Source organism: Dioscorea cayenensis, chromosome 5, assembly GCF_009730915.1.
Source record: "Dioscorea cayenensis subsp. rotundata cultivar TDr96_F1 chromosome 5, TDr96_F1_v2_PseudoChromosome.rev07_lg8_w22 25.fasta, whole genome shotgun sequence".
Classification (NCBI taxonomy): Eukaryota; Viridiplantae; Streptophyta; class Magnoliopsida; order Dioscoreales; family Dioscoreaceae; genus Dioscorea; species Dioscorea cayenensis.
Window position 1 is genome coordinate 1,240,777 of NC_052475.1, and position 203,773 is coordinate 1,444,549.

Sequence of the window (203,773 nt, forward strand, 5' to 3'; positions counted from 1 at the left end):
TTAAATTTAAATAATATGTCATAATTTCAACTAATATTTTGGTAAAAAAATTCAATGATTTTTTATTTTGACAAATACAACAAGCATTGTCAAAAATATAGGCATGAGCTTAAAATTGAATGTCTAGTCTATGCGTCTTCACCTGTTGATGCAAGATGCGGATTATAAATCTGCACATTTAACAAGGGATCCTCGTTATTTATTGTGTTTAATATTTTTTAAACTAGTGACTTTTAAAATGTGATGCAATAATACTTTTTACAATACTTTTTACAATGAGACTAATGCATTCAAACATTGTTTGTAACCTCATAAATTTTATATACAAATATAAAAATAAATAAGTTAAAATGAAACTTTCAAATAAAATTTATAAACTTATATTATTTATTATTTATTTTTTTTAAAAAAAGGGAAGAGAGAGAAGTGTGCATGGCACCAAGAGCTAAAGAACGAGTGCGTGGGAACAACCAATAAAAGGAGCGTGCACTTTGGAGACCATGCATACGCCACGTGGCAGCTGGTGAGAGTTTGGTTTGACCAGATCGTATTGGTCAAACCTAATCAATTGATTCACTTCTGCTTCTGTCTCTGTCCAACCCTACATTGTTTTTTCCTTCATCATATGCCCTTCTCCCTTTTTTATCTTAATAATTAATTAGTTATATATATATATATATATATGTATACAAATACAAAATTTCCCTTTTGTTTTATGTGACAACTACTAACAACTGTTTGTATATTTTTTTTTTTGCTCATAAAATTTCCCTGATTTTTTTACTTATTTTTCAGTGGTTTATTTTATTTTTATTTTTTATTTTAATATTTTAATATTTTAATAGAATACTGAAAATACGATAATGATGGGTGAATACTGAAGGTAATGTGGGGGTGTAAATAAATATATATAAAGATTGCTCTCAGACACAAACTGTTATATGGACACATTCTGCAAAACTGGATTGATGAGTTCAACATGCGAAATTTGGATCATCAAAAGCTATATCTAAAACAGGCCTTTTATGTAATAAAACAGTTTTGGAGTACCAAACCGTAATTTAGACCTGGTTAAAGGACCAAAGAAGTGAGTCAGGCCAAAACTACCCAATTTAGGTTAGCCCGTCAAAGTTTGTTTTTGTTTTTTAAGGACTTAAATATAAGTAAAAACTCAAAAATAAAAGGATTTTTAATAAAAAAATTTCAATGACTAATAGAGTTGCAACCCCGTTTTGACTAGGGGTTCAAAAACTTCAAATTATAGGCATGAGTGTGATTTTTTTAAAAATTTTAATTTTATGTAAATTTAAATGTTTGAAGATTTAATAAATTTAGTAAAAGACTTTTAAGAAATCGAAAGAGTAAGGGTATTTACTTTTATTTATTTATTTTTAGTCAAAATAAATGGTTAGACCATTGAAAAAAATAAAAAAACATACACAAATTTTAGCGGAACAAGTGAGGATAGGACTTATGCACAACACATATAGATACTGGGACCATCTATACACAACTACTACTTACAATATACACTCATCCATAATTTCAATTTTCACCGTTTGTGAAGTATTTAAATCCGATTACTAATAAATCATTTTATCTTTAGTTAATTTGGAGTTATATTTTTGTTTATTTATTTATTTATTTATTATTAATAGCACCTTTTGATGTGTTTATTTCAAAATACTTGCGTGTCTTCTCTCTTCAAAATGTCTTCAGCTATAAACATCAACATCAAAATGAATAGGTAAAGGTATGATGTTTGGAAAACGTAGCTTTTAAGGATCTGTTTGGATTGAATTTTTCAAGCAAATATTATTTAATAAATAGACATTGGATGTTTGATATACTTTTTTATTATTTAATGAGACACGGTTTTGATTAAAAAATTAGGAATAATTAGTTTTTTGTTAATCCCTGTATTCCAAGATTTGATTTGAATCATCTCTTTCAAAGGACATGCTTTATGTGACCACTTATGGAATCCAATTTGAAAATGAACCCTGTTCATATCTTATCCATTTAATAAACAGGAAATGACTCATCAGTCCCCGGAAACCTTTCATATCACGAGCAAAGCCTTTTTTATATATATAAAAATCAAATACTCCATTGTACAACCTTGCTACCTGCAGTACTATTTATACACTGGTTATTAGGCCATCTCCAACCCATAACCCTAAATTTCAACCCCAAATCTCAAATTTGGTTCCACTACAGTAAATTATATTCCAACCACAAACCCCAAATCTAGCCCAAAAAAAAAATATTCTTTTACATATCTCATTTTTTATTATCAGTGAATGTTTATGTATTATTATCTATTTTGTTATGAATGTATTTTGTTATAAATTTTTATGTATTATTATCTATTTTGTTATGAATGTATATTGTTATAAATTCATAGTGTATGTCTCTTTCATTGTTTTTAAGTATATTTTAACTATTTTAGTTTAATAAATTTATCATAAATTAATTTAATTAAGAATTTTATTGTTAAATAATTAATTACACATAAAATTTAAAATTAATTTAAAATATTACTTATAATTATATTAAAATATTACTTTAATTAAAGTATTAATTATATAAATTAATATCTTAAAGGTTTTATTAGTTATATTAAGAAAAATAAAAAAAATATTGAATAAAAAAATTTAAAATATGTGGGACCCCAAATTTGGGGTGCAAATAGTTGGACCCCAAATTTGGGGTCATCCACCCCCCTACCCCAAATTTGGGGTAGGAAATAGGGTTGGGTTGGAGCCAACCATGACCCCAAATTTGGAATTTGGGGTCATGATTGGAGATGTCCTTAGTTACGTTTAAGATTATTTATTCATATGCACAGAGCATTAAGATTTATTGTGATCTAGTACGGTATAATATTGTTCTCTTATTGTATAATGAGTTTAAATATCCTTTTAAAGTTATTTAGGAAAAAAATGTACTATTATGTGGTATGATTTCTAATATATCTTCTTAAATGTATATGACAAGTTTTCATTAACTAGTGTATGTATTATTAATTCACCCCACATAATAAGTTTTAGGAATTTTTAATCCATCGTTACTAATGTACCTCTTCATCCATATGTTTTCATTTTTGTAAATTTTTTACTTTTGAAAAACTATATTTTTATTTATTTTTTAATGACCCAATCTAAGGCTCGAGTAAACTCTCAGAATAATTAAATAAATAAAAATTAAAAAAATTAAGGAATTGATGAGGTAGTTTTTTGAAAACCAAAGGATTTAAATGCTATTCATGAGGGAACTTGTGAGGGGTTTTTAGGTCCTTTTCCCTTCAATAATATATATATATATATATATATATATATATATCTCTATGATGTAATTCATGGGTCCCCAAAAGATTATATATATATAGACTGCAAAGTTGTTTTTCTTTTTCATGTGATCCAAATGCTTGCTGACATGAACTCTGAGATTTATTTAATTGGACCATTTCTAAAGAAAACAGACAGAAAAAGTCAGTTAATTAAGACAGCATGCAGGTGTTAATTCATGCAAAAATGTGCATTTCATTCAGTCCAATCACAACAACCAAATGCACATTTTAAGAAATATGTTTGATAAATCATGAGTAACTCATATTTTTAAATGTTTAATTGGTCATTTATTTGTACGTGTATAACCTTAAAATACAGCAATTTAAATATTCTAAGTATCCTATTTTTAGACGTATTTATTGTTAGAGGGCCCATATTCTTTAGGCCCATATTGTTTCAAAACATTCCTACTAAAGGTTTAGATCTGCATTCTTTTCAAATCTGACGAATTCATCCACTTTTATATATAGTCTTATTCATTATCGCTTTAATCTTTGCTTTTAGTGGTTATGCTCTCTTACTGCTAGCGGAGAGGGTGCAAATTTCGGGGTTTGGATTCGGAAATTAGCTTAGAAATTTCGAACTCACGTGAGGCGCATGGTGCGGACACGAATGCACCCGGTTTATTAGGGTGCGATCACGCCCATAGGTTTTTTTACCTTTTTGCCCTTTATCTTATGTTTAAAAAAATTTAATTTTTTTGCGCCTTTTTAAAGAACGGCTTCACGGTTCCGACCGTGTCTCTCCTCCCTCCGCGACCCTTCGAGAACCGGCCGTTGCCGTGCCTCTTCGCCGTCCGCCTTCCCGGCTGTTCGTCCCTATTAAAACCCTGCTCCATCCCAGATTCAAAACTAACTTTTTTCTTCTTCTTTCTTTCCACCCGAAAATCTGAGCACTCGTATGTTCTACGCTTGCAGTGCGCGAACAAAAGAACTTGATCGTTGAATCCTGGAGAACAACGCCATCCGTGTTCCTGTCGCACTGCAAAAAGGAGGCGAAATTGTTCTTAAGGACAGTGCTCCTGCACGCCTCAGTCCTCAGTCATCCCGTTCCTGTTTCTACTCCAACATTAGATCAAAATTTCCAACAATCTTAAGAACAATTTTATGGATAACGCGATGACCACCGCTAAGTCACTTCCTGATGTCTCGAAGATTGATCAATTCGCTGGCACGTTCTTCAAACGATGGCAACAGAAGGTGTTCTCGGCGCTAGACATGTTCAACCTCGCACATATCTTAACTGAACCAAAGCCAGACCCGACATCAGAAGCTTATGCGGAAACCTTGCCAATCTGGGAGAAAGGAAACAAGATCTGTCGTCATACCATCCTCGAGACTCTCTCAAATGAATTGTATGACATCTCTGCGATCTCGAGGCAGATGAAAGAAATCGGGATTCACTGCATAAGAAATACGTAGTTGAAGATGCTCGGGAATCGAAAATACGTAATAGGAAATTTCTCCGATTTCCAAATGATCAAGACAAGGATGTATCTTCTCAAATCCATGATTATCATGTTACGGTCAATGATCGAAGAATGAAGAAATCATCTTACACGATGCATTCATTGCCGGGCTTCCTCATTGAACGTCTTCCCGAATCTTGGAAACACTACAAAAAAACAACTCGAAGCATAAAAGAAAACTCATGACTCTTGAAGACATCATTGTACATATCCGAATCGAAGAGAAGAATCGTGCAAAGGGATAATGCGAGACAAGATTAAAGAACTCTCATCCAAAGGCGAATCTCATTGAAGCGAGGGATCAAACAAAAATCGAAATTTCAACAGAATCCCAAGAAATTCAAAGGAACCGGAAATAATTTCAAAGGCTCGCACAAAGATTCAACGGACAAAAGAAGGATGGCTTCAAATTTAATCGAATTTTTCAAACAAAAAGAAAAAGGTGCGTGTTATGTTTGTGGCAAACCCGAGGGCATTATGCATCTCAATGTCACTTCAAGAAAGAACCAAAGGAGACAAGTGCTAAAGTCAACCTAACGGAAGGAGGCAATGATGATATCATAGCAGCTGTTGTTTCTCAAGCACTTATGGTGGCGGATGCAAAAGACTAGATTGTAGATTCTGGAGCCACGCGGCACATTTCTGCTGATAGGAATGCTTTCCAATCCTATATTCCTTTAGCCAAAGGTGAGGAACAAGTATTCATGGGAGATTCATCTCCTTCTCCGGTTCTTGGAAAAGGGAAGGTACTTCTAAAACTTACTTCAGGAAAGACTTTATTTCTGAATGATGTGTTGCATGCCCCTAATCTTCGTGCTAATCTAATATCTGTCTCATTGCTTGGAAAGGCTGGAATTAAAGTGGCCTTTGAGTCAGATAAATTAATAATGTCTAAGAATGGTTTTTTCATTGGGAAGGGGTATTGTAGTCAAGGTTTATTTATTCTCAATGTACTCAATGTTAACAATGGAAACAAAGCATCCTCTTTTGCTTACATGGTGAATTCAATTGATTTATGGCATGCTAGATTGGGACATGTGAATTTTTCATACATCAAGAGAATGAAAGAACTAGGGTTGATTCATAACATGACATATTCCAATAAAATTGATAAATGTGAGATTTGTGTAGAATCTAAATCTACCAAAAAATGTTGTAAGACTATTGAAAGGGAATCTGAATTACTAGGTTTAATTCATTCTGATTTAGGTGATTTAAAAACATTCAATGACTAGAGGAGGAAAGAAATATTATATTACCTTTGTTGATGATTACTCTAGATATACTTGTCTTATACTTGCTTAGATCAAAAGATGAAGCATGTGAAATGTTTATGAAATATAAAAAATGAAGTTGAGAATCAACTAAATAAGAAAAATCAAAAAGACTTAGATCGGATAGAGGAGGAGAGTATGAAGATAATATTTTTGAAAACCTTTTGTGAAAAACCATGGCATAATACATGAGACAACTCCCCTTACTCACCGCTTCTAATGGAATAGCCGAAAGGAAAAAAGCAGAACTCTTAAGGATATGATGAATGCTATGTTAATTAGTTCAGACGCTCCTAATAATTTATGGGGAGAAGCCATTTTATCGACTTGTCATATTCAAAAATAGAATTCCTTTTAAGAAAAGCTGGAAAAAAACTCCTTTTTGAATTATGGAAAGGATATGCACCTAATTTAAAAATATCTTAAGGTTTGGGGTTGCTTAGCAAAAAGTACTTTTTACCCGATTCTAAAAAGAGGAAAAATTGGTCCCAAAACTTTTGATTGTATGTTAATTGGATATGCTTTTAAATAGTCTTTGCATATAGATTCATAGTTGTTAAGAGTGACATTATGGAACCTAATACTATTGTGGAATCTAAAAAAATGCAGATCGAACATATTTTTTTCCTTTGAAATCATGTGTTGATAACATTGCACATTCACCTCATATTTCTTCTAATACTGATTCAGTAAATGTTAATGCCTCTGATTTTGAATTAAGAAGGAGTAAAAGGACTAGGAAAGAACATAGTTTTGGAAATGATTTCATTACATTTCTTGTGGAGGATGACCCTCAATCTTATTCTCAAGCTATCACTTCTATTGATGCTGTGTTTTGGAAAGAAGCTATTAATAGTGAATTAGAGTCAATTTTATCTAATCATACTTGGGAATTAGTAGATCTTCCACCTGGTTCAAAAACTATAGGTTGCAAATGGATTTTTAAGAAAAAACTTAAACCTGATGGGTCTATTGATAAATTTAAAACTAGATTAGTAGCTAAAGGATATTCTCAAAAGATAGACATTGACTACTTTGATACTTATGCTCCTGTTACTAGAATTTCTTCCATTCGAATTTTAATTGCATTAGCTGCTATTAACAATTTAATTATTCATCAAATGGATGTTAAGACAGCTTTATTAAATGGAGATCTCGAAGAAGAAATTTATATGGATCAACCCGAAGGGCATGTGATTCCTAACAACAAGCATAAGGTATGCAAACTTATGAAATCTTTATATGGGCTCAAACAAGCACCAAAAACAATGGCATGAAAAAAATTTAATCATGTTTTAGTTTCCAATGGCTATTTTATAAATGAATCGATAAATGTATCTACGACAAATTTTCTAACGATGTGGGTGTTATAATTTGTTTATATGTAGATGACATGCTTATTTTTTTGGTACTTCGTTAGAAATAATAGTTGAGACAAAAGAATTTTCTTGCATCTAAATTTGACATGAAGGACATGGGTGAAGCACATTTTATTCTTGGAATTAAAAATTTCTAAATCGGATGATGAAATAATGCTTTCACAAGAAAAATTATGTTGAAAAAAAGTATTAAAGAAATATAATCAATTTAATTGCAAGCCCTGTCTCAACTCCATATGATAGTGCTTTTCATTTAAGCAAGAATAAAGGGATTAGTGTTTCTCAAAATGAATATGCACAAGTAATTGGTAGTTTAATGTATTTGATGAACTGTACTCCACGACATTGCTTATGCGGTTTTGCAGATTGAGCGAGATATACACATAGTCCAAATAAGGATCATTGGATTGCCACGATCGGGGATTTTTAAAAATATTTGAAAAGGAACTATTGATTTTTGGACTAATGTATTACGGTTATCCCTGCGATACTTGAAGGGTATAGTGATGCTAGCTGGATTTCGATTCGGATGAAACAAAAGTCAACAAGTGGATTTATTTTTCACTTTAGGAGGGGTGCGGTGTCTTGGAAGTCTTCAAAAACAAACTTGCACGACAAAATCAACAATGGAGTCGAATTTGTTGCACTTGAGAAAAGCAGAACCTTTGAGCGAGAATGGATTAGGAATTTCCTCGTCGATGTTCCCCTTTGGAAGAAACTAGCCCCTTCGGGTTTCAATTCATTGTGATAGCATGGGTCTGCTATGTACAGAGCCAAGAGTAAGTCATATAATGGTAAGAGTAGGCATATACGTTTAAGACATAATATTGTTAGGCAATTGCTTGAAGATGGAGTGATATCACTAAGCTATGTAAGATCAGAGGTAAATCTGGCTGATCCATTAACTAAAAGCACTAGGTAGAAAAAGCGGTGTGTGAGACATCGAGGAAATGGGATTATTGCCTATAACAAAACTCAACAATGATAGTAACCCAACCTGTGTGATTGGTAAATCCAAGAAATAGGTTCATATGGGTAAAAAAAAAGTCATTGGTTGTTTGGAGATACACTATTTATTTCTTATCCCTTCCTATGGTGTATAGTGTAATTGCAATGTAGAAAGGATGAATTTGATTCTTAATGAATTTCATAGTTCAATTTTGAATGGTGTATTTAATTGCAATATTACACCTGATGGATTCACCTATATAAGTGTGAAAGTGGGGCCGCTTTCTATGAAATAACTTAGGCAAGTTTTTCTAGAGCACTTATGAATTCCAGGTTTTGGCGCATGGCCGAAAGGTGCCAACCCGATTAGAGTTGCTCGGGTTTTTCAAGAAGGTAATGTGATTTATGAGGGCGATTGATTTACAACAAGGAATGCGAGGGTTCATAGAAATTTTTATTTCACCAAAGTTCCTGTAAGTCACTTCTTATATATTCTAGGAATTAGTTCATAGCCCACAAGGCACTAGTTCTGATGCATTATCTTCATTTTTTTCTTTCCCTCTCTGTCTGAATATTTTGAAATGGGGGATTGTTAGAGGGCCCATATTCTTTAGGCCCATATTGTTTCAAAACATTCCTACTAAAGGTTTAGTACCACATTGCCTAGCTACAAGGAATTCATCCACTTTATATATAGTACTATTCATTATCCTTTAACCTTGCTTTAGTGGTTATGCTCTCTTACGCGCAGGCGCAGGGGGGTGCAAATTTCAGGGTTTGGATTCGGAAATTAGCTTAGAAATTCTGAACTCACGTAGGCGCATGGTGCGGACACGAATGCACCAGATTTATTGGGTGCAGTCACGCCATAGGTTTTTTACCTTTTTGCCCTTTATCTTATGTTTAAAAAAATTTAATTTTTTGCGCCTTTTTAAAGAACGGCTTCACGGTTCCGGCCGCGTCTCTCCTCCCTCCGCGACCCTTCGAGAACCGGCCGTTGCCGTGCCTCTTCGCCGTCCGCCTTCCCGGCTATTCGTCCCTATTAAAAACCCTGATCCATCCCAGATTCAAAACTAACTTTTTTCTTCTTCTTTCTTTCCACCCGAAAATCTGAGCACTCGTATGTTCTCTGTTCTGGTGCGCGAACAAAGAACTTGACTGTTGAATCCTGGAGAACAACGCCATCCGTGTTCCTGTCGCACTGCAAAAAGGAGGCGAAATTGTTCTTAAGGACAGTGCTCCTGCACGCCTCAGCCCTCAGTCATCCCGTTCCTGTTTCTACTCCAACATTAGATCAAAATTTCCAACATTTATTATATATATATGGATTTTTTCTTATATTTTCTAATAGCTAACATGGAATAGTTTTTTATAATGTGAATTAAACCCCTGTAAAATTTTAAAATTATGTTTAAAATCAAAATATATTTTATGAAGTAGCAATATTATTCTGCCTAAACAAATTAAATGATTAAATGTAATAATATATATAGAATAAACATCACCTACCTACGTATATAGAGTATTGTCTTCTAAATATATTTGATAATAGCTATTAAATCACCATCTAAAGACTATTATTTGGATAAAACAATTGTACATATTTACTTTTGTTTAATTAAATAATTACTTTTTGGCACTATTCAATATTGTCTGATACTGTTTATAAGATGATAGTTATTAGATGTAAATCCAATAACACTGTAGGATCTAACCTTATATACATATATATATTTATATTTATTTATTTATTTTGTTCGACATGTTCATGTCCAACTCATATGTAGATAGATACACACACTGGTATATATAATGGTACTTTTGGCATGCTTGAAAAGTTTAGAATTATTGTCATTGATCATATCCCTTGCAAAATGAATTAAATAAAAAGTATCAGCAGATCAACAGGTAGCAACTCAAATTATAGTATCCAGAATCCAAAGGCAAGTTCAAAACCCTTCTTTTAACCAATTCTTTCATCAATGAATCAAGCCCAATGAATCACATTTGTTCATTACTGGGCCTTTGAACATGTCTTTTTTTAAAAAAAATAATTTATCAATCTCAACCATGTAAAATCATTGAAAACATGATAGAAAGCTTTTATTGCTTGTTTCAATCACGAATCACGAATCTTTTCAATTGAGTTTCAATGAATTGCATATGAGTTCTTGATGATGATCAATGGCAACACAATTACAAGTAGTCTGGTATGTGTTTGAATGCTAAGGAATAAGAATAAAATCCAAGAAAACAAGAAGGAAAAAATGTTGTCTTTTTCAATATTCATTGTCTCCCATTGGTCTCTTTTCTTATATTCTGAGGTTTTAGACTGGCCACCTTTGTGATCAAGCTAATACTTTGTATGATATCTAGTAGTTATATGCCATATTTGAAATCTCATTGCAAATTAATTTGTTAAAGAAATCAATGAGCTTGTGTTGATTTCTTTTACAGAGAGAGATGTTTTCCAAGTCTTGCACAAACACCCCACCCCCACCCTCACAAAACTTGGTTTTGCATAAAACTTTTCTTTGTCTTGATGCATGATGTTTGTTTGAGGTGAATAATTAATACTTAATAGTATCAGAAAACAGAGATAGTTTCTGATTCCTAATAAACAAAGACCATTGGTAAATATAATGTGCACTTCTTGAGACAATGTATTTTTGAGTGAAGAGAAAAACAATATTGTAGATGAAAATTAACTAAGATTCTGTTCATTGAGTACATATCTTGATGTGGTACTGGGTGGTTCTACACTAGTTAGATTGACTCATTTCGCCACAAGTTTTGAAAACTTTCAGCTGCATTGGTCAGTGTTATATTCAGCTGTCTTAATTAAAGTTAAAAATTCTTGCTCACATATTGTGAAATTTGAATTGAAGAACCTGCTATTTATAATATTGAAGTATATATGGAGTGCCCAGATTGAAGATCATGGTTTTCATTTATCCCTGAAATTTCTTGGTTTTGGCTTTTATATTTTTTATTTCTGATGCCACTAATCACAAGCAGCAGGCATCATTAACCAGCCATTATCTCCTACAAAAATTGACTACAACTTGGCAAGCATTTGGTGAATATTAGATGACACGCTGGAAAGAATTTTTTGCTGGGTGTTTTTCCATTTCACTTGAAAATCATTTCATGTCTACTTTAACACTAACCAAGGATTGTTTAATGCTTCTCAATGTTTCAAATCATTTACAACTGTTTTATTTATCTCAGAATTAGTGTTGCCATTAACTTTAATGTATAGTGAAACCTTTTAATTGTTTAGGTGTTTGAAAAACTATTAACATCAAAAGTATGGGGTTGATCCTGTTTAAAGATAGTATGGTATGTTCATCATGATAGTTGCATGCTTTAGATAAATCCAATGGCATTTCAATCTTCAAGTAGTTAATAAAATTTTGAGAATCATTGTGGCATCTTTCTTTGAATGATAATAAGTATCCACGATATTTCAAAGGGCACCATGATATATATATACATGTATATAATGTCATCCGGTTTTGACTGGAATGGGTCATCCTGTCAGACTGATTGACTCGTGACCCAAATATAAAACTGGTTTGCTATTTGCTTTGGTTTTAAAAACATTGTTCATAATTAAAGAGTAATACTCCATAGTCCATACAATACCTCTATTTTTCATAGAGGTATTTTTCATATGGGTATTTTTACTTATACTAAAAAATCACTTCTCATAGAAGTGACCATAGATTCATCCATAGAATCACGATCGCGGTTATGAATAGGGGAACAGTTGAACCTCCATACAATACTTTATTTTTCATAGAGGTATTCTTACTTATACTAACAATCACTTTTCATAGAAGTCGCCATAGATTGATCCATAGAATCACGATCGCGGTTATAAATAGGGGAACAGTTGAACCCTGGTTTGCCTTCTCTAGAGAGACACATACGGTGGCAGAGAAGACAGATCATGTTTCTTCCGAAGCACCCCCACTACAAAGTCAAGCACCAAGGCCACGAAATGGCTGACACAGCCTCAACCACCCATGATCTTGCTAGCCTTATCCATTTCCTGTTGAGTCAAAATTAGCAACACCAGAGTCATTTTATTTATTGATTAAAAACAAATTCCTAGATTATTGGAATCAAAATTTTTTAACACTCTATCATTGGATTGGAATGTTTTGTTAGACATAAAATCCAAAAAGCGGCTCCCACCATAAAAAAATGCATAAAGGCTAAAAGGAAAAAAATAAAATAAAATACCTTATTTAGTCCCTCTAATAGAGTTAGTCTGCCCTTTTAGTCCCTCTAATATGATTTGTCTCTACGATGTCCCTCTATTTTAATATTTAAAAAATATATAAATCCTCATACGGATTTTTTAGGGACAAATTATATTAGAGAGAGGGACTTACGTTTTCTAAATATTAAAATAGAGAGATTTCTTATGGACAAATTATATTAGAGGGACCAAAGGGACATACAGACTATATTAGAGGGACTAATATTTTCTAAATACTAAAAACGATTATTTAGGAAAACCAAACTAAAACTAAAAACATCGAAACATAACGAAAGAGAAAGAAAGATAGTCATTCATTTGGTCGTGATTCTCATTAGGGAAAGACGATCATTCTAACTTCATCGCCCTTCCTCACCAGGTTTCAGACTAAACTCGCCGCGGATTACAGGGTTGCAGCGAAACCCCCCTGGTGTGCCTTCTTGAGGAACGCAGACATACGACACCGGCTTATCCTTGTACACGAGCTTCCGAATATGACCCGTCACATCCCCAATCAAATAGCCAACAACACCGGCAGCAACCAATTTTCTCCAATTCACGACATCCAAGGATTTCGACATCTGTTAAAACAAACCGATTACATATGAAATAAATAAATAAATAAATAAATAAAAGATAATAGAAAAGAAAGGAAATAAAAACCTTGTAAAAAAAACCAATTGACAGAGCCTTCTTCCTCTCAATAGAACTCCAGAAGAAATAGGAGGATAGCCAGAAATCAGGCGGCGTTTTATAAAACGCGGCGTTATGATTTCCGGCGTTTTATAAAACGCCAGTAATCACTTTCCTTACGGCATTTTCAGTTAAAAACGCTGCTTCGACTCAGGAATATTTTTCAAAATTATTAATAAAAATATATATCTACAACGACTTTCTCCAAAAACGCAGTAAAGAAAGTGCCGTTGAGGGCCTGTTTGGGTACCACTAAATTCCATAGGAATGATGGTCATTCCTATGGAATTTAGTATTATGTAGGAAATTATAATAAGGGGTGTTTTGATACTATTTTGATAGTATAAAATTACTATGGAATCATATGATTCTATAGTAATTTGTAAAAGAGGTGACCCCAAAATATTTTTTCCCTATACATTTCAGGCCAGAGTGTTCATTGGGAAATTATAAAACCTCCTTCTCCGCTTAGGCCTTCTTGTCCACCTTGAGCCGTGTCGACCTTCTCTCCATCTCGCTCGTCCACTCCGATCCGCTCCGCCCTTTTCTCCATCTCTCTCATCCACCCCGATCTATGGTGGTGACCTTCTCTCCATCTCTTTTGCCCACCCCGATTCGCGCCGGCGGCCATCTCTCCATCTCTCTCGTCCAGCCCGAACCCCTCCACCATTCTGTCCATATCTCTCGTCCATCCCCGATCTGTGGTGGCGACCTTCTCTCCATCTCTTTCGCCCACCCCGATCCTCGCCGGTGGCCTTCTCTCCATCTCTCTTGTCCAGCCTGATCCCCTCCACCATTCTGTCCATCTCTCTCATCTTCTGTCCATCTCTCTCGTCCGCCGGCCTTCCAGCCTAATCCGCTCTGGCCTTCTCTCCCGGTTTCAATGTCGCCAGCTTCACGATCACCTTACTTCTTTACCATTCCTCCAGGCCTCTTTTCTATTCATGATTAGATCTCCATTTTATGTTGATATTCGCAAGAAAGAGTTTTGACGTGGATTGGCAAGAAAGAGTTTGAAAAAGGTTATTTTTCTTCTGTGGATGAAAGGATGTCTGGTTTGATTTGCATATTGTTCGTTGTTGTGCTACTTTTCTATTAGCATCCAAAGCTGAAAATCTAAAGTCATAAGATCAAGGAAATGGATAATTAGGCTAGTTTTAGTATTCTCTTTCATCTTGAATGTTGAAAGACCCAAAATTGTTTGATGCTTGGTTTATCAGTGTTTTTCTTACTTCATCATCTTCTGATCCTTGGTTTATCATTGTTTTCAATACTCGTGTAATTGTATGTTTTCTTTGGATTGGGTTTATACTATCCTTTGTATGTTTTCAATACTCATGTAATGGTCGTCCTTATGGTCGTTGAAGGTCTCAAATTAATTAGCTGGAGACACTGGAGAGTGTAAAAAAAATGAAAGCATTTCAATGCACAGTAATATGTGTTCCTTAGAGACATGTATGGTGGGTGTGTGATGTTGCATCATCTTATTTAATTAAATGAATGTGTTTGCATATTTCCTTATTGCTAACATTCTTATATTCCTACATAGATTGCAATGCCTATAATATATGATATTCTGTCCTGCCGGATGTGTCCTTGGAGAAATAATTTGTTCTTTTATAGCAACAAGAGGTGTAGTTTAAAGTTGATACAACTTTATATTTTTATCAAGTGGCAGGTTGTCACAGTTGAAAAGAAAATATCATATGCCCAAATGTAGTAACACTTTCTTGCTTGCTGAAATCAATTAAGATTGATGTGCTGAAATTTAGTAGTCCAAATTCAGAAAACTTTCATTCTTCTTGGCCAACCCTGCACTATAGACAAGGGTAATGGTATGATGAATGTTTGTTTTAGAGTGTTGGTTGGGTAATGAATGGTGTAAGATGATGCAAAATCACATTAACCCCATTAGTGTGCTATCTGTGATCTATTTTGTGTATTCTTTCTCCATTATAAAATGTTGGTTTAGGAAGCAAAGATTGATAAAGGTACATAAAATTTTCATTTTGCCAGCATGACCTATAAATCTTTTGATAGTTGATGCACAGAGTTGATCTACTGAATTCCTATGGAAAAATTTCTATGTATATCCAAACACCATTATGTAGGAATTTTTCCCATAATAAATTCCACCGGAATCATATTTGAATTCTATGGAATAAAATTCCTATGGAAAAATTTATTATGCATCCAAACAGACTCTGAGTAATTTCACGGCGTTTTATTAAACGTCGGAAACATCACACTGCCTGTAATTTCCCGCCAAACTTTGGTAACATGGCGGCGTTTAACTAACAAACGCCGCATAATTCCCAAAAAATAGCGGCGTTTAACAACAAAAACGCGGCTAAGATTCAAAAATATTTTTAAAAAATTAATAGTAAAAATATATATCTACGGTATTTTTTGCCGGCATTTACGTAACGGCGTTTAATCGAGAAACGCCGCGTAATTTCCAAAAGGATTCAGAATATTTTAAAAATTAATAGTAAAAATATATATTCACAGTATTTTTTCCCACTGAAAACAACGTAAGTGGCTTTTTAGTAATTTAGTGGAGTTGTATATTATCTAAAATTAATAATAAAAATATATATCTATGGCATTTTTTTTATAATGCCGTAAAATGAGTGGTTTTTAAGTAATTTAGCTGCCTTTCATAGATGCCGTCAACTTATTTTCCGTTATTTTCTGGACCACAAGCCAACCTTTGCGGCATTTATGCATTCAATCTCCGTTACTATTTGAAAATATTATTCATAATTAATAATATATATATATATACCACGTTTTTCATAGATAATGCTGTAAAATGAGTGGATTTTAAGTAATTTAGCTGTGTTTAAAAGAATGTCAAAAGTTACAGTGTTTATATGAGTAAAAGCGCCGCTACCTGCAGAAAATATTATTTAAAATTAATAATAAATATATATCTACCGCGTTTTTCACTGAAAATGCCATATAATAAGTTGTTTTTTTAGTAATATAGCGCCGTTTTAGAAAACTCCAGAAAATTAGTCACGCCGTTTATTCATAAACGTCACTAAGATTCAAAAATATTATTTAAAATTAATAATAAAAATATATAGCGACGGCGTTTTTCACTAAAAACGTTGTACGATAAGTAGCATTTTAGTAATATAGCGGCGTGCTTTAAACCGCCTTAAACCTAAGTCATGCATCATGAATAAAAATGCCGTTAAGATTCAAAAATATTATTTAAGATTAATAATAAAAATATATATATCCACAACGTTTTTCACTGAAAGCGTCGTAAGATAACTGGCTTTTTAGTGGATGATTTTAGACCAGCAACTTTGTTTACAGAGTAAATTTTACGCCACCACTTACCAAAGGAGGGTTTTATTGAAATCATGCAGACTAAGAATTCCCTAGCCACCCATATTTTGCAATCCACAGATTCTCTTCCATGTGATTAGATGGAAACACTTCAAGCCAAGCTCTGACCCTTTCTAGAGAAAGTCTGTTCAAATCCTATCTATTTTTTTTTTATAACAAATGAATGTAAGTGGAAGACTGACATGCAGTAAGTTGAAATCGAGGTTAGAATAGAGTTAATTAACGTGAGACGCCCCCCAAGAGACAAGTAGTTGGCTTTCCAGGATGTGAGTTTGGCACGAACCATAAGGATTAGTTTCATCTAATCTTGTCTCCTAGGGTGTCTCTTAGAAAGCGAGACCCCTAGGTAGGTAAGAGGAAGACATTCCCTATTACAGTTGAGAATTGTAGCTGAAGACACATTTGGTTGGAAACCATAATTAGTAGAATAAAGACAACTTTTTGAAAAATTAATGGTGAGTCCTGAGGCGTCTTCAAAGAGATAAAGAATTAGTTTAATAATTCAAAGATCATCCTATCCTCCTGCTGTAAATATGATAAGATCATCCGCATATTAAAGGTGATATATATTTTCTAAAAGGTTAATTGGAACACCTAGTAAAACTCTAGACTGAAGCGCATACCAAAACATTGCACTCAACGTGTTTGCTGCTAAGGCAAAGAGCATAGGAGAAAGAGGTCTCCCTGTCTAAGACCTCGCTTGCAGCAAATATAACCATGTGGTTCCCCATTAACTAAAACTCTGGCCTTAGAAGATTTGAGGATATTATGAATCCTGGTCACCCAACGACATCCAAATCCCCTGGCAAATAAGACCTTAATAAGGAAGTTATAGTCTAATGAATCGAAGGCTTTTGCAAAGTTTACTTTGAAGATTAAAGATCACTTCATGGGCATTGATGATATTATCATCTATGTGCCTACCCTCAATGAAAGCCGATTAGGAGTCATCTACCAAGGAATCGATTGCCTGACTTAATCTATTGGTGAGAAGTTTCGAGATGATATTACAAGTAGAATTTATAAGACTAATAGGTCTTTAATCATTTATGTACTCTACTGAAGTCGCTATGGAAATAAGTGCAATGTTGACCCAGTTTAAACTTTCCAGATTAGCTCTAGCCTTAAAGAAATCATTACAGAGTTTGACACAGACATCCTGAACCAAGGTCCAGTGTTTTTGGGAGAAAATAATTGGAAACCCATCCGGAGCTGGAGCCTTATTTGCTCCCAAGTCAAACACTGCTTGTTTAATTTATTCAATTAAGAAAGGTCTTTCAAGATCCGAAAGGTCCATTCTTTCTTTGTGCAAGAATAGGTTTTTCCAATCCAGGAGAAATATGAATGGCCTTGGTTCTACAAAATGAAGTTGAAAATGCTCTACAAAGGTCTCTCCTAGGTTTAGATTCCCTTTAACCTAGGCCCCATTATGGCAAACACATGGAATAAAATTTGAAAGAACTTTGTATTAGAGTCACCCTTTCTAAGCCAATTGATCCTAGAGCTTTGCTTCCAGTGCAATTCCTCCTATCAGAGTATGGAGAAAAGATCCATTATGATATGGGAATTTCATTAGGATTCCTCAATAGAGAGGGGTCTACTTTCGCTAATGGAATCAAGAGAATTTAGTTATAGAAGTAGAGAGTTTTTAAGAATCTTTAAGGACCCAAAAGTTTACTTATGAAGCATAACTTTTTAGATTGCTCTTATGCTTTGAGAGAATGAAAGCATCTCATCCCTCAGGATTAATCTTGAACCACCACTCCTGGATAAGAGAACCCCTAGTTCTGATTAGAATACTAGGATTTCTCAAAGCGGAAGGATCTGGGTCTTCGAGGTTATGATCCAAACTCCAAGCTAATTAGAGTATGGTGAGACCAAAATCTAGGAAGAGTATATTGACAAGTGCTCCAAACGATCGTAGACCAATTTTTGGAAAGATAATGATGATCTAGTGATAAACGCCTAAATGTATGTATTTTATACATATTTATTGTGTATAATCTGTGTATTTTCTTGATGAATCGACGCCCTTTCATCGTTTAATTGGTTCCTTTCATGTTATGGGTATAGAAGAAGCCTAGGTGAGTTTAACAACGTGATTCAAGAGGAAATTGACACCAAAAATAGTGTTTGAAAGAGCACCGGGGGCTGTAGCAACACTGTAGCATCCTGAAGCATGAAGATTTGAAGAAAAACGCTAAGTTTGGAATTCCTCACAGGCAACCTTACGGCCGTGAAGACGGCCGCAAGTTAACTGAATGAGCACTACATTGTAGCAATTTTACTATAACAACTTACTGGAAATTTGACAGAATTCTGAGGATCCTCACGTCCCATTTGGAGAGGAAGCCATCCCAAGAACAGCTTTTAAAAAGGGTTTTAGGGCATTTTTATAGGGGAGGAAGCCTTATTCTTGGAGCTCATCACCACCATCTTCAATCTGAGGTAGAAGAAGGCAAGAGAGGGCATCTCCGAGGTGGAAATTGACGGGGAGAGCGTGATTTGGAAATATCTAATCCTAGGATACAATCTAGAGGGCTGACGATGACGAGGAAAATTTTCTACGGGGGATTCCAAGCGTCATTCGGCCTTTGATCTTTGAGGGAGTTTGATGTTGTTTTATTTAGTTGTTTTCATGGATTCTATTTTGTATGTTGCTAGTATGAACAACTAAACCCCAAGGTCATGGGATGTAGGTGAACCTTAGGTGTGAACTTGTATAGATTGGATGCTATGACTTGTTTTATTGCATTTGGTGTGTTTGTGATCCATGCTTGGTGTATTTCATGGTATTGGTATGCATGAGAACTCTGTGTATCGATTTTTAGGTTATACAAGGTTGTGTGATCATCGCCCTTGTATTAGACACACCTAGCTAGGAAGGGATACATATACGAAGACACTGTAATCATCGGGTAATTAGTACCCCCTCCAATATTAGGGTTATACCTAGTTTGTGTTTCGACTCTAATTTGAGAAGTCTCTTGCCCTCATTGCAATCGTAGGAGGATTTGGTCGAAAGAAATTCCATATCAATACAAGTACGGCTTATGGGTCAATTGTCGTGACCATCGGGTTCGCTTATCTTAGGATTTTCTCTGTCCAAAGCACTATTGCATGATAATTGTAGCATCATTCACACTTTAGTAGCCTCAAGGAGATCCTCTTCCATGACTACTTTCCCTTCCTTGATTATCACTTGTAATTTGCCTTCGCCATAGACATTTTAGTATAAATCTATTTGTTACTTTGTAATTTCATTGCATCACTCGAAGTTGTAGGTTAAACAACACACAAAGAGGAAGTAAGAGTAGTTTCTTGGGCCCCAGGGAATGCAACCCTCTCATGCTTACGTGAGAGGTATTACTTGATGACCCGATATACTTGCAGGATTACACACGCAACCATCTAGTCATACCCATATTGGGTATGCTTGATCGCTTTTCCAAGTGAACCCTTTACCGTGAAGAGAGAATCCATAAGACTAAGTTCTTCAAGAAAGTTTTGAGCATCAAGAAGTTCCCTTAGATTCAAAAGTCCTTTATTTTTGTCATGCATGGAAAAAGTGACATTAAAATCCCCTCATATAATCTAATGAGAAGATCTCAGGAGTCTTACTAAACGTAGTTCATTCCAGAAATCATCCTTTAGGGATCTGGTGATTGGACCATAAACCATTGAGCATAGCCAGAATGTGTTATCCACATACCTAGTGAATTCTAAGGTGAGTGAGAAAGATCCTGAATGAATAAGGGATCCACTGACTTAGTCTTCATTTCAAGCCATAACAATACCCTTGCTAACTAGAGGCCAGAATGAAGTTAAAGGAATCTAGATTTTGACTACCTATCGAATTCCATAAGGAAGTATAATTATCTTGAATTTTGGTCTCTTATAAGAAAACTATATATGCTTTGGTGGAATATAAGAATTCTTTAACTAAGTGTCATTTGGAGGGCCTTCCCAGGCATCTAACATTCCAAGATAACACTTTTATTAAGAAGTGTTAAGAGTCTGGTTTATAGGTATAACAAACGTACTTGCTAAGTGGGAGGATTTAGTAGCTCTCTCAACCTCAAGAATCCTTATCATTTCGAAGCATTTGGATTTTTAGTTAGGAGAACCCAAGAATTTAACACCACAAGTATTACTATAATTGAGTAATCGAGCAATAGACCAGTAATAAAGAATAGAAAAGTTTAAGGAGGTGGTACATTCTCTTGGATCTTCTAGAATTTTTTTCTTCAAAGATCTAAGTGGTTGAGGAAGGAATCCTCCTTCTTCATTCCAGCCGGTGCAAGGTTTCTTGGTTCGATCACTTCCATGAATTGAAGGAGACATTCCAATTAATTGATGTGATCCCTGAGGTTGTGCTTCTTCAAACTGCCTGGAAACTATTTCTCCTTCTTTATCAAAATCCATCTCCCTAACATCAGTGCCAATAATTGGATTATACTAATCTAAAGATGTGAGGTCCTCCTGCAATATGCCTTCTGGTGCCTCAAAGGGAAGATTTACCTCTTCTAGGTAATTTTCTTCATCTCCAAAACCTTCTGCTAGAAAGTCTTGGTCTTCATCCTCGCCCCAGTCCACAAGCTCTTCATCAAATGGGTCTTCCGAAGGGGTAGACGAAGATGGCTAATTAATAGTAAGTTTATTTGAAATTTCTTTGGGTATCAGTGACCAACCCCTATGTAAGACCACCCATTTGTATGCTTTTGGTATCTCCATTGCCGACGGTTGAGTCCGTAGGTGAAATGGTAGAGGAGGTTTTAATTATGTGAGTATCTGCTTTGGATGGGTCTAATTCCATCAACGAATCATCATCTAGGGTTTGATCATCCAAGTGATGCTTATCCCAAGGCGGGGTTGAAGTTGAGAGGATTGTGATATCATCAGAAGGGTTCTTATCTTGATGCAAAGCAATAGGAATGAATTTTTTGTCTGCACTGAGGAATCCTTATACTGAGGCAACCTTTCAACATCCAACATTGTCTTTGCAGTGTGGAATTCTGCCTCGGGTAAGGCTGGAAGCGGATTTATCAAGATAGACTCTAAATCCAAAGTTGTTTGTGCAGGATTCTCTCCTGCTAATTTAGTTGCAAAAGTGGAATTGGAGACTTTGGCTCTTACTGCTACTCTCAAATCCATGATTGATCATGTTGATAGATGTTCTAATATATACATCAGTTCAAAAGAGCTCTGGGATTTGCTTCATGATTCTGCAAATGTACTCTTCTAGCAGCACTCTCCTTATTTGGATGAACTTCGTCAATTAATTAATTTACTAAACAACCCCAGGATTGATCTAATCCCCTATCATTGGAACAAACTGGATGTTGTTCTTGCAGGTCACGGAATACATGCTGTCCGCCTCTCTTTATTCCACCAAGGCGTGGAAAAACCACATTGGCTGATGAAGATGATCAACAAATATGGTTTTCATGGTTGAGATGTTTTTGTGTTTTTTTTTCTGTTGCTTTTTGGCTTTGAGTTTTGTGGTGGTTGTTCTTGTTTCGTTTTAGGGTCTGTTCTCTTAGTTGCTTTCTCTTAATAAATAGCTACATTTGTAGCTCTTTCCCCCCCACACACACACACACACACACAAAAAACATTGTCTTTGCAGTGTGCTTAGAAGCCTTATCTCGAGGCAAAATTAACACTGATAAGGGAATGAAGATATTCTCAACAGCTGGGATCTTATCCCAATGTATAGAATTAAGTGGAAATTGATTCAAAGAATTCTCCTCATTGGCTAAAGATTCTGAACTGAACCCTTCTAAACAGAAACAGAGGAAATATGAGTAGGTTAAGACACTAGAGCTTGGATAATTCTAGAGCAAATTCCTTGAATATCCGGATCCTCTAGCAGAACCTTGACGCTCCTAATACCAACATTATTGATGATCTACATCAGAAAGGAGATAGCTTTCTTGAACCTAGCTAACACCCGAAGATATTATAGAGAAGACTCTTCTCTCTTTTGCACATATACAAGGTCTCTAAGCGGTTGTAGGAAGGCCACAATTGAGTCCAAATTCCAACAGGTCAGTTAATTAAGACAGCATGCAGCTGTCAATTCATGCAAAAATGTGCATTTGATTCAGTCCAATCACAACAACCAAATGCCCATTTTTAGGATTATGTTTGCTAAATCATGAGTCCCATCCCCATGTAATAACTCATATTTTTAAATGTTTAATTGGTCATTTATTTGTACGTGTACAACCTTAAAATACAGCAATTTAAATATTCTAAGTATCCTATTTTTAGACGTATTTATTATATAAATGGATTTTTTCTTATATTTCATAATAGCTAACATGGAATAGTTTTCATAATGTGAATTAAAACCCTGTAAAATTTTAAAATTATGATTAAAATCAAAATATATTTTATGAAAGAACAATATTATTTTTCCAAACAAATTAAATGATTAATGCAATAATATATGATGGTTCTGGTGGGTTAGTGTGGTAAGATAAGTCACTCAAAAACTCACTTGAAGAATGGAGACACACACACACACAATCATCCATGCAGTTGACTCGACCCGAGCTCCTCCTGCCTTCCCAGTTCCTTCAACCTCTTGGATTGCCACATCATTTTTCTTTGTCATGTCACCTCTTAGCTTGTCATATAATGACAATCCATGTCATTAGACTTAACAATATATATAGAATAAACATCACCTACCTACGTATACAGAGTATTGTCTTCTAAATATGTTTGATAATAGCTATTAAATCACCATCTAAAGACTATTATTTGGATAAAAAAATTATACATATTTATTTTTGTTTAACCAAATAATTACTGATTGGCACTATTTAATATTGTATGGTACTGCTTATAAGATGACGATAGTTATTAGATGTAAATCTAATAACACTGTAAGACGTCTCTAGATATTGTTCTAATTGACATGTTCATATCCAACTCATATGTAGATAGATACACACACAATGGTATATATAAATGGTACTTTTGGCATGCTTGAAAAGTTTAGAATAATTGTCATCTGATCATATCCCTTGCAAAATGAATTAAAGAAAAGTATCAGCAGATCAACAGGTGGCAACTCAAATTATAATATCCAGAATCCAAAGGCAAGTTCAAAACTCTTCTTTTAACCAATTCTATCATGAATGAATCAAGGCCAATGAATCACATTTGTTCATTAGTGGGCCTTTGAACATGTCTTTTTTTTTTATTTTTTTATAATTTTGTAATTTCAATCATTCAAAATTATTGAAAACATGGCGGAAAGGTTTTATTACTTGCTGATAATTCTAGCTTTACATAACATTACAGAAAATACTGGTTCATAATATCTGATCATATACAATAACACGGATAAGTCAACTTTTACTATAAAGCGGTAGGATCGACAATTCCTTCAGAAACCTTCGTAGTATTTGCCGATCATTTTGATAACCTGAGAGCTCCTCACAAGCATTTTCATTTGGATACATCAAACATTGGCATTGGTATCATAGCATGCAACATCCACATAATTAAATCAAAGAAGGCCTCATTTTTTCATGGCTTTGTGAAGCAAGGGTAAACAGGCACTCATTTTCCTGAGACAATTTGATAAAATGGTTGATAGTTCAGTCATCTTAATAAAAATTACAAAGGTATAATAATCTCAGATTGTGCACAGAACTCTAATTTGAAAGCAATTCAATGACATGTTTATTCCTAGATATGTCCGAAAATGTATGGCAGTTTGCATTTAGTTTTTCAATCTTCTGTTTGTTTGTTTGTTTGTTCTGTTCAACAATGACATTAAAAGCAAGAAACAAGAATATGAATTAAGACACTAAAAGACTGAATTGAGATATACAGAATTAAGAAAATAATTTGCATGGAAATTCTTAAGAAAAAAAAAGGAATGTTCTTATGATTTGCAGTGCTCACCTCCATCCTGTGTGGTTGATGCTGTTGTTCGAGTCGAAGCTACTCGATTCACCAAGATCCTTTCTCCTCCATTCCCCCTCAGCTACCATAGCCTTCGGAATGACCTTTGAATGAGCACCATTGACACTAAAACTGCTCCTCCTTGCCATGTTCCCCGGGACAAACATCTTTAAAAGCAGGCCATTCCCCAAGTTTTCACTTCTTGCCACCCTTCCTTTCATCCATTTATTCCTTTTCTTATCCACTTTATCCTTGGAAGACTCATTCTCATTCTCATCATTCTTTTCTTTCCAAGTGACATCCACAATGTCTCTGAATGAAAGCTCATAAGTGTTCTCTGGTGCATCTCCTACCAACTCCATCATCTCTTTCCAATACTTCATCATCAACTGCTTTTCAGTAACTCCATGAGGATTCCTATGTTTCTCCCATAACTGCAGAGATGCAACTTCTTCTTCTTGTTCTTCTACATCTTTGCCAACATCATGGTTCTCTGGTATTGTCCAAGCCCATGCTCCGAACTTCCCATGTGATACTTTCAACATGATCTCACTGATCTCACTTGAGCTTGCCATGGCATCTGTGTATAGTACAGATAGATAGAGGAAGTGAGATAGAGAATGTTTTCATACTAATTTATTTCTCTGTTTACTCATCAATCTTCCAAATTCCAAAGTCTGCTCTCCAAATGAAAATGAAAATGAAAGTCTTAGTCTTTTTCCTACTTTTCACACACTTGTGATTTCTTCTGGCCTTCATATCATCATATACATATATATATATATATATATATATATCATCACAAGTCAAATGGACTAGTGAAAGACACCACCAAATTTCCATCTTCTGCACTGCATTCTTCAATGTGCTAATCAACAAGTAGACAAATATAAATATATCATAGATTTGTTAAATATATATGATGGGTATACCATAATATATGACAAAACACACGTATTCCTTATGCCAATAATCATAGAATTCTTTAATTTGCCTTTGGCTGTGGAAAAATCCACAAGGTCTTGCCACAAGTCAATAGTTTTTTTTTTTTTTTTTGACAAAGTAGCCCAAGGGCTAACAAACAAAACAAGAAAAAGAAAGCTAGAAAACTCAGAAACTGAGGCCGTGCTGCATACAAAGCTCTTCAACCCACCACAAGTCAATAGTTAGCAGAAAGAAAAGTATTGGTTACCTCAAAGGCCACTAGACTTAACTGTGTCAACAATAAGGTTGAGGAGAGTCTCCTCTAATTTACTATTACAAATATTTTCTCCTCCTCCTTAGCAATACCAATAACCATGTTATTATCTCATAGTATGCACTAATAACCCATGAATTATGGTTTGTTTATTTTCAGAAGAAACTAGTCCCTAATGGTTGGGCTCAATGACTAGAAATTTGGACCGAGGTTTGGCATCAGAGTCATGGCCAGTCACTGTTAATTGTTAAGTTCCTCCTACAGTCCTGCTCAAATTTCTTATGCATAGTGCAGACATGATCTTCACCACAGAAAACAGAATTCTTTGGAAAACTTTGTGAAGAAATTTGTTGAATAATAGCATCAATAAGATTTGTGTTAATTTCCATAGAATACTTACTGAAATAATGAACTCCATTCTAAACCAAAAATTTTGTTTGTGAAGGAATGCCAACACAAGCTCCAAACAGAACCTCCATCTCCAGCTCTACTTTATATTTATTAATGTGGGAACAATTCAAATTAACTTGAATCAGTCCTACACATGCCTGATCACTTTTAATGATTCTAACTGCATAATTAAGTGCTACCATAAAATCAAACGTATAATTTGTCCAGCTTCCTTTGGCATGAGGTTGATCAGAACTACACATGTCATCATTCAGAAGATCACCATCCAAGTCTTCACGTCTAAAAGACTAAGTCTCATGAATATGACTTCCAAGGAAGTATGGTGAATTATGAATCACAGGAGCATCAGTGGATAATATTTCTAGTATTAATAATATCAGAAAGGAATAGCAAAAATAATGAAATGAAGAAAATAAATAATCACTTACAATCATCCGCAGCTTTGAAGAAAACAATTTAATCCTTGGCATAATGTTGGTTGCCGAATACCAACAAACACAATATAAGGTTCCAAAGATTGTATCCTTCTGTGGCAATGAAGTTAATCATTCTGTTCCATTCAGAAGCAAAGAACAAATAAAATTTATCCAATCATACATGCAATCTTTGCTGGCTGCTCTTTAAAATTTGTACCAAATGAAGTGTAGAATTGGAAGTTGATCAAGAACAGTGCTTCATGATTGGAAGCTGCAAGCATATGACAAATTCATCCCAACAAAGATCTCCATGCTGGATCTCTTCATTTGTGTTTGCAGGATTTTCAGGATATTATAGATGCTCTTCCTTCTTGGGTGCCTTTTATCCCTTACCATGAAAACATGAACCTTTCGTTCTATCTCAATCCAACTGCAGCCTGGCTGTTTAATAACACCCTTATTCTTCATCAACTTTCTGATTCTTCCTACGTCTTCCCATTGTCCTATCTCTGCATAAATATTTGAAAGAAGAACATATGGTCCTGAACTTGCTGAATCAAGCTCAAAGAGCATTTCTGCAGCCCATTCTCCCAACTTGACATTGCCATGTGCCTTGCAGGCAGCAAGCAATGAAGCCCAAAGAACAGAATCAGGTGCAACCGGCATCTCTTTGATGAATGCCTCCACTTCAGCTAGATGACCTGCACGGCCAAGCAAATCAACCATGCACGTATAGTGGTCTCGACATGGAACCAGACCAAATTCTCTAGTCATGGACTGAAAGTATTGACGACCATCATCAACCAATCCAGCATGGCTGCAACCGGAGAGAACACCAATCATAGTCACATTGTCAGGTGTTTCCCCGGAGCTCAGCATCCTTTTGAAAAGATGCAATGCTTCTTCACCACGACCATTTTGCGCATATCCTACAATCATGGCATTCCATGACACCCTGTCCTTCCCAATCATCCTCTCAAACACTTTGCCCCCTTCATCAACAGACCCACACTTGAGATACATGTCCACAAGTGAATTGCCAACAAAGATATCAGTCTCTGGTCCAGCCTCAAACCGAAATCCATGTTTTAAAACATGACAATGGGCTTGCTTGCCTATTTGAAAATCTGAAAGGTTAGCACTTGCATTGAGGATGTTTCCAAATGTGTAGTGTGTTGGCCAAACAGACTCCCTCTTCAATCTCCGAAACAATCTTACTGCCTCTTCATCATCCCCATTCTGCGTATATCCGGCAATGAGCGCATTCCAAGCTATAATATTCTTTTCTGTCATCCTAGAAAATACTAGTTTTGCATCTTCAACACTTGAGCTCTTTGCGTAGCCACTAATCATAGAAGTCTCTGCAACTGTACTCCTGACAGGCATGCGATCAAATATTCTTCTCGCCACCTCAATTCTACTACATTTTGCATACATGTCAACCAAAGCATTGCTCAAAACAAGATCATTATTAAACCTTTCAAATTTGATCACACGTGCATGGATTTGCAAACCTTCTCTAATAGCAGACAGAGTTGCACACGCACTGGCCACACTAGCAAGTGTTACTTCATCAAACTCAACACCGCAATCCATCATTCTCACATACACCACAAGAGCTTCATTAGCCGGACCATTCTGTTCATAACAAGTGATCAAGCTATTCCATGTCGTTGTGTTCCTCTCCTTCATCATCTCAAAAACTCGAAATGCATCCAATGGCCTCTTACACTTGGAGTACATATCCAATAAAGCAGTCCCCATATAAACATCGTGTGAAAGGCCCGACTTTGAAACCAATGCATGAATTTGCATGCCTGTTCTCAAGTCCATAATCCCTGCACAAGAACAAAGAGCACTAGAAAAAGAGTAGGCATTGAGAACAAAATCCTCACCATGCATGACATTAAAGAACCCGAGCGAGTCTTCGAAATGCCCATGCTGTGAGAACCCGGACACCATGGAGTTCCAAGAACACTGATCATGATCAGGCATGGAGCGGAATAGCATGTCAGCATCTTCAAGCCTGCCTGACTTGGTGAGCGCTGTGAGCATAGTGTTATATGAAAAGATGTTCCTCTGCGGCATTCCGTCGAACAGGTTCCGTGCGTAAAGAAAGGAGCCACATTTCGCGTAGGAATCGATGAGGCGATTAAGGATGAAGATCTCGGAGGAGAACTGGGTTTTGAGGAGGTGTGCATGGGTTTGTTGTACGGCTCGGAGGGATTTCCACTGAATGCAGGATTGGAGAATGTTTGAGAAGAAGGTGGAGTTTGGGAGATGATTTGCTATCCTCGTCGCCATTGCTTAAGCTTCATCTGAGAAACGGGACAGATTCCATTCCTCCTCGTCGGCGAGAACGATGGCTTGCAGAGCCGCCAATTCGAGCGTCATCGAGCTCAGTATCTCCATGATCGAGCAATGCATCACCAAGAAGAACCTCAGCCTCGGCAAGCTTATCCATGGCCGCCTCCTGAAGAGCGCGCTTACTCTCCACACCCTCCTCGCCAACCGGCTTCTTGATATGTACTCCAAGTGCGGCACTTTCGACCACGCCCAAGCACTGTTCGACGAAATGCCTCACAGGAATCACCAGTCTTGGAACACCCTTCTCGGCGCTTTATCTCGTGCCGGGCACCTTCATGCCGCCCGGCAATTGTTCGACGAAATGCCTGAACGAAACCTCGTCAGCTTCAACACTATGATCTCAAGCCTAGCTCACTCCGGGCATCAAATGGAAGCTCTATCTCTCTTTCGCCGACTGCGAAGAGATAGCATGGTTGATGAGAAGATGGATAGATTCACCGTTGTCGCTGTCGCAATGGCGTGCGCTGGGTTGGAAGATCTCCACGCTGTACGCCAGCTTCACGCGGCCGTGGTTGTTTCCGGGATGGAGATGAACCTTATAATGTCCAACGTGATGATCGATGCCTACGGGAAGTGCGGCTATGCAGAGGCTTCGTCTTCTCTCTTCGATCGAATGGGGCCGAGAGATGTCGTCTCGTGGACATCGTTGATCGGAGCATACGCGCGAGCTAACCAGCTCGAAAAGGCTTGTCAAGTGTTCGAAAGAATGCCTGTCAGAAACTCGGTGTCATGGACGGCGTTGATTTCAGGGTACGAGCAGCACGGGCACGAGGCAGTGGCGCTGGAGCTCTTCCAGCGGATGATGGAGGAGAGAGTGGAGCCAACTCCATTCACATTGGTGTCTCTTCTCAGCGCGTGCGCAAGACTAGGGCTCATAGGGAGGGGAACAGAGCTCCATGGGTACATCGTGAGGAGACATCCCTTCAATCTCTTTGAGCACAATGCACTGATTGATATGTATGCAAAATGCGGCAATATAAGCTTGGCGACGAAGGTGTTTGCTGAAATGCCTGAAAGAGACTTCATTTCTTGGAATTCGATGGTCACTGGCTTCGCACAGAATGGGCATGGAGAGCTGTCACTGAGCGTGTTTAGAAGTATGATTGATGTAGGTGTGAAGCCAAACAACGTGACATTCCTCGCTGTGCTCACGGCTTGCAGCCATGCTGGTCTAGTCTCCGAGGGAGGCCAAATGTTGCGCATGATGGAGGAGTACAATTTGGTTCCCAAGCCTGAGCATTATGCTGCATTCATTGATGCTCTTGGCCGGAAGCGCCAGCTCAGCGAGGCAATGGAGTTCGTTGAAAGTTTGCATCTTGGTGGTGGAATGGATGCCATTGGTGTATGGGGAGCTCTTCTTGGTGCTTGTCAAGTGCATGGTGATCTTGAGCTTGCAAAGAAGGCAGCTGAATCATTGTTTGTGTTGGATCCGCAGAACGGCGTTCGATATATCACATTGTCCAATATCTACTCAGCGGCCGGGCGGTGGGACGATGCCCGGAGACTCAGAGCAGTGATGAAGGAGAAAGGATTGAAGAAGGATCCAGGTTGTAGTTGGATTGAAGTGAGGAGCATCAAGCATGTCTTTGTAGCTGAAGATAAGTCCCATTTTGCAGTGGAAGAGATTTATGGAATGCTTAGTTTGCTGGTTGATCAAATGAAACAAAGTGAAGAATCAGACTCCTTCAGGCATTTCGTCGAATAGCTTGTGAAGTTTCAGGTGATGAACGGTTCAGATTGAATGTTGCCTGATATTTTGGCGGCTAAGGTGGTGAATCCTCTCCTCTCCTCTCCTCCTGTTTATCTTTTAGCGGGAAGGAAGAGCGACTCGTTTGGATCCTGATGGAGCTTCCGGCTTTGCTTGCAGGTGTCTGCCTTTTTTTTTTATTATTATTTTACTATAATTCTTATCCTTGATGTCATCACAGCTAAAGTTTAGATCTTGATGTTATTTTCTTCAAATTCTTCATAAACATGTTGAGATGCAGGGAATTTCTTCTCAAAAGCAGTGAAACCACGGTTTGGGATGAGATTTGGTTGTGGTTATGGATTGAATAATCGAGTTATAACTAGGGATTTTAAGTGTTGTTCTAGCAGCTTATCTGATGCGCGTGTGCTCTATTGCGTGGCTCCTGCAATGGGCCATAATAAGGCAAGCCAATGAATTGCTCTCTTGTTTGTTAGAGTGATACGTTTTAATTTGAGTCCTTATTTTCTGTTTTTACACAGGAATCACATCCTGAATCAAATTTGAGGGTGCCTGCGATCGTCGATGCTCTTGAAAGGATGGAACTTACTCCAAAGGTGAGGTATACATTGGTTTACAATGATCATATGGGAAGTAAAGATTGAGTGGCCCTCTGATTTTATGGTTCTATCCTGCACTGTCTTGTTTCAACTACTGTGGGTATCATTTTTCTGATTTATTTTATCGCAGCAGAAGGCTGTTGTCACTTTCATTATGAATTTCTATGTTTTCTTCATCAGTTATACCTGATCATGTTTTCATTTAAGCATTTTATAGTCAAAGAAACATTTACGGCACAAAATTTTGTGGGAAATTCCAAATAATAGATATCTGATATTGACTGGTGATGCAAATTTTGATTTTGCAATCTTTACTTTGAATTCATCTACGAAGCTTACATTAGGTATTGCCTCTTTTGACGATTCACATACTTGTTCTAATTTATAGCATCGTGGCCCGGTGGTGTATGAACTACAAAAGTTTCGACCTGCTTCAATGGATGATATTGCTAGTGTGCATGCTAGAGCATATGTTGCCGGTCTTGAAAAGGTAATTTATATGTTTTTTTGTGTTGTTTTTTCTTCACTCAAGCAGCATGGTGATTCATAACATTCATTTAATATTTCTATTATTTCAAAACTGCTGCTTTTTTTAATATAAATTTGTGATTGTTACTGTTTATTTGACTGCATGAATGAATTTTTTTTGCAGGCAATGTCACAAGCTTCTGAGGAAGGCCTTATTTTCATTGATGGGTCTGGGCCAACATATGCTACCCCTACTGTAAGTGCTTGCTCTGAATGTTTCCTCTTCCTTTGTTCCTTCTCTGTTATTATGAGGTTTGGCAGAATAGGCATTTAGAAGTTTCTTATCACAAGGATTCAAATCTGAATTCACATTATTCACTATCTTACTAAAACAGTTGTTTAACAACTAAACCACCACTGTCAGATGGATCAGTACGAAGCAGTATCCTATCAGTATTAGAAATAAGCTTCAATTTGATTTATTCCTTCGGCACCATTTAATTACAGTATCTCAATTACTGCAGACTTTTCAGGAGTCCCTTGTTGCAGCTGGAGCTGGGATTTCCTTGGTTGACTCAGTGGTAATGGGCTTTCTCTAGCAATTCTTCGATTGTGTTTCATCATTTTTTTTTTCCTGGATTCATCATTACCTAGCTTCATCTCTGATAGACTATGTTAAAATTTAATTTTCAGTTGGTTTTGAACATTACTTTTAAGTGGTATAATTGCATAATAGTCTTATCCTTTTGTTGCTTCTAATAATTATCCCCTCAACCTTCAAATCATTGCAGTTGGAATTGTGTTTTTCGCATTCATTTTCGGTAGCTGAGATATTAACATTTTGTCTTAGGTTACAGCATCTAGCATGAACTCAAATCCACCTATAGGATTCGCCTTAATTCGGCCTCCAGGTCATCATGCGGTGCCCGATGGCCCTATGGGTTTTTGTGTTTTTGGGAACATAGCTGTTGCTGCTCGCCATGCTCAACGTGTCCATGGTTTAAAGAGAGTTTTCATAATTGATTTTGATGTCCACCATGGTAATGGGACATGTGATGCATTTTATGATGATCCAGATATATTCTTCTTGTCTACTCATCAGGTATCTGTGTTTAAAGGCAAATGCATTCTCGCCAAATTATACGACATATTAATTACTTTTGACCACAAAGTATATCATTCAGTCACTTTCTTGTTAACTGTAGTTAACCGGATTTTTCTTTTGATGCTATGTAGGTGGGAAGCTACCCTGGTACAGGTAAAATTGATCAGGTTGGTCAAGGTAGCGGTGAAGGTACGACACTGAACATGCCATTACCCGGTGGTTCAGGTGATACATCAATGAGGTCTGTTTTCGATGAAGTCATTGTGCCATGTGCTCAAAGATTTAAGCCGGATATTATTCTCATATCAGCTGGGTGAGTCGCCCATTCTCTATATCTGCTGATCAACACTTACATAGTTACATGGCTAACCTTAGTTTCCGCTCTTTCTGTGTTCAGCTATGATGCTCATGTATTGGATCCGCTAGCGGGTCTGCAATTCACGACAGCTACATACTACATGCTCGCATCAAACATAAAACAACTAGCACAGGAGCTATGTGGTGGCCGTTGTGTGTTCTTCTTGGAAGGAGGCTACAATCTCCAGTCTCTCTCAAATTCAGTTGCTGACTCATTTCGCGCATTTCTCACTGAACCAAGCATGGCTTCTCAATTCGATAATCCTGCTGCTTTGTACGAAGAACCTTTGTCTAAAGTTAAACAAGTAATCCAGAAGGTCAAGTATATACATTCCCTTTGAGAGTCAAGATGAACAATGATCTCTTTGTTAATAGAATTATTATTGATGAGCTTGACTAGCTTGTTCCTTCAGAGTCCTCTATGGATGTGTCTGTAAATTTGGCTCATAATTGCAAATATAAAGTTCTTATCAATAGACAATGGCAGGTAAATTTTCCAGGACTTCTCTTGATTATTAAAAACTAATTTTAATTGTGATTGTGATATGTGAATGATGGCAATGTTAATGTTTTCTGCTCTAGATGTTTGGCTTCTCAAGCCATCATGCAATGATATTTCCAAAGAACACTTGTATTATCTGGCTTTCAGTGTGTGGTTGACTTCAAGAAAGATGCCATTACAAATAGTCTTCCTGTTTTAGACCATCTGTTAATTATTTTGCAAGGCATTGCTTTAGGTCATGTCAATTAGGTACTCTCCTAGATGCCAGGATAGAGATTGACATGAAATTATTTTGCTACATTTCTCATGTAGTTGACTTCCACTTAACTGTTAATCTGTGTGATTATATAGACATGTAAGATGGTTTTGTTTTGTGATGCTATGAGCTAGTACTCTATGATTTAATATTTGTTTAGGCACTAAACTTGATTCCATTGTCCCCCACTCATTTACCTGCAAGTGTCAAATTAAGGAGACATTAATCAAGTATGAGAAAACTGTTAGATTTCATGTCTGTTATATGTTTCTTCTCCTTGAAAGCATCACATTATTACTCACAGTACTGAGTTTTGTTTGTTCTTGCAGGTTGAGCAACAACAAGGCAAAAAAAATTCTAGGCCACCAACCTTTCCTATTGGAATGCCAGTCCCAGCTTCAAGTGGAAATTCTACAAACACTCCACCACCCAGTATTGCTCTGCAACTTCAACAACAACAACAACAACAATAACTCATTCATCTTTGTAAAATACAGAGTCTAGAAGGGATTGCTCATGAATGGAATGGAATAGAATCCAAGAAAGCAAATTAAAAGTGAAAAGGTGGCGTCATACTCATGTCATCTCCAAACAAAGGTAAACTCTATCTCACAATGTTGATCTTCATTCTGTGGGTCCTTACAAGCATTTTAAAGTAGAGGTGTCCTACGTGCTTTCACGTGAGTAGCTGCCATCCTAAAGTGGGATTGAAACTTTCCTGCAGGGAATCCTCTCCTTCTTGCTTCCATGTCTTGTTATAAAGAAAAATGATTGCCATGTTTTGAGGGGGTTGTTTTGCATCAACAACCATGGGCACATACTCTGCATGTTGTTTTCCTTTTCTGATAACAAATTATATCTTCTTCATGTTCTGCTTCTTTACTGTTACTTTATACTTTATACTTTATAATTTATACTTGTCCAGGTGACGTAGTTGTTTAGGTGGCATGACATCTAAGGAAAACAGAGAGTAAAAGAATAAGAGATGAGTGCAATCTGATCAAGTTAATTATCTTGTTAAACTGAATTTGGAGATCTGATTCAGTAAGCATGAAAACAATTATTGTCTTTGAGAAAGATATATATAAAAAAACAAAGTAGAGTTGATAGGATGGAAGTCAGACTCATAGGCATTTGAGAGCTCTATTGCTATGGGGAATAATTGGAAGAAAGTTCTTGCCTAACTATCACTTTCTAGTAAAGCCATACCATTCATTAGTATATCCTATCTAAAGATTCCTACATATCTTCTTTAAACTCAAGGTTTATAGATTACAACTTACAAGTAAGAACACAAATGAACCCAAGTGTGTAAAGATTTCAGATTTTGATTAGACTTGAATGTTTTAGCATATCTTTAACTTGGAAAAGGAAGGAAGAAAGTTCAGGGTGTCTGGGTGTGTAGTCCCACAAATGAAAATCTCTTTTTTGAGTTAAATGGTGTAGCTGAGCCCCCACATCAACTTCATGCAAGTCTATCATATCAATCCAATTATGAATTTTTCTACAAGATTTTTTGGTTTTTTTTTTTATTTTTCATTTAGTAAAACCTCACACACGTTTAGACAAATGAGTGAAAGATTAGTTTAATTGTCCTGTTTTGATAAACCAAAACAAAGTCATCTCCACTAGAATGAAGAAGTCCACCATGCACTTTAACCAAATGACCAATGGCACTTACAGCATGCGTGTCCAAAACTAGAATATTTATCAACTCACACTTCTTTTGTTTTTTCTTTCTATTAACTTGATCAACCCAGCCACTCATACTATCTAATCACCTTCATTCCTAAGTCTTTCCCTCTTTCAAACACTATAAATAGCATTCAGTGCACCACCTAAAGAGCACACAAACATATCAATATCCTTCTCTTGTTCTACTACTACTACTACTACTACTACTTGTTATCAGGTTATCAACTTCATGGCAGAAGACAACACCAATTTACCACCCGGTTTCCGGTTCTTCCCCTCCGACGAAGAGCTCGTCGTCCATTTCCTTTACTGCAAGGCTGCTCATCTCCCCTGCCAACCAGACATCATCCCCACCCTTGACCTTTACCACTGTGATCCATGGGAACTCAATGGTAGTATATATATAAATTCCAACCCAATCATACTATTCTGCATATCATGTATATATATATATATATATATATATATATCATTTCTAATCAAACTAGACTGTTTCAATGAATTTATGAAGGAAAAGCTCTCAAAGGTGACAACAAATGGTACTTCTTCACAAGAAGAACCGACCACAGACACTCCGGCGACGGTTACTGGATGCCGGTAGGCGACGATGAACTCATAAGAAGCCAAAATACAAATGCTGGCATCAAGAAAACTCTTGTATACTACATGGGAGAATCTCCTGCAGGTATCAAAACCAATTGGTTAATGCATGAATACCATCTTTTAGACACTTTTGCTTGCACCAGCAGCAGCAGCAGCAGTAGCACATCAAGAAGGTCTTCAAAGAAGAGATCATCACAACCAAGATTAGTAAGTCCTCTTCATCTCATCAACATCAAAATTATCCAAAATCAAATGTTGCTGCTTATTTATAATATATATATATATATGGAATGCTGATGATCAGGATACAAATAAATGGGTGATTTGCCGGGTTTTCGACAAGAGTTCGGGGTCTCAAACAAGCATATATGATGAAGGAATGGAGCTCTCATGCCTTGATGAAGTTTTCTTATCCTTGGATGATTATGATGAAGTTAGTTTGCCAAACTAAAAGAATAAAAAGCTTCCTCCTTGTATATATATATATATATATATATATATATATATATATATATATATGTATTTATATAGTGGTGTTTTCTTGTACTCTATAATGGCTTCATGTTAATTAAAGCTTAAGCATATGAGTTAATGGTTTTTTTTTGTTTGAGCTGTTTTCTTGTCTGATTGATGATGAGATCATGAGAAGAAGAAGAAGATGATGATGATGTCATGATTATGTAAGAATGACGTTTATAAACTTATACGTGGATTAATGCACGCGTGAGAAAGGGGTGAAGAGTGGGGCCTTTGGGGCACTGAAATGGGAAGAGGGAGTGAGTGGAGGTTGCTTAAAGAGATCAAGTTATGCCATGCATGCTAATTGGTCCCACCAAGTCATGTTTTGGCTAATTTGATTGCCACCTTAATTTGGACCCAATCACCAAATCAACCTTCACTTATTATTTTAAAAGTTTTTTTAAGAATTTTTTTTTTTGAAATTATGTGTATAATCTTGTAATTGAATTATAAATTCTTTGAGAAGAGAATTAGAAAAAAAATAATAATTGAGTTGGTTTAGGTACAGAGATGATTGTGCTAGATGCAAATTATTGGATAAAGATTGTTAAGAACCTTTAATATAATTAGCGATGTGAATAGAAAGGACGAAAAAGAAAGATGACGAGGATGAAGAGAGAGGATCATTGGAGATTTGATTAGGTGAAAGAGCCAAAATAACATAGTTATGTCTAACAAAAATAGAATCTGACTTTATACCATCAGTCGAATTAAAACATAATTTGGAAACCGTTGATTGAGTTATGATCTACCAAGTGGCACAAAAAATGATTAACTACATCATTGAAGGTTATGAAATTGGTGTCGAATCTTATTCCAATAAAATTGACAAATTTCCATGAATTGACACATGAAAAAGTGATATATGAATTTCCTTGTTGATAATATATATATATATATATATATATATATATATATATTATAAATCTTTTACACCTATTAATCAAAATGTACAAGAGAGTAGAGATATACTATAGGATTTTTTATTTTTTTTTATTTTAAAAAATATGAATGAAAAATAATATATAATTAAGGAGAAAAATACTAACTCTCATTTCCGGAGGTGCATAGGAGATATGGTAGATTTCCAATTCATCTTTGTTATAAATGAAACTATTTTATTAATTATTTTCAAGATTATTTAATCAGTTACAAATTTACACACACACATATATAGAGATATATAAATATATATCTAGTCACACACATACACAAACAAGAAACATAAGCATAAAATAATGTATGAATGGAGCACTCACAACAACTTGTAGGACAAGTTGAATGAAAAGACTATGATGAAGGCTTTTTTTCATTGGATGTGATTGCCAATAATTCATTGAAGCTCAATGAGGAAACAAGTTTAACCCCATTAAACATTCATGAACTTTATCTTTCCTTGATTAACTACTCTTCATGTCACCACTAAACTTCATCTTTTCCCATAAACAAGGGTGTTATGTCTCCAAATCAAGGATTAAACAAATGTTAATGGAAAAAAGTTAGGCTCAATCTCACCTTCAAACCAATCAGAGTTTGGGTGCTTGAATTTGGATCAATAAAAGGGACCTTTTGGGTCTGGTTAGGTGGAGTCATGATTGCAAAGTTTAAATGGATTTGGCCTAACACAGAGTCCTTTTGGTGTGAGAATGACACGACCGTCCATTAATCATGAAGCTGATGTGGATTAAGGTGGTGTTAAGTGTGATTAGTGACCCAACCTGTCTCTATTATGCCAAACTAATCATGTAATTAAGAATTAATGGCAAAGTGTATGTATCATTACTAACTTGCCTTATGGTTTACAATGTCAAACTTAATAATTTGATTTTAAGCCCAATTCACCTTAGTCCAATCAATCAAAAGGTTCATTATAGCTTGGCCCAAACATAATCCACATGGAATCCAATACCAATAAATGCTCAATTTTTTTTTTTATACAAATATGATAGACAAGCGTAGCTAGTCGGGATGGAAATATGCGAGAATTTATCATCTAGCTTGTGTGTCTTCCTATGGCAAAACGAAATCTAGATTGTAAGCCCAAATCTACAACCGGGAGCTCATTATCACTATTACGATCCGGTAAGATTTGAAATCAGGGCATTTAAAAATTTCACAAGACACCTTTTATAATAGAGCCAATGTTGTAAAAATATTAATTTTAATAATTTACGAAACTATAAAAACCTGTGAAGTTACTGATTTTCGAAAAATTACACTTGAGGAGTCACTACTGATGATCAAAAGGAGCCTCGACTTTGTGGAACTTTTGATCTCTGTACCAAATACATCCATAATTTGTTGAATAAAACTTCAGATATTTGACTAACAGCCATCTTTGCATTTTTTTTTTGTTTTTGGTGTATTTTTATGTTTTTCCTCCACCTCTGTGAATTTATTTTGTATTTTTTTGTATTTTGTTTTTTTATTGTTTTTTTGTGGTTTTCTATAGCTTTTTCTTTGGTCTATATTATTTTTGTTTTTCAATAAATTTATATTTTATAACATCTATTAAAAATATATATATTTATGTGGGTGGGTGTGGGACCCGCACAAGCGTTGCTTCGATCATGATCCGCTGACGTGGTGACATTATCATTGGGCATAAACGTCAAATCACTCTTTCTATTTTTAGATTAATTAATAAATTAATAATTTTTTCTTTTGTGAAAAATCCAATTGAGATGATTCATGGTGTGAAGAATCAAGAATGTCTCATCGTCTTTGGAGAAAGTTGGAATCTTTGGGGATTTCTCAATCCCAATGGAGCTCTCGGGCGTCGTCCATGGCTGCAAATTCCCCAGTAGGCAGTCATTCATTTTGCTTTTCTGGTTCGTTGATGCCTTTTCTCTTGATTCGGCGATGTCTCGGATCAAACAAAGCTGGGGAGAGTCTTTCTCAGGTGTGCGGTGATTCCAATGTCCAGGTTTTCATCTTGCTCTCTATTGATTTTTAATTTTGCTCCAATGGAGAAAGTTTTGGTCTTGATTTTGATTATGCTGTGAATTTTACTTGTTTGATTGGATTAGGGAATTTAGGGTATGAAAACTTTTGCCTATTTTTCATGAAAAGTATTTTTGATTTGATGATGCAATGAAATCATTGAAAGGAGTGAGCTTTTGGGTTGTGAGTTGATAAAAAACACTGAATTAGCGGCACTATGTTCTTGATGCTGTTATGCTAAATCATGGGCAAAGTTACAAAAATCCTATTTTTTTTCTTCTGAAAAAAAATATTGCGTGATATTTGGCTAATTTTTAAGATATCTCTTTGAAATTTTCTTAGAATTCAAAGAATGTCATGGAACTAGAAGGTTCTGCATGTCAATGTTACTTTGCAGGTTCTGGATTTCCCTGGAGGAAAAGTTAATTTCAGTTCTGAGATGAGATTTTTGTCAGAATCATCGCCAGAAAGGATCAGCTGTTATCGTGTTCTTGATGATTATGGACGAATAATCTCTAACAGCAGTTCACAACAAGTACAAGTTCTTCTTGAGTTTTTGCTTTTTGAACTTGAGCATTTTTAAGCGTACTCATGTGTATATCTTTTATGAAAAAGGCATTGTTGAATCATGTATTGTTTTCATTAGGTGAGAAAGGAAGTTGCTCTGAAAATGTATCGTGACATGGTGACTCTACAAACTATGGACACCATCTTCTATGAAGCTCAGAGACAAGGAAGAATTTCTTTTTATCTTACCACAATTGGAGAGGAGGCTATCAACATCGCCTCAGCGGCTGCACTAACCATTGATGATATTGTGATTCCACAGGTTAGAGTTGTATTTGGTCTGGCTTTTATTCATTGATGCTTTATTTGACCGTTGTTTTTCGTCATGTTTTGATAAACTTTTGTAACTGGACAAATTGGAACCAATTTAGTACAGAGAACCGGGTGTTCTCTTATGGCGTGGTTTCACTCTGCAGGAGTTTGCACACCATAATTTTGGAACCAAGTATGATTCTGGCAAAGGCCGGCAGATGCCTGTTCATTATGGATGTAGCAGGCTCAATTACTTCACGGTTTCATCAACTATAGCGTAAGCGGACATTATTTTTATTCTCTGAATGAAAGGATTCGATGAAGACATTATTTTTATTCTCTGAATGAAAGGATTCGATGATGTATCTTCAACATTCTTCTTACATCTAAACATTTTTTCAGGACACAGTTACCGCATGCCGTTGGAGTTGCCTTTGCACTCAAAATGGATAAGAAAAATGCTTGTGCAGTCGTGTATTTTGGTGATGGTGGGACAAGTGAGGTATATTATGCTGCCCGTTAATCACTGGACATTTTTTATGCTTGCCCATTTTTTCTGAGAAATATATGTAATGTGTAAGGGAGACTTCCATGCCGCCTTAAATTTTGCTGCTGTTATGGAGGTTCCTGTTATCTTCTTCTGTCGCAACAATGGTTGGGCAATCAGTACTCCCACAACAGAACAATTTCGAAGTACTGATCAATCATATGATCCTATTTCAGCTGTCCCTTTATAACGTTCTTCACATGGATTAGTAAGAATATTCTTTTATCATTCTTTGATTGACAGGTGACGGTGCGGTTATCCGAGGTCAAGCTTATGGTATTCGTAGTATTCGCATAGACGGCAATGATGGTCTTGCTGTTTACAATGCAGTTTGTGCTGCTCGTGAAATGGCAATAAGCGAATGTCGCCCTGTATTAGTAGAGGTGCAGTATTCTTCATATTTATATTTATTTATACTCTCTCAGTGTTAAGCATAAAACAATTAAATTCATTGAACTGTCCAGGCACTTACATACAGAGTTGGCCACCACTCAACTTCCGATGACTCCACCAAGTACCGACCGATGGATGAAATTGAGCATTGGAGAACAGCACGAGATCCAGTCTCTAGATTCAGGAAATGGGTAGAAGGGAATGGATGGTGGAGCAATGAAGTTGAACTGAATCTGAGAAGCAATGTGAGGAAGGAGGTAATATTTGATGACCAACAAAGAATGCACACTCACTCAATATCATTTTTAAACACTACTGTCTATTCTGCAGTTACTGCAGGCAATTCAGGTTGCCGAACAAACAGAGAAACCACCACTCTTTGAACTGTTCACAGATGTGTATGATCAAGTTCCATTGAATCTTTGCGAACAAGAGAAGTCACTCAGGGAGACAATCCGGAAACACCCTGGAGATTATCCGATTGATGTACCCGTCTAAGACAAACTTCTGTATCGAATAATTAAACATTTATTACTATTAATAAATGATTCTGGGTCTGTTATTGTTAGTCACTGTTCAGAAAAAAGCAGCTTAAAGGGGCCCGGCAGCATCCAACAATGTTATATCTCTCTTTACAAGCTTAGTTGGTTGTCACTCACTTCCACTCAAGTTAAAAAAGGGAAGGTGTTGCCACTTGCGAACTCCACTGCAACAACCGGCCTACTTCATGTGCCAAAATATACCGGTAAAAAAAAAATCCAAATGAGCTTTAATGGTCCCTCCACTGCTGCATTGAAATGATAAAAGGAGGAGATTTCTGAATGCGCACACACACACAAATGCTGTAGTTTTCGGTCTCTCTGTTTAAGCTTATCTCAAGAGAGGAGCTTGAAACAAGAAAGGAGGTGAGCATCTCTTTGACTTTGAATTCATAGTGATAGTTAAGAGTACTAATCTTTGGACATTGAAAGGAATGAATCTCCTTCACCTATCCTATCAAAAGGATATGATGCAAGATATGCAGCACTTGGAGATATTTTTATGACTGGTGGTGGAATGGAGGAGAATCTAAGATGGCGTTGAATGTATCCACACTTGATCTCAGCCATGGGTTTACATCTTTTCCCTGTTCTCAGATGCCTTTATTAACCTTAAAAAACTTTCCTCTTCTCACTTTGCACTGAATTATTCTCATGCATTGTCACCATGACGTGGAGTTTTGATTCCATTAGTGGTTCTTTCATGCTTAGGGAGTAGTATATTTATAAATTGACACATCTTAGAGCCCCACACCACAAACTTGCTCTGCTACTTGATAGAGAATATCAATGGTGGTTTACTTTAATCGTGGACCTACACAAGCCAGCATTTTTGGAGTTCCTTTTTCACTTGTTTATCTTCAATTCACTTAAAATAGTTGCAGCACTAAGTATTCACAGTGCAGGCACCATCCTCTGAAGAATGACTTCTTAAGGTGGTGCCATTGGTTCATATCACAGACAGCAGATATTTGAATTTTTTTCTGAAGCTGTATCTATCCTTATGAAGCCGTATTTTGATCCCGACTATGAGCATCTCAACCAGTTCATCAATCCTCCAAGGTTTGAATCATGTTTTTAGTTTGGAAAATTCAGTAATGTATATATATACATATATATATATATATATATATATATATATTAACATTTCTGACATTCAATTCTTGCAGGGTTTGTATTGATAATACAAGCTGCAGTGATTGTACACTAGTCAAGGTAACATCTTTTCTTTAGCCTTCATTCTTCTTCATTTGTTTTTCTGAGAATGAATTTGTTTCTGATCAGGTGGATAGCATGAACAAACCAGGGATACTGTTGGAGGTTGTGCAAGTACTGAGTGATCTAGACTTGTTCATCTCCAAGGCTTACATTTCATCAGATGGGAGATGGTTCATGGATGGTGATTAAGCAATCCATTGTCGTAGATTCACAGTTTCATTTAAAGGTTTCGCATGAGAAGATGACTAGTGAGTGTATATTTGTGCAGTTTTCCATGTGACCGATCAGCAGGGACGGAAACTCACCGACCCAAAGACGATTCAATACATCGAGAAGGCATGATCATTGACATTGCCTTCAATACATGCTCTTCGTTATATTTATCACTGGCATTACTTGTTTATGGATTTCAGGCTTTAGGTCCAGAGAACAGAGATTTCGGCACCAAAGGCGATACTCTACCAGGAAAGTCTGTAGGAATGCACTTGGCTGGTGATCATACAGCCATTGAGCTCATCGGCACAGACCGCCCGGGACTGCTTTCTGAAATCTTTGCGGTTCTTACAAGTCTGCGTTGCAATGTAATTGCAGCTGAAGTCTGGACACACAACACTCACGTAGCTTGTGTCGTCTATGTTAACGATGAAATCACAATGTCTGCTGTCGATGATGCAAGCCGGCTTTCACTGATGAAAGAACAGCTCAAGCATGTTTTAAGAGGACCTTTGCATGGTGGCAGAGAGGCTTGCACTAATATTTCTATCGGTTCTACTCATGTGGATCGTCGTCTGCACCAGTTAATGTTTGCAGACAGAGATTATGAGAGCCATGGAGGTGTCATGGATGAGCTCAGGCCTGTGATTTCTGTTGATCTTTGTGAGGACAAAGGATACTCTGTGGTGAATGTCAAGTGTAAAGACAGGCCTAAGTTGTTGTTCGATATTGTTTGCACACTTACAGACATGCAATTTGTTGTGTTTCATGCTTCTGCTTCTTCTGATGGTCCTTATGCTATGCAGGTATAAAACTCTATATGATTTAATCAAATCAAACACTTGTATATAGTTTGCAAATTGGATGGCGAGAACTTTGTGATTTTGCAGGAGTTATATGTCAGGCAGAAGGATGGTTGCATTCTTGATTCAGATGATGACAAAGAGAAAGTTGTCAAGTGTCTCGAAGCAGCAATTCTGAGAAGAGTTTCTGAAGTTTGTTTTGTGACTGTTCTCGATGTTTTGTTCGTTCTATAACTTCTGGGATGACTCACCATTGAGTTTCTTGCAGGGTTTGAGTCTGGAACTTTGCGGTAAAGACAGAGTTGGTTTGCTCTCGGATGTGACGCGGGTTCTCCGAGAACATGGTCTATCGGTCACAAGAGCTGATGTCACGACCGTGGGAGAACAGGCGCTGAATGTGTTCTATGTCAGAGATGCATCTGGCAACCCTGTGGACATGAAAACTGTTGAGGCTCTTCGACGGGAGATTGGGCAGAAGGTGATGCTCAATGTGAAGAATGTGTCTGCCACCGCCACGAAGGCTCGCGAACCCAGTGGATGGGCAAAGATCAGCTTCACTTTTGGGAGTTTGCTTGAGAGATTCCTGACTTAGTTCTGTAAACAGAACCCTGCTTTGTATTTTCTTCTCTTGCATGAATATACTGCAGTGACATAAGTAACTTCCTTGGAAGTTAATCTTGATCTTTTAGTCGAGTGTATGTAAATATGAAAATTGTATATATAAATTCATTTTGAGTGTGACTTTTCAAGAATTTATTTTGAATATGATTTTACTGATGGAACAAGGAAGGTTTTACTACAAATCTTGAGAAATGAATTCACTTGGGACACAGATATCAGTTTCCATACATCTCTTATTTTGAGTTGATAACAAATGAAATAAGTCTTCGTTCGGAGCCATTATTTGTTGTGGTGTTCAGGGCTCATCGTCCACATCGTATGCCGGATTGCAAAGACATCGAAAGAGCCTGCCGATCCCCTGAACATGAAGAGCAGGTTCAAATAATCAGAAATTATTCATGAGAAGGAAATGACAGAAACGAAATATAAGCATGCCTGAGTGATGAAAGGAGTCCGATATGTGACCATTCTTGGTATTTCCTCGACAGAGCTATCATCTGAACTGTCACCATCATCTTCTGATAAATTTTTCCTCGGCACCTCAGCTTGTGATTCTTGCTTTTCCCTCTGCATAAAATTGGTGTCAAATGAAATCCGTAACCGTGTATTAGCAAAGTACATTAATGTCAGTACGATTATGCAGATGTCATACCTGAAAAGTTTTGCCGAGAATTTTAAGAGCGAGAGCCCTGGCCTTGAGTTCATCCTTCTTGACATCATTTTCATGCAATACCTATTTTTCAATTCATCAATGGTTTACGAGCTTAAATAAAAAACTCTCCATTTCCAGTTTATTTTTACTTAAACATAATATCAGTAATCTTTTGCTGAATTCCTGTTAAACTTGAGTAACTTGAAAATGATCTTCATTTCTGAAAGCAAGTCAACTGGCCCTTACCAATTGGCAAACATGTAGAAGAGTAACTTCGATATCAACTACATTTAGTTTCCATAATGAGTTTATCATCAAGTCCCGGTTCATCTTCATATGCAGTTCGGCATCTTTATCAGTACTGCAACCATCTTCATTGAATTGCTGGCAGAGGTCTTCTTGTAATCTCAGTAACTGCAAAGCACCTGGGTCACTTCTCAGAAAATTAGCTAAATCGTCAGGAATAAGAGTTCTGTAGTCATAATCTCGCAAAAGATAAACATATAAACCTTTTGCTGCCGTGATTTGTGACTTCCAGAAATGTCCCTTGTTGCGCACCCACTCGGCCAAAAATGGTACTCCGAGATACATCACCTTCTTACCCAATTCTTTTGCAGCTTGTCTAGCATAAATGTACCCAATTGTATGCAGAATTTCAACTCCAAAAGCTGTAATTGCATCACAATTCCATTTATCTCTGAGAAACTAAACAAACCAATAAACAATCAGAGGATTCGAAGCGAAAGCAAACCAGTGGCAGTAAGACGCTTTGCTTCAGTATCAGCATGCCGTATGAATCCCTCTTTATCACCGCGCACATATTGGTTAAGAAAGTCTCTTAACAACTGAGCAAGTTTTTCTTCTCTTTCCCTCTGAACAGCCTTCATAAAATATATATATATATATTGAAATTATTAGTAGAAGTAAAGATGATTCAATTCAATGTTGAAGTTTTTCATCAATATTAACTTACCTTTAATCTCTCTTGAAGTTTCTCAGGATTGTCATTTTCACTGATTAATTCAGAGGAAGCCATTGATGCCATTGCAAGGTGTCCTATATAATTCTCAAATTGTTCACTGCCGAACAGAATTGTAAAGACGGCCGTAGCATCCAACAAATTATCCCTAACAAGTTGCAGAAAAATAAAAATTCTAGTATGCAAGCTTCTCAATGTTTTCGCACCCCGAAAAATAAAAGGAATTCTTACCTACCTGGATATACTGCATTTACCATTTCCATCATAAGCCTTTCTTTGCACAGGATCACTCAAGACTTGATAAGCTTCACCAAGTTCCTGGAAAAGTATGCATTTACCAATCACTCAGACAAGTTTTCAATCAAGAATTTATCACAGATCTCATATATGAAGTTTCCAAATTATTTTTTCAATGAAAAACAACCAAAAAAACCGAGTATATATATTGAAAAAAATGAAGTACTGAATCAAATGTATCTCACAATGTAAATAACACTCACCTGGAATTTCTCAGCAGCTTGAGGATCATTTGGATTCTTATCAGGATGAACCAATCTTGCCTGCAGCATCAACATAATGAAAAACAATCCAAAATGAACTCATTGCTCTATAGATTAAATAACAAAGATCAATAATTAATTGGATTGCTGAAGATGAACACACAAACAATGCTCAGAGAACAAGATTTATTGAACTCCCTGCATTCTAGCCAGCAAAATTACAATACAATCACAGAAAGAGAAGAAAAAGAAAGCTTTTTTTTTCCCCTTTCTCTCTCTCTCTCTCTCTCTCTCTCTCTCTCTCTCTCTCATTGGATTACTGAAGAGTTATACGCACAAATCTCATTCTAGAAATCACTATGAACCAAAGAAGCAGAATTTCAATGCAATCATAGAAAGAGGAGAAGAAAAAAGAAGATTTTTTTGAATTTTTTATTTGAATTTTTCCCAGAATCACACCTTGAGATAGTAAGCCCGGCGGATCTCCTCCTCCGTCGCCGACGATGCAACACCGAGAACCTCATAGTACTCCATCTCCAACTCACAGCCCAAATCCTCTCCAACAACCCATCTTTCTCTTGCGATAAAGAACTAGAGGAATCGCACAAGGCCCACATGAGCTTCTTTCCAGTTCCGCAGCGAGATTAAAGAAATCCCGGGATAGAAGAAGAAAGATATGGCAGGCCTTTCCTGCTTCTCTTCTCTCTTTGTTTAATGGCGATGAGGGGACGAAGTGCTGGGTTTCTGGGCTGGCGCCGACCCCCAAAGGCGCCACCTTTGCAGGAAAAAAAAACACAAGGTCTTGATGATTAGGGCTTGTGATTAACGCCTTTATCTTTGCAGGTCATCACTACAAGCTCTAACAATGGTCTCCATTCATCAAATTCTCAACCCAAAATCCAAACTTTAATGGATTTTAACAAGAAAAATCCCAACTTTCTTCTTTTCTTCCATTAATATTAAACAATTGCTGTCTAGATACATAGCCAATTCTTTAATCCATAAACAGTAATTTATCTGTTTTTGACAAAGGTTAATGGCTCGAGGCTACTCCCAAACATGATTCTTTTGGTAAAAATTTCAAAGTCTTTTGTTCTCTTCTCAACCACATAAGTCTTGTGACTTCATTAAATTAACTTTATTTCTTTTGACTGGCCTAATCTTGATAGACTTTGAGAGATCTGAATTTCTGTTTGTCCAATTGTGACAATAATTCTTATAAGGACACAACACAGACCTCACTGTTTATCTGATCCATTGCATGTTTCTGCAGAAACTGTCCTATCTCTTCTGTAATTTTCTTTTATATTTTCATCATCTTCTATTTTTTTTTTTGTGATCTTTGAATGTGAATTCACCCAAAAAAAAACAGAGAAAATGTCAATGAGCATCCCTCACTTGTTTTTATGTCCGATTAGTCTTGATTTGTTAACTGATCCGGTGACGCTGAGCACCGGGCAGACATACGACAGGCTGAGTATCGAGCGGTGGCTCGCCGGAGGCAATCTAACTTGTCCGGTGACAATGCAGAGGCTTCAGGATACAACTCTTGTTCCAAACCATACTCTTCGGCATCTTATCGATCAATGGTTGCTTACTGACTGTCTAACAAGCAATGACAAGAGCTGCAACTTCTCATTAGGTACTCTCAAGCTCAATCTCCAGTCTTCAGATACAAGCCTTAATGTAAAGCTTGAAAGTGTGAAGAAAGTGAGGATCTTATCAATGGAATCAGACACTGGACAAGTTTGTCTTATCCAACTGGGTTTCTTTCCTTTGCTGCTGCAATTGATTTTGGAGGCATCTCATGAATTCAATGATGATTTTCAGCTTGTTGAAGTTGCTCTGGATTGCATTCTCAGTCTTTCACCTTCTTCTTCTTCTTCTTCTTCTTCTTCTTCTCACTTGGAGTTCTTGAACATTTTGAAGAAGGATCAAAATTTGGTTTCACTGTTACATCTCTTGGAACAAGGCAATGGGAGGGTCAAGACCAGCATATGTTATCTCATTGAAAGGATTGCTTCATCTCCAGTGACATTAGATTTATGTTCAGTTATTGGCCAGTCTCAAAAAGTACTCCAAGTGCTTGTTTCTCTGATAACCGATGCCGATTCCCAGGCATCAGAGGCGGCAGTGAGAGCTTTATCTGGCATTTGTTCCTTAGAAGCTAACCGCAGCAATGCTATCAAAGAAGGCGCCACGGACAATCTGGTTGCATATCTATCGGGTTCTAAACGACGAAATGCAACCCAGGCACTGTCAGCAATTGAAATCTTGTCAGCAATGGATGAAGGAAAGAAGATGCTGATAAAGAACAGGAATGCAGTTAAAATCCTCGTTAAAATGTTGTTCAAAGTATCATCAGATCATCAAGGGAGTGAGCATGCAGTGAGTGCATTGTTACTACTCTGCCGGGAATCTCCACGGGTACGATCAGAGGCGGTGATTGCCGGAGCTTTGACGCAACTTCTCCTCCTTCTTCAGAGCCAGTGCAGTGCCAAAGCCAAGAGCAAGGCCAGAGCTCTGCTGAAGCTACTAAGCTGCACTTGCCATTCCTACCATTCCATGTAAACTGTTTTCAGAAGTCTTGATTAGTGGATTAGAGATAAGAGTTTACATTCAGTGATAAGTTTTCCAATTTAATTCAACTTTTTTAATTCTCTATCAATGTTATTGACTGAGTGACAAAAACAAAAAATGAAGTTGAAACAATGATTGACAAAATTATGAGTTTTTATCAGATTCATGTCAGATTGAATGCATATGAACAGCAGGAAAGAGTTGCCAATTGGAAGTGTACTCTTCTGCCAGTCCAGCCTGTTGTCTGGTCACTCATGATTAATGAAATGAATCAACATCCTTTTCATCTATCATTTAGTGAAAGGACACGACAAATCTATTCCAAAACAAACTTAAATCTATCCTGAAAACAGGGAGATTCTGCTGTTGTGTTGGCTTTTTGCTGCATGACATTGTTAAATCTCATATTTGCAAAAAAGAAAGATGCAATTACTCGAAGCTGTCGTGCAAATTGATCTAAGTAAAATCGAGCGGTATCATTCTGGTCTTGACACACAGATTGTATAGAAATATTTAACAAAAATATTGTAAAGAAATATCAAACAAAACATGACTAAATTTACATGGAACAGTGATTGTTAGCACAAAAGGATGCTCTGTAATCTTGGGTTTTCGGGTTAAGTGAAGTATTGCTTCTTGAGAGGATAAGGTCGAGAAATCGAGACAAAATCATGTGCTCATGGATTGTTGAATAGAACAACGATACAAGTGATGTTATCGCCACTCCCTCTGGTGTATGCCTCGTGTATAAGTTTCCTAGAAGCTGTTTCGGCGTCTGATATAGACTGAACTATCTCTACAGCATCCTGTAACACACAGTGCACCATTATTATGGTTGTTCAATACAAGAAAAGCTATACTTTTAGGTTTAAGTTAACCTCATTGAGGAAATAAAAGGTATGAAAATGCGATCATAGTAGAGCGCAGAAGACATCAAATTTAAGACTCAATTCAACAATTCGAGGAAAGTAGCAGTAGTAAATGCATTTGATTTTGTACCAGAAGATAAAGAGTCTTGAGAACATCATAATATTTCTTCAATATCCTATAACAAACTAAAACCAAAATAAAAAGGAAAGGAGACATTACTTATTTCATTATTATGATAAGAAAACCTAAGATTCATTTCATTATGAATATCTTTTGACTCCTCATCTAAAATTCCACAGTTCCATGGGTGTGCTCTTCGAGTATATATTCCAAAACAAAAAATTCCATATAGGTAATTACCTTATTGGATACAACATTCCACAGTCCATCACTTGCAATTATCAAGAATTCAATACCTTCAATCTCTTCTTCCTAAGGAGAACAAAAAGAAAGAAAGGATTAAGATGCATGAGATACCTTTAAGCAGAACACCAAGGAAGTGAGGCAAAGAAGGAATCATGTGGATAAAGATATAAAAGGAATTGATTAAGACAATAATTTGAAAACTACAACATATCTGCCAAAACATTTCCGTAAGATATCCTGCGGCAATTAATCAAAGGCTTCTGTATCATATCATTGTTCCAGAGTACATTGCTGACAAGGCTTTTCCTAATCTAAAATATGATAGAATAATGGGAAAATTTTCTTCCTTTAGGAAGACTTCATTCATTATTACGGAAATAATTGGGTAAAGGAATGAACAATTGGGCAACAATTATGCGGCTAGTGCATAACAATTAACAAAGACAATTCATTTAAGTACAATTTTATATTGCAAAATTCACAGTATAACACTTTGAGATGATGTTTTATTTAGAATTCAGCATATTCTATGATACAAAGCATAAGATGGACATTTTCTCTTCTTCATTATTGATGTGCATCCGTCATTATCAGATCATTAATAGGCAAATTAAATAAGGTAAATCAGGGAGAGTTTTATTTTTTTTAATTTTTTTATTCAGATAACATTTTAGCATATAAGTTTATAACTTGCATAAAACACACTATCATGAAGTTACAACAGAATGAGTTTTGAGCTAGCAATGTTGCACATATGTGGAAGATCTATTTTAAACAAGTCATACTTCAAACATTTAATTAATGTGCAACTGACCTGAATTTCTGGCTCAGCAACAACATATGGCTTAAGTAATCTATCTCCAAATGCACGAGAAACAGCGAGAACACCCCCAACACGCCAAGTTCCTTAAAATGCCAAGCATGAATTGAAATGCATAAGGTCAGTTCTTGAGAGTGTCCACCCAAAGAAGCAAAAAAACAATTCAAATCATCAAGAATTTTAGATTGAATACCAGCCCAAATGATGAATCCCCCTGCATTTTCAATTCTCTCACGCTCATCTGATCTATCCGGCTTGTGATCAACAGACAATGGGATTGCTACAGAATGTGAAATAATCATCTTGACAATCAGACAAAAGGATTTGACAGCAACAAATCATTGTTCAGAAAAGAAAAATAAAACATCCATTAGCATGTTTTTTATTAATTAACAAATGGCCATGCGACAATAAGATGCTATGTAAACCTATTGGGGTTAACTATGCATGACAACAGGGAATTGATTGCATTTAATGGTTGAGCACCATTACACTATTTTTTTTCCCCTTCTTTCCTGCAATATTTATTTCATATTAGATCTTGCTTTGTATAGCATGAGTTGCCTTTATTGCTATTGTGTATATTTGTATACAAATTGATGAATGAAGGGGAGCCAATCAAGGAAAAGATATTACTGCAATTTGTCCACAAATCTTGGTGACCTCTCAAGCAAAAACCATCAAATTTTATGTTTCAAGACCTTTATAATGCTGCTATACACTTCCTAAAAATACCAGACATGTATAACTAAAACCATATACATTAGTTAATTACCAAAATAATACTAATGTCAAAACTGATTACTCATTGTACAAGGAGGAAGGTGAACCTGAGCCAGATCTACAAGCAACAACTCTGGAATCTCCAACATTTGCCACAAAAATATGATTGCCTAGCAAAACAGCAGTTGATGCAGTAGAACCAGCATCTTTAAGCATCCCTTTATCTTGATTAAGATAATCAACATCTGTCTGCTCAAATGCTTCAGCTGGAACAGAGGATGATAAAATTATCAGATAAAAATATAGAAAAGTGAAAGTCAAAAATCAGACATGAAGATAGAATCAGCAATTAAAAATCCACCAACCACAGACCAATGGCTGACTTTGTGTCATTAACAAACTCTGGATGATTGCTCACATTCTTGAAAAGGTTGTTCTTAAGATACTCTGCAACTCGGGGACCTCCATGACCTATGAATTGCGTATAAACAAGAGACCAATAAATAACATCACTGAAACAATATTTAGAACATCAAACTAAAATACATGAGGAATTGTCTGGACATAATACGCTAAGCATGTAGATAAGTGAACTACTTCAGCCCTTAGCTCAAACAATTTGATTGAAAATTTGAAATCAACAGTGAAACTTCCAGTGAAGAAACTTAATGTTGCATTCTATTTCAACAAGAAAACATTAGCAGCAGGGAATTTAGCAATACCATCAAAAACTCCAAAAAATGCAGCCATCTGACCATCAACTTCTGATATCCTTGTTACAAAGAAATCCTCCATTGATGCCCTTTTTCCCTTGAAAGACGAGTATCCATAGCTGAACCATCCCTTTTTATTCCCAGTAAGGAAGCTACAACCAAAGAGCCAATTTAGGCAACACTCAAAGTTCATAGCTTTAAGCTTTAAATAACAAATGACAATCATTTATAAACTCAAAAAACCACACCAGCACAATCTAGAAAACCAGCAACTGAAGCTAATCATCTAAACAAAATCTGATCATGATGCTAATGAATTCTCTGATCTTATTTCACAAAACATTCCTATGCTTAAAACCGAGGTAGACTAAAAAAATGAACTCAAACTACTTCTCTAATTCTCTTGAAATAATGCACAAAATATCAGCCAAAAAAGAAACAAAATAATCTGTTTTCATGATGAAGAACTAGATTTTCACTTATAATTCCTTGTGAATACTAACAACTGAACATCAATCTATCGCCAAGATCTCTCATTTCTCATTGAAATCATCCAAAATTTCCATCTTTAATCCTCCTATTTCAATCTCATATCTTACAAACACCCGGAAACCTCAAAACCACCAAAATCATCAGAAAAAAAAAAAGCAATGAAAATCCAGAAACAGAAGAATTCCCACCTGATGCCCCCACCGCTGAAGAGGGCGTCGGAGTCCGGCAGCGTCATTGTCGATCGCCGACGAGCCGAGGAACGGCGATCATCCGAGGCTTATCGGATTCGGATCTTGGAGAGCTAGACCCGATATCTTTGTTTCCATCTGCGCGAGGGAAACGGGGGAGTCACGCACGCAAACGCTAATCAACATCACGTGATTTATGCGCTACGTGGTCCAATACATTTTAGACACGTATACACTCATTTCCTGTTTGAGATATTATAGCCCATCTCACGACGCGGTTTGCATGATTGAAGGTAGAACCCACCTATCTTGCCTACACGTGTCCTAAACTCCTAATCTTAATTTACTCGCTGATTAAAAAAATAAATTGTGAAAATCACAGGTATTCCTTCACATATTCATCAATTTTCATTTGGTCCTCGACTTGTGAAACCTATCCTCGACCCTGCCCCCCGAACTTAAGTTTATGGAAAAAAAAAATTCTCATCTCGTCGCAGGAGATTACCTAAGTTCAGAGATTCACTGTCTCTTGCCCCTGTTTAATTTTTTGAAATCTATTAAATAAATCAAATATATTATATTTTAATAATATATATATTTATTAAATATAGAATAATATTATATATTATATATGTATATAATATTAAAATTATATATTTAGAAACTGGGTAAGGGAGGGGGCGAGGAAAGGATTCCCCAGGTCCGACCCTAATGGGGATTTACATTTCTACCCCACCCCTGATCGCGTCCCCCTCATTTTAACCTGGCTCTAGTCCCATCAGGACAGGGAATATTTCTTTCGGGTCAAGGTAAATTGACACTCTATCATTTGGTCCTTGGCACTAAATGACTTAGTTTTTTTAAAAAAATTAAATTTAAAGGTTAAATACTATACTAAACAAATAAACTAAAATGACTAAAGAGAAGACGTTTTTAAGTGCATATTTAAAAATTATGGAAATAAAATGAAGAATGTTTGGAGTGGAAGGTTTGATATTTTTGTTATGTGGTGGCATTGAATGGAAGGGTTCATGCATTAATTAATTTTAAGGTGCTCAATAATGGAGGGACATTGAAAAGAAAATTATCATGTCTCTCTGTTTGGGGCCTTGGGCAGTGAACACATGGCTCACAATTAATTATTCTTTATTTTATTTTATTATCATTTATTTTTTTCATTTTTTTTCCGATGCAATAATAATGCTAAAGAAAAAGATGGTCAAAATGTTTGTAAAGATACATTGAAATTTCTATGATTTAAAAATATAATTTTCATTTATTTTCTTTTATTGGTTTAAGTTTTAGTTGAGATTTGAAACTTTTTTTATCATAATATTTTATTTTGTATATAATTTTATAAATAATAAACATATTTTTCATGTGTTTCTTATATAAATATAGATTGCATTCGGGCCCAACTTATTAATTCAACCCATTAGCAACATCTATTCATTGTTTGAAGGCTTCACTCAGCCCATGTTCTGGCCCATATTTGTTTTTGCTTTTATAATTATTAAAAATATATGAAAGCTATTCAAGACATTAAAATCAAAAGATTATTTAATAAATGGTAATTTTTTTATTGATACATGGGATGTTTAACACAGCAACTTGTCTTGGATTAGTGAAAAAATCTATTTTTTTTTTAAACTCTTAATATTTCGTCTAAACTGATTTAAAACATATACTCTTTGTTTTTGGTTTTTAAAGAACCCATAAATGTTTTTTTTTTTTTTTAAATTTTAAATGTCCAATAAAAAGAATACCAGCCATAAACTTAATTTCAATTATGTTTGAATGGTTCACAAGAGTTCTCTATGGACCATATACATATATATTTAAAAACAATATGAATTGATAAAGAAACCCTCAAGTGTAGTTCACACGTGTGTTTCCATTCTATAAATTAAAATTTTCTCTATCAAACATTTATGAATTATGATGAATGTTTTTGCAACACTTGGCATATTTCTCTTAAGTCCACATGTCCTTCAACTCTTCAAAATTCATTAATTCTCTAACATCAATATCAAAACCTATATTTCCTTCACATGCTATTAATCCATAAATCCAACTCATCAATGCATTCTCACAACAAGAACTATTTATTATTATTTTTTAAAATTATCTTTAATATTTTATTTCAATTTTTTATTAAAATTATATATATATATAATATAAAAATATAAATTAGAGATAATTTGGAAAAATAATTAATTTTTTAATAAAATTTATAAAATAATTAAATTTCTTGGTATGTGAGATTCCATTAATCATGACAGATAAAAAAAATAAGAGAAGTATTAATCAATATCCATTTAAAATATTAAACCATACTAAAACTTTTATTTATTTATCTATTATTATATTTAATGAATAAAAGAGAAAACGACTCTTTTTAAGAGAAATTAAAGACATGTATAGATGTGGAATATTAATACATCAACATACATGTGTCTTTACTTTGTATAAATTTTGGAGTTCAATTTTGAGTCTTCTCTGAAATAAACACTCTGGGTAAAAGACCCAGTGTCAACCACACAAGAAGTGACTCACTTATTTAGCATGAAGTGCCACTCATGAACTTTAAACTAAACGGGAAGATCACACTTTATAGCATGTTAGATTCAGGATGTTCATAAATAACATGATAGTGGAAAAAGGGATCTAAAGAAACACATATGAATATCTAGACTCTGAGTTGGAATCCAACACCATCTTTCACCTTTTGCTTAGCCAGGAAATATTCCAAGACCATCACTATCTCTAAGATCATGAACACAATAACATGATTCCCATTTTCATACACAAAACATGGGGACAAAATCTCATTCACACAAGTCTTTGCCTGGTTTTACATTGAAATATTTGATTTTCTTTACAACATTAATGCAATTTATAAAACACACATAAAAATATTAATAGAATTAATAATGGACGTAGTTCATGCATGCATGTATTATAAGAAAGCTTAGCTAGCTAGCACTGTTGCCATGCAATGCAATTCATTGATCACAAGATGAAGAAGGAGGTTGCGGTGATCATCGGAGCAGGGCCGGCCGGTATTGCCACCGCGGCGTGCCTGAATAATCTCTCCATTCCTAACATCATCTTGGAGAAAGATGATTGCATTGCATCTCTTTGGAAAAAGAGATCATATGACCGTTTGAAACTTCATCTTGCTAAACAATTTTGTTCATTACCACTCATGCCTCTCCCACACTCTGCACCAACCTTCATTTCGAAAGCCGAATTCATCGGTTACTTGGATAACTATGTTGAGCATTTCAAGCTTCATGTTGTTTACTGCACTGAGGTTGTTTCTGCTGCATTGGATGAGAATGGTAATTCTTGGATTATTACTGTCAGCAATAGGATTTCAGGTAAGAAAGACGAGTATTCGGCGAGGTTTTTGATTGTTGCTACCGGGGAAAATTCGGAGAAGTTCATCCCTGAAATTCATGGCCTTAAGAGCTTCTCCGGCGAGGTAATTCACTCGTCGGAGTATAGGTCTGGCGAGGTTTTCAGTACTAAGAATGTGCTTGTTGTTGGAAGTGGAAACTCTGGAATGGAAATTGCTTATGATTTGTCAAAATTTGGAGCTCGAACATCAATTGCAGTTCGTAGCCCGGTATTTATAACTAAAATTTCATATTGTGTTTGATCTTAATATTGTTTTTGTAGTTCACATGTTGATATCTGTTATGTTGCAGTTTCATGTGATGAGTAAAGAGACGATACATTTTGGGATGGTACTAATGAAATACTTCCCAGTGAAAATTGTTGATGTTCTTCTTGTCATGTTAGCAAAGTTTAAGTATGGAAATTTGTCAAAGTACGGAATTGTTCGGCCAAAAAACGGGCCGTTAAAGATGAAGGCAGCAACCGGTCGATCTGCAGTTATCGATGTTGGTACTGTCGACAAGATAAAGTCAGGGGAGATTACAGTATGTATTATGTAAATTCTCGTATTAGTATCATCAGTTAAAAGTAGTGTCAATCATATTGATTATTTTCAGGTAGTCAAAGCGATATCTAGAATTAGAGGTGATGAAGTTATCTCAATTGATGGTAGCTCGAATCGCTTCGATGTTATCATCTTTGCAACAGGGTATAGAAGCACAGCAAATACTTGGCTCAAGGTATTTATGAATACATATATATATATATATATATACAAATGTATATATGTATGTGTATTTATATAGTTTGAATTGATTGCAAAGAGTTGAAGGTTTGATCTGAATGCAGGATGGAGAGTTCATGCTTAATGAAACAGGGATGCCAAAACAGAGCTTTCCAGAGCACTGGAAAGGAAGGAATGGACTCTATTGTGCAGGATTGTCAAGAAGAGGACTTCCTGGTGTTTCCATGGATGCTCAAAACATAGCCAATCATATTAATATGGTTTGTTTACTTGTTTTAGACTTTGATTTCATGACCTGAATTAATTAAAGAACATAGAAATTAAAAGCTTATGAAGTAATAAAATTATAAGTACAATAGATGGAGAAGAAGAAGAAGACTATGGAATGATGACATGATGTGGCATTTTAATCACCATTTCCAGAAGACATTGGATCCACACTTGAACTTGTCTTTGCCTTCGCACTCGAGATCCAAGTCATCGGAGATGAATGGCACTTTCTGGGATTAGAGAAACAGAGACATTTTTAGAATTAATCAAACAATGTGTAATTCAAGAAAGTTGAGTCTTTGATACTCAGAAATTTCAGACCTTTTTTTTAGCTAGATCTTGGCAACCGGTGAAGTTCTCCGGGAACTTGCAGGTGCCAAACTCGACAGTGTACGCACGGGCGAAGTTGGCACCGGTTGTAGCCAACCTCTTCTTATCATTCAGTTCCTGCAAAAAATTCAAGAATGATGATCATCAATTGAATTTTTCATTAAACCATAACAGACACATGCATGATGATGTTCAACACAAGATGCTAACCTTGTTGGCTTTGCTCTTCTCAAGGTACTCGTCGAAGATACTGGCATTGGCAGAGGAAGTGGCAGCGGTGGTGGTGAAGACGATGGCTGCCAGGGATAGAAGGGCAGCCCTTCTTCCCTCAGCCGCTTTGGCTTGAAGCACGGTCCGTGATTGTTGAGCTCTAATGGCGGGCAACTTTGGAGTGGCGATGGCCGTGGTTGGAGCCGAAGCAAGTTTCGAGCTGAGATCAGAGCCTGCAGAGAGAACATAACTGCAAGCTAAGACACTAGAGTTCATGGCAGCCATGAATACAAACCTTGAATGATGCTTTGATGGTTGAGGATGGAGATGATTGTGCTATTAAAAAAGAATTGTGGCAGGCGTGTGGATAAGGTGAGATTGCCTCAAGCTCATTGGCAGCTCTGCTTCTCCACAATATCACATTGCTGGCAAAAGTGGGCCATCCAAACAATTTGTAAGGATGTCTTTTTAATCCTGAAACACAAAATCTTGTCTTCACATTAACTAGATCAAGAGATTTCACCAGAAATGGAAGCACACATTGCCTTTCAAACTGGTTTACTGCTCTAGTATTGCAATTTTCCTGTTTTTTATTGTACACATGGGAATTGGCAGGAAATTGGAAGATGGGTTCAAGATTCAAGCTTTTCTGTCAACAGCAGTGCTGATTTTTGCAAACTTTGCTTCAAGTTCAAACCATGTGTCAAGACCAATGAGCTTGTTGAACTCCTCGAAAGTGGCTAGTTTGTGAAGCTGGTCTCTGGTGCTTCCGGACTCTTTGATAACCTTGAGAATGTCAATCATTGCGCGGGCAGAAGCATAGAGAGTTGTCAGTGGGTGAACGATGATATGGAAACCCATTGCTTTTAGTTCTTGCGGTGTGTGCAGTGGTGTGACTCCTCCTTCAAGCATGTTGCAGACCCTGTAACCTTTTGTCTCACGGCCAATTTCGATAAGCTCTGCATCATTCCTTGGTGCCTCGACAAAACAGGCATCTGCTCCTGCCTGCATAGATTCAAATTCACATAGTAAGAACATAGTATGTCCATAACATATGAAATAAGCAATACATTTCTTAAAACCGCTTTAATTTTAGTCTAAGCAAAGCGCATCAGAACATTGATTTTCTCAGTCTAAAACTGACATGCATTTTGTTGTAAGTTTGGCCATTAAAAGAACCATAAGAAGAAATGTGATGTAGAACAAAATAAGTAGCGAAAAGGCTGAAACAGGAAGAAATTTTCAATGAAGGGATAAAGCTAAGAATTTTGCATATTTACACTACTAAAGAAGCAGGAACTGAAAAAACATGGATTCCTAATCAAATATAGACACAGGGAACATTGGATGCTCCCTTCTATTTTCTATGTGAAGTGAAAACATAAACACAAAAATGGGTAGTATGGATCTCACTGACAAATTACAAGTGGAGCACAGAAGTGAACTATATAGCTCACGAAATTCAGCAATTTTAGCTTGTTTTAAATTTCAGCAAAGAAAACAGTTATATAGCTTATGTTTTGTATCTGTCATTATAGAACATGGCAACTCATAAAATTTGAATGTTCAGTAACCAAAAACGTGCTATGAATTTACAAAATTGATAAACACTATAAGCATTTCAAAACTATCCTTCTAAAGCAGCAGAAGCTGACATTAGTTGTCACATTTCAAAACACAACAGATTAATAACATAGTAATTACATCATAATACCTGAAAAGTGAAAACAAGGAGAAATACACAACATCATAAAAGGAAATAAATACATCACCGCGTTTATCTACCTTTCAAACGTACACAAATAAATAGGACACAATTGTTTAGTTCATGACCACAGTAAATCCCCAACTAGCAAAAATTATAAAAGCACATTTACTTTGCAAATTCATGGCATGAGTTTCAAAAACCAAGGACAAGATTGATAAGCCATATCCTCAAAGTCCTGGAACTGCGAAATTGATTGATTGATTCCCCCTAGATTTGACAGCTTATCTTAATTTTTAGGATGCTAATGCCATTCACTCAGAAACATAACATTGCAACTTAATCAAATGACATTTATTTGTTTACCAACTGTGTCAGCATCTAAGATATCTTTAAGGCCTTAAAGTCTTGCATTTCAGAGGAATGGAGCCCAAGTAGCTTGGTATAATTTAGATAAGGATAAAGTTATCACATAGTTGGACATAGACGCAGAACTCTTTCCAAAGAGCCATGACTTTTCTTCACCCTTGTTGCACCTCAGTCCCCCATAATATATGGAAATGTTAGGTGGAAAGAAACAACACTGATCTATATTTATTTTCTTTGAACTAAGTCCAGACTTAATTTAGTTTATAGGACAACATGTCTGTGTGTGCGCTCTAATTCAGAGCATTAATGGTGCTGATATTATCCTACACAACATATAAATTTTAAAGAATAAGGAATTCAACAAGATAATGTAATCAGTTCTCCTTTATTGGAATTAACCAGTTGTACAAGGCAAGAAAAGCAGAATTGGTCATCCTCCCTTGTCAACAAATACCAAACGTTTTTCTGAAGTATGAGCCTATGAATCTAGATGAATGACAGAAATCCATCACTTTCATTACAGATCTTACACCTTCAGAAGATAGATATAACGCAGAGCCAATGAAAATCCCTTTAAGATAAGTCAAATGATCTTCCTTGGATACTGAGTTGCCTTTTTCTATCTTGAAGCTTTTACTCAATTTTAGTAGGTATACATGTGCATACTCCCAAAGGTTTCTCCAAAATTGCTAGTCCACCTCTTATATTGAGTATAAAACTCAGGATTCTGCCAGATGTAATTATCATTTCTGGTTTTTACATGCTATCTTGTGGTAAATGCTTAAACATGTAGGTTATGTATATGATGCAGTTCTCCAACGTTTGTCTCTGATAGGAAGTCTGAGAGTACAGTGAAGATGAGATTACCAAAAAGAGCAGTTAAATCTTCTATAATCAATCCCTTCTCCCTTTCTGAAATCCCATTATGTATTACTTTCCTTATCTTGGAGGTCAATTTTATGCATTGTTATAGAAAAAAAGGATCAAGAAGGAATTTAATACTTAAGCCCAGAAGAATTAAAAAATAGAAGAATATTTTCTGGTTGACTAGTCCGAAATGTAGTGGATACCACTGATGGTGACAGCCAAATACTATAATTAACCAGCAATACCACATCATACATTAGGTCTAATCATGGTATATCTCAAAACTAGGTCCACAAATTTAAATAAACACTTAGATCCATGGGGTAAAAAATATGCATGATTAATCTTTAGCAGGTCATAAACACAAACATACATCTTCAGGGAGGGGCATCAAATATATTCACAAGAACAAAATCAGAATCAGTTAATCATCATTTGCAACGCAAGTATCCAGGAAGAATTAATAGTGTAGAATGAAAGAACTGAGATAAAACAATATCCTTCCGTTTCATGATCAATACCTCCATGTAAAGGTTAGCCCTATAAATTGCTTCGCCAAGCCCAGTCTTTGCAGATGTTGCACGTGCATCAGTTCTAGCAACAAGGAAAAAGTCAGCATCCCCTATAGCATCTCTAGCAGAGGCAATCTTTGCTGCATGCTCTTGTGCTGAAATCACCTATAGGTATCAAAATAGAAAACACACTGATTCAATCCAAGGGGAATGTGAAAGCACAACAAAAAGAGTTGCCTGCCAATTAACGAGACAAGGTGCCCATAGCCATACAGGTGCACCAAAGAAAGTTTCAGGAATGAACAATAACTATACAGTAAAAGCAAGTAGTTGGTAGATATGAAAAGAATCCACTTTGTAGCATGCGCAAGAACTTCACACTTCTCAAAAGCATCAAAAGCGTGTAAAGGATTCAACCATTACCTGCTTGCCGCGCATATGCCCTTCTCGCCAAAGAAGAATAAAGAAAACAATAGATTAATCAGCATCAGACCATTTAAAACTAAGTGACGAATAAAATCAAATTAAAGCTATAAAGAAGCTACAGTAATGCCCAAGTCAAAAAAGAAAGCTCCCACACACCACATTTCTTAGGCCATGCTTGATCCTGAAATCATAGAATACAATTCAAATCTGTTAGTATGATTTCTAGGAATATGATTAACTTCACTCATCTAAAAAACCACAATACATCACCTCAAGGAAGCAGCCAGCGGCACCAGCTGCAATCAAATCCCTGACAGTCCTCTGAACATTCAGTGCATTCCCACCTCCAGTATCTACCAAACATTATTAAAGATCAAAATTAAAGCAAACTGATGGCCAATGTAGTAGGCTTCCAAGCTCTTCAATTCTCAGTAGCATTTTCATAATTAATGAACAATTAATGTCTTGGTCTACCATATATTCAAAACCACGGAGAAAGAGCAACAAGAATGCCATTAAATCGATCTAAAAGAACAAGAGAACGAGATCGAACCAGCATCAGCAATGATGGGAATCTTCGGCGCCGCTGCGCACACTAACCTTGCGCTCTCCGCCATCTCCGGCGGCCTGAAACCAAAAATCCCAAACCCTAAAGATTACTCACAAATCAAATCGAACAAAAAACTCATCAAAAACAACAACAACAGCGAACGAGCGAGCGAGCAGAGAGAGACGTGAGGAGCCCGAAGTCAGGCTTGCCGAGAAGGGAAGCCGAGAGCGCATAACCAGAGATGAACCCAGCGCTGAAACCAGACATCTGAACAATGGCCGCTGATAGGGCATCGTAGCACCCCGGCAACAGCACAGTCCCCTCCGACTCAATCAACCGGTGAATACTAGTCCTCCCCGCCAACGCCTCCGCCATAACAACCGATCTCCTTCCAGGAACCATCCCGATCGAGCAATGCCGGCGACGATCGCCGGCCGATGGGAGCATCGGGACCCGCAGCGCCACCGCCATCGTCATCGTCATCAAAGCAAGTGACAAGAGCTTTCGAAATGAGTAATCCCTACACCCACCGATTAGGTTACCCGACTTTGTTTCTCGACTGACGTGGATGACCACGTGTCATCCACGTGGCATCCACGAATTTTATTTATTTATTTATTTATTTTGAAGTTTTAAGGTCAAGGTGAATAGCGCACCTTTTTTATCAGATAAAAATAAATAAAAAAGAAAATCAATTTTTTTTTAGTTAAAATAGGGTGTATTTTCATTAGCATTTTTTTATGTGGAAATTGCCAAAAACACCCTCTAAGTTTGCATTATTGCCAAAAACACCCCGTTAGTTTTGCACTCTCCAAAAACCCCTTCCTTTTTATTTCCATGCTTTTCAACCCCCCAAAGCATGTAACGGATGTCAACAGAGTTATTTTAAAATTTTATGGACAAAAATGCCCTTGCATGGGGAGTCGTGACTGTAGCCATTTCAGCGGTATGAGAGGAAGTGGGGGGGTTTTCCGTAGGGTAACCCCAAGAGAGGAATTCACTGGAGCCTTTTAGTTATTTTTTTCTCAACTAGAGTCTTCAGTTAAACCATTTCCGAAGCTGTCTCCGAAGTTGTCTCTACCGGCGCAGCCTCTGTAATTGCAGCTTTTCCTTTTCCACCAGCATCTCGAAGGAGAAGTCCCCCGCGCAAGTAGTTGGCATTTCATCAGTGTGCAAACTAAGGTATTGAGTATGGTTTTATGTTAACTGTTCTGTAACAAAGAAATATTTTTCGGTTTTGTTTTGTGCTCCTGTTTTTGTTGGAAGATATTGAAGTCTGGAGGAAGATTTCTCTGCTGGGGTTTTGTTAGTCTGCAGGGCAATTTCTCGGCTAGGGTTTTGTGTTGTTTTGCGCTTTCGTCTGTATACACTATCGAAATAGTTTTTTCGATTGTTATGATTTGTGTAATATTTATAATGTACAATTCCCCTTTCATTTGATATCGTTTCAGTTTTAAAAATGAGGTTTACGTTTAACAAATGAGATGTTATAGTTTAAATTTTGTTTTCTCTGTTTAAGTATTGTTGTATCTGATTAATAAACTAGTTCTCTGTTTAACAAATGATATCTCTGTTTAAGAACTGAATGTTACCGTTTAAACTCTTATATTTCCGCTTAATGTGTTGTTGTTATCGCAGGCTTTTGACTATGGCGTTCAACCTGGTTAATGGGCGATGCTATTTGACACCGGTAGTGGAGACCTTAGCTGAATTGAAAGATAACATGACCCCTCGACACTGGGAGATCATCCGAAGGACACCGTTTGCAGCATTCACTGAACTGGAAGCTATCTACCAAGAGAGGGCCCTTCTTGATTCTCTATTGCAAAGGTACGATGGCCGCACCAATAAATTCAGGATCGGGGAAAGCTTGCTGAGTTTCAGGCCTCAAGATGTGGCCCTCGTTCTTGGTCTGCGTTGTGATGGCGACGCAGTCATGTTTAAGAAGAACAAAATCCGCTCAGCGTTCGAAGGTAGGTATTTATCAAACACCTATGAGAGACACAGAGACTCCATCAAGAGCACTCTTGTCCAACTTGTTCGACAAAGGGGGGAAAAAGAAAATTTTGTCAAACTCCTGATGGTGTACCTCATGGGTACAGTCCTCTTCCCAAATACATCATGCTTGGTTCCGAACTGGATCGTTGATTATGTCGATGATCTACCCGCCATGGGACGATATGCATGGGCGCAGGCGACGCACAAGTGGCTGATGGAGGACATTCCACAAGTAGCCGCTCGAGTGCAAGATAGATGCGCCGGGAAGAAGACCAACACAAGATATATTAAGGGGTGCTCGGTCGCGCTTAACGTATGGTTTTACGAGCTGACCGGAACGGGAAAAGAAAGTCCGATTCGGCAAGATCCCAAGAATCTCGTGCTACGGTGAAAGTAGTTCTACGGGAAGCAAGCTGACCAGTAGAAACCAACTTGTCATCGCTCGAAGGAAAAGAGGTAATAAATCATGGACAATGTTTAACATAAGTCTTTAATGTTTAAACATTTTATGTAGCATTTAAATTTATTATTTACAGTTTAATATTTATTAATAAAGGTTTAAATATTTTGTTCTCCGTTTAAATACATTCTATAATGTTTAATATATAAAAACTATGTTTAAATTTAGTTGTTATAGTTTTCAATCGAATGATTTATTTGAAATTGTTTTGGTTTACATATGTTAGTTTCTGAAAGTGGTTACGGCGAGTCTTTGAAGAAGAAATATTTGTTGGGGCCAACCGAGCGGATGGATGCTATTGCTCCCGGAACCACTTGCTCGAAGGCGGGGATGAGAGGCGGCCTCTATCGTGCGCGCTCAACCACTTGCTCCGGAGAAGCCCTCCCCACCCCGCCGATTGCAGCAACCCCCTACCACGACAACGACAATTCCCCGATTGTGGCGACCCTCACGACCATGGCGGCCTCTCCGGCCAGTGGCGACCCCACCCAAGCGACATTAGGGCGAAGATGTCGACTGCAACTCTTATGCGAGCGTGCGGATATTGATGATCGAGTTTCCTCGGCTTGTCGCTCGTGTTGAGGCTCCGGAAGGGACGTTCACGATCGATCGCTGCCGTCCCTTCAAACAACTTAAGCACCCGGGACGAACGAGGCGCCGGAATTTGACGACGACGACATCATCGGGGTGGTCATTCCAAGACGGCCACATTCGAAGAGACTTGCGAAAAAGAGAACAATAGTATCTCTGTCTCCACCGCCGGCTGACGATGAAACAATAGCAAAACCATCGGCGGCTGATGCTGTTACTGAGTCTGTCGCCGTTGATGACATGGCCATGACGGTGGAGGACATCGTAGATGATGTGGCCGTTGCCGCGGTTGAGAAGATCGTTAACTCTCTTGTTAACGAAATCGCCGACCCGGTGGAACCGGCTGCCGAGATTGCAGCATCAAAGATGGACACAATCCACGAAGAACATGAACAAGCTAAGGGTTTGTCTCCGATGATGCTTTGCTGCGTGCCACGGTGAGAAGATCGTTGAATCATTGCGTGGCCGTGGCCGCGACCGATCGTATGCAGCGTCGAGCGGGGACACAATCCCACAACAACAAGAACCATGTAAGGATGTGTTCGCGGTTGATCATCGTCGCCGTCGTCCCCGCATCGAGCCGGACACAATCCCACAACAAGAACAACCACGTAAGGATGTGTTCGCGGTTGATGCTGCCGTCGCCGTCCCCCGCGATCGAAGGAAGATACACGGTGGTCTTTGAACACCGTCAAGGCTCAACGATAGTGCCCCATGAAGACCCGACCGAGCAACGCGAGAAATGATCAAGTCCAATCAACAATGGGACGCAACGGCTCGGCAAGTCTTCGTTCCGAAGAAGAAAAAATGGGTTGGTCAATCTCGTCTTAACAAATACGAGCAGGAGTTGATGAGGATCTTCCTTAACTGCCGTATGGACAGGTAAGTTTAAAGTTTTCATAATAGTGTTTAAATTTGGTTTCTAGTGTTTAACTGTCTGTTTATAGTGTTTAAATGTGTATATATTATCGTTTAAGTTTTCTACTTAATGTTTAATTATTTATAATATCATTTGAACGTTGATAATATCATTTAACTATTTAGAATATGGTCTAATTATATCTGTTATCGTTTAATCTCAGCACTGTCGTGTGGAAGAATGACGCCGTCAGCACCACACGGTCGAATTTATACACTCTGCTTTAGGGGAAGGAGATGGTCACAGATGATGTGATGGACGCTTTTGTATGCATAATATAAAAGTCGCTGAGCAAAGTGCCATATCCCTACAAGAAGCGCGCCTCCATCACAAGACCGTTGGCGCTGTTTATGTCAAAGCAGGACGACGCACATGATACAACTATGGCTATGATCGGAGATGCTGTGCGCAGCTTGCATGAAGTTCAAATTGTCATTCTCCCGATAATAATGAATGGACACTTCCATGTCGTCGTCCTTAACAATGACAAACAAAAATACATGCATTATTCTTCATGCGCGGGGTACGAAAAAGACGCGTCGGACATGGTAAGTTCCTTAATTATGACTGATTGATAGTGTTTGTTATTTAATTCGGTATTTTAATCTCAATTTGGATATCTCGACAGTGGAATCATTCGACACGGCTGTCGATATGGAGCTCGGCGAGTCAGCGACCGCAAAGTACCCACTCCTTTACGACATGGAAACCCCACGGCAAAAACAAGGAAGCGTCGATTGTGCCGTCTATGTCATGCGGTTTATCGAGCAATTACTTTGGGGTGAGAAGCTACGACTACCGCAGACAAACGTTCCTTACCTGAGATTAAAGTATGTTACCCGCATACTTAAGGAGGGGAGGGCAGCCGGCGTCCATGAGAAGGGGGGGTCGTCCGAAGTGGGTTAAATTTTGTTTTCGCAGAACATGACTTGTTTATGTCAACGTCAATTTTGTTTTCGAATGTAAACCAGGAAAAATTCAATTCATTGTTTTCATTTTTTCGAAGAACATGACTTGTATATGTCAATGTAAATTTTGTTTGTTTTCAATTGTAAAGCAGGTTAAATTCCATTCAGTTTCATTTCATTGTTTAATTTACAGTGTGATTGTTTACATTTCAGTTTAATTATTTAACATTACCATCTATCATTTAAATATCAGTTTAAAACTTTTAAAATTACAAGTTCTCCGTTTAACATAACACTGTCTCTGTTTAAATAACTGATAATACTGTAAAGAATAAAAGTTAATATATGAAAAAAATTGGCAGATCAATTCGATTGTTTCTCTTTAGAAGTCGACTTTATTTACAATGCCTAGTCGGCGACAGCTTTCATTACAAGATCTACGATTGTGACCGGATCCATGGCATCGTGCCGCAATGTAACTCATGGACATCAAACTCTCGCGACTCGATCCTCTTTTCGCTCTAGGACGCCCAGTCGTCTTCTCGTCACAGGCGGTCGCAAACGAAGCTCACGATTTCCGTTTGAAGGCCTGTCATCGTCGAGTATGGGAAATATAGCTTCCTTATACGCCAGTTTATAATTGTCGACGGTGAAGTAGCCACTAATAAATCGATGAACGTTGGTGTCTGTCTGCATGATTGCAGCGCAAGCATGTTTACAAGGGATACCATAAACTTGCCACCTTCGACATGAACAAGTTCTGATGGCAAGATCTACAGAGTTGCTGCACTGGTCGATCACTTCGTAACGATCATCGACACAACGACCAACACGAAGATTTCGGCTATCCTCAACAATTATCTCTACCTTCGAATGTATGCCTGGGCATAAGTAGGTCTCCCATTTGTTCGCTTGCTCACGCCGGTTACATAACATGCGCATCAACTTGAACCTGACAAATAACGTTAAACAAAGATAGTAATGGTTAAATAATTCGTAAACATTTTAAACATTATTGTAAAAGGTTAAATGATAAGATCAATATCTAATGTCGGAGAAGTATAATTAAACAAAGATGGCAAATTTTTAAAGGGTAACACTAAATGTTAAGTGTAAATCAAAATTCGCAGACCTTATGGAGTCGACCATTTTCGTCACCGGTAAATGACGAGCTTCTTTGATCCAAGCATTGAACGACTCCGCGACATTTGAATACATCTCACCCCAACGATCACCTCTGAACAGATAATTCGACCAATGTGCCATATCCGATTTATTAATCAACCAGTGATGAGCTTCGGGTGATGTGGCCTGCAGTTCATTCATGGTATCATCGAATTCTTTAGCCGTGGATGCCCACGCAATGCGGAAGCATATCGACCCGAGACTCTCCCTCAATGCCTTCCCAAGTCCGACATTGGCTTTCATAAAATTGGCCTCCAAATGTCGAAGACGAGTATGCATGTGGCGAAGAAGGGAAGACTCTCGCAATTGCGCTTTATAAGGCCCTTCGACTGTTCGACACGAAGGTAATTATCTCATGATAATCTCCTTCCTCGTATAAAAGCATCGCCTAACTTAGATATGAACCAAGTCCAATTGGCATCGGGTCTCGTTGTCGACTATACCGAAGGCGACGTGGAAAAAAACCATTGTTTCCATCTTTCCCCTGGCACCCAGATGAGTGTACTCCCGATATTTTCCAAGGAGGTGGGTACCATCGAGAAACAAAGCAGCTGCCCCGCAAGCCCTCTTGAATCCCACAATACACGCTACCGAAAGAAAAGAATGCACGCTTTAAAACGATCACCGCCTCTTTCCACGATCGCAACGCTGCCGGGATTTGTCTCGACCCACTTTATCCACATACCAAAGCAAAGCGATCGTAGTTGGAGATGTCACCGCTGCCGAGGACCACCCGGGCATGCTCTTTTTCCCAACCAAGCTCGCTTGTATGGTATGTGGACACCATGTTCCCGCAACATGTCCTTCCCGAATGTCGATGGCCTTGCATAAGGGCCGGTCCTCGAGCTTCGAATCACTCGTGCGCTTACCCATTTTTTGGACGCTTTCGGATGTGACGCCGAACCTATGCCACCACCGCAAGTGTGTGACGGGTTGATTGTCTTGATTCTGAAATTATTTTTATTATACTCTTTTGAAGCATGAAGGCGCCAACGACAACCATCGACAGCGCATTCCACAGTCACCCGATGTTTTTCGTTCTTTATGAATTTGAAGTCAAAATTCCGTTTGATTGCATGATTTTGAAGTACGTCCCTGAAATGTTCAACACCGTCAAAACGTTGTCCAATATCCAACGACAGCACTTCAGAATGATCTGACGAGGAAGGAAGACATCCTACACCGTCAGGGTCACCATGTGATTGAACGGGAGCACTCGCAGAATCTGAATTCCTGCCAACACTTCAGAAAAATGAAAAGATCAATATGTTAAGCGGAGAATATAATATTTAAGTGATAATGCCAATATTTAAACGTTAAATTAAATACTTAAACCGTTACCAATTAACGTAAACGAATAGTACAATATGTTACGCAGTAACTGACATATTTAAACAATAATGAACCCATACATCTGGATCAAATAAAAGAGAAGGAACTTACAACGAGTAAAACTCGTTTTCATTAGGATTCCGCAATGGCATATTGTCTGTCTCAACAACAAGATCAACTACACTGCATTTTAAGATGGAGTGCACGTGATACATTCGCTGGAAGTCAACATCGTTTTCTATTGGACAAACCGTTTTATATCCATCTGGTGTGATAAACTTCACCCTGACAAGGGAAACTTCGAGACCCCATCGCTCACATATCTCAGCTAACACCAACTCCCAAGAAGTCTGAGCCGTGAACATTAGCACTCTTCCCTCCTCGTTGAATCTAGCAATACCGCAAAAATTCTCCATAATATATCGGCCGAAAACCAAATCGTACAAACCAAATGAAATGAAGAACAAAAAAGAAGATGAAGAAGAAGAAAAAGAAGATGTAAACAACAAACAGCAGTTAGATAGGCAAACAGAAAAGTGCACAGTTGTATGCATAGAGGATAGACTAGACGTGATGTGATTGGGCGGTATTTTTCCCTCCATCCCAAGGGCAAAAAGGGAAATATATGTCAATGTCGCGAGGAAGACATATTGTCATCGCTCGAATGAAAGTTCTCACCTCAACATGAGTCTCTGTTTAAACGTTTAAGTATCATTTTCTCCCTTTAACTTCATTTTTCTCTGTTTAAATTTCATTTTCTCAATGTAACATTTTCTTATTGTATTATATCAACTTAATTACAATGTAATTTACCTAAAAAACAAATCTCTGAAAGAAATAGAATTTTCACTTAAGACAATAATACAATACAACATTCATTTTCTTATTCAATATCAACTTACTTAAAATACAAATCTCTGATAACATTCATTCCCTATAACTTTATTTTGCCCTGTTTAAATTTCATTTTCTCAGTTTAACATTTTCTTATGAAGTATCAACGTAATTACAATGAAATGTACTTAAAATACAAATCTCTGATAAAAAATACATTTAATACATTTTATTATTAAATATCGGCGTATTTACAAATGACCTTCACTTAAAATACAAATCTCTGATAAAAATACAATGTAAGACAATACAAAAATTCTCTGTTTAAGCTTCAAACTTCCCGTTTAACGCAAGACGTAACCATCACGGATAGTCATTGACACCTTTGAATAGGGTGTACACAACACTCGCTCCAGTCAGACCACATTTTTTTATAGATCAAGTTCTTTTTAAAGGATATGTGATGAACCTTCTTCTGGTAATCATCCGCAATCAACTTGTAAGTGAAACTTTCTTTTCTTGACCCAAGGCGAAACGCACTTCCGTCATTGCTTACCCGTAGAGTAGAGCAAGAAGGCGCGCATTTCGACTTGGGCAAGAAAAAAATAGTTTTCTCCTACATGCTGTTTAGGGATGACAAGAGGAAAACAATCATCACACATCCTGTAAAAAGTCTATAATCTAAAAAATGTGGTTTGAATGGTGCGAATGTCGTGAACACCAGATGTTCGACTCGACAGGATGACCATCACACAAGAAGAAGAGGAAGAGGAAGAGGAGTGGTTGCGCTAGTAGAGTATGTTCAACGAAATGGTTCTTCCTTCACATTTATACTGCGAAATCCAAACAGTCTGTTGCCGCTTCGGCTTCCGATTTTAATGTGCGACGGCAGTGGAAACGCTTGGGTAACCGAGCGTGCATTAATTACGCTTGGAGACCGCTGCCACCATCGCGTTATATACTTTAAGCGGATAAAAATACAATTTAAACGATAAAAGAAGAAATTTAAACATAAAAGACAATATTTAAACGATAACAGATATATTTAAATCTAAAGTTCAATATTTAAACAATAATGAGAAGTATATACACAATGCCTACTCTAGATCAGATTCCGTCACGATCCGCGATCGTGACCGAAGCGTGTAATGTCTACAACACAACTTGTGGGACCCGGAAGGTTGGCAATGGCTAAAACGCAACTCACCGTCCTCGGGACGCTCACGACTCGATCCTCTTAGTATCTAAAGAATAGCACAAAAAAACTCTCCATAATTTAATCGAAGAGCTAAAATCGAGTACACCAAATGAGAAGAAGAAAAAGAAGAACAAGAATAAGAACAAGAACAAGAAGAACAAGATATGAGCCTTCTAAACTTTGTTTGAGAAAAAGCAAGCATGAGGCATTGGAAAACTATGTATAAAGTTCGGACATGATATGATTGGGCGCCATTTTTCCCTCCTTTTGCAAGGGCAAAAAAGGAATTTCATATCATGGACCAACTTCAACTTACCGGCGTGGGGTTAAAGGGAATGTAAAATATAACGGAGGGTTGTCCGGGGTGTGCAAAAGTTGGAGGGGGTTTTTGGGCAGTTTTGAAAATGACGAGGGGTGAACAGTAATTTTCTCTTTTTTTATTATAAATTATCTATTTTATATGTGGAGTTTTTCATTTGTACCCAGATAATTATATCAGGCTCAGCTCTGTAGATTGCAATCAGATCATGTGTGTGGTTATTTATTAAATATTACTTTAATTAATTCTAATTTTTATTAATATTTTTTATCAAATTATATGCCTAGTGACCATATATATATTATGTTTTTTTTTCTAATAAAAAAATTATTTTTTAATAACTTCTAATTTTTAATTTACACTTTTAATTTTTATTTAAGAGTAATAATTATTTATGGTTGTAATTGAAAAATCTTAAGTTCCAGAAGAGTAATCAAACCACTTTAAATAATTCACCTCTGTAATTGCTTGCACTTTGCTTTTTAATTTTTTTAATTTTTTTAATGTATGTGTTTTTCATTTTTTTAATATTTTTATTAGTTATCTATTTAGAAAATACAAATATTTTATAAATTATAACTAATAAAATATTTAAAAGGATCATATAAAAAATTAAAAATATAATCTACAAACAATGCATATACTATATATATTTATATATACACACACCTTTAAAAAAAGTGAGAGCAAGCGAGAGGGATAGATGGAGAGAAGGGATCAGGAGGACGACGAGGAGCGGCGCCACCTCAGTGGCGGGGGAATCGTCCATCCGGCGTGGCCGACGGTGGATGGCCCGCTCGGCCTCTCTCCAGAGGAATCGGTGGCCTATGCTCGCAGATTCTTTCGCTGGGGTTTCGCTTTGCTCCCCTGGCTTTGGGCAGTCAACTGCCTCTACTTCTGGCCCGTCCTTCGTGTACGCCCCTCCGATCTCCCAGCTTCCTCCCCCCTCGCCCTCCTTCGCCCCTGTAAGATCTCCTTCTTCAGCTCTTTGATTCCAATTCTGTTTTAGGGTTTGGAGTTTCTAAAAGTTGTGATCAATTGGAGGAGAATCTGCTGCTAAAGCAGTTGTTTTTCGATGAATTTTGCTTCGTTGTGTAATTCTACATTGCATTTGATATATAATCATATTATTGAGTGTTGAAACATTTGGGAATTTGATGCGACTTTCCAATGTGAAATAAAAATTGAAACTTTAAGGTTTTTCAGAGGAGATACTGAAGAACAAAAAGGTTGATTTTTTATTTATAAATTAAATAAATCTATGAACACAAAGGTTGTGAATGGCTTGATTAATTGCTATATATATATATATATTTCTATGAAGCTTTGTTGCATTTCCTGATTAGGGTTTCAACAAGATACTTATGTACATTGGTCACACTGATAGAATTGCAGTAGCATTATGAGCAATAGAAAAACTCAGATAAATTACACTGTTAAATTTATATATTGCTGACATTCTATTGAAATAAAATGGCTGACAATTCTATCATTTGATGAATTCTCTTTATATTACTTGTTAAGTTGGTTGTTATTTTTTCTTCTGTTTTTTTTTGGGGGGGGACTTGGACATGTAAAAAAGCTCACACAAGGAAATAAATCTCTCATATTATGCTCTTTGGCTTTTGCTTTGCAGATGTCCTGCGATCGGCTATCGGTTTCACTATATTCACTGTGTTTCTATCGATTTGGGCCTTGATTTTCATGATTGGAGGCAAATCTCTGTTCGGATCGGTATGGGATGATATTGTTATGTATAATGTTGCTGATAAGTTAGGGCTCACCGGATGGTACTAATATTGCTCGTATTTCTTGTTAACTTTTTGGTATGAGGCATGAATGATGTTGTTCATCGAGTTTCCGACTTCTTGTAGTCTAAAAATGTTGTGGCTTTTATGTACTTAGATTGAGAAATTGTAAGGAATGCTTTTTGGCTATGAATTCCTGCCTAATGTGCATAAATTTACATGATTGTTGAACAAATTGCCACCCATTTGGTTGTGTGAACATCATGTATTCGCATTCATGATTTGTTTTATGTTATATATTAAAAAGGGTTAAAAAAAAAAAAGAATATTTAGTAGTTCAACAGGCTGAATGGATTTCAAGCTCTCACAGACTATTTTAACTGCAGGAATGAACAACATTATATAGGACATATATAATGTTTATTTCTCACTGCATAGCTTTAGGTTATAAAACACAGCAACAGAGCTGTAAACTCTAAGCCCAGCATACATATATTTGTCAAAACAACAAAGTCAGACTAATTGCAGGCACGCATACGACTATTGACAAAAACAAAAACAAGCCGGTTTATTTCCACGCTGAAGCCACAACCAGAATCTTGTCCTCCCAACCGAAGTAGAGAGCGCCGCCTTCTTCCTTGACTTTGTATCTGTCACAGTAGGGCTTCAGCAGCGTTCTGATTGCTCCATTCACATAAGTGCTAAGCGGGCACGAAACAAAGCCGGCCATCATCATTCTCGCTCTCCATTTCCCGGCAGCTTCATACCTTTTACACATTGAAACAATGTATGATTAGTGTTGCTTGTATATAGCATTGGAATTTCAGATCTGTAGTTGTGGAGTAGTAATAATATTTACCTTTCTATGCGATCGGCCCCTTCACATGCCACAATGTTAACTATGTCCCGTGCGAGGCATTGCCTCTCCACATTCATCCTGTCCGGGCTTGACCTAGGCAAAGTTGCATCAAGTGACTCAAAAACAGCGGCGTAGTAATTGTAAACTTCCACGAACCTGTGAGGATCGATTATCAGAAATTTAATAAAAAAATTGAAAACAGACGTTTTGATTAAACGTTTCATTCAGTCAAGAAGAAGAGTTTACCTTGGAAAGAATGGTGCTGTGTTGGTATTAACATCCTGTTCAACAACTGTCACAAGTTTTGGATTAAGGCCCTTCACCATACGAAGAAGTCGATCCCGCTGGTTGACTGTCGATACACTCTCATCAGGCATGTGGTGCAGCTGAAAAGCAAAATTGACGACAAGTGCCTCCCCAGGCCGGCAGTCAAGCATTGAAGGTGTCACGTCCCCAGTTTTAGCAGCTATTGCTCGAAACTCGAACTGAACACCATGCTCTTTAGCAAGTTCTTCAAGGCGCTTTCCTATAACTTTTAAACCCCCGACCGCCCGTTGCACCGATTCTGGATCATCCACCCCGGTTATCCTCAACCGTGGTGCCTTGCTTCGGGGATTTGAAAGGGCTTGTATTAGAGTAATATATTGGCTTCCTTGGTTAATATCAAAATCTATAATATGTACTCGCTCTTCGTCTTTGAAAGCCTCGGCTATAGCACCATTGGCTGCCATAAAACCAAACTTGAAGCATGGGCACACCTCAAAAAGTATCTGCATTGCGGAAAGCCGGTCTGAAGTTGGGGGCTCCTTACACTTTAAAGCCCTGTAGAGACCTTGTCCCGATGACGCCATTCTAGCTGCGAGGCCTTCCACCATGTAGGCGGCAAGCCTTTGTGGAGGGTCTCCTTGGATTGAGACCATCTGCCGGAGTTCTGTTATCATGCTTGATGCTTCCTCCATGTGACCTTCTGATATTGCGGCAGCACAGTCAAAAAGCAATTGTTTGGGAGTCCTTGCTTCTCTACTGCTATCAGTACTGCTGAGGTTCGAGTCCGACGATGATTCCTTCGGTGAGTTGGGACTTATAGCATTCTTTATCGGCTCGGACCAATCATCATCAATGCTCATTTCTTGATCAATTGCTACCAACTCATCATCATTATCAGCTAGTAATGCTCTCTCTAATTCTTGAAGCTTTAACCTGATTACATCTTCATCGAAATCTAGGTCATTCTCCACTGTTTGACTATCTGAAACAGACTGAGTGCTTTGATGAGAAATGTTGGAAGTTAGCGGTGAATCTTGTTGACGGACAGCAGAAAAACAAGCACTATATGGATTTTCAGAAACAATAGGAGACTGGGAAGCAGCCAGAAGCTGATACTGAGCTGGAGTCACTTGTGAACGGATCATGGTTCCCGGAACACCAGAGTTGGATCCATGGAATAAATTATGTTGCGCAGGACTTAGCGATGAGTTGAAATATTGATGACTGTAGATCTCTGGATGAGAAGTATCTAATCCATAGTGATTGAACATCCGCTTATCTGAGTTTAGCATTTGAGAGTTCAAACCCGAGTTGTCTCCACTGCTTCTGCGTGCGTAAATGTTGGCATTCCCGTAAGTTGTAGAAGAGGAATCTGCTGACCTTATCACAGACATAATATCCTTAACCGACATACTATTCAAAAATAACTATGGTAATATCAAGTTCAGTGTCTGAATGAAGGCAACTTTCGCCAAGCATCAACATGTCATAATGGCGTGAAACATCGACTACCACAAAAGCAGGACACTTCGATTCTCAACGATAAACCCTGCAGGTGGAAGAAATTGCTATAAATACTATAAAAGACTAAAGTTTGAATGAATCAAATAAAAGGAGGAGAAATTTCAGAATAAAGTCATGAACTCATATGCAAGACAGACTCATACTTATTGCTAGTTCTTATAAAGCAACATCATAATTAAAATTTTTTAAAAGAAACATACAGAGGCCTTGCAAGTAAAGAACTCAGCATCATCATGACTGATTTGGACCATGATATATTTACAGAAATTTCACTCAACTTACAGCTTGCATAATGACAATCTCTAAGAAAAACTTTTAACTGCTGTCAACACAAAGTACGAGAAAAGTAAATGAAAAATACCAAATAAAAATGAAGAGCTGTGACTTATGAATGACCATGATTGTGAAATTTAGTTGCAAATTGTGATAATCTATAACCATACTGAATGAATTCTAAAACAATGTTCAATCCAATTAATACATGCAAAATGGGAGCTTTTTCTCCATTCAAGCATATATGCTTCTTCACCTTTTCAAAGAAACTGAATTTTAGCACAATCACTAACCTAGAAATAACACAAAAGAAGAAATCATAATCTGTAAAAAAAATCCCATATAAACACCATAGAATCCCTAGATGGAGAACTTTGAAGAAAAAAATAAACCATCTGTTTAGGTTTTGTAATCCACACCCTGATTCAAAACCAGTTCATCCATATACCAAGAAAAAACCCAAATTCATTCATTCAATTCAGATGAAATCAAAAGAGAAAGAAATCATCACCGTACCGCAAAAGATAGAACAGGACAGAGCTGAAGCCTATGCAGAAATCAAGATCTCACTCACCAAATGTTCAATTCATGATAATTCAACCCCAAAGTTGAGATCTTTATCACATATCAATGGGAATTTGACCTTAAAATGCTCAAAAAGACAGATTTTTTTTTCTTTCTTTCTGAGAAACTTATCTGCAAGGTTTGGTAGGTAGCCAAATGAAGGAAGGAGCCTGGAAACTGAAACGAAGACTTTTAGGGCATCAAATCGCCCAAAAAGAGGAACAAACCAAAATCCAGCCAAGCAAACCGATGAAAACCAAATCCTTTCCCAATATTCACACAAACACAATCAAAATCAAAAGTCAGAGACTTGCAGAACTAAAAACTCATAGAACAAAAAACAATTAATCAAAAAAAAAAATCCCAAACAAATTGATCAAGAACTAGAAACATACAAAATCAAAGCTGAAACCTGTTCAGATGATTCTTCTTTCAGCTCTAAAAGTCTAAAACCCTTTCTTCTCTTCTCTCACTGTTTCTCTTCTCAGTGCTCTCCTTTGAAGACTTTTTTTTTTAGTTGCTGGTTCCCTTTGTCTCATCTCATGCCTTCATTATTATTATTATTATTATTATTATTATTATTATTATTATTTTCCACCCATAGATTTCCTTTTTATGTTTGTTGGATTCTCTTTGTGATTCTTCCACAACCCCACTCATTTCTCTATAAATATTATTAAAATTATATGTATATAGGGGAAAAATTGGAATAACAACTCAAAATATATTTTTAAAAAACAATTATACCACGAGTGTAATAATTGGATGGTAGTGATCTATTCACATTATAAAAAATAAATAAATAAAAATAAAATAAACCGATTATAAATCTCAAAATAAAAACATGTTGCACATATACAAAAAAAAAAGTTTGAATATAAAATCAGGTGGAGAAGTAAGACAGGTTTCCAGGAAATATTGAAAAGATTATCTATCTATATTATCTTTGTCACTCAAAAAGTATTAATGATTTTTAATGGAATTGTCGGAAAAAACAGTATAAAAAAATTATATTTGTAATTAAAAAATATTTTCTAATAACATGATTCTCTTAATTTAGTTATTTATTATTATTTACATAATTAATTTTTTTTAAATTTTTTTTACTGATTTATTTGCATCGTGTGAGTCTTATACAAAATGTAAGATAGGTGTGGCATGTACTTTATTTGGTTTGCTATTGTTGACTGTTGTTGATTAAAATGTAAGAAATAGACTTGCAATTCTTAATCTTAATCCAATTCATGAAAGTGAAAGATTTAGTGGTGGGGGATGGCCCTGTGATAGTAGACTAATTAGATAAGGTTGTACACTTGCACTTATCTTTTACTTATTTATTAATTCATTAATTAAATTGTAACTTGTTTGTTAAAGTTATCTTTTTAATTATTTTAAGCAGCAAAAGAGTAGTTGGTGAGGATGGATTAAATTCATTAACTATATAATTCATAGTGTTTGTTTGTTTGTTTGTTTGTTTATTTTTTAAATAAATAAATAAGCCACTTGTGGAAAGTTTACTTTAATGATATTTACACATATATTTTAATTTGCTAAATAAATGAAATAATTAATTTTTATTTATTTTAGGAAAGTTGAGAAAAATAATAAGTCAGAGGTCTCACACTTGGAATTCTAGAAAACATTATCTTTTCTCATGCATTTCGGTGAAGGCTCAAAATTGAATTAGCAACTTGGTCAACAAGTTTGACTCTTTGCTATTTTGCCTTTTTTTAATTTTATTTATTATTTTCTCAATAAGGGGAAAAAATTACACTCATGTAATATGCTAGCATTTGATACATTATTTCTCTATAAGTTATTATTAAAACATTTTATAAAATAAACGGAAAAAATCACATAATAATTTTCATTTTAATAGGTCTAAACTAAAAGATATGTCTGATCATGAGAGAAATGTATAATTTACATAGTTTTGAATATCACGGTGTAGAATAATTGAAGATATTTTTTTAAAAAATAAATAAATCATATTCAATTAATGAAAAAAATATAGGAAAAATATATCACCAATAAGAGTTACAAAATACATTCAGAGAAGGACATATACTAAAACTACCCTAGTAATGGAAAAATACAAACAGAGAAAAAAAGATGCGCGTGAAAATTTAAAGACAGAAACAAAAGGATATTCAAAGGCCATTATATAATATTGAGAGGAGAATTGCTTGAGAGGCACTCATATAAGCTAGTGGGTTCATAACTTCTCAGGATCATTTGCTCGTTTGTATAAGACTCTAAGAACTCTAAGGTTCTATTGATATTTTGGATGAAAACTTCTAGTTTAGCATTTTTCATCTCGGGGACGGTAAATATCCACAGAGTGATAGTATGATTATTTTACAAGTAATCATGAAAATGGTAATTTCTTTTGGAAAAAGAGTTCATTTCGCTCTAGTCAAATATTTCAGAGGGAAGTTTAAATATCCCTTTTTATAAAGAGCCTTTGGTATTAAGAAAAATTCAAAGAATGTATGTTAAGGATGAAAAAGTTTAAGGACTTTTTCATACTTCCATGTTACTCGACCACAAAAGTAGAACATAAGCGCTAAAAGCCCGGGGTACTCCGTGAGTAAGCAGAACCGTCAATCATTTTCCTAAAAATCATACTAACATACTTGAATTGGTTTTCATGATTTCAAATTCAAACCCCAGTTAAAAGCATACAAGTTAAAAACATTTGGTTTTAATAAACAATTCATAGGTGAATTCAAACCCCAGTTCACACAAGTAAGAACACATATACCGTAGAATTCAGTTTATCTCATGTGCTTATCTCTGACACATGATTTCTAATATTAAAAAAAAAAAAATTCATTAATGGTTTTAATATTTCTCTAGGTTTATTATGGTGTATTTGCAACTCATGTTTCACAACTTCTATTTGTGAAGTGCTTGGTATGTATGCCAAAAGTGAAGGAGAAGACTTACTATAAACAATTTCGCATGGTGTCTTTATTGTTGAAGGGTGAATATTTATAGGTATATACTCTAGTTGGTCCCTCTACTGTTCTCTCTCTTCCCTTTTGGTCCCTCTACTCAGAAATGCTCCCGACTAGTCTCTCTACTTTTGAAAATGTGCCTACTTAGTTAAAAATGCTCCCAACCAGTCCCTCTACTTTTAGAAATGTGCCCACTTAGTCCCTCTTAGTGGGCACATTTTTAAAAATAGAGGGACTAGTCGGAAGTATTTTTTAGTAGAAGGACCAAAAAAAAAGAGAGAAAAAAGTACAGGGACTATTTTGGTGATTATACCATATTTATATTGTAGCAACATGCAACACCAGTTTTGAATTAATGTTCAAGAAAAGCTTCTTCCTCCTATTGCTTTTTGTCTGCATCCAAAGTTTTTTTTTTTTTTTTAATGAAATTTAATCTTCTCATCCGGAGTATGACGTCTGATTTTAGTTTCATTAATGTTCTTTATTTGAGAACACATAATGGAACTTTGTTGTTCATCTTTGATCTTTTGCAAATCCGGTGATTAAGCCTTTTTTTTAATATGAATTTTAATGTTTTTTTTTAAAATGTGGTTGATGTTTCTCTTTCTATATTGTCTGTTTGTGTTTTTTTAATGTAAAAAATATTTTTTTTATGAATTTTTTTGATAAATAATATTTGTTTGTGAACAGAAGAAACAAAAAATTAATTTTTATTTTCCCTTATTTATTGTGCAAAATGACATATAGACCCTCATGCTCTCATAACTATTAAAATTAATTTTTGAAAATGCTGATATAATTTTCATAAAACTGTGTGTGTATGCAGTATGCACACACAAATGGGGTTTTTGCACCACTCACTTTTAAAAATAACTCATAACTCTTTTTTTTTTTTTAATTTTATTTCACTTGTCACATCTTGGAGCAACATAGAAATCATATATTTTTAATTAAAAATAAAAATATACAATTGTTTTTTAATGCAACATAGTGTTTTTAATTAAAAATAGGACATATCCTCACATTATCTAAATAATATTTAATAACCTCTATCACTAAGTAATTATATAAACAAAGTGATAAAAAAGCATTTACATACACTATAACTAAAGTTTAAACATAAAACTCCATCATATATATATATATATACAGTGTATTCTGTTTTTCAACAAAATCATTTGATCAAGTTTAGATCCTTTCCAAACCATAGACATCTTTTCAAGAATAGCTTAGAACAAAATCAAGAAACCATGGAAAAACTCATGAAGCAAATTTTAAGTGACAGCAATCCTTTCTGCAGTAAAATTTGGACACAGTTTTAACTTGAGATAATTTTCGGTTTATCTGCGCATAAAATTGAACATATTGTTTTTTCTGTACATGATCTGGAGATGTAACTATTACATTATACACGACGAAAAATCATCGTACAAGAAGTGCAAGAGTTCATTTGTGCTATAAATGTCTTCTTGGTGAGCCATAAGGTGTCGTTGACATGCGAGGAGAGTCAAACGGTGTCGTTGACTTCAATGGAGTGTCAAAGGGTGTAGACGATAACTTCAGTGGATGAATTTCAGGCCATGGGTCGAGGAAATTGCTTGTCGGTCTTGTAGGGTAGAGTGAATAATTAGCCGGGCTGTAGTTGATAGCTCCCGTCGAGAAAGCTGGATGAGGAGGAGACAGTAAATAGCTTCGGTTTGATTGTTTGCATTGTCGCAAAGGGCTTGAACAGGGCGATACGGGCAGGGACAAGTTCGATCTGCTAGCAAGATCACTGAAAGAGGCGTCATACCGATGTTTTAAGTAAAATGTGGCACATAAATTTCAAATGACAATTTGGTTTGATCATACCTGGCATTAAAAGCTAATGAAAAACCGTTAGTTTGTGCTATGGAATACTCTCTATCACGGAGAGGAGAAATGCTTCGTCTTGAATACAAGTTGCTGGTGGCCTGCAGGCGAATTACAAGTAAAAAAAATGGTAATTGAAACTAGTGTTTTAAGTTTAAGATCTTTTTTGACATGAAGTAGACTTTACCTGGTTATGGTTTCGATCACGGGAAGGCAATGTATTCATAAACATAAAATTTGAAGCTGTTTTGGGTGTTTGATCTTGAACAAATGGGTGTTCCAACAGTTTTGCTGCTGTTGGACGGGCCGATGGGTCTCTTTGCAAGCAAAGTTTCAGAAAACTCTTTCCATCTTCAGACAAATGATCTGGAATTTCTGGTATATCTTTGCCATTTCCAATTTTAAATATTGCAGCTGCCTGTTAAACAATATTGATATAATTCAAGATTACCGAAATTATAAACAACAACAAAAACATAAGTTGAGAAAAAAGCGCACCCCTTCATACTGGCTCCAAGGAGGTTTGGAAGTGGCCATCTCTAGGATGGTACATCCAAGGCTCCATATATCCACAGAAAGAGTGTAGCCACAATTGTTCATGATAACCTGCACAAAACCAAATATATCAGTCAAGGAAAATTGGCTAAAATTTGCCTCTAATCAAGATATTGATAAGAAATATGCTCCGACAGCATTGTATGAAGATGCTAACCTCAGGAGCCATCCAGTTTGGGCTTCCTTTGAATGACCGTATTGATGTGTAAGCCGATATCTGTTTTATGATTAAAAAACCAGGAACCGGCTATCATGAGACAGCATTAACTGGTATCTATGTACAAAGGAAAATTTGAGAAATAGATAATGATAGAATTTCTATCAGATCTAATATCGTCAGAGACATTGTGGGTTCAGTAGATAACAGGACGTACATGTTTAGCCATGCCAAAGTCAGCAAGCTTGATTTCTCCATTAGTATCAACGAGTATGTTAGCCCCTTTAATGTCCCTGAAAGGCATTCCTCGGGCATTAAGATCTAACTGGATTGTTGATAACGGACTCGCACCTTGCTATCATTATAAGAAAAATCAGCAACAGTATACCTGTGAATGGTATTCCTTCCGTGTAAGTAGGCAAGACCAGAAAGAATCTGCCTAGTGTAACTTTGTATTACAGGCTCCTTGAAAGGCCCATATTCCTGAAGTAACTTATAAATCGATCCTCCGGAAACATATTCAAGATAAACAGACAGTGTGCCGTCAACCTACATTATAGAGTTTTATATTGTCATAATTTCAAAAATTCTAGTTGAAGATGGAACTTTAGGCAACTTTCAGGCAAGTATGGAATTGATAACAAATTATATATGAAAAAACTATTAGATATATAAACTTGACTTAATTTAAAAATCAGTAAACGATTTAATCAATTTATAAAATCGGGATTTATTTATAAAGGAAGGGATTTAAAAAGGTAGAAAAATCTTTATCACGTAACACAACTCTTTGCACAGAAACAGATCAAATGATTTAAGGAAAAAGACATAAAAACCTAAATCAAATGCCATGGATACATATAGGTGCTCAGAGCAATCAAGACAAGTAACTTGACCAGTAACAAAATGAGTATCACTGCAAAACTAATTTCACTCCTAAACCATCAACGATCATAAATGCTTCAAGGATAGAGATTTACCAGTTCACTGCCATAGTATCGTACAATGTTTGGATGTGAGAGTTGACTAAGCAACGTGATTTCCTGTGCAGATCATAATGCAGCTGAGATTAGTTTCTAATCTGATATACATATCTAATGCAATAGAACAGTGATATTTTATTCTATTTTATGAAAAAGAAACATCAAAACTATACCTGATTAAGTTGCCTTAGGCATTCTTTTGAATTTGAATCGTCACAGATAATGCTGACCTCTTTAATTGCACACATCTGCCCGCTTCCACTGTCCCATAGATGCTACAATAAATCAGATGAAAAATTTTCTTGCTTTGATATGAAGCAATTTCTTATATCTCAGATTCTCAGAATGTGAAAAGAGTAAAAGAACTGCCAAAACTTCTAGTGGAGTTCATCTTTCAGAAGAGCGGTTTACATACACTGAGTTTACAATTAAAATTCCTTTTCATAGTGTTATCAACATGTTTTTGACATCAAAGTAAGAACGAATGAGCACCTAAACAAGGATTAAGAAGGAAACCAGGGGAGAGTTCAAATACCTGTTAAATCCTTGATAGACATGGCCAAATGTTCCCCTTCCAATCAGCTTTCCCTTCTTCCAATGTGATCTAAGACACTGTGAAGAAGAAGAGGTAGGTGAGCCAGGAGGAAGTGGCAGGGGATGAGGCACACATCTCATATCATCCTGCCAAACTGTTGCAGATTCAGGACACATGCTGAAAACTTTCTGATGAATAGGCGATGTAGGAGCAGTGTGAAATGGATGCCCTCTTGATCCAGAACCACCATTTGCTGATCTTTGATTACAAATTATATTCCCAAAAGTTTGGCCATGAGTGAAGGCAGTTCCACTGCTAGAAGGCACATCACCACAGTACAACGGAAAGTCTTTCTTCTGGGAGACAGATGTCTCATAACATTTGGCATGCTCCAAACTTGGATTACACAAGAATGTATGGCTTTCTTGTGGGACATGCACTAGTTTCTGCAACTCAGGTTTCACAAATTTTTCCTTGGGAGCACCGGCCAGCTCCGGGTGCCTATTTATCACAATTAAACAAAAAAAAAAAGCGAAAAAGTTAAACATGAGCAGAATCTATAATCACTCACTTTAAATAGACACTATGACTTTTGATGGACATGCTAGGAAAACAAGATTAACATAGCAAAAGAAAAGCTCTAAGGAAAGGATAACAATATATGATTCCAAAGAGGAATAAACCAATAGACTGATTCTTTTCTTTTAACAACAGAACACAAAACTTTAAAAATCTAGTAACTTTTTAATTAACTAAGATTGACAACAAAAGCATCTCTAGTCGGCAAGCATATCAAGAGACATATTCCCAGAATACCAAAAGTAACAGATCTTAAGCACAAATAGTAAAAACTATATATATATACACACACACACACATACATAATTAAAGAAAACTAAAAAGCAAATCCCTTCCTTTGATCAAATAAACAGAAAATTCTCAATTTTTTTTTTTATAAAAAATAGGAATGAAAACCATGAAAATAAGGGAAACCACTAGAATGAAAATCAAACCCCCTGAAATTAGCATTCCACCTGAAAAGCAAAGCAACAAATTTTGGGGCTAAACAAAAATCATGTAGCACAGTGAAGTACCTCAAAAAACCAAGTTCCGGGTTCTCATCAGATGAGGCATAAGAGGTAGAGCTAGAAGCCGAGATTGATCCAGTAACCAAAACCCCAGCTTGATCATGGGTCTGAAGCGAGGAAGCCGAAGCCAACTCACAGGGCAACGGAAGCCGGTAGCCTAAGGAGAAGAGAGGAGCCACAGCGCCGCCACCAGCGGGGGAGAGCTCTCGAGGAGGGGTTCTGGTGACGGAAACCCCATCGAAACTACTTGCTTTCAGTTCCTCTTTGGGATTACTCTTCCTGGGAGTCGATTTGGACTTGGCTTTGGATTTCGATTTGCTTGGCCACCATGCTGGCATCTCCAGACGCGATTTGGGGATCCAGATAGAGAGAGAGAGAGGGGGGGAGGAAGGAAGGGAAGGAGAAGGCGAAGGTGAAGGAGAATGGAAGCAAAGGGACGGGGTGAAAAGCGAGAGCTTTTTGGAGGTGGGCGCATACAGTGACGAGAAAGCGCGCATCTTCCTCGGTGTTTGTTCTGCCGTGTTGTTTATTTTGTCCAATTTTTTTTTTTTTACATTTTTATAAAATACGTATATATATTAATCAAAATTATAAATATATATTATAATATGTGTGTATTTATATATGTATGTGATTAATAATTGAATTCATTTATTTGAATAAAAAATTTAATTTTTTTTTACATAAAATATAGAGTGAGTATGCACACACATCATCAAATTTGAGTTTTTACGCGTGTTAAGAGATTAACTACATCATGAATGTAATTTATTTATTTTTATTAAAAATAAAAAATAAGTAGTATATTGGATATTTATAAGTTATGTAGTATAGAATTAAAATAAAAAAAATTTTCTTTAAAATTTAAATTTCAAATATAATTTTTTTTATACTTTCAGAAAATAAGAATAAAACAGTAGTATGTTGGATATTTATTTTTTATTATATAAAATATTGAATATATACATAAATGTGATATTCATGAGAAATATATATTCATAATTTAATAAAAAAAGGAAAATGAAAACGAACTTGGAATTGGATTGTGAGAAGGTTCCTGGATGGATTTGCAAAGAAAAGCAACAAATAATAATAATCATAATAACAATAAAAGTAATTGAGAAGGTGGGGGTAGTTATCTTGTCTAATGCGTTGTCTTGACAGGACATTCATGGGACCCACTTGCATCCATCGATCTCACCGCTTTGTGGGTCCCAACTTTCCTTTTTTCCCATTTGTTTCTATTTAATAAATATTTTTTAAAAATTAGATCAATAATAAAATCTTTAAAAATTAGATATTGGTATGTTGTTTGTGCGGGCAGGAAAGCTGATTTATTATTTAATTATAATATCTTTTGCTACATCACGTGTGACCAATTCCTCACTTATTTATATATATATATATATATTGTTTTTTAACTACCTAACTTGTGAAATGAGGAAATTTTATGTTTTTTTTTATAAAAAAAAAAAAACATGTATACTTTAAAGAGGTCAATAAATGAATGAATGAATAAATTTGGAAGGATTTTAAGTTTGAGTTATAAATTCCTTGTGGACACTAACTTGACTTGCAAGTTTGTCCACCATTGACATTGATTTTTCATTCATTGACTTCTTCTTTTTTTGCTATAAATTTGTGATTAATGAAAAGATGGACTTTGAAGACTCCTTTGAAACATTGAATCAGTAAAAGTAGAAAATAAAATAATAATTAAAAAAAAAAGAGTGAAAAAGGAAGAGTGATATTACATAGTTTTTCATATCCAGTGGATATTGTTCAAAAGATCAAATATTCACAAGAAAACATCTCACTAGAGTTACTATAGAAACTGATTTCACTGATCATCACCTTTTCAATCATAAGAACAAGAAGAAGAAGAAGAAGAAGAAGAGATCACTCTTATGCTGGTTTACAATTCATGCCTCCTCAAAGTACAGAGAAAATGGAAGCAAGAACCACCCATCACTCTGCCTTGCAACATGTATTTCTGTTCAACCATTTGTTAAAGCTCATCGGCATCGGTATTGTCGTCATATATCATCATATCGGAACAAAGAAAGACGCCTTAGAAATAACTGTTAACCGATGACGGGCATGAAGGCACGAGAACTAGACCGGGATCAAGTTAAAACTATATGTTTGCTTTCTTTCAGATCAGTACAGAGAGAACGCGGGGCCGCGGGAAACCAACCGAGGGGGGGATGCGCACACTCGAACCGAACTTACATTGAGTTCATGTAGATTGATGGCAAAACTTTTTTGTTTCTGATTCTACGGAGATGTCTTCCAGTCATACTGAAGGTTAAGGTTATTGAAGCTATTGACCGATCCGAGCCCGCCAAGAAGCCGGTTGCTCACTTCCATTTGTTGATGGTTCATGGCTGATGGATCTTGTGAGATTTGGTTCATACCTATCCGCCCGTTTACCGTCATTGCAGTGGCATTGTTGGCCATTGCTGCTCTTATGCCGCTCGTCGTTGCTGTTGGACCGAGTCCGCCCATGTTACCGAAACTTGCCATTCCACTGATACCAGAATTGTTGGTCATCCCATTTCCGACCAAGCAGTTCCCTCCGTTCAGTGATTGCGCCATTCCCTTCACCTCATTCCCCAATGTACTTGCACCAGATGACATCAACATCTCATGTAGAATCTGCTGCACTGAGCTCTGAGGATCGTTGTGATCTGCATCATGGGACTGGGGCTGCGTTGACGGAGGTTGCATCGTTGCCATATTTGGTAGAGTAGTGTTATTGGATGTCGAAGGTGATGTAAACGGGGAAGACGGATTGGGTTGGGATGGCGGCAGTGAAGTTGATGAGCCAGACGATGGGATTTGGACGGTGTTACCAGTGTATGGGCTGTTCACAGAACTCATCGGGTTTTCTTGCCGGGAATTCATCGAGTTCTGATGGAGCAGACTGGCAACAGTAGCACCAGATGTTGGAGTGGATGATGGGACATTAATAGAATTGTTCACTCCAACAACACCATTGCTTCCTGCAGTAAGTGGTACACCCACAGGATGTGCAGAGCTCTGCTCATTGTGGTTCGAGTTTTGAGCCATCCCTTGCTGCTGCTCCTCTGTTTGTTGAGCTTGGTGAGCTCGAAGGGCGGATGAACCAGAAGTCTTTCGAGGAAAATTAATCAGGCTATCTGTTCGATGAAGCAAACAGATAGGTCTATCAAGTTTGAAGTCTAAAAACGGAAATCCACTAGTAAACTAAGATCGAAACAGAAAAGTTCATGTAGACGCATTCCGACAGAAGAAAAGAAAAAAAGGAGGAAGCTGCTAACCCATAGGTCCAGTTCCGGTTTCTCTGCTGTAGTCGATAAGATCCTTCATGCAATTTACCACCTCTGATATCTGCAGAATGAGAGTATTGGAGGGAACAAGTTCAAATAAAGAATAATCAATGTATCAAGAAACAAATCAGTTGTAATATGACATCAATTTCCCAGATATCGAGCAGATGTGTAATTTACTAACAACAAAATATTCTAATAAAAGGTAAAAACAACACTAGGTAGAAAAAATAAACAATCCAAAATTATGTAGAATGCACCAATATAACAACAATATGACAAGTAATCAATCTGGTCTGAAATATTTTGGTGCCACAAAATTGACAAGATACTGAATAATCAATCTAAATAGCAAGCCAAGCAAAATGATACATAAACCTCAACACATGACTAAAAAATCCAAAAATAAATCAAATCCTCAATAATGTATATAAGCATAAACAAACAAAATTGAAAGGAGCGAAGTTGAAGAAATAGATTGCTTGATTGCCTGAGGAAATGATCCCATCAAATGTAAAGCAGGACTGCCAACAGTTACTGCACTTGAATCAAATGTCAAAACATTTGAATAACCTTAATGCATTGCAGGAGATGATATTATGCATTCATTTATTCGTAAGGAATAAGTACGGGAAAACATAACCAGTCCCCTTCGATCCCACAAAAATAATAAAGAAAAATCATGGCGTCAGACATGGCAATGATAGAACAGAAAAAATTGCTATTGCCTGTCAGGATGAGAATTTAATTCATAGACCAATTGGAATATAAAGTAGCAACAAAATGACACACCTGAAGGCAGCGAACATATCTTTTTGTGTATCCTAAATCATTCACGAGAGGCACCTCCAAAGCTTTAGCTAATTGACGAGCAGAAGCTACAAATCTGTAATACAATTCAAATTCCAACTCAGGATATTAAATACACAAAAAATAACCCCACTGTAAAAGAATGCAACATGTAAAACTCAATCATACAAATAGAATGTGAGAACTCAGGGAATTAACTGAAATATAGCTTCAAAAGCATGACATAAAAACAAAGAAAATGACAGGTGCGTTACATGCTAATGATAAAAGTCAATGGTCTGAGTCTTCTCCCTATTCCCCACAGGCACACCATACAGATTCTTTAGACAAATAATAAGTAAGGAAGCCTTAAAAGCTGCATATTACCACAGTCAAGACTACTATCACAAATAGTGTGATAGCAAAACTTCTAACTCGCATATAAGCAAAATCTTTAATTTTAGGAAGACCAAGTGTATCCACATGACAAGGGTTAAAAGACAATTACATGGGACAACAAGATATGAAGCAAAGGAACTTTTTTTATGCTTGTAACTCACCCGTAATTTTGTTTTGCATAGAATATAATAAGTCACAGCATACAGAACTAAATTAAAAAGGTTTAAAGAATACAATAATTAAGTAGAAATATAAGAATTAACTTACGAATTGCAACTATTTTGTAGCTCTTGAGCAGACAAGCTAGATGATGCATTCTGTGTAGCTGAGTGATATTTTTGTACAACTGCCCCAAGTTGACTAACCTGCAAGAAGAAACAAGCCCTCATCGTCTCAATGCCAGATTTTAAGAGACAAAATTCAGAGTCCTATCTATGTCGCAAAAAAGCATACCTGAGGTATTATCAGCCTCCGAGGTATAAGCTCCTCATGTCGCCTAGCACAAAACTCCCAAGAAGCAATCTAGCCCCAAAGTAAAATAAAATAAGTCACATGCCACACCAAAAGAGGAATTCATTAATGTAGCTACACTTGGTGCACACCTCATATGCATGAATGGAACATGTTTTATTGATTGCTTACAGTTTCTATAGATACCACGATAAGTGCACATCAGTCTACTACACAACCAATTCTATGTGTTTATTGGTCTTGTGCCATCACATTATAAGATGTCCAGAAGACAAAATGGGAAGAAGAATGCACTAAACCTAAATGCTCACTTTTGAAGAATAATTTTGCCAGGGTATTAACAAAACGGCTGCAGAGTATAATATTTCAAACAATGAAATCTCTCACCTTTAAATCTGGATTAAAAACAACGCGAAGCTGCCCATCACGTACTACGCGCAGCTGCTCAAACACACTCTCTTGAATTGCTTTAGCATAATCGAGCACAATTTGACCTGATGGGCTCTGAGTCTCATGAGGCATATCAACATAAAGAAGTTCCTCCAGAGTACCACTAGCATATTTGATTTGGCATAACCTTGGCAGAACCTCAACTGTCGTTTCTGAAACCAGAAAAAAGGTCAAATTGAAGCAATATTGTAGAAGACGAGAGACAACAAGCAGAAAACCATAAAGGCATAGACTAAATTTCAAGAGTGATAATCATGATAATTGATGAGTAACTTGACACCAGGTGATACATACCAAACCCACGGCCAGGCTTGCGATTGCATATTTCACAATGCCAAACATCCTGCAAATTTGCAAATAAAATTTAAAAGCCTTGCATATACAAATCTACATAGGAAAGGAAACAAATGATTGTAGCTCGGATAGAAAACCCCAGTAAACTTATTCAAGCATAGCCCATAAATGAAAATACTAAATAAAGAAAAAACTAAAAACACCAAGTCAATAGCCGTAAAGCAAGCCACAAGCCACTGAATTTTAGAAGACATCTTTCTTAGCTGATCATACCTGAGGAAAAACACCAGTGGTTTGGCGGCCACTCGCATAGAGAGAGACACACCACCTTTTCTTGGCATTAGGAGCAAAATACTCAGCCACAAATTTTCTCCAGAAGTCAATATTGTTATCCTGCAGAACAAATAAAGGGCTGAGACAACCAGAAAACAAAGGAGATTCCTTCTTCATACACCCCCAAACTATGACCACACTAGACATAAAGAATACGACAGGTTTACCTCTGGTCTATGTTGTTGGTGATACATGTAATGCGTCAAGCGTTGAGCACACATCCCAGGCTCATATATATTAGGTTTCACTTGAGATCTCAGAGGAAGACCCTGCTGAAGTAGCTGCTGTTGCAAAGGTGTCCGTTGCTGAGGTATCGACTTGAGAATCTGTTGATGCTGCTGTTGTTGTTGTTGTTGATGCTGATGTTGCTGCATCTGCAGGATCCGCTGCTGCTGCTGCTGCTGCAGGAGATTCATCTGGGCAGCATGTGCAACTTGAGAGGATTGCCTCGACAGCTGCAACAGCTGCTGCTGATGCTGTTGTTGTTGTTGTTGCTGTTGTTGCTGCTGCAAAAATAACGATGCGTCTGAATGTGATTGTTCAAGCTTAACTGGTCCAAGGTTTCTCAAAGACTGAAGTTGCTGAGGCTCTATCTTCACACCACCAATGCTACCCCTCATAGATTGTAGCTGCTGCTGTGACTCCATCTTCATCGCACCCATACCACCATGCAAAGATTGTAACTGCTGTTGTTGGTGCTCCATCTTCATCGCTGCACCCATATTTCCGTGCAAAGATTGCAACTGCTGCTGCGGACCGTTCTGGTCGCCAGGACCCATCTGAGTCTCCAACTTAACAGGACCCATCTGTGGTTCCATTTTAACAGGAGCCAAGTTGCCCACGCCGCCCATTGCTCCGCGAAGCTGAGGTTGAGGCTGGCCATGCTGGGCATTGAACTGTTGCTGAAAGCTTTGCACACCATCAAGCTGCTGAGACTGCAAATGGTCCTGGCCAAGCTGATTACCAGCAGTGTTCTGAAAGTGCTGCTGTCCCTGAGCAGCAGTGGATGCAGACGCGAAAGAAAGTGGATCGGTCTCTGAAGCACCAACCATATCAACAGCACTGCTTCCACCACCACCTACAACACCAAGATTTGCTCGGTGCTGAAGAGTCTGAGCACCAGAGAACCCAGCATTGGGGCCGGGTACTCCATTCCCAAAGGAAGGGTTAAGCAAAGAAGAGACATTGGCCATGTTACCAAGCAAGTTCATGCTGTTATTGTTGTTACTGTTGAATTGGGTTCGAGGGGATACAAGAGAAGAGAATGGGGGCTGGGATGGCATGGAGCCCGGTTGTTGCCCTCCACTGAGAATGGAGGAGTTGGACCGGAGCAACGACGGGGTGACTGACTGAGCCCCGCCAGGCGTCGGAGGCCCAGAAGGCACCATCGGAGCAATCAAAAACTATAAACAAGCCTCAAAAAGTTGAAATCTTTCCCAACTAAATCAACATGGCCTATCAGATTTAGCATCAAAAGAAGCACAAAAAATAGAAATTCAACCAAGAAGCTCCACTTCTCAACATGCTAGGGATTCCAAAACCAGTTCCGGAATCTACTTTTAGGAACGCTCAGCAAATCCCTCACCCCCCGAGACTCTGTCTTATTCCCCTCTTTTCTTTTCCATAAATAACAACAGAACGAATATGATATCCAGGATACGCGAGAAGAACAAAAAAAAAACAACAGAAAAGAAGTGAAAAAAAAACCAGAAATGGAAACAAAAACTTCAAGCAAAGCTAAAAATCCGATCTTTTCCACTTGGCGCGCCGAAACCTGAAGCACAAACCCGCCCAAATATTCAGCATGCTGTAAAAACACCTTCGATCGGCAACCAGAACCACAATTCCTCCCAGATTCTCACCATCAAAAACCATAAACAGATATGAAGACGAATCGACTACTTACTCGTAAATAACAACTCCCAAAGCCTACTACTTCACTCCCACTTCTTCTCAACCTCGCACTGCTGCTCTAAACTCTAGGGTTAGGGTTCCATCAAGCTTTGGATTTCAGTAAAAAACTAGCTTGGTTTCGTCTCCACCGGGGAAGAAGAGAACCAGAGAGAGAAAGAGAAAGAAGAGAGAGAGAAAGATCGGTCATAGCGGACGTCAAAGTTTTATTAGATATGGTTTATTTTTCTCTCTCTAAAATTAGTCAAAGCTTGTTCTTCTACTCATCATCATGGCCGCTCATCACCATCTCACATAACATCATACCCATCCATCCATCCATCCATCATCATCTCTCAATAGATCCATCCAATTCATTCATGGCCCTACATCTTTCCATCCGATTACTAACGAATGCTGATCTCGAGGCAACTTGTGACGGCGGTTCAACTCGGGTCGGCTGACTTCGGTCTGGTTTTTTATTTAATGTCTGTTTTGTTATCTGATTTATTTAATCTTTTCTAATGAAATATTTTAATTTTCACAAGTAAAATGTTGATTTCCTGAATGAATGAATATATTCTCAAACTTTTCAAGCTAAAGTTTTCCCATAAGATACACATGGGAATGGATGGCTTTAGCCTTTAATTTTTGTTTCACAACCACCTTGATTTTATTTTATTTTATTTTTTAATTTTCACCAACTCATAAAGTGTAAACATGAGACCGATGTTATTAACTTTTGAATAATATTATTAACTTTTTTAATTAATTAAAATTCTTCTAATTTTTAATATCAAATCATAATTTCAATGTTTTCGGCGAAAATTAAACTTTCACGGTATATAAATAAATAAATAAATAAAGGGAATGTGCATTTGCGTAATTTCAATTATGAGTTATTCTGACTCTTTAACACGCGTCATTCTCTGATTGGAAACACCAGTTTACAGATTGTTTATCATGGTACAGCCATTAAAACAGCATAAATAAATCCCTGCATTTGGCCCTTTTTGTGAAATGACTAAATTACCCTCATATAAGAAGGATACACACACCGCCCAAACCTCCTACTCTAATGACCGTCCGATCATAATCATGATCCTGATCGCTGGTTCCACCGAGTTATGAACACCACCCAATAAATATTTTAATATATAAATTTAAAAATACACTTTTTACACCTTCCTTAAATAAAACTAAAACAGTAAATTAATTACAATTAAAAACCAACGAACAATTAATCTATTGATAATCAAAATTTTGTTAGAATATTTCATAGTTAATCTATTAATAACCAAAATTTTGTTAAAATCTTTAATAAATACTGAGAACTGAAATCACAAATAAAAACATATTTTTATATTTTTAAAAATCTAAATAATTACATACAAATGATTCTAACACTTACACATCCACATATAAATAGACTTTTTTTTTGTCATAAAAAATCTATTCATGCTACTGTTTTTTTACGGTTTAATCACTCATTTAGAATAAAAAAAAATTTGATAAAAAAAAATGATTTGACTAGATGTGAGAGAAAGAGGTGAGTTCACCGGAGGAGCAAGAGAACAAGCTGATTAATAAAGAAATAGGGGTAAAATGGGAATTCAAGGTCACCTAGGGCACGAGGGCCAGGCCCCCAGTAGACATCCGATGGACCCCGGGGCCTAAAGATAACCGTCATGGTCCCCCATGTGCCCCCATCTTCACATCATCATCATCACCATCATCATCATCATCATCATCATCATCAGCACATACATAACATGACATGACACAATATTGACATACATACATGCATGAGAGTGATGAGAGATGTGGAGTGATCTGGGCCGTTGACTGAAAGGATCAAATCTAACGGCCATCAGTGAAGATTAGAAGTTGGTAGTGTTTGGCTGTTGCAATTGAGATGACGTCTGAGCTGATTCCATAACAAACTCTTTGTCTGTATGGGCCTCACATACACACCTCTTTCTAGAAATTATCAATCATTTAATCTTACATACACTTCAAAAATACAACTAAATTAACCATTGTTAAACCATTCATTACACATACCATAACCAAAAAAGTGTAGTGTATTTTTTAACAACCCACACAGCATATAAAACAAGTAGTCCATCTTAAACAAAACAACAAATGAATGTCAAGATTTCAACACTAATAGATAAAGTTACAAATGAAAGTTGGTAAAGAATTAGTAGTAAATGTCAAAGCATAAAAACAAGATCAAATTGTACATACAGTAGGAGGATGAAGATTGGTTAATTAAAGAGTGAATTAGCACAACCAGTCATTTAGTCAAAAAGGATGGGGTCTGAGAGGATTTCTTTATGGTAGCCTGATCAGAACACAGCATAGGGATAAGCTGGCATTGATACAAACTAAAGCAGAATGCCCAGAAAAAAAGTACAATTAGATTTAAGGATGCACTTTAAAGTAATGGACAACAACCAATTCAGACAGTTGGGTGCTGGTATAATAATGCATCAATGCTGTCCTGGGTTTTAGTCTAAACTACCTTTGTTTTTGCTGAGAGTTTCATTTTGCCAGGACTGGCAATTCTGGCTACAAAACAAATCAAGATTGTAGATAGCAATGGAGCATTAGATGCTAGTCCAAGCAAATTCCAAGAAACTTTCAGTTGTTAATTATTCAATAATAGAGATACGGTTAGTATTTATATTATATTAATGTTCCTTGTATATTCAAGAAAAATAACACGTCATATGGTCCCAACGTCCTATTTACGAAAATATCTTATGCTATAAACCAAATAAGTTCCGTGCGCGAAGCACTCTATTCATGTATCAAATATTTTATTTTTCTATCAATTTATTTCAATACAAGTGCACCTAGAACTTGATCAAATAACCATGGATGGCCGGTATTCCTAACCTTAATCCATCATCAATAATGACATTGAGGTACGAAACTAGAATAGTAACAATTGTGACCAAAATCATACCATAATATTTCTCTGAATCAAAGAGCCTAAAAGAAGGAAGAAGATGCCCAACTGATTATTGTAACAAAAGTGTGTCACAAGAAACTCATTGATCATCGAAAGTTGTGAGACATTGATGACCAAGATCATGAATAAGAAATCACAATGTAAAAGACTCCGACACCTCATTGTTATATACATGAACCACATACAATCCAAAAATAATGCAAATGAACGCAATGCGGACAAGCAATGGCATAATCTAAGGCTCCCAAAAGAACATATGAATTGATTCAAGACAAACAAAGTGTAGTAAGGGCAAACATTTATGATTTCAGTGTGCATCGATGATTATTAACAAGTTGCAATAGAAATAATATATGAACACACAACTGTGCATGTCACTGATGATGCATTAAGAATGTTGGCAAGATAACATTTTGATTTTAAATAAGAAACATTTCCTAGATAAGATACATGAACAATTAAAATGCAACAAAAACAGAGCACTGATTGCAATGCCTAAAGATTATCAAATACAATGTACATAATCCAAAACAAAACCTAAAAAGGAGAAAAAACTAAGCAATCAATCATTAACCTAGAAAAAAAAAAAATCCATCTACCACTACTAATTGAGCTTTAATTATGGACTAGTAACAGTACTACAGCATTGTATTTTAACAAAGAAAAATACTAAATACATCATGAATTTCAGAAAAAAAATGGATCCATGAAGAGGAAATTGAAACATCTATCATGCAATCCTTCAAGATATCCATGAATTTCATAAACAACTCAACTTTGATTAGCAAAACAGAGTCATAAATCATGCTCATTAATCCATTCAAAACCCCAAAAAAAAATAAAAATCCATCCAAACATCAAAGAAAGAATCAGAAGAGATAATGAACACATCACCTAAAGATCATCAACTATGATGCAGAGAGTTCCATTCCCGGCGGACGGCGATCCACCGGCGACTAGAACTTCGTCGCCGGCGGGGAGAGACAGAAAGGATTCAAGATTGCGGTTTCTTGTTCAAATAAAACAAGAAAATAAAATTTTTCTTAAAAAAAAATAAAAGTGGACCAATCTCACCCGCGGAACTGTTTAAGAAAACGATATCCCCCTACGTTTCGACGCCTGATTGGACGGACGGAGATGCGAATAAGACAAAGTTGCTGATCTGGCTTAAGAGGCCTAAATGACAAAACGTGTCCTTGTCGGCATTCGGGTCAAGGACAACAATTTCCAACCAAACTTTTTTTTAGTGACCGACACGTAGCATGGGAACAGCAAAGTCAATGACACGTGTACAAAAATATCTCACAAGTTCATTGTCACGTGTCGGTTTGGCCAACTAAATTTCCCTATTTAAAGCACCTGGGAAGAGATCTCCATGCGGACGTTAATAACGAAGAAAATGAAAACAGAGAAAACGGAGAGAATGAGAACTTGTTCTGAGATGAGAATGGAGAGAACGTCTTCTATTGAGTTTGAGCCTTTAACTCTTACTCTTGAACAACTTCAGTTTGCAAGGGTCATTCATTAATCATATGTTTTTCATATGGTTTTTTTTTTTCTTTTTTTCAGTTTGTGGTATTAATTAATGCTGGTTTTTGTTCATGTTTTCAGGAGGCAGCAATGTGTATTTTGAGTACCAGAACAATAGAAGAAGCTATGGAGGTTTTCACTGAGGTGAGAGCTTCTGGTTTGGTTTTGTTAGTGTGTTTTGATGATTGAACTTTGAAAGCATTGTGTTTGGATTGATTTGCAGGGCGTGCAATTAACTTTTCATTTTGGTGTTAAAAGTTATAATAATATATGTTTAATGTATGAAGTTATTGATATATTTTAGGTTGAATTGGGTATATATGATGTGTTTGGATCGTTTCTAATTTATATCTAATATGCATGGTAGTATTAGAATTCAGTTTGTTTGGCTTGTTTGCTGCAAACGAGTTATTAAAATAGATTAACATGTAAGATTACCATATCTTTGGAAGATGTGAATTTGAATATGCAAGTTTGGGTCTCTCATATGTGTGTGTGTGTGTGTTTTGATGAATGAGCTTTGAAAGCTGTGTTTTGATTGATTTGCAAGGTATATATGCAATCTGTGTTTGGTGTTAAGTGATAGATTAATAATAATAATGCATGTTTAAAATATAAGGATATTAATATATTTAAAAATTGAATCAAAAGTTAGCAAATAATATATCTGATTTGGATCTAATGCGGTATTAGAATTTAGTTTATTTACAAAATAATTAGTTAAAATAAACTAGCATGTATCGTATAGCGTATTATTAATTAGAGTAGATAATTTGAATATTAAAGTATATAAGCTTATCTAGAATATGTGTTTTGATTGATTTGCAGGGTATGCAACCTGTGTTTGGTGTTAAGAAAGAGATGGATTTGATGGACTTGGAGTATGATGATGGTGAGAGTGAGAATGTTGGAGTGTTAAGGGATTTGAGAGACATTGTAACTGCCCCTTTTTAGTTAAGGCATGCATTTTCAGAGACTCCTTTTGTTGTTTCTTCAATTCAATGCTTAATTTGATGAAGAATGTGTATGCTTATGTATATGTGAGTGTGTTTTTGTTCTTGTTTTTTTTCTGTTAATTAATTTGGTCTTTGATTGATGCACTCATGTAAATTCTATGAGAATTAATTATTCTTGTAAAGATTGGAATATGAATGGGAACATTAGAATCATTCATACCAAGTGAATATACATGGTTTATGCGAAGATTGACTCGTTAACGTGTGTAATTTGAAAGCTTGTATCAAGAAAATCATCATAGAATTATGTATATATATGGTAATTTTGAATGTGAACTTGATTAAGGAAATTTACAAAATGTGTAATTAGTGGAGAAAACAAGATGAGTTATGTGTTGGAATAAAAACTAATGTTGTTTTACTTCGTCCACTCTTTTCGCTCTATTTTTGTGTCTTTTTTTGGGACACCCTCTTAAGCAAGAGATTCTGAGTTGAGTGTTCTTGATTTGTTATTGTAGTTAGTTTTAAAAGCAGTATAAGATCATTATAGAACTTTTCTAATTGTCAAAAGATCTTTGATCTAATGGCATTGGTTCTATACCATGTAAGGCCACATGCAGCAAACTCAATACTTAGAATCAAAATGCCATAAGCGTAGTAGTGCCACAGGGTCTCCCATCATATAGGATGAGTGTGTGTGATATTTTAATGTTAATGTACGTTCCATAAATAGAGTATAGTTTAATATCTGTGTGGCTTGTTCACATGTTAATATATATATATATATATATATATATCCTAGCTAATTGCATGTTTTGATTATTTTTATGCAAGTTGCAATAGAGTATTGTTGTGGACAAGGCTTGGAGGTGGATAGAATCTTTTATGACTACACTAGCTTTGTTGACATGTTACATCATCATGATGCTTGAGTTATTGGGAAAAATTATGATGCGATCAAAACATAAATTTTCTTTTTAACTACCCTCCACAAGAACGAAGCTCGAATTTATATCTAGATATGATAAACCACTAATTAATTATATAGCTACTTTCAATTGGTGCATTTTTTTTTAAAACTTTTGAGAAAATACTGAATTAATCGTGTGATTCACGTAATCTTAGTCGAGTATTAGAGGTTTAAGTTGTGAGTCTGCACTTGCAACTACCGATCTATTACTATTATTACTACTGACAAGTTTTGAAATCAAAATTTTTTTTATTATTTCACCATCGTTTTTTATAATTAATAAAACTCTGAATTGTGAGCTTTTTAATAGTTATTCAGTAGTTCATTTAATTTTTTTTTTAAAACACAATAAGATGGTGCTTGATTTGACAATTAGAATGTGAGGTTGGAGGCATTTTAAAAATATTAGGTTAAAGAAAAAAAATTATTCTAACTTAATAATATCAATAAAATAAAATATATATTTTTTTTTTTTGAGAAAGACAACGCCGAAAATAAAATATTTGAAGATAAATCTTTTAAATTTTAAATAATAACTTATATTTTATTAAATATATTTATTTAAACTTTTATTTTTTATAAAAAATATACTTATAACTTATCCTTTTATTTCATTGGGGAAATAGACACGACATGGTACTAGAGAAGTTGAATTAGAGTTTTGTTGCTATTGTATTGTCAATGTACTTAAAGAAGAATGAAGATGACATCAATGATTCCCTAACTTTATGAGAGCTTGCAAGAGTTTGAATTCCCTTTTGTATAACTTGTGTTACTAAATTTGCAAACGTGTATTTTATGGAGTTAGGTGAATCACAAGTGCCATGTTTTATGCATGTATCTATTTATTTATTTATTATAAATAAATAAATCTTGAATATATTAAAATTAAGGAAAAATTGTATATATGTAAGGATTTAGAAGGGATGAGAGACAAAAGAAAACTAACAAGTGCAATATTTGACACACATAATAAATGATTACTTAGAAGTCGAGCAAGAGGATGTTACTTTTTAAGTTGGCACCAACTAACACTAAAGATGAAAATTAGCCAGAATTTTAGTTGAATGTCGGAAATTCATGATTACAAGTTTTACTTCCATAAGAACTCAGAAAACTGAGATTGATTTTAATTTTAATTGTGCTAACCGTGTTTTTCGATTTAAACCTCTTTATTCAGGAGCTGCACACACCTATAAAAAAAAACATATGATTTTTTATTTTTATTTTTTATAGAATTAAAACCATTATCAATTCTTTAAATGGACTTAGTTGTTTATTTTGCTTTCGTTCATCTTGTGACTGAATACAAGAGGTTCATTGTGGTCCTTTTGTTACATTTGAAGAAGTACCTCACCTAAATTCTATCAAATATTAATGTATTAATTTTATGATATAAAATATGATTGGTTTTGTGACTTTTGTCACGTGATATTAAAAAAAAAATCGGTGGGTACATTGATTTATATTTTTTCTTCTAAAAAAAAAAGTAGCTTTAGTTCTCATGTTTTGCATAAATAATTTCTAGACAAACAAAAAACACTAACTAATAAATATCAACAAGCTATAATTTAATTTTATTTATCAATAATATATTAATCTATTAATCATTATTCCATATTTTTGTATTCTTTCTTGACTACCTAGACTATGTTTCTATTATCAATAACATCATGATTTTATTTTAATACATCAATAATGCATTAATAACGTAACACTCTTCTAATCCACAAAATAAACAATCATTAACATCTTGAAAAAAATCATTAATTAATGTAAAATTTATAATTAATAATTTGTTGGCGGTGAGAGGTTCCTTATTCTCACCAGACGGTGAGCAAAACCCAACCCGGGAACGAGTCAACTCAAAACGGCAACGACGAATTCCAGCAACTTTCACCACGACTTCCGATTTACAGCAATCTCGGAACTCCACTTCCGCTCTGTTTTCCTCTCCAAACCCTCGAAGCTCTCTACGATGGCGCCGTGGTGACCGTGGCCGAGCCGCCGGTGACCACTCGGATGGCATCGCCGCGGGTGGCGACGTCCTCTTCGTTGGGGACGAGCTCGGATCTCGTTGGGAAGGGAATTGGTGCGATGAATATGGATGATCTGTTTCGTAGCGTCTATGGTGACGCGGCGACGGAGGGGAAGACGGTGGAAGAGGTTTGGAGGGAGATCTCAGGTGGTCGGAGTGGGGATGATGGGGAGATGACGTTGGAGGACTTCTTGGCGAGGGCGGGGGCGGTGAGCGTGGAGGACGTGAGGGTTGCGTCGGATTCGGTGTTTGGGGTGGATCCTGTTGTTGGGGTTGAGAATGCAGTGATGGGGTTTGGGAATGAGGTTGAGGGAGGGGGGAGAGTGGAGAAGGGGAAGAAGAGGGCCTTGGTGGATTCGATGGATCGGGCTGCGGTGCAGCGGCAGAAGCGGATGATTAAGAACCGTGAATCGGCGGCGAGATCGAGGGAGAGGAAGCAGGTTCTTCATTGTTTGTCATTCTTTGGCTTAATCAGTAATTCTCTTGTTTGAGTGTTTTCGATGTTAATTGCTTGTTCATTTGATCCAGGCCTACACTGTGGAGCTTGAGTCGTTAGTGTCGCAGTTGGAGGAGGAGAATGCTAGCCTTTTGAAGGAGCAGGTATTGCTCTAATTTTGATGTTTTCTTCCCTTGAAATGTAGAAAGAGATGATTGTTTGGGTTGATTTTTTTTTTTCAATGACTGATGAACTTTATGGATATCATAATGAATCCAATTTTTGTAGAATAGAAGTTTTTATTTGATTTTGAGAGAATTGGGATAATGGTGTTCCCTTGATTCAGTGAGCATATTTATGGGACCAAACTGACATTTTTCTTGGCTTCAAGCACCATAATAAACATTTGGATGTTGTTCAAGAACATTTGGATTCATTGAGCGTATTTATGAGACCAAAGTGAGCTAGATAAATATGTTTATCTAGGGCTTCTTACATCTTAACTTATTGGAAAGTTAAAATAATCCATTAGATGACAAAATGTCAGATCATAGAAATGAACATTTTGATGTAGTGTGAGAACCAAAGTGACACTAAAGTGATTGTTTTGAGTTTCATAGACCAACGTGACAGTTAGTTTGCTCGGAGTTTAAAATGGACATCTTGTGGACTTGCTCCTTTTGTTTTTTGTGCATAAGAAGTTGAGAAGAAACTGCAATGGCTTGTTAAAAAAAATGTTCGCTCGCTGAGTAGACATTAAAGTACCTGATGCATGCTTATGTGATTTTCATTTTTTAATGATGTGAGAAGCTATGTTCTTTAAGATTGATGATTACACAAGAAGCGTGGCTCTGTTAGGAGTTCGGACCATGCTCATGAAATTTGTTGAAAATTTTCAAATACTTTGTAGATAATCATGACTTGTTTTAGTTTGAGTGGTTTTAACTGATTTTACTAAAATTGTGTTCTGTTCTATGATTTGTAGGAGGAACAAAAAAGGGAGAGGCTTGAGCAGGTATGTTGTTCTGTGTGTGCATCCTTTTTTAGCCTTGCCATTTCTTTACCATTTTTTCTTTTTGAATAATGAATCCTATGCCTTGCCATTTATACTATGCTTATCCGAATGTTCAAGCAATCCTTTTTATCCAATATGAGGTGGTTAGTCTAGATTAGGTTATGTAAATTGAGGTGTGCATATATGATGAGTTTTATCCATTAGTATGCATTTTAGCAAGCTTCCGTTTTATGTGGTCGTAATGTTTATGCTAGTTTTCAGTGGGTTTAAACTTGGAGCTATCAGTGTATTAATCAGTACTTGAGGATCTCTGTTTTGGGTTCAATAGAATGACTTAACACAGGACATGGCAAGATCTAGAGACTTTGATTAGTCTGCTACAAAGACAACTTCAATCCATTTAAGAATAGATAGATTTTGATGATTGACCTCCACTATCTCTCCTGGTCCTCTTGTTGTCAGAATGGCATCATTGAAGGTTTTTTATTTTTTGTATTATTGGAGCTTTTGAGTTCCGGAGCACTCGATTTAAGTTGGGGAGGGGGGGATAGGCCATCTCCAATGGTTATTCCCACTCTCACTTTTGGATCAGTGTCGTAACTACATCTGTCAGGATTGGTTCAAGACTTTCGGGTCTTGTCATGTAGTATCTTTTGGTGATAAAACTGAATCTTAATTTTTTACTTATGTTTTAAAAAGTTGTTATGCTTGGAATTTGAAAATAAGATGGTCTATTTAATTAATCTTAAATTTTGTAGTGTTATTTATCTTCCTATGGAAGAAACAGGTCCAGATCTTGAGGCGGTTAGAGACCTTTATCTTGTCAGGCTATGCATAAGATACTGGATAGATTTTTTTTCTTTTTTCAATTTTAGAGGACCTAGAACTTCATAGTTAGTCTTGGCCATGAACCGCCAAAAGTATATAATTTTTTTTTATTTTATTTTTAAGGAATCAAAACTATTGGCGATATGGAGTTCCTTTAAAAAATAGCATGATTTGCAATGATTGAGGTGCAGACATTTATTGTTTTGCATTTTATTTGAAGCTGTGTTATTCTGAAACATACATAAACACCCATTCCATAATTCATGGCTAATGCTGGGAATATTCTGCAGCTGAAGAAGACTTTGATCCCAGTGACTGAGAAGAAGAAACCAGCATATCAGCACCGAAGGACTGGCTCCGCCCAATGGTAGCAAAAATGAGTTCAAAAACAACAATTTCTTTTTTCTTTCCAGTAAAGCAGAGAAGGAGCTAAGGTGATTGCAGCTATTCTCCAGAAGATTTTTTTGGATGCCTTGGGACAAGGCTGTTGAAAAGAACAGTGCGAAAATCAAGCACTTGCAGTGACAAAAAAAAATCACTCAGGTGATGGAATGATGGGAAACTAGCTGGTGCTCTCCAAATGCAGTCTTTCTGAATTAGTCACCAATGATGAACCCTTCTCATACAAATAATTTCCATAAATTCCCAACTTTTTTCTATTCCCGTTTCTTGTTTTTTCCCCTCTCATGTAACTAAACTTCTAATCAGCGGCATCTGTTAATGGCTCATAATCCATTGTTTACAATTAGTTGTCCATCTGAATGCATGCTTGATTTCTATTGTATAGAAAAAAGCCCTTCATTTGGAAAGAAAATGAAGACCTATAAGAGCACCGGCGTTCAAACAGGTACATTGATTTCAATTGTTTATGTTGTTTCATTAATTTGGCTAAATCTCCATGACCAACAGCTTCACGGGTTTTTATAACCGCAGGCATTAAATTTTTCACACATCTCCCCATGCGTGGGCGCGGTTTGAATTCTCCTGCAAAGCCAGTACGGTACTCCTCTTTAGTCCTTTTCTCCATTCCTACCTTTTGATTTTGTCTGCTTGTTTGATAGATAAATAATCACTTTCACTGATTATACTAATCATGCTGGATTTTTCTTTAGTTATATAGCATAAGTTTTCCCTTCTTTTAGCCTCAAATGTATTCAACATCATCGCAATTGGTATCCAGCTTTTACTTTCTCGCACTTGTCCCAATAATCTTTGCCCCATTGCTCCATTCCCTATATACTCAGCCTTGGAAGTGAAAACCCCCACCCTGCTATGCTGTCCCCCAACACAATGGGAGCTTCCTTACTTCTTCTCTTTCTCCTCTTCCTCTTCTTTCCATTGTGCGCTCATTCCATGGACACACTAGTTCTAGATGGTCTCACCCAATGGAAGTCCCCTGTCATTCAAGTTGGAGACTCTTTAGGTAAGTGTATAAGTGAATTTACTATGTTACTACTACTACTACTACTACATAGTATTGCATCTCTGTTTCTCATTTTATCATTTGATTGCAGTATTCAAACATAAGAAGCTCCAGAATCTGTACCACTTTCATAACTACAAGGATTTCAAACTGTGCAACCTCTCACAAGCCACTCTTGTCTCCTTCTCTACCCATTTCATGGTAATCACTTTCTATTTTTTTCACAATTCTTTTTTGTTTTGGTAACACATTTAACATGTCTAACAAGTTCATTGTGTCAGTGGCGTCCTACTCAGCCAGGTTACTACTACTACTCCAGTGGAGGGTGTGAGAATGGCGAGAAGGTGGCTGTGAGGGTTATCCCAACACCACCTCATTCCTCCATTGCTTTTCCTCCAGTCACTGCTCCACCACCAACTTCCGGTGGTGAGTTGCCTTCTTTTCCATCTAATGGCTGGGTTTCCAGTTCTCCTGCTTCTTCTTTGCAGCCTGAACTGGGGCCTTCTCCAGCTCCTGGGGATTCTGGAACTGGGATTCCATTCATTAACAGTAACCCTGCTGTTCCTCTTCCTACTGGTGAGACTGACACTGCCACTATCCGTCCTTTGCCCATCACTGGAAGTGGGGACGATGCCTCCCAGGTCTGTATCACTAGACCTTTTTTTTTTTCTTTGTTACTTCATCTGTGTCACTGCTCAAAAGAAACTTGGCATCTTTTCTCTTTTTTTCTCTTTCGTTTCTTCTTTCTCAGTTGTTGTTGTTCATGTGTTTTTTTTTTCATGCCCATTTTGTTAATAGACTAAAAGTGGATTTTTTTTTCTACTTTTCATATCTAAACTAGTTAATTTAGATTTGTTTCAGTGCAAAAAAATGTTTGTGTGTTTGAATTCATAGACATTTTGTAAAATAAATTTATAAGGTCGTTTATTATATATATATATATATATATATACCTCATAAATAGTTTAGTTCACAGACACATACACACAAAGAGGCCGAGGTTTAGAATCTGAAGCAATTTACTAGCGTATATTTGAAAAGGAAAACCTCAAATATATTTTTATAGGAGAGATGACCATTTATGTTTCCAAAAATCCAAAGAGCACAATAAAAAATAAATTAATAATAATAATAGTAATAATAATGATAATAATATTTGAGATGATTAATGTGAATGTGTATGCACTTTGCAGGCGGTAGTGGGAGTGGGAAGGAAGTTGCAGCAGGAGCAGGTGTTGTTTAAGTTTGTGGTTGAGCTGTTGCTCATCATGTCTTTTACTTTTGTGTGGTCGTGACTCGTGCGTGCACTATTTCCTTTTTTTTTCTTTTTTTTTTTCTTTTTTTTTCTTTTTGCTTTTTGGATAACAGCTTTTGTACACAACAACGTAGTGCTGCTGTTGCTGCTGTGACTGTGGACTAACTAAACTAAGCTAGACTATCTCTTATTATTATTATTATTATTATTATTATTATTATTATTATTATTATTATTATTATGTCTTTTATGTAGGAGGACGTCTTTCTCATCTTAGTTATATATATATATATTATTATAATTATAAGGTTATGGACCACTCTTATGTAATACTAGTACTTGGTTTCTTATTATTAATCTTTTATTGCTATGCTGGACTATATCCCTTGTTATATTATTATTATTATTATTAGTACTTGCTTTTATGATTTATTTATTGTTTCACTACCGAATTAATTTGTGTTTGGATGCGAGCTGAATTGGGTTGGATTAAGAATGAACTTTGTTGCATCCGCTTGCTTTTTGACTCTTAATTCTGAACTCTGTTTAAAGGGAGAATAAGATGGGATTAAATTCTTTAATTCAAAATTATGACCAAATACATCTTTTATTATTCTCACAATTTTCTGATAATTCCCTCGGTGTTACTTTTTTACAGTTTTTACTTACACACACACACATAAATAAAGGAGATTATTAATCTTAGTTCTTAATTTTGTCAAAGCAGCAAACAAAGTTCTAAGAATCATATACAGTTATTTTATTACGAGTATAAAAACTAGGAAGCTACAATTATCTGTATTTTGATAAATTATTTATTAAATTTTGAATATTTTAATTCTGCCTCTTAACATTTTTTTTGGGGAGAATTGTTTATATATTTTTCAAAAAGAAAAAAAAACGAAAAGAAAAATCTCTTATATACATCCATAAACAATAAAGTAACAAATATACCCACAAAACTTCAGTTTTTTACCTATCTACCCTACCCCATTTCGATTAAAATTCAATATACTTTTTTAATTGAACTGATCCATTTATCAAAAAATATAATAATTATAAATCGCCAAAATTTAAAATCCAATGAAAAAAATTAATCCCTCTAGACTAGAGTCACGGTCACCCAAAAAATAAATAAATAAATAAAGGGAGGAGTAATTCATAAAGAATCTAAAATTTAAGGACTTCAACGTAAACTAACCAACAAAACCAGAAAAACCACGTCCGTCTCCGGTGATGCACCGCTCCTTCCCCTTCGTCCTCCGCCGGAACAACTCCTCCTCCAAATCCCAACCTTCACCACTACCACCACTACACCATCGTACCTTCCGATCACGCGCCGCACTAGACTCCCTTCACTCCCACATCCAATCCGCCACCGCCGCCGGAGGCGCCCAACCCCATCATCTAGCTCTCTACAACTACCCCTCCTTCTCCGGTGCCTTCTCCGCCCTATTCGCTCACCTCTTCCACTCCCGCCTCCACCTCCCCTTCCTCGCCCTTCCCTTCTCCTCCATCGATCCCTTCAGGTAATCCCCAAACTCCACGCCTCTCACTTGTTCGACGAAATGCCTCTTTCTAATTCTCTCCACTATTTCTTCTTCTTTTTACATTCTGCAAGAATCCAAGACTTCCATTCTCAATGCATTGACACTTGTTATCTCCTCGACCACATCGGCCCCGGTCACTTCGCCGTCGAGCTTGCTCAAAGAGTTCAAAGGTCTCATTTTTATAACTAGTTTTTTGTTTCTCATCAGATAGAAAGAGAGAACAATCATGAGGCATTCATTCTTTTTTTAAGTGTTTTTCCAGGGTTGTAGCTTTTGATCACCGGAAATCCACAGCTTCAAGGATTTCACAATTAGGACACTGTCCTAACAATCTAGAGCTTCATATTGATACTATGAAGAGCAGTGCTTGTGCTGTTTATGATCATTTCTCTGAATCTCTTCCTCAGAATGAATCCTTACTGGTTTGTTTATAATGTGCATTTTTGTTATGGGAATTTCTTCGGGTTCATTTCATTCATGGTCACAAATGTTTGCATTTTATAACACTGTGGTTACATAATTTTTTTTTTATAATACAAAAACCACTTAACTTTTCTCCGGTTATACCTGTGGCCATAATGTCTTATTTTAAGACTGTTTCTGGCGCCATGTCAGCGCTACATCAGCAAACTCGCCAGAAACAGCTTTAAAACAGGTCACTGTGACCATAGGTGCAACTAGAAAAAAATTAAGTGATTTTTATATTATAAAAAAAAAAATTGTGTGACTACAGTGCAGGGAATGGTTGTTAAATACTCTTTGTTATTTGGATTTGTTTCTAAATAGTTTATTATCTCATTTGATATGTTTTGAGAAGATGGCGGAGAATGAACGAGACCGTGTTGCTGATGTGGTTAAGTACATTGAGAACATGGATCTTCTCCGGCTGGATTTGCCTGATGTCAAGGCATTTAGTATTGGGATCAAAGGCATGCGAGCGAAGCTGAACTCCATCATCAATCCTAATGTTTTCGAACAAGTTTGTTTTCATCTAATGGTTTCTATTGTTGTGTGTGCGCGCTTGCGCTTGCGCTTGTGCTTGTTTTAGAGCTTGAATGGTTCTCGTCTTTGATTAACAGCTTCTAGAGTTAAATTCTACCGATTTGATTGCTAAAGGAAAGGCTTACAATAACACGCGAGAGGATGCTGCAAAGAAGTTGTTGGATAAAGCTTTTATGATCAGATTAGGAAGAGGATTGTATGGTGAATGTTTGGTAAATGTCCTTTTTATCTCATTTTGTTAAATATAAACCAAACATATCATCTTGACCTGTTTCAACCCAAAAGCTTAGACTTACATGTGCATATTTATATTTGGCCAATTAACGGTTGGCGCACTATTAACTACTCTAATAGCTTCAATCGGTACTAATGTTTCTTGAATGATTATTGACTGGTTTGTGTTTGTGTTCATGTTGCGCAGGCAATTAGGGCAGATGGAAGCTCTAATTTAAGCCATGAAATTGGTGTTGAACTTGCTAAAAGAAGTGCAGCTGCTGGTTTAAGGTACTATTTTCCATCTTTTCTATGAATTACTGCATCATATATATATATATATATACATTAGAAATGTTGATGTTAATGAATCCAATATAAATATATAACAAATATTTCGCATGGACTGTGTCAGGCCTATTGGTGCAGTTGTATTTATGCAACGAAGAAATTTGAAGATGTGCTTAAGATCCACAAGCAGCACAACTGACACTTCACTGATTGCTAAGGTTTGTTATAGTGTTCTGATTTTGGTAACATAGTTTCTAACTTTGTTGTTACTTTTAACAATGGTTTGTGATCTTTGATATGTAGGCATATGGTGGAGGAGGTACCTTAAAGTCAAGCTCATTCATAATAAGAATGGATGAGTACAACCTTTGGACCTCGCCAACTTCCTTGTAAATGAATTATGTTTTTGTACACTAACCACATTTGAAATGACTTGTGTATCTATGTATTCTTATCAGCTTATCTAATCCAAGTGTTTTTCATACACTAATCACATTCTCACATCATTGAGCATAACTCATGGATGAATATGAATACCGAGCTTTTCATTTCAAATAATATCAGCATTTCTAAACAAAATTCAACAGCTAAAATCTCAAATCATGCATGAAAATGAAGGTAACTGTGATTCAGAAAATTAGCAAAACATCAGTACCTGAGTCTGTTGCCACTTCATGGAATCCATCTAGGTTTTTGATCCGGCTTGTCAGCTGATGTGCAGCAAATCTAGGATATGGCGTAGTATTCTTGGTTCATGAAAATTATTCAAATATTATCAGAGACCTAACTTCTGTTGTGGCCGCTATCACTTGAGTCTGAAATATTTAGTATCTGAGTTACCAAACAAAAGATTCTACTCAACTATGCACCTTCGACGGCCCACCTTTCTTCAAACTCTCCAATATGCTATCAACCAACTTTTCCTTCTCATCAACTGAGTCCGAAACAAAGGAATAGGTTCTGTGGTGCTTTGTCTTGAGCTTTGAAAAATTTGACGCTTTTTGATTAGAAGAATTCTGCGCATTGTTTCCAGAACAGTCCACAAGACCATCAGCGGTCTTCATTTGATCCTTCTCACTTTCTTTGCTGCTATACCATGAATCAAGAACCTGCAAAAGAGCACTAGATTCCTCCTCGCCTGTTTTGTGCTGGCTTTCAGATTCCGTAAACCGGGAGACATCATCATCCTCAGAATCAGTAAAATCCTCATCTGAAAGAGATGCTTCGCTGAAGCTAACTTTATTACCAGTTTCAGTTACAGGTCCTAACTCTTCCCATGCTGATTCATCACCACTACTCGGGCCTTTGCTGTTTAGGTTGATGGTCTCCCCTCTGTCAACTTCTGGGGATTGACAAATTGTCTCATCCGCAGCCAACTTCTTGCCGCCGGAATCCAAACAAAACTTTCCAGCCGGCAGAATAAAAGAGGATTCTAACCTCACCCCAGGCATTATGTTTAATAAAGATGCAAGCTTTGGGTAGCCCAGCATTTGATGGTCTAGTATGTAGCCATACTTCTGAATGAATGCTGGTTTGAAGGTGCACATGTTGAAGCCATCAGGATTTTCCTTCAAGAGCTCTACCAAGAGTTTGTGGCAATCACAAAGTATTTCTTCTCTGCTTCGAGTTTTCTTCTTTGCGAAATTATGTCCTGTTAAAAATATGAAACTTAGCATGCATACATTCATTATAATTGACAAGCATCCTACTGTCATTATCTTGGCTTACCTTTCTCAGGTTTGGACTGTGATGGTCCATTAGTGAAGAGAGAACTCAAGCCATTTGGACTTTGAGAATTAGGTGGAACACTATCTCTGGCAGGCATTACAAGTTTAAACGGGAAAGTCTGAAAACTATATTCTTCTACCCATTTTTTCTCTGAAACTAATAAATCTACCAAATAATGAAGGTGGTTTTCCTCGAGACCTTTGAGAAATGAAGGGCTCTCATTTTGCAGTCCATGAACCAATTCTTCCCTGATAAAACATAAAGAAGATAAGCATCGATCAAAGGTAAAACAACAAGGTTGAAAAGGCATTAGAAAACATAAATGATGAGGAATACCGAGAAAACACAATCGTACATTCATGCTGTTCCTGTGCGTGTGTGTGTGTGTGTGCATTTAAGCGCTTTTCCTTTTTTTTTTTAATTAATGTGGACAAACTATGGGATCGAATTCTTACAGGTTTGAGTTAGAGAGGAAACAAAGTGCCACTTCACATGGTATTTCATTTCCCTCCCTACACAGAATTTGAGATATTGAGAATTTAATTCTAGGTTTATCCATATTTCTCTTTAAAAAAAGGCAATAAAAAATAAAGTAAATAAATAAAGGAACATGGTGTTCCTCTGTCAACTGTCAACACAACAAAAAACAAACTGTGTGAGCTGCAGGACTTTTAGGTAACAAAAGAACATCTTAGCCAATCTAATCTTCCTTTAAAGCAAATAATGAAAACAAGTCAAGAAGAGTTTATTTACTTTGTCCATTCAGGTGTTTCAAAGTTCACTTAGCTTTATTAATCTCCCTCCAATATCAAATTATCTTTAAGGAATAAACAGAAATACTAGTAACAGAAACTCATTTAAATGAATCAAGTAAAAATGAAGTGAAGCATATATAAATAAATGAAACCTGTATTCACCTTGTTCTGGATTTTAATATAAGGTCAGTTCCCTTAGAATCATGTAAAAATAGCTCAAGAGAATTCCAGAAGTGAGACTTGGAAAATATATCATGAGCTTCTAGCCGACAGCTTGCTTGAGCCAATCCTTCAACAAGTTTTCCAGGAGTACCAGAATCATTTTCTTTTGCACTCGTATCAATGGAAACTGAACGATCATCTGGACTCTCTGAGCCATGGAACAAGAATTTCCACCATCTAGCAACCCCATTGACATAGCTAGAATCAATATTAGGTGTATCTATGCAGTTTTCAGGCTGCCTTGAGAGTTTATCTGTTGAAGGTGATTTATTCATATTTGAAGACTGAGAATTTACTACTGAATGGGAAGGGCCATTCTTTGTATGAATCTTTTTGTCTTCTGAATGAGCTTTTCTGGACGAACCACCTCTCTGCTTGCTTGGTTCCATTTTAGGAGATGCCTCCTTATCAGAATCCAAAACAACAGCACATTCCTCACTAGACTGAACTGCTTTATTACCGGTTAAAGCCCTCCAAAATTTTCTGAATAAACCCTCTCCAGCAGTATCAGGTTTTTGCTGGGAACTCAAAGTATTAGTTGCGACAATGCCTGAACTGGTCTCTCTAAGATTAGCATCAGCATCAATTGATGCAGGCTGACGATCGGTTACATCTTTTCTGGTAGAAATGCTTGCTGCACTAGTAGCTACATCAGTCTCTTTGGATTTGGAAGATGGAGAAATAATAGGTCCAGTTGCAGGGGATGGCTGTTTAATACTCTTTGTTGATGTCCGCTCTTTATCCTCATTACTGACCATTTTTTCCATAACCGGCTTTGGAGTGGCTTCAACTGGTTCCACTAGCTTTTTGCGGGTGCTGACTACCAGTGGCTGGCCCTCACCAGAAGGATGAGGTTTAAACCGCAAAATGTTTGTGAGGGAAGAAAGAAGATGAGAAAAATTCTTATAACCAAAGAAATCCTTCTCCATATTCAAATTGTTTCTCATTAGCTCTGCTCGAAGTTCAGACAAGGTTATTCCTTCCGGGTAGAAGTTCAGTATCCTGCTAATACCATTAACTAGTGCTTTAGGAATAGGACGTGGCTTTGTATCTGCAATTTGTTCCATAGATTCCTTAGGTTGTGAAATGGTTGTTTGATCCATATTTTCAAAGGGATCATCTAGAATACCCTTATAGTGACCATACCAAGAACCATAAAAACCATCAGGAGGATGGTTAAAATGCTTGACAACAACATCTTCTCCTCTAACCAATCCATTCCATGGCCACATAATTGTTGCAGAACTCCATAGGACACTTGAAGCACAATCTGAACTAGCAAGAAGAATATTATAGTTGCTCATTCGCAAGCGATGTAGAATGTTTGCAAAGTCTCTATCGCCAGATATTAAGAAGAAATGCATTGGTGGCGGATTATGAGAAACCCAATATATGAGATCCGCCATGAAAAATCTATCAGAGCTGTTCTTTCCACCTACATCAGAACAACATATGAAAAACTTCAGATTGTAGCCATTCATACAACATAAAACACTATGACATCATAAAATTTACAAAAACAAATTTCCCAAATGAAGCTTTCCTAACTACATATCCAAATAATTAAAAAAAAAAAAAAACTCTAGAAAGCAGCTTTTGTTTGCGAGAATGCAATGCCACACAAAATTTTAGCAAGAGAGGATGAAAAATTTCACAAATTGACTCAGAAAACCAAGAAACAAAAAGATAATGAAAATCAAGAATGGCTAAAATTCAACCTTTTAATCAGTGCACACAAGAATAAATTCAGCATTTAATCAAACACATGATATCATTCAAACGTAAAGACAACGAAGAAGAAGAGACTAACTATGAGGCACATGCGTGAGGCAAACTCCGGTGGAAGTGAGGGCCTCTTGAGTGGCGCGTGAGAGCTGCGCAACATCCCCAAAGGCATTTATAGTCACAGGCCCTTTGATTCCATTGGAGCGAAGCACGGAGGTAATTCGTTGAGCAACGCGGAAGACATTGACGCCATTGGGAATAGAGCAGTTCTCAAAATCCCACCAGACCGTAACCCTAACGCTCCTGCTCTCCTCCTCATGCTGTCTTCTCACTGACGACGAATGGTAGCTCTCGGGGCGACGGCGATGGGGGGGATCATCGGCTGAGGTGGAGTAGAAGAAGAGAAGCTTGGGTCTGAGTGAATGGAGACGAGTGAGAGGAGCTCGGAGAGCTAGGGTTTGCATGATCGCCGGAGGCGAAGCAAAGGAGACGGCGGTGGCGGTGTTGGAATGGGGCGCTTAAACCCAGCAAGAAGACACAGTGAGAGACATTGAGAAGCTCTAAACCCTCGTTGAGGAACTTAATGGGCCGTGGTTTAGATTAGAATTGGGCCATTTGGGCCGTTTGTAAAAGCCCACACTAAAGGATTGTAAGAGAAAAATTGGTTACTTGAACTAGAATGAAAATTTTATTTTATTTTTTTTAATTTATTTTTTTATTAATTAATAAATTATTTTTTTGATTTAATTAGTAAAATTTAAGTATAGATATTGCAGTCAACAATACAGAAGACTAGATGATGTTTTGATGTTGAACAAGTGATGTGAGTATTGAGTAAATTTTTTTTTTTTTTATTTTCAAAACAATAAATAACCTTTGTTTGTTTTAGATATAATTTGAATTTTATTTCATTGAAATCTTTGTTTGTTTTGACCCTCTGAATATGGATAATCATTTATAAACAGTATTCAACAGTCCAAACAATGTCATATAATAATATATAATAATCATAAATAGTGAATTTGTACAATATCTAAACATTCATTAAATCTCGGATGGGATGACTTAAACTCATATATATATATACATATATATATTAAAAAAATTGAGGAGAACAATGCCAGAATTCATTCATTAAAGGCGGCCAAAATAGTAAAAAAATAAATAATAAAAAACCCACAAAATGAAACATTTTAAAGAGAACCCCATCTGGCCACACCCACTAATGAATTCAAGCCATCCAAAACCAGCTAAGATCATTAAAGCACAATGAAATAGAGAACAACAAATGATAGAGTAACACTAAACCTTCTCCTTAAAATCATGCCCAAAAACATGGCCCTCATTATCAAGATAATGGTTTTCAATAGAGTTACCAAACCAGTATTATTTATCAGGGAAAAAATAATATTGCAAGAAAGAAAAGAAAAGACTGCCTTGTATCTGGAATTCTTCCAAATGCTTGCTTGAGAATGAAGACCAGGAAACATTTCTACATTGGACAGCACAAAGAGAAACTTATTAGCAATATCAGTCAAAGAAATAGAACAATTCATTCATGAAAGATACCAACAGCAAGCCAGAGAAGGCCAGCAAGAAATGGAAAACTATTCATCAAATAAGAAGTTTTTGATTTGAATTATTGCAATTTTACTGAACCAATTTCACTCAAGAAACAAGAAAGAAGAGAGTTTCCACGTGACTTAAGGCAGAAGTTCACAGTAAAAATTTGAGTAACACACAATGCTTGATATCAGAGAGACGGTAAATGCAACAGTTCTTAATAATCATGATAGGAACAGAAACAACCATTCTTCAGCTTTCTTTAACTAAACAAGGAAGCATAATCTTATAAACAACTCAGAGTTTTCCAAGATACTGTCATGCATTGTTTATCAGAAAAAATTGTCAGGTTAGCATCAACACATAGCTCTTTCAGTCATATCATTTGAAGCATTCCATGAGTACCATTTGATATGTTTGTCCTAGAAGACACTTTTAATTTGTATATAATATGGAATCCTTGCTTTTGTACAATCAAAATGCCTGTGTGAAGTGCACCTAGTATTTGTGAAAAATCATCCGATATGAATGTCAGTCACCCCTTCTCATAATAAGAATATATCCTGCTCTAGTTGCAGGGCATCATGCATATTTTTCATTAAACTATTGTCCATATCCCAATAGACCCATAATAAAATATCACCAAAGACACATCAATTCCGTTTCCATGTGCACAAACTCTACATTTTGGTTTCAGAACTTGCAACCGTCCAATTTGCAAATAATCTAAACAAATTGATTAATACACTGCAACTGAAGAATATCATTTTCCGGGTTCTTATTACAACAAAACTTGTCTTGTTTCCAAGTCATTCAGATTTACTAGTCACCAGAGAAACAAGAACACCGTAAAAAACCACATTAGTCCATGAGGGGGGATGCGGTAAAAGGAATGGATCAGAACCAGATCCAGGAAAACCTCCAAACAAGGAAACATATCAACAAATGAAATCCCTCTAACAGCGACAAAATACATGCCATAATAACCAACCCATATTTCTTACGTTCATATCATATTTTTCAATTTTATATGGGACTTGTCTGGTTTCCAAGCCATTCAAAACTTACTAGTCACCAAAGAGATAAGAATTACACCAAAAATTCACACCAATCCATGCTGTAAAACAAAACGAATACATAACAAAATGATCCATAAAGACCTCTAAGCATAAACATAGAAATGAAATCCCTCTAAATCTTCATGTGTTAAAATACCCAATCGCTTCTCACCTGCACTCAATGAGCCTCCAAATTTGCATCTGATGTGATAATGCAGTATATATCATTTTCGATTTCTCATCCAACCCATTTCTCATGATTTCAATAACACGATACTCATTTATAGCCACCAAAAGAAAACACTCCACTGGAATAAACTGTGTACTTATCCTCTTACAATTGAATCCACAAAAAATTCCACATATTCACAAATGTGCAATCAATACAAAAAGAATTCAACATGGTAATTCCTAACACAAGCAGCATCAAAGACAACAACTTGGGATGACACAATGGCTACAATAATGAACAAAATGATGCACAGAGAAAAAATGGAACACAGCAAAAGAAACAATAGAACGTTCAATCCCAAACTTTTATACAGAATGTATCACAAACGATATTAAAAATAATTACCTTCTTAGCCTTATTTGCAGGAAGGAGAATTTATTACCAGCTTGTTCTCCTCATCCTTCCTTGCCTTCCCTTGCAACAATGTTCATCCCACAAAATCGAAACGCAACTATACTGATTCTACATTTCGGCAAAACTGCCATTTTTACGACATCTCAGACAAAGTCAAGCTACACAAACTACACCGGGTAGTGTGAGAGACAATCCAGCCCATCTGTTCGGCCGCGTACAATCCGATGGAACACCTGCCGAACCTGGTCCTCCAGCAAGTCTAGCTGCCCCTTCATGGCCTCCCTCACAAGAGACAACTCCCGCACCGCGTTCCTAACATCTGTCTCCTTCTCTTCAGCGAGAGGAAACTGGATGTTCTCTGTTAACTCCGACAATCTCCTCACATGCTTCTCCATCTGATGAATCTCCGTCAGAAGTCCATAGGAATTACGCCTCTCCCTCTTCTTGGACTCCTCTAAAATCCTCTCATGGAGTAAAAGTATAGGAGCTGCCCATGGGAAGGTTCTTGGAATGCTAAAATGCGTCTGGAGGCCACGGTCCTGGCAGGGGATCGCCGCCACGAGTGCCCACATCACAAAGAGAAGCACCGAGTTCATCGTGTACACAGGGACGGCGAGCCCATTCGTCGCCACAACATCGTGCCCGCGAGGCGCGGACAGGTTGTTCCCAATAGCCTGGAGCTGCCGCGACGCAGACCAGGAGCGAGACACGCACCAAGAGAGTGAGCGGAAGTGGCATTCAGCACGGCGGTGGTCTTTGTTCGCGCCATGGCTACGGCTGAAGGAGCGATTGCGTTGAGCAAGCGAAGAAGCAGTGTCCTTTTCATCAAGCATCCCGATGGCGAGATCCACGAGGGCTTTCTTGGCACGGCGAACCTGGCCCTCACCGATGGTCTTCTGGGTAGGGTCAAACGCGAGGGTGACGATGTCGAGGTGCTTATGCCACTGCCTCACCTGCTCGATCCCATCGCGGATCGCGTTGCAGACATCAAGGGCCTTGACACTACGGTCAAAGAAGTCGGTGGCGAGGCGGTCGACGGGAGCACGGCCGACGATGGCTCGATTGCTGAAGAAAACCACCCGGAACTCTTCTTGGCATAGCAAGAAGGCTTCCAGAAGCTTGCACACCCATGGAAGTGACAGCAGCTCCTCCCCGCCGGCAAGGTCTTGGAAGAGATCAGCAACTAAGCGCTGGAACGCCTCGAGCGCGTGCTCCTGGCTGGATTCCGGCTCATGGTGGTTGTCCATCGAGTGGACCTGGTCTCGCCTGAGGTTCATGATCGACCTTCCGAACAACGACGGTGACGATGATCCCTGGAAGTCCGTCGCCGGCATTTTCCCCGCTTTGTCAATCCCAAACCCTAGATTTCCACCCCGCAATTCAACCAGAAACCATGGAACTTGGGAATCGGAGAAGGAGAGGAGCGAATTCCAACTGCCCTAAAAAGGAGAGAGCTTTAAAGCGGAGAGAAAATGAAAAACTATGTAAATAAAAAAATTATAAAGTTTTTCAGGGGTGTAAACGAATGAATGCAAAATAACATTACTTTTGGCTCACCAGAGGTTCAGAACTATAAACTGTCAACTGTTGTAAGTTTGAAGTTATTATAATTTTTTTTTTTACTATATATATATATATATAAAGAATAAATGAAAAAAAAAAATTCTAAGTTTGAAGAATGACAAAAATCAGAAGACTAATATGAAAGGAGAGTGTTTGACCTTCTAATGTTTCATGCTAGAAAATGTCAACTAATGGAAACAAAGTTAGAACTTAGAATTTCTTTTCTTTTCTTTTTTGTCTTTTCTTTTTTTTTTTTTAATTTTTAAATAAGACTTGACCAGGTTTTATGACTACATGATTGAATCAACTTGGTTGGATCAATTAATTCAATAAAGCTTCCAGAAATATGGAAAAATGGTCTATATAATGAGAAACATGAACACCCATTAAAATGGGATTTTGTTTTTCCCCCTACCCACCAGGCTAACATATTCATTAGAAAAGCTGACTTTGTTAATGTGCAATTATATTATAGTAATGTTTTTCAACTACTTTAATGAATTGTAGCCAAATCAAAGGTATTTGTCACACTGACATGGTCAATATGGGCATACACATTCCACTGCCAAGCCAGTGCTCAGCATTGAAAACTTAGAAGTAATAAATAGACATGTTTAATAATTATAATAACATTTACTTTTAACACTATCGTTATTTAAAATTTAAATCATAGATAAATACAGATGCAGAATACACTCGAAAACTCAACAACACCTCCGTTTCTTAAAATAATCATGAGTTCCATTATAATAAAAACTAAAATTTTAAGTTCCTAGACTAGTCCTGTACATATAAAAAAAACTATAAAATTTATTTCCTTCTCATGAGAAGCAAAAGTGGAAACATGTAAAGGGATAATATAAAGTTGATATTCACATCATGTGTTCAAAATAATTAGAATACTAAAATGGGGGGCAAGTGACTCAATAGGACGGATGCAATAAAGAAATGGTCACATGGCTAATTAAAAGATTCTGAAAAGGCTAAAGAAGAGACAACCAGAAAAGCAAGTTTAGAGTTGATCAAGATGGGGGCCATTACAAAAGATGTTGATAAAAAACACAGCAAAGACCAAATGAAAACAAATAATAATAATAATAAAAAATCAATAAATGAGTGCTTTGAAGTTAAGCCAATAACATAATAATCACCATTATTTAAATGAGGGCTTTGAAATTGATCCTTCAATTTGGCTGAAAATTCAAACTGCTGACTAGATCACAAGATAGATAACTTGTGGAAAAGACTAAAGAAAAAGACATAAGAACTGAAACAATTGCAAAGTAGATATTTCACTCATTAAGATAATGAATAAAAGATAATTATTAAATAAAGAACAGTTTAACATTATATATATATATATATATTTATATATGTACATGTATATATCTTCCAGATAAAGACAGGGTACCTGCATACATTTTGAGATGGCAAGTTAACTTCAGACAATTACTGAATTAATTATCTGCACAGAGAGACAACTTCTATAACGGATGCTCAGTTGTGTATGAGAACACAATACACAAAATGATTTTATATTAAGGGACAGATATACAGAATGTTTGAAATGGATTCAAAACTTTCATACAGGCATAATCATGTTCCGGACAAGCAATTGCATAATTCGGCAAACAAAAGTAATCTTCTGACAAATATTGAATTCATTTGTCACAGAGAAACAAATTTTATATGGATGCACCATGCGCAGATCTATACTAGATTTAGATTGAATTATTTGTCCCAAAGCCATACAAGCAGAACCAAACAGGTTGCTCCAAAAGCAAATTGAACTTTAATAAAGTATACTTTCACATGCCACCTAAAATCCACACAAAAAGGATTCTCAGAGAACCATTCACAGAATTAACACATTTTACTTGATAGGCATATATTTTGTGTCCCATTAGTCATAAAGCACATTTGACAGCATTGCTGTCTACATTTGTTTCTACATGCAAATAATTGGATCCTGGGAACAATGAGAGTTTGTTCAAGATCTGAGAGTCCATCCAGGTGATTAGAGCTTAATTCAGTTTAAAATACAAACATAAGTTGATAGAACCATCCTTCAGAAAAATCATTCCTGACATCAAGGGCAGGTGTATGAATCGGAGTTTAAACAGAAAGGGCTGTTTGTCATGGTTTCAAGTTGCGGATTTGGTTTGGAAGAATAATTTTTTTTAATGGACCATGAATCCTGCCAAAGTCCAAGAAATCCTGCATGGTAAGTGGCTCGTATAGCTGAAGAACATCAACATAAGAAAAACAAGGAAACAAAATTGATATTAATAGGCAGACCTAAAACTGATCTGCAGTTTGAATTAAAGGATAGTTGGGTAAACAACAAATATTCAAAGAGAAGTAAAGGAATTTTATTAAAAAAAAAATTCTGAAGTCTCTGTCAAACAGCAATTAGTAGACAATCAAAAAGTTCTCATTCAAATCAAACTTTAAAAAAAAATTAGCAACTTTGATTATGAGAAATAGTGAGCTCCAAACTTGAGTTCAAAAAGGCCAAATGAAAAAACAGCATACATATTAAAAAGCTATTAAATGGACAGCCCAAAACTTCTGCCAAATCAAAACATAAAACTAGAAACAAAGAAACAAGAGCCAAGAAACAGAAACAATTTCTTCTCCAAGCAAAGAAGACAACGAATGCACATTAATCTCACAATAAAGCCCTCAGATCTCATGGCTTTTTAGTGGTCATTGACAGCTTGAGCAATGGTTTTCCAAAATGAACACTGTAAAACACACAGGACCAAATTAAGGAGATGGTGAAGGAGATGGAGGAGGAGGACCCGAGTTCGAAACCCAGCAGATGGAGGAGGAGGTAATGGTAGTGATAGAAGCCCACAGTGTGCATCAAAGTTCAAGGAGGAAAACCATGCAGCCACTCAAAAAGAAATAGTTTTTCCATCATTGGGCGCATAGAGAAGTAGCAACAGTATAACAAGGACAACTAGATTGCAAACCAAAATATATTTTACACAAAAAAAATACCCATATATTAGCAACAAAGCAGAGTAGAAACATACACAGAACCAAACAAAAACATTTCTTTTAACAAATCCACATAAAGAAAACTCACAAACTCAAGAAGGAAACTAAGACTGCATAAACGAATCAAAACTACAACATTCAAACAAAATAAAATAGCATAAAAAACCATTTCTAGAGATAGTGCCCTCAGATCTCATAGCTTTAATTCAATCATAGACAACACGAGCAGTGGTTTCCCAAATAAGCAGCATCACCGGATGATGGAGATCATAATGAATGAATGAAAGAAAGAAAGAAAGAGAGAAAGAAAGGATGAATAGGAGGAGATGGCGTGAACCTGCAATGATGCTCAAAAGGGAAACCAGGCGGCCGCTCAAAATTCTATGTTTTCCATCACTGGGCATCAACGAGCTACAAAAATCACAAAAAGATCAGTGTTAATTCTCACATCGAATTCAAAAATCAATTGCATAGAAAAAACCCCTAATTTACGATGCAGCCAAAGAAACGGCGGCAGTGAAAGTGCTAGGGTTTGGCAACCAGAATATGACTCTGATTCAATGTCCTTTATTAAAAAAGAGTTCTAGCCATGTTATTACTGATTTAGCGCTTGTTTTTGCATGAAATTTCAAAACTACCACTATTCTATAACTTTTGTCCATGTGGGCCATGTGGCGTCTCCTCATAAGCAAATGCAAGCTGCTGCTCTATATCAATCTCCTCCTCTTCCTCTTGTGCCAAACTATGAGTAGAACCCCCTCGAGCTATAACCAAATCCATTGGTCCTCTTACAGACATGTGGTCTAACTCCACGGGCTTCTTAGCTTCTTTCTTCTTTCCCCAGAGAACAATGTATAACCCACTAATAATCAATCCAGCACTCAAAATACTGGCATAAGAAGGTAAAAAAGAGATCATGTGGAAATGCCATTTTTATGTCAAGATTCAAGCTATAGTTATATACCTTCCAAGATGTAGCTTCTCATTCAATAGCACGGTGCTAAGAATGGCTACAATGATAAGATTTAGAGGATTGAATACAGAGGCATACAATGGACCCTTCTTCCTAATGCACCATGCCAGCAGTGTGAAAGTCAGACTAGAGCCCAGGATTCCCTGCAAATAAAGAATTCGCATGTTATTCTTCAAAGTTTCAGAAGTTGCCAAAGGGATTGGATTAAGAACTTTCATTACAGCGTAGGAAACAGCGAGTAGCCTGAAATTAAACCCCAGCCTCCATTGAACCATGTCCCTTTGCATGATGATGGCCAAGAGGAAGGATTGGAGTGATGCCATTGAACACACCAGAGCTGTGGCCGAGTAAGGGCATGGATAGACTTCACTCATCTTTGCCTGCAAAACATGGACAAAAAATAAAATGTAAGATTACTCTGGTCTGCATAGACACTGAGACATCGCTAAAGATCACCTGAATTATCAACCATAATGAATAAGATAAACAACTTGCAACTGCGAATAATGAAGCCATGACGCGATTACCAGACTGATTATGCAGTGGTGTTACTTGGTTATTGGGGAGAAGATTGATGCTTGATGACCACAGTGGTACATCTGGCCCTTTGTAGAAGGTGAGGAGCATTGCACCACCTACACCAATGACAGTACCTAGAACTTTTGCTTGCCCGGACAGCTTATTGATTCTCAGGTTCTCCAATCTTCATTGGAAAAAAATGAAATTAAATCAGAATTTTATCACATTTAGAAGCATAATTGCATGAAAAACAAATAACATTGCATAGATTTCTTTCTCACCTAAATAACAAAGCCAAGATGAATGTGATAGCAGGAATGAGGTTGCCCATTGCTGCTGCAAAGGTAACTGATGTCTTACTCACGCTGGCCAAATATAAATTCTGTGCAAGTGTGCATCTGAAAATAGGGCACACAATTAAAAAAAGAAAAATCTAATTTTGAATCAGAACCAACATTCACAATACCCACATTTCAACAAATTTTACTGATGCGATTGAATTCTATGAACTTCAAGCATGCAAATATATATAATTCACTGGTGCTAACTAGCAAATTAAATCGGCTAATATAATTCAGATCTAGGGTTTGTAATTTCCATTTACCCAAATAAACCAGAGAGAAAAGACTCCCCAACGATCATCCTGGTCAATCGAGGCCTACGTTTCCTGCAAAATCAAATTGATTCTAAACATCAACTTCACCAACTTCAATTCCACCATAAAAATCATAAGTACAAACAAAAAAAAATACACAAAATCAAAAACCCTAGAACAAAACCTCTCGACCAAGTAAGCGATCGGGATCAAAGAAGCAGCAGCAAAGAGATATCGATAGGTAACCATGATCCTGATATCCATGCGATCGTTGAGGGCGAGCTTGTAGAAGATGTTGACTCCCGCGTAGAGGATCTGGACGAGCACCATCGCCGCCGCCGTCTTGAAGGCCTCCATTAGTCTCTCCGGTGATCCCAATGGAACGGTGTCACAGTCCTTATATAGCACTAGAGTGGATGAAGGGTTTCGATTCTAGAAGCTTCTCATGAGAGCCATGCACGTGATACGTAGCAAGCTTTGTTGCTTGCTCGTCACGTTAAATAACAACTTTTTTTTTTTTGAAATATTTGGGAAATTTAATAAAATAAAAACTATATATATATATATTATTTTACAAAATTAAAATATATACTATATATATCAAATCATAAAGTTTTTATTAGAAACTGGTGGTTGTATTGCAACTATTATTTTTTAATTATGACTATAAGTTTTATTTCACAATTATTACATTCTAAATGAATAAGAGATTAAAATTTAAATATTAAAATATATATGTTTGAATAAATTCACAAAAATAAAAATTGTGAAAATGATGTTTTAGTTATAATAGTAGAAATAGACTATAGCAAACGATGAAGACTATAAGAAGTGACATAATGCATCAATCAATATTACTGTATCTATGTCATTGAAAAAAATTACATCATTCATTTGGGGGCCGAAATCCCTTGATTTATTACCTATTGAAATAAAATTAAAGTTGAATAATTAAATTGATGCAAATTAATGTTTGATGATCAAAGTGAAAATGAACCAAAGTTTAATGACTTATTTAAAAATTTACCCATTATATCATCTTTACATCCTCTTCATACTAACAGTATATATATATATATATATATATAGATATATTATAATTCTAAAAATTATAAAAGCAAATTAAAAATAAATATCTTTTAATAAAAATTATTTATTTAAAATTTTAAATAATATAGATAAGTCATCACACGTGCTATTTATCACGATAATTACCATAATAATTGATATTTATTCATTCATTCCAAAATATTAGAATCAAATTCTAAAACAGCCAATATCATTATTAACACCAAAGAACCTATTTATTTAAAATTCTTTAATTTTAATTTATCATATCTGTAAAAACAGAAGTATCTCTATAATCACAAGACAATCAAGTCACAGTACTTTGGACTTTGCTACACATTGTTGGATTCTTCTTGTAGTTGTTGACACTGGAATCACATCCAACCTAATTATCATATAACAACAGTACACTTTGGTCATTGCTGTACATAGTTGGATGCTTCTAGTTGGACACTGGAATCACATTAAAGTGCCACTCATTTAGGCATATATACTGTCACTTATGTGATGTAGAAGTCCAAAATAAGAAAAACAACAACAAAGGTCCACAATGTACATACATCATGCACTACTGTTGTTTGTTGTGTTGTTACCTTAATTTAATGATCACCTTGCATGTACTTTGCAACAGTTAAAATCAAGGGAGGTAAAAGAATTCAGTGGAAGAACACAAAATGAGGAAATGCTGCAACAATGTTTACTGAGATACAAAGATAAATACAGAGCATCAAAACAAGGAACACACTTTGCCATTTTGAACTGAATGTATTTATTCACAGGCTAGCTTGGTGTCGAAACTGCTCAAACATATGGCGAAAGCCTGGAAAGCGTTGAGCGGGTATCGGTAATCCATGGTGAACATGTCCTTGGCGACCTTGCCGAATTGGAGGATGATCTTGTCATGCTCAGTCGGTGCTGGTTGCGCTGGAGTTGGGGCTCCGGCTGTGGGTTGTGTGGCTGCGATCAGCTGGAAGTTTTTCACTGAAGCTATGGTTACTCGACCACGGAAGTTAAGACACCAGCATTGCAGCTGCTCGTGCCACCGTGGTGCCTTGTTTCGGAGAACAAGTGGCTTCATCTTAGCCTCTTCTTCGCCATCAGCTCCACTAGCTCCAGCAATTTCGGAGAATCGAGCGCTGTTGAAATCCATGGAGCGATCGAAGATTGATGACTTGGAGAACGACATGCTCCGGAAGGAATCTTCCAGGGAAGGCGGAAGCAGTTGCTCAGGCTGGCCAGGGACAATACCGCCAACATCGAGTGATGAAGTTGGAATTGAGTACATGACACAGTGCATCCTTCGAGGACCCCGAGTGCCGAGGACATTCAGCTCATAAGTCACCTGTGCAATGTTAAAGCTTCCAGAAGGAACTTTAGGGGATACCTTCTTGGAGTAAAATCGTCGGCTAGTGCGGCCTGGGTGAGTTGCAGCAGCCCCGTTGTATGGAGGCTGAGTGTCATATATTATGAACTTCGTGCCAAGGAAATTTGACCTGGAATTGGGGTATGAGATGCATCAGTTCTTGAACATTTGAAGTCATAACCAATTAAAAACCTAGAAAGTCTATTGAAGAGTTCTTGTGATCACTTGCCTCAATTTTCCAATGTAAGAGTTGCTTGATCTTGATATATTGTCAGCATCCATAGATATTATGTACTCTGTACATGTTGTGCGGCGATTCCTTTTGGCTGATAAGAGGAACTTCCCGTTCTCGGCCAGAACCGCTATAGTGTCCATAAATAACTAAGATAAGTTTAATTGCAAAATATGATAGCTAAACTACAAAGCAGGTATTCAACGGAACATTTCTTTCATGATAGATTTTTTTAACGTTAGCGCCATAAAGATTTTCCAATGTGAGTTCATGTTAAATGAATTGAAACAGCGCACAAAGCGACTGAATTAAAAGCAGCTATGACAATCAAGCTGAAAGAAGAAACCTTTACCTGGGCTTAGGCAAAGGAAGAGATGATAAGTATGTTTTGCTTTGTCCCTCTTAATGAAACACTGAATGGTTCCTTCTCGAGGTCCAGACTGTGAGCACAAAGAAACACAGTATCAAAATCCAATCCAGATCAAATGACAATTATAGTATCATCCATAAAGTTCTAAATTTTAAGAAGAAATCAATACGTTTAGAGGATCACCTGCTTTAAAGATACCGGGAAAGTAAGCTTCCCACAAAATTCTGGGCTTTTGACAATCTCTTTGCAAGTTTCCCTCCATGTTCGACAAACAGCAGCACAAGCAACCACATTCTTTCGAGAAGGCCATGTGCACTCACTTGCCTCTAACCTTTTTATTACATCTCGTAGCAATTCAGGCGGAAGGCTAGCCCAGCAACCATTCTCAATCACCAATGACGGTTCATGGATCTCATGTACTGAAATTCGAGACTTCCCTCGATGATGATCGGAGCTTCTCCAAGATAAACTCCCAATACTATCTCTGACATCTCGAACAATACTTCTAAAAGACATCTACACAAACAAAAACACAAGCCCAAACAAACTAGAATCCCCACAAAGAAGCAGAAAACAACAGTCTGCTTATGCTGCAACAACCAGCATCACCAACAACACCTAATCAATCATAAGCAGCAGAACGCGACAAATTAGAGAAAACAATGCTTTGCAGGATAATACACAAGTAGCAATGTATTATAATCAATCGAATACCAAATAAATAACAAGTAGAAAGCAACATCTTTACCTACAAGAAAGAATTAATTATCTCCTTCCAAGAACTAAAATTACTTTATATAAAGGTCCAATTCACCAAATAAATGCTCCAAGTGGCTGCAAAACAAAAAACAAAAACAGAAGTTGAGTCTGCAAAGGAAAAGCAAACATTTGATTATATATTGAAGAGAAGGGAAGAATAATCAGCAAAAGTTAGATATTAATGAAGTCACAATCAAAGTTGCAAATTGCTCATAGATTTTTAAAAAAGCACGGCTAGAGTCATAGTCAAATCATGGGAAATAGCGTAGCAATAGCACAGAAATAACCATAAACATTTAAATGACCTCCATATGAAAGTAAAAAAATCTCCATTTGGCATTAAAAAAAAAAAAAATCCATCAGAAAACTGAAAAGCATGGGCGGCTACATACCATGAAATCATAAAATGCTCAAAAATTCAAATCTTTCTGGAATATTTGAGAGATTAAAAGATTTTTTTAGGCTAAAATGACTAAAAAAAATCAAACAGGAATAAATCAAATAAATCAAAGAAACAACATTGAGGGAATTTGGAGATCTAAACGTAGCTATTCCAAAAACGGAAGTGCCCATGAATTGTAGAGACTAAACAAAAGTTCCGATTTTTACCTCACAAAACCACTTCAGAAACAAAAATTAAAAGAGGAACAAAACCTATCGATCCAAACCTCTTGACGCCATAAACACATAGAATTTCCCATAAATACTCAAAATAAAGCAAAGAAACAGCAATACACTACCTCAACCTTCACAACAGAAATGGAAACAGAAAGATATGACAAAGATCACCAAAACAAACCACTAAAAACCATTTTTTTTGCGCAAAAATCACAAGAAAAGAATCGCACCTGATGATTTCCTTCGATCCAGTGGCCAGAGGTCCCTTCCTTCACGCTCGCTCTCGCTCAAAGCTCTGACCTTTTTCTTCCCTTCTAAGCCTAAATGGAACTCAAAACTCCATTAAATCCACTTCACTTGAAGCCCAAGAGAACCCTTTTTTTGCATTATACCCCCTCAGATTCTTTAATATCACAATGAACACTGAACTCTTTATATATATTTTAATAATTATTAATTTATTTAAAAAATTACATACTTAATTAGTATTACAGATTGGTTTGCACTCAAAAGAGAAGGTTTGGAAGAGTCAAAATGGGATTACTCCCATTGAAATTACCATTTTAGCCTCTATTATTAAGGTTTTAAATTGATGAAGAAATTTTTTAATATCTCAAAAATATTATATAATTTATATTATTTTTTAATAAAATAAAAAAAATAAATAAGTAGAATTTTCAAACTCATTCAGAGAACCATTCTTCCGTAAGTATTTTAACAAAAATATTTATTTAAATAAATATGAACGATTGAACTATGAGTAAATTTCCGCTTCTGTACTTTTGAATTGGGAGAAAAATAAAATATTATTGTATTGTAAGGATTATGAATTAAAAAATTTAAAAAAAATTTTATATTTATATTTTTTTATATTAATTAGGAATCTACATCTATAAAATCATATGTTTAAATTATAGAGACCATATGAAAGGGACTACTTAGTGGAAGCCAGTAACTTTTCAATTTTATATAATATATAAATAAATAAATAATTTATTTCTTTCATTTTCAGAAGAAGAGGTTCATTGTATCTTATAAATTTATGAACAACTTGTTTTTTTATACATATAAATAAAATTAAAAAAATTTAAAACAGAGGATAAAAATTGGCTGTCGGTTTTTTATACAATTTTTTACATTTAAATGGTAAAGTTTAATGCTTTTGATTGCACTTGTATTTTTTAATCAATAAATACTTAATTAATAAATATAAACCATTCATCTCTAATAATTATATATATATTTAGAGCTAAGTATTAATTAGGTGAGTGATGTAATGATAATGTTTCATACCATCATATAGCATGAGTAATATAAATAAATAAATCAACTAATAGTTTTTTAATTAAATTAATGAGAGACAACATCAACCACTCCAAACCTAAACAAAATATATTTAATTCAATCATATTAATCAGAAATCTTGGAAGGCCAATGTCTTCATCACCATTCACTTTCCTTATTAATACTTGTGTACAAATGAAACCAACCATGTTTCTTTCACTCTCACTTTCCAATTTAATTTTTTTTTTTATCTTATTAATCAATTCTGTTTGTTTTCATACAAACTGAAAGTTCAATAAGAACTCATATACATTCAAAAATTCATTGCAATTAATAAAAACTCGGTAATTAATCGACGACATTTCTGAATAAACTTAACTCCTGCTGAGTCCTTTCTAACACAAACATGTTGCCTTTATCATCTCTTCCAATCCTCATTGAATCATCTACATAGCTTAATTTAATCAAGGATCAAACACAAAACACTCCATGTTAATTTGTTACCAAAATCTGAAAAAAGATCGGAAAAAGAAAAAAAAAAGATTTCAAGGATACGAAATTTCGAGCCAGCCTTCGGGATTAAAAATTTCGAGAAGGAGATCATAGTTCTTCACAAACAGATTCATCAACTGCGATAATGTTCGATATTAGAGTTAATCAAAACATGTTCAGTAAAATGAAAGAGTAGTATATAATACTTGAACAGGAGTGATGCTTGACTTGTCTAATTTGATGTTAACTCTCTGTTGAAAAAACACATTGATTAGGTGGTAATAAATACATAATTGACAAGAATGATTAATGATTAGTACTCACAGTTTTGGATGCAATTTGGAAGGATGCTTCAACAGTTAGTTGTCCTGAGAGCATTTTGAAACCTCTTGCACTGAACTTGATTACATTAATGGCTTTTCCCTTTCATTGAAAGTTTAATTAAGGGTTAGAATTTGTTGTTATATATATATATATATAAAGGACCAGTAATTTAGGGATGCCCTAAGTTGTCATCGGATGATAATATGACGACTTTGATCATCATAAACAATACCGTAAACGTGGTTTATAGTATTGCACAATATTATAAACAGTAAAAAAATAAATAAACAACCATTGGATAATGATACACCGATTTTTTAAATCAAGCATCCCTAGAGCACAATAATCTTTTACTGCATATTTATATATATATGTACATGGAAATCGATGACTATATTTAAATATTCAATTTTGTTGTGTCTCTTGTGTTGTTAATAACACGACTTTCGGTTCAGCCATCACAAAAGGATTAAAATGAACATATTCTAGTAATGTAAAGATCGGCGTCAATATAATTATGTAAGTATGAGACAAGAATGAACATATGTGTGCAATTTAAGGATCAAAATGAATATATATTTTTATAAATCATTGACCAAAGTGATATTTTATCAGGCTCAACTTACTGAAGACAATGAGACTCAAATTTAACAATCTTATCAGATATTCAAACAATTGATAAATAATAACAGCAATAAATATATATGAATGGCAATCATGCTCCAACAAGAATGACATAATAAATATCACAAAGAATGACTAATAAGATATGAATTTTTGGAGTGAAAAGTGAAAAATCACTCACATTAGTGACGTCAATTATCTGGTAAAAATCTCCAAGAGAAATGAAATCACGCAGTCCAAGTTTGGTTCTCTTTGACCCAAGAATTGTGATTGTGGTGTAAATAAGTTTCCACCATCCATCCACCTTATCATTTCCACAAAAAACAAGTGCAAATAATAAAATCCAAAATTCAATATAAAAATAAAAAAATAAGAAAAATAATAAAAAAAAAATGCAGCAAAAAGAGAAAACCTTATCCTGAAGTTGATCAGTAGGATGAGGTGTGGGATTCATAGACTCCAACAGTTTGACAAGCTCTTCAATCTCTGATTTCTTTGCAGATTGAACACCAAAGATACCTCTATTGGTACCTTAATCACAAACTCAAGTCAATTAGTAATTCCAAGAACAAGAGAAACAATGAAGAAGATTACCTTGCAATGCTTGGTAAAGAGATGCTTTGGTTTCATCAATGGCTTCTGATTTTGCTGCTGCTGCTGCTGCTGCTGTTGCTCTAATGGATGATGATGATGATGATGATGATGATTTTTTGTTAGCATTGGTTCTGATTCTGAGTTTCTTTGGTGAGTCTTGAAGCTTTTGGGGAGTAATGAGAGGTTTGAGGAACAAAGCTGACATTTTTAGTGAAAGCAAGCATGGGGGAAACAGTGGGTGGGGAGTTTTAAAATAAGAAATTTAGGAAACAAGAAGGGACGATACATTGATTGGGAGTGAAGACGTGGAAAGGACGTAGAAGTTAAGAAGTACCTTATTGTTAAAATTATTTGGGAAAATGAATTATAAATTTACTAACGTTTCAAATGATCATTCTCTGATATTTAAATTTACCAAGCAAATTTTTTTTTTCTTTCTTTCTCACAGTTGATATTTAAAATATATAATTTTTATTTAATATTACTTATTTTCGTTTAACCACATAATTTTTTTTTAATATATAATATATTTTTATTTAATATTTAGTATTTTTATTTAAATAGTTGAAAAACAACTATTTTTTTAACTATTTAAATACATTTTTGTTAACGTTAATTATTTTCTGATAGAAAGACATAAAAATACAATGTTAAAATTTTTTTTTTAAAAATATCTAAATTTAATAAGACAATCTGTAAATAAATAAAAGTTTTAAGGTATTTTTAAAAATTATTTTTATTTCTATTTGATGAAAACATTTTATATGGATAGGATAATATTTTGGGCGAAAAGAGAACCTATGGCCACTGATTTTTGCTTTCAAAATTAACATAAAGCTATTAAATTAAAGATTAGATCAATCACATAAAGACATGGTGCTACTTCACAATGGTGACATATAAAACTATTAAATCATATTGCCTACACAGTGATGAAAACATAGATCAAGTTGCTGAAAATTCAAGTTAAATTTGCATCAGTTCATTCTCTACTACTTGATTTGCATATGCATTGATCAAGCTTTGCTGCAGCAATGACTTCAAGAGAATCTTTCTGCATATGAGTTATCCTGATTTGTACAAAGGGATAAGATTTTCATCACAAACATTTGATCTTAACATGAATAGCTCAACTGGCAGATCATCAAGTTTGAAGGTGTGCTTTGTCCGCGTAAAATTTTCAAACCTCGGCAGCGGATTGGATTCTATTGAAGTATCACCTGGAAAGGGAAAAATAAATTGGTAAAAGATCATGCCGGCAAAAGATACATACAACTCAATAAAGAGAGAAAAAACCATGGGCAGCTAATCAAACTAACTGCATTGAATTAAAGTACTAATAAGTTAGAGAACCCTCTGGAATATGTTAATGAGAAAAATCCTAATAATAGCCACCATCCAAACTTGGGAAGTTCATGCAAAATGAAGAAAAATCTACTCTAGCAAGGAATGATGGTTTAAAGTCGGAAAAATCCTATTAATAGCCGCCATCAGAACTTGGGAAGTGCATGGAAAATGATGAAAAAATCTACCCTAGCAAGGGATGATGGTTTAAAGTTGAAAGTGAACAGAATTTTGAAACCTTCCTATCAATAGCATATGTGGTGAAGTGAAACAGTGCATTTGTCATATTTGGTCTTCTGAATGTCAATATGCCCTATGTTAGTGATGATCCTTCATTCCTCTCAGCCAAACATCATGGTTTAGGTTGCAAAGTGCTGCTTGCAGGAATTATTTGCATTACGCATTCAGCTTTTCAAAAGTGGTAAGTGGTAACCAAAGCAAAAAATGACAATGTCTCATTCTTGCCATCAAATGTAAAAAGACCTGCTCCCATTCACATAGATTTTAGGGCCAAAGGTATCAACCCCAACATTGTCTTTGAATCAATAAAACCAGCCAAAGACCAATATTCATTCAATAATATGAAAAAAGATGATCAAATTATCATAAGGTTCAGAGGATGAAATATAAGTTGGAGTGATGAAGTGTTTATGAGCTTCACCAGAATAAGTAAACTTAAGTGAGAAAACCTCAGAAATTGGTTTAGCGTCCAAAGGAGGTAACATCCAACATGCAAATTGAGGACACAAAAATTTGTAACTTGTGATGAGATTGACTCAAGAAAGTAAAAATATTCCTATATATGCATAAAGAAAAGCACTGCTTCAAGAGCCTAACATAAGACTAACATAAGACAAATAAGAGACAATCACCTATGTGATCACCTAAATTTCACAATTGGAGAGCAAGTCACCAAATGTCAAGAAACTCGCATTCGACAACAGTTATTGCTGATTAACACACAGATATCTATCACATTCCATCAATTAAACATTAACCACAATAGTCCACCAAAACTAATTCAAAATAAAATCATGTAATCAATCTAAAATTCAACTAAGCTTATCACGGTAAACAGTACCCAGCTTAGTAAAAAAATCACAACTTTTCATACCTCTGAACATTGAGCATGGTCCTAGCCTCATTCTGCTGGTCCAGCAGTGCATTGCTCACATACATATTCAGGAGCTCCTCCTTCCTCTTCTCCACAATCCTCCGCTCAATCTCCTTCTCATCTGGCAATGGCACGTGTACCACAAACTCATGCTCCTTACCTCGCTCCATTTCCTCCTTCTCCCTCTCAATTCTCCTCTCCTCCTCCACCACGTCCTCCTCCCCCTCAAACAGGATCTCAGAAGCCACCGGCCGCACCGCAGCCACCTCCCCGCTCTTCACCGCCCTCCTTGCCTCCTTCCTGATTTCATCCATCCTCTTCCACTCCGCCACAGCCTCCGCCCTCATCTCCCTCTCTGCCGGCCCCTCCGCCCGCTGTAGTATCCCATCCTCGTCGTCCCGGTACCCATAGTAGCTCGCATCAATACGCTTATAGATATCATACCTGGTTCTCCGCTTTCTAATTTCAGGGGGCTTCTCAAAGAGCTCGCGCACGCCAGGAAGCTTCTTGGCAGCGCCGAAGTAGCGATACCCAGGGCCACGGCCACTAGGGTTAGGCACATCGATGATGTTTCCCTCAAGATCCGTCATCTTAGCGGAATGGCGCGAGTAATTAGGGCCACCAAGTTCCACAATCCGACGTTCCCAGTGAGCACGCTCGCGGAGGAGCTTGTTAATCTCATCGTTGAGGTCACGAAGCCGGTGTTCACCAAGACCCTCATTTTGAATCTCGGCCACCTTGACGCCAATCTCGCGAAGGATCTCTCCTCGCCACCGATCAGCCTCAGCGAGGTCCCGGCACTCGGACGCGAGATACGGCCGGCGCTCTTTAGGCTTCCGCTTCTCCTCATTCTTCATCGCGATGAAGCGATTCAGCATCGACTGCGCCTTCTCCTCGTTCCTCGCCATCTCTTCCTCTCTCTCTCTCTCTCTCTCTCTCTCTCGAAGTGGAACGAAACCCTAGCGGCGAAGAAGAAGACGAAGAAGGAAACCCTCGAAAGCGAAAAAGGAATACTTAAAAAAATAATAAGTGTTATTTATAGTAACTGTTTCCTCTCTCTAATGAAATTGACAATAATACCCCTACTCAGATACTCAATCGACACCATTAGATCAACCCATGATTCGACCTACGATCAAGAAGGTCAAGAAGTAATTTGAGTATAGATCTAGGGGTAGTTTTGTAAGAAGAGACCAAATGGTGCCCTTTCTTACAAAATGACTGTGAGTTCCTAGTCCTGAGTCCCAATCTCTCCGAACTCTTCTTCTTCTTCTTCTTCTTCTTCGTTTCTGGTTCGCCTGCGCGCCCTCGTCGTCGCCCGGCCGGCTTCGCTTGGGAGCGCTTGATTCTCCGTCGTCGTGCGGAAATTTTGTCAATTCGATCTCTGTATGTTGTGAATTTGATCGAAACTCGAGTTATATGTGTTGCATGATCCGTGAAACCACCGTTTTCGATCTGATCTGAAGGATTCCGGTGGTTTCGATCTTGCTCAATGGCGGATCGGGAGGATGAGGAGCTTCAGATGGCGCTGAGGATGAGCCTGCAGAGTTCGCCACCGGAAGCGAAGCGGAGCAAGCCGCGGGAGGGAGCGGAGGAGTCGCCGGAGGCTAGGAATCGGAGGTTGCAGCGAGAGCTCATGGCGTCTGCTGCTGAGAAACGGATCAGAGCGACTGAGAATAAGAGCCCTAGCCTTAGCCCTAAGGTGGAATCGCCGAACAAGAACGTTGGACCCAGTGGCGTGCCGGTGTCTATCACGGAGGCGCGTAGGACGGCGGAGAGGAAGGTGCGATCTGGGGAGGCACTCCCGCCGGAGGTGGCGAACGAGTTGTTCTCAATGGTGTTTGGCAGCGGCGTGTCTAAGGGAATCTTGGCGCAGTGGAGCAACCAGGGCATTAGGTTTGGAATAGCCTTCTATTTTTTTCTTTATTTTTGCAAATGTTTTGCTTTAATGTTCTTATATTTTAATATGAAGAGCCTTTACTTTATACTGATTATTTACTCATGTACTAGAGAAATTTAAGTTCGCTGTGATTTTGACATTGAAACTATTTTTGATGTAGTTTTGCTTAGCGAGCCTTTTTTGCCGGATTTCTTCTTGCATGAATTTTCTAATCCTGCATTACAGGAGGCAGGAACACCCGTGCTATGATACTTTGCAGCATTTCACATGAATAATTCCCACAATGGTCTGAAAGATGTGCCGTGCATGAATGGCATAACTAGAGAAATTAGAGTTGTTTAAATGTTGTAATTAATACATAATATGTATTGTTGCACTTTTACGGGCACTTGAGCATCTTGGTAGGATGCTAGTCCTTTTCTATTGGTGAATTTTCGAAAGATTGATTGACTGTAAAATCACAAGTACCAGTTGTTGTGAAAGCTAATGATGGCAAGATCTTATATTTTGTCGTCATTTAATGACACAAGTAAAATTTTTGATCATGGAGGCAAGTTTTGAATGTCCATTACAAGGTGCATTGAACATAATTTGTTATGGCTATACGAGGATCGGTCATTACCTACCAAAGATTTCCATTCTATGCACTTTAGTTTTCCACCAAGTATTAATTTGGCGTCAAGCTCATGAGATGGTTGAATGATTAATTTAAAAATAAAACTTTTGATTTGGTGACTAAAATTCAAATGGGGATTGGTTTGAATGGTAGTTAGTGCACCTAGTGCATTGCATCTATATAATTGTTTTATTGGATATTCATTTGTCGTTTCGTGAGATAAGCATTTTATTTAAGGTGCACGGAACATTCTACCCATTGAAATGTTTAATCTAATGTGTTCTTATAAATCCAAAATTTTTGTGGAAGTTTTCAATAGATTTTCTGTCTGTGCGCAATAATTATAAAGTGTGCTGATATTTGATCCACTTTCCCAAACTGATTATCTTAGTACCATTCCATGTAGGTTTAGCTCTGATCCAGATACGTGCATGGGTTTGGTGCAACATGAGGGAGGTCCTTGTGGTGTCTTAGCAACTATACAGGTGCAGCTTTTTTCTTTTTTTTTATAACTCTGATGTGTCTTCTGGGTTATTTGTTATTTTACTTTCAATTATCTTATATGTTCCCACTATATCAAGGCTTCGGTATTGTCGAAATATTTCTGTGCTTGTATCTTATAGATGCTGCCATGTTTTAGTTCTTACGGAAGAGTAGGGCATTTTTTTATTTAAGTAAAGATTAAAGGATTTCAGTACTCTCGAAATCATTTCATTTATTTTGCAGTCACTTGGCGAACACCTAATAATCTTAAAGTTTTCCTTCCTAAATTTTTGTTTGGTTGTGGTTATCCTTAAACTTTTGATTAAGTGTTGACATTTGAAGAGCATTTATTAATATAAAGAGAGCATGATTTCAGCTTGTTTGCGTTCATTTACCATGTATATCAAGCATGATATATTGACATGCATGCATTGCAAGCTTGAATGTGTTAATTAATGTGGTCTTGTTATTTTTGTTGCTTGTATCGCATAATATTTATCACATATGTCCTATGATATTTTTGTTACTTTTGAAGTACAAGTATATCAACCAGGTTAAATTATTGAAGTTTGTTTCACTCGACTAAACATCCTAATTCACCTTCACTGTTATTTGTTGGTTCTGCAGGCCTTTGTCCTCAAGTATCTTTTATTTTTCCCGCAAGAGTTGGGTCATGTTTCACCCAATAATCCATCACAAACTTTAGTTAAAAGAGGACTTGCACGAAGTTCATATGCTGCAACAGACAATTTTGCCCATATAACTGATGAACGAAAGTCTAGGTATATTCTGTTTTTATTGACCATGAGTTCTCTCAGGACAGTCTTCAGTTGCTGACTACCAATTTTGTGTTTTCAGAGCTTTGGTTCTCAGTATGGTTGAAATATTATTTTCATGTGGGAATGGAAAAAGTGCTGTGGTCTCATCATTAGATGTTTTTAGCGATCACATCAAGGATGGATGCGAAGGTGATCTAAAGAATGAGGTAGTGGCCTTTAAGCATTTTAGCGTATAATATATATACATATATATATATATATATATATTTATATATTTATATCTTTTTGCTTCTTTAGCCTGTTTCTTTAGTTGTACTTTTTTCTTACTTGTAAACAGATGATAACAAAAGCCTTGGAAGGATTTTCAATAGAATCAGCTTCAGATTTGCAAAAAGTTTTGAGAGTTAGCACATACACCTCACAGGCAGCTGCTTTTGATCGATTAATGACAGATCTTCCGGTATTTGAAAGCCGAATGGGGGCAATGTTGTTCCTTATTTCTGCTTTACTTTCACGGGGATTGGTACGTGCACCATGTTATCCATTTCCTTTTTATGATATTGTCTTTAAATGTTTAATGTCCAAATTGAGTTTTCAATAGTTGTTCTTTTTGGATGTTTGCTATATGTTACAGTCTTTTTGTTATTTTCTTTACTTTGCTCTGGCCTTGAACCATTTTTAGTTTCTCATCAATGAGATATCATTCACGGCTTTACACACGCATACAGACATACATATAAAATGATGAATGCCATTTGATGCTTTACAGTGCCTTTGCTTCCCATTACATATAATAACTAGATTTTCTGTAATTAGTACTAAAAACAAGAGTGGAATCCATACATGAATAAAAAGGCCAATGCATGTTCTGAAAGAATTGCATTGTTCTAACACCAGTAAAGCATTCACTGAAACCTGAATGGCCTTTATTTTGGTGCAGGAATCTGTTCAAGCAGACAGGGATGATCCAAGCCTGCCATTGGTTACAGCCCCATTTGGTCATGCGTCGCAGGTATGCAACCACATGTTAGTTGGCCCATGATCAAATATTTTTCATCACTCTTGATCTCCATATGCATGATGCAAGAATTTGATTTTTTTTTTTAAAAAAAATGATGCCTTCTGCATTATTTTGTTTTGGTGAGGGCTTTTTTTTTAAAAAAAAATTTGTGAAAAAAATAGCTATAGTTCCAGCTAGTCATTGAGAGTGCCATGCAGTGGGCTTTTAATCTTAGGTTTGAGCTAACCATGATTTCATCGGTCAGCTTATCTTAAAGAGGCTGTTGTTCATACATGCTAGAACATTAATTATTTTTTAGCTTTTTAGTATCTATTAGTCTATGCATATATACATACATTCTATTAAGTTGTTGTATAATATGCTCCTAAAGTGTTTCAAGAAGTAAATTTTAATATTTTTTAATACATTAAAGTTTTTCTTTGTATTAAATATGTTATTAATATTTTAAAAAAAAATAATTGCACTTATTTGTTAGCGCGATAAATAGTTTCCTCTATAGGGAGTTATTTAATTATAATGTTAAAGTTTGCCTAAAATTGTGAAAATCCCGATGTGGAGAAAGGGTGTTTGCCTAATAGTTTTTTTTTTTATCGGAACTTTTGCTCATGGTCAAATTTTCAGGAAATTGTGAATCTACTTCTCTGCGGGCAGGCTGTTCCAAATGTTTTTGATGGTAGGATGGATCTTGGTGGTGGGATGTCCCTGAAAGGTATAGCTAATGGTGTGGAGATTGGATTCCTTACCCTTCTGGAATCCCTGAATTTCTGCAAAGTAGGACAGTACCTAAAATGCCCAAAGTGGCCTATATGGGTGGTCGGAAGTGAGTCCCACTACACTGTACTGTTTGCCCTCGATACATCTGTGCAAGATGAGAATGAGCTGGAGAGCCGAGAGGCAAAGATTAGGCGAGCGTTTGATGCCCAGGATCAGAGTGGAGGGGGAGGCTTCATCAGCGTGGAAGGCTTTCAACTAGTTATTCGAGAGACGAACATCCACTTTCCACCTGAAAAGCTCGATAACCTCTGCAATGCAGGTTTTATAGTATGGAGTGAGTTCTGGCAAGCTTTGTTAGAACTGGATAAAAACTCGGGTGGTCTTAAGGATCCAACCGGATCACTGGGCAAAAAGCAGTTTGATCTCTTTCATTTCAATGGCATTGCCAAATCTGTTGTGAATACGAATGCGATGGCAGAAGGTGAGATCCCATTGCAAAGGCCAAGGCTCTGTAAACTGAGTGTTTCGGTTCCCCCGAAGTGGACGCAAGAAGAGTTTCTGGCAGATGTGGTGCCTTCTTCGAGCGGAGAGGTGAATCAGCCAGCACCACCCGCGCAGCACGCACCATTGGTGGACTGCATCAGGACTCGGTGGCCTCGAGCCACCTGTTCTTGGGTTGGAGATGACCCGAGTATTGTCTGAGGGGGACCGAGATGTGAACTATAATCTTAATTGTTGTAACATCTCAAGGTCATTTGTGTATGATAATTAAGGTCATCTTCATTTGCAAAAAATGAACATTTGTTCAATCTATATATGGCATTGGTTGCGTGGGTTGCCCACCATTGGTGAGCATGTAATTTTATCCGGTTTTTTTTTTTCACTCATTTACAGGGTTTACTCTTTTGGGCATTTTAGCATATCATGCTTGAAATCCCAGGTTTTGTAGTGTTACTTATCATTATAATAATCAGATGGATGGATCTTGCCAAATCTGATTAAACGGAACATGTAATAAGACTCACAAGTCTAATTTGTACAAATGCACACCAAAATAAGAGCAAACCTGGTGATGCTTATCTTCTTGCTTGCAGCCAAGAACACTGTGCTTTTCAGCTTACACGATCAAACTCAAAAGAATGATGACGAATGTCATGCCATAAGTTTGGTAAAGCATAACAAATGCGATTAATTATATTTGGACACAGAATTAATCAGTGACTCTATACACCACACATTAATAAAGAACATCACAAGGAACATGATCTTGCAGGAGCTTAAAGTATAGTGCAGCACTGGTTGGTTTTCTTGGCTTGCTTGTAGAACATCTGTAAAACAAAATTATAAAGAAGAAACGTTAGGCCTTTTGGATAAGAATTTCAATGTGATTGCTCATGCTTACATGCAGACTATGGAAATGGAAATAGACGAGATAAATGATTATGAGTTAAATGGTAAGGCCAACTAGTTGACCTATATACTCAGTGAACAATGCTATTGATATTATCAATAAAACAGTCACTGATTACCAAGGCCTTTTGGATAAGAATTTCAATGTGATTGTTCGTGCTTACATGCAGACTATGGAAATGGAAATAAACGAGATAAATGATTATGAATTAAATGGTAAGGACAACTAGTTGACCTATATACTCAGTGAACAATGCTATTGATATTATCAATAAAACAGTCACTGATTACCAAATGCATAGTTCAACGTCTGACCTGCACTCATGAAATATAGTTTCCTAGGATAGAAAACACATTTTGTTTGCAGTTTGCTACCAATTAACATGTATGAGCTTACCTGGGATGCTGCACTTAAGTCTGAGCTCTTCTCGACTAAACTATCCAGCTTCTCCCCTCGTGCAAGCACACTATCAATAGTCTTGTGCTGCATTATGTTTAACGTATAAGGAACATGCACGGCCCAGTATAAAATCATAACGTCATAAGCATACCTACTTCACAATCGAAATCATAACAAATACTCACTATTCTTGATACAACTACCATGATAGCATAGTCTTCGATTTGAAGTTACCAGAAAAACGAGTGTTGCAGAATGATGAAAGCCAGCAAACAGGCTAAATGATAAAATGAATGATCATAGAGATGAATCCTTACAAGAATAATTTTGGTCTCATCCAAGTCCCTCTGGATTCTCAGCAACTTGTCAGCCTCAGCAGGATCCTTGAAGTATAAAGAATAGGGTGAGTTTAAGTTTTTCAAATAAAAACTATTCAGCACAATTCATAGCTAATTTAAACTAAATAAAAAGTCTCTCATGATTATACAACGGAAAATAATACCAAAGTTTGGTTGACGTATTGTTAATCTTTGACTAAAGCCTCAAGGTCATAAAAGGATAAAAACCTCAAAGACTATTATAGCATTTCAACTTAGTATGCCAGTGGTCAAATGAATAACAGAATAAGCTGTCTACTGAAAGACTGTTACATGAAGGGTGAAATATTAATAACCTTTAACTAAAAAAAAATCACCTATAATTAAAATCATACAAACCTGGAACTTTGTCAAGGCCTCATTTAAATACGGCCATGGTTGACTGGAATCTGCCTGTACAGCTCTCCAAGTTTCTCCAAAGGCCTTCTGATACTCGTCTAGTACCTAAAAGTATTATATTTGGTAAGCCTTAGCAGGGGCAATAATATTCTAATAAAAGAAATTTTGAAGATACACACAGGAACCCTGCAGAAGCAAGAAACCTGAGTAAATTCTCATATAAAAAACCATCACGCAACAAAGTACAGCAAGAGATTGGAAAAATTGCCAATTCAAAGTTTGCATACAAACTATCTTGTATCTTGCTAGAAAGACCAGGCAACTGATGCTATAAAATCATCAATGCTACATATACATTCCGAACTGTTAGGACGTTGTGAATGTGTACAAATAAATCAAGCTTTGGTGCAAAGAACATCACAATATAGGCCTAATTCCTTAGTTTCCCCACAATCAAATAACAGGTATAAAGCTAAGCGCTGCACCAAGATGACAACAACTTGAATTGGAAATATGCTTAGGAGAAGCCCCACAATCCAGAAAATCCACATCAATAAATAGAAGGTAGCAGTTTCAAAACAAGAAATAATGTCCTTGAAAACCAAAAAACAGACTTGGCCAAGCGTATCAATAACCAAATAGGGCACAAAAACTTCTGACTATCAAGTCACAAATCCCTATTGTACTTACCGTATTCAAAAGAGAAAATGCACTTCGCACAGGATAATGATCATCCATAAATGCCAAAGCACAAAGACCATTTCTGTTGTATGAATGAACCTTGTATTCTGAAAAAGAAAAAGACAAAGACAAACTAGATGAGATATCAAGTTGATTTCCATGACCAAGGTGTACACTTATCCTGCAGACAAATATCAAGATATTCTTCTTTAAGAAACAGAACAATAAAAGCACAAAGTTACAAAATTAAAGATGCCTCCCACTTTCTAAAAGCCTTCACCACCACCACACACCATGAAATAACTCATTCTAAATTCCTACAGTAGGTATTGGTCCACTATAATATGCCAAAGCTTTTTCTAGTGCCCCTATGAATTTGTTCACTTTTCCTTTTCATTATCTTAAAAGTTCATCCTATTTCCATCAGCCACAGCATTTACATCTGACCCAATAACCCTAATAAAGGACGAAAACTCCATTTCAGCAATTCCAGCAAATCTAATACTAATTCACCATGAAATTTTAATAGAAATTAACCATCTAAAGCACAATCTTAATGATTTACAACGCATTCCGATGCAATAATCAATAAAAAAGAAGGATCATATAGATCCAGTAACAAATTCAAAACAAATCAATTGAACCAATTGAGTATCACCAAACAAAATTTCACAAAGATCTACAAGAATTGACATCCTATAAAACCAACGAAGCACAAACCGATCAGGACAAATCTTCCACACCAATTCAGATCAAAGATCCAAAATCGCATGTAATTATCATAGATCGGCAAAACCCAGAAAAACAAAAAAAGAAATCAAAGTGGACATAATATACCTTCATGCTGGACGGACTGGCGCTGGCCCGGAGGGGTCCGCTTGGCGACGGTGCGGCCGACGAAGAGAATAAACTCCCGAGCGGCGCCGCGCTGGAAATAGCCAAAGTGGCTGACATCGGTGGCATTAGCGAGCACGATGGAGTCACCAGAGGATGAGGAATCGGATTTCAGGACGAGCAGCGCGGTGATCTTCATGCTTTCTCGGAGGATTGGCCGGAAACGAAACCCTAAACGCCTTCGTCTCTCGCCGGAGAGAAAGAGAGAATGAGAGAGAGAGAGAGAACAAATCAAAGAAAAGGAATTGAAACCCCCACCGATCTTTTGACCGCGAATTAATCGTAGGCAATGAGGGGTATTATGGGAAAAGAGCATTTATATATATATATATATATATATATGAAAATTTCAAATATATTAAATTTTTAAAATTTTTAAAATTATGTGAGATAATTAATTATTTAAATAAATAAATAAACGTGACAAAATTAGTATAAATATAAAATAAATTTCTAATCCATCGCAATCATTTGCGATTCACTATTCAGTTCGGTTTAATTTATTAATTAAATCGGTTCAGTTGAACCGACCCCGGTCGAACCGAACCGAACCGAACCAAGAACACATCTAAGAACAACGCTTGAACTCAAGCGAGCACCTGCAACGCGATGTGGCGGCGGCTCTCCCTCCTCTCCGCCAAGCTCCCGATCCGCCGCCACCCTCCGATCATCAACCCTCTTCTCCCCTTCCCCAAAACCCTAGCCCTCCTCCCCTCCGTCTCCAATGCTTCCATCTCTACTTCTCCTTTCACCCAGATGGCGGCGATGGGATCGGCCTCGACCACGGTGAGCCTTCTTAGATTGAATGATTTAAGGGATAACAAGGGAGCGAGGAAGCAGAAGACGAGGAAGGGGCGGGGGATTGGGTCGGGGAAGGGGAAGACAGCGGGAAGGGGGCATAAGGGCCAGAAGGCTCGGGGTACTATGAAGTTTGGGTTTGAAGGCGGCCAGACTCCTCTGCGCCGGCGCCTCCCCCGACGAGGGTTTAAGAACCGCTTTAGCCTCACTTTCCAGGTCCCCATTTCTTCTTCTTTGATGTTTGGTTTGCTTTTCTTTGTGTTGTTGCTAGTCACAGTGTTATTCATAGAGCTCAGTTAGAAAAATCGCATTTTTAGGAAAAGGTTTTAGATTGGAGGTTCTGATTATTGTTGTTAGTGAATTTGCTGTAGTTTTCATGCTATACATGTCAATTCATGTATCAACAAGTGCTTTGAGTTTAAACTTTATGAATTTATGGTGTAAAATACTTGGAAAATCAGATGAATTACCTGCATGAATAGTGATGAATTGCTGAAGTTTGCATTTATAAATGGAGGTGTATTCTTAGTGTAAATGTAGAGATTTTCCTCAAATATTGCTTTCATGCGAAAGCAGAATGCAAGCTGTAGTCTTGATGGTATTCATTGTTATCCTTCCGAAATGGCTTGATTTGGTTAATTTTCTGTCTTGCAGTTTAGAAGTTCTTCACTTTTTGCATGTGTTAGTCCACATGTTTGTTTCTCCTGATTTATGTAGTTTTGTTCTGCTTGTTTAAAGAATGGGTGAAAATTTCAGTGTGGTACTCTATTTGGTTATTTATTTATTTTTTATAAATTAAGAACGGCCTGTAGTTCATGATTGGAATCACAGTGAGGAGTGAGGACTCATTGTTAATTCTAACATGCTTTCTCCTCCATTAAGTTGCTTCCCTTGAAACTATAGTTGCATCACCTGGTTTTGATTCTTTTGAAGAATGTTGGCTGCTTAGCTAATTGTAACCTACTTTCTGGCTTCTGGCATGGCCATTTTTCAGAATGCCATTGTTGGTCCTTTTTCTCCTACATCATTAAGAGATTTCTTATAGATGCCATGTTTTCCTTTCTTTTTGGCTCTAATTAAGCCTCTTATTGTGCTTTCTTCTGCATTTTTGGTTTTCATTGTAAGAGTGACAGAGATTAGCCATCTATGGTAATGAAATTATTGTTACATGAGATGTAGTAGTTTTTAATTTATTTATTTATTTTTTTTTTTATGAGCAGCCAGTTGGATTAGGAAAGATTGCTAAACTCATTAATGCTGGAAAGATTGACTCATCAGAGCTTATCACAATGAAAACACTCAAAGTAAGTCCTTTGTTTGTGTCCGTACCATGGTGTCATAATGAGATTACTGTCATGCATGATTTGAACTTCCTGGATTACGAAACCTCAGGAAACAGGTGCTATAGGGAAGCAGATAAAAGATGGTGTTAGACTGATGGGTCGTGGTGCTGAACACATCAAATGGCCAATTCATCTTGAGGTATGTCGTACTTCTCTTCTCTTTTCTTATCTGAAATTTGTATTTAACCTCAATTGATGACATCAACCATATTATTTTGACCATTAGTATTTTTCGACAATATTAAACAAAGATGATTAGAGGAATTATTCTGTTCCTTAAAAAGGTTGAGAAGCTAAAAGTTAGGTAGAATGTGTGATATTTGTGATATGAATTCCATGACAATGGTTTTGTCATGTTCTCCATATTTCCCCTCTTGTATTTTACTAAAGAAGAGAAGCAGTAGTTCATAAACGATAGCACATGAGGCACTCTAGACTCTAGTATCATTTTTGTCTCTATAATACATTTATGATGAGTTTTGGGGTCTTCCTGTATCAAAAATGAAACTTCACTGAATACTAACTTCACTCAAATATTCTATAAATTCTCTGATTATATGATAACATGAATTCTTCTTCAGCCAAAAGACCTCACTTCTTTTTAATTCTACGGAAGCTACTCCCTTGTGCACTGGGTTTTCTTTTTCATCCTTGTGCCCACATCTGAATTGGTTTGATAACTTGATATAACAGCAATACTCTCCGTCTGTATCTTAAACCTACTCAAGATGAACCATGTTTGGTTTCAAGTTAGAGAGCTACATTACACATGAGCCAATATAATCCACAAGTTAATACAGAATTAGTAATAACAATCATCACTCTAGCATCTTCACCCTGTTAACATAACAATCTAACTTATTAATTTCATTCTCGAATATGGTACTGAATCAGAAACATTGAACTTAATTGTCTTTTTTATCGAATGGTTATTGCTCTCCAATTTTCCATTAGCAAGAACAATCTGAGCTTGACTTGCATGTTTCTAACTGATGAAGGTAACAAGGGTGACAGTACGAGCCAAAGAAGCAGTTGACGCTGCAGGTGGATCTGTGAGGAAAGTCTATTATAACAAGCTTGGATTCCGGGCATTGCTGAAACCTGAATGGTTCGAGAAGAAGGGTCGGCTACTACCGAAAGCAGCACGGCCTCCTCCAAAACAGCAAGACAAGGTTGACAGCACAGGTCGTCTTCCGGCCCCAACTAAACCAATTTCGTTCATTACCGAGCAACAACCAGAAGACACTGTGACTGTTCCATCAGCCTCCTGACTAACAATTAAACTGTTTATCATACCAAGATGAGGGTTCTGCAGATGAGTTGCTCATAGATTGTAATCCATTTTGGCCTCCAATAATCCTCAATGCTGATGTACTACTATCAGATTTTGTCATTTGTTCTTAAATCAGTATGATTTTCAGGTGAAAGATTGCTTAATTGATTTTCAAATGAATAGCATACGTAATCATTGATTTAGCAAGAGTATTTTAAAACTTGTATTTATAAAAGACAAGGCTTCACAACCAAACATCTAAATTTATATAAAATTTCACAAAACCAGGGCATGATACTAAATGAGCATGACCCACTGAAAACTTGCAATACCTTGCGAAATTGAGATCACTAAATATATCAATACACACACACACACACACACACACAAACCTTTCTAATAATTAACCATGCACCAAAATCCAACTTAAAATGTACACTGAAAACAATCATATAAAAAACTAAATACAAAACTATATAATTATACAATAACAATATTTTACTTACCTTTCATTTATTTTTTTTAAATAATTTCAATTAACAAAATTGCTCTCAAGATGCCAAAAAAAAAAAAAAAAAACTTTTTTAAATTTCTTTCATAAAACCAACACAAAACACTTCCGTCGAAACTCAAAGGCTAAAGATTTAAGACTAAAAATTCCAAACTTTGTTACATCCAACGATAACTCCAACAAGATAGAGTGAGAAGAAGATCAGTAAACATGGATAACAAGGAGGAATAAAAAAAGGATATTTTTTTTTTTTTTCTTTTCCCCCAATCAAACCACAAAAGCATCCTAAGCTCTCTCGCCACGAATCCTGCGAGCAAGCTGGATATCTTTAGGCATTATCGTGACCCTCTTAGCATGGATGGCACACAGATTCGTATCCTCAAAGAGACCGACGAGGTACGCCTCAGCGGCTTCCTGAAGTGCCGCCACAGCGGAGCTCTGGAAACGGAGATCAGTCTTGAAGTCCTGAGCGATCTCACGGACAAGGCGCTGGAATGGAAGCTTTCTGATCAGTAACTCCGTGCTCTTCTGGTACTTCCTGATTTCTCTCAACGCAACGGTACCAGGGCGGAAACGATGCGGCTTTTTGACACCGCCGGTGGCCGGGGCCGACTTCCTTGCTGCCTTCGTCGCCAGCTGCTTCCTCGGAGCCTTCCCGCCGGTAGACTTGCGAGCTGTCTGCTTGGTTCTCGCCATTGAGACTTGAGAGTGAGAGAGAGAAAGACGAAATAGGGTTAGGGTTTGCAAGCAGATCAGTTGCTGCGAATTTGAGAGACAGTTGTGAATTGGGGGTGTATTTGTAGGTGAGTGTGGGTTTTGAAATCGAGGGAATTGAGAGAGCGAGAGGTTTTGGATCGTTGGATTTAGAAATAATGGACGGTCTAGATTTAGTTTTGTGATAACACGCGGATCGCGATCCGGATGTTGTTTGTTTGAAATATTTGAATTGATTGATTTCTGGTTAAATTTCATTGAGCGCTTGATATTTGGCGGGTGGCAGTGAATGTAATTTTTTTTTTAAATGTCGGCAGCTTATAAAATTTAAGAAAAATTACTGTTTTATTTTTTTTTTTATTTAATAAATCAGTGGTTTATTTATTTATTTTTAAAAAAATTACTATTTACCCAGCAATGTTAAAAATTTTCAAATAATGAAAAAAAATGCATTTTAATTGATTAATCACTTTCTAATTAATGATCCATTTTTTGTTTTATAGTTGTGATTGTTAGAAGAAATTTCAGGCCATTTTGGTCTACATTCTTAGATTCATCAAAAGTTCTCATGAATGTTTTTCAATTTGTTTCTACTCAAATCAGTGAAAAGATCTAATGTTGAAACAAATAAAGGATAACTAGACTTCAAAATATAATTTTTGTTCAATATTTTTTTTTGTATAAATATAGAAAAAGGGATATGAAATTTTAGCCGAATATCAAGGGGCGAAGGAGGATGCACAAATGATTGAAGTTGAGATTTTGACTCAAGTGATTAGAAAAGTGAGGCATAGGCGAGTTAGAGGACTAGGGTTAGGCCCAACACTTAAATTCTATTAGGGGTCGTTTGGTTCATGATAATATAGAAAGATTATCACGTGTTACATGGTAATCTAAAAATATTATCACGTTTGGCATTGCACCGGTGGTAATGTGGATGATAATATCACATTACCAACTTATAAATATTACCAAAAAATGATAATCCTATTACCATCAAATTTGGTGTCTATCTTATATTACCATGGTAATCTTATAATTTTTTATATTTTAACAAATTGATTATTATAACAACCAAATACGGTAATGAACTATTCCCGACAATAAGAGTTCACAACCAAACACGGTTATATTAAATTACCGCAATATTTTCGGTAATAAGGATCACTCTCATCAGGCAACCATTAAAGGAAGTAGCTAGGTTTATGCCATTATTGCCAGGCTCGTACAATTGCTTTATATTAGGCAATGGCAATGAACCATGATCCTTGAATGTTTCACCAATTAATGGTGGCTGTCAAATTAAGAGGGTAAAACAGCCTCTAATGATCAATCTCATGAGCAATCAAGCTCATAATTCTGTGATTTGTCCATGCTTCGATATCTTTAACTTTTATCCTGTCATTTTTATCATTTGAAGCTGCTGCTTGCGTATGTCTTTAGGTAGCTTTCATTGTTTTCTAATTGGCATAAATTTTGGCTGAATGTCATGAAATGAAAATGGCTTAAACTTACTATTAAGTCAATGGCTGTTAATTCTTTTTTTCTTTACAAAGTTTTGGCATATTGTGTTGGTTCACTCTCTCATAATCAAAGTTGCTATTTTTTTTTTATAGTTTTTTATTTTGGCTTAAACTCACTATCAAGTCAATGGCTGTTATTTCTATTTTCTTTACAAGGTTTTGGCTCACTCTCTCATAGTCAAAATTGCTATTTTTTTTATAGTATGATTTGAGTGAGAACCTTTGATATATATATATATATATATATATATAAAGGATAAATGTCGACAAGCTACAACCTTCAAATCACAATTATGAGATGGATTTGTGTGAGAATGAGTTATCACTTCTATTGGAGAGGTGGTAACTTTTTGACTGTCTATGCTTTGTTGTTTGGCAGGTTTTAGAATTTGAAAACTGGTTCTCTTTGAATATTTATTTTGATGGCCTATTGTTTCAAACTTCATATTAGTTTTAGGTCCCATGCTGTCTATTAATATCAATTTTTTCCACAATTTTCTCATGTTGATGTTCTTTAGCTATATGAGCCAGTTAGTTACAACATTCCATGAACTTGGTGGGATTCATGGTCCATTTGACAAATTTTTTCTTCTAATCAAATTCATGCCTTGAAACGATGACCAATAAAGGTCCTATTTATACTCTTGTGCTTGATGTTGGGAATAATTTTCTGAAGTATTTATCCATAAGTTATATTATTATATTTTAAACTGAATTAAGGTTATCTCCTTGATGGATTCTCTGATCTGAGACAATCCATTCCTAAGATCCAAATACTGAGACAAACCTCCTCTTGAAACATTGTATGATGATCAACATTGCTATGTCATTAAGATGAATATTAACTAGATACCTTGCCTTATCCACCATTGGAACTTAGGTAAAAGAGGATACATGGACCCTAGCCATAATAATTTTTATAACTTCATCAAAATTAATCGATAATATTAATTAGTTTCTATGTTTGGAATAATTATCTTGTTAGTAATTTTTAAAACTATTTGTTATTGTTTAAATATCTAATGCAATGCATGTGGTTTTTCATTTAGCAAGAGGTGGCACTCTCCGTCAAAGATAAGAGGTAAGAGGGGGCCACATGCTGGATATAACAAATTGATTCCTAGTTGTGGTTGAACTTTAAAATTTGAATTTTTGGGAGCGGGCGAACCCACTAGAGGCACGGAGATGTGCATGCCTCGGTGGAATAAGTGGGGACGGGGTCGCTGAAACCACGCATACACAATCACTATTCACAACTCCCAGAAATGTGCCCTCAGCCAATAATCGAACTCTCACCACTCGATGAGAGCTCTATCGGCGACCCGTGTACCAATAGTTAAAATTTGAAATGTTAATTGAATGGTAGTTACTGTGTGTTGCTCATTGTCACGCCCCGACCCGCGGGCCCACGGGACGCGACAATCGCCGCAGCAATCCCGAGGAGGGATACCCCGCCACTCAACCCTCGGGGATGCCGCAAGGCTAATCAACACACCGAATTCAACAATATACATATCGCAGATATAGAGCAGAAAAAAACAATGTTACACAACGAGCGAATAACAACAACAACAACAACAACAACAACAACAACAATAGGATACGAGAAAATATAGAGGTTCACAAAAATACACGGGAAACAACCCTAACAATGGTAGGAAATGGTAATACACGTAAGTTTAAGAGTATTTAAATACTAAACCATGCAACAAGTTTTCTACACACTAGTGGATCCATAGGTCTTATAACATGTTCCATGACAACAACAACATACATGAACCCGAAGGAAATACAACGGATGATAGAATAGTAGTAAATGCCCAAGACTGCTGCCACACGGTCACACCTACTACCCGCAGCGATCCGGGAGGAAGAAAGAGGGATGAGTAACTCAAGTTACTCGAGTGAGGGAGGTTAGCACAACCTTAGCGTAAAAAATACACCAACAACAAAAAAATAATAATAATGAATCATCAAAAATAAATGCTTTTACCAAAAGTGATACAAGTTTAGAAACATTATTACATATAATAGAAGCCTTCAAGAGAATTAAAAAAACATAATAATACCAAGAAAAACTCTTTTTACCCCAACTAGGGTTTTACAACACAAAAAAATCATAAAGCATGGTTTTAAATACAAGTAAAACAACAAAAATATCATGGGTTTGAAATAAATAAACACAATACCCAACACTCACCCAACATAATATGGTCTAGAAAAACTCTCTAAACCTTCGCCGTGGCCATGGCTAGGTTCGAGCCGCCAAAGGTACTCATGCCCTTGACGTTGACCCATCGAGTTCACCGGGTTGGTGACTCCGGCTACCCGATGAATATCCAGTCAGGGCTCTACACTCCCACCTGAACTGGCCCTCGTAGTAATCAGCCGGTCGACACGCCACCTCAAAAAGGGTCGGGCCGTGAAGACCGCCCTACTGCAGATGAGGATATCACCAAAAACAATCACCACAATAAAATACAACTCCACTCGAGTACAATATCCATCCATGATCATAAATCAAGAATACCTCGGCCATTTGCACGAGGACAAGATAAACACATAAGCAAAAGCCCAAACTTTTTAACACAAAAAATAATTTGCAAGTCCCAACACAAGCAACAACATGGAAATCATTTTTCCTTTCAACAATCCAAAAATTTGCTTCAAGCCTAGGATTTCACCAAATCAAAGATTTTCATAACAAAAACTCAAGTTTCAAACAAAAATAAAGATTTCACAAACTCATGGATACATATATCAATCACAATTTCCACGATAACAAAACAAAAAGCCAAAAGAGACATCCAAGATTTGCCTCAACAATAATTATCATTCACCAAATTACCAAACAAGTATAAATCAATAAAACTTACTTAAAACATGAAATGCATATATATATATATATATATAGCTATTGGCATTCTTCTAATAAAGCTATGCTAAATAATTCCACTCACAGGATCGGCAATTTATCTTCCTCGCAAGCTACTCCTCGGCTAAGCCTTTGCCTCGAGCCAAGACTTCTTCTCCTTGCCAAAGCATAACAAAATACAACAAAATTTAACAAAAACAAAACAAACAAGAAAAACCCTAAGTTTTCTAACAAACAACCCTAATTCGATCCTAAGATTAGCTCAAAACTAGGTTTAAAGGTTACCAATGAATTCCTAGGGGTTTTTAGCTTCAATCTAATCTAAAAGAAATCAAAAGAAACAACTAAAGATTGCGGTGCTACGATAGAATTCGACCTTGCTACAGATGAAAAACCGAGCCCTATACTATGGTTTTTCTCCCAATTTACAACTCTAAATCACAAATTTTTCTTCTACAACATTCTCACACAAGATCAACAATTCAATGGCTTCAATTTAAACCTATAAACATGCAAATCCATGGAGAAATTCTAGGTTTTTGAAAAAAACTAAAAACAAGGAAAAATACAAGAATAAATACGGTATAAAACCATAAATCTATGCTTACCAAGCTCAATGGTGAAGGAGGAAGAGATAGGATGCTTGGTTCGCCGGAAAAACTTCGCCGGGATAAGAAAAATGGGAAGGTTCGGCCAAGACAAGGAAAGAAGAAGAGAAGAAGAAAAGAAGAAGAAGAAATGTTTTAAGTGAAAATTTTTCGGTCACATAGATGATCGGGGCTACATACGATGCCGAGCCTCTATCAAACCGAGCTTTCTACAGGAACAAGTCGCTCATGTAACCGGGTTTGCTCTGGGATCAGGTCGCTACAGAATGTGGTCGAAAAATCTATAGAAATGGGCTATAGTAATCTCATGAACACTCGGGTATAACATTCTACCCCCTTAAGAAAATTTCGCCCTCGAAATTTCCTTCTTACCTGACAAAAGACCTCTATGACTCAGAGTCTAACAATACACATGCATCAAACAAAAGATAGATATTGTACCTGTGATCATGTCGCCTTCACCCTTAGGCTCTTCATTAGTCGGGGCAAAGATCCCGGTCCGAGATCTAGTCTCGGGCGTGATCCTCCCGGATCGAGGGGTGTTGCTCGCTGCTACAGATCTTGTAGCGGTGGTCTGTGCCTGAGCCGCAGGCTGTGAACCTCTAGACTGAGTAGGATGACTCGGATTAAGTCCTCGGAGCAGGGGTCCCCACGGGTCAACAGTGGACACTCGCGTCTCGATGTGATCCGCTTGTCCACACCGATAACATCTCGCGCGGTTCTCGACATCGCTCCTCCATGGAACTTATGACAATTCCAACACTGCCGCGATAGTTCCCTGCCGATCCTGCACTCGACATACCGCTCGAAGGTAGTGAACTCGCTCGCCACTGGTGCGGGCCGGTGGAACCCTCGAAGAAACCAATCGAAGGTGCACCACTAGATGAACTCTCACCTGCTCTTCTTTGAGGGTTGACTCATTTCGCACCTCTCCTCTTACCGATGCTTTCACGGATTCGATCCCGCCTTCCAGACCAACTTTTCTGCTCGAAGGGCCAACTGCACTACTTCCTTAAAACTCGGTTTCTGGATCGCCATCCTCTCCCGACGCCGAGGTTCGGGTCCCGCCTCGAACTCGAACATAGAACTTCCTCGAACCTACCAGCTTTACGGTACAAAGTTTGCTAGGTCCTTTAATTTCGCTCTCATACTCGTCACGGATCTGCTACCCCGGTTCAACCGCATGAACTCCCCGCCTTTTCTCGGGTCTCTATGGAAAGCGGGTGTAGTACTCCCTCGTCAAACTCCCTCCGAAAATCGACCAACTCAAAAACAACACGGGAACGACCTTTCGGACTTTCCCACCAAACTCGGCTCGCCCTCAAGTAACCTCGTAGCAACCTTGAGCCTCGTGTCTTCTTCTAGAACCATGTCGTCGAAAGTAGCTATCACCCGCTTTTAGCCACTCTTTTGGCAACCATGGCATCGCTCGTGCCATCAAAAGAATCGCAGCCTAACCGCTCGGGCTTCCTTCGGGAGCTTAGACAAGAACAAACTCCGGGTCTGGACCTCACTGGGTCCCTCCTGCAGGGACTAGGGGAACCGATCGCATTCGGGGTGGTCTTGAAGCGTGTGGGCTGCAGCGATCGGTACATCCTCTCCATACATACTCCAAAAAGCTCATGAAGTCTCTCGAACTCCCCGATAGGGTCGGCTGCTTATCCTCGATTGTCCCAATAGGCTCAAGGCCTCGCATCGCCTCTGCGGACGGAGCTAACTCTCGGGCACCTGGAGTCCGGGGCACGAGCTCAGTACTCTAGGAGCATGCACCGACGCCGCTACGGCGGTGCATGCCTAGAATTAGCCTCCCCGCCTAGGCGGCGGCGAAGGAGAGGACGGTGGAGATGGCACTCCACGCCGTCCACCTCTAGGCGGTGCAGTAGTAGGCTCAACAGCAGGAGCAACCGCTCCATCAGCTGGTGCGCTGGGCGCTGTATCGGGCATTTTTACTCGAAAAAGACACCAAAACAACTTTCAAAAATCAATTCCTATATGCAACAATGCTACATGCTCAACTCTAACTCGGATCCACTAGTTACTACGTAAGACAGTCAAAGACAAGAATAAGTTACGACTATTAGTCTAAACCAATAGCTCGATACCAATAAAATTGTCACGCCCGACCCGCGGGCCCACGGACGCTGATAATCGCCGCAGCAATCCCGAGGAGGGATACCCCGCCACTCAACCCTCGGGGATGCCGCAAGGCTAATCAACACACCGAATTCAACAATATACATATCGCAGATATAGAACGTAAAAAACAATGTTACAATTGTCACGCCCCGACCCGCGGGCCCACGAGACGCGACAATCGCCGCAGCAATCCCGAGGAGGGATACCCCGCCACTCAACCCTCAGGATGCCGCAAGGCTAATCAACACACCTGGAATTCAACAATATACATATCGCAGATATAGAACAGAAAAAAACAATGTTACACAACTATAGTAACAACAACAACAACAACAACAACAACAACAACAACAATAGGATACAGAAAATATAGAGGTTCACAAAATACACAGGGAAACAACCCTAACAACAGTGGGAAATGGTAATACACAGAAGTTTAAGAGTATTTAAATACTAAACCATGCAACAAGTTTTCTACACACTAGTGGATCCATAGGTCTTATAACATGTTCCATGACAACAACAACATACATGAACTGAAGGAAATACAACAGATGATAGAATAGTAGTAAATGCCCAAAGACTGACGCCACACGGTCACACCTACTACCCTGCAGCATCACGGGAGGAAGAAAGAGGGATGAGTAACTCAAGTTACTCGAGTGAGGGAGGTTAGCACAACCTTAGCGTAAAAAAATACACCAACAACAAAAAAATAATAATAATGAATCATCAAAATAAATGCTTTTACCAAAGTGATACAAGTTTAGAAACATTATTACATATAATAGAAGCCTTCAAGAGAATTAAAAAAACATAATAATACCAAGAAAAACTCTTTTTACCCCAACTAGGGTTTACAACACAAAAAAATCATAAAAGCATGGTTTTTAAATACAAGTAAAACAACAAAAATATCATGGGTTTGAAATAAATAAACACAATACCCAACACTCACCCAACATAATATGGTCTAGAAAACTCTCTAAACCTTCGCCCGTGGCCATGGCTAGGGTTCGAGCCGCCAAGGTACTCATGCCCTTGACGTTGACCCATCAGTTCACCGGTTGGTGACTCGGCTACTCGATGAATATCCGATCGGGGCTCTACACTCCCACCCGAATCGGCCCTCGTAGTAATCAGCCGGTCGACACGCCACCTCAAAAGGGTCGGGCCGTGAAGACCGCCACTCTGCAGATGGGATATCACCAAAAACAATCACCACAATAAAATACAACTCCACTCGGAGTACAATATCCATCCATGATCATAAATCAAGAATACCTCGGCCATTTGCACGAGGACAAGATAAACACATAAGCAAAGCCCAAACTTTTAACACAAAAATAATTTGCAAGTCCCAACACAAGCAACAACATGGAAATCATTTTTCCTTTCAACAATCCAAAAATTTGCTTCAAGCCTAGGATTTCACCAAATCAAAGATTTTTCATAACAAAAACTCAAGTTTCAAACAAAATAAAGATTTCACAAACTCATGGATACATATATCAATCACAATTTCCACGATAACAAAAACAAAAAGCCAAAAAGAGACATCCAAGATTTGCCTCAACAATAATTATCATTCACCAAATTACCAAACAAGTATAAATCAATAAAAACTTACTTAAAACATGAAATGCATATATATATATATATATATAGCTATTGGCATTCTTCTAATAAAGCTATGCTAAATAATTCCACTCACGGGATCGGCAATTTATCTTCCTCGCAAGCTACTCCTCGGCTAAGCCTTTGCCTCGAGCCAAGACTTCTTCTCCTTGCCAAAGCATAACAAAAATACAACAAAAATTTAACAAAAAAACAAAAACAAACAAGAAAAAAACCCTAAGTTTTTCTAACAAACAACCCTAATTCGATCCTAAGATTAGCTCAAAACTAGGTTTAAAGGTTACCAATGAATTCCTAGGGGTTTTAGCTTCAATCTAATCTAAAGAAATCAAAGAAACAACTAAAGATTGCCGGTGCTACAGTAAATTCGACCTTGCTACAGTAAAACCGAGCCCTATACTATGGTTTTCTCCCAATTTACAACTCTAAATCACAAATTTTCTTCTACAACATTCTCACACAAGATCAACAATTCAATGGCTTCAATTTAAACCTATAAACATGCAAATCCATGGAGAAATTCTAGGTTTTGAAAAAAAACTAAAACAAGGAAAATACAAGAATAAATACGGTATAAAACCATAAATCTATGCTTACCAAGCTCAATGGTGAAGGAGGAAGAGATAGGATGCTTGGTTCGCCGGAAAAACTTCGCCGGAAAAAAATAAGAAAATGGGAAGGTTCGGCCAAGACAAGGAAAGAAGAAGAGAAGAAGAAAAAGAAGAAGAAGAAATGTTTTAAGTGAAAAATTTTTCGAGTCGCTATAGATGTCGGGTCGCTATCAGATTACGAGCCTCTATCAAAACCAGAGCTTCTACGAGGAACAAGTCGCTACTGTAACCGGGTTTTGCTACTGAGGATCAGTCGCTACGATGAATGGGTCGAAAAATCTATAGAAATGGGCTATAGTAATCTACAGTAAACACTGGGTATAACACTCATTGTGCAAAAAGCAATATTTACGCTGTGATCAATTCTTGAAAGTAGCATAGCGTATATAAAGGGTTTTATATTTAATTTACATAACACCTCTTAGAAGTGATTATATGTAAGTCACAAAAGATTTTTTTTAAAAATCTCCTACCATCATACCTGACTATGACTTAATGAATTTGAGAAGATGATAGGCAAAAGAAGCCTATGTCAAAATTTGGTTGGAGAAGATATGAGTTTTGTTCTGAAGGGACTAGAAATTCAGTTTGTTTTTTTAGGGAAGAGCTCAGAGAGCTGATTTTATTAATAAGGGGAAAAAAAATACAAAGAGTTCAGAATTACAAACCAAGCCAAAGCTAAACAAAGCAAAACTCAAAAGAAATACAAAAACTCAAACAACACAACGGAAGAAAATAAATTAAAAGATAAAACCCTCTCTGGAGAAATCCTTCATAACCCATCTCGGCAGCTCACGACCCTGGAAGAATAAAGAAAGCATATGCAAACTGGAAGCCAAGGATGCAAGCTTGTAAGCAGGTGAAGCCCACGACTTGGGAATGAGATGTATGGAAGGCCGGTTAGCCCCCTGAAGGATGAAGTTGAAGCTGTTAATCCAACTCTGGATCCTGCAATCAAGTGTATAACTCTGCGAGATGATCCTGCTTGAACCCGGGCCCGTGATGAAGCAGTGCGTGAGAGATAGCCCAGCGTCTACAGAAGCTTGAATTGCAGTGCAGATCGCCAGCAGATCAGCATCCTCAGCACTCCTAGCTTGTATTGGACCAGCCCCTGCCAACATCACAGAAAGATTAGAAGAAACACAAAAAAAACCAACATTCCCTACCTCTGATGCCTCATTCCATTGGCTGGCCACGAAGAGAAAGAGTCCATCCCTGAAAGAAAAATTGTTAAGAATCAAACGGGATCCAAGCTTATCAGCATGAGCAAAGGAGAATTCCTTTGCATGAGAAAAAGCCCGGGCGACAATGACCAAACTAGAGACAGAATACCCCCTGAAAATTTTGTCACATCTATTCTTCCACAAAAACCAGGAAGCAGAAGCAATGACTGCCTTAGCAAATGGAGAAATTAAATCACAGAGGAGCCAACCACCAGAACAAAAGCCATCAGCAAGGGGGTTAGAAATGCTAAGCTTAGTGCAAACATGACTCCAAACATTCTGAGCCAAATTGCAAGAAAAAAGGAGATGCTCAATTGATTCATGCATTAAATTGCACATGGCACACAAATTCCTGGGACCCATATTTATGGAGTAAAGATATTCATAAGTACTAACCCTTCCCTTGAAAGCTAACCACAGGAAATGATGGACCCGGGGAGCCACATTTAAGTCCCAGATCCTCTTCCAACCCAACCAACCATCAGCCCAACAAGAAGAGCTATTAAGATGCTGATAAACAATGGCCGAAGTGCTTTGCTTCACAGATTTAGTGGACCAAATCCAATGATTATTGCCATAAGTGTCAAGGGTGCCCAGCTTAGGAATAAAACAGTCCAGCCAATCCCCAAATAACAGCCCAAGCTTGTATAAGTCCCAGGAACCATTGCTACATAAATCAGAGACTGATAAGGAGTCGAGGTTCAAATTAACGTTGATATAGGTAGGGCACAGTGAGAGAGGAACCTCAGAGCACCAGGGATGACAAAGTAGAGAGGTCTGAACAGGATTAACAGTGTTAATTCTTAAGCTAGGAATAATTTTGATAGCTGTATAACAGAGTCCTCTAAAAAACCATGAGCAACCAGCAGGGATGGAGTCCTTCCAGAAATTAAGCATGCCATACTTAAGAAGCAGGATATCAACCCAAATACATTTATCACAGTTAAGATACTTAAAAACATTCTTAGCCATCAAGGAATGCTTAGCAAGAGTAAGATTTCTGATTGCAAGACCCCCCTCAGTCTTAGGAATAGTAATATCATTCCAAGATACAGCATGGATGCCCTTTCCATTGCAACTCTTACTCCAAAAAAATCTCCTAACAATCCTATGGATCTCCAATAAGATAGAGTCATAAATCGGATAGACAGACAGGTAATAGAGAGGAAGAGACAGAAGAGAAGAATTAATAAGCACTGTCTTGGCTGCAGGCGATAATTTAGAGTGAGTCCACCGAGAACAACGGTTTTTAATGTTAGCTATAATATCAGCAAAGGTGGATTTAGCCAATCGCTTGGGGGAGATGAGAATCCCAAGATATCTAAATGGAAATGTAGCAGCTGAAATGTTAAGGATAGAACAAATACGACTAGCCACCCGTTTGTTAGCCCAGGTTGGAAAATAAATAGCAGATTTAGAATCATTAGGGACCTGACCAGAAATCTTGCCATAAAAATCCAAACAAAGTCTGATAGATCTAGCTGCCTTACGGGACATCTGGGTAATAATGACTAAATCATCAGCGAACATAAGATGATTAAAGTTTATGCGAAGCCTCGCATCAAAACCTGGGACATAGCCATTAGCCAAAGCAAAATTCAGAATAGAGGTGAGATTTTGAGACACAAGGATGAAAAGATAGGAAGAGATAGGATCACCCTGTCTGATACCCCTGGAAGATCTAATCCAAGGGGTAGGCTGCCCATTAATAAGAAAGGAAAAGGAGGTGGAAGAAATACAAGCTTCTATCCAGGAGATCCAAATAGGAGGGAAATTCATTTTAGAGAGAGTAGCAAGAATTGCACTCCAATGTATTGTATCATAAGCCTTCTCGATATCTATTTTGATTAACATCCTAGGGGGATTCTTACAATCAGATTCAATCGTATGGGCAGCTTCTTGCAAAGCAATAATATTATCGAAGGGACAGCGACCCGAAACAAAGCCCGCTTGTTCTCTACCAATAAGATTAGGGAGAACAAGCTTCAAACGATTGGCCAAAATTTTAGATATGATCTTAAAGCACACATTGCACAGAGATATTGGTCTGTAATCAGTAACATACAAAGGACTATCTTTCTTAGGAATCAAGGCTATATAAGATTTCCCCCAAGAATTAGGCATAGTGGAGTTGGTAAAAAAATGATTAACAGCTTCAAACAAACTGTCTTCAATATCAGCCCAGAAAAAACGATAAAACTCAGCATTAAATCCATCCGGACCAGGACTTTTACCCAAAGGAAGCTCAAAAACAGACAATCGAACTTCCTCCCGAGTAACCTCACGAGTGAGGAAGGCACAATCCATATCCGAGAGCTGAGGGAGGTCATTAGGGATAAGACTCAGAATATCAGCAAAGGAAGTATTAGCAGAACTAGTCCACAGGCGAGAATAGGAGTTCATAAAAGCTGTCTCAATACCTGCTCGCTCAGTAAATAAATTACCACAAGCATCTTTTACCTGAGTGATCCGATTGATGTGCCTGCGGATACGAGTAGCATTATGGAAAAATTTAGAATTGGTGTCCCCGCCACACACCCAAGCCAAGTGTGCACGCTGGGCCCATTTGTTGGTATTTTGCTTCTCCAACATTGCATATTTGGCATACATCTCCTCTAGAAGGTCCTGTGTACCATCATCAAAAGCAACAGATAATTCTAGAGCAGAAATAATGGACTCAGTGAGCTTAATGTCCATATCAAGGTTAGTTAACCCCTCTTTACACCAATTAAGAATATTAGCACGCGATCTAAAAAGCAAGTGAGTAAAGGCATGCATAGGAGTACCATTAGGGGAGAAGGCAGAAGCCCTTCTCACAACGCTATGACACCCAACACAATCCAACCAATAGTTATTAAAGCGAAAAGGGCTACGAATATGACTATTAGCAAGCTTAACAGTCACTAAAAGAGGAGCATGATCAGAAAAAACCTTAGGGAGGTGCTGAAGACTGGTTGAATGACAACGAGAGGACCAATAGAAATTCAGTTTGTTACATGAACCTTTGTTTCAGTTATTAGTAGCATATTGTGTCATGTCATGTGGAGTTCAACCATCACATACTGAGTTCAATCCATTGTTTGTATTTGGTTGCATGTTTAGTGACTGAATTGGAATTACACATATACTCTGTCTGACATTGTTAGTTTGATTTCATTCTGAATCAACCTCCTTTTTATATTTTGACTGACAAAATTACTCTTTTAAGTATTTTCATGAGTTTGAAATTTACAGCTATCTTTAATATTCAAACTATATCATACTATTAATTACTTAAATAGCTGTTGGTGGTTACTTTTTGTTCAAGTCTATTCTGTTTTCATTAATTGCATGCCAAGATGTAAAACCAAAATAAAAGAGTCTGGGTTTTTTGCAACTGAGATTTTCATGTGAATCAAATGAATGCATTTTGATAATTTCAAGCATAAAATTTCCAAGGCTATCTCCAGCTTCAAAGATAATGGTTTTAATTTAGTTACCGCATTCATTGAAGCCTTTACAAATTTCCATAAGACGTGGCAGAAAATAAATTAATGAACAAATAAAATTTAAACTAATCTTCATAAGAGAATTAGAAAAATAAGTCTAAAAACGACAGTATAATAAATTCTGAAAATTGCATACTAATGTGCTATAACAATTCCAAAAGATGCATGAAATTGTACTATAACATTCCTAGGGGTGTAAATGAGCCAAGCTACTCGTGAGCTACTCGAGATCGGTTCGGTCAATGCTCAAATTCGATTCGATTGTTCACGAGCCGAGCCAAGGTCGAGTTGCTCGTTTATGTTGACGAGCCGAGCTCGAGCTCAAAAATACTCAGCTCGTGAGGTTCGCGAGCCTAAACGAGCTTTTATATATAAAATATTAAATTATTTATATATAAATTACAAAAATACATAATTATATAAATTATATAAAATTACAAAAATACTTAAGTATACAAACTAATCGAGCTTAAACGAGCCGAGCTCAAGCTACTTGAACTTTTCAGCGAGCCGAGCTCAAACACAAAAAAATAGCTTGAATGAGCTCGAGCTACTTGAGCTTTTCAGCGAGCTGAGCTCGAACACAAAAAAAAATAGCTCGAATGAGCTCGAGCTACTTGAGCTTTTTAGATGGATATATATTTTATATTTTTAAAATATTGATTATTATAACCTCAAGTTTAAATTAATAGAATTATTTAATATTTAAAAAAAAATTTAAATTTAAATTCAGCACCTCTTTAATTTTAGTTCTACTTCCGCCACTGGCTGACACTAAAACCCTTGGTTCTTTTCTTATCAAAGTGTTGAGTGATCCAGCTAAGAGACTAGATTATGATATGCCCTTCTTCATTGAAAAGCATTTGTGAAATTTTAGTATACTTACAAGATAATCACATCACTTTCATGAGGGCAATTAAAAAAAAAAAAATACCACAAGTATAAAGTTGGCATTATATATGTTGGTAGTACAAAAATATAAAATAATCAGTTAATTTAAGATAGATCAATTGATCAATGATAATAACAAAAACAAAAAACTTTGGTTGGTTTTCATATGATGTGTGATTGAAAATTCTTTGGATAATTGCTCAGAGAAATGAAATTAAAATTGAGTTGTGTGACTGATTTGATGTAAATTGAATTACCATGACCAAAACTCAAAATTGTCCAAAGTTTGATGACCAATCCAAAAATTAACCCTATTGTTTGAACTACTCTTACAACCAAAAGGGTGGTATTTAAATTTTTTCTAAGTTAAAAAAATCACAAGTTTAAACTAGACTATTTCAGTTTAAAACCGTGATGGAAAAAAAACCAAACCAAATTTAGTTTAAATCAAAATAAAGATATTCATATTTGAGATTAAATTATATATGCATTAAATCTACATTTTATGTTGCATTGCTAACATATAATTCAACCGATCACTACCGGCAGACAATAAATTAACAATGAAACCCATGTTTATTAATTTATTATCATACAAAATAACAATTCAATGACAACTTGAACAAAGTCCCAAACAGTTGCATGCTAACAAGACAAAAGGGGAAAGCACACTGATGCCACTAGAAAACCAATTGAAGATTCAGAGAGGAAAAATAACATGTTTTCCACTACAACTAGCAAATCTTGAAACCTACAAAGCCTGAAAGAAATCAAGAAAACGAATGCTCTCTCTGCTGCCTTCCTCTATTTCCATACACATCAATGGTGCATCATAAAGTAGACAAACAACTCAAAATTAAGCCACAGCAATCTCAATCTCACAACAAGAACAGGTGATTCGAGACAATCGTTTTAACTGCTCCCCCGTTAAGTGTGGAGCTTAAAAACACTTCCGGTGAACAATGGAAGGGCCTGATTCGTCGTACTCAGCCTTAGAAATCCACATCTGTGAAATAAATTTATGTATATCAGTCAATGTTAACATCTTGTATCATAATTCATCTTGTAACACTAACTCTGATATCCTATGATGGGCACATACAACAAACTTCTGACTAATTTGGAGGTCTGATCAAATTATATCTTAGAAGGAAGACAATAAATGATTTTAGTATAAAATCAACAAAACACTTCAATTTATATGAAAAGCTATGCATGGAGATAACTGATATGCTATAATGGGTATAATGGAGAAAAAGATGTTTTCCTAAAGTTTTACCTGCTGGAATGTGCTGAGTGAGGCAAGGATAGAACCTCCAATCCAGACACTGTACTTCCTCTCTGGGGGTGCAACAACCTTGATCTTCATGCTGCTAGGAGCAAGTGCTGTGATTTCTTTACTCATGCGGTCGGCAATTCCAGGGAACATGGTGGAACCACCACTAAGCACAATGTTACCATACAAGTCCTTCCTGATATCAACATCACACTTCATGATTGAATTGTATGTAGTCTCATGGATACCAGCAGCTTCCATGCCGATCAACGATGGCTGGAAGAGGACTTCCGGGCACCTGAATCTCTCGGCACCAATTGTGATCACCTGTCCATCAGGAAGCTCATAGGTCTTCTCAACAGAGGAGCTGGTCTTGGCTGTCTCTAGCTCTTGCTCATAATCAAGGGCAACATAAGCAAGCTTTTCCTTAACATCCCTGACAATTTCCCGCTCAGCAGTTGTGGTGAAAGAATAGCCCCTTTCTGTCAGGATTTTCATCAACGCATCCGTGAGATCACGACCGGCAAGATCAAGACGAAGGATGGCATGAGGAAGAGCATATCCCTCATAAATTGGGACAGTGTGGCTAACACCATCACCAGAATCCAGCACAATGCCTATACAAAAGGTATAAACAGATTCAAATAAAGCTCAAAGGGAAAAGAATCAAGTTAATCACAGTAACCACAGATACGAACCAGTTGTACGACCACTGGCATATAGAGAAAGAACAGCCTGAATGGCAACATACATGGCAGGTACATTGAATGTCTCAAACATGATTTGAGTCATCTTCTCTCTATTTGCCTTAGGATTTAGAGGGGCTTCAGTGAGCAACACAGGGTGTTCCTCAGGGGCAACACGAAGCTCATTGTAGAAAGTATGATGCCAGATCTTCTCCATGTCATCCCAGTTGCTAACAATGCCATGTTCAATGGGGTATTTTAAAGTGAGGATACCTCTCTTTGACTGAGCTTCATCACCAACATAAGCATCTTTCTGGCCCATTCCAACCATCACACCAGTGTGGCGTGGTCGGCCAACGATGCTAGGAAAGACTGCCCTAGGAGCATCATCACCCGCAAATCCAGCCTTTGGCATAAATAATCATCACCATGAATGAGGATCCAGTATGATAAAATAACAATAAACATGGTATGAGGAGCAAGTACAATTTCCTAACCTTGACCATCCCAGTGCCATTATCACAAACAAGGGGCTGGATATCCTCCGTCTCCGCCATTTCCTAGGTAGCTGCCAAACGTACAAGAGATGGATAAAATTAAATATGCTCATCTAAGAAGAAGAACTTGGTTCTATGCTTACAGCAATCACTCCTCCAATCTATCTATTAAAAGAAAATAATTAGGGAGGGGAAGAAAAAAAAAACTTGAATTTGGCAGTATAATTAATAAAACAAAAAATCATCAAGAAATTCTTGTGGCACAATTTCATCAAATAGAAAATCTTTATGGGAACTTCACATGATTCATAGCCAATCAAATAACCCAATGCATTTTGATGATCAAGCAACTTTCTCTCTAAAAAAATCAGTTCCAAAATTTATCAATCAGGTAAGCTAACCAATCATGAACATTATGCATATCTCTTTGCCAATAAATTATGTGGTTTGTGTCAAAAGGCAACCATTGATCAATATAGCTAAACTCAGTTGGATGGAACATAAGTAGTCCATTTAGTGTCCAAAAAAAAAATTTTAGATACTGTCAATATGTAAGTGACAACAACCATGACATATATATAATGAAAAATTAGCTATTCTTCCACATTATTGCTCAAATTTATTCTTCAAATATTGCACATAATACGCTTACAAAGGGGAACTCGAGACAAAAGAAATGAAAAATATTGGCAACACAGCACACAATAGGCCAAGCAAACTCAGGAAATTTCAGACCGTATAGAAACATACTTCATAGCAAAAGAATAAAATGATAGACCAAACAAATGAGATACATTACACATTCCAACTAGGCTTTTTCAAAAAAAAAAAAAAAGCTGCCTTTATTAAAACAACAACTAAAATGGAACACAAAAAGCGGAAATCTTTGAATTCCCCTTCCATTCAGCCATGAAAAAGGCATTACCATAAAGTAGAATAACATCAAGCACACCACTAGAACGAATAAAATAGAAAAATTTTCACATTGCATTCCCTCGCATCCAACCTAAATCAAGCCACCAAAACTAAACAGAACGCATTCCAAACCAAAATCCTGCTCATCAAAACCCTCAAAAGAGAAATCACCACCAAAAACTCAAGCAGAAACAAACGAAACACTCGATTTCCTACTTCCCCATCACAAGAAAAGATCAAATCAACACCTCCACTTCCCTGATCGACCAAACGACTTTAAAAACAAGTAGATCGATGCAAAATTAATAGAAAGAAACAGATCGAAAACCTAACAGAAGCCAAGTACCAGCCATTGCCGGCAATACCTCACCTCCGCTTCGAAGACGAAGATTCTGACGCACTTCCAACGAAGTCGATGCAGTGCCACGAACACGACGAACGAAGAAGGGTTTTATATAGCATTCCGAAATAAATAAATAAATAAATAGTTAATTAAATTAATAAGTAATGCCTGAACTATGACTAAATTATTTATTTTCTATCCTAAATTTTAAAAATATAATTATAATAATATTTTTTTAATCATTAAATTACACTAATATGTTGACATTTTATTTTATTATATTAAATAAAATATATTTTGTTTTTTAATAATCAATCACAACAATCGAAAAAAAATAAGTAAAAAAAATAATATACAGTCTAGTGGAAACCGCAAAATAAAAAGAATTACTGAACAAAACAAAAACAATAAAGATAAAAAAAGTACAATATAAATATATTTTTAAAATAAAAATGAATATATTGTTGAAATTCAGAACTAAAATATAATTTATTTAATTAGATTGTTAATATTTTTAAAAAAATAATAAAAAAAACTAATTTATATTTTTTCTTTAATTCATCTTGAAGATGAGTTGGCTTTGGGACAGGCAGCGGACAAAAGATGACCGTTCGATGGACAGACCAAGAAGGAATCTCAACCGCCGGATCGAGCTTTCGGTGGCCTTTTGGGGCCCTTGCCACGTCATCCAGCGGGTTTCGGATCGTGACGTGTGGTGGGTCCGACCCTCCTAGCTTTTGGTATCGGATTCGGGTTATCGGGTTGAAACCCGGTAAGGCTTTGCTTTCAAGCATGGAATTATAATTGGAAGGCATGCTGTTTCCAGCAAATACTGAATTATTAAAACAGCATCATTATCACCACTTTTGGTTTCTAAAGTCCTTTATAACTAAAAGTAATCAAATAATTAAAAAAAATAGAAATAATACTTACACGAACCTTTTGTTGAGAATAGAATATTCCAAATCCCAATTCCCAATTAATTATAGTATCAATACATCTACGGATCTACCACAAATAGTAATACATTTTATAAATATAACGGCATTCATACACATAGAATTAAGAAAGAAAAATTAATATATATATATATATATATATATAAAGAGTTATTTTTATATAGTTATTGTAAAGTAATGAATGTTATGGTATGTTATTTTCTGGGGTATATTTGCAAATAATTTCGCTTTTCTTTTTTAATTGTTGAATGTGGTTAGTTGGGATGCAAATGGAGCATGAGCGTGGGATCGGAGAAGGCACATGGAGGCACGTGGGAAACACGTGAGGAGAAGGGGGTATAAAAGGAAGAGGAGAGGTGAGGTGGTGACCGTGGTGTGGGTTTAGAATGATGACACCTGCGTGTATGGTTTGGCTCCACCAAGTCATGTCATGTTGTGCTTTGTCCGGGCACGATGCCGGCCCACTTCGCTTTATTATTATTATTATTATTATTATTATTATTATTTATAGATATTTATAAGTCATATATACCATAGATGTGCATAGGTGTCGAGAGCTTGCGCAAGCTCAATAACACGTATGCCTTCCGCTTGTATTAATTGAAGTTCAAACCTAGTATTATGGTAACAATATAAATACCCTACATATCATTTTTTTTTACTTACATAATTATTCTCTAATATAAGATATATATTTTTATTATTTTTTAATTATTTATATAATATATATATGTAATATATAATCACCGCACAACATAAGAGCAGTAGTCCAACTTTTTTAACTAAAAAAATGAATTATATTCAAAGAGGCTCGAATTCGAGACCTCTTAGGGTCTGCTTGGATGAAGGTTTTGTAAAGTAAGGTAAAGTAAAGTAATGGGAGGTAAAGGAAGTTTTTAAACCCTTTCTTGCTTGGGGCAAGGTAAGGTAAATAAAGGTTTTGAAACCTTATTGTGTTTGGTTTGAAGTTAATTGGAGGTAAGGTTTTATAGTAATATTACCAAATTACCCCTATACTGAAAGACAAAACTTGATTCACAATTACGGTAATGTTTGTTTTGATACCACATCAAAAAAATATATGTATACACATACACATCAAATACACATACACTACACATACATGTACATATACATATATACAAATACAAAAGTATATATGTATACACATACACACAGGCATACATATATACATAAATATACATAAATATATACATATACACATACACATATGCATAATGCACACATACATATACTTGTACACATGTATATTTATATAAATATACATAGGTATTTTTACACACATATACATCCATACATGTATGCATAGGTATTTTTACACATATACATGCATATATGTATGCATGTATATGTGTAAAAATACCTATGTATATTTATACACACACATATACATCCTTTTATAATTTAAAATTAATTGTTATATTAATTAATTAATTAATTAATTAATATTTCTTTTATTGGAATTTTTGTAAATGAACAAGAGCATTTTGGTCAACAAAAAAATAATTTCTATTCAAAACCTCTCAAACCCTCCAATTTGGAGGGTTGGAAAATGGGGTTAGATGGAGGTTTTAAAACCTCCATCTAACCCTCTAAACCCGTACCTCTATCCTTACTCCCTCCCCCAAGCAAGGTTAATCCCAAAACCTTCCTTTACATTACCTCCCAAAATATCCATCCAAGCACACCCTTAATCACAAACACCAGTAATTACCAGTGAGTTAGCCCACACTTCCTAGTGATAGTTTATTTTATTTTAAAATAAAAAAAATTAAGAATTTATTTTTATTATTTTTTTACGAAAGCCATAAGTACTATATATATCATGAGTGTGTGCACAGATTGGAAATTAATCATCCAATTCGCACATCCTTAGTTGAGGACAGAATTTGAGTTACGAGTCCATGCCTACAACCTCCACCCCATTATCATTATTGCTTCAAACGAATCTCAAATTCAAGATGTTTTGATTATCTCACCTTTATTTTTCGTAAAATTATTCAAATTTTTTCAACTCAATAGTTGCAGATTTGTGGAAGGTATGTAAGTGATTATAATATATTGTTGTTGCTTACAAACAAATATATATATATATATATATATATGACTAAAATAATGTTTTCTCGTAATTTAAATGTACATTTTTCCTATACTACACTTTGGTCTTTTCATGACACTTTAACTTAATTAAAAACTAAAAATCATGCATTATAAATGTTTAAATTATTAAATGGCAATTATTGTAATAGGGAGGAACCAAAATGAAACTTTTCATATAAAAATATACATTATCTTTTATTTTTTAAAAGTTTTTTTTAAAACATTTGGCTCTAGTGTTTAAATTAAAAAAAAAAAAATTGTCTCAATCTTTCATTTTTTTAGTTTATCTACAATTACATTCTAATGACATGAAAATAACCTTAAAATCGACTAAGTCGTTTTTTTTTGACATTTGTATATTGCTTGAGATGAATGATTTACTCCCGATGATTGTTTTTTGAATGTCACTTTATATCTCTGTTGGACATTTAATTTTCTTTATTTCTTGTCGATTCTATAGTCTTTTCTCATATTTAACTTTTATTTGTTTTATTTTTTGTTCTTTTATTATATATTGTAACTCATCTTTCAATAAAGTTGGGGTTATCCATTGTTTATTTCTTTGGGTTTTTTTAATTGATGTTATCTAATATTTTTTATTCCTTAGTCACCAAGTTTGCCCTTCAGTCTCTTTTTTTAAGAAACATTTAAAAAAATCTTAGGAAAAAAATGATAAATTCACTGTTTATCTATAAATTAAAACAATAAACACGTGACAAACTCACTAATGTTTTTACCTTCTTTGCTCCTCGTGAGTTATATAATCTTTTTTCTCATATTTAATTTTATTTATTTTGATTAGTTTTTATTTTATTTTATTATATATAACTGATATTGACTAATTGCCCTTACAACTCTAGATAAAATTGGAGCCATTCATTTTTATCAAAATAAATAAATAGAGTGTAAAATTTTTGTCTTTTTTAATCGATGTTATATGATCCTTTTTTATTCCTTAGTCACCAAGTTTAGCTTTAGCCTATTTTTAGTAACAAAATCCATGTTTTTAAAAAAATAATCAAAAAAAGAAGAAGAAAAGGTGATAAACTCACTATCTATCTTCCTGAATTAAAACAATAAACATGTGATGTGATTCTATTTACATGACACTTATCAAATCCTTCTCCCAAAGATCAAATTTGGCTAATTATAATCATAAGCAGCCAAACACAGCAATGAAAAAATAATTAATTAAGAAAATTAATTAATTTTGTATTCAAATAATGATGAGTTGCTTCAATTATTAACCATATGAATAGCAACTTAGTCATCAACATTGAAAACAAGGCCCCTCTCACATCACAATCATGCAATTAAACCACTAAAAATGTCTGCCATCTTATTGCCTCTCTACCTGTAAAGCTCTCTCTACTCTATTTTAAAACATTCACAATTATCTGTCCACTTTTCTCTTTTTGCCCTTTTTCTCCTCCATTTTATTTCCATTTCACACCAAATACAGACTTTCAAATAGTTCTGTAGTACTAGTTTATCATATTTTTATATTAATTATTATTATTATTTATTTTTTTAAAAATAAAAATTATCTTTGTTTTTGATTCATGTCTTGGCCTTTTGGTGAACTAACAAGAAAAAGTACTACATTCATTATATATATATATATATATAATTAAACTATAATTCAATTGATATCAAAGGGGAATAGGGTTAATAATATGTGTTTATTTACCTTTGAAATATAATAATTTTAATAATTAAATAGGATGGAAAAACCTCATGTAATAAATTTAATAAAAACAAAAACAACAAAATTTGTTTGAAATTATATCTATAAAAATAAATAAATATAAAATTCACAGTAAGTAACAACAATTAAATATCTCAACCCAATTTCATATACATTCAACAAAAACTCTAAAAAATTCACAAATTCAAACAAAATTCTCAAATAAAATGCGACAAGTACATATACAGTAAAACTTGAGCCAGTAAATTTATATTTTCACTTTGCTGACATAAAAATTGAGTTGCAAACCAGCACTTACAAACAAATATCTATGATTATATCCGGGCGTGTTTTGAACTCGGTCAATTAAACACATCACCTGAAAGAACTAACAAAACCTTCAGCTTCCAAAGGCAAAACAAGCTCCACCGCCGGTGGCAGTGGCTGCGGCGGAGTCACCATCGATCCTGCCCGAGCATCCTCGACGGCGCAGCCGGCCACCTTCGTCTTGAAAGGAAACAAACACTGGCGACAAGTGGGACAAGATGAGCTCCCCATAAGCCATCTATCAATACACTTAACATGGAATCCATGGTTACACTTTGGCAAAACTCGCACACGTTCTCCGGCCACAAACTCCGACAAGCAAATAGCACACTCGGCGTTGCCACCGGGCAACTCGATCAAGTTGGAGAATACCAGCACGGGAAGAGCTCTCACTGCTTTCCTTCTCACACGAGTAGGTTGCACTTGTGGTATTGGATCAACATCATTAGTCGAGCACCGGAACGCGCAGCGCACGATGGAGTTGATACCGAGCCCGCACAACACGGCGCACAAGAGCACGGACAGGATCATGATTACGTTGGCATCGAAGGTGGTTGTGGGTTCAGTTGTTGTTGTTGTTGTTGTTGTTGTTGTGTTTGGTGGTGAGATTGGAGGAGATATGAGTTGGACAGTGGTTTCTAGTGATGATAAGAGTTTTCTTGAGTTCATGATTTAATGTGTTTTTCTAATTTCTTTTGTTGGTGATTATGGTGAGGAAGAAGATGATGATGATGATGAGAGTATATATAGTAAAGGAGAGGATTAGTGGGTTGTGTAGGGGTGTAATGGACTAGAGTGTGATGGAGGGTTTTGGTTTTTGTCATATTTGGGTTTGTGTTTTTGGATTGATTAAGTGGAGGATTAATTAAAGGGGATGGGGGGAAATTAATGAGTAACTGCCACTTGAATGAAAAATACCGGTCATTGAGGTTTGATGGGCGGCTCACAGAGTCACAGGGGGGGTGGGGGAAATTGGGTGGGGGGATGTGGGAAGATAAGATTTCGTCGGAATTGGAGATAAGTACATCAAAAGATATTTCTAATAATTGGGATTTTTTTTTTTTAGTTATATATGTGGATTTTTTTTCTTTTGTAAATATCTTTGGTGTGAGTTTTGTGTTATAAATATCTAGATGTGGGTTTTGTATTCATCCTCACAAGTTATAATTGTATTTTTTTGGAAAATAATTAAAGTTAAAAAAAAAGTTAAGTGTGGTGATTATTGTGATATACAAGTAATTAGATAATTATATTGACGGTAGATAACATCAAGATTATATGTGCAATTTAAATTTAATGTTTCTCTTGTTTTTTTTAACTATGGTAGGTTATTTAATTTTGTTTAAAAAAAGTAAATTAATAGTGTAAAATAAATTAAATAGAGTAAGAATATATTAAAATTTTTTTTTTTAAAAAAAACATAACCATAAAGATAATAAACAGACAAATGTTGTGACCAGTTAATAAAGTTAATAAATAACTCATATACCAAAAATAATTAAGTGTTTCTACAATAAAAAAGACGAGAGTAATTCTATAAAGATTAATTAGAAATAAGTAGAAATACAAACATAATTTTTAAAGAATGATAATCTTGTAGTTATCTTTATATCATCATCCTGTCAAATCAGATCTCAAGGTGCATTTAATGATTTTGCATTTAATCTATTAAAAGTTATAAGAATATAAATTTTCCAAGGATATACACTTTCAAACAAAAGAAAAAAAAGGAAAACCCTTATCTATGCAAATCCTCCATTGTGAGCTATATACAGAACCCCCACTTTAAAACAATTTTTTTATTACTTAAAAACCTTTGATTATCTTCTTTGGATGATATATAGGTGGATTAAGCTCCCACTCAACTTCATGGTTGTGGCTCCAAATGAAAGCAACATTGTGATTACTTGAATCTTAACAAATAAAGTGACAAAATTAAACATTAATAAATCTTCAAAGAGCTTTCTATACACACTAATAAAAGACAGCTTGCTCAATTGGCTTAGCAATTGGGGACAAGAGAATCTTTCACTTTACTTATCTCCATTAAATTATTTGATCATGAATCTCTATTTTTTTTTTCTCCCTTACAATCCAAATACAAGAGATCCGTACTGTGTTTTATCTTGGAGATCGTCATGAAGATCTTGTTTTTGATATAATTTGAATGTTAATTCTCAAATTGCTTAAAAAGATAACCCTTTTGCTGTTCATTAGTAGGTCACCACTGGCTACTTGTTCATGAGAACAAATGAGCAAGTTCTAATACTAATTAACCAAACAAAGCTCATGCTCTAGTTGATAAGTACTAGGACTCCATGTATCTTTATAAGATTCATAATATTTTTAGTATGCACTCCAGCTAATTATCACCTTAATATCAGATGGTTTTTTGAGTCTTTTACTTTTAATAATAGACGACAAACGCCTTTTTTTATGAATATAAAGCAGATCTAAGCAAATGACTAGAGCCCTGGGATGTACGAGTATATATGACGAGTATGAGAATAATATAGAAATCCCGGGTGAGCGAGTGTATAAAGCGATGAGGGAACGATCTGTTGGGGAGAGATTTGAACCCATGACCTCCCCCTTACACTTTGGTTATCTCTTTGGTTTATTCATTATCTCATGTAATGATTTATTAATTTTTGTTTTATAATCTCTATGATAGAGCTCTTTATTGATTTCTTATTTATTTTATTATTTTAAACTTCAATTCAATCATTAATTTAACTAGTTAAATTGTATACATATACTGATTAAATTATTTTATATAAGTCTAGATGAGTTTAGTCAATATGGTAATTTGTTTTGATACCCTTTTCTTTCGGCATGTTTCATATAAAATAAGAAGTTAAAAATGTGATTAAAAAGATGCTTAAGGATTGAATTATGACTCAATCCTCTACTCATCATTAATAATTCACATGAACTTACATCTTGTAACTTTTTCTTATAAACAAATACCACTTGATTATGTTAAAGATGTGAATGTGAATGACTTCATCTACTTATCAAGAAGAATTATCATCTTGAAGCAATTATAGACTCTTAGATTGAGGACAGCTAATAGAATCTTATAACTAGTTGCTTAATTCCAAGAGTTACGTAAGCAAGCAAAAACAGTATATATATATATATATATATATATATATATATATATATATATATATGTCTATGTGATTCTATCTCTTATCTTCTTGTTAAGATTCCAATTGTTGATAGATATTGAACAATTTTCTACTATTGTTAAGTTTTTTTTTTTTTTGGGAAAGAGGAGCGGGGCGAACCCACTAAAGGCAGGGGATGTGCATGAGTCCCGGTGGAATAAATGGGGATGGGGCATGCTCACGTGAGTCTATGAACCACCCATACACAACCACTATTCACAACTCCCAGAAATGCGCTCAGTAGAGAATCGAACTCTCACCACTCGGTGAGAGCTCTATCGGCGACCCGTGTACTAATAGACCCAAAGGTCGTTGATCTATTGTTAAGTTGTATTACTACACATTCTGTTAGCTCTATTAAGAGTTGTGGATTAGTAATTTTTTTCAATAATGTGCACACATGCATCATAACAATCAAGAGAAAGAGCCACAAATATTTGATAACGCAGCTTGATACCACGTGTCTATGTCTATGGGCCTAAGTCTAGATAATCAAATCCACTAGAAAATACAAAAAATACAAGAACAAATTTTCTTGTAAGTACATTTTGACTACAAAATAAAAGGTAATCGAAGATTTTATTTATGAAGACTTGCCTTAACCAACCAGTTAAACTCCTACGCCATACTAACGGAAACCAATGTTGTTTGACCCGGACCGGCCCGGCCGGTTCAACCGGAAAAAAAAGCAGAGCCCGCCGTATGGCAGGCAGATACCCTCATCGACCCGGGTGATTAAAAAAACCCGGTAGTTAGCCGGTGACCCGGGCGGTTCAACCGGGAACCGGTTGACCCGGCCGGGTCAATTGGGTCACAATGTTTAATTTTTTTACAATATTTAATAATTTATTATTATTTTCTCATTAAAAACCACAAAATCGTGTATATTTATTAATATTAATTTATAATTTATAATCAATAAATAGAATTACAATATATATATATATATATATATATATATATATATATACCAACAAAAAAATAACATTTAAAAAAATAAAAATATATTAATGTATTATGTAAATACTTTTCTAAAAAAATTTAATTTATTAAGAAAAATAAAACAATAAATGAGTGTAATTTTTATTATAAAAAAATATAAAATTAAAAGTATTCTAATTAAATAAAAAAATATAAGAAAAATTTAAAAACAAAAATAAAAACTCAATTGAGATATAAGAATTAGTGAATTAGATTTCTTATTTATTTTAACAAAATCAACCAATAAACAAATAAATAAATAAATAACACCGAAAGAAGTTTGATAATTATATATTAATATATTAAATTTGTAAATATTTAAAAAATGTAAAAATAAATGATCAAATTAGAAAACTCTACTGTATATAAGGTCATTTATCAATTTAAATATCAAATTTGAGTAGGTTTTTATAATATAATTATGGATTTAATATTATATTTGCTTATTATTAATTATTATAATATTTTTTTATATTTAATTATTGACCCCGGTTCAACCCCGGTTCGACCCGGTTGAACCCATTGACCCCTGGGCTTAGCCGGGTCATTGCCCGGGCCGGGTCTGACAACCTTGACGGAAACACTCATGCAGGTTTTTATACATGCCAAAACTTGGTGATCTTCAATCGTACCACAATAGTCTTCAATCAATCTTCAACCAAATCTCATCACATTCTAACTATAGCTTCAAAAGATAGTCTTCATAATCTTCAATTAAGCATCCTCTAGTCAAGATATTTTTCAAATCAAGAGTACCTTTAATCAAATCTTTACTTCAAATAAACTTGCCACTAGTCAATTAGAGCTTCTCCAAAAATAGAGCCCAGCTTGGTATGGGTCTTCATAAGTTTCACTGAGTCACCTGCCAACTATAGGCTCCATCAAGTATGTTATCTTTGGTTAACTGATCTTAATTTTGATTTAACCAAAGTTGGTTTCCAATTAAGTATCCAAATTTGGTTTTTTCCAATCAAGCTTTCAATTCAGATTCTCCTTCAAAGCTTGCTTCTTGCCTTGAATAGCATGGATTTGAATTTAATCAACTTGGCACTTCATTATCTGCTATCTTAGTGTGTTGTTACATCATTAAGACTATCTTACTATAATTGCTTACAAACCTGTGTGACAAATAATGGCAACATACTAAGGGTATGTTTGGATGCAAGGATTGATCCCCAAGGATTGGGGATCAACCCTTGTGGCATGTGCATGCCCATGTTTGGGCATGCACCAAAGGGCATGGGAAGGGAATGAGGGGGGAGTGCATGCCCCTCAAAGCCCTTCATGCTCATCCCCTCATTTTGGGGGATTGAGCATGCCTTGATGAGGTAATGACTCTTTTTACCCCTCATAATATTATATTTGTTTAAATTTTTAATGATTTACATTGTATTTATACATTGTATTTTTTTATATTTACATTGTATTAGACGAAAAATTAAGAAATGACATATTATACATTGTATTTATTTTTTTAAAAATATTAGAATTATTTATATTTAGTGATTTAAAAAAATAATTAAATTTGGATATTTATTTATTTTTAAATAAAAAAATCAAATTATATTCATCAATTAAAAATGTATAAATTTTTAAAAATTTATTTAGAAAAATAAATAACTCATTTTAATTTTTTTTATAGAAATTGAAGCTATTTAATAATAATTGTTTTTTTTACAAGATATATAATTTAATTAAAATATTAAAGGGTAAAAAAAGTAATTTTTACTAAAAATTTTCTCTTATTCTCTATCCTATTCCTATCCCCATCCCTCCAACCAAACATTACTTTTGTTCCCATCCCCAATCCTCTTTTCCTATTTATATTCCCATCCCCTTCCCCATCCCCTTCCCCTTCCCCATCTCCATATTCCCATTCCCTCTAACCAAACGGACCCTAAGACATTTATATTGGAGTGAAATTGAATCACCATAATCAATTTAATTTATGCTTTTTTTAAAAAAAAAATCACATACCCTTATAAAAATGAAAAGTATATATATATATATGTACCTATATAAAAATGATATATGCACACACACCTTACAAACCATTCACAAACCATTCTTATATGGTTATATACCCTTTATGCAAAAAATCAACTAAAAATTTTATAAAAGAATTAATCTATTTTTTTGTCTTTTTCTCTTCTATCATTTTAAGAAACAAAACATAAGGACACAAAATATTAATATGCATTTTAATAAAATTTGAGGCCAATTTTTAACTATAAAAACATATATAGAAATAAAAACTTTGTAAAGAGGTATACAAGTAAATATTATTTTTATAAGTGTATATTACTTGCATCCTCCCATTCTGAGCAAAGTAAATTTTATTGAGACAGAAATTTTTGGCAAGTGAAAAGTTACAATATATATTTTTTTATAATTTTTTAAATATATATTTTTATATTATATGTATATATATATATATATATTAATTTATAAAAAATCAAATGCCAAATAATAAATTTTTGTAATTTTTTCGTTACCATATAACGCAATTTATAAAATATCAAAAAGCCAAACAAAAAATTTTGCAAATATATTTTTTTAAATATAATTTTTTAGATTATCTATATTAATTTGTAAAAGAAAACCAAGTGGTCAAACAATAGATTTTTGAAAAAAAAATATAAATCAACTTGTAATATTAAGTATCCAAACAATAAATTTTTATAAATATTTTTTAAAAAAATATAAAGGGTAATGGTTAATCATGCATGGGTTTGCAACTCTAAGATATGAGCATTGTATTCCTCTCAAATAAATAAATAAATAAATAAATAAATAAATTTTGTTCACTTATCAAACGATTCAAACCCAAAGTTTTAAATACTTTGATTATTTATATTTTTTCCTTGTCTGTTATTCAAGAGAAATTATAATGCACAGTTGTCACTCAATTATTGAATCAATAACAGAGAATTCTAGGAGAAAAAAAAAGCATAAAATCATTGATTGATTATTTACACAATAATACATGAGTACAAACAACTAGTCTACTTGTAATTTGTCCTTTTCTTCTTAAATTATAAACATTTAATTTATTTAATAAACTTATAATTCTGTTTTAAAACTTACTAAAAATAACATTAACATTAATAATAAAAATAATAATAATTTCAGAAATAAAGTGGTTATATTTATTTTTTTGGGAAAAAAAATATTTTGATATGGGCCCCACAAGACAACTTACATATAAATATATAATTAATTTTTGAAAATTTAGTTCGATTCTATTTGAACTTTTTTTCTCCCTTTTTTTATTTTAAAATAAAATTCATATTAATTGGTAATTGAATTCCAATCAATGTTTATCAGTTCATGGATTTTGATTGAAACCCTAGAAATTCATCAGAATTCAATCGAGAAGAACACGCGAAAACGATCTTTTCTTGATGTCTCTGCTGAATTCTCTGCGATTTTTGGCTTCGATTGATCCATAAAATTCCGGCGAAGTTTGCGGGAATTCGGATAATGGCGGCGCCGTCGTCGTTGTCGTCATCGGAGAAGGAATCCATGGAGCAATACGTCACCGAGTTCTTCTCCAAGAGCTTCCACACAATTCTCGATTCTCGATCTCCATCGTCGTCTTCGCCGTCGTCGAGTGCTCGGAGGCGCGAGGATTGGTTCAATCTGCAACTCAGAGGGCAACCAGCGGAGCTTGATAAGATCAAGCAATGGCGGAGGAGAAAAGCTGAGATTTTGGTCGTTGACGTCGTCCTCAGGCGCAATCAGCGGCATCTTGAGCATGAGAAGGTTGTGGAGCGATGGAGTATCAAGCATGAGATTAGAGAGGTTGTTGGTTGCTGTATTGATGTGGCAGCAGTGTACGGGAAGGTCTACAAGAAGTCGATCGTCGTGCTTCGATCTCTCTACGCCACCGCGAGGATGCTCCCGGCTTACAAGCTCTTCCGGGAGCTCAGCTCTTCAAGCCGGTGTGGCGTTGGTCTCTCCCTTAGAGTTTCGCCATTCATGGAGCCTTTCACTCGGGAAGAGGAAGCAGAGATGGAGAGGTTTAGCTTCAATCCAGTTGACACTCCCTTTGGGAGGCTCTCCTTGGTCGTCTCTTACCTCCCGACATTGGAAGATGTGAGCTTGGAGCCTCCTCCTCGTATGGTTACTGAATTGATCCCTGATTATGTTGGCAGCCCTGCTACTGATCCTTTCAAGAGATTCAATTCTTTGCCTTCTTCTCCACATCCATGTGTTCTGTTTCAAAATGAGTTATTGCGCACTGAGAGTGCTCCAGTTTGTAGCCATGGTTTGCCTCCTTCTCCTTCAATGGGCAAGGGTAACAAGGAGTTGTTGAGAATGGGGGGTTTCCAGATTGGCATTGCCCTCCAAAAGGTGAACTGTAGTGCTTATGATTGAATTGATCTTCTGTTCATTGCTCTTGAGCTTTTTGTCATTGATTTGGATGGCTTTAGTGCAGGCATTATCTTTGGGGATAGATGGAGTTGGAAAGCTGCATAGACTGAAGATACCATCTTGCAGTTTAGTAAGAAATTTATCTTCTAGAAGCTTTAGCAAGTTATCTGTTTTGAATGATGTGGCAGATATCGATTGCCCTTTTGCCTTGGAGGTTAAAGAAGATATCGATGCATCGTCCAAGAGGTACCTTTCTTGTGCCTTTTCTGGTTCAGTTGCTCTTATTGCAATCTGTTTGCCATTGAATTTTCATGCATATTCTTGTTTCCTGCAACTTGGTTGATGATCATAGTGCTGTTATTCATACTTCAATATCTTCTTGTCTTGAAATTGGGGTTACTATTTTGAAACTATATGATAAGCACTCTATCTTTTTATCTCTCTTTGATAGTATTGAAATTTAGATGCATGAGAACTGTGAATTAATGTGAAGGAAGCAAATAAAGATCATATCACCAGGGGGAGTTTTTCTCATGCTCAAATCTACTCAGTTGTGGAAGGGCATTTTCCCTGGTTATTTGGGACCAAACTTATAAGAGTTCTTGTTGGAAAATATATGGAGGTGGTTTGTCATGAATAGTGAATTATAAGATAAACTTAAATTCATTAATTTTGGTTTTATGTTCTACACTTATATGCTATTATTTTGTACTTTGTTAATCTCAAAGTGACTATGATGACTCTTCTTAATATTTTCTAAGAGGAACTCCTCTTTAGAATTTTTACCCGGCTATTCTCCGTTTTTTTTGGGGCATGTTGTTGATTAGTTGCATATTCTTAAGATGACTGCATGCACTCCCTTCTACTATTCTCGGTTTTTATGGAGGCATGTTGTTGATTAGTTGTATATTCTTAGTATGACTGCATGCACTCCCTTGTGTTTCTTTTGTTAACATGTTCAAGGAGGTTGGCATTTAGAAACAACTACCTGATGTTGACCTTTTCGTCTGTCCCGTGTTTAAACAAGTGCATATTCATCAGTAGAACTACTTAATATTTTTGTCTTCAGTCCACAAGAGAACTTTGCAAGCATGTCTTCTGTAACTTGCATGAAATGACTAATTTAAATCTGTTCCTGAAACTCTTAATCAGTTTGTCACATGTGATCTATTGTGAAATCGACAGATACAAAGCCAAAGTAACCCTTTAACATCTGCTGCAAATACTTTGACTCACCATTTAGTATTACACTTCTGTGTAGGATTGAATCACCCGACGGAAAAAGGGTTGACGGGCCATTAACTATCACAAAGTCCGAAGATGCTTCTATTGGCACCCTTCTACAAATGCTAAAAACTGCAGCACCATTGAACAAAGATCTTTCCAAGCCCAACATCACATCTTCTCAAGCCTTGAAAGTTGAAACTAGGAGCCTAAGGGTTGAACAAAACAAAGACATGTACAACCGGGGTATAAAGCTCGGCAATCCTGGCTCTATTTCAAGGATTTTCAAATCAAGAACCACTGCAGATGCATTAGATGAGCTGCAGAACTTCAAAGAGATAAAGAATTTGCTATTACGGCGGGGAGGATGTCGGATATTAAATAGAACACATTCTCCGAAATCTACTTCCATGAACTAATCTTATTATTGCCAATTTTATTGTGTATATGAACTAGGCATTCTTTGTGACTCACCAAGGTCGCGAAATCTATTTGTTTTTGTTGTTTCTTTCTTTTTTATTATAATCATAGATCGATATACGGATGTAATTATGAAGCAAATCTTTGTTTTTACTAATTTTCTCTTCTTATTTAAGGTGTGACATTTGTCTATAATGTAACTTCAGCAGTTGAAACTTTGCTCTGGAGCTTATTTAAAAATAAATATATATACTTTTTGTATCTATCAAGCTTCTATAATGTTCTGTATCTTTCATGTTGTTGATTTTTGACAATAACTAATTCATTCATATTTAAGAATGATTAATATTTATGTCCTATTACCAAATCCTAAGCATAGACCAACATTTATTCAATAAAATAAATTTGATAAAAAATATACTAAAGAGATAATATTTAAACCAATATGTAGATATTTGGTGAAGAGATAGTCCTGAACCAAAAATTCAACAAAAAAGACAGCTTTCACAATAAAATCTGTTAACTAATTTCACAGTAAATTAGTTATGTCCAGCTGATCAAACCAGTGGTACTCTGATTCCCAACAAATTGGAAGAAAAAAAAAATATGGTCACATGGTTAAATTGGTGCACAAAACATTAATTAATTATAAAATTTAAGAGACAAAGGTTATCTAAATTCAATCACAGGTATTATGAAGTATTTTTCTTGTTAGTGCTCTGTGAGGGTATGCAAGATCAAAGTGATTATCATACTAAAACACAAGAACCAGAGCAACAGTGGCATTAAGCTTTTTAAATCACAATAATTGTGATTGATAATTAAAATCAATCAAAATTTAATATTAATAAAAAAGTGATTATTATACAACAAGATTAAGGGGAAAAAATTAAGACTAGTTTTCACACTCATTTTTTTTTTTACCTACATAAATGGCATTATTATTAAAATAAATAAATAGAACACAAATTTATTAATAAATAAATACAAAAAAAATCACACAACAAAATAAGAAACAAGTAAAAAAAAAAAGATCATTGGTAGTGATTGGTATCTTTACAAAATACTTAATGAAGTTGAAATGAACAGATAGATGGGCAAAGTGATCCACAAAAAACACAATATAATCATGATGTCCATCGTTCAACAATTTCAGAACATGAAAAATCTCTCAAAACAATGTTGTCAACCATAAACTAGCCAAATGTTGTCAATTCTTTAAGAATGTTTGTAAATATATTATCTATAAATATTGTTATCAATCATTAAATTTGAATACAACGATTTCATTTAAATAAAATAATATTATAAATCATGTAAAATAAAATGGACAATATTTTATAAATAGTATTTATATCTTAACCATTTAATTTTGATCATAACATTAATATAATAAAATTACATCCGTTAAATTTCATTTGCACCTCTTGTCATCTGTGGACGACGAATCATATATATATATATATATTATTATCTGTGGACGGCGATTCGGTGCACATTACTGATTGGGAGTAATTCTTCTCTATTTGCTGCTAGGCAGGCCTATGTCTCCAGACGGTAGTCTTCGCCGATCCAGCCTATTACCTTACTCTTGTTGTTCTTCTCTACTTTTATATCGTTCTGTTCATTGTTCTCCTCATTTCTGGCGAGGATTTCAAACCGTTGTTATTTTTAGTTCTTTTTGTTGTTCCAGACCGCTGTATTTCTCTATATATTTTTTTATTTTAATAAATTTATGATTTATCCACTTTATTAAAAAATAAAAAAAAAACAAAAGAAAAAAAGGAAACATAAAATTATATTCAAAACACAAACATATTTTTAGCACAAATACCATCCCATCATTCCTTATTATCTCCCAAAAACAACAAAACACAAACCAAACAAACACACACCCCCATCAACTTCCACAACCAAAATAACAACACCAAGATAAATAACCAACAAACAAAGAAAAGAAAAGAAACATCAAAGCCCTGCAGTTCCAAAGAGCTTCATCAATCCAAAGGTAGCAGCCATGGCCAGCCACCCTCCAATCAACACCCTCAACCCACCCTTCACCACCGGCCCACGTCCAAGCACTGCCCCAACCGTTCCAAACACCAGCAACGCCACCGTGACCACCACCACCACCACCACCATCCTCACCTCATTCCTTCTTATAAACCCAGCTCCAATCAATGGCACCATCGCCCCAACTCCAAACGACACCGCCGACGCCACCGCTGCCTGTACCGGATTCGGCAACACTACTACTTCCTCATCTCTTCTCTCCATCTCCTCTTCCTCCCTTATCATCCCTTGCACTCTCTTCAAATTCGCCAATTCAATATCCAACTGTGAATATACTGACACAAACTCACCTATGGCCATGCTAAATGCTCCACCCACCAGCCCGGCAAAGCCGGAGATCATCATCGCTTTCGCATCATGCTTCACTGCTCCTACTCCCATCATCAGTGATGCCGTCGACACGAGCCCGTCGTTAGCTCCCAACACCGCTGCCCGGAGCCATTGAGCTCTTTGAACATACTTGTTTTCATTGTCTGCCTCTTTGGGTTCATTCACAGTGACCCTTGTCTCTGCCATGAATGAGCTAGTGCAAGTGCAAGTGCAAGTGCAAGTGAAAGGATAAAGAGAAAGAAATGAGAAGTAGTGTGGCTAACACACGCTCTTGATATGGTTTTATAATGACTCATTTTCATTGTTACTAACTAGTAATTCTATGTGCTTCCACTACTAATTAAGATTAAGATATTGTTGAATATATATATATATATATATGATGTCATCATTATCATCTTCATGGTAGTATATATACAAGAAAAATGGATGCAATATGGACAGAAATGCTTTGGTGTGATAAGTATGGCAAACGGTTTTGGCAACAATATTATAGTTTTCTTTTCCACACTTTTTTTTTCTTGTATGTTTGCTTGGGGCAACTGAACTTCATGAGTTGGTCTGCTGATAAAATTTTATTTAAATCCAAAAAAACATGATCATGAGAATAATGTAAAAATATAAATATGACCGAGTTAATTCTATCTTAATTTTTGATATATTTTTTTAGGTAAATTAAAGGGCAATCATATCAATTAATTTTCGTGGTTGAGGTATACTTCATTTCCTGACTTATATGTCAAAATAGTTGAGCATTAAGGATGGGAATTGATTTGTAAGGACATGTTATGTTTAGACAAATACAAATTCTGATGTGTTTTAGTAGATGAAACTTTAGAAACTTGATTAGTCCTGTACTCCTGTGTACAAGTACGTAATTTGACTTTATTAATTTTTTTTCAAAGAAACTCCAAATTTATTCTCTTATTAGTACAAAAACAAAAGAAATGGTGCATGCATTGGAAATGAAGATGAACAATTAATAAATTAGAAACTATATATATGCATAAAAACTAAAACCAATACTTTCCTTAAAAAAAAACTAAGACTAAAACCAAGACATATGCTTTAATTGAAGATCTTGAAGAATAATAATCATATAGTTAATAAGATAGATGATGGGTTGTGAATAGATGAGCACTTGATGAGAGGGGTGAAAAGTTGAAGAAGAGCACTGATTTGCATTAGTAAATGGCAAGGGAGTATGCATTCCACACGAATGCCACTCAACTACCTATTTTAATCACAATGTACCTAACTTCAATCACTAGGCCCTCCTATCATGGTTCATTTAGATCATGTTTTTTTTATTCTTTTCTTTTATTTTTATGTTAGGACTAGTGGTTGTTAAGGTCCAAGGTGGAGGGTGGTTTGTCAAAATTGTTTGTTTCAGTTATGTTAGGTGTGTAAAATATACCTTAAATTTTACGCGTGTTATTAATAAATTATCATGCATAAATTTTAGGTTAACCTTTTATTTTTGACAAGCATGTTTTAATTTGTATGAAGCCTCCATTTTTGACATACATGGAGCCACAGTTTTTGACATCCATATATGAATATATAGATTTTTTGTTGTTCTATTTTGCCTATAAATTATATTGTCTTTGGCCATGTTAAGATGAAACATAACCACAAAAACACTAGAGTGTTTCTTGGATGAATGGGTGTTTTAGAATTTTTTAGGTGAGAGGTATTGAGTGAAATTTCTACTTGCAAATTTACAATTTCTATAGTAGAATAGGGTAAGTATCACTGGTGGCAACAAATGTTTCGTAAGTATAACGTTGTGGCCACATACGTTTTTTTTGTAATGATGTGGCCACGAAATTTGTCTCCGGCCACACTCATGGCCACAATTTCATGTTTGGGGGTTGTTTCCGGCGAAGGTGCTGAGGTGCCGTCTGATGTGGATGGCTTTATAATTGGCCACCTCAGCACTTTCGCCGGAAACAGCACCCAAACATAAAATTATGGCCATGAGTGTGACCGGAGACAAGTTTCGTGGCCACATTGTTACAAAAAAAACGTATGTGGCCACAACGTTATACTTAAGAAACATTTATGGCCAGCAGTGATACTTACCCTAGTAGAATATTTCTCCTCCTTCTCCCATAGACGCAGGTATAAAAAAACCGAACCACGTAATTTTGGTGTCTTCTTGTTTTATTTTTCCCACTTTATTTTAATATTTTGTGTTGCTATCAACTTGATCAGTTTCAAATTTTTTTCTTGTTATATACATATAAACATATATGATAAAGTGAATAAACTATGTACATTTATAATTAGAAGTTAAAAAATAAATAAACAGAACAACTGAAATACAACAAGGATAAAGACTAGCTACTAGATCATGGTGAAAAAACCATAACACTAAAAATACTATTACAGATAACAATGATAAAAACCAATGACAATATAGAAGCAAGGATAGCACGAAACAACATTTTTCAAGTTCTCACACATCAAATCTGGAGATATGGTTAGCCAAAATCCAGATTTAACAAGGGTTTCTTAAGATCTCTCACTTTCTTGTTATAAGACTTTAGGAACTCAAAACTTCACTTTTACTTGCTAGCTGAGTTATATAACTTGATTTTTATGTAGGCGTTGCAAACACCGTTGAAACAAATATAAGACTAATTCTAATAATAACCAATATTATTGGTCATACATGCAGTACAATTAAAAATGTGCTCATTATACTTCAACTAAATATTCAAAAAAATTGCTCTAGGCATTAGGTCCCATGATGATAGAGTGCATGAGTCTTGGAGATTGTTCTCCAATTTTCCCAAAAATCCTTTATGGTGCATGGGTACTAAGAGAGTTCAGACCAACTTTCAAAGTAGTTTTATATACGGTTAGCAAAAAGACAAAGAAAGAATAGATGATCCACCTATTCAACACAGCTAGCTAGATTAGGCGAAAATACAAATAACAGTGGAGAGTTTGCTGCATCTCTTTATTATAGTAAGATTTCCAATTGCGAGAATTTTTGTATATTAGTCATATATGATCAAGTTGTTGATTTTTAAAGAACATACACCCTTTCAAATTAGCTGTGTAACATAACATGGTATCTTTGACATGGATCATCATCTAGCTAGGAAGTCACAAAAAGGTTTGATATAAAAGTTCTCACCTGAATTGAGGTTCCACCTCTTAGAATTGCTATTAATTGAAGAGGACCCTAATAAGAGTCTTGATCTGATTTCAATGAGCAGAAGTCAATACCAGAAATGGTAAACAAAAGAAAGATATCAGACATCTGTTATACCAATCCAGTGTTAGACAGTACTAGATGCCTCTGGCCATATGAATTTTGGCACACATCCATTAACTTATCATTGCCACCAAAACATAATGGTGGCACAATCCCATTCCAAAGAATTGATATCATGACATGTTGTAACAAGGGCTTTAAAAAGTGGTTATACTTGATGACTTTGGATTTGCACCACATCAACCCCCCATTGACATCTTCCACTACAATGTACATAGTAGGGAAATATGAATTAATTTTACATAAAAAGAAAATCTTATTCATCTTTTATTTCATTCATTTTAAAAATAAAAAAAAATAATAATTTAATAAATTGATTTTCACCTATAAAATTTCTTAAATAAATATAATTTATAAAAGATATTAATAATTATTCACTTTTATACATGGGAGAGATCGTCATGTGTGAATATGAGTATGTTATGAATCATGATAGTAGTATTTTTAAGTATAATGATTATTTTTAGAATTAACATTGAAGAATTTAATGAGTCAAATATATATGTTTTTTTAACTAACTCTTATTCAATGGTTTTTTTATATATAATTTATAACCTATTTTTAGCTTTAGATTTTAAAAAGGGAAATTAATTATCTAATTTTTTTTCTCATTTTTCTAACATGAAAACCCTGATGCAAAACAAAGAGTTGACCTTATGTCATGTCTTTAAAAAAACCCTTATCAGATGTGATAAACGGTTAAAATAATAGTATTTGTTAAACCAAATTTCAATCTAAATTTCAAGTAAACAAAAAGACAAATAATTAATTTTAAATTTTTATATAAAAAATGTAAACAAATAATCAAGATTTCGTTTAGTTTTATGATAAAATAATATATATATTTTTTTTCAAATAAAAAAAAAGATTTATTTTGCTTTTGATCAATTGTCAGTTGAGTCATGACTCAACATTTAAACCCATAACTCATATTTATTGTCTATTGAATGGGCTTGCCCCATTTCAACAATGTCCATATATTGCAAATCAATTATCAATGGGCTGTGTTCATCCTTTTGCATATACTTACTCTGATACAAATTATTTATCATATTTAAAAATTTTATAAAACAAAGAGTGCTACTAAAACTTCTAAAATTTAGAAAGCAACATGGTTGAACAATTTTACCATTGTATTGAAATTATTTACTCCCACTAACACAAGCCTTTATAATTTTATTAAATAAGATAAGTAAAATTAGAAAAATTATAATTAATACTTGTAGGATTTTTTTTTTAAATGATAACTAATTTGAAATAAAAACAAAATTTCTAAAATAATATATATCATTTTAACAGGAGGTACAAATATATCATTTGGTTGTAAAAATTCCTATTTTAAAATATTTTTTTCTTCAGGGATAATGATTTAATGAGTAGAATTCAATTTATTGGTATATGTATATTTTTCTATTTTAATCTTTGTATTTTAAAATGTATATATATATGGCTTTTCTTTATAACTTAGTCATATTTTTTTTGTTTATATATATTTACCATTGACTTATTGATATTTTATTTATCAAAATGGAGGTAGAGACATCTTGTTAAATGTTCAGTCATCATCCACTCACCATTTCGTGCTGACTAGGCACAAAAAACTTCTTTTAATGTTTGTAGATTTTTTAACCCATCTGTTTAAAAAATGTTATTATATATTAAAAAACCTATTGGATTTTAATTTTTATAACAAGAATTTTGTTTCCTATACATAGGCATAAACATTTTTAAGCTAAATTAACTGTTATTATTATTATTATTATTATTATTATTGACATTGGATGGAGAATAGATCACTTCGCTTTAAATATAAAAATGTACATTTATTTTATACAATTTTTTAATTTATTTTAGGTGATTATATATATATATATACACACACGTGACAAAAGTGATAAGCACAATTTAAAAAAATAAACATGTATAAAAGTGCATTAGTTACAGTGACTTAATGATTCTCTAAGAATTTACTGTTTGGGCGAACTAATATGAGTACATACACACACATGTGACAAAGGCGATAAGCACCATTTAAAAAAATAAACATGTATAGAAGTGCATTAGTTACAACAACTTAATGATTCTCTAAGAATTTACTATTTGGGCGAACTAACATGAGGGACAATAACAACATGCCATATGCACCCAAGATTATATCTCATGAAGTATAACCCTACTATAGTAATTTCCCTTGTCAAGCAAACATGAAAGAGCGAATAATACGCCTCATCTCATAGTGAACTTAGTCAATAATGAATAGTGAACTTAGTCAATAATGAATAAACAATATTGTGCAATGTTTATATAAATATTAGATAGTATTTATATAGCAATGCACAATCTAAGAGGTCAAGGGGTTTCAATCTAGGAATTTTCCATTCACCATTCCAGTGAGATATCACTAGCTTATTAGTGGTTCTCTAAGTGGTAATTATATATATATATTATAATGATAAATATGTTTTATTAGTTTTAATAATATTTTTTTAAAATAAAAGGTTAATAAAAATCTAAAGCTTGAGAAAAAAAATTTTGGTACTCAATCAACACAAGTTGTTTTATGTGAGGTCATCGTCTATTGGTTAAAATATTTGATTTCTATACGAGAGATTGATAGTCAACTCCCTTTCAATGTGTAGTTAAGAGTGTAAAATAATATACATGTGTATGATATGTCTATCTACATTATTTAAAAAAAATATATATATACAGAGGTTGTTTGTGGGTATTTTTACAAAATGTATCACATGGTGACATGGGTAAATGTGGTAAAAACACACTCACATTTACAGCCATATCCATTATTATGAATGGAAACAATAGTGTTAGTTTTGTAACTATTTTGTTACTTGTTACTTGTTACTTGTTACTTGTCACTTGTCACTTGTCACTTGTCACTTGTCACTTGAGTCGAAATTATGAACTTTAGAAATATTACAACTTGACAGCTCATCCTCAAATATGTATATGAAAACATGACTATTATAAATTTAACGCATGTTTTACAAATAATTTGATAATATACATAAACATGTATATTACAACACCTCATCTTTGGATGTTGATAGATGCCCAAAAAAACAAAATAATAAAAGAGAAAACAATGAAGTTAGGCCTAGAAAAAGTAAAGATATAGAGAAGTAACTTTTAGATGGTGATCTAACGGCTTAATTTAAAAAAAATTATTAATAAAAAATCTGTGAAGATTTACAAATGACAAGGACTCTGTATACATATAAAGAGATCAGTATGCTTTCATTGCCCATCCCTTAATCACAATTTGTTGACTAATTAATGCTCTGATGGAATCTTGTGATGAAATTAGGAGAAGAAGAGAATAGAAGAGAAAATGATAGCAATGAATACTATATATAAATATATATAATTGTATCATATGTGCCACATTACTCATATAATTTATTTATATGTTTTTCTCTTTCAAATTCAGCTTCTTATTTATATATCTTTTATTTAGTCAACAAAGACTTTTTAGCTTTTAATCATCATGTTCAAAGGAAAAATCAGTTCTATTTCATTTCAATTAACTATAAAGTATAAGTAACTTCATTAACATTTGGAAAACACTGGCTTGCATAACTGAAATTCAAGATGTTTGACTTTCTATATCCAATTCCATAATTTAAAAAAAAAATACATATGTTGTTTTTTAACCCAAAAAAAGGTAAAAAAAAATTATTTCAGAACCTAAGAAATAAATTATACCAAAACAACTCAGAATTAATTCAGATAAAGAAATTTTAGCTTAACAAATAAAACCATAAATAAGTGTCATTGACTTTAATGGCATTTTTTTAATCCAAATAATTATTATTTTTAAATCTATAGGAAATAATTAAATTTTCTAAACATTTTTAAAATAACTTAAAAACAGGTAAGACCTACCCTTCTATTCGACGTTTAGAGAATAAATAAATAAATAAAATTTAATTATTTATAGAGTGGTCCCCATTTCCGACGCGTGTCCCATTTTTCCTCAACTTTGATGTCGACCTCGGAACTCCACCTCCATTTCGTACCCACCGAACTCCACCATTATCAACCGTTAGATCTCCTCCACTGCCTAAATCTAACGGTTAAAAACCAACCTCATTGTGAGGATAGTTGTATCACTTACAATTCCCATAAAAGGGAACTTGAAAGCGCGTCTCGAAATCTAACCGTTCGATAAGAAGATATACGGATCTCGAGGCAAAAAGAGTGGATATCAACGGTTGAAAAGAAGCAAAGCTTAATCTCTCCCTCGTTTTCTCTCATCTTTGATTCCATCCATCTTCGTTTCTCCATTGCTCTTCGTCGACCTCGCCGGCGATGGACACCAGCGCTCGATTTGGCGCGATTCCGGCGCCTCCTGGCCCCCGTGGAGCCGGCCACCGGAGGGCGCACTCGGAGACCTTTCTCCGGGTCCCGGATGATATCCTATTTGATGCGGATGACTTCGGCATCGAGCTCGACTTCCCCTCCCTCTCCGATGATGGCCCGGTACCCGCCGACGCCGGTCGGTCAGAGTCGTCATCTGGGGGGAGCCGGCCATCTGGCGGCGTCCACAGCAGGAGCCTTTCGGTTGATGCTGCGTTCTTTGATGGACTTGGAATCCCAGCCTCGTCTGCCAGCCTGGAGAGGAAGCAAGGGCACCATCGGCGGAGTGGATCGATGGATGGAGCCACCTCTCCTTTCGAGGGGGATTCGGCGTCGGCTTCGGACTATGCGAAGAAGGCCATGGCTGCTGATAAGCTCGCTGAGCTTGCGCTGATCGACCCTAAGAGAGCTAAGAGGTTTTTCCCCCTCCTTGTTTGACCTTTGAAATTTCAGTTTTTTAGATCTTGTTGTTGTTTCGATTAGTTTTAGATCGTCAAAACCCTAGAAGAGATCGATTCACTAGTGGCTTTATGGAAGCTTTGCCTCTTTCAAAGCAGCCGTTACTGGTATGGGTTTTATCCGAATTAAAACTTCATATGTGAGCAAAATGTTTCATTGAGAACGGATTTGGTAACACCAATGGTTTTCTGGTGGTCTGATTGTTCCTCTCATCGTTTCTTTTTGAGCTTTTGCTAAGTCTGGTGTTCGTTTTGATTTAAATGCTGTATATATATATATATATATTTCTTTTTTCTTTGTTGCAGGATACTTGCCAATAGGCAATCTGCTGCTCGTTCAAAGGAGAGGAAGATTAGATACACCAGTGAACTGGAAAGGAAGGTGCAAACTCTTCAGACTGAAGCAACCACTCTCTCTGCCCAGCTCACACTGTTGCAGGTATGAGCTCTGGAATATGTTCAAAATTCAAGTTTTAGTTCCGTGTGTAGTTTGATCTGCTTCTTCTTATTGGAAACATGTTGATATGCCAATATGCAAAATAAATGCATTTGTCAAAGAGTTATCCATTGCAATGTATATCCTGATGTTTTGTCAAGGTGTTGGTGAACACGTCTTTGTTGTTATTGGATCAAGTCTTTATTGGTATAACCGTGATAGGTTCCAAACGTGCTCCTAAGCAGAGAAGTTACTTATACATACGTATTTCAGTTAAGTGATACAATTATAGTCTTATATTTAATGGGTTAGTAGGTAATTCTTTTTCTTGTAATGAAATTGGACTTTTTGGTTGCTCAAATGAAGTGTTCTGAGCATTAAGGTCATATACTTTATTTGATATGCAATTGCATGAACTGCTTTTGGTTTTGAATGCCATATAATTAAGATGGATGATAATCTACTAAAGAAAATTTTATGTTGCACCTGTCATTGCAACTTCACTATCAGGAATGCTGTTCTCTTTTTGATTTATGTTTTTTGTGGTTGTTGATATTCTTGCTTACATGTAGCATACTCAGGGATCTGGATGTGTCCATGTTTTCCTGCATGTTTAAAATAGCTAGTATGATTGATGTGTTGTCAGTTGGTGGCACTGCCACTAGTTTTTTGTATCCAATATTGAATACTCATTGTTTAGTTTATGAATATAATTGTAAAGGTGGTTGTGCTAACTAAGTACTTTTAGAACAATAAAAAATTCCTCTTTTAAAATGGCTGATCATTCTATGGGGCGATTTTTATGTGTCAATGCTGTTCTGGCTTTGATCTTGTAGTCCTGCCACTAGTTTTTGCTCTATGTAGTTTGTATCCAAGATTGAATACTCACTGTTTAGTTTATGAATATCACTGTAAAGGTTGTTGTGGTACTTTTAGAACCACACCTTTCTCTATTAAAATGGCTGATTGTTCAGAGAGTGCAATTTTTTTGTTGGCTCCCATGATTAACCTTTGGCGGGAGGATTCACATGACCCCATGAATTATATATAAAATGGATTAACCATACTGTCATTATTGTTTCCTCGCTAGAAATTTCAATACTTGTATATGCCCATCAGCAATCACTTGTGCACATAGGATTGAAAAAAAAAATTAAAAATAGGAAGTGATGTGGATTAGATAAGTTTTTCTAGGCAATGATGCTACCTGCCATACCATTGTTCTTTGTCAATGGAGAAAACCTGAAAAAAGTGTTGGTTTCTTGATTGCATGGACAGTTGGCATATATCTTACTGGGCCATCCGGAACATCCTTGGTGAATTGCATTTTGAGTGATTGATCAACCCCAGACAATTTCTTTTTCTTGATGCAGAGGGATACCACTGGCTTGACTGCTGAAAACAGGGAACTTAAGTTGCGCCTGCAGGCTATGGAACAGCAGGCTCATCTTCGTGATGGTAAGTCATTATTTATTTTTCCACCTTTTAGAAGCGATAATATGACAAATTGAGAACTTGAGTTTGTGTGGTGGTTATTTACATAAAAATAGGCTAGAAATATCTTCCACCATTTGCAATCTGTAGACTAGATATAGTCAACATTGTTTCACAATCTGTAGAATATCCATGAGTGTCGGAGTTTTAACAACCATTGTTAGTATCATCAGTTGTGAAATTGATATATTTTTATTAAAAGTTGTCTTGCCTACCATAGAGTTACCTACTTATTTATCTAAACAATGTTATAGTTTTCAAAATAAATTAGAGGTTTTATCGAAATTGCTTACTGGTGGATAGTCAGTTTTCTGACAGATAAGCAACATGGCGAATTGGGCACTTTAGTGGGAGTCATGTTTCAACTAATTTGTCCACCATGACTTTTTCATTTTCATCTAATCTCATGCACGTCACTGTTTCATGTCTTATAGTGGAAGATATCAACATCACCTCATCAATTTCCACTCCAAACATGAGAAAATGATACAATTTCTGTGCAATTGTCTGTTTTATGTATTCTTATGATGCTCAACACTTTGTAAATATGTATAATGATGCGAATGTGTTGACGATGCTTGTGAGTTATACAGCTTTAAACGACGCATTGAGAGAAGAAGTCCAGCGGCTCAAGATAGCAACAGGACAGATGGCGAACATGAACGGGACCACCATGAACCGGGGACTCCAGCAATCAGCCGCGCCATACTTCCCCCACCAGCAGCAGTTGCATAACCAGAGTGGCCATCACAACCAGCAACTTCAGGGATCACACCAATCTCCAAATGGCCAAGCACTTAGTGACCAGTCACTGCATGATTCAATGGACTTCATGTGATAGCGCAAGCCTACAACTTTATTCTCCGGTGCCGATAGCATTGTTTGTTTCGCAGGATGTTGTTCACTTAAACAGAGAAGATAGAAAAGTATTGTCACATGTATTATACATGCAGCAGCATGCGTGGCCATGTGTACTTAGTTAAATTAAAGTTCTTTGTATCATATATATATATATATATTTGTAGTTGTAATCCTTTACATCTTGACATGCTTGGTAAACCATGGCAAGAAAAAGTAATGGTCATATGTTGTAGAAATAATATATTTATATATATGTTTTAAATTTCTGCTTGATTGATAATGCTTGTTGAACTGTGCATTATTTAGACAGTGACTAACAAGATTTGAGGTGTGTTTTTGTTATTGGTTCTTTTGAAATGGTGGGGAATGTATGCGCCATCATTTGAAAGCCAGCAAAAGAAGAGAATTTAGGAATTGGGTTGTTAATTTACTTTGAGGTGATTGAAAGGGTAACCACCTGGCCCCTGAGGTCATGGTGACGGCTCTTCATAGTGTAAGAAATATATTATATACAAATTAGCGAAAATGGTGTTATAAAAAGCAAAAAAATGTTTTTTTGTAAACTAAATAAATAAATATTATACATTTGGTCACTGTAATTAGTACAATTTATTTTTCATCAATTTAAGCCATGAAATTATTCTTCAGGCTAAAATAAAAATGGTTCGGCATCTTTTAAGCCTAGTTTTAGGTTAGTCCTTAAATTTACCGAAATTTTACACTCAGACAAAAATATTCTAGAAATGCATATATACGTATAAAACTTTGAGGATATACGCAAAATACAACAAAAAAAAAACAAGAAAAAAAAAGACATGTCTTAAATTTATTTTCCCAAAGTAGGGACAGGATAAATGGAAAAAAAAAACTGCAAAAAAGACATTTTTTTTCAAAGTAGGGACAGGATAAACGCAAAAACCACAAAAAAAAGACATGCTTTTATTTATTTTTCTAAAGTAGGGACAACAAAGATTAGGTCGGTTAAAAAGATGTAATTAGCATCTTCCATATGTCAATCTCTGGCATGACCTTTGCCTAGGAACAGATCTCTGGCTTTTTAGTCCCAACCCAAGTGGCATTAGAAAAAGACATCCAAGGAAAAATTTTCAATCACCTAAATCATCAACCAAACTCCAAATATTAACACCTCATATTCATAGTCAGAGCAACATACAACAAGCTTTAAGAACAAAAAGACACATACAACAAGCTTTAAGAATAAAAAGACACAGTAGGCGATGCAGGCCATGTTCTCATCATAATAAACCAACAAAATGGCAAAAATAGATCATTAAGGATCACTAACAAATAATTAACTAATTCACATCGAGTTGAAAAACTTAGCAAGATAGTGCCATTTCCTTGTGCCAATGAAATCAAACAAGTTCTAAGTTCTTGCCAATTGAAGTTGTAAACAAGGGGATTAAAAATATTGCATGCATAATAAACTAATGTGGCCGGAAGGAATCTTTATGTGAAGTTTGGCAGCATATATATATATTAGCTATTGGTTGCAGTAATACAAAAGCCTTTGCTGGAATTCAGGTTTCAGAAAATAGAGTGCTATGGAACTACTCATCTTACCAGCTGCTGCGCTGGTATTGCTGATGGTTGTGTTAAGCTTGTTTATATGGCTGCTCTTGCAACCACACAGAGGAGAGATAGAAAAGATACCTGGAACCATGGGTTGGCCAATTGTTGGGGAGAGTTTCTCCTTCCTGTCTGACTTCTCTAGTCCATCTGGAATATTTAGCTTCATGAGAAATAGGCAGCAGAGGTCAGCATTGGACTTGAATGAGGAATGTAAATGGGTTTTTCAAATACAAAGTGTTAAAACAACTTACAATTTATTTTTTTCATGCTTCTTTATTAGCAGGTATGGCAAAGTGTTTAAAACCAGTGTGCTAGGGAGGTTTACGGTGTTCATGACCGGAAGGGATGCAGCCAAAAATATTGTTGTCCGGAAAAAGATGGAATGGTGAGCTTGAATTTGTTCTATACTGGGAAGCAAGTTTTAGGGCCACAAAGCTTATTGACAACTTCTGGAGAGGGAGCACAAGCGATTGCGGAGACTAATTGCTGATCCGCTATCGGTTGATGCCCTGAAAAAATACTTCCAATTTATTGATGATCTTGCCATCAGGACATTAGAAGGGTGGACTGGACGTACTGTGTTTGTGCTTGAAGAAGCATCCACGGTACATTGATACAAATATATAACCATCATAACCAAGCAGCTTAATCTAGAATTACTGACAAAGCAACAATATTAAAATGTGATGATATGTTTTATGCTGCAGTTCACTCTAAAAAGTTATAGGCAATATGATAATGAGTTTAGAGCCAGAAGGAACTGAGCAAGAGAACTTCCGTGCAAACTTCAAGATAATATCATCCTGCTTTGCATCTCTGCCATTTAAAATTCCAGGGACAGCATTCTATCGAGGTCTAGAGGTAAGTTTTCTGTTAAAAAAGGAGCTCTCTGGAACATAAACAATGTCTTGCTACTTCTATATTTCTTCATGGTCTAAAGTAAATGCTTAAATTGAACAGGCAAGAAATCGGATGTATGCAATGTTGGATAATATAATATCTAGGAGAAGAAGTGGCGAAGATATTCAGCATGATTTCTTGCAAACACTGTTAAGAAAGCATAGCAGAGCAGCCGGGGAAACTGATGAAGATTCAGAGAAACTTACAGATTCACAGCTGAAGGACAACATTTTGACTCTGCTGGTTGCAGGCCATGACACCACAACATCAGCTCTTACATGGCTTGTCAAGTTCCTAGGAGAAAATCCTGATGTTCTGCAGAAACTCAGAGTATGAATAAACTTAGAAATTCCCTACTTCCATAAAGGATTGTCATTAGTGCTATACTCTTATAACAAATTGACAGGAAGAACACAAAGGAATTCAAGAAAGAAGAAATGGTGGAATGCATCTCACCTGGTCAGAAGTCCATACAATGCCTTACACAAACAAGGTAAACACAAGTCGTCAATCCATCCATAGCAATGACGCATCATGGCTTTTTATGCTCTTTGCTTGTCAATTCAGGTTATCAGTGAGACACTTCGCAGAGCTACAATCTTACCTTGGTATTCCAGAAAAGCTGCACAAGACTTCAATATTGATGGTTAGAAGCTGCAATTTAAATTTTAATTGTGCTCTAACTTCACATTGAATGCTAGTGTTATTAACAACAATCTTTCAGGGTATGATATTAAAGAAGGATGGTCTGTCAATCTTGATGTAGTCTCCATTCATCATGATCCAAAATTTTTCCCAAATCCTGAGAAGTTTGACCCTTCAAGATTTGATGTAAGTTTACATTTGTGGTTGACAGTGAGGGCTTAATTTAACACAACAACAACCAGTAAAGCACTTGAGTTGTTTGCAGGAACCTTTAAAACCCTTCAGCTTCTTGGGATTTGGTAGTGGACCACGCATGTGCCCAGGGCTAAACTTGGCCAAACTGGAGATCTGTGTTTTTCATCCATCATCTAGTCTGCAGATACAAGTAAATTAAACATGAAAATTAGCAATCCTATATCTTTCTGATATAAAGAAACTCACCATGACCCTTTGTTGCAGGTGGATTCCTCTGAAAAATGATGACTCTGTCTGTCCAACACTAGTTCGCATGCCAAAGAGCAAATACCCAATTGCTGTTGAGGCTCTATAGAAAACTTTCTTCTAGTGTTATAAATGTACATGAAATAATGAGTTTGAATAGCAGCCTCCTGTTTGGTTGGCATGCTGCAAAGATCCTTGCACTGATACCATATGAGAAGCATTATACAACGCATTTGAATATATAATAAAAATCATCAAACCAGATAATGGCAATTATTAGCTGTATTTCCCTTCATTAATTACTAGTTTGAGAATAATCAACAACAAAACATGATGGTAAACAATAAAAGATACAACTTTCTTTCACACTAAGACATTAATTCTTATGCAGAGCACAAACACAATTGTCTTCACCTAGTTCTGCTGCTACACAAGGTGGTTGGATCTTCTCATCTTGGTACCAGCTTGCACGTTTTTGAACAAGTTCATTCAGGAAATTGTCAAGCTTATCGATGTTAACATTTGGCATTACAACAACATGTGCAATGCGGCCTTCACAAGCCAGCTGCCACCTGCGAATAAACTCCTCATCTTTTGGCCTCTCAAACACCACCGTGCTACTAAGCTCATTGAGCATGGCACTAATTCCAGCTGCTCGAAGATGATCTCTTAGATAATGAGCATTTCTTAAGCATTTCTGGACTTCTTTTTGAAATCCTCTGTATCCTTTTCGATTAAGGGTGTACCATAGGAAGATAGGGGCATGACCATTACGGCTCCCCATAATGGTTGCATCCCTAGAGGCAAGATATTCAACATTCCTTGAAAGTGCATTGATGTGCTTCAGTCTAGTCAACTGCACACCACAAGGCATGGGGCATCCAACAAACTTGTGCCCTGACACACTCACACTACCAATGGGCTTTTTGAATGTCACTTTTGGTGCCTGCAAGCCAACAACAAACCCATGATTGACAATCTAGATAGACTGGATGCATAAGTCTAGATCTGAATAGCAAACATTCACACTATAATTCAAGCAAAATTATCTTAGTAAAAGAAGGAACAAAATAGATGAAAGAGATCAAGTTTGCACTTGAAAGCTGGGAGGTTCATGCAAAAAGAGGCAGCAGTGAAAGAAGACGCACACGCTTGACAAAAGGCATCATGAGCCCAAAGAGAGCACCATCACAATGAATATAGAATCGATCAGTGAATCCAGTTTCCTCAAGAGTTTTTATGACCAAATCAAGGTCATCAACTGCTCCCTTAACAGTAGTCCCTGCAACAGACTTAAAATCAGTAAAACAAGCAAAATATTGTTTGTTTGTCATGGAAGATTCAAAGCCAAGAAAGATGGCTCACCAATGTTGACATTAATAATTGCCGGTTTATCCTTATTCAGTATCAGTTTGGCAGCAAAGTCTGCACAATCAATCTCACCAGAGATCAAAGTGTTGACTTTTACACATTCCATCCTGTACATTCTTGCAGCCTTGAAGATAGAGTAATGTGACTCCTTTGATGCATATAAAATTCCATCAGGAAATACTTCCCTCCTGCCCAAACATCAATTAGATAAGCACATTGCATAACAAATAATGCACAAAAATTTCTTTTTAAGCAGCATTTTGAGATTTCAGAACAGAGCACCCAAGTATAAACAAGAACAAGGGGTGCAGAGTACTGACCCAACAAGAATACCATGCAAATTGCCTTCTGTACCACAATTTGTGATGTAACCCCAATATTCATCCTTCTCAAGTTCCCAAAGACGAGCAAACCAATCCAACACTCCTACTTCGAACTGCCTCGAATGAACACCATAATTGCTCTCAATGAAGGGATCACCCAGGTTGTTAATTGAGAAATGTTGCAGCTGACCCAGAGCACCATAATCAAAGTCCAAATTATAGGGATAACCTGTTACCAAAAACGAAAACTTTATAACCAGAAAAGGGATTTCCCATACATGGAATAAAAATTCTCTCTAGATACACCAGCGCACAAATCATTCATACAAAGCTGATCTTAGCTTCTAAACAAAGAGATTTTGCATACCAAGATGGTGTTTGGTCCTCTCGATAAGGGACTTCCGATACCTCGCTAGAACACCGGCCATATAAGCTTCCTTCTCGCCAGTGACCTCGTCATCGGCCTCCGGCTCATCGATCGTGAGACACATCGTATGCACATTCCTCCCAAGAACGATCTCCCTCTCCTTCCCATTCTCCCCTACAGCCCCATTCACCTCCGACGTGATCCCGCACGAGATCTCCTTCGGATCGAACTCCTGCGGCAAAGGCTCCACCTTTTCGCCCAGATCCATCAAAAAACCATTCCCCAAGCTTCCAACCATTGCTCCTCAGCTCCAACCTCTCCTTTTAGTATAAAAAATTCAGAAAAAACCGGAAAAACAAAACTCGATTCAAGATCCGAAAACAACTACGAGAAACAAGGATCCAATCATCTAAATGAGGTAAATTTGAGCAAAAACTACCAGAAAAATGCGGATCACCAAGAGCGCCGCCGAAGTGAAGGAGAGACAACCGAAGGAGACGCGCCCCCGCAGTCGCAGAGCTGAAGCCCAAGCTCCGCCTCGAAGAAGAGAAAACCAAGGCGGCGAAGAGATCGGAGATGCATTCTATCATTCTATTTATAGTAGGTTCTCCATTTAATTATTTAATTTATATAATTTTTAAAATAACCCACACGAGAGTGTGGGTTATTTATTACCAATTAATAAAAAATTTATATATAATTATTTAATATATATATATATATATATTACCATCATTACTTATATATACTACCCTTATAAAAGTTGAAAAATAATATTTATTAATATATAAATACGACACTTCATAATACTAAACATAATATTTTTTTTTTATCAAGTGAATGGTTGAAAAATCAATTTCTTTTTCTATTTATATATATATTTGTATTTTTAAATAAGGAAAATTCATGCTACGATTAAAAATATGTAACGGTTGGAGATGGATTGATAACTTTTATTCTTTGCTAAATGATAGTTAATTAATTTGATTCAATCGTTTATGTGTATACAATGTATTAAAAAAAACTAGTTGAAATTAAAACAGTAATACTTATTACCAACGCATCTTGAGATAGGAGTGAACTTTGAGTAAATCGAGACACACATTCAATAGCATTGAGATCCCCAATTCTTATCTAAGGAGCCTCTCCCCAAAGGTTTATATATAAGATATAATTCATAGAGTATTAAATAGATATAAGTATATAAATCAACACTAATTAGTTTGGTGCTAAACACTTGCCATTGCATGAGTAGATGAGAGTTTGAAAATATGCACGTATAGTACTATTTAAATGAGTTTCAACTATTTTTTTAATTAAATTAATAAA

The 203,773-nt window shown here is 36.0% G+C and overlaps 37 protein-coding genes, 1 long non-coding RNA gene and 1 pseudogene across 59 annotated transcripts; 17 read left to right on the plus strand and 22 right to left on the minus strand.

Moving 5' to 3' along the window:
* Positions 1-24,018: 24,018 nt before the first annotated feature.
* Positions 24,019-29,038, minus strand: LOC120262171 (pentatricopeptide repeat-containing protein At2g13600-like). Of its 2 annotated transcripts, none has more exons than XM_039270243.1 (3): positions 26,712-29,038; positions 24,675-25,254; positions 24,019-24,334 (listed from the first exon to the last, which is right to left on the minus strand). In XM_039270243.1, exon 1 carries the CDS (start codon positions 29,001-29,003, stop codon positions 26,958-26,960), a length of 2,046 nt encoding a protein of 681 aa, XP_039126177.1. In that variant the 5' UTR covers positions 29,004-29,038; the 3' UTR covers positions 24,019-24,334; positions 24,675-25,254; positions 26,712-26,957. The 2 variants fall into 2 exon arrangements, with proteins under 2 accessions (XP_039126177.1, XP_039126178.1); XM_039270244.1 differs by having other exon boundaries at positions 24,675-25,542.
* On the plus strand, positions 29,032-30,791 carry LOC120262172 (pentatricopeptide repeat-containing protein At2g22070-like). The gene has a single exon (XM_039270245.1). It carries the CDS (start codon positions 29,062-29,064, stop codon positions 30,769-30,771), a length of 1,710 nt encoding a protein of 569 aa, XP_039126179.1. The 5' UTR covers positions 29,032-29,061; the 3' UTR covers positions 30,772-30,791.
* A 44-nt stretch (positions 30,792-30,835) lies between these two features.
* LOC120262173 (histone deacetylase 14) lies at positions 30,836-33,802 on the plus strand. Of its 2 annotated transcripts, none has more exons than XM_039270248.1 (9): positions 30,836-30,933; positions 31,055-31,218; positions 31,296-31,370; positions 31,762-31,863; positions 32,026-32,097; positions 32,366-32,422; positions 32,692-32,943; positions 33,078-33,259; positions 33,344-33,802. In XM_039270248.1, exons 1-9 carry the CDS (start codon positions 30,909-30,911, stop codon positions 33,642-33,644), a joined length of 1,230 nt encoding a protein of 409 aa, XP_039126182.1. In that variant the 5' UTR covers positions 30,836-30,908; the 3' UTR covers positions 33,645-33,802. The 2 variants fall into 2 exon arrangements, with proteins under 2 accessions (XP_039126182.1, XP_039126180.1); XM_039270246.1 differs by having other exon boundaries at positions 30,848-30,933; positions 31,049-31,218.
* Positions 33,803-33,951: 149 nt separating this feature from the next.
* Positions 33,952-36,957, plus strand: LOC120262174 (NAC domain-containing protein 104). Its single transcript, XM_039270249.1, has 4 exons — positions 33,952-34,658; positions 35,974-36,148; positions 36,268-36,566; positions 36,664-36,957. Exons 2-4 carry the CDS (start codon positions 35,986-35,988, stop codon positions 36,808-36,810), a joined length of 609 nt encoding a protein of 202 aa, XP_039126183.1. The 5' UTR covers positions 33,952-34,658; positions 35,974-35,985; the 3' UTR covers positions 36,811-36,957.
* A 2,609-nt stretch (positions 36,958-39,566) lies between these two features.
* On the plus strand, positions 39,567-42,649 carry LOC120260412 (2-oxoisovalerate dehydrogenase subunit alpha 2, mitochondrial-like). Of its 3 annotated transcripts, XR_005536402.1 has the most exons (11): positions 39,567-39,804; positions 40,219-40,356; positions 40,468-40,650; positions 40,760-40,917; positions 41,043-41,142; positions 41,222-41,333; positions 41,431-41,570; positions 41,652-41,837; positions 41,911-42,066; positions 42,150-42,485; positions 42,552-42,649. XR_005536402.1 is itself a non-coding variant. In XM_039267888.1 (10 exons), exons 1-10 carry the CDS (start codon positions 39,589-39,591, stop codon positions 42,222-42,224), a joined length of 1,419 nt encoding a protein of 472 aa, XP_039123822.1. In that variant the 5' UTR covers positions 39,567-39,588; the 3' UTR covers positions 42,225-42,343. The 3 variants fall into 3 exon arrangements, 2 of the variants coding, with proteins under 2 accessions (XP_039123822.1, XP_039123821.1); XM_039267888.1 differs by lacking the exon at positions 42,552-42,649 and having other exon boundaries at positions 40,805-40,917; positions 42,150-42,343; XM_039267887.1 differs by lacking the exon at positions 42,552-42,649 and having other exon boundaries at positions 39,567-39,780; positions 42,150-42,343.
* A 221-nt stretch (positions 42,650-42,870) lies between these two features.
* Positions 42,871-45,107, plus strand: LOC120260413 (ACT domain-containing protein ACR3). The gene is made up of 7 exons (XM_039267889.1): positions 42,871-43,181; positions 43,289-43,334; positions 43,404-43,518; positions 43,606-43,673; positions 43,751-44,356; positions 44,441-44,545; positions 44,622-45,107. The coding sequence occupies exons 1-7, from the start codon at positions 43,123-43,125 to the stop codon at positions 44,943-44,945; spliced, it is 1,323 nt and encodes a 440-aa protein (XP_039123823.1). The 5' UTR covers positions 42,871-43,122; the 3' UTR covers positions 44,946-45,107.
* Positions 45,108-45,190: 83 nt separating this feature from the next.
* On the minus strand, positions 45,191-48,053 carry LOC120260415 (chaperone protein dnaJ 10). Of its 2 annotated transcripts, none has more exons than XM_039267891.1 (10): positions 47,565-48,053; positions 47,106-47,165; positions 46,841-46,923; positions 46,600-46,753; positions 46,378-46,507; positions 46,136-46,294; positions 45,873-46,051; positions 45,627-45,707; positions 45,410-45,541; positions 45,191-45,332 (listed from the first exon to the last, which is right to left on the minus strand). In XM_039267891.1, exons 1-10 carry the CDS (start codon positions 47,637-47,639, stop codon positions 45,270-45,272), a joined length of 1,116 nt encoding a protein of 371 aa, XP_039123825.1. In that variant the 5' UTR covers positions 47,640-48,053; the 3' UTR covers positions 45,191-45,269. The 2 variants fall into 2 exon arrangements, with proteins under 2 accessions (XP_039123825.1, XP_039123826.1); XM_039267892.1 differs by having other exon boundaries at positions 46,837-46,923; positions 47,565-47,646.
* A 101-nt stretch (positions 48,054-48,154) lies between these two features.
* LOC120260414 (U-box domain-containing protein 26-like) lies at positions 48,155-49,758 on the plus strand. Its single transcript, XM_039267890.1, has one exon. The coding sequence runs from the start codon at positions 48,483-48,485 to the stop codon at positions 49,674-49,676; it is 1,194 nt and encodes a 397-aa protein (XP_039123824.1). The 5' UTR covers positions 48,155-48,482; the 3' UTR covers positions 49,677-49,758.
* Positions 49,759-50,114: 356 nt separating this feature from the next.
* On the minus strand, positions 50,115-54,011 carry LOC120260459 (probable protein phosphatase 2C 11). Its single transcript, XM_039267938.1, has 8 exons — positions 53,858-54,011; positions 53,187-53,329; positions 52,837-52,935; positions 52,572-52,730; positions 51,935-52,021; positions 51,736-51,827; positions 50,916-50,987; positions 50,115-50,491 (listed from the first exon to the last, which is right to left on the minus strand). Exons 1-8 carry the CDS (start codon positions 53,902-53,904, stop codon positions 50,363-50,365), a joined length of 828 nt encoding a protein of 275 aa, XP_039123872.1. The 5' UTR covers positions 53,905-54,011; the 3' UTR covers positions 50,115-50,362.
* A 2,790-nt stretch (positions 54,012-56,801) lies between these two features.
* LOC120261663 (probable indole-3-pyruvate monooxygenase YUCCA11) lies at positions 56,802-58,424 on the plus strand. The gene is made up of 4 exons (XM_039269637.1): positions 56,802-57,488; positions 57,571-57,804; positions 57,877-57,999; positions 58,109-58,424. The coding sequence occupies exons 1-4, from the start codon at positions 56,856-56,858 to the stop codon at positions 58,301-58,303; spliced, it is 1,185 nt and encodes a 394-aa protein (XP_039125571.1). The 5' UTR covers positions 56,802-56,855; the 3' UTR covers positions 58,304-58,424.
* On the minus strand, positions 58,301-59,165 carry LOC120261662 (photosystem I reaction center subunit N, chloroplastic-like). The gene is made up of 3 exons (XM_039269636.1): positions 58,815-59,165; positions 58,596-58,721; positions 58,301-58,504 (listed from the first exon to the last, which is right to left on the minus strand). The coding sequence occupies exons 1-3, from the start codon at positions 59,097-59,099 to the stop codon at positions 58,415-58,417; spliced, it is 501 nt and encodes a 166-aa protein (XP_039125570.1). The 5' UTR covers positions 59,100-59,165; the 3' UTR covers positions 58,301-58,414.
* Positions 59,166-59,345: 180 nt separating this feature from the next.
* Positions 59,346-63,776, minus strand: LOC120261661 (carboxyvinyl-carboxyphosphonate phosphorylmutase, chloroplastic-like). The gene is made up of 7 exons (XM_039269635.1): positions 63,428-63,776; positions 63,247-63,320; positions 62,964-63,046; positions 62,850-62,874; positions 62,691-62,710; positions 62,277-62,432; positions 59,346-59,819 (listed from the first exon to the last, which is right to left on the minus strand). The coding sequence occupies exons 1-7, from the start codon at positions 63,724-63,726 to the stop codon at positions 59,454-59,456; spliced, it is 1,023 nt and encodes a 340-aa protein (XP_039125569.1). The 5' UTR covers positions 63,727-63,776; the 3' UTR covers positions 59,346-59,453.
* A 9,890-nt stretch (positions 63,777-73,666) lies between these two features.
* On the plus strand, positions 73,667-74,970 carry LOC120261001 (probable gamma-secretase subunit PEN-2). The gene is made up of 2 exons (XM_039268653.1): positions 73,667-73,952; positions 74,624-74,970. Exons 1-2 carry the CDS (start codon positions 73,691-73,693, stop codon positions 74,782-74,784), a joined length of 423 nt encoding a protein of 140 aa, XP_039124587.1. The 5' UTR covers positions 73,667-73,690; the 3' UTR covers positions 74,785-74,970.
* Positions 74,971-75,063: 93 nt separating this feature from the next.
* Positions 75,064-78,768, minus strand: LOC120261000 (scarecrow-like protein 1). 3 transcript variants are annotated; one of them, XM_039268648.1, is made up of 4 exons: positions 78,618-78,768; positions 75,841-77,410; positions 75,595-75,750; positions 75,064-75,502 (listed from the first exon to the last, which is right to left on the minus strand). In XM_039268648.1, the coding sequence occupies exons 2-4, from the start codon at positions 77,271-77,273 to the stop codon at positions 75,304-75,306; spliced, it is 1,788 nt and encodes a 595-aa protein (XP_039124582.1). In that variant the 5' UTR covers positions 77,274-77,410; positions 78,618-78,768; the 3' UTR covers positions 75,064-75,303. The 3 variants fall into 3 exon arrangements, with proteins under 3 accessions (XP_039124582.1, XP_039124583.1, XP_039124584.1); XM_039268649.1 differs by having other exon boundaries at positions 78,635-78,760; XM_039268650.1 differs by lacking the exon at positions 78,618-78,768 and adding an exon at positions 78,175-78,485.
* A 3,737-nt stretch (positions 78,769-82,505) lies between these two features.
* LOC120261539 (mitogen-activated protein kinase kinase kinase 3-like) lies at positions 82,506-86,864 on the minus strand. 2 transcript variants are annotated; one of them, XM_039269463.1, is made up of 11 exons: positions 86,358-86,864; positions 85,264-85,764; positions 84,902-84,989; positions 84,726-84,788; positions 84,134-84,294; positions 83,963-84,038; positions 83,746-83,805; positions 83,532-83,639; positions 83,221-83,451; positions 83,034-83,134; positions 82,506-82,941 (listed from the first exon to the last, which is right to left on the minus strand). In XM_039269463.1, the coding sequence occupies exons 1-11, from the start codon at positions 86,846-86,848 to the stop codon at positions 82,638-82,640; spliced, it is 2,184 nt and encodes a 727-aa protein (XP_039125397.1). In that variant the 5' UTR covers positions 86,849-86,864; the 3' UTR covers positions 82,506-82,637. The 2 variants fall into 2 exon arrangements, with proteins under 2 accessions (XP_039125397.1, XP_039125396.1); XM_039269462.1 differs by having other exon boundaries at positions 82,506-82,956.
* Positions 86,865-88,082: 1,218 nt separating this feature from the next.
* Positions 88,083-94,494, minus strand: LOC120260637 (transcriptional corepressor SEUSS-like). The gene is made up of 10 exons (XM_039268166.1): positions 94,305-94,494; positions 92,566-94,172; positions 92,339-92,458; positions 92,066-92,114; positions 91,709-91,923; positions 91,304-91,372; positions 91,118-91,215; positions 90,455-90,548; positions 89,654-89,723; positions 88,083-89,512 (listed from the first exon to the last, which is right to left on the minus strand). Exons 2-10 carry the CDS (start codon positions 93,784-93,786, stop codon positions 88,629-88,631), a joined length of 2,820 nt encoding a protein of 939 aa, XP_039124100.1. The 5' UTR covers positions 93,787-94,172; positions 94,305-94,494; the 3' UTR covers positions 88,083-88,628.
* A 1,923-nt stretch (positions 94,495-96,417) lies between these two features.
* Positions 96,418-98,299, minus strand: LOC120259819. Its single transcript, XR_005536348.1, has 2 exons — positions 98,163-98,299; positions 96,418-97,313 (listed from the first exon to the last, which is right to left on the minus strand). It is a non-coding gene; the product is annotated as an uncharacterized LOC120259819 (long non-coding RNA).
* Positions 98,300-98,653: 354 nt separating this feature from the next.
* On the plus strand, positions 98,654-99,874 carry LOC120262178. Its single transcript, XM_039270253.1, has 3 exons — positions 98,654-98,784; positions 98,880-98,942; positions 99,627-99,874. The coding sequence occupies exons 1-3, from the start codon at positions 98,668-98,670 to the stop codon at positions 99,750-99,752; spliced, it is 306 nt and encodes a 101-aa protein (XP_039126187.1). The 5' UTR covers positions 98,654-98,667; the 3' UTR covers positions 99,753-99,874.
* Positions 99,875-102,579: 2,705 nt separating this feature from the next.
* Positions 102,580-105,795, plus strand: LOC120261632 (bZIP transcription factor 12-like). Its single transcript, XM_039269587.1, has 4 exons — positions 102,580-103,202; positions 103,291-103,362; positions 104,184-104,213; positions 105,332-105,795. The coding sequence occupies exons 1-4, from the start codon at positions 102,747-102,749 to the stop codon at positions 105,410-105,412; spliced, it is 639 nt and encodes a 212-aa protein (XP_039125521.1). The 5' UTR covers positions 102,580-102,746; the 3' UTR covers positions 105,413-105,795.
* A 308-nt stretch (positions 105,796-106,103) lies between these two features.
* Positions 106,104-108,058, plus strand: LOC120261631 (early nodulin-20). The gene is made up of 4 exons (XM_039269586.1): positions 106,104-106,464; positions 106,556-106,665; positions 106,746-107,105; positions 107,658-108,058. The coding sequence occupies exons 1-4, from the start codon at positions 106,314-106,316 to the stop codon at positions 107,757-107,759; spliced, it is 723 nt and encodes a 240-aa protein (XP_039125520.1). The 5' UTR covers positions 106,104-106,313; the 3' UTR covers positions 107,760-108,058.
* A 703-nt stretch (positions 108,059-108,761) lies between these two features.
* LOC120261258 lies at positions 108,762-111,261 on the plus strand. The gene is made up of 8 exons (XM_039269072.1): positions 108,762-109,248; positions 109,341-109,439; positions 109,532-109,691; positions 110,087-110,248; positions 110,349-110,483; positions 110,693-110,775; positions 110,900-110,993; positions 111,079-111,261. Exons 1-8 carry the CDS (start codon positions 108,956-108,958, stop codon positions 111,166-111,168), a joined length of 1,116 nt encoding a protein of 371 aa, XP_039125006.1. The 5' UTR covers positions 108,762-108,955; the 3' UTR covers positions 111,169-111,261.
* A 38-nt stretch (positions 111,262-111,299) lies between these two features.
* Positions 111,300-115,728, minus strand: LOC120261257. The gene is made up of 4 exons (XM_039269071.1): positions 115,291-115,728; positions 113,421-114,915; positions 112,504-112,751; positions 111,300-112,426 (listed from the first exon to the last, which is right to left on the minus strand). The coding sequence occupies exons 1-4, from the start codon at positions 115,667-115,669 to the stop codon at positions 111,633-111,635; spliced, it is 2,916 nt and encodes a 971-aa protein (XP_039125005.1). The 5' UTR covers positions 115,670-115,728; the 3' UTR covers positions 111,300-111,632.
* A 783-nt stretch (positions 115,729-116,511) lies between these two features.
* On the minus strand, positions 116,512-119,891 carry LOC120261880. 2 transcript variants are annotated; one of them, XR_005536654.1, is made up of 2 exons: positions 118,404-119,891; positions 116,512-116,697 (listed from the first exon to the last, which is right to left on the minus strand). XR_005536654.1 is itself a non-coding variant. In XM_039269888.1 (1 exon), exon 1 carries the CDS (start codon positions 119,744-119,746, stop codon positions 118,580-118,582), a length of 1,167 nt encoding a protein of 388 aa, XP_039125822.1. In that variant the 5' UTR covers positions 119,747-119,891; the 3' UTR covers positions 118,141-118,579. The 2 variants fall into 2 exon arrangements, 1 of the variants encoding a protein (XP_039125822.1); XM_039269888.1 differs by lacking the exon at positions 116,512-116,697 and having other exon boundaries at positions 118,141-119,891.
* A 2,219-nt stretch (positions 119,892-122,110) lies between these two features.
* LOC120262327 (WAT1-related protein At1g68170-like) lies at positions 122,111-125,422 on the minus strand. Of its 8 annotated transcripts, none has more exons than XR_005536755.1 (9): positions 125,253-125,422; positions 125,078-125,140; positions 124,755-124,871; positions 124,507-124,657; positions 124,176-124,334; positions 123,946-124,097; positions 123,463-123,870; positions 123,319-123,392; positions 122,114-122,172 (listed from the first exon to the last, which is right to left on the minus strand). XR_005536755.1 is itself a non-coding variant. In XM_039270420.1 (7 exons), the coding sequence occupies exons 1-7, from the start codon at positions 125,396-125,398 to the stop codon at positions 123,627-123,629; spliced, it is 1,032 nt and encodes a 343-aa protein (XP_039126354.1). In that variant the 5' UTR covers positions 125,399-125,422; the 3' UTR covers positions 123,268-123,626. The 8 variants fall into 8 exon arrangements, 1 of the variants encoding a protein (XP_039126354.1); XR_005536752.1 differs by having other exon boundaries at positions 122,162-122,216; positions 123,474-123,870; XR_005536754.1 differs by lacking the exon at positions 122,114-122,172 and adding an exon at positions 122,189-122,216.
* Positions 125,423-126,659: 1,237 nt separating this feature from the next.
* LOC120260800 (tubby-like F-box protein 8) lies at positions 126,660-129,845 on the minus strand. Of its 2 annotated transcripts, none has more exons than XM_039268364.1 (6): positions 129,709-129,845; positions 128,854-128,935; positions 128,285-128,719; positions 128,084-128,171; positions 127,729-127,861; positions 126,660-127,629 (listed from the first exon to the last, which is right to left on the minus strand). In XM_039268364.1, the coding sequence occupies exons 3-6, from the start codon at positions 128,615-128,617 to the stop codon at positions 126,906-126,908; spliced, it is 1,278 nt and encodes a 425-aa protein (XP_039124298.1). In that variant the 5' UTR covers positions 128,618-128,719; positions 128,854-128,935; positions 129,709-129,845; the 3' UTR covers positions 126,660-126,905. The 2 variants fall into 2 exon arrangements, with proteins under 2 accessions (XP_039124298.1, XP_039124297.1); XM_039268363.1 differs by having other exon boundaries at positions 128,850-128,935.
* A 1,124-nt stretch (positions 129,846-130,969) lies between these two features.
* Positions 130,970-133,132, minus strand: LOC120260802 (fibrillin protein 5 homolog). The gene is given in 8 exon segments (XM_039268366.1): positions 130,970-131,216; positions 131,318-131,391; positions 131,461-131,505; positions 131,579-131,677; positions 132,384-132,506; positions 132,615-132,733; positions 132,797-132,838; positions 132,841-133,132. Coding segments are annotated over 8 exon segments (690 nt in total). The 5' UTR covers positions 132,923-133,132; the 3' UTR covers positions 130,970-131,110.
* Positions 133,133-133,689: 557 nt separating this feature from the next.
* LOC120260801 (pre-mRNA-splicing factor ISY1 homolog) lies at positions 133,690-136,270 on the minus strand. Its single transcript, XM_039268365.1, has 2 exons — positions 135,255-136,270; positions 133,690-134,016 (listed from the first exon to the last, which is right to left on the minus strand). The coding sequence occupies exons 1-2, from the start codon at positions 136,160-136,162 to the stop codon at positions 134,013-134,015; spliced, it is 912 nt and encodes a 303-aa protein (XP_039124299.1). The 5' UTR covers positions 136,163-136,270; the 3' UTR covers positions 133,690-134,012.
* Positions 136,271-136,485: 215 nt separating this feature from the next.
* LOC120260799 (ubiquitin carboxyl-terminal hydrolase MINDY-3) lies at positions 136,486-141,612 on the plus strand. 2 transcript variants are annotated; one of them, XM_039268362.1, is made up of 8 exons: positions 136,487-136,640; positions 136,721-137,150; positions 138,177-138,255; positions 138,881-139,035; positions 139,112-139,238; positions 139,370-139,555; positions 139,973-140,044; positions 140,675-141,612. In XM_039268362.1, the coding sequence occupies exons 2-8, from the start codon at positions 136,747-136,749 to the stop codon at positions 141,467-141,469; spliced, it is 1,818 nt and encodes a 605-aa protein (XP_039124296.1). In that variant the 5' UTR covers positions 136,487-136,640; positions 136,721-136,746; the 3' UTR covers positions 141,470-141,612. The 2 variants fall into 2 exon arrangements, with proteins under 2 accessions (XP_039124294.1, XP_039124296.1); XM_039268360.1 differs by having other exon boundaries at positions 136,486-137,150.
* Positions 141,613-141,765: 153 nt separating this feature from the next.
* Positions 141,766-145,122, minus strand: LOC120260803 (VAMP-like protein YKT61). The gene is made up of 6 exons (XM_039268367.1): positions 144,812-145,122; positions 143,984-144,081; positions 143,294-143,398; positions 142,895-142,960; positions 142,575-142,661; positions 141,766-142,095 (listed from the first exon to the last, which is right to left on the minus strand). The coding sequence occupies exons 1-6, from the start codon at positions 145,005-145,007 to the stop codon at positions 142,045-142,047; spliced, it is 603 nt and encodes a 200-aa protein (XP_039124301.1). The 5' UTR covers positions 145,008-145,122; the 3' UTR covers positions 141,766-142,044.
* Positions 145,123-145,454: 332 nt separating this feature from the next.
* LOC120260612 (50S ribosomal protein L15) lies at positions 145,455-148,446 on the plus strand. The gene is made up of 4 exons (XM_039268133.1): positions 145,455-145,882; positions 146,887-146,970; positions 147,059-147,148; positions 148,008-148,446. Exons 1-4 carry the CDS (start codon positions 145,478-145,480, stop codon positions 148,278-148,280), a joined length of 852 nt encoding a protein of 283 aa, XP_039124067.1. The 5' UTR covers positions 145,455-145,477; the 3' UTR covers positions 148,281-148,446.
* A 473-nt stretch (positions 148,447-148,919) lies between these two features.
* Positions 148,920-149,576, minus strand: LOC120262404 (histone H3.2). Its single transcript, XM_039270506.1, has one exon. The coding sequence runs from the start codon at positions 149,487-149,489 to the stop codon at positions 149,079-149,081; it is 411 nt and encodes a 136-aa protein (XP_039126440.1). The 5' UTR covers positions 149,490-149,576; the 3' UTR covers positions 148,920-149,078.
* A 10,062-nt stretch (positions 149,577-159,638) lies between these two features.
* On the minus strand, positions 159,639-162,818 carry LOC120261592. Its single transcript, XM_039269532.1, has one exon. The coding sequence runs from the start codon at positions 162,816-162,818 to the stop codon at positions 159,639-159,641; it is 3,180 nt and encodes a 1,059-aa protein (XP_039125466.1).
* Positions 162,819-165,057: 2,239 nt separating this feature from the next.
* Positions 165,058-168,342, minus strand: LOC120261161 (actin-like). 3 transcript variants are annotated; one of them, XM_039268913.1, is made up of 5 exons: positions 168,245-168,342; positions 166,960-167,030; positions 166,475-166,868; positions 165,780-166,393; positions 165,058-165,506 (listed from the first exon to the last, which is right to left on the minus strand). In XM_039268913.1, exons 2-5 carry the CDS (start codon positions 167,017-167,019, stop codon positions 165,441-165,443), a joined length of 1,134 nt encoding a protein of 377 aa, XP_039124847.1. In that variant the 5' UTR covers positions 167,020-167,030; positions 168,245-168,342; the 3' UTR covers positions 165,058-165,440. The 3 variants fall into 3 exon arrangements, with proteins under 3 accessions (XP_039124847.1, XP_039124849.1, XP_039124848.1); XM_039268915.1 differs by having other exon boundaries at positions 168,240-168,292; XM_039268914.1 differs by having other exon boundaries at positions 168,221-168,278.
* Positions 168,343-173,227: 4,885 nt separating this feature from the next.
* LOC120261766 (RING-H2 finger protein ATL78-like) lies at positions 173,228-173,844 on the minus strand. The gene has a single exon (XM_039269749.1). The coding sequence runs from the start codon at positions 173,840-173,842 to the stop codon at positions 173,360-173,362; it is 483 nt and encodes a 160-aa protein (XP_039125683.1). The 5' UTR covers positions 173,843-173,844; the 3' UTR covers positions 173,228-173,359.
* Positions 173,845-180,716: 6,872 nt separating this feature from the next.
* Positions 180,717-183,621, plus strand: LOC120260506 (autophagy-related protein 13b-like). The gene is made up of 3 exons (XM_039267992.1): positions 180,717-181,821; positions 181,907-182,088; positions 183,104-183,621. The coding sequence occupies exons 1-3, from the start codon at positions 180,949-180,951 to the stop codon at positions 183,483-183,485; spliced, it is 1,437 nt and encodes a 478-aa protein (XP_039123926.1). The 5' UTR covers positions 180,717-180,948; the 3' UTR covers positions 183,486-183,621.
* Positions 183,622-185,316: 1,695 nt separating this feature from the next.
* Positions 185,317-186,127, minus strand: LOC120262185 (vacuolar iron transporter homolog 2-like). The gene has a single exon (XM_039270261.1). The coding sequence runs from the start codon at positions 186,073-186,075 to the stop codon at positions 185,455-185,457; it is 621 nt and encodes a 206-aa protein (XP_039126195.1). The 5' UTR covers positions 186,076-186,127; the 3' UTR covers positions 185,317-185,454.
* Positions 186,128-193,439: 7,312 nt separating this feature from the next.
* LOC120261333 (transcription factor VIP1) lies at positions 193,440-197,084 on the plus strand. The gene is made up of 4 exons (XM_039269188.1): positions 193,440-193,971; positions 194,320-194,452; positions 195,823-195,907; positions 196,537-197,084. The coding sequence occupies exons 1-4, from the start codon at positions 193,508-193,510 to the stop codon at positions 196,779-196,781; spliced, it is 927 nt and encodes a 308-aa protein (XP_039125122.1). The 5' UTR covers positions 193,440-193,507; the 3' UTR covers positions 196,782-197,084.
* Positions 197,085-197,924: 840 nt separating this feature from the next.
* On the plus strand, positions 197,925-200,573 carry LOC120261895 (annotated as a pseudogene).
* A 74-nt stretch (positions 200,574-200,647) lies between these two features.
* LOC120261894 (serine decarboxylase 1-like) lies at positions 200,648-203,030 on the minus strand. Of its 2 annotated transcripts, none has more exons than XM_039269909.1 (6): positions 202,884-203,030; positions 202,445-202,764; positions 202,075-202,306; positions 201,749-201,942; positions 201,532-201,665; positions 200,648-201,329 (listed from the first exon to the last, which is right to left on the minus strand). In XM_039269909.1, exons 2-6 carry the CDS (start codon positions 202,740-202,742, stop codon positions 200,760-200,762), a joined length of 1,428 nt encoding a protein of 475 aa, XP_039125843.1. In that variant the 5' UTR covers positions 202,743-202,764; positions 202,884-203,030; the 3' UTR covers positions 200,648-200,759. The 2 variants fall into 2 exon arrangements, with proteins under 2 accessions (XP_039125843.1, XP_039125844.1); XM_039269910.1 differs by having other exon boundaries at positions 200,760-201,329; positions 202,445-202,761.
* Positions 203,031-203,773: the final 743 nt, after the last annotated feature.

Coding starts and splice junctions, on each gene's coding strand:
- LOC120262171 (XM_039270243.1), bottom strand. CDS start 29,003: ATGGCGACGAGGATAGCAAATCATCTCCCAAACTCCACCTTCTTCTCA.
- LOC120262172 (XM_039270245.1), top strand. CDS start 29,062: ATGGCTTGCAGAGCCGCCAATTCGAGCGTCATCGAGCTCAGTATCTCC.
- LOC120262173 (XM_039270246.1), top strand. CDS start 30,909: ATGGAGCTTCCGGCTTTGCTTGCAG. Junction 32,423..32,691: donor TTTCCTTGGTTGACTCAGTG/GTAATGGGCTTT, acceptor ATTTTGTCTTAG/GTTACAGCATCTAGCATGAA. Junction 32,944..33,077: donor TCTTCTTGTCTACTCATCAG/GTATCTGTGTTT, acceptor GATGCTATGTAG/GTGGGAAGCTACCCTGGTAC.
- LOC120262174 (XM_039270249.1), top strand. CDS start 35,986: ATGGCAGAAGACAACACCAATTTACCACCCGGTTTCCGGTTCTTCCCC. Junction 36,149..36,267: donor TGATCCATGGGAACTCAATG/GTAGTATATATA, acceptor GAATTTATGAAG/GAAAAGCTCTCAAAGGTGAC. Junction 36,567..36,663: donor GATCATCACAACCAAGATTA/GTAAGTCCTCTT, acceptor GCTGATGATCAG/GATACAAATAAATGGGTGAT.
- LOC120260412 (XM_039267887.1), top strand. CDS start 39,589: ATGTCTCATCGTCTTTGGAGAAAGTTGGAATCTTTGGGGATTTCTCAA. Junction 40,651..40,759: donor ATGATATTGTGATTCCACAG/GTTAGAGTTGTA, acceptor GAACCAATTTAG/TACAGAGAACCGGGTGTTCT. Junction 41,143..41,221: donor GTGATGGTGGGACAAGTGAG/GTATATTATGCT, acceptor GTAATGTGTAAG/GGAGACTTCCATGCCGCCTT.
- LOC120260413 (XM_039267889.1), top strand. CDS start 43,123: ATGAAGCCGTATTTTGATCCCGACTATGAGCATCTCAACCAGTTCATC. Junction 43,182..43,288: donor CAGTTCATCAATCCTCCAAG/GTTTGAATCATG, acceptor CAATTCTTGCAG/GGTTTGTATTGATAATACAA. Junction 43,335..43,403: donor GTGATTGTACACTAGTCAAG/GTAACATCTTTT, acceptor GTTTCTGATCAG/GTGGATAGCATGAACAAACC.
- LOC120260415 (XM_039267891.1), bottom strand. CDS start 47,639: ATGGAGTACTATGAGGTTCTCGGTGTTGCATCGTCGGCGACGGAGGAG. Junction 46,924..47,105: donor AAGCTGCTGAGAAATTCCAG/GTGAGTGTTATT, acceptor ATACTTTTCCAG/GAACTTGGTGAAGCTTATCA. Junction 46,754..46,840: donor GGTAAATGCAGTATATCCAG/GTAGGTAAGAAT, acceptor GCAACTTGTTAG/GGATAATTTGTTGGATGCTA.
- LOC120260414 (XM_039267890.1), top strand. CDS start 48,483: ATGTCAATGAGCATCCCTCACTTGTTTTTATGTCCGATTAGTCTTGAT.
- LOC120260459 (XM_039267938.1), bottom strand. CDS start 53,904: ATGACGCTGCCGGACTCCGACGCCCTCTTCAGCGGTGGGGGCATCAG. Junction 52,731..52,836: donor TGACACAAAGTCAGCCATTG/GTCTGTGGTTGG, acceptor CCTCTGTTCCAG/CTGAAGCATTTGAGCAGACA. Junction 50,988..51,735: donor TTGCTGAGCCAGAAATTCAG/GTCAGTTGCACA, acceptor TGTTCTCCTTAG/GAAGAAGAGATTGAAGGTAT.
- LOC120261663 (XM_039269637.1), top strand. CDS start 56,856: ATGCAATTCATTGATCACAAGATGAAGAAGGAGGTTGCGGTGATCATC. Junction 57,489..57,570: donor CAATTGCAGTTCGTAGCCCG/GTATTTATAACT, acceptor GTTATGTTGCAG/TTTCATGTGATGAGTAAAGA. Junction 57,805..57,876: donor TAAAGTCAGGGGAGATTACA/GTATGTATTATG, acceptor GATTATTTTCAG/GTAGTCAAAGCGATATCTAG.
- LOC120261662 (XM_039269636.1), bottom strand. CDS start 59,099: ATGGCTGCCATGAACTCTAGTGTCTTAGCTTGCAGTTATGTTCTCTCT. Junction 58,722..58,814: donor AGAAGAGCAAAGCCAACAAG/GTTAGCATCTTG, acceptor AATTTTTTGCAG/GAACTGAATGATAAGAAGAG. Junction 58,505..58,595: donor AAGATCTAGCTAAAAAAAAG/GTCTGAAATTTC, acceptor CTCTAATCCCAG/AAAGTGCCATTCATCTCCGA.
- LOC120261661 (XM_039269635.1), bottom strand. CDS start 63,726: ATGACGATGACGATGGCGGTGGCGCTGCGGGTCCCGATGCTCCCATCG. Junction 63,321..63,427: donor CCTGACTTCGGGCTCCTCAC/GTCTCTCTCTGC, acceptor TTTTGGTTTCAG/GCCGCCGGAGATGGCGGAGA. Junction 62,711..62,849: donor AGCATGGCCTAAGAAATGTG/GTGTGTGGGAGC, acceptor TTTGGCGAGAAG/GGCATATGCGCGGCAAGCAG.
- LOC120261001 (XM_039268653.1), top strand. CDS start 73,691: ATGGAGAGAAGGGATCAGGAGGACGACGAGGAGCGGCGCCACCTCAGT. Junction 73,953..74,623: donor CCTCGCCCTCCTTCGCCCCT/GTAAGATCTCCT, acceptor TTTGCTTTGCAG/ATGTCCTGCGATCGGCTATC.
- LOC120261000 (XM_039268648.1), bottom strand. CDS start 77,273: ATGTCGGTTAAGGATATTATGTCTGTGATAAGGTCAGCAGATTCCTCT. Junction 75,751..75,840: donor ACAGCACCATTCTTTCCAAG/GTAAACTCTTCT, acceptor CGATCCTCACAG/GTTCGTGGAAGTTTACAATT. Junction 75,503..75,594: donor GGGGCCGATCGCATAGAAAG/GTAAATATTATT, acceptor AATGTGTAAAAG/GTATGAAGCTGCCGGGAAAT.
- LOC120261539 (XM_039269462.1), bottom strand. CDS start 86,848: ATGCGCGCTTTCTCGTCACTGTATGCGCCCACCTCCAAAAAGCTCTCG. Junction 84,295..84,725: donor GATACTATGGCAGTGAACTG/GTAAATCTCTAT, acceptor TCTATAATGTAG/GTTGACGGCACACTGTCTGT. Junction 84,039..84,133: donor GGAAGGAATACCATTCACAG/GTATACTGTTGC, acceptor AATGCCTTTCAG/GGACATTAAAGGGGCTAACA.
- LOC120260637 (XM_039268166.1), bottom strand. CDS start 93,786: ATGGTGCCTTCTGGGCCTCCGACGCCTGGCGGGGCTCAGTCAGTCACC. Junction 92,115..92,338: donor CCACTGGTGTTTTTCCTCAG/GTATGATCAGCT, acceptor GCAAATTTGCAG/GATGTTTGGCATTGTGAAAT. Junction 91,924..92,065: donor CAAGCCTGGCCGTGGGTTTG/GTATGTATCACC, acceptor TTCTGGTTTCAG/AAACGACAGTTGAGGTTCTG.
- LOC120262178 (XM_039270253.1), top strand. CDS start 98,668: ATGAAAACAGAGAAAACGGAGAGAATGAGAACTTGTTCTGAGATGAGA. Junction 98,785..98,879: donor AACAACTTCAGTTTGCAAGG/GTCATTCATTAA, acceptor TCATGTTTTCAG/GAGGCAGCAATGTGTATTTT. Junction 98,943..99,626: donor CTATGGAGGTTTTCACTGAG/GTGAGAGCTTCT, acceptor ATTGATTTGCAG/GGTATGCAACCTGTGTTTGG.
- LOC120261632 (XM_039269587.1), top strand. CDS start 102,747: ATGGCATCGCCGCGGGTGGCGACGTCCTCTTCGTTGGGGACGAGCTCG. Junction 103,203..103,290: donor GATCGAGGGAGAGGAAGCAG/GTTCTTCATTGT, acceptor CATTTGATCCAG/GCCTACACTGTGGAGCTTGA. Junction 104,214..105,331: donor AAAGGGAGAGGCTTGAGCAG/GTATGTTGTTCT, acceptor AATATTCTGCAG/CTGAAGAAGACTTTGATCCC.
- LOC120261631 (XM_039269586.1), top strand. CDS start 106,314: ATGCTGTCCCCCAACACAATGGGAGCTTCCTTACTTCTTCTCTTTCTC. Junction 106,465..106,555: donor TCAAGTTGGAGACTCTTTAG/GTAAGTGTATAA, acceptor ATTTGATTGCAG/TATTCAAACATAAGAAGCTC. Junction 106,666..106,745: donor CCTTCTCTACCCATTTCATG/GTAATCACTTTC, acceptor TCATTGTGTCAG/TGGCGTCCTACTCAGCCAGG.
- LOC120261258 (XM_039269072.1), top strand. CDS start 108,956: ATGCACCGCTCCTTCCCCTTCGTCCTCCGCCGGAACAACTCCTCCTCC. Junction 109,692..110,086: donor CTCAGAATGAATCCTTACTG/GTTTGTTTATAA, acceptor TGTTTTGAGAAG/ATGGCGGAGAATGAACGAGA. Junction 110,249..110,348: donor ATCCTAATGTTTTCGAACAA/GTTTGTTTTCAT, acceptor TTTGATTAACAG/CTTCTAGAGTTAAATTCTAC.
- LOC120261257 (XM_039269071.1), bottom strand. CDS start 115,669: ATGCAAACCCTAGCTCTCCGAGCTCCTCTCACTCGTCTCCATTCACTC. Junction 112,752..113,420: donor ATATTAAAATCCAGAACAAG/GTGAATACAGGT, acceptor ATGTTTTATCAG/GGAAGAATTGGTTCATGGAC. Junction 112,427..112,503: donor ACAGTCCAAACCTGAGAAAG/GTAAGCCAAGAT, acceptor TATTTTTAACAG/GACATAATTTCGCAAAGAAG.
- LOC120261880 (XM_039269888.1), bottom strand. CDS start 119,746: ATGCCGGCGACGGACTTCCAGGGATCATCGTCACCGTCGTTGTTCGGA.
- LOC120262327 (XM_039270420.1), bottom strand. CDS start 125,398: ATGGTGCTCGTCCAGATCCTCTACGCGGGAGTCAACATCTTCTACAAG. Junction 124,658..124,754: donor ATCTTGGCTTTGTTATTTAG/GTGAGAAAGAAA, acceptor TTTCCAATGAAG/ATTGGAGAACCTGAGAATCA. Junction 124,098..124,175: donor TACTCGCTGTTTCCTACGCT/GTAATGAAAGTT, acceptor CTTTATTTGCAG/GGAATCCTGGGCTCTAGTCT.
- LOC120260800 (XM_039268364.1), bottom strand. CDS start 128,617: ATGTCTTTTAGAAGTATTGTTCGAGATGTCAGAGATAGTATTGGGAGT. Junction 127,862..128,083: donor CTTCCTTTGCCTAAGCCCAG/GTAAAGGTTTCT, acceptor TGGACACTATAG/CGGTTCTGGCCGAGAACGGG. Junction 127,630..127,728: donor TCTTACATTGGAAAATTGAG/GCAAGTGATCAC, acceptor CCCCAATTCCAG/GTCAAATTTCCTTGGCACGA.
- LOC120260801 (XM_039268365.1), bottom strand. CDS start 136,162: ATGGCGAGGAACGAGGAGAAGGCGCAGTCGATGCTGAATCGCTTCATC.
- LOC120260799 (XM_039268360.1), top strand. CDS start 136,747: ATGGCGGATCGGGAGGATGAGGAGCTTCAGATGGCGCTGAGGATGAGC. Junction 137,151..138,176: donor TGGAGCAACCAGGGCATTAG/GTTTGGAATAGC, acceptor CATTCCATGTAG/GTTTAGCTCTGATCCAGATA. Junction 139,239..139,369: donor AAGGTGATCTAAAGAATGAG/GTAGTGGCCTTT, acceptor ACTTGTAAACAG/ATGATAACAAAAGCCTTGGA.
- LOC120260803 (XM_039268367.1), bottom strand. CDS start 145,007: ATGAAGATCACCGCGCTGCTCGTCCTGAAATCCGATTCCTCATCCTCT. Junction 143,399..143,983: donor CATTTTCTCTTTTGAATACG/GTAAGTACAATA, acceptor TAATACTTTTAG/GTACTAGACGAGTATCAGAA. Junction 142,096..142,574: donor ACTTAAGTGCAGCATCCCAG/GTAAGCTCATAC, acceptor TTTGTTTTACAG/ATGTTCTACAAGCAAGCCAA.
- LOC120260612 (XM_039268133.1), top strand. CDS start 145,478: ATGTGGCGGCGGCTCTCCCTCCTCTCCGCCAAGCTCCCGATCCGCCGC. Junction 145,883..146,886: donor GCTTTAGCCTCACTTTCCAG/GTCCCCATTTCT, acceptor TTTTATGAGCAG/CCAGTTGGATTAGGAAAGAT. Junction 147,149..148,007: donor AATGGCCAATTCATCTTGAG/GTATGTCGTACT, acceptor TAACTGATGAAG/GTAACAAGGGTGACAGTACG.
- LOC120262404 (XM_039270506.1), bottom strand. CDS start 149,489: ATGGCGAGAACCAAGCAGACAGCTCGCAAGTCTACCGGCGGGAAGGCT.
- LOC120261592 (XM_039269532.1), bottom strand. CDS start 162,818: ATGGACATTAAGCTCACTGAGTCCATTATTTCTGCTCTAGAATTATCT.
- LOC120261161 (XM_039268913.1), bottom strand. CDS start 167,019: ATGGCGGAGACGGAGGATATCCAGCCCCTTGTTTGTGATAATGGCACT. Junction 166,869..166,959: donor ATGGCACTGGGATGGTCAAG/GTTAGGAAATTG, acceptor TTTATGCCAAAG/GCTGGATTTGCGGGTGATGA. Junction 166,394..166,474: donor TGCCAGTGGTCGTACAACTG/GTTCGTATCTGT, acceptor CCTTTTGTATAG/GCATTGTGCTGGATTCTGGT.
- LOC120261766 (XM_039269749.1), bottom strand. CDS start 173,842: ATGATCCTGTCCGTGCTCTTGTGCGCCGTGTTGTGCGGGCTCGGTATC.
- LOC120260506 (XM_039267992.1), top strand. CDS start 180,949: ATGGCGGCGCCGTCGTCGTTGTCGTCATCGGAGAAGGAATCCATGGAG. Junction 181,822..181,906: donor TTGGCATTGCCCTCCAAAAG/GTGAACTGTAGT, acceptor GCTTTAGTGCAG/GCATTATCTTTGGGGATAGA. Junction 182,089..183,103: donor ATCGATGCATCGTCCAAGAG/GTACCTTTCTTG, acceptor ACTTCTGTGTAG/GATTGAATCACCCGACGGAA.
- LOC120262185 (XM_039270261.1), bottom strand. CDS start 186,075: ATGGCAGAGACAAGGGTCACTGTGAATGAACCCAAAGAGGCAGACAAT.
- LOC120261333 (XM_039269188.1), top strand. CDS start 193,508: ATGGACACCAGCGCTCGATTTGGCGCGATTCCGGCGCCTCCTGGCCCC. Junction 194,453..195,822: donor CCCAGCTCACACTGTTGCAG/GTATGAGCTCTG, acceptor TTCTTGATGCAG/AGGGATACCACTGGCTTGAC. Junction 195,908..196,536: donor GCAGGCTCATCTTCGTGATG/GTAAGTCATTAT, acceptor TGAGTTATACAG/CTTTAAACGACGCATTGAGA.
- LOC120261894 (XM_039269909.1), bottom strand. CDS start 202,742: ATGGTTGGAAGCTTGGGGAATGGTTTTTTGATGGATCTGGGCGAAAAG. Junction 201,943..202,074: donor TTGCATGGTATTCTTGTTGG/GTCAGTACTCTG, acceptor ATGTTTGGGCAG/GAGGGAAGTATTTCCTGATG. Junction 201,330..201,531: donor TGATGCCTTTTGTCAAGCGT/GTGCGTCTTCTT, acceptor GTTGGCTTGCAG/GCACCAAAAGTGACATTCAA.